Source organism: Bombyx mandarina, chromosome 28 (genome assembly GCF_030267445.1).
Source record: "Bombyx mandarina strain Sakado chromosome 28, ASM3026744v2".
Lineage (NCBI taxonomy): Eukaryota > Metazoa > Arthropoda > Insecta > Lepidoptera > Bombycidae > Bombyx > Bombyx mandarina.
Window position 1 is genome coordinate 8695596 of NC_143233.1, and position 288358 is coordinate 8983953.

At 39.2% G+C, this 288358-nt stretch overlaps 6 protein-coding genes across 6 annotated transcripts; 2 read left to right on the forward strand and 4 right to left on the reverse strand.

Moving 5' to 3' along the window:
* The first annotated feature begins 17470 nt into the window (after positions 1-17470).
* LOC114246871 (protein amalgam) lies at positions 17471-182795 on the forward strand. Its single transcript, XM_089739023.1, has 7 exons — positions 17471-17647; positions 135887-136020; positions 140744-140955; positions 141559-141772; positions 160652-160829; positions 174462-174598; positions 177250-182795. Exons 2-7 carry the CDS (start codon positions 135939-135941, stop codon positions 177333-177335), a joined length of 909 nt encoding a protein of 302 aa, XP_089595149.1. The 5' UTR covers positions 17471-17647; positions 135887-135938; the 3' UTR covers positions 177336-182795.
* Positions 117546-119591, reverse strand: LOC149499726 (uncharacterized). Its single transcript, XM_089739179.1, has one exon. It carries the CDS (start codon positions 119262-119264, stop codon positions 117603-117605), a length of 1662 nt encoding a protein of 553 aa, XP_089595305.1. The 5' UTR covers positions 119265-119591; the 3' UTR covers positions 117546-117602.
* Positions 119443-122695, reverse strand: LOC149499727 (retrovirus-related Pol polyprotein from transposon 17.6). Its single transcript, XM_089738950.1, has 3 exons — positions 121030-122695; positions 120314-120456; positions 119443-119496 (listed from the first exon to the last, which is right to left on the reverse strand). The coding sequence occupies exons 1-3, from the start codon at positions 122693-122695 to the stop codon at positions 119443-119445; spliced, it is 1863 nt and encodes a 620-aa protein (XP_089595076.1).
* A 45014-nt stretch (positions 182796-227809) lies between the features above and the next one.
* Positions 227810-235716, forward strand: LOC114246846 (uncharacterized). The gene is made up of 6 exons (XM_028179561.2): positions 227810-228029; positions 228586-228817; positions 229923-230065; positions 231841-231982; positions 234139-234268; positions 235507-235716. Exons 1-6 carry the CDS (start codon positions 227978-227980, stop codon positions 235690-235692), a joined length of 885 nt encoding a protein of 294 aa, XP_028035362.2. The 5' UTR covers positions 227810-227977; the 3' UTR covers positions 235693-235716.
* A 2615-nt stretch (positions 235717-238331) lies between these two features.
* UGT33K1 (UDP-glycosyltransferase UGT33K1) lies at positions 238332-244512 on the reverse strand. Its single transcript, XM_089739028.1, is given in 4 exon segments — positions 238332-238618; positions 239229-239448; positions 242715-242718; positions 243625-244512. Coding segments are annotated over 4 exon segments (1332 nt in total). The 5' UTR covers positions 244450-244512; the 3' UTR covers positions 238332-238335.
* A 797-nt stretch (positions 244513-245309) lies between these two features.
* On the reverse strand, positions 245310-250878 carry UGT33N1 (UDP-glycosyltransferase UGT33N1). Its single transcript, XM_089739019.1, has 4 exons — positions 250054-250878; positions 248576-248798; positions 246786-247005; positions 245310-245592 (listed from the first exon to the last, which is right to left on the reverse strand). The coding sequence occupies exons 1-4, from the start codon at positions 250876-250878 to the stop codon at positions 245310-245312; spliced, it is 1551 nt and encodes a 516-aa protein (XP_089595145.1).
* Positions 250879-288358: the final 37480 nt, after the last annotated feature.

Here is a 288358-nt window from a genome sequence, read left to right on the forward strand (position 1 = left end):
CTTCCAAGAATAATACTGACAGCGATATAGATTATACAGTAATATTTGGGCTACAGATTTTACTATAGTAAAGAGGTAAAAGTTTTTAGGAGTTTTGTTTATTTATTGCTTAGATGGGTGGACGATCTCACAGCCCACCTGGTGTTAAGGGGTCACTGGAGACCATAGACATCTACAACGTAAATGCGCCACCCACCTTGAGATATAGGAAGTTTTAAGGTCTCAGTAGAGTTAAAACGGCTGCCCCACCCTTCAAATCGAAACGCGTTACTGCTTCACGGCAGAAATAGGCAGGGCAGTGGTACCTACCCGCGCGGACTGACAAGAGGTCCTACCAACAGTAAAAGTTTTTGTGAGCAGATTAGTCCGGTGGCATTTTAAACTATTTGGAGCTTCGAGATGATACAAACTGTGTGGTAATGCAGCAGCATCATCACCATCAATGTCCTCCACTGCTAGTCACCGGTCTCTTTCTAATGACACCACTGAGGTCAGTCTTTGGGTCTGATCCATTACTCGCCGGTTACCCTTCTCAAGTCATCGCTCCACCTAGCCAGGGCGTCCCACATTGTATTTTTTCTCGCCGGATCTTCTCGGTGGGTCGCGATTCCGATCCGGTGGTAGAGTCAGCGAAGGACTGCTATTGTTAGAGTTAAGGTTAAGAAATTCTCTTAGAACGAGCCCGTGAGCTCAGCTACCCATCAGCGAGTAGTTGTAATAGCGCCTTAGGCTACTAGCAAATAGGTAAGGAAAAGAAACACCTGAATACCGCACTCGGCGTTTGCTGGTGGTAAACCGTGTACGAGACACTGGTGGTAGGACCTCTTGTTAGTCTGTACTGGTAGGTAGCACCACCCTGCCTATTTTTGCCGTGAAGCAGTAGTGCGTTTCGGTTTGAAGAATTGGGCAGCTGTTGTACTGTTAAAACTGAGGCTTTAGAACTCATGTGCCGAGGTGGATGGCGGCATTTACGTTGCAGATTATGTCTATGGGTTCCCTTAACGACTTAAGACCAGGTGGGCCGTGAGCTCGTCCACCCATCTAAGCAATAAAAAAAACCTAAATGAAGTTTCTTAAAGTATTTGATACTCGTCATGGACTTTATGATCTTAAAAGCCCCAAATCCACAAACAAAACACCCAAAAAGTGTTTCGCATATTATTAGTTAATGATCGACTTATGTTATGTAAAACTTTTTTAGTTTCCGTTTTTTCCTTGTCCACATATTCAATAAAAGAGCATTTTTATTTTTTATACAAAGAAAATATCCCTTTTCCGATTCAAGAGACTTCTAAGGGACTAAGGTTTCGTGGAGGCTGCTAAATGTACAAGATTTTTTCGTACTAATGTAGATACTATAAAAGAAAAGGTGTTTCGTACTGAAACAGATTTTTTCTTGTTTCTATATTTTTATTAGTATCGAATATTAGGTAATGAATATATTACATCTTCAAGATAACACAAGTCTTAATCTAAGCGCAGAAAGGTTCGATCTCGCCTGTAGACGGCTGACTAGCCAACCAGAAGCTTGCTGAGCAACCCCTCCAAGCCTACGGGCAGAGATCGCCGTCGCATAGAATACATAACACACACGTTCCGCGGAATGCATTAATTATTACAAAAACAAAAATTATCCAACGCAAGTCACGCGTAAACGTAGAACCAGCGACAATATATTCATCGTGTACCAGTCAAGGGACAGACGGTCCCACCTCCGGAAACAACGCTGAGCCCAGGGAGCGCGAGGCAGTGGAAGGAAGTTGAATCGGTACCTAAGTCTTCAGGCACTTATTTCGCTCCTTACTGTATAAAGGGTTTTTCTTAACTAAATCCAGCTGTCTTTAATCAGTCATAAATGTTCAATTTGAACAGAGAAGCATTTAGACATTAAAATTGACCTTGAAACCACGTCTCAAGTTTGGTCACGACTCTACTGAAGCGAAGTTCGCAGTAGTTAGAATTAGAAAATTATTTCTCTTTGACCCATCAATATTTAAGCAGTCTGGTCAAACTAAAGATTTTTCTCGAACATGTCCAACTTAGCTTGATTAGTTAAATGTAAAAATAATAAGACAAAGGGCTGTTTCAACAGAAAGCACTCAAATTAAATTCGTTAAAAGCTATTAAGCCGGACAATGAATTAAAATTTCAGTAAAATCCGCGCTGATTTGTTTGTCTGAGTCCTCTAAAGCTAGATGATTACTAAGTCTAAGTTAAAAGTAATTTGCTGTGTTAATTCGAAATTCCAGCTTTTTTTAAAGCTTTTTTTTTTCGGGCCGGCGGCCGAACCTCCTACGAGGTCCCCGCGCCTAGGGGGCGCGCGGGGTTTGCGGGACTTGACGATCTGCAAGGTGTTGGGAGCAGACCGCGGGCCCAAGGAATTTTAGGGCCCCACCCACTAAACGACTCCCCTGCACTCTTACACCCGACGTCCGATCTCCGTCCGGGGTCAAAACCCGGTTAGAATAGGGCGGTTCCCGCGGTCAACACTACAACCAGACACGCGGCGCCACCCCGAGGACGCCCAACCGACGGGTCGTCGAGGCGATAGTCGACGACCAAAGACGTCGGTCTCCGCGGTATTAAGTTATAAACCTACATCAAGTAGTCTGTATTATAGAAATGAGAAGAAATTACCTTAATAATAGATTTTTTCCTGAGCCCATCAACTGACACAGCATCAACACCTGTGAGCTTTTCTTATCCTTTAAAATACCTCTTGAAGCAAGATAATGAAGAAAGGCCACATCTGGGTACTATCACTACATCTGTTACTATAGAAGCAATAGTGAATTCCCATTAGAAAGGTAAGATATTCCTTGACCTTATACATGTCAAAATTCGACCTCGTGTCTTGAGTTGAGTGACCTTTGGAAACCTGTTAACACCAGGTGTGCGGTCACTCATCTGTGGAATAAAAAGCGAAGTATATCCTATCCTTCTTCAGACGAGCTTTACGGAGTACCGTGCAATAAATACTAAGTTTCGGTTTGAGACGTGCCTCACTTATTTACCATTAGTTACGCGCTGGGGTTCGGGATAAATAAAAATTCTACCGAAGTACAAATTAACACTGTATTAACCCTTACCGAACACTTTAAAATTATTCTCAATTCACTTCTTCCGCTTCGCTTCAGGTGATCCGTTCGCTGTTTCGCTTCGAGTAATTCCGAAAACTAATTGACTTCGTGCCAGCTCTGCAACTCTTTTATAGTTGACACGACATCTCTAGATTTATCGAGAACATTCAGGGCAAGTCGAGTAACTTCGATGTTTGTTTCCGCTATCTGACAATAGATGGCGTTGTACTTCTCGGGCGTTCTTGGCGTTACTAGTTACTTTGATGTTCGTTTGGGCTATTAGGCGATAGATGGCGTTACTCTTACCAGCGTAACAGTATGATAAAGTTAAAATTTATTCGATAGCGGCAAAGTAACAAGTCTACATGGAATAGTCCATTGTCCTATTTCGGTCCTGAAGCAATCGTGCGTACCGCTTAAGAGTTCGACATGTTCTTATTATTATATAGACTGGTGAATCTGGGTCTCTCGAAATCACAGTCCCTCTGCTGTTAAGCAGTTACCGGAGCTTATGGACAACAACATAAATGGCGTTATCCACTTTTAAACACGAGTTCTAGTGCCATTTATTACAGTACAACGGTTGCCTACAAACTGAAGCGCTCCACGGCAGAAACAGGCAGCGTGGAGATACCTACCCGTTCGGAGTCACAAGTCGCCCTCCCTCTCTCTCTCTTCAATCGGCCCCTCATTGCTAAGGATCGTGACTCCGTCCGATTCCGTCAACCAGCTGTCTCCATCAATCCCGTTCTGTAGCTTGGTGGAGTGCGTCGCTGGCAGGGATTTTCAGTTCCTCCGCTATTTGGTCCGACCATCGTTTGGGACCTCTACCCCTAGGCCTTTTTCCCTATTAGTAATTATGCAAATGATTATTTTTTCAAATTTGATTTTTGTAACACGATGCTATATACCTTCATGTCCACTATAGAGTCCTTTATAAACTTGAGTTAAATAAGTATTTTATTAGAAAAATTGGTACCTGCCTGCGGGATTCAAACGTCGTCACAGTTGCATCAGTAGATACGAATGCACCGGGCCTCTTATCATTTAGGCCACGACGATTTCACCGTAGACTAAGTAAATATAGATTTAGCGACTCAGCATAATCATATTGTGACTTGGTTGGTTGGTTGGGATAGCCAATGGAACTCGATGATTTGATAATATACATTCAAGTTTATTTTTTAATTGTCAAAATGATAATCTTGGTAAGTACCCGTCAAATTTATGTTCATTTATGTACTTTACGCATAAGGCATAGCGATAGAGTACCTTTTTTTATTGCATAGGTATATGGACGAGCTCACAGTCCACCTGGTGCTAAGTGGTTACTGGAGCCCATAGACATCTACAACGTAAATGCGCCACCCACCTCGAGATACAAGTTCTAAGGTCTCAGTATAGTTACAACGGCTGCCCTACCCTTCAAACCGAAACACATTACTGCTTCACGGCAGAAACAGGCAGGGTGTTGGTACCTACCCGCGTGGACCTATTACATGAAGTGTTATGAACAATAAGCAGTTTTAATAAAAACGTTAATATTTCGTTAATAATTTCGAGGGAGGATAGGGTGATGCTGTTTTAATTAAGCTTCGGTATTATCGTAGAACGATGTGAAAATTAAGCAATAACAATAACGTTACCGAAAATGGTCGACCGGTCAGTGCTGTGCACAAAGCGACGTGTTTCGGATCATTAATTGAATTAAGCTAACGTGGTATGGGGTTGCCAGCATTCAAAATTTTAATTTTCCTTTCGTAAAATTTGACAGGTGTTGCTTTGGTTTAACTAAAGACGTACTTGTCTGTTTTATTTATTCATTGCATAGATAATGTGTGTGTGTGGTAATAATTTTTTTTTATTGCCTTTGTAGGCAGACGAGCACACGGCCCACCTGATGGTAAGTGGTTACCGTCGCCCATGGACTTCAGCAATGCCAGGGGCAGAGCCAAGCCGCTGCCTAAAATAATAATAATTACTGGTGGTAGGACCTCTTGTGAGTCCGCGCGGGTAGGTACCACCACCCCACCTATTTCAGCCGTTGTAACTATACTGAGACATTAGAACTTATATCTCAAGGTGGGTGGCGCATTTACGTCGTAGATGTCTATGGGCTCCAATAACCACTTAACACCAGGTGGGCTGTGAGCTCGTCCACCAATCTAAGCAATAAAAAAAAAGAAAAAATATTTTTCCAAAGAAAAATACAAATGTTTTTTTTTCCTAATACATACTTGATTTTTTATCCGCTGGCAATTCATTTCTGTTACGTGGGCCTGTGTGAGCTGAAATAATGTACGGTTTTCCCGTGATCAACAGTTTCTGGTTAATTGTCGCTGGAACGCGCCGTCGGATATCGTCCAACCTAACATTATTAGAGCTAGCAGTATCGATAACGAGTTAGTCGATGTTCGAAAAAAAATCGATTATGTGGGAAATTGATTTTGCTTGGAGTAAAGCTGTTAGTTTTTGCGATGCCTTTTAAAAGTTTTTATATAGTTTGTCCGGTTAAGAGCTCAACTATGGTAATTATAATGTAGTTTGACGTAAATTGTGCTCACCAGTGCTCAATGCTGGCATCCGTTACTAATTAGTTGATACGATTACGAAGTTTGTTCGACGACAACTTTTTTTAAATTTAAAACATAAAATAAGGAGTCGTTTAGTCTAAAAAAAATCGATAACTACCAATATATCCAACACTAGCTCTCAATAAACTCCTATCGCTCGGTTGACCAGGTAAGTGCTCATTGAATATTATATTATAATTACTAATTGAGCAGACACTTAATACTTAATGAAATAATATTAGTGATCTCCGGTTTTTCTTGTATTAAAAGAAATATCAGAGGAGTTGGGGAGGTCGGGTTGCCACATGTGATTATGGATTTCTAAACTTGTCGGGACAAGAATCCACGAGGGGCCCCGAACTTCAAGAGACGTTGACATGTGCTCACTGTTGTGTTGTGTTCTCAATCCGTGCTGAGACGGGGACTCTCAAATCAGCTGATGGCCACCGCATTGATGCCTTCGAGATGTGATGCTGGAGGAAGATGCTACGAATCCCGTGGACAGCATATCGGACTAACGCATCCGTATTTATTTGAGCCTGTCCACTGTCCATTGCTGACCATAGGCCTCTCCAAATTATCTCCAATGGGACTGGTCCGTTGCCACTTGGTTCCAACGTGACCCAGCGATCTTTACCAGATCGTCGGTCTATCTGGTGCGTGGCTGTCCCAGACTGCGCTTGCCTACGTGGTCTCCACTCGAGGATCATTCTGCCCCGTCGCATGTTCGATCTTCGCGCTACGTGGTCTGCTCACTGCCATTTCAGCTTACTAATCCTAAGGGCTATGTCTGCAACTTTGGTTCTTCTACGGATTTCCTCGTGTTTGATTCGATCTTGTAGAGAAATACTAAGCATAGCCCTCTCAATAGCTTTCTGCGCGACACTAACATTCCTAAAAAGATTCCTTGTGAAGCACCACGTTTCAGAACCATAAGTCGTCACTGGTAACACGAATCGGTTGTACGTCTTTGTCTTAAGGCATTGAGGGATTTTGAACGAGCACCCACATTGTTACGCCGGTAAGAATAACGACATCTATCGCCGAATAGCCGAACGAATATCGAAGGTACTAGTAAAATCGAGAAGTACAACGCTATCTATTGTTAGATAGCGGAGACTAGCATCGAAACTACTCGACTTGCCCAAAATGTACTCGATGAATCTAGGGATGTCGTATCGACTATAAAAGCGTTGCAGGGATGGCACGCAGTCAGTTAGTAATCGGAATCACTCAAAGCGAAACAGCGAACGAATCACCTGAAGCGAAGCGGAAGAAATGAAATAAGAATTTTAAAGTGTTCTGTGAGTGTATTAAGTGCTTAATATAGTCTTGATTTATATTTCTGTAGAATTTTTATGTACCCCGAACCCCAGCGATGGTCACGACCCTCACATATAAGAAATGCGACTCAGAGAGTAAAAGTGTTTGTTGACTTGGCACTATTTTAATGATACTGATAATTAAATAAAACAATCAGGAATAAATAATAAGTAATTTAGAGTCAAAGAGTTTGTGAATGAGAACGGCGCGGCGGCGTGCGAACGCTGACTTTAGGAGAATAGTCAGCCATGACAGATGCGACCGCATTCGGTGTTACCCGCTCTTAATTAAAACTCCCAATTAGGCAAGACGATTAATCGTTACCGAAATAAAATAATTATTTACAAACGATTATGAAATTTCAAGATAAAACATAAACCTCAGGATTAACTGATTTTCATTATTTATTTATTATTTATTACATTGAATATGTCACGCGCGGTTAATTAAATTATTATGAATTTGTTTATTTGTTCATTTAGGCAGAGGTTCCGGTGAAAAATCACAACTTGAGCCTAGTAATAAATAAGTAAATAACTGGGAAAAAATCACGCACCATATTCCGGGCCTAAAATTAGGTTTCCCTGTGTTATGGGTATCAGAGACTGATATACACACTTACAGATGTTTAAATATATAGATAATAAGCACTTAGACAAAGAGCAAAAAAACCTGTTCATCACATGAATGTATGCCCGATGTGAGAATCGAACCCGTGATCGTTTTTATTGGTGATAGGAGCTCTTGTGAGTCCGCACGGGTAGGTACCACCACCCCGCCTATTTCTGACGTGAAGCAGTAATGCGTTTCGATTTGAAGGGTAAGGCAGCCGTTGTAACTATACTGAGACATTAGAACTTATATCTCAAGGTGGCGCATTTAGCGCTAATCACTACACAACCGGGTCAGTGAGGAATAAAAAAAAAGTTCAACGTTTTTTATGACTTAAAAGATTCATGTTTACCTATCTCATTCATAGTCCTTACTTACTAACATGCTGACGGCTTAAGCCATGTTTTTTTTTTCGTATCCTAAATTATTAATAGTATCTATATATTAATACGTGAAGCAAAAACTTTGTATCCCTTTTTACGAAAATTGCGCGAATGGAGGAGTATGAAATTTTCCACACTTATAGAGATTACGGAGAAGAAGTGCACAATGCTAATATTTTTGTTAAATAATGCATAAAAGATAGATTAAATCAATAAATAAAACATTACACACACTACATACCATGTATTTGACGCACACACGCATGCATACTATTTATTGTCAAACTTTTGTTCTTGGCGTCTGTTGTCAAATTGAGAATAGATGAAATATTGTTTGTCTTTATTAATATTTTTTATAGAGTAGCCTTGGCGAAATTTGTGATTATAGAAGTATAAAATACAATCATAATAGTGTACAAACTTACAATTCCAATTAATTATAGTCGAATTTCGACTAGTGCGGGACCTCTAGTTGTTATAATGATATTTGTTTTACAGTACTGAAATCTATTGTTATTTTTAATAAAAAATTCCGCTCCTTACTGGTTACCAAGGAGCGATCAATCCAATAGATAAATCCGTGGGTTATTTTAAGAGCTTAAGATTGCTTAGTAGCTTGTTTGTGTGTAGACCGACCAAATTATCTATTTATCTGGCAGAGATGAAATCATAAAAGGAAAATTTCTTAGAATAAATTCAGCAACACAGCACGTCAAGGTATATGAAGCTTATTTTATTTCTCCGTATCCATTTTATTACACGTTCAACCCTTAGAAACATGTCTACGTAAAATACATTTACTTATCTCTCTTGGTAACCCGCAATAAATTCTTCCAGTTTTTTTCTATCACAAGTTTCTCCTTATTTCCTGTTAGCAGTAAAAACTTTTCTTACTTTTACTAATGTTAATTTACCTGAATGAATTTTATTTTATTTTGATTTAATGTACTTATGGAAATAGATAACATAATGCAATAGCAAGTTATGGTGGACTAAAGGTTAAGAGGTTCGGTGTCTTCGTCTCAAGCGATGCGACTGGGCGCGTGTTCGGATCCCGCAGGCTGGTGTTGATTTTTTTACTGAAGTATACTGAGACCTTAGACTGGTGGTAGGACCTCATGTGAGTCCGCACGCGTAGTTACCACCTCCCCGCCTATTCCCGCCGTGAAGCAGTAATGCGTTTCGGCTTGAAGGGTGGGGCAGCCGTTGTAACTATACTTGAGACCTTTGAACTTATATCTCAAGGTGGGTGGCGCATTTGCGTTGTAAATGTCTATGGGATGCAGTAACCACTTAACGCCAAGTGGGCTGTGAGATCGTCCGACCATCTAAGCATAAAAAAATAAAAAAGAATTTATATCACAAGGTGGGTGGCGCATTTACGTTGTAGATGTCTATAGGCTCCGGTAACCACTTAACACTTAACTCATATAAGCAATAAAAAAAACAATATAAAAAAATAGCATTCAATATACATATGTATTTCAAATAAGACGTATTTCTAAATTGCAAAAATAATAATTGATTCCGAAAAGCGAAAACACATCACTCGTATTAAAAAGAAAAAGAAAAATGAAATAGATTAAAATTATAAAAAAAATTAATTAAATGAAAATGAAAAAAAAACCGAGTAAACCTACTTGGAGTATAAGCACAGATTATATATTGTGCTAGTGTTATAGATAATGTAATCTATATATATAAAAATGAATTGATGTTCGCTAGTCTCTCGCTAAAACTCGAGAACGGCTGGACCGATTTGGCTAATTTTGGTCTTTAATTATTTGTGGAAGTCCAAAGAAGGTTTAAAAGGTAGATAAATATGAAAATGCTCGGAATTAAATAAAAATAACAATTTTGTTTGTCCTTTGATGTGTCCCCAATCGGACGGATTCCTTTTTTCCGTTTGTTTTAAGTTTATTTTATACAAAAGTTTAGGTCTTTTATTTATCGATTGAGGCACTACGAAGTCTGCTGGGTCAACTAGTTCTCTAATGAAAACAACAACTACAGCGAATTTTAATTCGACTAATTTAAATCTTGCAATTGTGTACAGACATTTAACCTTTAAATACGCAAACAATTTCGTAATATTAGGACTTAAAATAAACGGCTGCGACCAAACAAAGAAACAGTTCATTCCTTTCCCACTCGACTATGGCATTCTAGAAACATCTCGCTGTATCGATAGCAGTTAAGCCCCAACAGACACACGAACGTAATCAGATTAACATTTTAATAGATTTTCATTCGAGTCACGGGTTAATCGGCGGGCACACGGCTGTGCAAAAAACATTCGTTTACTGGCGAGAGTAGTTATACTAACAATGTTGGAAGGCTTATTCGGAAATTCAATGATAAAAAATTGTGGATGCTGAACGACCAATAAGCAATTGAAGTCTGGTATATTTTAGAGGGCATATCTTTTTTTTTTTTTAGCTTACTCAGATTAGCATAAGATACATTTAGCAAACCGCCAGCTTAAGATTATGTCCAGATTTGAAGCTGTGTTATGGCACTTGGGAAAAATGTTGATGAGGGAATTTGGGGTTTACAAGCTTGTGAATCTAAAACTAAACCCGCTTTTTACCACCACTATCGAATGACCACCAAAAATTTCTTCAATATTGTTAAGTGTCCGTCTCCCGTTCGTCAGTAAGTAGCCATTAGAGACCCTACCGCTGGAGAGGACGAAGACTTGAATAACATCAGATGAGATTAAGGTCTATGCTTTCCCTTCTTTACCGCGCCGCTTTTTTTTTCCTACCTATGCTTGATAGCTTTGAGAAGCTATTTCAGCTTCACTGGCCCTAGCAAGAGCAGTGCTTCGCAGAATCTACCACCGGATCGGAAACGCGAGCCACTGAGAAGATCCGGCGAGAAACTCAGCGGGCGGTGACCGGTGCTTGTGGTACCTAAAAGCGCCGTTAATGGATCGGGAGGATCTGTAGTGAATCGGGAAGATCCGTAATGAGAGCGCCGCTAAAATATCCCTATCCGTAGCGCATCGTATCTCATAATGTTGAATTATTTCCTAACCAGACACATGATGTAGTTAACTATACGCCACGGTTAATTCTATAGTCTTGAACTGGCTTGTTGTACTGGGTCTTCAGTCACTTGTAGTTTACCATTTGGTAAGTAATGTTCAAAACAGATCTGACGTGAAGCAGTGCATGGAAGATAAACAATGGCGAGGTTTTTATCACTTGTATTGGTAAGGTCAGTTTTAGAAAGCACACTGAATGACCATAATCTCAACACGTAGTTATATACGAAAACTAATTGACAATAATACTGGCCGGTACAAACGTCAGACGATATGAATTTTAAATAATTTTTTTATCGCTTAAATGGGTGGACGAGCTCACAGCCCACCTGGTATTAAGTGGTTACTGGAGCCTATAAACATCTACAACGTAAATGTGCTACCCACCTTGAGATATCAGTTCTAAGATCTCAGTATAATTACAACGGCTGCCCCACCCTTCATGCATTAGGTACTGCTTCATGGCAGATCTTCATTGTCCCTCAAGAGGAATAGTCGTAACATGGCCGGTTTTGGAGACAAACGTGGCCACCATTTTTTTGCAACACTCCGTGAACGAACAATTTTTGTTGGCTTTAACTCATTTTCGAACACCCAAACTCGTGACTGGGTTTTTGTTTCGGGTTCGTACGCGTATATCCAGGATTCGTCACTTGATACAATGTTGTGTACAGCATTTGAGGATCCTGCGTGGAATCTTTCGAGAGTTCTGACGCACCAAGTAACGCGAGCCGCTTTTTGCTCTTCACAGAGCGAATGCGGTATCCATCGGGAAAACAACTTTTTTACACCTAATTGTTCATGCAAGATTATTTGTATTTGACTTATGCCAATGTCTAAAGTTGCCTGAATTTCGCGGTATGTCACATGTCGATCTTCCTCAATCAGCTTACGCACAGCATCAACGTTTTCTTGGGTGACTGCAGTTTTTGGACGACCTTGACGGGGATCATCACTGACCTTGACACGTCCACGTTGAAACTCAGCAAACCAGCGATAAATTGTGGTTTTGGATGGGGCTTCATCACCAAATGCAGAAATCATCCGGTCAACATACAGTTTTTGTGTTAAACCACTTCGAAAGTCATAATAAATCATCGCTCTTGAATTTTCTCGAGTCAATTCCATTTTCTCAACGACTAAACAAGTTTGACAAAACCTCGTGACAAGACCGAGAATCTTTTTTTAAATAAATAAATGGTATTCGATTTTTAAAACCAAGGAGTTTTCAATTAAAAAGATTTTAATATGACAGGAACAGTGAAAATATTCCATTCCCGATACTTTTAGTGCAGCCTAGTAGGCAGGGTGGTGGTACTTACCCACGCGGACTCACAAGAGGTCCTACCACCAGTAAGTGAGTTATAGTGAGCCAACCTTAACATATAGACATATGCTGTCGCGGACTTTTTTAGATGTTTTAAAGGGGTACAATTCTCTCATACATTATTTTGGCGATACTTTAACCGTTTTGCGCAACTCACGCAGCGGAAGCTCTAAAAAAGGAAAAAAACCTCGATGTTGAAACATTATTTATTGGTGCTCCGCTTGTATTGGTCTTAGCGTGATGTTATATAGCCAAAGCCTTCCTCGATAAATAGGCTATCTAACACTGAAATAATTTTTCAAATCGGACCAGTAGTTCCTGAGATTAGCGCGTTCAAACAAACAAACTCTTCAGCTTTATAATATTAGTATATAGATAATATTATAATATAGATAAGTGGATACGGTATTGACAGCCAGCGGTCCCAGTCCGTTCGGGCTTACAAATCGTCCCACCGGGGCTCTCAGTCTTCGATTTTAGGCGTTTAAAAAAAAAGATATGTGGTGTCGTGGGACACCGGATAGGAATGAAGTTCCTTATTAATTTAAAGTTCTATTTGAGGTATAAATAAACTGGAGGTTTCGCAACAACCCACAGTCATTCGGTAACGTGCGAACTTATTGTGGTACACTTCATTCACGGTTGTTTACGTTACGGACGTTTTTTCCCGGCTAGGGTACCCCTCCGCATCGTCCCATAAGGAGCTTCGTTCCAAAAAACTGGTACAAAAACTGCAATTAAACCTAACTACCATCTTCAATTCGAAGGGTTTTTGGCTTTATTTATTTTTATTCCGGCACAACTATGAGTTATAGCCTGAAGCCTACACGCCGCCTGTAAATCTTAATAGGCAAGGAACGTATTTGCTTGTGAATCGTAATAGACGTATATCTGTGGAGTTCCCTATACGTTCTTGTTACCGAGACAGCAGAGAGAGATAGATGCAGAGAGAGCGAGATGACGACGGTAAATCGATTTGCAACAGATTCTTTTTTTTTAAATGTAAGTGAAATTAGCCTTAGCTGAGCCACGTCCTTTTGCATTTTTCTTTTTTTTTTATTCTTATATTTTATTTTATTTAGTGTGAAAGGTACATAATAAATGATTTTTTTATTATCATTATAATTAAATATGTTGAACTTGGTGTATAGAATGCAAATAGTAGGTAATTAATTAAAAACATGATCACTACATAGTATAAAACAAAGTCGCTTTCTCTGTCCCTATATCCCTATATATGATTAAATCTTTAAAACTACGCAACGGATTTTGATGCGGTTTTTTTAATAGATAGAGTGATTGAAGAGGAAGGTTTATATGTATAATAACATCCATTAAGTAGTGGAGAAATCAATAATAAATTACAGTTTCCGAAGCGAAGCGAGGGCGGGTCGCTAGTAATCATAATAGAAAAGTACAAAAGGCTTCTCGCTCAAAACGATTTTATCCAAACAACCAAAATAATGTTATATAATAACTGTTGTGTTAGCGCGTATGGGGACAAGTGATGCTCAAGACGGCCAGTTACACACTGACATTTATTTTAAACATAGCAACATAATAATCATACAATAACATAATATTATAAATTATAATCCCCACTCACAAGCTCGCAAGACGCCCTTGCCGCCAGTAAGTAATCTACAAAAAATCAAAAACGAGGTTGACTAGAAGGAAATCTACAACAAAATGAGGTTGATCAGAGGAAAGCAAGCTGTAAGAATTCATTAGCTCTGCATTACTGAGCCTCTCACCAAAATACATTCAGTAGCTATTTGCCACTGAATTAAAAAAAAAAAAAAAACCGCTCTCGTAATTAACTCAGTAGCTGATTGTACAAAAAGAAAACAACAATTTGTTATTAAAGTAATTCTAATTTTAATATTCTTAAAGTTGAGATAGAAATTAGCCTCGGGGATTGTGTTGCTATAAATTATGCCTTGGCCAAAGAACGAGTTCTTAATTCTCTTTAGACGATGTAAAAAAAGGCTTAGCAATTTTTTTCTTTTATTTTATTTATGAAGACGTCTGGCGAAGTTGTCTTGCCTGTGTATCGGGATATTTTAATATATTTCGGTGTATACGTGGGTTGAAACTATGACTGTGACGTAAGCTTGCAGGTAAAAAATCTCTCTCAAATGATACCAACGGTGAAGGAATAGAAAACAAGCATGCCAATATATCTATTATATTACTTAAATTGGTGAACGAGCTCACATCCCACGCCAAGTGGTTAGTGGAGCTCATAGACATCTATATATTAATACGTGAAGCAAAAACTTTGTTTCCCTTTTTCTACGAAAATTGCGCGGACGAAGGAGTATGAAATTTTCCACACTTACAGAGAATACAGAGAAGTGCACAATGCTAATATTTTTTTTAAATAATGCATAAAAGATACATTAAATGAATAAAGAAAACATTACACACACTACATACCATGTATTTGACGCACACACGCATGCATACTATTTATTGTCAAACTTTTGTTCTTGACGTCTGTTGTCAAATTGAGAATAGATTAAATATTGTTTGTCTTTGTTAATATTTTTTATAGTGTAGTCTTGGCGAAATTTGTGATTATAAAAGTATAAAATACAATCATAATAGTGTACAAACTTACAATTCCAATTAATTATAGACGAATTTCGATTACTGCGGGACCTCTAGTTTACGTAAATGCGCCACCCATCTTGAGATGTAAGTTCTAAAATCTCAGTATAGTTACAACGGCTGCCCCACCCTTCTAGCCGAAACGCATTACTGTTCCATGGCAAAAATAGGCAGGGCGGTGGTACCTACCCATGTAGACTTATAAAACGTCCAACCAACAGTCACATTGTCATAAAACAATACAAAAATAATTGAGATTACAAAAGCTTGAATCTGGTTAAGAATGTCATATGGGATGGTGTTGTTGGTCTTATGAATTATTTATGAGAGGGACGCTGTCCCCACCCCCGTGGCCACTACAATAATAATGCGGGAGTCGTTTGACGTTTGGTCGGCGGCTAGAATAATAATTTGATTGATGGCTCATGAGGAGCTCATTCCCGAGCTAATTCCCGAAGAACTCACAGGTGCTCACGATTCAGGGTACGAAAAGTGTCGTTAACTTAAAGTCATTTGTTCACGTGATCAAATCAAATCAATTAAAAAAAAAAAACATTCAACATAAATGAAAGTACATACTTGTTGAACGTCAAAAAGAACTACCGCTAATTCACAAAAACTAGCCTCCGTCCCGAGAAGAACTGGCAAGAAAATTAGCGGGCATGTCTTTTTTTTTTAAAATATTAGATAAAAAAAATTAATATTAGATTATTTTTAAATATTCATTTCATCACGATCACGATCACCGATTGATCACATTTTCCTTGTGTTAAAGCTTAAAGATTCAAATGCTGTTTTTTTACAGCGATCAATAGTTTAAGGACGAATGCGAAAATTTTATGAGGATGTGACGTAAAGCTATGGGCCGATCCGATTTCAAGGGTGGGGCAGATGTTATGCAATAAAATTCAGACTTCGAACTCATGTCTAAAATGGATGGTGGCATTCGCAATTACATTGGTATAGGCCACCCGACCTTACATATATAGAAAATAGGAATACGAAGAATGAAAATATTTATTACCAATAAACTTATGATAAAAATAAAAGTTATCACCGGTGTTTGTTTTTAATATGCATGCATACCGTTTGGTAAATACAGTTCGAATCTATATATTAATACGTGAAGCAAAAACTTTGCATCCCTTTTTACGAAAATTGCGCGGACGGAGGAGTATGAAATTTTCCACACTTATAAAGAATATAGAGAAGAAGTGCACAATGCTAATATTTTTTTAAATAATGCATAAAAGATACATTAAATCAATAAAGAAAACATGACACACACTACATACCATGTATTTGACGCACACACGCATGCATACTTTTTATTGTCAAACTTTTGTTCTTGACGTCTGTTGTCAAATTGAGAATAGATTAAATATTGTTTGTCTCTGTTAATATCTTTTTATAGTGTAGTCTGGGTGAAATTTGAGATTATAGAAGTATAAAATACAATCATAATAGTGTACAAACTTACAATTACAGTTAATTATAGTCGAATTTCGACAACTGCGGGACCTCTAGTTAAAATTAATAAACAAATTAATAAGTTGCATTAAGATCATTTTATTAAACCAAACGGCGTATGTGTGTGTGTGTGTGTTCTGCTTGTGTGGGTGCGCTTGTAATAATAAGTGAGGTGTTTATATATAAATATATATATATATGACTTAAACAGTGAGCTCATCCAACGAAGGAAAAAAAAATTACCAATTCAATTTGCGTCTCGAAGCATTTGCTTCTCACAACAATATGTTTTAGTACGTAAAACTTAGTATTCATGCTTTCGTTGTATATAAAAATTATATGTATATACATATAACCTTTATACGATTAATCTTTTTTTTTTTATATCTTTATTTAAGGAGATTATTCACCTAGTGAATATGTCACTCCATTGTGCAACAAAAGATAGTAACAAAAAAAATATAAAAAAATAAAGAAAACTGTTATCGTCTCTGAAGGCCCACCAACACTATGTTATAAAGTGACTTAGCCATTTCGGATTCCGGAAAGGCTAATACGCATTTTACACCTCCAACTTGTCAAAAATCTGTATGTTTTGCAAAGAATTGTTGTCTCGAATTACGATTAATCTTAAAAGAGGTTAATATGTTATTTATAACATTCATCTATAGATGACATAAATAGAATTTCGAATATTGAAACATTAGCACATTAGAACATAGATTATACACTTAATATATTAGAGAAGGAACAGTAGAAATATAAGAGCATTTTTTGAAATATTAAAATGTAAAAAGATGTAAAAATAGTGGTGAAGCAATAGCTTTAAATTTTGTTTCTCTTTATAAGAGCAACTCAAATTGTGCTATAGTTTTACTAAGATAAACTGTATTTTGATATAAATAAAATAATACATTATATACATATATTCTAATAATAAATTCTATTTCTGTTAAACTAAAAAATAAATTTTCACGTTACAGGAACGCCTTACAGAGGGCGCTACGTGTGGCCGCTACGCACAGTTGTAGACCCGCCGCCGTAGTCGGAGCACGCTACGAGGTCTCGTAGCAAACATTTCGTAGTACGACCGTAACGCGGAGCCAATTATCGAGATTCGTATAACTCAGAAACTACTGTGAGTGAGTGACGTATGTCGTGCTCGAGTGATTTGTGAGTAAAACAGTGTAGTGATTAATGAGTTAAATTGTTTTTCGGTAAGTACGAATTTGTTTTATTGTGATTTATTTTATTTAATATTAATAATTGTTCATAGGATTTTTGAGGACTATAAAAAATCGTAAATAGTAGGGGCTTAAAAAATATTTAGTGTTATTTTGATGAGAACTTCTGTATATATTTTAATTAATTAGTAAACGGTTAGTTGACGTAAACTTTGGAATATGATACGCATACTTATTATGACGCATACAATACTAGACTTCTATATACTGTTATATATGTGTATGTGCTGTTATATACATACATCTATATGCACCGGTGCATATATATATATGTATATTTCATACAACATATTAGACATATTCTATAGTTAATTATTTTATTTAACACACAAAACTTATCATTACAACGTGAAGTAATAAAAGCTTATTCCATATATTTTAATATCTAATTAATATTTTAAGTTGAAAAGGTACGTTTTTCTACGAAATCTTTTCTCATAGGCAGCTGAATACATCAGAGTAATTAGTGATACTAAAACTTCAGTCGGCTGAGGACGTAAGCGGCTTATTGTTTCCATATGAAGAGTGATTTAACAATTCGATAAGATAAAATATTCGAATAGAATCGTATTTAAGCATGCTTGCCTTAATTGTGACTACAAAACTTGTATAGTATTCGAAGCATTGGAAATAACGTTTCTTATTATTAGATCACACCGTGAAAATAGTTTTAACTATATTTACGGTTCGCTAAAATCGAAGATATTACTTAAAAAAAATTAATTAAATCATTTATTTCAAGACACCATAGTCTCATAGTGTGTTAGTATTATCACTACACAGTATAAAACAAAGTCGCTTTCTCTGTCCCTATATCCCTATGTATGCTTAAATGTTTAGAACTACGCAACGGATTTTGATGCGTTTTTTTTTAATAGATAGAGTGTTTGAAGAGGAAGGTTTATATGTATAACAACATCCATTAAATAGTTTAGAAATCAATAATAAATTACAATTTCCGAAGTGAACCGAGGGCAGGTCGCTTGTTTCAAATAATTTAAGAATTAAATCAGTAAATATTTTTTTAATTAAAGTAAATTAGGTGTATCAAATTCGTCTAGCAGTACTCATCAAGCATTATGTAGAGCATGTAACTTGATGAACCTACCCAGGATCGTTCCATCCAGCCTTTCTGCTGATACCCTCAAGACGTTGCTGATGCTTCCCCCTACTCTACGCATAATGGATTCCGTCTTTTTGCGCAATATAATACTATAAATCTATATATTACTAGCTGTACCCGTCCACTTCACTGGACATTTAAAATTAGCATTATTATTTCTCATCCCCACAAAGACTCTCATCATTAACGCCCCCGCAACTGGTGTAGGGAGTCCAACACTCATATAAATATTAGTCTATCCATTAAGTACATGTATTTTCTACATGGATACTAAGTTTCAAGTCAATCGGATGCATGGTTCAGTAGTTATAACGGAACATCCGTAAAAACCACTGTAGATTTATATATTAGTATAGATAGTCTCGAAGTCGTCGTGGCCTAACGGATAAGACGTCCGGCGCATTCGTGTTGAGCGATGCACCGGTGTTCGAATCTCAGGCGGGTACAAATTTTTCTAATGAAATACGTACTCGACAAATGTTCACGATTGACTTCCACGGTGAAGGAATAACATCGTGTAATAAAAATCAAACCCGCAAAATTATAATTTGCGTAATTACTGGTGGTAGGACCTCTTGTGAGTCCACACGGGTAGATACCACCGCCCCGCCTATTTCTGCCGTGAAGCAGTAATGCGTTTCGGCTTGAAGGGTGGGGCAGCCGTTGTAACTATACTGAGACCTTAGAACTTATATCTCAAGGTGTGTGGCGCATTTTACGTTGTAGATGTCTATGTAACCACTTAACGCCAGGTGGGCTGTGAGCTCGTCCACACATCTAGGCAATAAAAATAAAAAGAAGCGAACCACCCGATCCCTTCTTATAGTACCGTAAAGGCACATCAGTGTGCTTAGTGCGAGTATTTTAACGTTTTCGATAGCGTAAAAGTTAACTGAAATTCGTATGGAATGGGAAAGTTTGCCTTCGTCTGCCGCTAGGGGCGCTGATCCGACTGCATACGAAATTTGAGTTAACTTTTACGCTATCGAGAACGTTAAAACACTCACACTAAGCACACAAGTAAACAGACAGTAGGCAGTGGCGTTATCCAAGTTTTACACCAGCACACAACGATCGACAACTGGAATTTACTTGTGATTAGACATATTTTGCGCACCGATAAGTAGGTAGCGATATCTGGTCTGTTTCGGCCGCGTAGAAGACATGTCGAATTCCAGTTTGAATTAACAGCCATACTACACTGACAGCCATAATACCACTGAAGTATGAAACCACTGTGAAACCTATAATAAGCTTAATACAAACTCGTGTTATACGTCAAAGTGAGTGACGGCAATAAAATATGGAGCATTTTATTTATTTTTTTTTTTATTTTTTTTTTATTGCCTTTGTAGGCAGACGGGCATACGGCCCACCTGATGGTGAGTGGTTACCGTCGCCCATGGACTTCAGCAATGCCAGGGGCAGAGCCAAGCCGCTGCCTACAAACTTAACTTAACTTAACACAATTGGAATATAATATTGATTGTTGATCATTTTGTATTATTTACGTATTTCAAGAAAGACCTACAGATTTATTTAACATTATATAATTAAAAAATAGAAAACGGAATGCAAATAAAATGTTCTAACAAATAGAAACAAGCTAACTAGAGATGGAATAATGAAAGTAAAAATAGAATAAATGTATACTTATTGTATATTTGTATTTTCTTGATAAGCCTTTCTAAATATTATTATTAATATTACACTGGAACATACCTGCTGTATCTTTTTTAGTTTCCTTGCATCTTAAGCGGTTGTCTGGAGTCTGGAAGAGATTGCCTTTCGATCGATATGTCATAGGCGGGCATACAATTATATTTGCCTGTTGACTATTATTGAACGTTAATTGTGTTTTGATGTGCAATTACAAATCTTCTCTCTCTCTCTCTCTCTCTTTCTCTGTCTTTCTAAACCTAGGCACTTAAAATATAAATGTTACAAATTAATAGCATCTCGATTCAGTTCAACAACGCAACCGGACCTCGAGTCCTTCGTCCTGTTACTGTCAGTGTTTAACTTATCCAAAAAGATGGTCAGCGAATCACAATTAATATGAGGTCAAGCCTATGACGTCATGAAATATTTTTGTATCCCTCTGAATACTTCCAATTGTATATTGTCGATGAATGAAATTTGGGAATCATTTCGAAAATAAGCAACCCGTGAATCGAGCTTCGGTTTTGTGTACTGACGTGAATATCTGATATTTTTGATTGAAGCTCTCTCAATGTTTTGATTACGTTACAATTAAATAAACCCATTTTTGAATGTAATTAAAGGATGTTTGATTTGACGATGATGGAGTTATTATAGGATGACCGAGCTTTGCTCGATATTTTATGTTTATTTTTATAAATTGTGTTTTTTAGAAATTACATTTAAATATGAATTACATATTGATATTATGTTATTTGTTATTTTCTTTCAATAAAAAAAAAAAGTTTATGTTTAACTTGATTATCGATAAAGTTGATTATTGAAAGCTCGAATAAAAAAAACATTTTCTGAAAATAAATCGTAGCTAGATTGATTTATCGCCCCCGAAATCCCCTGTATACTAAATTTTATGAAAATCGTTGAAGCCGTTTCCGAGATTGAGATTATATATATATTTATATACAAGAATTGCTCGTTTAAAGGTATAAGATAAGATAATAAGATATCACGTCACGTCTTTTATGCGATCTCTATCCGTCTCTCTCTGACAAGTACTGGACGTAATGCTCTCTGGAGCCAGTCTTTAATCTTCGGTTGACGGTTTGGTGAATGCTCGTCGTCATCGTGGCCTAAAGGATAAGACGTCCCGTACATTCGTATCTTACGATGCACCTATGTTCGAATCCCGCAGGCGGATACCAATTTTTCTAATGAAATACGTACTTAACAAATGTTCACGATTGACTTCCACGGTGAAGGAATAACATCGTGTAATAAAATAAAAAAAACCCCGCAAAATTATGATTTGCGTAATTACTGGTGGTCTTGTGAGTACGTACGGGTAGGTACCACCACCCCGCCGTCAAAGTGGGTGGCGGCATTTATGTTGTGGATGTCTATGGGCTCCAGTAACCACTTAAGACTAGGTGGGATATGAGCTCGTCCACCCATTTAAGCAATAAATAAAAAATGTGGATTTCTCGGTTTAATTTTATATTATTTTATTTTAAAGCATGCCGTTTGATCATACCCACATCCTTTCATTGGTTTAGGTCGACCTAAGTTACAAAGTAGATGTTTCTTTCGTATTTTGTAGGCAGCGGCTTGGCTCTGCCCTTGGCATTGCTGACGTCCATGAGCGACGGTAACCACTCACTATCAGGTGTGCCGTAAGCTCGTCGTCTGCTCATTCGGCAATATTAAAAAAAAAGCTCCTTATTCAAGCTTCGCGGCAGAAACAAGCATGATCTTCCCTTAAGTAAAGCTACGAAATCCTATGTTTAAATTTCGAAGCTCGTACGCATTTTACGACGGAAGTGCGGGTCAAATCCGGCTTTTTCTCTTTATTTTTTTATTTCCTCCAAACAACCGGGTAGTATTCTCTTAGTTTTATTCGTAATAAGACCTTTTATGATTTACCGAGATTGTGGTAAATATGAGAATACGCTAGTACGCAGCAAGTAGTTTCTCCTGTTTAAGTCCGAAGACATAAATCAGAGATTTCCGTTGTTTTTGTTGATTTTACAACAGACCACAGACTTTCGTCTTCCTAACGTCAATAGTTTTTAATACGCTTTTATTGGCTTAAACATGTTCGTATCTAGCGATACACCGGTGTTGGAGTTCCACAGGCGGGTACCAATTTATCTAATGAAATACGTACTTAACAAATGTTCACGATTGACTTCCACGGTGAACGAATAACATCGTGTAATAAGAATCAAACCCACAAAATTCCAATTTGTGTAATTACTGGTGGTGGTGACCTCTTGTGAGTCCACCCTGGTAGGTACCACCACCCTGCCTATTTTTGCCGTGAAGCAGTAATGCATTTCGGTTTGAAGGGTGGGACAGCTATTGTATCTATACTGAGACCTAAGAACTCATGTCTCAAGCTGGGTGGCAACTTTTACGTTGTAGATACCTATGAGCTCCGGTAAACACTTAAAACCAGGTGGGCCGTGAGCTCGTCCACACACCTAATCAATAAAAATAAAAAAATAAAAACTATCGAACATTGGCCAAAGATTTATTCAGTACTCGTGTGATGTGGAGTAGAATTTCAAACACACGCGATTTTGTCATTAACATAGCCGCTGATTATACCATAAGCCGGTTTTTAGGTACCAGAATACCACGAGGTCAGGTGTTTTGTAAGTTTTTTTTTTTTTTCTGCTGCTTAGATGGATGGACGAGCTCACAGCCCACCTGATGTTAAGTGGTTACTGGAACCCATAGACATCTACAACGTAAATGCGCCACCCACCTCGGGATATAAGTTCTAAGGTCTCAGTATAGTTACAACGGCTACCCCACCCTTCGAACCGAAACGCATAACTGCTTCACGGCGGAAATAGGCGGGGTGGTGGTACCTACCCTTGCGGACTCCCAAAAGGTCCTACCACCAGTAAAAAGTCCACATGGGTTTCCCTGGTCCCGCCTATTTCTGTAGCGAAGCAATAATGCGTTTCTATTTGAAGACTAGGATATTATACAATTTAGATTAGGACCTTATGTTTCAAAATGGGTGGTGGCATTCGCGTGGTGATTTCTCTGGGTTCCGATAGTCATTTAGCACTAGGTAGGCCGTGAGCTATCTCAACTCATCATCATAGTCGGTTACTCTTGACTGAGAAGTCGTGGTCATTGTTTAATAAAGCCTTGACAGTTGTTCTCCATAGTTCGCGAACTGAGACTTTGCGCACGCATCCGTTAAGTGAGGATTTGGTAAGGATTTGCTGGTGGTAGGAGCTTTTGTGAGTCCGCACGGATAGGTACCACCGCCCTGCCTATTTCTGCCGTGAAGCAGTAATGCGTTTCGGTTTGAAGGGTGGAGCAGCCGTTGTAACTATACTGAGATCTTAGAACTTATATCTCAAGGTGGGTGGCGCATTTACGTTGTAGATGTCCATGGGCTCCAGGAACCACTTAACAACAGGTGGGCTGTGAGCTCGTCCACCCATCTAAGGAATAAAAAAAAATACAATTAAAAAAAAAGAGTACTTAAGCAATTCGTACCGTTCCCATGTGTTCCGGATACACAAAGAAAGATGTTTTTATTACGAACGTAAAAAGGCCAAGGGGAGAACTCTTAAAATGCGTAGGTACCTAAAGCGAATAAAAAGGACACCGGCAACCACAATACTATGCTTTACATAATCCTTATTAAGCCCCCCACCTTGGAGAGCAGTAAAAGAAAATTAACATTTTGTATGTTGGCTCTTAAGCCATAATACTTTCCAGGCCCTCCCTTTAAGCGTGGGTCAAAATGAGTGATGATTATTATGTTTAAGGGTGGTCGAAAGGGGTCTTTATCAAAATATTCCAGAGTCGACCCCAATTTATTTGTAATTTCGACAATCTCATTGTTTCGCGGCCCAATGTGAAACATAGCGTCGTAACTATAGTCACGTGAACTTGTCCTCGCCGAATTCATAGACTAAATTAACCCATAGACACAGCCCACTGAATTTCTCGCCGGATTTTCTCAGTGGGTCGCGTTTTCGATCCGGTGGTAGATTCTGCGGAGCACTGCTCTTGCTAGGGCCAGTGTTAGCAAAACTTCTAATTTGAGCCCCAAGAGCTCACCTACATGCTAGGATGAAGCAGCTAATAGCAAATAGCAAATTGCCTCTCAAGGCAATCAGCATAGGTAGGAAAAAAATGAACTTATCTGTGTGTCGGATTAAAGTCATTTTATGGTTATTCGTAAAAGTCGTAACCGACCATACGAAGGGAAAGGAGCGGTCGTGGACTAAGATCATGAGAATGCACTTCGTATCAAACCTGTTCAAATCCCGAAGGTACGTTAATCCTTCAATTTGGACGTAATTAGTGAACACACGTTAAGTAAGAAGTATGCTTTGTTGTACTCACAAAGTATATTCAAATATATATATTTCACGGCCGTCTGGTGTAGTGGTAAGTGACATGGTCACTACACAAGGGGGACGCGGGTTCGAATCCCGCCAAGGGAAGATATTTGTATGATAAATATAAAATGTCTTTTCCAGGGTTATGGATGTATATTATATATAATATGTATGTGTATAATAAAAATCTTACATTTATTCTCGTTATCTGGTACCTGTAACACAAGTTCTTTAAGAGCTTAGCGCGGGACCAGTTAACGTGGCGTAACTTTTAGCAAATATTTATAAAAAAAAATGCAAAACATTGAAGAGAAATACGAGTATTGACTTCCTTATCTATAAGAGCGATCTCTTTTAAGCAACCTTCAGGTGAGGAAGCATCGTCTAAGGAAATAATTCGAGCGCGGTATACGAACCGATATAATTTTTATTAATTAGCTTCACACAACTGTATAAAATCTATACACATTTCAACAAGTAGGACAAACGAGTAGAATATTGAAATCACCCTCCTACGGGTATAAACACAATTTACATAAGGTCGGTTGTGTTAAAACCTAACCACAGTTTGACTTTTCCGTTAAATAATAAAACAATAATAACAAAATAAAGAAAGAAAAAGGTTCTAATAAAACAGAAATAAAAAATGCAAATTATAACTAACGAAAAACAAACAATAAAAAGAAAATAAATATTAAAGTTAATTAAAGAAATTATGAGCGTAAACTAGATAAATAAAAAAATTTGGAAACAATGTATATTATTCCTACTAATATTAAAAATGTGAAAGTTTGTAAGAATATATGGCTGTATGTTTGTTACTCTTTCACGCTAAAACTACTGAAATGGATATTGATGAAACTTTACAATAATATAGCTTACACATCAGAACCACACATAGGCTATAATTTATAAAGAAATAGTGTGAATTATCCAAAATATAACGATAAGTGTCAAGTGAGTAGAAAAAAACAATTTTCCATCTGCGAGCTACGAGTATTCTAGCGTGCGCTTCAAAAACCGTTGGAGTTAGACGCGTATAACGTATAAAATGGAAAACGAAATGTTTATCTTAAATAGTCCTACAAAAAAGTCCGCGACACCATATATCTCTCTTTTATGTGTAAGCCATTATGGCCAAAATAGTGAACCAAAAATGCAATAAAAATTGATAATTTATAAACGCACGTTTGGTATTCACAAATTGATCTTCATATGAAAATAAATACTTTTATCGCATCTGGTCATTAAAATATAAAAACTTTGTCTTTTACACTACATCATTTGGACAAATATTTGAATAGTTATGTCTATAAATAACCGAATGAGCGATATCATGAAAGATGAAGATATAAAATTCAATAAGATCAATAATAAATTATAGTTCCCGAAGCGAAACGAGGGCGGGTCGCTTGTATTGGATATTATAGACACAATGGATATTATAGACGTTTGTCAGACCACGCCAGACGCAGATGGGCAGGCGAGATAGATGTTGGCGTGGACTTGAATACACGGGAGACGCTACTGGGATTCATGGCTTCGTTCACAGTTCGCTAGAGAAGCTGCAATGATCCTCGTATGATTTATCCACACAAAATAGGCTTAGACATGTATGTATCTTTATTTCGTTACTTTTTCTTCTTCGTTGGTATCGCTTGACAGAATGGTCGTGGTCATCCCTTCTAGCGTTGGTGGCAAGATAAAAATATCTCATACAAAAAGATTATCTGAGATTATATTAAGACTAAATAATAATGTAACTAGTTATATTGTTACAATTACATAGGGGAACATGTTTATAAGACGGATGTTTCTTATTGTATTAGCTTGTAAGTACCTTAATTTCTCTTTCATAACTATTGTTTGTTCAGTTATATATATTCTTGAGTTAGACGTGAAATATGTATCCTTCAATGAGAATCTTCAGTAAGCAATCTTTATCAATTAGATTAAACTCAGATCCTGTGTTCTTAGTACAATTTTCTGACAATTAAACTGGAGCAACAAATTTAACGGTAAAATAGAACTTACTTACAAATTAGAACGATTCAAACCGAGAGAATTCAACCCAGAGCAATAACATCACCCCTTTTTTTGGGTGGGGGACAAACCTCCTACGAGGTCCCCGTGCTTAGGAGTCGCACGGGGTATGTGGGACTGGTCAGTCCGCAGATGTTGAGAGCGGACCACGGGACCAAGGGCATGAAATCTAGGACCTTACCCACTAAACGACTCAAGAAAATCACCCCTGCCCCATTAGGTAGGGAGTTCATGTCGGGGCATAGGCGACTACCCCAAGGCCCGATCCGTACCCCAACATAGAACGTAAGGGCGTACTAACCTTTTCTGCAATGTCTTTTTAGGCAGTGACAATCTACCCCTAAATAAAAAAATACAAAAAATTATACATCCAAACACGTGAGTTATTGTTACAGTTTACACTGGTGGTTTATTACTGGTGGTAGGACCTCTTGTCAGTCCGCACGGGTAGGTGCCACCACCCTGCCCATTTCTGCCGTGAAGCAGTAATGCGTTTTGGTATGAAGGGTGGAGCAGCCGTTGTAACTATACTGAGACCTAAGAACTTATATCTCAAGATGGGTGGCGCATTTACGTTGTAGATGTCTATGGGCTCCGCTAACCACCTAACACCAGGTGGGCTCGTCCACCCATCTGAGTAATAAAAAAAAAACCTTTAAGTTCTCTAACTCATGGCTTGGATTGGTTCTAGTGAAAAATGACCTCCGTTCGCTCTGACAGTTGCTGTGTGTGGGATTTACTGATTTGTTAAAATTAATCGCACGCCATCTGTCAGAAGATGTTATCTCAAAATGCTGGAGCGAAAAGTATCTTTTTTTTTTAAAGATTATCTGGCCCAGTAACTGTACCTTTAAGCCAAGCGTTATATTTTCTTTTTATATTCTGCTGCAATATGATAAATGATATAAAGGGTAAGAGATGAAGTTGATTAATTTGAAACTTCAATCAATTGGGATGAAATTAAATGAAAGAAGATGAGTTGGGATGAAATATATTCTCAGTAAAATCATGTTTATTTTCTAAGACTTTTTGGAAGAACCCGAGAATTTTGTGTAACTACTTTCACAGATGCTAAACAGTTAATCAATCATCGCTATTGTAAGGTTTGTTGTAAAATAATTAAATTTGTTAATGTTAAGGCAATTTTCGGATTGCCAAATAGCAACGCTGTTGGTGGGCGCAATTACAGTAGTGGGGACGTGACATAATAAAAAAGGCGGTAGTCTGAAAAAAACGAGACAGAAAGCAGTGTATTCAGTAGTGAGCATATATCTAAAGCTTGTACAAGTGGAGTTACAAATAAAGCAATACAGAATTAAGTGAACTAATTTGAAGTCGTCGTGGCCTAAAGGATAAGACGTCCGGTGCATTCGTATGAAGTGATGCACCGGTGTTCGAATCCCGCAGATGGGTACCAATTTTTCTAATGAAATACGTACTCAACAAATGTTCACGATTGACTTCCACGGCGAAGGAATAACATCGTGTAATAAAAACCAAACCCGCAAAATTATAATTTGCGTAATTACTGGTGGTAGGACCTCTTGGGAGTCCGCACGGGTATGTACCACCACCCCGCCTATTTCCTCCGTGAAGCAGTAATGCGTTTCGGTTCGAAGGGTGGGGTAGCCGTTGTAACTATACTGAGACCTTATAACTTATATCTCGAGGTGGGTGGCGCATTTACGTTGTAGATGTCTATGGGCTCCAGTAACCACTTAACACCAGGTGGGCTGTGAGCTCGTCCATCCATCTAAGCAATAAAAAATAAATAAATAAAAACTATTGCAATCTGTGTATTTATTTCTTGGCTTTGGAACCCGAGTCTTACAATAGTATACGTTAAAACCTAATGAAACACTAAATGAACAAAATAAAATAATTCACTCAACGTCGCTTTGTACCAGCCACGAATTCGAAGCCACAAATGTGGCTTAAGACCTCACAAAAAATAGCCAACCAACCAAAAGCAATCAAATCAATCAAAGAAAAAAACATATTAAAATATTTTATTTTATTTTAGACTAGCTGACCCGGCAGACTTCGTAGTGCCTCAATCGATAAATAAAAGACCTTAACTTTTGTCGTCCGACGGGGGACACATCAAAGGAAAAACAAAATTGTTATTTTTATTTAATTCCGAGCGTTTTCATATTTATCCACCTTTTAAACCTTCTCTGGACTTCCACAAATAATTCAAGACCAAAATTAGCCAAATCTGTCCAGCCGTTCTCGAGTTTTAGCGAGACTAACGAACCGTAATTCATTTTTATATATATAGATGGGTGGACGAGCTCACAGCCCACCTGATGTTAAGTGGTTACTGGAGCCCATAGACATCTACAACGTAAATGCGCCACCCATCTTGAGATATAAGTTCTAAGGTCTCAGTATAGATACAGCGGCTGCCCCACCCTTCAAACCGAAACGCATTACTGCTTCACGGCAGAAATAGGTAAGGCGGTGGTACCTACCTAAATATATATAGGTACTCATATAAATATATACATTAAGGTCCAAAATATAGTTTTGTCCATTTTATCTTTCGAAAAACATAAAACAGTTCTAAGACGAATATCATAAACAATCTAGTTACGTAATACTACTATCTTTATTTTATAGCAATAAAACCGATTCGTCCATAAAATTTTGTCTGGGCAGTAAATAAAACCGGCTATAACCGGTGCGGAGTGGATAGGACAGGCCTCGGGCGGTTCGGACCGGTTCAAGGCGGATATCTTAGGGAACAAATATTAAAGAACACCAGTAAAATATTTATATTCGTTACCAGTAACAGTTTCCGATCGTAAACTATATGAAGTTGTTTGAAAGACTTACTAGGCTGCGAAGTTGTTTTTTTCGAGTCGATTTCTGCATATAGTTTGGGAGATAAGTTCACTGATGTTATTTAGATCCCAGAGGCTGGTATCTCGCACAAGGAGGCTGCAGAATGGGAGTAAAAATCCCATAGGCAACTTAATGTGTTTTTTATTTTTTATTTCCCTTGTAGGCAGACGAGCATACGGTCCACCTCATGGTGAGTGGTTACCGTCGCCCATGGACTTCAGCAATGCCAGGGGCAGAACCAAGCCGCTGCCTATCGCTGCCAACCTTGAAACATGTGGTTGAAATGTTACTAGGATTGTAAAAAATATTGGTGCGAACTCACAATGCATTTTGTCATCATTAAATAAGGTACGGGTGCAATATATCTTAGGCAGCACCGTATATAAATATATTATTTATATATTGCCAGCGATCCGCCCGCGCTTCGCTTCGGGAACTATAATTTATTATTGATCTTATTGAATTTTCTATCTTCATCTTTCATGATATCGCTCACTCTGTTATTTATAGTCATAACTATTCAAATATTTGTCCAAATGATGTAGTATAAAAGACAAAGTTTGTATACTTTAATGACCAGATGCGATAAAAGTATTTATTTTCATATGTCGATCAATTTGTGAATACCAAACGTGCGTTTATAAGTTTTCAATTTTTATTGCATTTTTGGTTCACTGTTTTGGCGATGATGGCTTACACATAAATGAGAGATTGATTTTCACGGTGAAGGAATAACATCGTGTAATAAAAATCAAACCCGCAAAATGATAATTTTCGTAATTACTGGTGGTAGGACCTCTTGTGAGTCCGCGCGGGTAGGTACCACCGCCCTGCCTATTTCTGCCGTGAAGTGACTCAAGGGGTCCTACCACCAGTAATAAATAAATAACAAAATCTGTCACAGACCTACAATTCGAGTGTAACATTTTTGGAATTACAAATTTAACTAAGATGAAACGGAAAAACACGTCTAGTAATTGACTAAATTTATCAACTGATCAGATTAACAACTGGTTCCGTACAGCGCTCAAAGAAAATTATATCCGTATCGCTAAAAATAAACCATCAATCATAGAAATCTTTGATTAAACCAAATCGCCGCGGCTTTTTCTCTCTACTGATAGATCACCAAAATAATATTTGCGTATTTATTCTCTGCCTTCGACAGCAACAATTATACAATGATATAGCTTTTGCCGCGACTTCATTTACGTTGATAGTGAAAATATTCTTGAATCATAGAATGTTAAGGAACTCTTTAATAGTAATAAAAAAAAAGGTTACAAAATCACGCTTTTTAATCAACTTCAGAAGAGGAGGTTATTAGTGCTCCGCTCGTATTGGTCTTAGCGTGATGTTATATAGCCTTCCTCAATAAATAAACTTGCATACGTCCCGTCATGACCTATGCAAGTGTAGTGTTCGCTCACGCGGCCCGCACTCACCTAAAATCATTTCAAGTTATACAATCCCGTTTTTGCAGGATAGCCGTCGGAGCCCCGTGGTTCGTCAGGAACGTCGACCTCCATGACGACCTGGACTTAGAGTCCACCAGTAAGTATATGCAGTCGGCGTCGATGCGCCACTTCGAAAAAGCGGCACGACACGAGAACCCTCTCATCTTGGCTGCCGGTAACTACATTCCCGATCCTGCGGAAAGAATGGAAAGCAGTCGATGTCGCCCCAAACACGTCATTTCGGATCCTCCCGATCCACTAACGGTGCTTTTAGGTACTTCAAGCACCGGTCACCGTTCTCGTCGAACCCGTCGCTTGCGACGAAGGGCTCGACGAGTAAATTAACCCTCAGACACAGCCCACTGAGTTTCTCGCCGGATCTTCTCAGTGGGTCGCGTTTCCGATCCGGTGGTAGATGCTGCGAAGCACAGCTCTTGCTAGGGTTCGTGTTAGCAACGTCGTCAGGTTTGAGCCCCGTGAGCTCACCTACTAGTTAAGGTTCCGCTGAAATAGCCTCTCAAGGCTATCAGCTTAGGTAGGAAAAAAAAGGGCTATCTAATACTGAAAGAAATTTTCAAATCGGACCAGAAACTCTTGAGATTAGCGCGTTCACTAAACAAACTATTCGAAATATAAATTGAAAATTAATTTATATAGACACTGGCATCATTTTAGTAAAACTGCTTTGTAATTGTGTGTTCTTGCTGTGTGTAAATAAAGTAGTTAAGTAAGTCTGTACTGCTTCTAATTATATTATTTTTCAAGAAGAAACCGATGACCCAATACAAAGAGCCACTGCGGTCGTCTACAGTGCGTTTCCAGAGGTCTTTTTTGCCACGTACCATCCGGCTAGGGAACGAGCTCCCCTCCACGGTGTTTCTCGAGCGCAATGACATGTCCTTCTTCAAACGAGGCTTGTGGAGAGTATTAAGCGGTAGGCAGCGGCTTGGCTCTGCCCCTAGCATTACTGAAGTCCATGGGCGACGGTAACCACTCACCATCAGGTGGGCCGTATGCTCGTCTGCCTACAAGGGCAATAAAAAAAAAGATAATCTTCAGCTTTATAATATTAGTATAGATACAAACTACTCATCTAGCCTGTGGGGTTTAAAAAAAACGGTTACGCAGAAAATAGACCGGAGTGGATCTGACAGCCGCGGGCGGTTCGAGCCGGTTCAAAGCGGATGCCACTGGCAACAAATATTTAGAATTCACAGCACATTCGTCGACTTCCGCGCACGATACATTCTCTCTCTCTGGTGAGCTGTTCTTGAATGCGATTAACGTATCACGTGAGTGGTCCTTTTCACTAGCCTAGTCAATATTCCCTTCAGTTTTCGCGATTCGTAGAAACGATTTAATAATAATAATAATAAATATAAAAATTTACTAACAATCACGCCACGTTAACTAGTCCTGTGCTAAGTTCGTAAAGAACTTGTGTTACAAGTAACAGATAACGGAAATAAATATAATATTTTTATTATACACATACATATATTTAATAAACACTCATAACCCTGGCAAGACATTTATATTTATCATACAAATATCTTCCCTTGGCGGGATTCGAACCCGCGACCCCCTTGTGTAGTGACCATGTCACTTACCACTACACCAGACGGCCGTTTAAACCATTTTTAATACGCTTTTATTAGGTTCAGACGAATGTATGTTAGGATGTAACGGAATCTTTGAACATGATTTCACCCCCTTCAAAATGTCGGATTGACTCGAAATTTGGTATACTTATCTTAATCGGTTCTTAGACCGACGACAATTCAATATTAAAAATTTTTTTTTGAATATAAGCTTGGGGTGCTTTTTAGGATATTATCAAAATAACCCTTTTACTCATATCTGTTCACAAAATATTTATAACTACTTATACCATGCACCCCACGCTTTTATTTACAATAAAATCATTTTTTCTTACACTACTTTTAATTAAAATTTATTAAAATTTATTTTCTATTTTTTAATTGGATTTTCTATAAAAGCGTATTTTGTTAGTTTTCTTAAACTATTATTTATTTTTCATTTTTTAGTTGAATTTCAATTTTTTTTACGGCTTGATCTCGATTTTTATCACTACAGGATTTTCGGCGTTTCAGACAATAAAATTTTCCTGGTCACTAACAACTGGCCACAAAAACAACATGCTCTTAGATTCTGTCTTCTATCTTTCAGTCCACAGACGTCCACAGCTGATATAGGCCTCCTCCAAGCCTCGCCACAACGATCGGTCATTGGCCGTGTGGTGTTGACCTCGAAAAAGAATAACACCCCCCCCTTATCCTCCCGTGAGTGTGGGTGGTAAAAATAATACCTTCCTTTCTCCAGTTGGTGTGGGTGGTACAAGGCGACTAAGGGATTATCCAGAGAATGGGTAGCAGCGTTCTCCGGGTATCATAATAGCACACTGCGATCGCCAACCCACATGCCAAGCGTGACGATTATGAAAAACCCCCTCAAACATGGCTGACACAAATAAATAATATGGTGACATTAAAAACGCGGGATCAAGCCGCGAAAGATGTTTTAAATAGGTTCTTGGTATATTTTTTTTATAAACTTTTATTAACTTCAGACGTATGTAGGTTAGTACGTACCGGAATCTTTGAACATGATTTTGACAGCTTCAAAACGTCGGATTAACTCGAAATTTGGTATACTTATTAAGGACCGATGAAAAAACAACATTAAAAAAATTGAAAAAGAAATATTGAAAAAATTTAAATTCGACAAAAAAAATGAAAAATAAATAATAGTTTAAAAAAATAAAAAAAATACGCTTTTATAGAAATTTCAACTATAAAATAGAAAATAAATTTTAATAAATTTGGATTATAAATAGTGTGAGAAAAAATGATTTTATTGTAAAAAAAGCGTGGCGTGCATGGTATCAGTACCTATAAATATTTTATGAACAGATATGAGTAGAAGGGTTATTTTGATAATAACCTGAAAAGCACCCTACGCTTTTTTTTTTACAATAAAATAATTTTTTCTTACACTATTTTTAGTTCAAATTTATTTTAATATTTTTAGTTGGATTTTCTGTAAAAGCGTATTTTATTAGTTTTTTTAAAATATTATTTATTCGAAATCCGTTTCCAATTGAATATGGTAAGCCCTTTCGTGGACTAGGGGTTCATTGTGCCTCTGGGACTGTAAGCGGAGACTGACCACGTGGCCTCACTTTTACGATCGTCGGAATACGACTTCACATAGACAGTGGGAACCAATTCATCTTGAGATGTAACGTCATAGCTTATGCCTTTATTCCTCCTCGTCCGTGCGTCGTATTATTCAGTGCTGAAGGTCATGACCTTTACGGAGCACTTTTGCTAGGACCAGTGGCGTACCTAAGGGGGGGCGGTGGGTGCGGTCCGCACCGGGCGGCACTTCCCCTGGGGCGGCATTTTAGCATTTACTTTTAGTTGTATAAAGCAATTTATTCATTTCATATTTATTTTCTTTCTTGAATAATAAATGATTATTATGATTATTATAAGTTTAATATTTGATTTATATAAATTATGATTAACTATATGATTTCGAATATTATTCATCGGTGTATATAAATGCATATTAGTGTAAGTTTTGAATTCAAGAACAAGGTAATAATTTGATTTTATTGTATTCATTAAAATTCTTTGAATTCGTAAAAGTATCTTTTCGATTTTGTTCGGCAATTTTTCCTAACTAAATTTTTTTAATATCAGTTTATAAATGTCATTTCTTTTGAAAAGTTTATATGATTACTTTGAAGTAATATATCAATATTTTTTTATTCATCGATTTTTCTTTTGAAAAGCAGGGCCGGCGGAAGGCGGTCTGCTAGGTCTGCAAAGCATTAGGGCGCCGGCATAAGAACTATCTTTTTCAAACAACAAAATCTAAACGAGACAAAACAAAAATACTGACGAAGTTACAATTTCAGAACTCGCAAATAGATAAATATTCTCAGTCCGTTTTGAAGAATTGTATTTGGATTGATAAATTGCACCGCTCATATGCCCGTGTAAACTACCAGTTGACATGGACTTGGCATTATACACTATTTTTCTAGTATGAAAGCTAGAAGAGTAGATATTATATAAATATGTTTACGAGTGCATACAAATAAGTCTAAAAAATTTACTCTGTGTATTAATTAATATTGATTAAATAACTTAATAATTTATTTATGTGTATTAATTTATAAAAACCACTATTTGATTGACTTATAATAGAAAGAGCGGCAAACTGGAGATCGCCCCGGGCGGCAAAAGTTCTAGGTACGCCACTGGCTAGGACTATATTCCTCCATTCACTCCTGTCATCTGCGCAGTGGATAGTGACATTGATGTTGGATTCCAAAGTCGTCTTAATCTGATCGGACCAGCGCATGCGACCACGCCCCCTAGGCCTCTTTCCTTCCACTTTGCCGGTGATGAGAAGTCTTTCGAGATTGTCACCCTTTTTCCTCGTAACGAGAAAAACTCTAAAATCCTACGTAAGCAAACGGTGGAGAGTCTTAAGGAGACGCCTAGTTCTTTCAGGATTGGTGCGTTTGTCCGATGCGCCGTCCAGGAAATCTACAGCATTTTCCTCCAGCACCACATCTCAAACGCGTCGATCCGACTTCGGTCAGTCTTCTTCATCGGCCTTTATTACTCGTGACCAAAATAAGTTGGTTCGTGGTACTGTACTAGGTACGCTTTGCTGTTTGCTTTTAGGATTCCCATTGGAAACGTTGCGTAACCATATAGATCAGCTTGGTATGAACGCGTCTTAGTGACATAACGAGGTGTCAATGGATTAAGTTTTTCTTTTTATATCTACAACGTAAATGCGCCACCAACCTTGAGATATAAGTTCTAAGGTCTCAAGTATAGTTACAACGGCTGCCCCACCCTTCAAACCGAAACGCATTACTGCTTCACGGCAGAAATAGGCAGGGCGGTGGTACCTACCCGTGCGGACTCACAAGACCTCCTACCACCATTATTTTAATATTGTCATTAAAAGATAGAATTACTTTTAAGATTTCAATAAAAGGAGTTTCTTGATCGCGGTGATTCGTATATTTTATTATTTAAGCCGTGACGTACTCACCCAATATGTCAGACATTGGATCACAGATACATTTTCAACGTAGAAAATAAAACTTCTTACATCGTTACAAACAATAACTGTAATTACATTGCCTTATTACGACAATTACAATAACAATCTCTATATATAAAAATGAATTGCTGTTCGTTAGTCTCGTTAAAACTCGAGAACGGTTGGACCTATTTGGCTAATTTTGGTCTTGAATTATTTGTGGAAGTCCAGAGAAGGTTTAAAATGTATATAAATATGAAAATGATCGGTTGATGATTAAATAAAAATAACAATTTTATTTGTCCTTTGATGTGTCCCCAATCGGACGGATTCCTTTTGTCTTTTATTTCGATTATTATCTTATCGACTGAGGCACTACGAAGTCTGCCGGGTCAGCTAGTATTGAATAAATTAATTTTCAAGTACACTTCGTCGTAACAAACTATGGGGCATGCGATAGACTAATCCATCAGCGAAATTGTTTAACTCGAATAATTTAATCAGAATTTCAAATACGGACGAGAATAGTTACAAACTTTCCTCTTTACGTAGCGCCACAAATGACTATTTGGGTTTTATCTTTCTCTATCTATCGCGTTACTTACATGTACATATACATATTATGGTCTTCTTAACAAATATGTTTACAATTGAGGCAGCTAAACGCCTTAATCTCGTAGAATGGATTAACAATGGCGCTATCATCTTTAGTTAGTTGGACACGCTTTAGTGTTTTCATGTTATAACAAATGCAGCTAAATCTCTAACAAATTCAGTTCAAAAATTTTATTTTTACTCAGTACTAAGTACTAATAAACGAAGTTTTATCATTTAAAATTCAGATTATTAGTAATATTCTCATCTATACTAATATTATAAAGAGGAAAGATTTGTTTGTTTGTTTGTTTCGAATAGGCTCCGAAACTACTGGACCGATTTGAAAATTTCTTTTTCCATTAGAAGCCGACATTGTCCCTGATGAACATAGGCTACTTTTTTTTAATTTTTTTTTTTTTGTTGTTTCATGTGTGTTTTAATGTTTCCGAAGCGAAGCGAGGGCGGGTCGCTAGTTCTTTATAAATCTGCTTTAAAATAAAGAATATCGTAGCTATTCCAACAAAGTTATTTCAGCTTCTCAAACCGGGAGTGTTGCTAACACTGGCCCTAGCAAGAGCAGTACTTCGATGGATCGGGAGGATCCGTAATGACGTGCTTAGGGCCGATTTTTGTAGTTTACCTGAATATTTGACAGACTTGGATTTAGCTGCCTTTGATTTTATAGACCTCAATTATTTCAGCCTTGCACCAATTGCTTTTTTTAAGGGATTTTATGACCTGGTAACTAAGACCTTTAAGTCATGTCTTATTTTAATTTATATTCTTATTTTTATGTAAAATGATAATATGGAGATAAATGAAATGAAATGAAGATGATTAATTTGAGACACTAATCAACTGGGATGAAATTAAATGAAATGAGATGATATGGGATGAAATATAATCTCAGTAAAATGGTTGCGCCAATTGCGATTTGAAATCAGTTTAGTACCCGCTGACTGAACATAACTCAAGTTATAAACAGAAAAAATAAAGAAGGTTTAAAAGTCAATTGAATTCTTAAAAATGGTAAATGTTGATTTTAAATTATTACTAAAGTTTCTGCTTGAACTTTGCAATGTTTATTCTAGATACAGAGGGGTTTTGCGATCTGTTATTTGTAGGGTGTATACTCCGAGGCATTCATTGGGTTGACTCCCTTCTTTACAAAAAATCTATTACCCACTGATGTGTACATTCCCACTAAGAATCTGCTCCTAAAATCCAGAGGTCATTTCAACCACGTGTCATTCAACCCAGGAACAAACCATCTATTATATTGTTCCATACGGTGTGCTACAAAATGGCGTTCTTTATTACGATTTTTTTTATTGCTTATATGGTAGGACGAGCTCACAGCCCACCTGATGTTATGTGGTTACTGGAGCCCATAGACATCCACAACTTAAATGCGCCACCCATCTTGAGATATAAGTTCTAAGGTCTCAAGTATAGTTACAACGATTGCCCCACCCTTCAAACCGAAACGCATTACTGCATCACAGCAAAAATAGGCGGGGTAGTGTTACCTACCCGTGCGGACTCACAAGAGGTCCTACCTCCAGTAAAAAGTGATTTGATTCGACTTGATTGACGAGATTTGATTCTAGTCCGAGAAGCCGGTAGGCCGAGACTAAAATATTAGAATTAGAAACTAAAATATTAAATGATTAACGAAGCCATAGAAAATAAATAAAAAATATACTATTTTGGTCAATTCGGGTGTAGATTTAGCTGCTCAAAATTTAACATTAATTGAAGTGAAAACTTCTTTGGTACCGTTCTGTTTTGAAGCTCGACAAAAAGTGAAATGGATGCTAAAAAGAGACAACATTATACGTCTGCAAGATTTAACATGCGAGAGAGTGAGATAGAATACTCCTGAAGGTTTCACTTCGAACTCGTGTGAATTGCGCACATATTTTTTGAAACCAATATCCGTTGTTTCATTAACTAATTTCTAATATTCACTGGTGGTAGGGCGTCTTGTGAGCCCATCACCATCACCCTGTTTATTGCTGCCGTGAAGCAGTAATGCGTTTTGGTTTAAAGGATGAGGTAGCCGTTATATTGTACAAACTGAGACTCATTAGAACTCATATTTCAAGATGGGTGGCAACATTGATGACTATGGGCTCCGCTTAACGCCAAGTGGCAATATGTCTTAGCAATTTAAAAAAAAATGTGGACTGGAAAAATCTCAGTAATTTCTAACTGATATTGGAAATCGGAAGAGTCAGAGACGATAATACAGTTGCAAAGAATTTTGCTCCGGGTACAAAACAATATAAAAGTGGATTAGTCTATATACTATGATATAGTGCAGCCGAGGGAAATTCTCGTAACTTGATGGATGGAGTAGTTTGCGGGGCTCTGGTAGTGAAGGGACGAAGAACAATAAATCAATCTGCGAGTGGAAGTTAAGTTAAGGAGTCCCTCAAGGATTTTTGGTTACCTCCGTAAAGGCCAGTGAACCCTTTAACAAACAGGCGTGGTAGCATCTAGTGTTCATTTAAGTCGACCCGAAGTTTAAGAATTCAGAAAGAATGAAAAACTTCCCCGAGATAACTAGTGTTTATCACTAAGAAGCTCTATAGAGCTTTTAGTTAGCTGATTTTGAAGTTGAGTTAGCGCAAATCTGAACTATTTTTCCGAAGATATTGGTAAATATTGTGGTTTGAAAAATCTTTCTAGCCTAGTGGTAGGGCCTATTGTGAGTCCGCGCGGATAGGTACCACTACCCTGCCCATTTCTGCCGTGAAGCAGTAATGCGTTTCGAAGCGAATGCGTTTGCGGTTTGAAGGGTGGGGCGGCCGTTGTCACTATACTGAGACCTTAGGACTTATATCTCAAGGTGGGTAGCGTATTTACGTTGTAGATGTTTATGGGCTCCAGTAACGACTTAACACCAGGTGGGCCGTGAGCTCTTCCACCCATCTAAGCAATAAAAAAATGTCTCTAATTTCAGAGCAAGTACCTTAATTATTCTTGAGGTCTTTGGAGGTTTCCAAAATACTGAATTTCGGCCGGAATTTTTTAATTTTCGATCTTAAATCTTCTTATTCAGAACAAAAACATCTCTAATTCAGAAACTCCTTTTCAAAATAAATCTGTTAACGTAAACGAGAAATTCTTAAATGGTTTTAATCATTAACTTTAATCTGACGCAAAAGAAAGGGCGGTGTTCGTATTTCAACACGTTCTTCAGATCCCGGAAATTAAGGTGACTTACTTATCGTTCTCCTCGTTTTAATCTCGTCTTACAAATGGCATTGACGTTCCGAATGACGTGGCGATCGGCGCCAATTGAAATTTGCGGAAATTCCACGGAGACCTCAAAAAGGGCTTTACCAGCCAAAACGTTTCATAGACTTTGGCGTTCGAATAATGTAATTCGAACGTTCCCTTTGGCTACAGAAATTGAGTGGTTTCCTCTGAAAATATTTGCACATTTGAAAGGCGCGTTTTTCGAGTATTACGTAAGAATTATGATGCAGCCTCAGAAATGATTTGTGTTTGAAATCTAATTGTAACTGCCTTACCAGTTCGCTGCTGATTACTCTGCTCACATACTCTAAAAACTGAGGTGGACCATGAGCTCGTCCATCAATATAAGTATTAAAAAAAGACCCCCTACTTTGGTGTTAAATGGTTACTGGAGTCTATGACATTATAAACTTGAAATATAAGGTCAAAGTCCAATTGTATCTCATAATTTAACGGCTACCCCTCCACCCCCCTCTCCCTGGACCTGGAACGAATGACAGAAAGGCAGAAATAGGCAGGTTCATGGTAGTACCGGTTTTTTTGTCGGATTTAACTCTGTAGTTCGGAATTCTAGACAATGCATAATAAACTCTATGGTCGCTACATTTGTGATATTGACATCGTAACCTATCTATATCCAATTTATAGCTCCTTTTCTTGTTAAATCTCTAACTGTAAATATAGTATATAGTTAGTTACATAGCATACAGTTATTAAATATAGTATATAGTTGTAACTATACTGAGACCTTAGAACTTATATCTCGAGGTGGGTGGCGCATTTACGTTGTAGATGTCTATGGGCTCCAGTAATCACTTAACACCAGGTAGGCTGTAAGCTCGTCCACCCATCTAAGCAATAAAAAAATATATATATATATATATATATATAGTATATAATTTACCATCCCACTATAACTGGTCAGCACTTGAGAACGGGTCTGAGCGAACCGCAAATTTTGGGGTATTTGGGACGACAAATTCATTAGCGTTCCTAATTTTGTTGGTGTAACTTATTAAACAAACAGCCAAGTACCAAGTCGTACGAGCTCATCACGTGCCGAACGACAAATAAAGTTTATGGTTAAACATTTGACAGACAAAAAAAAACCTCAATTAGAATGTTTGTAATTCACAGAGCGCTAGTGCCATATTTCTGCTGAGCTGAGGCTGGAGTTTCGCGTTGTATGAAAACTTTTCCTGTTATACTTTCGCTTGGCTGTGATACGTACCTGCATTGTTGGCTGCACACCAAAAAATCTGGTTCAAATAATGTATTAATAGATTGAGGTTTTTAGATTTCACAGATTGTGAGCCTTTTTGTTTGTGTTTTGAGCGTCCGTGCCTCGTACTTTCCGATTGATTTTTGCATCTGAGGCGAGGTCGAACATCCTTGGTTTGGCGCCGCAAGTCTGGTTGTGCGCAAGTCTGCTGACCGCAAGAGCCCCCCTACTCTCCCCTAGTTCTGAGATCGGATGTCGAGTGGGGGTTTGCAAGGAGAGTCGTTTGGTGGGTATCCCTACCCTTTAATCGTACCAGGGATGGTACGATTAACATACAGCAGACTCCAAACAAACACTACACTAGTTCGAAATAAATATGATACATAAATCATATCAGGTTCTGCTCAACAGTCGGAACTCAACCTTAGTACGAAGATTATAATTTGCGTAATTACTGGTGGTAGGACCTCTTGCGAGTCCGCACGGACTCAAGGTATGTGGTGGCATTTACGTTGTAGATGTCTATGGTCTCCGGATACTGCTTAACATCAGGTGGGCCGTGGGCTCGTCCATCTACCCATGCAATAAAGAAATAAAAAATATTCAACCTATTTTTAGCCTTTTTGTCTTTGTTATTGACACTTCTAAAAACAAATGGTCTATTTCCAAAAAATGGCTGTTAACTGAAATGCGCTTAACTATTTTGCCTATTTATATAAAGATGTGAAAGTTTGTCATCTCGGGTTACACAAGCAACGAATTCCCTAGCACTGGTTCGTGTTAGAACTATTTTCCTCTTTTTTTGGTATCTAGTTTTCTCTACTGCTTCATCAGTTCTATTTAGTTTCTCGACAAATAGCACCTTTAGGACTAATAGGACCTTTATTGTTATTGGTTATGTTGTTGAAAAAACCACGAATCCCAGGCTTATTCTAATTCAATGATTCATGATTTGGACTAAAGTTAACTAGTGGCATTCACATTATGACGTCTATGAGTTCCAGCCACTCACACCAGATGGGTCGCGGAATAGTTGACCAATTTTGGTGCCCAAAAAAAGTGGCCTTGGTATTGTCAATGTTCACGAGTGATAGTGATTATGTAAGCCTTAAGCTTCGAATCTAGAGTAACGATTACGTCATTTTTCCTATTTGTATGTTTTGAGTTAGAGAATTATAACGATACTTTTATTAAGGTTTCTGGGACTTCAAGGTGAATCGGTAAAATAACCAATTACTATAATTTGTTTTGGAAACATAATTTTCGTATCAAACCATCAGTTATTACATAAATGTAGATTGGAAAATGATTCCCAGTATAACGCTATGACATAGATACGCAATTCAAAAAACATTCTTAAAGGTATAATTTAATGTATGAAATAGATAATTCTGTACACCCTTAATGTTTTCCGTCATATGTTTTTTAGGTTATTACCATTTTCCTTGTATATTCCACTTACCATGATGAGCTGTGTCTCTATTTGCCCATTTAGATTAATAAACATTCCCCGTTAACAGTTAACTTATTAGCTTATTAAAATTTTAGTATTACTGACCTTGGCTAGGCCTCGATAAGGCCAGATAATATTTGTAGTAGTAAAATTTTTAAATTTTATTTCTACAATTAAAATTAATTTTACGGTTTTATTCCCAAAGTTTCTAATAATTTAAGGTTTTCGTTGCCATGAAAGCCTAAAGCTAGTTTTTATTTCAAACTTTATGACAAATGGTTTTTTTTTTTTTTTTTTTTTTTATGATTGAAACTTTACTGGTGGCCCGAAGGCCTTTCCAGTTTCACCAGGACAGGTGGGCGAGCAAAGGCTCAGCCAAGAGGGGTGGGATTTGCTAACAACTGCCCGAGCGCCTCCGAAGGAGACCTAACAACTCAAGAGCAATTGTTTCGCGAATGAATCTACTACCGGATCGGAATCGCGACCCGCTGAGAAGATCCGGCGAGAAACTCAGCGAGCTGATGCATGGGTTAGGTTGCACGTCGACCTCTTTGTCGAGTTCGACGAGTACGGTTACCGGGGTCCCTAAGCCTGCCCCTAGTATTAGAGCTGAAGGCATCTAATGCAAAGGTTATTGGATCTGATGGATCCGTAAGGACGTGTCTAGGGCGTCGACGGTGACTGGCTCCTGCATGATCAGGATTCGGGGAGTATTCAGCGGCGGCAACGATAAGGCGATTATCATGACGCATAGCCTTATCGAAGTATCGTTCCGACGCTGACTTCATGTATTTCCGAATTGATTCGAGGCCCAGGTCGTCGTGTAGGTCAACGTTCCTCACGAACCACGGAGCCCCGACAGCTAACCTGCAAAAGCGGGATTGTAGGGATTGGAGGGTGTCTATGTGTGTGCGGGCCGCGTGAGCGAACACCACACTCGCGTAAGTCATGACGGGCCTTATGCAAGTTTTGTAAAGTGTCACCTTGTTCCGAAGGGACATTTTACTCCGCTTACAGATCATGGGGTAGAGTCTACCGAGAATAAACGCGGCACGGTCACGGACTGATTTTATATGCGGGCGGAATGTCATCGATGCATCCAGGGTAACGCCCAGGTACTTGACCTTCCTGGCCCAGGGTATGGGTTGTCTAAAGAGAGTAATCGGGGGTGTGAGATTCCTCCTCCTAATCCGGGAGGAAATCCGTGTGGAGCTTCCCCTCTGAAATAGCACCGCAGTACTTTTCGCTGGGTTGATGTCTAGCCGCCATTTTCGGAACCACTGTCCTAGGGCTAGGGCTGCGCTCTGAAGCTTCTTCGCGATTAGGGACTTATTTCTACTAGAATAGTAAACAGTCGTGTCGTCGGCGAATAAAGCTAAATGGGTCGGCGGCGACCGGGGAATATCGTTGACGAATAAGCTAAATAGGAGGGGTGAGAGGACAGAGCCTTGCGGGACTCCAGCTGTGAGAGGTCGTGGGGAGGAGCGGGTTCCCTCGACTCGATATCGAAAAGAGCGGTTCGACAAGAAGTCCCGTATGATGAGCACGAGACTATCCGGCACGCCCATGTTGAATAGTTTGAAAATCAAACCATTGTGCCAGACTTTGTCGAACGCTTTTGCGACGTCGAAGAAGAGAGCTCCCGTGTATAACGGTTTTGGTCGATTAAGCCCCACAAGAATGTGCTCCGTGAGGCGGTGCACCTGTTGAACGCATGAGTGATTTGTACGGAATCCGAATTGTTCATCGATGAGAATGCCCTTGGATGAGACGAAGTATCTGAGGCGTTTGTAGAGCAGACGCTCATACAGTTTGCCTAGAGACATGAGGAGGCTAATCGGGCGGTAGCTCGTCGGATGATTTTTTGGTTTACCGGGTTTATGTATGCCGATAACGTCCGCTTCTTTCCACACCGCGGGAAAGATACAGTTCGCCATAGCGGCATTGAAAATAGATGCCAACATCACGATGAGTTGGACGGGTAGAAGTTTAATAACGCGGTTAGATATACCGTCGGAACCGGGAGCCTTGCGAGGACGTAGGTCTTTGATCAAGTCTTTAACTTCTATCGGGGTGACGGGTGGTAACGCATCCGATGGTGGCAAGGAGGCTCTGCGTTCTACCTCACTGTCTACTAATTCTACATGAACAGGGTCCACGGATTGAGTGCTGGGCGTGCACTGGGTTTGCAATGTATCGGCCAGCAGCTCTGCTTTTTCGTCATCATCGAACGCCGCGAGTCGGCCTGAGGGGCCTACGAGGGGGGGCATAGTTACTACCGTATCCGATTTGAGAGTACGAGCTAAGCGGTAGTAAGACCTTTGGGAGGGCGCGAGTCCTTCTAAGAAATCAGACCATCTGGCATCTCGGACTTCGGCGATGCGAGACTTTACGTCGCGTTGTAGGGCACGCATTCGAATACGATTTTCCGCGGTAGGATACCTGTCGTAGGCGCGTATCGAGGCGTTCTTAGCTCTAAGGAGTTCCCTAATATCGTCGGACAATTTGAAGCGGTGAAGGAAGTCCTCCGCTACAACTTGTTTCGATGACCTATCTAATGTCGAGGTGATGTGTGACGTTAAGATGTCTATGGCTTCAGCGGTATCCTGAGGAGACGGGATAGAGTCCGGGTTAAACGGGAGCGATGGTGGATCAGATTCAGCCAGGCTGATGCCCAGCGTGTGCCAATCCACCACAGTCCTCGTGACGGGAACGGAATCGGGAGCGCGACCGAGCTTCATAACGACGGGACGGTGGTCTGAATCTAACTCTGAAACTACTTCGATCGAGTGTAAGCGCAGAGTTACGTTTTTCAATAACGCTATGTCGAGTATATCCGGGCGATGCGCGATGTTTAGCGGGTAGTGAGTCGGGGTTAGCGGAGCGACGATATCGAAGGCGAGATCATCGACTAACGCGTCAAGCCGCCTGCCATTCGGGGTTGTGGTGTGTGAGTTCCACCTGATGTGTTTACAATTTAGGTCGCCCGCCAGAATGACAGAGCTCCCCATACCGAGCAGCGCCTCGATATCACTGCTTAGAACGATCTTATCCGGTGGAAGATAAACGGACGCGATAACGATCGGCGCGTGTCCCGTCAGTGAGATTCGGCACACTGATGCTTCGATATTAGCATGACAAATGGTATGAATCTTTAATAGAAAATCGAATGTGGGTCTTGTGAGATGCAAACGTGCAGAGGTCATTGAGAAATCGTGTTTTAATCATAAGTTTATAGGAATTAAATCTTTTTTTCCCTTTTTATAGCTTAGATGGTTGGACGAGTGGGACGGCCCACCTGATGTTAAATGGTAACCGGAGGCCATAAACATCTACAACGTAAGTGCCGCCACCCACCTCGAGGCATGAGTTGTAAAGTCTCGGTTTTAACAGTAAAATGGCTGCTCCACCCTTCAAACCGAAACGCATTACTGCTTCACAGCAGAAATAGACAGGGCGATGGTACCTACCTACAGGACGTCCTACCACCAGTAATTACGCAAATTATAATTTTGGGTGTTCAAACTATCACTATCACGAGAGACTATAGACGAGACTATTACGGTGAAGGAAAAACTTTTGTTACACGATGCTACACGACGTTACACGATGTCAATCGTGAACATTTGTTAAGTACGTATTTCATCAGGAAAATTGGTACCCGCTTGCGGGATTCGAACATCGTTGTATCGCTACGTACGAATGTACCAGACGTCTTATCCTTTAAGCCACGACGACTAAAAATCTTATTCATTTATAAAATACTAGCCGTACTCGCCCACTTCGCTGGGCATTTAAAATTAACATTTATTGTCATTATTATTAGGGAGTCCAACACTCATATAAATACTAGCCTATCCATTAAGTAAATATATTTTCTATACGGATACCAAGTTTCAAGTCAAGCGGATGCATAGTTCAGTAGTTATAACGGAACATCCCTAAAAACCACTGTAGATTTATATATTAGTATAGATATAGATTAGAATCGTGTTAAAACTGCCACATTCAGAAGCTAAATGCATATATTTAAGTTCTGAACAAACACATTGTCATCTTGCAAATTATCCACTGCATCTCTACATTCTGCTCTAACAAAGTTGTCACCGTCCAAATTAATGTAGAGCATAGAACATATTGCGAACAAGCGAGCGCCATTGTATCGTCAAAGTTAATAGCATGACAGAGCATACGTATAGTAGGCTCTTGAGTGTTTTCCTCGCACGCCTGACTAGACCATCAAACTTTACGTGATAGTGGAAAATGAATAGTTACAAAGTAGTATTGCTATTCGGTTCCCACGAGTCGTGGATATAATTAAAACCATTTTACGGTTTGGTCTCGATTTTTTATTGTCATTACATTGTTTTTTGCGCTTCGGTAACATTACATACTCTTCGTAGTGCTGACAGCCACGGTCTGATTTTTTATAAAACATAATATATTTCTTGAATTTTAAGCTTTCGTTTATTTATTTAATATATTTTGTACACACAGCTGTTAGAAAAAACACGAAAATAAGGACACCGAGTACAAGGGCTCTACTTATTTCATGTTGAAATCTCTTCCAGTAGGCCCGCAGGAGGAATGAAGAATTAGGAACACAAACCTAGTGCCTACAGTAAATATTACATATAATAATATATACATATTACAAGATACAAAACAATATATATACATACTTATACTTACTTTATATTATAATACATTACATAAATAATAAATATATATACTTTTATTAAAATGGTAAGGATAAATAGTGTTCTTTAAGAGATTTCTTGAACGCTGCTATGGTTTTGCACGCTCGTATGCTTGGAGGGAGGGAATTTCAAAGTATAACTATTTGCACAGAAAATGATTTTGCGACTTTTTTTTTTTTTCTATATGTAAACGGTAAAAGTAATTTTAATTATAGTTCAACGCGTGTTATTTTGCATTCATATTCGGTTTTGAAGCCACATGTGGTCTAATGGGTGAGAAGTCTATTAACGTCGAGTATTGTAATTAAGCTAACATTCAGGTCAACATCTAGGTAGCAATGAAATTTTTAACCCTTTGAGCGCGAATCGTCGATATAGCGACTCTCTATTAATGCGTATAAAGTACGGAGTGTCGGAATACCGATTATATGTGCAGTTTGGTTATAGGTATTAGGTATGGTATTAGCGCGCTCAAGTTAATACCATTTATAAATAAATAACTAGAAAATATAAATTCAGCATTGTTGAAGTGAAAACTTCTTTAGAATCGTTGTGATTTCAAACCGGATGCAACGGAAAAAACGACAGGTAAGAGACACAAATACATAAATGTGTAGGATGAAGCCAGCAAAGAATGAGACAGAAATATACATACTATTTAATACAGCGCCATCTGTGACATTTTTTAATACTAACGTGTGTATGAAAGCTCTTGTAGTGAATTTTAATTTAGGATTATACGTGAAATTAAAATATCAATTCATAGAGGGCGCTACCTTACAATTATTTACTAATGACAAAATTTTACATATACTTAAGACATTTAGGATAATTGTATTTTAATTTTGGAAGGTTTCACTTCTACCACGTGTGAATTGCACACATGTAATTTTTGTTTTTTTGTTTTTAAGTGAACATTTTTTAAAGGTACTTTTTTATAAAATCCTTTAGCACTTTATGCAAAATATATGGAAATAAGCTCAGCACTAAAAGGGTTTATTACCGCACCGTCTGGGTAATTACCATTATCTACCTAATTTCTACCGAGAAGAAATTCACGTGTTTTTTTTTATTGCCTTAGTAGACAGACGAGCGTACGGCCAACCTGATGGTGAGTGTTTACCGTCGCCCATGGACTTCAGCAATGCCAGGAGCAGAGCCAAAGCTTACCTATATTTCAAAATTCGAAATTCTGAATTTTACGTCTATTTTCAATTTTTGTTAACGCTATCCGCTTTGCCTTATCAAGATGAGCCGTCAGCTGGTCTGTCTGGTTTCACCAATATCCATTACATTACTTACCATCATACCATACGTTCATCCAGTACTTTATTCTGTGTAAAAGTTAAAGAATGTTAGAATATTAGTTAAACGAAATTAGTTAGAATGATAGAAATTAGTAAGAATGTTAGAAGATTAGTTAATTACTTTTCGGGTTAGTTAGTTAGTTTCGACTTATTCGTTGTTTGTCGGTTTGACTTTGATTCATTTGACTGACTTTGATTTATAGGTAATATAGACAGCTACTTCGTTGTGTCAGCCTTCAGACCGCTACCGTGCGGTCTCTTAATGGGGTCTACCACCAATAATTTAATTTACCAATTTTGTGGATTCGACTTTTGACTTCGCAATATTATGCTTAGATCTCAGGAGTTGTGTCGTAAATTAATCTTTACTTGGAACTTTACTTAGAGTTGTTGGGGTTTGAGGTTCGGTGTAACAAGCTATCGATGATTAATGTTAAAATGTCTTCACAAAAACACAATGTTGCCATCATATTTTTGTCTTTGAAACTGTATCCAGAATCCTCGTCCTGATTAGTTGCGTCCATAATTCGACTTACAAAAATGAGTGTACAACATCAGCGAATTGCAAAATTTACAAGAAACTTTTCCATTAACGTACGAAATTCAACATTTAAATTAACATAATGGGCGAGAAACTTTGAAATCAAATCGAAGAGTTGAAGAGAACGTCTTTATTGCGTTTCGAGACATAGTTTCGGAGTTCCAGGTTTATAATCAACCTAGCTACGTAGTTTGCAATCAGAGGCACTTGTTATAGATGGAGTACGGTTCGGAGATCACGAACTATCATTCAGCAGTAACTTTATCTTGACGATGCTTTGATATACTCAGGTGCTATTAAAAATTATTACTCGGACGTAGTTTGTCTAATTATAAAAATAACGAGAGTAAATTTCGTAAAGTTTCAGTAAAATCCAAAACTCCAAGCAAATTAGAAAAAAAAAATCTATAATATGTACGAAAATTAGACTATATTAAATTGAAAGGGTGAATGTTGGAAAAAAGTGTTCTATTATAATAACGAATCCTTAGAAGAATATAAGATAATAAATTCTATGTAGGCAGGGCATGCTACCACTACTACCATCCTTATTGGCTAATCTGCGATTCGGTTATCATAAGGAGAACTTATTTCCCCGGAAATGAAATCAAATCACACACGCTCAAAGTATTAGATAGAATGCGAGAGCTGAATCTATTAGGCAATCCCTCTAACCCTAGTCGTATGAGTTCAAACTTGGAAAATACAAGTGGATCGAAGTTATTGAATTTACTTTTCGCATCTTGTTCCCATCCCGCAAGCGTCTCCAAGTTGCCCACATGGTTAGACCGAGTGCGGGCCAGTGAGTGCGGTCCTTTGTCCCGGAATAAATGTCTCCGTGACAACCGCAGGGCCTTAATGCATTGTTTGTTGTCGCTTGACAAACCGCAGCGATTTCAGTCGGTTCCTATTTGACCGAAAACAATTTAGGCTAGTAGAAGCTAAGAAGGAGCGAAGATAAAAATAATAGAGTAGAGTAGATCTTTGCATTTTAGTTTGGGTGAAACTACCACTGCGTATTTCAAAGTGAGTTGAAGTGTTAATATGTTTTTATGATGCAAAAATTGTAGTTTGGGCTAAACGAAATAAGATATCAAATTAGTAGCGTTACAATACTGTTCTAGAATGTTCCTAATTACAATTTGAATATTGACGGAGTTGTGATGGATTGTACAGCCACTGGTAGCGTTAATTACCAACAGTTTAATAGGGTGATATCAAGACAGAAAGCTCATCTAAATTGAGACATTTAAAAGAACGCTTTCAATATTTTGATAGATTTGTTAGATCATCATAGCTGGTTACTGTTGGCAGAGCAGTCGTGGTCATGTGAAATATTTATTTATTTATTTATTTATAACTTCTTATACTAGAAAGTATAAAGTCGGACTTAATGCCATAGGCATTCTCTAACAGTCTACCTTAGGGGAGTGCAGAGATGAAGCTTGGTAGGTGTAGTGAGAAAGTAATATTACTTAACATATGTGTATATATATAACATACATAATATTTATAGATACAAATACTTGTACTTAAATAAATAGATAAACATAAATATATACATATACATATCATAAATATATACATATAAAAACATATATAAACAAATATTATCAATTAGAAATACTTGCTTATTAAAGACTTGACAGCTGTTCACGTTAAGTACAACTTTCATAATTGCTCAATTAAACATCGATACGTATACACGGACGCCTCCAAAGATTATTATTTTATTATTATTGATTATTTAAAAATCCATTACGCATTTTCCATTCGTCATGTTCGTTACATTATTAATATAATACTATTTCGATTTCTGATCAGGGTTGCCTTTATGGTCTAATTAGAAGATCCTCTTGTTTTAATGAACCAACGAAATTCCCATAGCCCGATAGTTGGATATTACTTTTGTTAAAGCTTAACCGTGCGTTATAACGACACGACATATGTGTTTGTGATAGTCCATATAACTCGGTAGCTAGTTGAAAATACACAGTCACACGATTCACACGTAGTCTCATTATAATTAATTTTGCGCACGCAATATTCAACCTTATTGCCGAGAGCATTAACAAAAACTTATAACTTTATTGAATTTGCGGTCGAAACCGAACCGTTTTCGAACTTCTCCAATGAAATGTTCGTTTTCAGCAGTACCATGTATTGCGGTGAAGCCTCCGGACAAAATCGAAGCGTTGCTTCAGGGGTGGTGAGTCCTTACATTTTTACATAAAATTTTGTTTTTATATTATAATAAGGAAGTGGCTTTTGAATATTGTAATGGTTTTTTTTTTCGACCCTGCAAAAATATTGAGATTTTGTATATGTCCCTCGTACTGTAGGCGCGGAAAAATCGTTAGAGCTTTGACAATCAACCCAAAGAAAAGGCGGTTATATTCTATAATCAATAACGCTTGTAGAATGTAAAGCCATCGCTAGGTCCTCTATGTAATCTGCCAGACGATGTATGCTCGGCAATCATCGGATCCGCTCGTGTTTTAGGATTTCAAGCAACCAATCAGGCAGACGTAATTAACAGTATTTAGTAATTCAAAGGTTAGAACAAACTATTTTGTTTTATATGCGGTTTAAATATCCACTAGAGGTGTTGAAAAAAATGAAAGCATGCTACTATTGTACCGTTTTTTTTTTTGTTTTTCGGGCCCGGTGCCGAACCTCCTGCGAGATCCCCGCGTCCCTGTATGTGAGACTCAACAATCTGCATGGTGTTGTGAGCAGACCGCGGGCCCAAGGATTTTAGGGCCCACCCACTAAAGGACCGATCCCCTGACTTCAGTGAATACTAAATCTCCTATGTATCTATATGTTCTTTCCAAATGAGAATCCCCACTTATTCTCCAATTATTCTCCTCCATTCTTCATCAGCCCTGCTTTATTGAGTCCCAGCCGATGAGTGCTTGTAAGAAGTTTACAACGTTCAAACTTTGGCGTCGGGCCAGACGCTGAAATAATGTCGTGTCGTATTCACTGAGTGTGATTGAGCATTCGTTAATTAGTAACACATGTGTGGAGTTGATCCAATCGCACACATTAAGTCGAATTCGTATGGTATATTTATGTTTTCCAAGTTACGGAACTCCAAGTTTACGGTGCGCCTTGTTTCAGCACGTTCATGATACGTCGATTGAATTTTTTATCGTATGATTGATGAAGAGTTTCGTATATTGATTACAGCTGACCTTCGCGCGTGGGTTACAGACTAAAATATCCGAAGTCTAATCGGGAATTTTCTAATTATTTGTATATTTCAGTATTTTGTTCTTCAATATAATTGTCTTGTACTTCGTTATTATGATGATGTTCGATATATGCTATTCCTATCCGAGTTTCTGTATCTCATAAACAATAAACATAATAATATCTACTAGGTCTAAAATATATTTGGTTGACTCGTAGCTAGCCGATACAGAATATGATATTTTAAAAACCCTTTTAACTTCATCAATTATTATTCCTAACATATCGCGTAGTTAAATCATATTTAACTACATCACGATCCGACATTGATAATAGTCGCTACATACCGCTAACATTACTAAATAAACAGAGCGTTTGTAGCTTGGACGTAGCCTACGCCGTTATGGCTACAATGACCTACCGACATTTATAAGTATCCAAAAAAAACATATCTCGGCGAAGATACGTTAAGTGGAGAGCAGCTTTCAAGTCTGAAGGCCGAAGAACTTCAGTGACGAAAAGCCTGCCTATTGCTTTAAACATAGATGATAATAGTTAATACGTAGATGATAAACTAGAAAAAAACGTTTAAATAATTATATTTTAAACAGTATGCTCCACAAAAAAATAACACTGTTTTAGCCCAAACTTTTAAGTTAGGTTAATTAAAGTTATATTAAAAAGATTTGTTGCTTAACAGCTTGATAGAAGTAAAGTTAATATTAAAGGGGCAATGGAAATATCGCTTCCAATATAGCCAGTCACAAGCCAACTCAACAGATCTCAAGCTTACAGAGGGATCTTATTAAACTGAATGACGGAAGAATCGATTTTGTATGTGCTAGTCGGTAATAACGCAACGCGGCATTGCGGCCTTGAGTATAATAGCGTCTAGGTAGACTCCGACGACCATTGACATAGTCTTTGGGTTGACGAATCCTGATCCGGCATTCTCTGGAGCAGTGATGTTAATATGCTATGGTTAGTGCTACTTGATTGGGTGAAAGAGGTGTTGTTTTATTACTTCAAGTCCCTTTTTTTTCCTACCTAAACTGATTTTGACTGAACCTTGAGGCTATTTCAGCGTAACCTTAACTAGTAGGTGAGCTCACGGGGCTCAAACATGACGACGTTGCTAACATGAACCCTAGCAAGAGCCGTGCATCGCAGAATCTACCACCGGATCGGAAACGCGACCTACTGAGAAGATCCGGCGAGAAACTCAGTGGGCTGTGTCTGAGGGTTAATTTACTCGTCGAGCCCTTCGTCGCAAGCGACGGGTTTGACGAGAACGATGACCGGACAAGTCCCACAAACCCACCCCTATACACAGATTATCGGGCGATTCAATCTCCATAACAAAAAAACGTAGCCTGACATTTAAATACATCAGTATTTCGAAATTAATGACCGTGTATACCTTAACGATGATATTCGACACGAGTTCATATGTTATTGTCAGAGTGTCACGGAACACTGATTAAACGGCTGCAGCTAACCCCTTCCTGGGGAAACACACAGTCCGAAAGGGCTTTGAGGGTCGCATTTAATTCCAAACATACCAATGGATACAGCACGTTGGATGTTTGTTGTTTGGGTTGTTTAATGACGTTGAAGATGCAATACGATCTACATTCGTTGATCATTCGGAGTGAGCATCTTTGACTGACTTAGTGTTTTAATAGTAGACACATAATACTCTTCCAGCAAACCAAAATTAGTGTGATGTAATCCAGATTACCTAGATCTATGCTAAATAAACACGTGTGGCACTCGGGGACTACCGCGGTAACGCTATTGCATAGCATTTTTTTCAACTTATGCAATTATAATTAGACAATAATAATTTAATATTAAAACAATAATTAAATAAGACCACGCTATATTTATATTCATTAACAAAAGCAAAACATTAACTGTCCCCTTCACACTCATAAGCTATACCGGGCAGAATTTTCATGATGCGCATGCAGTGCGGCGTCACGTCGCACGTTTATTCACAAACACTACACAAGCGCAACTTGTGAATGTGTTGAACGCGAGCTACATGGAAGGCGGAGTGGGGGTGTTAGGTTTTATTTTCGTTACGGAATTTCTTGATTCGGTCGCCGCGCGATAAAAGCTATATAATAGCTTTATATTGTACAAAAAAACCCAATAGGCATAAACAAAGACACCGGTGTCTCTTTCTATCCCTAATTGCCCAAATATCAAAACGTATAAAAACCGTATACGGTCCATTGAAAATGAAATGACGTGGCCGTGGTTTCGCGCAAGCAAGCTTAAACAAATAAAAATATATCGCCACAAAGAATATGTGCGGCAACAAATACTATAATACATAGTTCACGTCCTGGATCTTTCCCTCGTATTTCTAAATTAGACCGATCTGTGCCAAATTCGCTGGAAACAGATAAATAATGTATAAGTGGCCACTACATACGTAAAATGATTCTTCTTCTGGTCTTGACACTTGGACCGTTATAAGTGCTTTTATTAGATAACCAAGCCATTACAATATATTTCAATCTCTGATTCAATAAATGTCGTGATGCGATTTATTTTTAAAAACCTATAATCTATTAAATTAGTTCTAACGAAGCTATCACAAGGTATCATCACAAAGAGTCCATCACTATGTCTACGTTACTGGTGGTAGGACCTCTTGTGAGTCCGCGCGGGTGGGTACCACCACCCTGCCTATTTCTGCCGTGAAGCAGTAATGCGTTTCGGTTTGAAGGGTGGGGCAGCCGTTGTAACTATACTTGAGACCTTAGAACTTATATCTCAAGGTGGGTGGCGCATTTACGTTCGAGATGTCTATGGGCTCCAGTAACCACTTAGCACCAGGTAGGCTGTGAGCTCGTCCACTCACCTAAGCAAAAAAAAAATCACGTATACACAACGCATCAATTCTGAACAACTAGGCGTCTTCACAAGACTTTCCACCTCTGGCCTAGGTAGGATTTTCGAGTTTTTCGGTCACATTGCGAGGAAAAAGGGTGACAATCTCGTAAAACTAATAATCACCGGCAAAGTAGAAGGATCAAATTAAGACGACATTGGACTCCAGCATCAATGTCGCTATCCACTGCGCAGAGGACAGAAAGGAAAGGAGGAACATAGTCCAAACAAAAGTGCTCCGTAAAGGTCACGACCCTCAGTATTAGGTAACACGACGCAAGGAGGAGAAGGAGGATTACAAAGAGTGGGATAAAATCTTAAAGATTCTAGTTTTCACAAGTTTTTTTTCTTCTTTTTTAATATTGTTTGTTATGTAGCGGTTTTCGAGATTATCTATGTATTAATACGAGAAGCATAAACTTTGTAGCCCTTTTTACGAAAATTGCGCGGACGGAGAAGTATGAAATTTCCCACACTTATAGAGAATATAGAGAAGGAGTGCAGAATGCTAATATTTTTTTAAATTATGCATAAATAATACTATAATCAATTTAAAAAAAAACATTACACACACTGCCATGTATTTGACACACACACGCATGCATACTATTTGTTTATTCATTTATTGTCAAACTTTTCTTATTGCAGTCTGTCAGTTATAGTTTGTCAAAATGAGAATAGATTAAATATTGTTTTGTCTTTATTAATATTTGTCTAAAGTGTAGTCTTGACGAAATCTGTGATTAAAGAAGTATAATTATAGTAAACTAGAGGTCCCGCAGTAGTCGAAATTCGACTATAATTAATTGGAATTGTAAGTTATTATGATTGTGTTTTATACTTCTATAATCACAAATTTCGCCAAGGCTACAAGGCTATAAGAAATATTAATAAAGACAAACAATATTTAATCTATTCTCAATTTCACCACACACGTCAAGAACAAAAGTTTGACAATAAATAGTATGCATACGTGTGTGCGTCAAATACATGGTATGTAGTGTGTGTAATGTTTTCTTTATTGATTTATTGTATCGTTTATGCATTATTTTTAAAAAATATTAGCATTGTGCACTTCTTCTCTATATTCTCTATAAGTGTGGAAAATTTCATACTCCTCCGTCCGCGCAATTTTCGTAAAAAGGGATACAAAGTTTTTGCTTCACGTATTAATATATAGATATTTGACAGTAGAATCATAATAGTGTACAAACTTATAATTTCAATTAGTTAAAGTCGAATTTCGACTTCCAGGGGACCACTAGTAGTTATTGTTATGTCAACGCTTCCACCCGCTTTGAAATGTGACTGTCTGTGTGACTGTCACATATTTTACATCGTGATGCGTGACTGCTTCGCTTGAGAAACAGGCGGGAAGATCAAACTTACCTCTGCCGGATTACAATACGTCTTCTTACCGAATTCGACGTGAATTCGTAAATTTTACGGATTGATTTTTATATTACACTAGCTGACCCGGCAGACTTCGTAGTGCCTCAATCGCTAAACAAAATACTTAAAATTTTGTATAAAATAAACTTAAAACAAACAAAAGGAATCTGTCCGAACGGGAAACATCAAAGGGAAAACAAAATTGTTATTTTTATTTCATTCCGAGCATTTTCATATTTATCTACTTTTTAAACCTTCTCTGGACTTCCACAAATAATTCAAGACCAAAATTAGCCAAATCGGTCCAGCCGTTCTCGAGTTTTAGCGAGACTAACGAACAGCAATTCATTTACAAGAATATTCCTTCATCGCGGAAGGCATTCGTGAAAATGTGTCGAGTACGAATTTCATTAGAAAAATTGGAATCTTTGGGATTCGAATTGCTTGATATGAGTACACCAGGCGTCCTTAGTCTTTAAGTCACGACGAATTTTGAATATAATGATTTTGAATATAGTTTGTGCTATCATATAATATATGTATGTGCTGACTATGAACTCCATTATAAAAATTGATAGTCACAAATATACATTTTACCTGAATACAGCGCTCAGCTTTTATTGGGATCAGATTTCAATGTACATTTTCAATAATAAAACTGTAATTCACCACCGTGAAACTTCAGTTTTTTTTTATTTTTTATTTATTGCTTAGATGGGTGGACGAGCTCACAGCCCACCTGGTGTTAAGTGGTTACTGGAGCCCATGTACATCTACAACGTAAATGCGCCACCCACCTTGAGATATAAGTTCTAAGATCTCAGTATAGTTACAGCGGCTGCCCCACCCTTTAAACCGAAACGCATTACTGCTTCACGGCAGAAATAGGCAGGGCGGTGGTACCTACCCGCGCGGACTCACAAGAGGTCCTACCACCAGTAAAAAGCCGAATTATGCTTAATTCATTTAAATTAAAAGAATTTAGCATAAATCGGCTCGTTCGAACAAAAAAAGGCCTATAATTTAAGTTGAAACGTTGGCCACAAAAAGGGACATACAAAAAAAATATATATGTAAAAGATTCATTTGACAAGGGTAAATGTAGGTAGGCATGTCAATAGCCGCGATGTTGACCGACCGATACGCGAGAGAAAAAAGGATTCGGAGGGATTGTGGAATTGGAAATTATGTAGAAAATTATGCGAGGTCCTTTGCTGAATTTCGTCCTGGATGCGGCTCGGGTTTTTGTTGGAGCGTAATTATTAATAGGCGCTTAGTGAGTTAGCTGCGGGGCGTAAATCCTTCGAAGTGCTATCCAATCAAAGCTGTAAAGTTGAATATAACTCATTAGCGAATTTTTATTTATTTATTGCTTAGATGTGTGGACGAGCTCACAGCCCACCTGGTGTTAAGTGGTTACTGGAGCCCATAGATATCTACAACGTAAATGCGCCACACACCTTGAGATATAGTTCTAAGGTCTCAGTATAGTCACAACGGCTGCCCCACCCTTCAAACCGAAACGCATTACTGTTTCACGGCAGAAATAGGCGGGGCGGTGGTACCTACCCGTGCGGACTCACAAGAGGTCCTACCACCAGTAAAAAGCAAAAAAAAAACCAAGCAAAGTAATTAGCATACCTATACCAAACTTTTGAGCTGAGCGACTGTTCGATTCCGATGTAAGGTTTTTAACTGAGCTCAAAAAAAGAGGAGGTGCTTAATTCGACTGTATTTTTCTTTTGTGTGTTACCTCAGAATTATTGTGTAGGTGTACCTACTGACTTTGAAGATTGTCTTTTGATTTGCAAGCTGGAGTGGGCTATGGTCCCATTCAATTTTTTATCAAGATCTGACCAGTTAAGTTATCTTTAATAATGTACTTAATTAAATTAATTTATTTTTTAGTTGGATTTTCTATAAAAGCGTATTTTGTTAGTTTTTTTAAACTATTATTTATTTTTCATTTTTTAGTTGAATTTCGATTTTTTCATATTTTTCTTAATATTGAATTGGCATCGGTCTTTAATAAGTATACTGAATTCCAAGTTAATTCGACGTTTTGAAGGGGGTCAAAATCATGTTCAAAGACTCCGTTACAATCATATATACGTCTGAAGCTAATAAAAGCGAATTAAAATGTAATTGTCACGTTTTTCTTTCAGTAACTTCATTAGACAAAATATTACGTGAATAAACACACTAAATTCATAATATTACTATAAGATCTAAGCGATACAGGATATTGAATTAGAGTTTTATTTGACTTTAACATGTTTTCGATTTTATGTTTCGTCTTATCAACATAATATCTTTTATCTTTAATGCTAGCAGCAACGAAATGACCCGAAACGAGGCAAAAGCCATTCATTTCCGTTCAATCCCGAATCGTGATACAATCTAGATTCATTCGCGGGGAAATAATGTTTGTATTAAGGGTACCACCCACCTTCTTCGAATTTTCACTACAAAAAAGAAATCTTTGAAATTACCCAACACGTTGACAGCGGGAGCATTTTTAAGGGACGGTTTGAAGCATTTTCGAGACAAGATTAGACTTCTTTACTTATTAATCTTTGCACTTGAGTTTTGGAAGGTTCTTTCTTGGACGAAAATCAAAGAAAGCTCTGTCTAGAAATTAAACATGAATTATTAAAAAAAATGAATTGATGTAAAGCAATTTTTAGTATCTGAAGGTAAATATGTTAAATAATAATAATAAAAATAATAATAGAATAGACACCTCCCTCAGCAGCAATCTATTTTTATAGTGTTTTCTAAAATTTCTATTTTAATAAAGAAATAAAAAAAGATTGTGTATAAGACTTTAAAGAAATACAGTAGTGATAAACATAATAATAAATGCACACTATGTTGTTTGATGGCAAATTAAAAAAAAGTCTAACGGAGTGGTCTTAATTTAGTTTTTGTATTTCGCTATTTTCTCTAAGCCACCTCTGGCCAAGAAGACAGCTGCTCTTTCATATCTTAGCGGTCCGTTGGGATGGTGCGGCGTTACAAAAAAATGTGAAACAGTGGAGCTTGAAAATTGTATTTCCTTGTTGTGTTTTTCCTTTTGATATTAATTGTGAGACCGACCTCCGGTTCCTTGGGGAGCCGTGGACCAATCACGCATCGCTCCATTTTCGCTATAAGAGTAATCAGGATTCTCAGAATCCGACTTGTTATGTTTTACTTTGATTCACGAGCAGATTAGCTCACGGCCCAGCGGAGATTGTTCACAAGACGACACAATACGACAAGTTCGCCCGCGATGAAGTTTTTTTGTTTTGCTTAGATCGTTGGATGAGCTCACATCCCACCTGGTTTTAAATAGTTACCGGAGCCCATAGACATCTACAACGTAAATGCCGCCACCCACCTCGAGATATGAGTTCTAAGATCTCAGTACAGTTACAACGGCTGCCCCACCCTTCAAGCCGGAACGCATTACTGCTTCACGGCAGAAATAGGAGGGGTGGTGGTAGCTACCCATGCGGACTCACAAGAGGTCCTACCACCAGTAACAACTATTTCTGCCGTGAAGCAGTAATGCGTTGCGGCTTGAAGGGTGGGGCAGCCGTTGTACTGTTAAAAGTGAAACCTTACAACTCACGTCTCAAGGTGGGTGGCGGTATTTACATTGCAGATGTCTATGGGCTCCGGTAACCACTTAAGATTAGGTGGGCCGTGAGCTCGTCCACCCATCCAAGCAATAAAATAAAAAAATAAAAAGACATGGTCCTAATATTAATTGTCGACGATAAAATACAACGAAACACTTGACACAATCAAAATTCGTGTATTTTCAAATTTTTTTTTCGCACCCTACAATATCGCTTTTTGTCATCTGTCCGCTGACTTCATTATTCAGTCGAGACAGCCAGTGCGACAGTGACAAATATATTTAGCTTTGAATTATCGTCTCTTTCGTTGTGTAAGGATTACTTACTTTCTGGTATGATGCTGCTGTTTTGGGAATAAGTCCAGTATGTGCGTTAGTGTGAGCAGTTACGATTGTTTCAAATTTGGCTAATCGTGTTTTGGAGAATACCTTGGCCGGTTCACGAAATTGGCCATTAAGGTACGGAGATTATGTTTCAATTTCGAACTTATGGGTTTCGATCTGGATTAATCTCTACTATCTTTTCTCGTAAGGGAAATCGGTTTTCGATAACAAGGTCCCCGTGCTGAAAATGCAACATTCTTAATTGTGTTTTATTTTTATTTTTTATTACTTAAATGGGTGGACGAGCTCACAGCCCACCTGATGTTAAGTGGTTACTGTAGCCCAGAGACATCTACAACGTAAATGCGCCACCTACCTTGAGATATCAGTTCTAAGGTCTCAGTATAGTTACAACGGCTGCCCCAGCCTTCAAACCGAAACGCATTACTGCTTCACGGCAGAAATAGGTGGGGTGGTGGTACCTACCCGTGCGGACTCACAGATGGTCCTACCACCAGTAGAAGTGGCCTTACCACCAGTAGAGAGTGTTTTTATAGCTTAGTGCTTTACGTTTGGTCCGAGAAATTGAATCAAAATAAAGCGCCCGTAAATATTCAAATTATCAAAAATTTAATTGCGAAACGATCGTCCCATCTTTCGAACGAGACCGGATTAATATTTGGCCTCAGAAATGAGTAATGACCTGTGATGACTACGTGAGCGGACTTATAGTACTAACGGTATTTAAACATTATTGGATGGTTTGGATTGGATGGATTATTGGATGGATGGATAAATTCACGGGCCTCCTGGAGTTAGATTGTCAGAGGAGCCTATTGCCATGAAAGATTAATTTCGGCACCTCTTTTGAGACATGAGTTTTAAGTCCCGGCTAGTATAACGGCTGCCAAATCCTTCAAATCGAAACGCGTTACTGCTTCACGGCAGAAATATACAGGGCGGTTGTCTCTACCTGCGCAGGCTCACAAGATGCCCTTCCACCTGTAATTCTTTGGTTCGTTATAAGCGTGTATTTCATCCTGGAAGTCATCCGGGGATAAGTCTGAGACTCTCAAAGGATTTTAGTCTGTACATGAGTCAACATGAATAAACTAGGCTTCTTAGCTCGCTCTTATTACGTTCAGTGATGGGTCGATCTGCGAGCATAACCTGTTTCAAAACCACTGTATTGCACAAGCATTTTTATTATAAGATACTAGCTTTTGCCCGCGACTTCAACCGCGTCGAATAGTTTACAAATAATGCTTTATTTTAGAACAAATTTGATTAGCATAAAAAACGTTATAGTGACCAACCTTAACATATACATATTGTTGTCGCGGACTTTTTTTTAGATCTTTTAAAGGAGAAAAATTCTGTCATACATTATTTTAGCGAAACTTTAACCGTTTCTGCAGCGCACGCAGCGGAAGCTCTCAAAAGAAAAAAAAATAGCCCCGATTTTGAAACATTCTTTATTGGTGCTCCGCTTGTATTGGTCTTAACATGATGTTGTATAGCCTATAGCCTTCCTCAATAAATGGGCTATCTAACACTGAAATAACTTTTCAAATCGGACCAGTAGTTCCCGAGACTAGCGCGTTCAAACAAACAAACTCTTCAGCTTTATAATATTAGTATAGATTACAAATATTATAGTTGGCAGGACTGCTGTAAAATGCTCATATTAAACAGCCCTAAGCAATAATCCAGCATTCAAAAGACGTAAAAATGTGCACACGCCGAGAATCCAAGTAATCTTTGCTCAAGTGGTTCCCACAAAGGCACCAGCAACAATGAGTCGAACAATCGCTTTCAAGAGGCGCAGGGGCCATCCAAGCTTGGCCTTTAAGTTTTACAACGCTCAATAAAGCCCCAGTATTCGAGGCATCTCAATATCTGCGGAAGCTTCCTAAGCTCCGGTGGAAAGGTTTTATTGCGATGCAGATTCGAAATTCAAACCAGATTCGCAGGAAGCTTCGCGCGTGCGAGCTATTGAGGGGTTTTCGACAGGCGTGATGTTAAGCTTTCCATATTTGATTTTGAAACTATATCTGATTTTATAGTGGTAAATATGATTTTGTTGGTATTCAATTTGAGAACTTAAACGAAAGTTATTGTTAGGGATCTTTTAAGTTTTTACACATCCGTATCGCTTTCAAGTGATATTTGATGTTCATTTTGAAGATAAGTCAGTATAACCTAAAACTAATTGATTTATTGAAGATTATCGAAATTATTATATTATCGAAATTATTGATGTGAAACATCTATAGCCGCACGTAAAGCCGATTTTTGGCGTGGCGACGCATACCGCGGCGACGCGTCGCCACGCTACATGATGGTATATATATACAGTCTATATGCAGTTGTGTATACGGTGTGGCGACGCGTCGCCATGCGCAATCGACTGTGCGATTCTCTCCCACTCGATCCGGCGTTAAGCCATCTCTCTCGCTACACTGAGCTCGGATACCTATAGTGTATACTCCGCAGTGTGCACAGTGTTGTTTACTACAGTACACATAACCTGTGCTTTACTTGAAAACAAATAATTTTTTCGTAATATTTTATATTATCATTATGACATATTTAGTTCCTATCACAATCTGTTCTATTCTGCATATTACTTTTTTACAAAATAATGTCGATGTTTCACATGTGCCAGGCGTCCCGTGACGGCTCACAAATTTTTTATACATATGATAGATGACGGAATACCTGGTTCCATGGTGATTTTAAAATTATGATGCCGATCGATACAGTTAAATTTAAGTAATCTTAGTTAACTGAATAGTGACGTTGCGAAAAATTATAGAAATGTTATTATATTGTGATTTATTATTGACATTCCAACGACAGATACAGTGAAGACGCTAACGATCATGCTTAAACAAGACAAAGAGAATAAAAATGTCAGTCAACAAAGCAATGCAATGCAAATGCTTCTGTGAACCGAAAAAATCGTATCTCACCACATCCGAGTCGATGTTTTGATAACTTTCGAACAAAAATATATGTGCTAGGTCATCCCTGGAGCCAGGTGATGCTCACGTTGTACCCTACTGACTAATCGGAAAGTTTCTGTACAGTTGAAGTACTGTATGAAGTCGTCGTGGCCTAACGGATAAGACGTCCGGTGCATTCGTGTTGAAGCGATGCACAGGTGTTCGAATCCCGCAGGCGGGTACCAATTTTTCTAATGAAATACGTACTAAACAAATGTTCACGATTGACTTCCGCGGTGAAGGAATAACATCGTGTAATAAAAATCAAACCCGCAAAATTATAATTTGCGTAATTACTGGTGGTAGGACCTCTTGTGAGTCCGCACGGGTAGGTACCACCGCCCCGCCTATTTCTGCCGTGAAGCAGTAATGCGTTTCGGTTTGAAGGGTGGGGCAGCCGTTGTGACTATACTGAGACCTTAGAACTATATCTCAAGGTGTGTGGCGCATTTACGTTGTAGATGTCTATGGGCTCCAGTAACCACTTAACATCAGGTGGGCTGTGAGCTCGTCCACACATCTAAGCAATAAAAAAAAAAAAAAGTTTTAAACCTAATTTCTGTCATGGCTTATGTTGCAAGCCCGATTTTGTTACTTTTGTACTTATGTTTTTTATGTATCTTTTTAGCTTTTTTTATTGCTTAGATCCACCCACCTTGAAATATGAGTTCTAAGGTCTCAGGTATAGTTACAACGGCTGCCCCACCCTTCAAATCGAAACGCATTACTGCTTCACGGCAGAAATAAGCAGGGTGGTGGTACCTACCCGCGCGGACTCTCAAGAGGTCCTACCACCAGTAAGCTTGTGATGTGTATTGTGTGCATAATAAATAAATAAATAAAAAATAAAAAGATGTGGTGTCGTGGGACACCAGGTAGGAACGAAGTTCCTTCGGCTAATGTAGAATCGACAGAATTTGCAAAAAAAAACAGCAAGAAAGATAACCTAGAAAACCTTACAAAGATTTTAGTGTGTACACACAATATTAACCAATGTAAAATATTTTATATTTATAAATAAACTAATAGTTACGTATTTAATTCTTTTGCACTGAATAATTTCCCACTATTATCACTCAATTGCATTCAAGTCACTCGTTAGTTCACTTGCCATTGTTGCTAATTTATTAATGTTTTGACAATTTGAAATTATATGAAAATAAACGTGGCTACTCACGAGTAAAATGTATTTATAATGTGAGTATTCGCCACGTGCTTGTCAGAGAACGAAAAGAAAGAAGGAGAAAGAGAAAGGTATTATACACTACTCGCTTGTGTATACGACTGTCGCGCCTGCGCACGTCTCATTTAACGGTTTTATTCCACGGACTTTTTCTTACGGTTTTATTATCACATTTTTTTCAGTTCGGTCGCGCAGCAAAGTCCCTATCTCCTCCAAGCCTGCCGTAAGGAACTTCGTTCCAAAAATTTTTTTGTTCATGACTCTCTTACTAACTGTGTATAAATAAATAATCACGCGATCGTTGATTTCGAAAAGCTCTTTTCAAATAATTGACCAAAAAGTTGTAGATTCGGAGTTAAGACAAAAATATCTTTACACAATTCCGCACAAAAGCGTTTTTTGGTATTTAAATAAATACGATCTTATGATATTCAGCTTTCTCATGTGGAGAAGCTGAGCGCGTGGGTGTGCAATTTCGCGTAATTACTAAGTCACCCACGAGCCTTAAGATAGAGAATGACTGTACTATACACAGGGGCCCTTGGGCACACAAGAGTTTGAGGCTCTTTTGGAAAGTAAAAAAAGCGAATTATAATAACATTTTTTTAATGAGTATGACCATTTATTATAGGTAATTAAATACAGTATGATCTAATATGTCATTAATGATATTAGAATGCTGCTGGTTTTTTGGTTACGATTTCGATAACGGTTTCTTTCGGGATTTCTGTTGAGCAAAATCTTCTATTATAGGCATAGTATATGCCTTGTAAATTGTAAATACCTTCTGATTACTGATTTATCAAAAAAGTGTAATGTGCCCGAAAAAATGTTTTGAGAATAAACGTGTGAGAGAAATTGTCGGTCTTTCGGGGCCCCCTCAGAATGGGGGCCCTGGGCACGGGCCCCGTGTGCCCTTATGGTAAAGACGGTATTGATTATACAGACTGTACTGAATCAAAATCACGAAACCATTTTTGTTATTTCGCAACTTTAATGCCTGGAAATAACACGAAACTTCCTGAAATTAAGCAGAGCCCACATTTCCGTTTCTTAATTAGGCTACTCTGTAACTAAAAAAAAAAGAAGGTTTTTTGCGTCGCGAAACTTTTTTCAGCGTTTGACACTAATTGGAGCCAATTTATGGACGGGATAATTTTAGGGTGTACGGTTTGACGTTTATATGATACGATATTTGAATTTAAATACGGGTATGCAGTTTCGGGTAGATCCAACTGTCCGGGATGTCTGAGCTGCGAGGGTTGGGAAAGAACATGACCAGAAACATTAAAGGGTGATCTCCACCGGTTTCCTTGACACATTATTTCAATTTCATTGGATAAAGGGACAACCTTATTATTATACTTTTGAAGCTGCAATGTACGACTATTTGGCGGCAGACTTTTCCCGCGAACTCACTATGGTATGCTGCAGGAATATGTAACGTCAATCACAAACATATGATAACATATACAAATGTAAAATAATTAGTTTACGTCTCTGTCATAAACTATAATTCAATGGTCCTTGAAATCGAAAAAAAAATTCAATGAATTTTTCACACGCTGTGGTGTTTTTAATTACATGATTTTCTTAAAGACTTATTCCCTGGAAAACGTTCTGTGTATTATTTTTTTATTGCTTAGATGTGTGGACGAGCTCACAGCCTACCTGGGGTTAAGTGGTTACTGGAGCCCATAGACATCTACAACGTAAATGCGCCACACACCTTGAGATATAGTTCTAAGGTCTCAGTATTGTCACAACGGCTGCCCCACCCTTCGAACCGAAACGCATTACAGCTTCACGGCAGAAATAGGCGGGGCGGTGGACCTACCCGTGCGGACTCACAAGAAGTCCTACCATCAGTAATTACGCAAATTATAAATTTGCTTTTTATTACACGATTTATTCCTTCACCGTGGAAGTCAAATGATTTAATAAAATCGTATCGGAACCTATAAGTGGTCAAACGATATTTCGACATCACGATTTGGAATGAAATCGGACGTTCTTCCTGTTAAAAACGAAATTGAAAAGAATTAATTAATAACAAAACTTTCGACTTTAACGTTCTAATTTGTAAATCGTGCCTGATCATCCATCTTTGTCTTACATCTCGATTGATCGGTATATTTGAGTGAGACGGTATTTTATCTGTAAGGTCCTTTGATTCATTTCGATTAATTTGGTTTTTACTTTACTGGTGGTAGGACCTCTTGTGAGTCCGCGCGGGTAGGTACCGCCACCCCGCCTATTTCTGCCGTGAAGCAGTAATGCGTTTCGGTTTGAAGGGTGGGGCAGCCGTTGTAACTATACTGAGATCTTAGAACTTATATCTCAAGGTGGGTGGCGCATTTACGTTGTAGATGTCCATGGGCTCCAGTAACCACTTAACACCAGGTGGGCTGTGAGCTCGTCCACACAAAATACTGTAATTGAGATTTTATTGCTTTATCGATAAGAGCGCAAACCGAATGCAGACTAATTGGTATGTTTTCCAGAGGATTTATATATAGTGTTCCATTTCATTATGTGCCTGATGTAAATGCAGACAATAAGGGAATAACATCGTGTTCTTATTATGAGAACAAAATTCGTATCGCAGATTGGGAAGAGATTGAATGAAATCATTACGAAAAGATAAAGCGCTAAGCCTCCTCCATATCTTTTTCCCTTTTTCCTTCTCTCTCTTTTATAATTAAATTTAGAGATAGAAAGTAAATTAGATTTAGTCAATTCAGTGACCTGTAACAATAGGGTTTATTTATATCATTATGTTATTTCCGTACGTTTGAAATGGATTAGAGTATTCGCGGTCATCAACGACTAAAATAATTTAGGACTAATAGAAATAATAAAAAAAAAAAAAAAAATTAAATCTGTAAATTAATCTGTAAAGTATGATTTTTTTTTTTCTTTGATGGGTGGACGACCTCACAGCCCACCTGGTGTTAAGTGGTTACTGGAGCCCATAGACATCCACAGCGTAAATGCGCCACCCACCTTGAGAAAGTTCTAAGGTCTCAAGTAAGTTACAACGGCTGCCCCACCCTTCAAACCGAAACGCTTTATTGCTTCACGGCAGAAATAGGCAGGGTGGTGGTACCCACCCGTGCGGACTCACAAGAGGTCCTACCACCAGTAAAATATGTACATAAGCTGTCCTATTTATTAATTAATATATTATCTAATGAACCTAAATACTATATTTATAATTAAATTAATGAAATACTATAACTGTAAGTGTAATCTAAAATTGCTCGATAATATTTTGCCATTGTTCAGATCTTGAATTTTTTATTAATTTTTCTCGGTCTCTCTTCTAGTTAGTCAAAAGATACAATTTTTAAATTTATTTTAATTTATTTCATAAAACATATTATTTCTGGTTCATCGAATATTGTATTAGATTTTAAACTACACACATGCTGCGTAATATGGTGAATAATGTTAGCAAGAAATAAAAGGCTTTTTATTTTTTTATTTTATTTATGTAATATGTAAAGTAGTTTTTATAAGTAGTTATAATGATAAAAGAGATTACGACCCTTGATGATGATAATCGCCTTATCGTTGCCGCCACTGACTACTTACTCCCCGAATCCTGATCACGCAGGAGCCAGTCACCGTCGACGCCCTAGACACGTCCTTACGGATCCATCAGATCCAATAACCTTTGCATTAGACGCCTTCAGCTCTAACACTAGGAGCAGGCTTAGGGACCTCGGTAACCGTACTCGTCGAACTCGACAAAGAGTTCGCCGTGCAACCTAACCCATGAATCAGCTCGCTGAGTTTCTCGCCGGATCTTCTCAGTGGGTCGCGATTCCGATCCGGTAGTAGATTCATTCGCGAAGCAGCTACTCTTTAGCTGTTAGGTCTCCTTCGGAGGTGCTCGGGTAGCTGTTAGCAAATCCCACCCCTCTTGGCTGAGCCTTTGCTCGCCCACCTGTCCTGGTAAAACTGGAAAGGCCTACGGGCCACCAGTAATCCTTCAATCATAAAAAAAAAGATCACGACCCACCTAACGCTGAGCTGTTGCTGTTACTATTCGCTGGTAGTCTAAGGGATTATTCCAACCACGACCGGACGGGTAGGTGAGCTTGCGAGCTCAACCTGAGACAGTTGGCTAATACTAGCCCTAGCAAGAGCAGTGCTTCGCTGAATCTACCACCGGATCGGAAACGCGACCCACTGAGAAGATCCGTCGGGAAACTCAGTGCGCTAAACCCAATAACATAAGTCCTGCAAACTACAGATCAAAACAATAAATTAAAAGAAAACCTTATTTAGAAACGTTAACTATTAACCTGCATGTGATTTAAATTTGAACAGTCGCCCGACAAGAGATTCGTGCATTGCTCTCAACCAATTGAGTTTAGTTTTCAATAATAGTACGGGATATTACGCGTGGCCAAATTTGTTTTGCAAATGTGCATATATTTTTAGATATTTATATACTTTTACCTCTTGTGAGTCCGCACGGGTACCAACGCCCTGCCTACTTCTGCCGTGAAGCAGTAATGCGTTTCGGTTTGAAGGGTGGGGCAGCCGTCATAACTATATTGAGACCTTAGAACCCATATGTCAATGTCTATGGGCTCCGGCAATCACTTAACACCAGGTAGGCTGTGATTTCGTCCACCCATCTAATTACCAAAAATTAATCTACCGATTTTTTTTTCGGTCGACTCCATGTTTAGTAGTTACTGGAGCCCATGGCCATCAACAACGGAAGAGCCGCCGCCTTGGGACATGACCTCTAATTCTAAGTTCTCTGATACAACAGTTGCTATATCCTTCCGCATTACTGTATTACGGTAGAAATAGATAGGGCGGTGGTACATATCCTTGCAAGATTATTAGATACTTCCGGAATCAATTAATGTTTTGCGATCTAACAAATTGATGTTAATTTTGAAAACAAACAAGAAACAGTAGCTCGGAAACAAAATTAAGCAATCGACTATATTCGTATTTTCAAACAATCCATTATTTTACTACGTTGCCTACTTGAAGGGATTGGTAATCAGTCGAATAGGCAACAGCCACGTTAAGTTTATATAACCCTTTAGTTGGTTAAACTTACAGTACGTACAGTCCGTATCAGCATCAGATAACAGATGAGTTAGGCACTAAGCACATCACTACGGATCCTCCCGATCCATTAACGGTGCTTTTAGGTACCTTAAGCACCGGTCACCGTCTTCGCCGAACCCGTCACTTGGGACGAAAGGCTCGACGAGTAAGTTACCCCATAGACACAGCCCACTGAGTTTCTCGACGGATCTTCTCAGTGGGTCGCGTTTCCGATCCGCCGGTAAATTCTGCGAAGTACTGCTCTTACTAGGGCCAGTGTTAGGAATACTCCGGGTTTGAGCCCCCTGAGCTCACCTACTAGCTCGGTGAATCTAGAATAACCCCTCGAGGTTTCTAGAATAGGTAAAAAAAAGATGAGTTAGTTACTTAAATCTATATATTAATACGTGAAGCAAAAACTTTGTATCCCTTTTTACGAAAATTGCGCGGACGGAGGAGTATGAAATTTTCCACACTTATAGAGAATATAGAGAAGAAGTGCACAATGCTAATATTTTTTTAAAATAATGCATAAAATATACAAAATCAATAAAGAAAACATTACACACACTACCATGTATTTGACACACACACATATACTCTTTGTTTATTGTCAAACTCTGTGGCTATAGAAGTAGGTCTATGATAGAAGTATATGTCTTTGCCATGTCAATTCTTTGACAATAGAATCATAATAGTGTACAAACATAGAATTTCAATTAATTATAGTCGAATTTCGACTACCGGGGTATCACTAGTACTTATGAAATATCTTAAAATTATATTGCAATATTAACAATTCGTCTCAATTGTACTGGATAGAAGGGACTTATAACTGCACATTTAACAATGTTTTTACGAGTAAAATACAACGACAGAATTTTATTTTTTATATTTAGACTTTGTTTTTCTCTTCCTTTGCTTAGTGTTGGGTGTGGCTCTAACATGATGTTCAGTATTTGTTTCCAGTCTTAGGAGATATTTAGATTTTGGGCGTCATTAGGCATTTACGTTGTAGATGTCTATGGGCTCTTGTAACCACTTAACATCAGATGGGCTGTGAGCTCGTCCACCAATTTATGCAATAAAAAAAGTTTTTATCTGGTAAGAGAAAATATCTCGTCGGGTCTTAAGATTTTAAGCTCATTTTTCATTGCTCATGTAATTTCATTGCTAAGGCAATGAATCGATGAAGGGCACAAGCTCATCCAGTGTTGAGTAGCTACCGTCGCTCATAAATCCAGTCGTTGTTTACCAAGACTTTTAAAATGTACATCAAATTCGCGCCTAAAAACGCCCTAGACAGCCTAACGGCCTGGCCACGGGGATCGGCGGTGCGAACAGCGAAGCGGTGGACGAGGCGACCATTCGCGCAGCACCGTTTGCAGGCCACGGGTACTCACGTTCGCCGACGCGACTAGTAAGGAAGTCCGACAGCGAAATGTCTATATCGAAATTATCTCGATATTGCTTACAAATTAATAGTTTTTTGGTTCAGGACCTATTATTTGGAAAATATTGTGAAGTACATGATTTGAATAAGAATCGGAGTATACCTATAGATGGAGAATTCCACAAGAAGTACGAGAAATACTTTGGGTGGCTAGACTTCCAAATAGCTGGTCTAGCTAGTATTTCAGCTATATATTTTTTTTATTGCTTAGATGGGTGGATGAGCTCACAGTCCACCTTGTGTTAAGTGGTTACTGAAGCCCATAGACATCCACAACGTAAATGCGCCACCCACCTTGAGATATAACCACTATAAGTTCTAAGGTCTCAAGTATAGTTACAATGGCTGCCCCACCCTTCAAACCGAAACGCATTACTACTTCACGGCAGAAACAGGCAGGGTGGTGGTACCCACCCGCGCGGACTCACAAGAGGTCCTACCACCAGTAAATCCTACCACCGGATCGGAATCGCGACCCACTGAGAAGATTCGGCGAGAAGCTCAGTGGGCTGGGTCTATGGGCTAGTACGCTCGTCCAACTCTTACGTACGTCGACGAGTTCGACGAGGATGTGTCCTCTTTCGCTCTCTCTGGGCAGCGCACGACACGACAATACTGGATATGAACGAAGAGGAGGATTAAGCTAAAATGTCAATCGAAGATACCGCTATAGTATTATTAGCATACTAGCTAGGCCCGTCCGCGCTCCGCTGGGCATTTAAAATTAACATTATTATCTCTCACCCCCACAAAAATTCTCACCATTAACGCCCCCGCAACTGGTGTAGGGAGTCCAACATTCATATAAATATTAGCCTATCCATTAAGTACATGTATTTTCTACTTGTATACAAAGTTTTAAGTCAATCGGATGCACGGTTCAGTAGTTATAACGGAACATCCGTAAAAACCACTGCAGATTTATATATTAGTATAGATATTGATATTTTTAACACTCTTTCATTAGTTAACTCTATGTCCGCGTGATGGAATATTTCATAATAATTTTCAACAACTCCGAGAGGTGGGATTGCTTTGAAAATTTGCTCGCGTATCAGAGACCTATTAACATGGAATAGCTCGATTATTTGGATCTAGCATCCTGGTCACGAAGTTTTAGCGCTTACGAACCGTACGAATGATTTGAGAATTTTATATTTCTATCCAGGAATTGGACCCGGATTGAAGGATTTCCTCTGGCGTCGATCCCCTATTTTGAGGCCTGATGTACAACACAAAAACGGGCCGGTGCATCATCTTATTTATCACTCCCGATTCGTCAGACAACGATATAATTCTGCTACCAATCACCGTTAGCAACGGCCGAAAATTGGTTGCGTAAAGGAAATTTTCGCGAAAAAAATTCGAGATTGAAAATTCGGGACGGATGGAGGCATCTCTGATGAATCGAAGGCATCGGATTACATCGAATCTACTTGAACAACGGCGAATTTGTGCTCATAATTACGATGCTTTAGCCGTATTTTGCTGTATAGGGTTCGGACTATAGGGATTTAAAGAGATTGGAATGAATTTGGGAATTGGACTTTAGCAGCCCACTTTTAAGGTACGTAGTTGATTAAACTAATATTTGCTTACTAACTTTAGGCCCGCAGCTGTACCTCTGACTGCACTATGTATTGCGAAATGGTATGTAAAGCTTAAATGTACTATCTATATATTAATACGTGAAGCAAAAACTTTGTATCCCTTTTTTACGAAAATTGCGCGGACGGAGGAGTATGAAATTTTCCACACTTATAGAGAATATAGAGAAGAAGTGCATAATGCTAATTTTTTTTTTAAATAATGCATAAATGATACATTAAATCAATAAAGAAAACATTACACACACTACATACCATGTATTTGACGCACACACGCATGCATTCTATTTATTGTCAAACTTTTGTTCTTGACGTCTGTGGTCAAATTGAGAATAGATCAAATATTGTTTGTCTTTATTAATATATTTTTTAAGTGTAGCATTGACAAAATTTGTGATTATAGAAGTATAAAATACAATCATAATAGTGTACAAACTTATTATACAATTCCAATTAATTATAGTCGAATTTCGACTACTGCGGGACCTCTAGTCTATACTAATATATAAATCCACAGTGGTTTTTACGAATGCTCCGTTATAACTACTGAACCATGCATCCGATTGACTTGAAACTTGGTATCCATGTAGAAAATACATGAACTTAATGGATAGGCTAATATTTATATGAGTGTTGGACTCCCTAATAATAATGACAATAAATAATAATGTTAATTTTAAATACTCAGCGAAGCGGGTGAATACGGCTAGTATAATTATAATTGTTACTAATTTCAAACAAAATTTTGTCAAAATCGGTTCAGTGACAGTGGGAGTGAAAACGTAACAGATAGCTATTTTCTGCTGTGTAACTTCTGATATCGAACAATATAAAAGTATATAAAATAGGTGGGTAGCGGTAGATAGCGGTTTGGCTTTGCCCCTGGCATTGCTGATGTCCATGAGCAACAGTAACGTCTCATCCTCAGGTGGGCCCTATGCTCGTCTGTTTACAAGGGCAATCAGTCTCTATCTATTTCTGAAAAATACATCGAAATTAATTGCGTAGTCTCGGATATATGCACAAATAAATAAACAGCTAACAATCACTGGTTTATATTCTTTAGTAACCAAACCTCTTTCTATTTTTATTAATATATTTGTCTTCAATATAGAGTATACAGCATACGATATACACATGCCGGATTTTACTGTTTTATTATATGTTTTGATTTACTGTAGTAACACTACCGAGCAAACTAAGTCAAACCAAATCAAAGAACAAATGGCAGTATCAACACCGTTATTCTTAATGCTAAGAGGTAAGGCAGCTCACACGGTCCGCACAGCGCAATCTATATCTCTATATATAAAAATGAATTGCTGTTCGTTAGTCTCGCTAAAACTCGAGGCTGGACCGATTTGGCTAATTTTGGTCTTGAATTATTCGTGGAAGTCCAGGGAAGGTTTAAAAGGTAAGAAAATATAAAAAAGCTCGGAATTATATAAAAACGAACAATTTCGTTTTTCCATTGATGTGTCCCCTTGATGTGTCTTTTATTTATCGATTGAGGCACTACGAAGTCTGCTGGGTCAACTAGTTCTCTAATAAAAATCCATTCTAATTCTATTGAAATTCCAAGCAGGGTCAAATATTTCCTAGGGTTGAGTCAACTAGAAATATACATTTAATATATAAATTTTATTGGCATTGTTATTGGCACCTTTATTGGCATTTCCAATTCTTCACAACTTTGTAGTCGTACTCAAGTACTGACCTTATTTAATATGTAGCAGGGAACAGTGTTACCAGCTAGAAAATATATTTCGATTTCATCGGAAAAACTTTTCGATCGATTTTGGACGTCCCCAAATAAATTTGGAATGTCAGATAAACGTAATGCACAGAATTCATTAAAATTTCAAGTCGAAATTCCCGGCCTTTGTTCCAAATACTTATAGTCTGAATATTTAACTCTACTTACTCACTTCATTATATTTTGTCTCTGCTCATACCCAACTATCACATGTCTTATGAGATTGCGCAACTTTTGAATTATATCAATCCCTAAATTTTTGGTTCTTTAGATAATTTCAATTTGTTTTAGTTTGAAGCGAATCTTTCTACTTCAACTGTTAGTATCGTTTAATGAATATTTAACTGGACAAATACATAAATAAATAATAAATATCTTCAAGTATCCTTACCGAGTTTGGATTGAATATTAATCGACTGAACTTGAACACATTCCTCGAACCCAATACGAAAATAGCAAATCAAGAATACTAAATTCCAGAATTGACCCAGACGACAACAGTTATCTGAAAGAGGCTTTGTTTTGGTTTGCAATAAAGTAGGTAAACCCTATCTGTGTCTATTTAAAATATCGAAATGTCTATTTAAAAAAAAAAACTATTATTTCTACCGGTTACCGAGAGACGGATCAATATGTCGGAGCTGCCACAATTATTAACACTATCGTCAGACATGGTAGGGGCGAATAGGGTGATCGAGCTAAGAGAAATATTAACTACACCAATCACGTTTGTTTTCTTAGAAGCATTTAGAAATATTTTCTTGACGTTAGCAAACGAAAACGAATGACAGTTCTTAGGACGGAGGCATCGCTCTTCGAGAAGGCTGGTTGGTAAATGTGATGGCGTCTACGCGCCTCCCTCGGCTAGGCTCTGTCGTAGCACGAAGTTAGCCGAGTTCCGACGACACCGCAATCGTGCTGCCATCTCTCGGGAATCGTGCTGCGTTTCGTTTAGCTACCAAACTAATGACCATCTCCGACAAATAAATAATTGCTTTAGGCATCACCCGGTCATCGTTCTTGTCGAATCCGTCGCTTGCGACGAAGGGCTCGACGAGTAAATTAACCCTCAGACACAGCCCACTGAGTTTCTCGCCGGATCTTCTCAGTGGGTCGCGTTTCCGATCCGGTGGTAGATTGCGAAGCACGGCTCTTGCTAGGGTTCGTGTTAGCAACGTCATCAGGTTTGAGCCCCGTGAGCTCACCTACTAGTTAAGGCGGCGCTGATATAGCCTCTTAAGGCTATCAGCATAGGTAGGAAAAAAAGATAGGCATCACATTTTGGATAAACTTACAAATGGCTCATAAAAATCATAGGCACTCAAAATATTAATGATATTTTTAAGTTAGGTACTTTTCAAGACTCTGACAACATTTACAACGACCTAAATATAAAACACTAGCGACCCGCCCTCGCTTCGTTTCGGAAACATTAAAACACACATGAAACCAAAAAAAAAAATTAAAATTTTTTTTTTAAAAAGTAGCCTATGTTCATCAGGGACAATGTCGGCTTCTAATGGAAAAATAATTTTTCAAATCGGTCCAGTAGTTTCGGAGCCTATTCGAAACAAACAAACAAACAAATCTTTCCTCTTTATAATATTAGTATAGACGACGCAGCGTATAGCTCCGTACAACGCTTGCAACCCTTTCACGTAGGAAATACCTTTTCTGTGACCTAAATGTGTAATATGAAATTTGAACACGATTGCCGGACGTGAGAGAGCGAAGCTTTTGTATGCTTCTTAAATCTAATATAAAATATATAAGTCGGGACAAATCGTACACGTTCTTCTGTGCCCAAACTACATAGGATTCCTTGTACCAAGAACATAATATAATTAATATATTTAGATAGTTTTTTTTTTAATGTAGGTACTTTTTATTTCTATTGCTTAGGTGGGTGGTCGAGATCACAGCTCACCTGGTATTCAGTGGTTACTGGAGCCTATAGACATCTACAACGTAAATGCGCCACCCACCTTGAGATATAAGTATAGTTACATTTAGAGTCATATATAATTAACATTTAAGTATATTTATTTTTATGTATATACTCTCGTCTGTAAGCACGTAGACTGTAAAGTATTTAAAACATATAATAATAATTAAAAACGTGATAAAAAAACGGTAGGCAGCGGCTTGGTTCTGCCCCTGGCATTGCTGAAGTCCATGGGCGACGGTAACCACTCATCAGGTGGGCCGTATGCGCGGCTGCCTACAAGGGCAATAAAAAAAAAGACGTGAGATTAAACTCTTAAGGTAGTTTTATTATACAACTCACGTAACCAGAAGAATCATGTTTACATATAGATACTACACGCCGAGGCAAACATCGAACAAAAACGATCCCGGCATGAATATTTGCGTTATGCACGTGTAAAATGATTGCACGCCAATAACAATAGGGATGGGTGATTCAAGGGGTTGTTTCCTGATTCTACAATGCAAACATCATATCTTCTATTCCCAAGAATTAGAGATACTCATAACTTTTATTCCAATACTCCTCCTTGCGTCCTTTTCCTCATTACTGAAAGTCGTGATCACACCGCTGCATCATTCTCTCATGCACAACTTCCCTCCATCTACTGCGATCCTCAGCTTCATAGAGGGCCTCGTGGAACGTATTATTTCAATAGCCGTCGGTGTTTCTAATGGCAATGGGCCGGCTATATCTGTTGAAGAACCGATTATCGTTGGAGTCGAGGATAACTTTTTTTTTATTTAATTATTGCATATATGGGTGGACGAGCTCACATTCCATCTGCTGTTAAGTGATTACCGGAGCTTATAAGCATCTATAACGTAAATGGCATCACCCACCTTGAGATATAAGTTCTAAGGTATCAGTATAGCTACAACGGCTGCCCCACCCTTCAAACCGAAACGCATTGCTGCTTCACGGCAGAAATAGGCAGGGCGGTGATACTTGCCTTCAGAATTCAAAATGCGTTTCTAAAATATACAACTTCGAGATTAATTATCCTATATCGTTTTTATCAGTGTTTTGTTTTTCTAAAACAATTTAACAGCTGGTGTCCTTGTTCATAAACAGTAACAAACCAGTTTTTTTTTAACAAACAAAAAAACATTTTAAAACGCCCGTCGAATGGAGAAAGCAGTGAACAGGGAACGCCTAACAAACATACTTCAAATTGTAAACGCTATACACTCCGCTGACGAAATAAGAACAGGTACAATCACAAACAAAAGGCACTCGACATGGTATCAAAATAATTAATTGGCCCGTGATGATTTGTGTAGGCGATTGTACCGTTTACCTAAACATTCATTATTGAACGATTAACGTTTCTTATTTAGATTTGAGTATAATGAATAAGTAAATGTGGACAATGGAATATCGGATGTCTGAATAATTATTTTTAACTAGCTGACCCGGCAGACTTCGTAGTGCCTCAATCAATAAATAAGAGACCTAAACTTTTGTATAAAATAAACTTAAAACAAACTAACGCTCTTTTGACAGTATTAACTTAATTTCGAATATTTTTGGAAATTGTAAACTTTTAAAACGAAATGGCGATATATTAAGAATGTAAATAAATATTGTTTTTTAAACAAACAAAAGGAATCCGTCCGACGGGGGACACATAAAAGGAAAAACAAAATTGTTATTTTTATTTAATTCCGAGTATTTTCATATTTATATACCTTTTAAACCATCTCTGGACTTCCACAAACAATTCAAGATCAAAATTAGCCAAATCGGTCCAGACGTTCTCGAGTTTTAGCGAGACTAACGAACAGCAATTCATTTTTATATGTATAGATTTGTTTTGTTTCTTTTTGTATTATATATTCCGCCTTTTTATACTTAGAATGTTGTATGCAATCAGCTTATATTTTAATTCAATCGAGTGTTCTCTTTTAATAATCTGCCTATTTAAAGTCTCATCGAAAATAATATACCAAGTGAAGTCGTCGTGGCCTAAAGGATAAGACGTCCGGTGCATTCGTGTTGAAGCGATGCACCGGTGTTCGAATCCCGCAGGCGGGTACCAATTTTTCTAATGAAATACGTACTCAACAAATGTTCACGATTGACTTCCACGGTGAAGGAATAACATCGTGTAATAAAAATCAAACCCGCAAAATTATAATTTGCGTAATTACTGGTGGTAAGACCTCTTGTGAGTCCGCACGGGTAGGTACCACCACCCCACCTATTTCTGCGCGTGAAGCAGTAATGCGTTTCGGTTTAAAGGGTGGGGCAGCCGTCGTAACTTTACTGAGACCTTAAAACTTATATCTCAAGGTGTGTCGCGCATTTACGTTGTAGATGTCTATGGGTTCCAGCAACCACTTAACACCAGGAGGGCTGTGAGCTCGTCCACATACCTAGGCAATAAAAAAAACAATCTTTTAAAAAACTAAGTTATGTTTATAACTATGATATATACTAAAATTTTCAAGAATGAATTGTAGCAAAACTAAATCTAAACTTTCCCGCGAATTTCAATTAGAAAAGCCGTCGCAAGCACACCACGAGAACTTTATAATTAGCTCATTCAAACTTTAACTATAATGTGTAAGCTTCTAGTTAATTAAAGTGAGTTCATTGTAGAAAAAAATATTTCCACCTATGAGTTATCTAGTGATTTGTTCTAAGACTATGTAGAAGGGAGATGAGCACACTACCCATCTGATGGTGAGTGTTCACCGTCGCACGGTATTAGTAATACCAGGAGTATAGCTAAGCTGTTGCCAATCTCGTTTGAATATTGATGTAATAGCAATCTGGAATTTATTTTAATTATTGGAATAATAATTATGCCTTGAATTAAGGATTGGTTTGAATTCACTCGTTTGAAGTCAACGAGTAATATTCAAAAAGATTTTTTAAATACATTTTCTTTTTGTCAGACTTCGAATTAATAAAGTTGATTATCGATTCGGTTTGACTTTATATTTAACATCTGACATTCATTGATCGTGAAGATAAGCAGACTCAAATAAAAATACTACTGCACCTCAAGATAATGTTAGCGGTTAAATTATTTTTATTTCGAAAATAAGACGGTAATTTGAAAAAACTAGCTGTACCTATCCGCTTCGCTGGACATTTAAAATTAACATTATTATTTCACACCCCCACAAAGATTCTCAACATTAACGCCCCCGCAACTGGTGTAGGGAGTCCAACGCTCATATAAATATTAGCCTATCCATTAAGTACATGTATTTACTACAAGGATACCAAGTTTCAAGTCAATCAGATGCACGGTTCAGTAGTTATAACGGAACATCCGTAAAAACCACTGTAGATTTCTATATTAGTACTAGCAGACCCGGCCACACGTTGCTGTGGCTAAGGTTTTTGTTTCTAAATAACACGCGATCGGCTATGCTAATACCAAAAATTGACAAAGTAAGAACAATTGGATTTGACTGTATTGCGTTTACTACGAAATAAATTTCACTTATACTTTAGCCCCAGCAACACGTGGTATTTATGCCATTAAATTGTAGCCTATGTGAAACGTTGGTATTTTTAACACAGCGCCATCTATGAGATATTAATGTCAGACAGTATTACAATTGTCTGTAAAAACTGATTTAAGGCGCCATCTGTTTAAGACATATGAAACATACAATTAATAAAAAAAATCAGACATAAGAAATCATTTTATTGTTAATTAATAAATATTGTGACCATCGAAATAAAAACCATCCTATCTTTCAAGTTGGATCAAACTGCACACGGTGTGCAAATTTAATTTAAAATCGGTTAAGTAGTTTAGGAGTCCATCGCGGACAAACAACGTGATACGTGATTTATTTATTTATTTATGTACACACAGAAAACAAGACATAGAACAGAGTAATAGGAAAATTATGTACAAAGGCAAGGATTTATATTTATTATGATAGATAACACAATTAGAAAGTAATCTTAAGAATATCGTATTTGTAAATTTCGTAACACTCTTGACAGGGGCTTGCGCGCACCAACACAAAGGTTGAGAACCGCTGTCTTAGAGCACATTTTCAAATCAATTTTGCAAATCGCGTTTCTAATTACTGTTTACAAAGTCCATCTTGCTTGTTAACATTCAGTTTCTATATCAACAAAGCGCTCTACGCGTTCGTCGCATGCGTAACTCAGCACACCAAAATTAAATGAAAATAACATGAAATTTCAAAACATCTCAGACATCCTTCAAGAGAAACCTCACGTTACAGACGTTCGCAAAACATCCTGTGCACACAAAGCTATGTAAACATAATTAAAATAGAATGTACAAGAAAACAAACGGAGGCGAATTAATATTTGATCCCAGAAATTTGTAAAGTTTCATTAATGTAGGAATGATTTAAATGCGTGTGCAGGTAGGTAGTCGTATGAATAATGATTATATCGATGGGTGGACTTTTTGGCGGGAACGCGAGGAGTGAAATTGTGTGATTTGTTTTATTTTGTCTATTTTGTGTTTCTTCGGGTTTAAATGTGTAATAATGGTGGTTTATGAACTGTTTAATATCTGTGAAAGTGCACAAATGTGGGAAAATGAAACAAAGCTGCTGGACGTAACTTCTCGGGATCCTCCAAAAAGTCCACTGAAAAAATCTTAGTAAATGACTACCATTTTACTGAGATTATATTTCATTCCATTTAATTTCATCCCAGTTGATTAATGTCACAAATAATAAATAATTGTCTTCGTTTCATTCCATTTCACTCCATATTATCATTTTTCATAAAAATAAGAACATAAATTAAAATAAGACATGACTTAAAGGTCTTAGTTACCAGGTCATAAACTCTCTTAAAAAAAAAAATCGATGGGTGAAGCCAAATAGGTTTAAGCGAAATTTCGATTAATAAATGACATTTATCTTTGCAATTAAAGGTCCGTTTTATTTAGTACTAGCGACCCGCCCTCGCTTCGTTTCGGAAACATTAAATTTTACTAGAGGTCCCGCAGTAGTCGAAATTCGACTATAATAAATTGGAATTGTAAGTTTGTACACTATTACGATTGTATTTTATACTTCTATAATCACAAATTTCGCCAAGACTACACTATAAAAAAATATTAACAAAGAAACAATATTTAATCTCAATTTGATAACAGACGTCAAGAACAAAAGTTTGACAATAAACAGTATGCATGCGTGTGTGCGTCAAATACGGTATGTATGTAATGTGTGTAATGTTTTCTTTATAGATATAATGTATCTATTATGAATTATTTAAAAAAAAATTAGCATTGTGCACTTCTTCTCTATATTCTCTATAAGTGTGGAAAATTTCATACTCCTCCGTCCGCACAATTTTCGTAAAAAGGGATACAAAGTTTTTGCTTCACGTATTAATATATAGATTATTGATAGCCGAGTCCCTCAATGTTACCCGCGGCTATTGTCGTACCGCGGGTGACGTCGCGGGGCGAAGCTTGTCTAAAAAAAGCGTTAAAATTACCATTAATCTGACAATAAAATTAGTGATATCCTGTTCATAGTCTCCGGTTTCGAAACTCAGACGTCGGTTCTTGAAACACAATTGAGGATTTGATATCCTGCCGCAAAGTGGGTCCTTGTAGTATCTATGACCTCAAATAACCACTTACCTAATAGCGGCTGAATTATGAACTCACCTACCTAAATACCTTTGTATCGTAGGCTATAAATAATTCAATTACATCGTAGGCTCAGTGTCAGTGAGTTGAAGTTATTTGGGGTGAGATTGGTCTTGTCTCATATTGTGGTGGTACTGTACATGATGTATGAGATCCTGGTTTGATGCCACTGGTCGTGCAAACGCTCAGACGATGGTGGGATTCCGTAAATTGCCCCCGATTGGGTTTTTTTTATTGCTTAGATAGGTGGACGAGCTCACAGCCCACTTGGTGTTAAATGGTTACTGGAGCCCATAGACATCTACAATATAAATGCGCCACTCACCTTGAGATATAAGTTCTGAGGTCTCAAGTATAGTTACGACTGCCCCATCTTTCAAACCGAAACGCATTACTGCTTCACGACAGAAATAGGCAGGGTGGTGGTACGTACCCGCGTAGACTCACAAGAGGTCCTACCACCACCCGGATTGGGTGTTTCATTTTGATTTTCACTTGGTGTTACTTGATGTCAGATAAGATTGTTATCACGATATGAATTTCGAATATCTGGTCAGACCCACATCACCTTTCAAACAGCTGTCACATGACAGCTTCTTGGCAGAGTGAGCATTCCTAAACATGCAGCCTCCCAAGACACCACTGATCCTGAGAACCAGCGAAACACGTCAGTACAAATCCGGGGTAAAAACCCTTTATCCGAAATGTTTTCGTCACGCGTAGCTCTCACTGCCGCCGCCACGGATGCTATGTAGTCCCCATATCAGGCGACGAAACGTGGAATAATGAAATTCCCCGTCGCGATCTCTACACGGAAACGTCACGGACGAAAAGTAACTGCCAGGGGAAACGGTGCAATGCAAGGTTCAAGTTAAACAAATACTTCTGTGATCCGACGGGGCTTTTAGTGGATGAGACAAGATTCCCACTTATTTTTTGCTCTTTTTTTCGTTCCGTTTTAACTCAAGATAAATTACTTTGTTCTGTAGCCGGGTGTAACTTGAACGCATCTGTCATCGTGGAATGTCGTTAATGATGATTTGTGAGTTAAGTACTCGTGTTTTTGACTTTCTAGAAAAAAACATACCGAGTTTGTTTTGCAGTTCTTTTACTGGTGGTAGGAGGTCTTGTGACTTCGCACGGGTAGGTACCACCACTTTACCTATTTCTGCCGTGAAGGAGTAATGCGTTTCGGTTTGAAGGGTGGGGCGACTGTTGTACGATACTGGGACCTTAGAACTCATATCTCAAGGTGGGTGGCGGCATGGACGTTATAGATATCTTTGGGAAATCAGGTGGGCCGTGACCTTGTCCACACATCTAAGCGATAAGATATTTATAACACAGTGAGCGCATCTAGGTTAACTAGGGAAAATAATATCTAGTATTACAGGACTACTGAAGACCATAGAGATTATAGCTTGTACCTTGAGACACGCGATGCAAGCCTGAATTGTATTGTACAATGATTGTACAACGTTTTAAGGCCGAATGCATGACTTTTTGGCGGTAGAAATAGGCAGTATGTACCTTCTCCGCTAAGTGCACCTTAAGTACTTACATAAAATATGATATATGATGATACTGTATTGGTGGTAAATCGTTTTGTGAGCACGCACGGGTAAGTACCACCACCTCGCCTATTTCTGCCGCGAAACAGTAAGTCATTGCTGTAGACTGACATATAACTTATGTTTAAGTTGGATGGCAGAATTTACGTTGTTGTTGTCTAGGCTCCGGTAATGACTTTTCACCAAATAGGTTTCATACCGGTTCACCCATTTCAGCAATAAAAATTTTCGTCTTTAGGGCGAATGTAAAAAGAGACGTCAGCAATTTGGCTGTGCCACTAAAATTGCTAATGTTCATGTTGTTGTTGTAGTCTCGGGGTAGCCCCGCTGGTTCACAGGGCCTTCACAAGTTGTCTCCACTTCACCATCATTATCATTCTCCTGCCCTTCTCCCAGTTACCTGGGGTCAGCGCAACATGTTTTCTCCTTCCATACTCTTCTATCATATACCATTTCTTCGCTCACTCCCCTCTTACACATATCGTCTTTCATGCAACAACCCATTCATTTTTTTAGGTCTACCTCTTCCTCTAAAGCCTTCCACATTCATAATTAAAACTCTCTTAATAACCTCGTTGTCATTTCGTCTCATCACATGTCCATACCGTCCCAAACCCTTACTTCTCAGATTTTCTGTTACAGGTGCCACTATCAGACTTCTTCCTGTCCTCTTCTTTCTGTCTCCACTTCAACCTTATACTGATTATACTAATGTCCATGAGTGACGGTAATCACTCATCACTAGATAGGCTTTATGGCAGTCTGCAAGAAATAGTATTAATAAAAAAACTTGAATAATTTGATTATTGAAATCACTACAACAAACTCAAATATTGGTTTACAAACAAATAAACAATTGTGTAATCATATGATGAAATTATTTCCGAACAATCCAACGTAAAGCAAACCAAACAGAGATGTTTGGTTCGATAATTTCACTTGCATTATTATGACTGATCATTTTGCACATTTATTTATCAGTTTGCTGAAAATGAGCAACGGAATTGTCTAGCTGATATATGGTTGCTGCCAGAGCAACAGAGCAGATATAGATCCAAAATCGAGGACTTTGAGATGGGGCGTTAAAGACGTATGCTAGACATCTTTTTTTTGTGTTAAGTGATTGATTTTGGAGCCCATAGACATCTGCAACGTAAATGCGTCACCCACCTTGAGATATAAGTTCTAAGGTCTCAAGTATAGTTACGACGGCTGCCCCACCCTTCAAACCGAAACGCATTACTGCTTCACGACAGAAATAGGTAGGGTGGTGGTGCCTACCCGTGCGGACTCACAAGAGGTCCTACCGCCAGATCCTACCACCACCCGGATTGGGTGTTTCGTTTTGATTTTTACTTGGTGTTACTTGATGTCAGATACGATTGCAATAGTTCATTTAATTCTATATTGCTTTATTTGTAACTCCATTTGTATAATCTTTAGATATCTGCTCACTACTGAATACACTGCTTTCTGTTCCGTTTTTTCAGACTACCGCCTTTTTTATTATGTCACGTCCCCGCTACTGCCATTGCTCCCACCAACTGTGTTGCTATTTGGCAATCCGATAACTGCCTTAACTTTAACATCAAACATATTTTTATTTTTTATATTATTTTACAATAAACCTTACAGTAGATTTTAGTATGTCTTTTTTTTTTTTTTTTTGGTCAGGAGGAAATCGCCGGACTTCCGCCTTTTTCTGGGGATACTGGGCGGGGTATGTCAGAGTCGAACTGACTAAAACCTCCTGTCGCTCAACAACCAACGTCCAAACCTCGCATGAGACAGAACTCATGACAAGGCAAAGGGGGGAAAGTGAAGCGTTTAGTGCGGAGCACATCTCTCCCATCACCCTCCCCCTCGGGACGCCGGACTGGCGGTCGTCGGCGCCACGACCACCAGCCCTCTCGGTCGGCAGACTGTCCGAAGCCCGCCTAGATGGCGCCGGTTAGAGTGGGTTACCCTACGGAATACCCCGCTGGGCCAGAACCAGCGTGGGTCGAGGATAGCCGGCCTTCCATCACCCGGATGCTCTTGCGTAAAACGCGTGCAGAGCAGCTTGCACGTCGTCTTCTTTGGCCCCCTCGCCGGTCCCCAGACCGACATGTGAGGGGGACCCGAAACACTTAGAGGGCCAGGGCTTGGGCGAGATCCACCTCCCTGGCCCCCGCTCGACGGCGGCGGGATTGTGCGTCTCTCACGCGCCCCGCCGCCTCCTTCTGCGAGATGGTGCACTCGCAGAAGTCGAGCATCGCCTTCCACGACTCGTCGTCGCCGAGCATCGATGCCACAACACTCGGCAACGACAAGTCGGTTCCTATTTTTGCGACGAGGACACGGCGCCACCCCTCCCATGCGGGGCAGGCGACGAGCGTATGCTCTGCCGTGTCCAAGTCGCAACCACAATGGTGGCACTCTGCCGTCGGCTCGGCTGTGATCCGGTGCAGGAACTCACCGAAACAACCATGCCCAGTGAGCACCTGCGTGAGCCGGAAAGTGAGGCGTCCTCTGTCACGATTCACCCAATCCACAAGGACCGGGCGAATCGCCTCGACGGTCTTACGACTAGCCGAAGGATCAGCCAGCCGTCTGGACCATGACTCCAGCACGGACCGCCGAGATTGGCCCCTCCGCGCTCTGACCACACTGGGGCTGGGACGCGCCACGCCCCGGGCACGAAGGTCAGCCCGCCACTTATAGTCAGCGGCGAGCGCCTCCGCTTCCAGAACCCAAGGCGGCGTCAGCCAGTACACACGCCGCCTCAAAGGAGATGGTGCGATAACCACGGATGACCCTGACCGCGATGGTGCGTTGCGGCCGTTGCAGCAGCTTCGCCACCCCCACGGCCAGGGACTGGCCCCACACGGGCGCCCCGTATAGGGCCATTGATCGCACCACCCCCGTATAGAGACGGCGTGTCACCTGGTCAGGCCCCCCGACGTTGGGCAGAAGCCGGCTTAACGCGCCGGCCACCCCCAACAAACGAGGGACCAGGTTCTGAAAGTGAGCACGGAAGGTCCAACGACTGTCCAGAATGAGGCCGAGGTACTTCAACTGCACCCCGACCCCGATACGGACGCCTCCAACCACGATATGGGCATCGACAGGTGGCACTCTCCGGGGCCTGTGGAACCACATGGCCTCGGATTTACTGAGCGCCACGTCGAGGCCCAATCTCCTAATTTTGCCAACGACATGCGCCACCCCGTAGCAAGACGGGCAGACTCAGCAAAACTCCCCCCCCCGGGCCACGACCAACGTGTCGTCTGCGTAACAGATTACGCTCAGGCCCGGGAGGAGGGCACCTCTCAGCACCCAGTCATACCCGATATTCCACAAAAGGGGGCCGAGCACCGACCCCTGTGGAACACCGCGCACGACCGGGAACCGGTGCAGGATCCCACCGTGTCCGGTACACGTGACCGATCTGTCCTCTAAGTAGGAACCCACCAGCCGGCGAAGGTAGGGGGGCACTCTATGTCGTTCCAGCGCCCCCCCTATCACGGACCAGGGCAGGGTGTTAAACGCATTGGCGATAACGAGCGACACCGCCAAAGCCACCCCACCCCTGGAGACGGCCTCCTCCGAGAGGGCCCGCACTCGAAGGATCGCGTCTACCGTTGAGCGGCCCTCTCGGAAGCCATACTGCTCCGCCGACAGATCGGGTCCCACCCCGACTAGATGCTGGATGATGCGGGCTGCCAGAATGCGTTCCAGCAGCTTGCCCACCTCATCCACCAACACGATGGGACGGTACCCGGCGGCAGTATCCGCCGGGCGCCCCTCCTTTCTCAACGGCACGAGTCTGCCCGTCCTCCACGATGAAGGAAACCGTCCCGACTCGAGGCAGGAGTTGTAAAGTCTCAAGAGTCGGTCCCCCAGGGCACCAAGAGCCAAGGCCCAAACCCGGCCATGGACGCCATCCGGGCCGGGTGCAGTTTCCTTCGCGCACATTTTGCGAACGGCCACACGGAGCTCCGCCCCCGTTATATGGGGCACCTCAGCAGGGGCTTCGCCGTCGTAGTCCGGCGGCGCGTCCATAGCGGGAGCGACAAATCCCTCCCGCTCCTGCGGGAACAGCGCCGAGACGATGTCCCGCAGCTGCTGAGGCTGGAGACGCTCCGTGATCGGGGGGGCCCATGGGCGCATTTTATTGCGCACCATATGATAGGGCCGCCCCCACGGATCCTCATCCAGCGTCTCCAAGAGACCCTCCATGTGTTGGTTCTTGGCTCTTCTGATGGCCAGCTGCAATGCCCTCTGCGCGACGCGAAATGCGCCGTGCAGCCGGGCCTCTGCTGCCGCGAACGCAACCGGATCGTTACGCCGCGCCAAGCGGCGGCGGCGATGTCTGGCGCACTCGCGCCTCGCCCGAACGCACTCCACGCGGAGTTGCGCAATTTCGGGCGACCACCAGTACGCCTGGCGATTAGGAAGTCGAGGGCCGATCCGGGGCATCGACGCATCACAAATGCGACGCATCGTGTCCCGGAACCACCCCGCCTCGCCCTCGACCTCGACCGGGTGTGGACGCATGGGCGCCCACGCCGCCACTATAGAGGCTTCCATCAGGAGCTCCTTATTCAGGCGCTTCAGTGCCCACTTGGGGAATGACCGAGACGCACTACGGGGGTGGTCCCCGTGGACGTCCGCGACTGTGGAGCGGGCGGAGAGATCAAACCGAATATATCGGTGATCCGACAGCGTCTCCGCCCCCTCCAAAACCTTCCAGTCGCAGATACGGCGTGCGATGGCTGGGCTCGCGAACGTAACGTCCACAATAGACTCGCCCTGCCACCGCACGCACGTCGCAACCGAACCTCTATTCAACAAACAGAGGCCGGCCGCGTTCGCCCACCTCTCCAGTAGCCTACCACGAGCGTCCGAGCGGGGGGAGCCCCATGCGACAGACTTCGCGTTGAGATCCCCCGCGAGAATCACTGGACGGGGAGCGAGGCGGCGAGCAATCGCCCCGATCCCGCCCAGGAAATGCCCGAACTCGACAGTAGGCCTGTTCGGAGAGAAGTACGCCCCGATCACGACGGTCCCTTCCAACTGCACCGCGACGAACCCTTGGCCCCTGGTCACCATCGCCAGGGGGGGGGAACGCCGCGTCTCTTCTTATGGCTATGGCCACCAGGCCGCCATCGTCCCCGAACCAGCAATCATTTGCCGGGGGAACGAAATATGGCTCGGCGACCACAGCCACATCTATAGACCACTCCGCCATACTCTGAGACAGCATGTCCTGAGCTCTGGCGGAGTGGTTCAGGTTTCCTTGGAGGAAGCGATAGGTGCGGTCCATTACTGTTGGACCACATGCATCGCTCCCTCCCCTTCACCGCTGCCCCCACCCTCCGGCACCGGCGCCGCAGCGGGGATTACAGCGTTGGCCAGTGCTCCTCTGGCCAACTTTCTCTTCTGCCGGCGCTTTGACTTCCGGTGCCGGTTGCGTTCGGTGTTATCACCGGACGGGAGGCACGCCTTTCCTCCCGCTCGGTGAGATTTTAGTATGTCTAGGGCACTCGAAAAACGAAGACATAATGATAAATCGTCTAATATTAACGGTTCCGCCACATTTCTGCGGCTTTAGGAATGACACAACCCATTTTTTTTTTTAATATAGTATACAACAAAGTAGCGGAATTACTTTCGTGTTCGTTGTCGCAGAGCCCTGTGATGTGTCAAACAAAATAAGTCTCCAATTTCAGTTTTTGTAAAACGAATTCTACGTAAATAGCCTTTTGGTGTTCGTTGTTTTTGTTGTTGTTGTTGTTTTTTTTTATTGTTTCGAAAAACTTTGTTGTTTTCCGTTTTGTTTTTGCGCTAAAATACTTTGTTTGATCGGCTGAAATTAAAGAAAGGAAATAAAACATCTCTACGTTATATAACACTTTCGTGTTTAGCTTCAACTCTATCTATTTAACTGAATGCAAGTATATCAGAGGAAGTGTGAAAGTAGTCCTGGTCATTGATAAATGAAAGAGCGGACGGAATTTTTTTTATCGCTTAGATGGAGAAACGAGCTCACGGTCCACATGGCGTTAAGTGTTTACCGGAGCCCAGAGACATCTACAACGTAAATGCCGCCACCCACCTTAGCGGGGTATGGACATGTGATGCGTAGAGAAGAGATGCATGTGACCAGGAGATGTATGAAAATGGTAATGCAAGGTAGAGAGGGAAGAGGTCAGTTGAACAAGACATGGATGGAGTGTGCGAATAACGATATGAGAGAAAGAGAAAGAGAGAGAGTGAGTATTGAGATGACGACTGATAAAGGCAGTATGAAAAAAAAAAAAAATTGTGCCGACCCCACCTAGTGGGATATGGTGGAAAGAAGAAGAAGACGTTTTCTTGAAAGATTCTTAAAATAACTAAACCTGAGACCTTAGAACTCATATCTCAAGGTGGGTGGCGCATTTGCGTTGTGGATGTGTATGGGCTCCAGTAACCACTTAACATCGGGTGGGCTGTGAGCTCGTCCAGCCATCTAAGCAATAAAAAAAAAACGTGATTTAAAATTAACACAGAATTCAGGACCTCACGTAAATACAAAATATCTTATTTGTATTACCTAGTCAGGTCATAAGTATTGTCACACAGTAAAAACTTTTCTTTTAGAATGCTGGCCACAAAAAAGTTTATTGAATTCGAATTTCGAATTGTTCATGAAAATAAAAATGTATACTTTTAGAATTTTACTCATTTTTAAATATGGAGTGGACGCTTAAAGAATACCGTGTTGCAGTTATTGCGTTGCATCGTTGCGGTTACGCGCCAATTCAAATTTTTAACATACTGAAAAATTTGAATATAACCAAAAGATTCGTTTATCGTACCATCAAACGATACAATGAAGACTCTAGTGTAGATGACAGGTCAAGAAGTGGTCGCCCTCGGTCTGTTAGGACTCCAGCAGTGATAAAATCTGTGAAGGCGCGAATTCAAAGAAATCCCAAACGTAAGCAGAAACTGTTGGCCCTTCAGATGGGGTTAAGCAGAACCACGGTGAAAAGGGTGTTAAATGAAGACTTAGGGTTTCGGGCATATCGAAGAAAAACAGGACATCGTTTGAATGCTCGTCTAATGGACCTGAGACTGAAGAGATGCCGCGCTTTGTTGAAGCGGTACGCGGGAAAAAAATATCGGGAAATTCTTTTTTCGGATGAAAAAATTTTTACCGTAGAAGAGAGCTACAACAAACAAAATGATAAGGTGTACGCACACAGTAGTGAAGAAGCGAGCAACCGTATTCCGCGTGTCCAACGAGGTCATTTTCCATCCTCGCTCATGGTATGGTTGGGAGTTTCTTATTGGGGCTTAACAGAGGTACATTTTTGTGAGAAAGGTGTAAAAACGAATGCAGTTGTGTATCAAAATACAGTCCTGACGAACCTTGTGGAACCTGTTTCTCATACCATGTTCAATAACAGGCACTGGGTATTCCAACAAGATTCGGCGCCAGCTCATAGGGCGAAGAGCACACAAAACTGGCTGGCGGCGCGTGAAATCGACTTCATCCGGCACGAAGACTGGCCCTCCTCCTGTCCAGATTTGAATCCGTTAGATTACAAGATATGGCAACACTTGGAGGAAAAGGCGTGCTCAAAGCCTCCTCCCAATTTGGAGTCACTCAAGACATCCTTGATTAAGGCAGCCGCCGATATTGACATGGACCTCTTTCGTGCTGCGATAGACGACTGGCCGCGCAGATCGAAGGCCTGTATTCAAAATCACGGAGGTCATTTTGAATAAACTTTAGTGTCATAAGAATCTATGTTTTGTTAAGTTCATTTTGGTATATGAATGGTTACATAATGAATAAACTTGTTTCAAGTATTTTACATTAAACATGTGACAGAATTTATGACCTGACTAGGTATATACACGCGTATGAATCGAGAATTTTCTTTTTGTCGAGAAATGTTTTAGAATTTTCCGATATCCATAAATACTTCAATTCGTATCGAAAGGTCGAATGTATTCGGCTAATGTTGTGTGTAATGTGATTCGGGCGTAGCCACAAAGTCGATTATTATAATTTCCGATGCTTTTATCATCCATTTATCAATTACGGAAAGTATGGTTCAGAACAAACGCGTTTGTTATCGAGTTTTAGATAATAAATCTCCTTCAACTACTATCTGATCCGCCCCGCTCTTGATTCTAAATTTCACAACGCCCTCCACACCATCAGAGACAGAAAGAGATGGAGAAAAATCGTGCGAGAGAGAGAGAGAGTGATACAGAATGATAATCACGACCCTTAGCAATGAGGAACACGACGTAAGGAGGGGCAGGATATAGGGTCTAAGTGTCAACCGCTATTTAACGGATTTCTCGACCTTTCCAATGCGTGCGTGACTGCTTCTTGGTAAAAATAGACATGCATGGTAAGGACGTGCGTTGACTCAGTACACACCCTAATATCAGTTAATGCAGGTTGGTGATCGCAGTACTCTGCTGCCCAGTCTCTGGTGAATACATAAGTAGCTTTTTACGTCACCCATGCGAAGTTGGAGGGAGGTTGGGGTGTGTTAGTTCTATTCTAGGCTAATACCATAAGATTCCCCGCGCACTAGGCAACCTGGCTACGGCAGCCAGACAAACATATGGCGTTGTATGGGAGACGGCCACATAAGCACCCCGAAACTCTTGGTTGCGGCAGCCAATACAACGTGCCTGTTGGAGAGTGTATGTGGTTGGCATCAGTCTCCATGCACTGGCTGTAGCAGCCAATCCATATTTGTTATGCCAAATATTAGATATATGACAGAGCATGCTTGTACAATCTCTTGTATTTAAAAAAAAAACGATCTGGGTATTTGCGAACATCTTTAATATCATCATCATCATTTTAGCCTATCGCCGTCCACTGCTGAACATAGGACTCTCCAATAGATTTTCAGTGCGACCGGTCCATTGCCCCCTGCATCCAACGAGACCCAGCGCTTTTTACTAAGTCGTCGGTCCATCTAGTAGGTGGCCGTCCCACACTGCGCTTGCCAGTACGTGGTCGCCACTCCAGGATCTTTCTGCCCCATCGACCTTCCTCTCTTCGTGCTATGCGGCCGGCCCATTGCCATTTCAGTTCACTAATTCTACGGGCTATGTCAGCAACCTTCGTTCTTCTACGGATCTCCTCATTTCGGATTCGATCACGTAGAGAAATGCCGAATATTTATATATAATATAGTTATAGAATAATGTCCACACGAGTAGGCACCACCAGTCTGCCTATTTCGGTTGTGAAGCAGTAATGCGTTTCGGTTTGAAGAGTGAGGCAGCCGTTGTAACTATACTTGAGACCTTAGAACTTACACCTCAACGTGCGTGGCGCATTTACGTTGTAGATGTCTATGGGCTCCAGTAGCCACTTAACACCAGGTGGGTTGTGAGCTCGTCCACTCACAAGCAATAAAATAAAATAAGAAACGCTTCTTTGCATAATAAAGAAAATGAGATACGTCTTTTTGTGATATAATAAATACCTACTATATTTGGTCCAATTTCCTCATAGTATTAAAACGCTGATAATGTGTTTAATATTAAAATTTATTCCATAAAAGATCTGACAAGATTATAATAAGACCGCTCTGTGCGTGAATATTTATTGTATCATATTATAATATTATGTATTTTTGTGCGAATTTTTTTCATAGAATGTTACCGAAAATCTTTCATACTTAGTTTATAGTAAATACATTTTTCCATTTAAGGTTCGGACCACAGTGGGAATAGCGAGCTAGTTTTATCTCTATTTCTTATACCTTTAAACGAGAAATTCTTGTATATATATATATATAATCTGAATCTCGGAAGCGGCTCCAATGTTTTTCATAAAATTTCGGAAGCGGCTCCAATGATTTTCATAAAATTTAGTATACAGGGGGGTATTGGCGAATAGTAATACTATTTTTACTGCTTTAAAGACACAACAAGACGGCGTTTTAAAAAAAAAACGGTCATCGTCTAGTTCTATCATAAAGTGAGTCAAGAATCCAATCGCTTCGCTTTTGACTTTACTGGTGAATCAATTCAAGGTCGACCTTGTGTTTTTTGTTGTTTTTTCATTGCCCGTGTAGGCAGACAAGCATACGGCCCACCTGATGGTGAGGGGTTACCGCCGCCCATAGGCTTCAGGAATGCCAGGGGCAGAGCCTAGCCGCTGCCTAGTGTCTAGTGGAACCCATACTACACCATCCGTGAATGCCACCATTCATCTTGAAACATGAGGTTTAAGTCTTAATTAATAAGCATAACGGCTGTCCCACCTTTAAAATCGGAACGCTTGATAATGCCCTTCAGCAGAACCAGATCTTTCGTAACAGTTCTATTCGAGTAAGCTGTGAAAGTTTGATAGCTACGAACATCGCCGCCTGCTGTCACTTGTACAGCCATCTAACGCAAATCCACGCTTATACCCTCACACGGTGTCTAGATCCATATCTATTTCGCAGCGCCTTGTACGTGGAAATAGGGGGATTTGCAACTGTACTTCATCGTAGGAAAGTGATATGTTTGAGCGAACCAGAGCTGAGTTGATGAGCCTTGGTGCTTACGTAATTGAGCGAGATTTAGGCTCTATTAGTGAAGATTCCTAATGGGTTTCGCTGATTTATGTCATAGGTTTTATGTGAATTAAGTTGGCGATTATCGGCTTTGAGGGTTGATCATTTACCTGTTTCTTCTGTTTACATATTGAATGAAGGCATATTTATTACTTCGAAGGTGCGGTCGACCTTATCAATGGCTCATGGATTTCAGCTATACCAGGGGAATAGTCAATCTGTTGCCTGCCGGTCAGGACTATTAGACCTCGGTAAAAAAGTCCGAGATCAGCTCAAGTACTCCTGTCTCAGCTGTCTCCGAAGCGATAACTTACTAAATGATTAGCGACGCACTGTACCCGAGCACGACCCAAGCACTACCCATGAACTCTGGTCTGAAATGGGAACATCACGATCGATTCTTTAGAACATTATCCATGGAACGTATGATACAAAAGTCTCCATACATCGGCTATAGCGTTATTCAAATCTCATTAGTTCATTGCAGGAGTTTTTCGATAAACCGCCCCACTCTCTCTAAGCTCACATCAATATGAATCTTAAGCTTTCTATCTTGAAGTCGTCGTGGCCTAACGGATAAGACGTCCGGTGCATTCGTGTTGAAGCGATGCACCGGTGTTCAAATCCCGCAGGCGGGTACCAATTTTTCTAATGGAATACGTACTCAACAAATGTTATGAATAACATCGTGTAATAAAAATGAAACCTGCAAAATTATAATTTGCGTAATTACTGGTGGTAGGACCTCTTGTGAGTCCGCACGGGTAGGTACCACCACCCTGCCTATTTCTGCCGTGAAGCAGTAATGCGTTTGGGTTTGAAGGGTGGGGCAGCCGTTTAACTATAATTGAGACCTTAGAACTTATATCTCAAGGTGGGTGGCGCATTTACGTTGTAGATGTCTATGGGCTCCAGTAACCACTTAACACCAGGTGGGCTGTGAGCTCGTCCACACATCTAAGCAATAAAAAAAATAAAAAAAATCTTCATTCCCGATTTCGCGCACCCATTGATTTTCAATTCTCAGCGATTCTTGTATTATTATTCCGGGCATCGCCAGTCCTGTCCCTGCTTCAATTACAGCGGCGTTATCAATTTAAACAACCGAAATAAGTGTTCGAAATTGTGCTGGTTCAATTAAGTAAATTGTAACTGCCGTCTGCAGCAGTGAAGACGTGTTTTCATCGAGTCTCATTTACCGAGAGCCATTAAAAGATTAACTTAATCACGGGACGTTTCGCTTGCGCGATTTTCATTTTGTAATATTGAAATAAGAGGCAATACTCTAACTATTGTTATGCCGGTACGAGTAACGCCATCTGTCATCAAATAGCGAAAACGGATTTTGAAAGGTATTATCGGAAATGTTCTCGATAATTGAGTCGTCTATTATCAAAGGTGGCAATCTGTGCATTTGGACAAAAAAATGTTATTGATATGTCAATACAGATTGATTTGAATATAATCGTCTCCTTCAAAGAATACGGTTCAAAACCTGCATTAAATAAAGGTTAATACTTAACCTGTTATTTATCTAAGATGTCGTTCAGAAGAGTTTTGTGACTGCCAATGGAATACAAAGTCAATAATTCGTTTTTCTGATTTACCAATAATTGTCCAAAAGTCACATTGCCGGCTTTGATAATAGTCGACTCAATTGTGGACTTGTCGTGTTGACTATAAAAGCGTTGCAGATATGACATGAAGGCGGTTAGTAATCGGTTTTAATCGAAACGAAGCAGCGGGACCGCCTGAAGCGAAGCGGAAGGATTGTATTGCGAATTCTGAACTCGAGTTTAAGTGTTGAAAGTGCTGAATTGAGTTTTAATTTGTACTTCGATTAAACTTTCGATTTATCTCGAACCCCAGCGCGTAATGCTATTATTAACAATATAACAAAAAATGAATTCTAGGAATAGCTACTTTATTAAGTTATAAGTTTACTAAAGAATCCATTGGGTATATCTATATATATAAAAATGAATTGGTGCTCGTTAATATCGCTAAAACTCTAGAACGGCTGGACCGATTTGGCTAATTTTGGTATTGAATTATTTGTGGAAGTCCAGAGAAGGTTTAAATGGTAAATAAATATGAAAATGCTCGAAATTAAATAAAAATAATAATTTTGTTTTCCCTTTGATGTGTTCCCCGTCGGACGGATTCCTTTCGTTTGTTTTAAGTTTATTTTATACAAAAGTTTAGGTCTTTTATTTCTCGATTGAGGCACTATGAAGTCTGCCGGGTCAGCTAGTAAAGTATAAATAATTTTTGAACATTGAATTACAATGGGCGATTTTATTTCTACCATCAAATAATTTCAGATAAACGTTAGACACAAAAACAAAATCATGAATGAAACAATATTACGTTGCGGTGCTACAATAAAAAATACGTAGCGGATGTCCGAAATTGTATTTTATAAATCAACAATATAATCACATTTCGAATGAACGTTTTAATTCGTTATTTTGAGAAAAGAGACAGTTTCTAAACCATTCTTTGAGAGTTTTATTACTACTAGAGGACCCGCAGTAGTCGAAATTCGACTATAGTTAATTGGAACTGTAAGTTTGTACGCTATTATGATTGTATTTTATACTTCTATAATCACAAATTTCGCCAAGACTATACTATAAAAAATATTAACAAAGACAAACCATATTCTATTCTCAATTTGACAACAGACGTCAAGAACAAAAGTTTGACAGTAAATAGTATGCATGCGTGTGTGCGTCAAATACACGGTATGTAGTGTGTGTAATGTTTTCTTTATTGATTTAATGTATCTTTTATGCATTATTTAAAAAAATATTAGCATTGTGCACTTCTTCTCTATATTCTCTATAAGTGTGGAAATTTTCATACTCCTCCGTCCGCACAATTTTCGTAAAAAGGGATACAAAGTTTTTGCTTCACGTATTAATATATAGATATCTTGGTCTGAGCATCGCACCAATGCCTCGATCCTAAAATAACTTAATATCTCTCAAATGTTGTCGTCAACAGGGCTATCCAGGATTCTCCGCCATTTTGGAAACGTATTGCGACGGCCAGCAGAGTCTATCGAGAAATTTGTTGTTCAGGATAGGGTCAATGCTAGAAGATCTGGTGGACAAAGCCCCATGCGCATTTTGTACTGGTGGCAGGACCTTTTGTGAGTCCGCGCGGGCAGGTACCACCACCCTGCCTATTTCTGTCGTGAAGCAGTAATGCGTTTCGGATTGAAGGGTGGGGCAGCCGTTGTAACTAAACATGATACCTTAGAACTTATATCTCAAGGTGGGTGGCGCATTTACGTTGTAGATGTCTATGGGCTACAGTAACCACTTAACACCAGGTAGGCTGTGCGCTCTTTCACCCATCCAAGCAATAAAAAAAATGAGCTGGACTGATCAAGTGAAAATCCTTACCAAAACTCTACTTGATGAGTGCGTACTCCAAGCCTCATTTCGCGAACTATGGAGATCAGCTTTCAAGGTCAACAGGGATTTCATATGACGACGACTGTTCTGACAAAAGTAACAGACATAATGAAATTATCGAGGTTTACGTGGATTAGTGGTGGGTAATGTTGAAGGTGCGCATGAGGTATTTTCTTGTCTGAAGCGATGTGAGTACGTCATGCAATGTAATTTAGATTTGACCTCACGTCTCAAGGTGATCGGAGGCATCTGTGTTGTATTATCAACTTTCTCGGATTGTACATCAATTACCTCTTAACCTGATCACAAAACAAAAGGGAACACCAAATTTCTGGACGGGCAAAAGAAAAAGAAAAAATCGATCTAAAAAGTTAATTACGATGCTTCAGATCTTCCTTCGAGAATATCCGACGTAAGTAACGGAAGCTACTGAAAGTTAAATTGTATAAAAAAAACTTTTGCAAACTTTTACGTAAACTTCTTCGACATGATCTTTTCGCTAGTTTTCGTTTCGTAGGAACTCTTATTACGAATCTTTATTGCGCCAGTCAGACACGGTCAGAATTTTTCTTGTCCTAGTTCCTTTGTTAGTGGTGCTGGATTTAGACGCCCGTTCTCGAATATAATTGCGGTGAAATTTATCAAGTTTTTTTTATTGCTTAGATGGGTGGACGAGCTCACAGCCTACCTGGTGTTAAGTGGTTACTGGAGCCCATCGACATCTACAACATAAATGCGCCACCCACCTTGAGATATAAGTTCTAAGGTCTCAGTATAGTTACAACGGCTGCCCCACCCTTCAAACTGAAACGCATTACTGCTTCACGGCAGAAATAAGCGGGGTGGTGGTAGCTACCCGTGCGGACTCACAAGAGGTCCTACCACCAGAGCTTGCTGCTCAACCGGTGGATAATGATTACTTGAGTATCTATACCTACATGAGGTCGAAATACCATTGTATAATGGCCGCCTCACCCTTCAAATTAGAACGAGTGACTGCTTCACGACAGGAATAAGCAGGATCTTGATACCTAACTGCGCGTGTCTATAACAAGCCGAACCACCAGTAAATAGTAAAACAAAATCTCAAGCTGCGTGATCCTCCTCCTCCTTACGTCGATAATTCTCGATGCTGAGGGTCGTGGCCTCCTCTGATAACTTTCTCCTGCATCATCTTGCGCCATTCCTGCCTGTCCTCGGCTGTGTGGATAGCAACGTGGACTGAGGTATTGAGAGTGGAGCGTATTTGGTCCGACCAGCGCATTGAATTTCTGCCTCTGTGCCTTCTCCGGCGTGATATGTTCTCATAAATTACAATTGAGATTTCGACTCAATTACCCAAGTTGAATGACTACGTTCACATTGTAATATTTATGGACTACGGTACCAGCCCAGCGACAGATGAGGCGTAATCTTAATTTATGCTGATGTGAATGGAATACTGAAATCTCTACTAGGTTTCACCGCTGTTTTTTTCATGCCTTTGTAGGCATACTACTAAATATCTACTTCGGACTTTATTGACTGACCAAAGCGGAAGCGAACGCTGATCAAGAGAAGGACTCAAATGGCCAAAGCTGCGATGAGCAAGATGAGGTGTGTTAGGCAGGACAGAAAAGTCTTCAATGTTACCAAGATGAGATAAAAAGACCCCCCGGCCAATCTACGAACCGTTGGTCAGATCAAGTAACCACACTCACATGACTCTCTGTTATAACCGCCCTGAGCGAACCCAGAAACCGAACGCAATGGAAGACGATGGTACAAAGATGGTACCTTCGCCTTACGATGGCAATGAAGTATGCGACTAAGAAGAAGAATTAGGTAGAATATTATACGACCCAATTGATGGTGAGTGGTTACAGAGGCTCTTGGATATTAGCAATACCAGGGGCACAGCCACTGCTTAACCCTGAGCTCTCTTCGCGAATCTCGTTCGAGGAAGGACATATCATAACGCTCGATAAATATATGAGATACATGTAATATCTTCATCATATATGTAAAGAAAACCTTTTTAGTTTTAAAAAGATTTCTCTTAGAGAATTTCATACGAAAAAAAAAACACAATATCAAACCGTATCTAGATGTGTACACGTTTTCTTATATAACATTATTCGGGGTAGCCTTAAAAGGGGAAGATAGATCACGTAAACAATCTTCACCAGACATAATAATTCATGTAGTACGTAAATTGAGGAGAGAGAATAAATTTTGTCGGCGGAGCCTCATACGCGGGGGACCAGATGAGCGTTCGTCGCTTCGTTCTCCGGACGAAAATCATATTATATGGAAAAACAAAACGAGAGCATTCTGTGCTGCTGAGTTGGGCACGATATATTGTTGTATAGGTATATATCTATCTATATATAAAAAAATTAATTCCCTTAGCGCTCGGGTAAGGACATGGAAGGGAGTTTATTCCAAAGCCGATGGGTATAAGGCAGGAGAGATCTCTAGAAACGCACTGTGAATGAGCGCAGCGGTTCTAGGTAGTATGGATGAACTCTGCCATTAATTACCATCGCAATGCCCCTCATCGGAGCATAGTTCATCCATATAATGTTTGAGAAGTCGTAAAACTGAAGTGTTATTGTGTAAATTTTAATTTGGTTCTGAAAAGGTGGGTTTTGTTTTCGTTCTTAAAGATTTGTTCACATCACGCGAAATTTCATTATTGCGTCGTTTTTTAGTCGTTCGTGATAACGTAAATCGTAAAGCAATCGAAATATCGGAACTGACATGGCGACACTGAAAAACGCGAAATGAAACGCGAGTTAAAGTTAGTTTTTAATTAATTTTTGTTTGCGACATGACAACGACCTTACCAGACCATAGAGCGCGTAATAAGGTCTCTAGTGTTTCTATCTATCTATATCTCTATATATAAAAATGAATTGCTGTTCGTTAGTCTCGCTAAAACTCGAGAACGGTTGGACCGATTTAGATAATTTTGGTCTTGAATTATTTGTGGAAGTCCAGAGAAGGTTTAAAAGGTAGATAAATATGAAAATGCTCGGTATTAAATAAAAATAACAATTTTGTTTTTCCTTTGATATTTCACCCCCCCCCCCGTCGGTCCGATTCCTTTTGTTTGTTTTAAGTTTATTTTATACAAAAGCTTAGGTCTTTTATTTATCGATTGAGGGTACTACGAAGTCTGCCAGGTCAGCTAGTATATTTATAAATATATCGGCGCGACGCTGCTATTTAGTTTACAAAGATTGGTTACAGTTAACTGTTTCCTCAATGTAATTTTTTTATTAAACTATTATAAGTCCAACACATGTAAACATTTGTTTAAGACGGTAAGAAAGTTAATAATTAAACTACCCCCCACTATTCTACTAAGTAGCACAGCTCACACGTCATTTCGGATTCTCCCGATACACTAACGGTGCTTTTAGGTACCTCAAGCACCGGTCATCGTTCTCGTCGAACCTGTCGCTTGCGAGGAAGGGCTCGGCGAGTAAATTAACCCACAGGACAGCCCACTGAGTTCCTCAACCGATCTTTCAGTGGGTCGCGTTTCCGATCCGGTGGTAAATTCTGCGAAGCACGGCTCTTGCTAGGGATAGTGTAGCAACATCCCCAGGTTAGAGCCACGTGAGCTCACCTACTCGCACCTCCATCTCTACACCTACCGTAGAAGTAGTTTTGTTAATCGTCTGCGACGCTATATGCATGTACAAAGTACTTATTTTTTTCAATATAACATTTTTGAAGATCACGCATATAATGCTACCTTGAGATTATCGAAAATCCGGACATCTCGGGGTCTCTGAATAGCTTTCTCGTGAACTGTCTTGCGCCAGCTCATTACTGTCTATCCTAGGCTGCCTGGATGGCAAATTCTAAAATATCAGCTCTCTTTTTGGCATGTGCCTTTTCGTACTTAGATAGCTTGTGATTCGAGAATTACTTTTTTTGTGAGTTGTGTTGCAAAAATCGACAACCCTAACATGAATGAATGAATGAATAATTTCGCAGTTACCGAAAGTGACACAGTTCTTCAGGTAAGAAGTGCCGTATTGTTTTGTTAGGATCGGTTTACTGGAGCGCTTTATATCCTCTGAGTGTGTCGATATTGCGAGGGCGGTTCTATTGTCAGATATTTCTTGAGTGTAGGTATCGGATTTTATAGCAGTGAGAGGTGTTTGATGAAGGAGTCTATATATGTCTCTGGATTGCTAGTTCAAGGTCTACCTAAGGTTAAGTGGTACCTTTAGTTGTTGGGCTCATAGACGTGACGTCACACCTTGAATACCGTCACCCGCCAAGAGATATTCTTAGAAATAGTTTAAACAGATAATGGAGTTATCGTGGCCTATACGAAATTAATTCTCAAATTAAATGGTAGAGGTATTCACCTATCATAGGCAGGTATTCATTTTGTAAGGACATCTTAAAGATCCATGTATACAACCAACTACCACAATGAAGGAATAAGCTGGTGTAATAGAAAACCAACCCGCAAAATTCATTATCATAATGTTAAAGTGGCAGTGTAGGAGTTTGTTTAAAATAAAACTTTAGGAACTGTAAAATGTTTTACTGGTGGTAGGATATATTGTGAGTCCGCACGGGTAGGTACCATTACCCTGCCTATTTATGCCGTGAAGCGTAATGCGTTTCGGTTTGAAGGGTGGGGCAGCCGATGTAACTATACTTGAGGCCTTGGAACTTACATCTCAAGGTGGGTGGCGCATTTAGGTTGTAGATGTCTATGGGCTCCGGTAACCACTTAAGACCAAGTGGGCTGTGAGCTCTTCCACCAATCTAAGCAATAAAAAAAAGTAAGGTTTTTAATGCAATCAGTGGGCGTGGTCTACAGCGGTACCCTTTCAGATTGAATAAGGTCCAATCGTCGGAAGCCGATGTCGCTGACCTCGCTATCTTGACAGGGATGTCGTTAACAGTTGACAGGTAGACCTTGATGATCGAACGTAATCAACATGCATAACTATTGTACAAATTCCTTCCCGTTGTTTGTCAAGATTTTAGGATGACTCAATCCGTGACTTCCGGTGCGCGGTCGTCACCCGTGGACCCGTGGTCGTTTTTGGCCCAAATGGTCATCTGTATCTATCTGTCTGTACCTGCCCAGTGGGCATCTATCCACTGCCACTTCGAACTTGCAATTCTTCTGTCTACATTAGATACCACGGTTCACCAGCTAATCTCACCATTCCCGGTTCGATCCAGTAAGCATCAATGACTAAGCTCGAAGTTTTTAAAGAGTAGTAGTTTTTCTGAGGGCAGCTGTCCAGTTGGGTAGTGTTAATTTGGAGAAAATAGGTCAAGCGTTGAGTTCAACTTAGATGGGCAGCGTTCGTGAAGTTTCGCAGAATACTCTCATCTCGAATACTGTAAGATTTTAAGACGATTGTCTTTGATCTGTGAGGACATTCGGCACAGGGACGTGGCCTCTTCAGAACTCTTAGGCCTATGTCCAGCAGTGGACGTCTGTGGGCTGATATAATGGAATCAGTTACCCAAAGATAATAAAATATTTAACTATCAGTGATAGTTCATATCGGAAGTAAGCACTCATAGATATCATCACTGTGCTTATTTATGCCGCGAAATAGTTGTGTGTTCCCACTCGAAGGACCAGACATCCATTGTTCAAGTACATTTGAGACTTTTGTCACAAAGTAGGTGGCGGCACGTTGTCATGACTACAGGATCCGGTAGCCAGTAAACACTAGCCGTAAACTGCTTCAAGCTTTTGTGCAATAAAACAACTAAGGTCTTAGGTGAAATTTTTAGTTTACCGTATTTTTCTTTAAAACGGTGAATATCTCTGCTTCGTGGATGAAACTTATCGGATCAAAGCACCTATCCATGCGGTCTCGCAACACGATTAATGATTCATTTAAATGTTAAACTCTCCAAATTGTCATGGTAGTAGTGAAAGAATTTTCGGAATAATTAAAAAATCGTTGTGCCCTGCAAATAAAAGACTAACCCTTCACGGAACTAGGTCGATTGTTGGAATCCGGTTACACAATTTCAGTCCGTTTACAAGATTATTATGTGACTAGCGAGCGACTTGAGCTCTAACCAAAAAGACTCAAATTTAATCAAGGCACAGTTTTTAACGGACTTCCAAAAATGAGTGTGTTTCCAATTCCAATACCTGAGATTTTTTTCTAAGTGAACCGGTTTTATAAATCCTTTATTTGGGAGCTTGGGCTTCTCATGTGGTCCGATTTAAAATTGTAATCAAGATCTGACCGGTAATTTTTCGGTTATCCTTAGTAATTAATTTTTCATTGACTTTGACTACATTGAGAGAGAGAGAGATAATGATGTCTTTGTAATTGACGCAATAGAGCTAAAAATATCGTGTATGTCCGTCACTATCATCATTTATTGTGTAATAGCAGCAACATCACCAATCTTCCGATTTGATCCGGCGAGGATAGTCGCTTACTCTTTACTCAACGGTCATGCGCAAATTATTGTGGATAATACCCAACTAGATTACGAGATACACCACATCTCTCCTCCAAAGCGTAGATAGAAAGAACAGCGATTTTACCTTGTCCCAAAAATAGCTTACACGTGTAGACGTACCCTACCTATCCATTTCTATCACAAATAAACTTTCAATTACGCAAGACCAGGTTCCAGATCGGTCTGTACTCTATATCCACTCGTATTTGGAAACGTTTTAAATGAGCCCTTTATTCATTGGGACTAGACCTCCTGATCCACTAACTTTGCTTTTAGGTACCTCAAGCACCGGTCATCGTTCTTGTCGAACCCGTCGCTTGCGACGACGGGCTCGATGAGTAAATTAACCCACAGACACAGCCCACTGAGTTTCTAGCCGGATCTTCTCAGTGGGTCGCGTTTCCGATCCGGTGGTAGATTCTGTGAAGCACCGCTCTTGCTAGGGTTTGTGTTAGCAACGTCTTCAGGTTTGAGCCCGTGAGCTCACCTACTAGTTAAGGTTACGCTGAAACAGTCTCTCAAGGCTATTAGCTTAGATCGGAAAAAAAAGGGACTAGACGAATGGATTAATGATTAAATTCGATATTCTTTTGTGTTACATAAGACATTTTAGTAGGACGAAGCGCTAAACTAGCAGTACCTAATGTAAATAACGTACATAATATGGCTTAATTGCGTGTTCATTATTGCGTAATAGGATAACCTTTGTTAGTGGCAGTCAACCGAATCGCATCGAATGTATAAATCTTTTTTGGCTCATTTGTTTGATTAACCTCGATAGTATTTCGGTAAGCGATTACCTTGATCCGACTAATGTTCTGTTTCGGGACACTGCCTCAACCTTGCGTGTTTTCTATTTGTCAGTTTGTTAATGTTAGCGCTATGTGAAAACATCTTAGGTTTGTTACAAAAAACTATTGTTGTTTGTGTTGTTATTTTGTTTATTTTTGGAACGAAGTTCCTTATGGAACGATACCCCTCCGGTACCCTAACCGGGAAAAAGCGTCCGTAACGTAAGATTTTAATTATTTATGTATAGTCTTAGTATGATGGCTATACAGTGTCTAATGTATAGTCTACGTGATGACGGTTATTATTATTATTCATATAAATAGCTGTTTCTTTGCATATTATTTTATATATTTTTTATAAATCATTGTGAATAAAATAAAGTTGATAACTTTGTAAAGTAGTTTTATTTTACTTTTATCAATAAAATAATCATAATAAAAAATGTATACCCGAATAATTATTGTCTTTATACCTCGAATAGAACTTAAAATTTATAATAAGGAACTTCGTTCCTATCCGGTGTCCTACGACATCACACATCTTTTGTTGTAAATATTACCTCGTCTGCATCAAAATTAAACATTTCACAGTAATACGTAATCATCCACTCTGGTTTGGCTGTATAGTAGTATATCGTAGCGGTTTTTTTAAACAAGAATTTAACCAAAGAACGGTTTTAAATATAAAGTTTGATTAGACCATTCGAATGAAAAGTTGGCCTGTTCATATTAGTATCATTTTTATATTAATATGAACAGAATCTTATACCTTTAAACTTATATATATGAATCTCAGAAACGGCTCTAACGATTTTCATAAAATTTAGTATACACAGGATTTCGGGGGCGATAAATCGATCTAGCTACAATGTATTTTCTGAAAATGTTGTTTTATTCGTGTTTTCAATAATCAACTTTATGACTCTTCCCGACATCTATTGGCGAATAATAGCTGCTTTAAAGACACAACAAGGTGGCATTATCAAAAAAAAAATCGTCATCATCTAATGTATTATTAATAGTACTGCAACACACCTGCTGTATCTTTATCTTTTCAAAATTTCTATAGATAAAACGGTATATGCAAAAGTAGCGATAAGACTGCGTATTGAAAAAATATAACTGCTTGCTGACTGTTATTTTAAATGTCAATTGTGTTTTGGTGTGCAATAAATTATATTCTCGATCTCTCTAAATTTAGGATGCAATCTCGCGTTTTAGAGTTAATAAATGTGGCGTAGCCAAATAACTCTCAAATGTTTAATTTTTGCCCTAATGTATTCGGTATCAGATATTAAATATCGCATCTACACTTTATCTATTCATTGTATAGAGTCTTATAGATAGGTTATTCGTTCTGTTTAAGGCAGTGTATCATTGTACTTTTCTATAACCGGTTAGATGGTTTTCTAATGAAATACGTACTCAAAAATGTTCACGATTGACTTCCACGGTGAAGGAATAACATCTTGTAATACAAATTAAACCCACCAAATAACAATTTTCGTAATTACTGGCGGTAGGACCTCTTGTGAATCTACCACCAACCTGGCTATTTCTGCCGTGAAGCAGTAATGCGTTTCGGATTGAAGGGTGGATCAGCCGTTGTACTGTTAAATACGAGACCTTAGAAGTCATGTCTCGAGGTGGGTGGCGGCATTTACGTTGTAGATGTCTATGGGCTCCGGTAACCACTTGACACCAGGTGGGCTGTAAGCTCGTCTACTCATATCTATCTATCTATATATATAAAAATTAATTGCTGTTCGTTAGTCTCGCTAAAACTCGAGAACTGCTGGACCGATTTGGCTAATTTTGATCTTGAATTATTTGTGGAAGTCCAGAGAAGGTTTAAAAGGTAGATAGATATAAAAATGCACGAAATTAAATAAAAATAACAATTTTGTTTTCCCTTTGATGTGTCCCCCGTCGGACGGATTCCTTTTGTTTGTTTTAAGTTTATTTTATACAAAAGTATAGGTCTTTTATTTATCGATTGAGGCACTACGAAGTCTGCCAGGTCAGCTAGTATGCAATTAAAAAACATGTCTATCGGTTTTCTTAATTAACCAACACTGTACAGAATGTACATAAGATTAGTTTTAATTAAGATTTGTGAAGAAGAAAACACTTTATTTTGGTGATATATGTTTAGTACATTTATCGTTGCTCTTTTCAGCACCCGCTTTAGCAGAACCGATCTAGGCAAGCACTCACCTACTCCCCGTCTAACTAACCTTTATAATAATCTAGTTAGAAAAGTTGAAAACCTTGACATATTTGGCGATTCCCTTCCAATATTTAAGAACAAAATTATAAAAAGTTGTTGTTGAACCTCAGCCTCAGCCTTGGTCTGAGTACTCGGGTATTACTGTCCTTGTTGTCTTTCTTTTGTTTTTAATTTTTTATTATTATTAATAGTATTGTTAAATCTCTATTAATATATTAATGCAATGCATGCTGTGATTGCCTCTCATTAGAGTTGCAGTTATCAATTGCTCTATACATGTCAATGTTATTTTATGTCTTACTGTAAACCCTGTCGGTAATCCTTAAATAAATAAATAAATAAAACCTTATTTATTTCGCGATTGAAGAAAAGAAAAAAACTCATTAAAAAGGACTGAGTGACTGATTTCGAATACTCTGTGTTACGTTGTCCGTGTCTGTGGAAAAGAGGGAGTCCCTAGTTTCTTATCGATTCATCTCGGTGGTGAAATTGCTTTCCGAATCGGTGGTAAGGCCATAATGATTTATACGCGCCTGCGATGGTGTATTTGAAGAAAAAAAATCTTGATTTTGAATTCGAACATTGCAATTTTTTTTTTATTGCTTAGGTAGTTGGACGAGCTCACAGCCCCCCTAGTGTTAAGTGGTTACTAGAGCCCATAGGCATCTACGACGTAAATGCTGCCACCCACCTTGAGATATGAGTTTTAAGGCATCAGTATAGTTACAACGGCTGTCCCACCCTCCAAACCGAAACGCATTATTGCTTCACGACGGAAATAGGCGGTGTGTTACCTACCCGTGCGGACTCATAATAGTTCCTACCGTATAATAAAATATAATAAAATAGTTATACAATCATTCCATACATAAGCTGACTTGAAAATAGATTTTAGTTTTAAGCGATTAGTATTTTATAATATCAATCTAGACCAGTGATTCTCAACTTTTTTTTGTTGCGGCACATATTTAACGATTTCAAAATTTAGTAGAAGCCGGAGGGGCATTTTAGTTTTTTACGTGTATAACTTACCGAGCATTGTTTTATGTTAAGGGCTGATGTAGGTATTTCAATTTCTTTTTATTGCCTTGCTAATGATATTATTGATGCACATGTGTAGTTTCCAACACCCTGCCTATTTCTGTCGCGAACCATTTATTATTATTATTATTGCATAATATATAGATGGACAAGCTCACAGCCCACCTGGTGTAAGGTGGTTACCGGAGCCCATAGACATCTATAACGTAAATGCTGCCACCCACCTTGAGATATGAGTTCTAAGGTATAGTTACAACGGCTGTCCCACCCTTCAAAGCGAAACACATTACTGCTTCACGGCAGAAATAAGCAGGATGGTGGTACCTACTCGTGCAGACTCACAAGAGGTCCTACCACCATGTCTTCCGCTTTCAAAGGTGGGACAGTTGCATAATTAGAATTCGATCTCTTGAGACCAGGTTCATGATAGATCATTGGTTCCGTTAGTCAAAACTAAGTCGACAATGATCTTGTTTGTTTTCATAATAAATAAATCCAATAAAATAAAGAAAAAAAAAGGCTTAGTACAATTTTCCAACACAAATTATTCGTCTAATACAACCAACAACATTAACTAAACTGAACCCAATATTTCAACCTTTAATAATAGCCCCGGGATATTTTCTCGTGAATGTGGCTGTTTATGCTTCCTCTGCGTTCGAGAACGGGTTTTAATTTATTGTGAATAGCCTTCGTAACCTCACCGAAAGCTTAATATCTAAAATGAATTTGTTGATTCCCGAGCCCCGGTTGTGATGTTGAAAATTTATTAATTTCCTTGAGAAATCTTGTTATTTATAATATAATAATACTAGCTGAACCGGCAGACTTCGTAGTGCCTCGATCGATTAATAAAAGACATAAACTTTGGTATAAAATAAACTTAAAACAAACAAAAGGTATCCGACGGGGGACACACTTTTAAACCTTCTCTGGACTTCCACAAATAATTCAAGACCAAAATTAGCCAAATCGGTCCAGCCGTTGTCGAGTTTTAGCGAGACTAACGAACAGCAATTCATGTTTATATATATAGAAGATAGAAGATAGATAGAAACATTAGAGACCTTATTACGCACTCTATGGCCAAGTAAGGTCGTTGTCACGTCGCAAACAAAAATTCATTAAAAACTAACTTTGACTCGCGTTTCATTTCGCGTTTTTCAGTGTCGCCATGTCAGTTCCGATATATCGATTGCCTTGCGGTTTACGTTACCGCGGACGTTTAAAAAAACGACGCAATAATGGAATTTTACGTGATGTGAACAAAAATCTTTAAGAACGAAAACAAAACCCACCTTTTCAGAACCAAATTAAAATTTACACAATAACACTTCAGTTTTACGACTTCTCAAACATTATATGGATGAACTATGTTCCGATGAGGAGCATTGCGATGGTAATTAATGGTAGAGTTCATCCATATAGTACCTGGAACCGCTGCGTTCATTCACAGTGCGTTTCCAGAGATTTCTACTGCCTTGTACCCACCGGCTTTGGAATGAACTCCCTTCCATGTCGCCATGTCGTTACCCGAGCGCTAAGGGAAAGGAACGGAACGAAACTAAGGTTGTTTTTTTATTGCTTAGATGGGTGGACGAGCTCACGGCCCACCTGATGTTAAGTGGTTACTAGAGTCCATAGACATCTACAAAGTAAATGCCGCCACCCTCCTTGAGATATGAGTTCTAAGGTCTCAGTATAGTTACAACGGCTGCCCCACCCTTCAAACCGAAACGCATTACTGCCTGACGGCAGAAAATAGGCAGGGTGGTGGTACCTACCCGTGCGGACTCACAAGAGGTCCTACCACCAGTAAAGGTATCTAATCCTTCCATCGCCTGGGTCTTCATCCCCTTGACCACTTTATACCATCAATCTTTTCAGATACCAACAACATTAACATACCATCAGACCATATTCCTAGCTTTGAAACTCACTAACAAATCCCCCATAATGTCAAGACCGGCTGAATAAATTTATTACGCAATGCTCTTTAGTTTGAATAAGCTCATTTAAGCTTCTAATAACCGTATCTTGTTAATTATGTCAATCAAGCTTAGAATTCAGCCAAACTTGAAAGAAGCAACGATATACTATGTGTTTCATAATTCTTGTGATTGTAGTTAATATATTATTATATTTTTTCTACGTTAAACATATAATATAAGTATGTAACAAACTGTGCCATATTATTAGACTACTTGAAACAGAAGGTTCGTAATTTACTAAGGAATAAGGTAAGATTTTTCGAACACTATTATTCGATAAGATTCCCTTGAAGTTGGCGTTAGCACAATTCAGCCATTTGCCAACTTCTTTGTTTTTGTTTTTATATAATCAATTTTCTGAAAGCGCTGGTATACGGATTCGACTATAGATCTTGTTTGGGTTTCCTGACCTCGAGACTATTAGGCAGATATAGGGCACAGAATTTCATTATTTCTGAATTTTATGCATCGGCAAATGTAACTAGCAAACTGCGTACCTTGACACCGATAACTTCAAGCATAAATGCCTTTCCTAATATAATTATCGTAAAAAAATCCACATAGTGATGATACTGAATGTGATGTATATACACAGATAAAAGACAAGAAGAATTGTTTCCAGATATTTATAGTATATCCAGATTTATAGGATTCCAGATTTATAGTATATTCAAAATTTGGGAATGGCTCATAGTGATGTAAATTTATTACTTTGTAAATTGATGTTTAATCAAAATGGTGCTCTTTCTTGTGACATGAATTTGAGCAATGGACCTGGTAATTCCAGTATCATACACCTCACAAGTATTCCAGATACAAATTACTAGAACCGGCTAATATCGGTTAGAATACTATTGGCGTGGATGGGTGATAAGGAATTAATAGTAGTTCGAGGTAGAATACCCTAGTACCTTAATATCCTAATAACCTAGTATATAGCTGTACATATTATTATCACGTCTGATCCCGGACTCAACATAGGAAGAAACAAGATATAAAGACCTTAAGCCTCTTACATACATCTCCGAAGGCCAGTTATATTGTGATGCTTATGTTAAAGCTTTTAAGATTAAGTTTGGCCTGGCAACTCAGGCTAGAAAACCATAATATTTTCTTAGTTGCGGTCCTCACCATCGAGATAGATGAAAAGGATTATTTATAGTAGAACTAACGGGTCAAGCACATATAGTCCTGCCCTGAAATTAAAAATGATGATGATGACTGACTATAGCCTCTTTTACTGGGACTATTAGCGAAAAAAAAAATCAGCAATTTTGGTTAATAAATATATCTGCGGAATGTAAAGGGTCTCTTCTCGAAGAAATTAGTCTATAGTATAAAAGTAAATAATGAGTATTTAATTCATAAATCAAGCCCGAAACGCTGAGCAAAAGTAGATTGTGACCCCCCGTCTAAAATATAGATTTTAATTGCATTACATGGCTTAGAATAAAAAAAAAAATTCGCATGTGAACGTTATTGTGCCAAAAACCATCGGCAGGAACTAATGTCCGCTTTATTAAAACCACACGCTGTATAGTGAAACGACTAAAACATTAACAAGGAAGGAAGTCAGAACAATAAACTAAAGTGTCCACACTTCGCAATAATAAGACGAGAAACAAATTATACCCGGTTTCATGATACAGGGTGTTTGCGCACAAAACAAACATTCGTCGTTTACGTAATTACGAGCATTTGTCATGGTATTGTCCGGCCTAAGTACACACTGTAGGGCTGCTCAAATCTGACCGGATAAATAGACATGCGTGTTTATGATTTATCCGGAATTTAATTATTTTTTTGTAGTCACAGCTATTGTTTCAAATTGGACTGCTCTCTTTTTTTAATTAGATATCATGTATTTTTACATTTGTTGAATGCACTAAAGATGTTTTCTTGGTATTGTCATGGTATTGTCTGGCCTAAGTACACACTGTAGGGTTGCTCAAATCTGACTGGATAAATAGACATGCGTGTTTATGATCTTTAAGGTCGAAGCTATTGTTTTAAATTGGCCTGCTCTTTTTTAATTAATAAATTATGAATTTTCAATTTGTTGAATGCGTTAAAGACGTTTGAGATGAGAATTTTGCACCAAGCGATCTCTAAGTCGGATATAACAAGAAAACTTACTTTACTGGTGGTAGGACCTCTTGATACCAGTGGTAGGTCCTCTTGTGAGTCCGCACGGGTAGGCATCACCCCGCCAATTTGTGCTGTGAAGCAGTAATGCGTTTCGGTTTGAAGGATGGTGCAGCCGTTGTATGCTATACTGAGATCTTAGAACTCATATCTCAAGGTGGGTTGTGGAATTTACGGTGTACATGTCTATGGGCTTCAGTAACCACTTTAACACCAGGCGGGCTGTGAGCTCGTCCACCCATCTAAGCAATAAAAAAAATAAAAATAAAAATTATTTCATTATTATTTTCACTTTAACTAGAAGAAGGATATGAAACATTGAGGAAGGAGTTCATTCTACAGTAGGATAGCATGTGGTAGAAATAACTTTTGAAATCGGACTGTAGTTGAGTATTTCAGATAGTGAGAATTGTGATTTGATTACGCAATTGTGATATGATGAGAGAGAAGGAAAAACAATTCCTCAGAGCAGTCCAGGCGACATTTGTAACACTCAAGACAGAGCCAACCAGTCTCTGCGTAGACCCAGGAACTCTAAGACTTTTGATGAGAAGTAAAGAAGAAGAAAGTTGGGTACCGGTTGGCTGCAATGGTATTATCAGGGGAGCTACTCCCCCTATGATCCAAAGCTACCACAAAATTCTAACAGTCCCTCAGTTTCAATCATGTTGGGTAATACCACCATATCAAGGCTCATATCAGGCGATTTGCTAAAAGAATATGTGTGGTGTCGTGGGACACCGGATAGGAACGAAGTTCCTTATTATAAAAATATTAATTTTAAGTTCTATTCGAAGTATAAAGAAAATAAAACTGGAGGTTTCGCAACAACCCACGGTCATTTGGTAACGTGCGAACTTATTGTGGTACACTTCATTCACGGTTGTTTGCATAAGAGTTGGTGTATTGCGCAAACGAACGCTCTGAGATTTTGGTTAATGAATGATAAAAAAATAAGTTATTTTTTGTACGTTATCACAAATTTAAGTCATACACTGTGTGCATTACTAATACAAATATTACGTTACGGACGTTTTTTCCCAGTCAGGGTACCCCTCCGCATCATCACATATGGAACTTCGTTCCAAAAAAAAATCTTAAAACTTTTTCAGAAAAATCCTCAAAACGATTGGCTCACCAACCTTAAGAATCGTAAATTTCAGAACAATTAACTCGAGCCCGTTCTGTTTTTGATTAACCAGCCGGATATAAGCTACGGGTATAAGGAACTATCTGTAGACGAGAGTCGTTCGGTCGGTGCTTTTGATAACAAGCTCAGGAGAGCTTCGTGGAACGTGACATCGTTTCCAACTTGTTTTCCTTTGTAAAAAGTAAAGGGAAACTGGAAGCTTATTTGTTCAAATTAAATAGGAAATTGGCTTCGATCTGTTTTTATGGGTGATCGAAGTTGTATCGTCTTAGCTTCAGTTTGTTTAATGTTGTATCGTTAACGTGGACTCTGTCTTCCCTTCATTAAGCCCACATATGATAAATTAATATGGGTTAATATGATGTTCATTATATCGAATTATTTTTGAGGTATTTTGATTGCACTAGGGGATACGAGGTTCGAGTTTTAATTGCTACAGCTGTTCCACCTTACAAACCGAAATGCATGACTGCTTCATAGTAAAATCTCTCTTACCCATTTATATTTTTGACCTCAGCGTTGGAAAGGGATTAAAAATTCGTCGTCTTTCTTGTTATTTGCCTGCATAAAAAGTTTAATATCTGATTATTTGGCTTTACGTGCCGGGTAATGTAACTTTATTATATCACTAGATTCCTATTCAATTCTCCAGATATTCCAGATATACATATTTGTAGGTCAGATAAATTCTTATTAGATGCCATCTTCGTTGGGACATTTGGCCAAAGAAAAAATGGTGCTAACGACCATTTTGGACGTAGTACATCAAAGAAAATTAATTATAACAGATTCTAGATTGAGTGCGCGTCTTTAATATTATATTATCAAACACAGAAAATGGAAATTCCAAGACATAAAAGTCCCGTTGAAAATTCTATTCGAGTTTGACGTTCTGGTTATTGCTTCGGAGTCTGGCTTTGATTGGTCTTAGCCTTAATGGATGATATTGCTAAATTGTATATCAAATCGGATTATTCGAAGGCAGAAGAACAATATAATTTATCGTATTTCGTCGAGGGGTGTTTTGAAACATTGTGATGTCAGCGGGTGACGTCATCAGACTTGTTGGGACCGAAGAGAATCAAAACGACGTGTATAATAAATTTTATTTGGATGTGTATGAACTATGTTTTCAATGTTGATACTTCAGCGTGTGTGAATAGAGCGTTTTCCGTTTTATTAATGCCAACGGCGAAGACTGCGTTAAGTCTGGCTACTTATCTTTTAGATTGAGATAGACAATGAGCTAATGTTGATCCACAGTCTGCTATGAGTAAGGACGGGTATTACAGGTATTACTTGTGGTCTGGCCGTCTGGTGAGCCCACCCGGGTAGGTACCACCAATCAGGATATTTCTGCTGTGAAATAGTAATGTTTTTCGGTTTGAGGGGCAGGGAAGATCTTGTACTATAAAACTGAGACTAAGAACTCATCTCTCTAGATGGGAGGCGGCATTTCAGTTGTTGATGTCCATGAGTTCTGGTAACCACTTAACATCAGGCGGACCTTGAGGTCGTCCACCTATTCAAGCAATAAAAATTTAAAACTAAACAACTCGGCTTTCTCCAACTTCTGCAGTCCAATCGGGTGGTTTGTACAAATCAAAACGACTTATGCGTTGTGTTAATGCCAGTTAGTCTTCAACCATTTATTTCAGGGTGAAGAGCATCATTTTCAAATTTTGAATATCGATAATCAAATGAGATACAGGGCGTGTTTTGAAAAAAAGTTTGGAAAAAAAAACCGCAGATTCCTCATTCGAAAAAAGTGTAGAATAAATTCAGTAACATACCACGTGTTAACGATAAATTAAATGTTGACAGCGTACGTACGGAGACTCCGAACGTACCGTACTCAGGGGACAGATAACGCAAAATGTATTTTGGCGGGCTTTTGCAGTACAATAGGGGTTGCCAGTTTATTTGCGAATAATTGGAGAGATGTGAGCGCGAAATGGCGGAGCTTTAGATTAAACCTTTTTCGGGTTGTTTTTTTTTAATTTACTTAAAAAAATCCGTAAATAATTAGTTTAGATTAAATGTTAAGGAATTACAGTTTGATTATTGTACAGGGATATAATGTTAGGCAGTGAGAAAATTCAGAATAAATTTGGACTTAAAACTGATATTGAAACTTTTTTTTTAATACTGGTATTGGTACAAACTGGTACAAGAACATATATAGTTGTAATACAATTTAATTTACTATAAAAAAAAAAGAACACAATATTCCTAACCTAAAAGTACATGTCATTATCCGCAACATGCTTCGTCAGATTACAGAAATAAAGTTATCAGCAACATGCTTCGTCAGATTACAGAAATAAAGTTATCAGCAACATGCTTCGTCAGATTACAGAAATAAAGTTATCAGCAACATGCTACCTCAAAAAGTATAATACTTACTTTCAGCTGCAAGCGTCGTCATACTGCTAAATATCGTTGTAATACTATATCTGTTGAACATTACTGAATGCATTTAAATGACGATCTAAAATTCTAAAAATCATATAAAAAATCAATTCTACTCTAAACATTTCGTATGAAAAATAACAAAATGTATGAAACGCGCAAAGCTAAAAGTCGTCTAGTTAATACACAGAGCTGTCACGAAAAAGTTTTTAATACGTATAAAAAGATTTTGCGCTCTGGTAGCACTGTAGCCATCTGCGCAATGCGGTATAGTGTTGAAATACTCCGCAAACACCCACTAACTGAAAACAAACCGCTAACATCCAAATAATTCGAATTATGAACTATACACAAAATTATCAGAATATTTAAAATCCTTACGAATATTGCCAACAAAGTCTGTTGTTTTAGTATAATTAGGTAAATTTTTACAGCTCTGTAGCTAATTATACACAGGATTGAATTTAATAATAAGCAACACAGAGTATACTTAATAAATTAATGTATAACACATTGACAAAGCCATTCCGAGAAGTCTATCAAAACGTGTTTGTTTTTGTAATCCTTTATAACCTTTATTTCTAAATGCTTTATATAATCCTTTTATTTTTGATCCGTCTTAATGAGGTCACACATAAAAAACGTGGAATAACATCGTGTAATAAAAATCAAACCCGCAAAATTATAATTTGCGTAATTACTGGTGTAGAACCACTTGTGAGAACGCGCGAGTGGGTACTGTTACGGGGTGGGTCCAGGAGCTCTTTTTAAAAAAGGACACGGCGACTGGCACGGAGTTTATTTTATTAAAGAAGTAGTACAAATGATGTGTGTTTCCGCTACTCAAGCCAAATCTGTTCTACTGCGCTTTAGCAATATATCGTCTTTATATAGAGACAATGCATTCAAGAATGCCTTAGTCGGCATTATTATTTATATTACGTTATTATTGAGGGGCATATGTAACATCCCCCTCCTTAAGATTCATCGTCACCGATGAATGGTCACGGACGTTGACGTTGAGATAAACTAGAGCGGTAAGTATAGAATTTGGCTTTTGTTTTGGATAACAAAATAGGAAAACTAAAACATACGATACAGGATAAAACAAGTAAGTACTTAAAATAAAATAGTAACTATATCTTAAAGAAATAAACGTTAAGTACAATATCAAAAACACTTAAGTAATTATTAAGTAAAATACGAAAACAGGATATAGTAAGTAAATCTATAATTATTAAAGGTCTTAATTATAATTATTAATTAAACTTATACAATTTATTTAAAAGAATATAATGTATTATAACGTTACTCGACGACGACATTATTAGACGAATTTGACAACATAAGATTTCTCCTAAAAGGCCTAGGATATGAATAGTCTTTTTCACTATTTATTTGCACAGTTTGTGTAACATTATTATGATCGTTTTTACGATCTTTGTTGCATTGATTAAAGATTTGTATACAACAATGAGAATTATGTTTACTTGAACAAAACCATCTACGAAATCTAAATATAAGGTACAAGAAAAACAGAACAGTAAGAGAATAACTTATAGACATATAATGAACAGCATATTTTTGAAAGTGCGAAGGACTTTCCAAATGATTTAATTCTTTTTCTAGAGTATCTAGATGAATACTGGCGTGTAACAATGAGTCTAAATTATTAAGGTTATTTAATTTTAACAAGGGAAGTCTAGCTAAAGTTTTATTTAGTTTTGTACGTTCGCAACAATCATCTTCCAAAATGTTGAAGTTAGCTACTTGAGTTGTTACATTAGAAATAAATGTTTCACTAGACGAAAATTGTAAAGTTTTGAAGAAAGCTTTACAGTCTTTAAACAGGGACATTATTCCTGTTCCTAACAAAACATAATCATAGTTGAGACTATTACTAGAACAAGTTACATGTAATTTTCCAGGCTCAGATTGAACAAATATCCACCTATTTTTATTAAGTTTAAAGAAGGAATCTACGTGCCCCCTTAAGAGTTTTACCGAACATGAACTTGGAACCTTATTGACAACTTCGGTTAAGATAACTGTCTCACACGTTGGGTTCGCAAGCGTCGAATACACATTACCTAATTCACAAATATAACACTTTTCACTCACGAATTTGCACTTGTCTAAGTCTTCTAACAGTGAGTAAAGCATACGATCTGTTGTTAATGCCATGTATGGCTTGTTTGGTGCTATAAGTGCATAAGTGTCTGGTTTTGTTAAGTCATAAGGAACTGGCATAGGAACAATATGGTAAAGATTATAGACTTGAGGTAACACGAGGGGTATCTTGATTATAGTGATAATACGATTATTATGATAGTAGCATACTAGTTTAGAAATATCGATAACTTCGTGAATGTTCTGTAAAGATATTGATATAGGAAGTTCGCAATGCTTAGGTAGGTCATTTATATGTTTCTCCAACTCGACATATAATTGATATGGGCTGAGTACAGTCGGGTGCAAAATATTCATTTTACTAAATAAAATAGCGTTGTTTATGTCTTCGATATCGAAAGACAATGCAATGATTATACTTTCTAAGGACTGGAATAAAGAATTAAATTTTGTTTTTATTTGTAATTTATCGTTAGAATTTATAATATATTCGAATGCCGAATTTATGATTTCTAGATTTTTATTTAGACGTTTCTCGTTTTCACTGAATTTTAACATTGAATTATTAAATGTGGAAATTGTAGATTTTATCACATGTATATTATCACGCATAAGATGCGCTAAAGCTTTTTCGTCTGACTGTACTTGGTCGATAGCATCAGAGAACTTGACACCGTCGTTGGAATCTAGAGTGCCAAAGAATGTTTTAAGAACAGAGCCACCAAAGTCGAGTAGCCCACGTTTTGATCTACTTTGTCGACTACTAGTAAGATAGGATACAGATGCAAACTTTTTGATGTTATTATCGTGTTGACTTTGTAATGACGAAATGGCGTTCATGCAATCGAACTGTATTTTGGAGGACTCGAAGTCCTTACAGAAAGAGTTTACTTTTTCAAATAACTGATCTACTTTATCAAGATGAGACTGTATGTTATTAGTATTTAAATAAGTTACAACATTCCAGTTATCATTAGTAAATTTGACGTCAGATAGTCTATCGTAGTATAGACCGGGACTATCTGTTATCTGGGTTATGATTTGATGACTTGTACATAGCACTAAGATGGGCCTGAAAGGGAACAGAAATAGTAATAAGTAAGCATTCGTTTATTATCACCAATAAATCAAATATTGTAAAATAGTAAACATATAAAATAGTAAAAGTTTCAAATAGTTATTCAGTGTAAGATTATTATTATAATTATAATATAATTTTTTTCTTTTTGAGTAAAAGAATTAAGTATGTTCGAAAATAAAGGGATTATTTAAACGAGTTAGCTTTAATAAGACTATAGTGCGTCGTCATTTGCTAATTTTATTTCATCATAATGGTGACGCACGTGTTTACGGTTCATTAATAAGGTGACCGTGTGGTTGCCGTTTATTTTTATGATTTTGTATGGACCCTTCCATACAGGAGATAAGGCTTTGTTTTGCTTATGATGGCAACGGACGTAGACCATGTCACCAATATTATAGGTAATCGGTTTCGAGTGAGAGTCGTAGTATTTTTTTGATCTTTCTTTTGACGACTCTATATTTTGTAAAGCTTTTTGACGGCTGTAATATAACCGGTGATTAAGTGCTCTTATATAATCGCTGTATGTATTAAGGTCGAGAGAGTCTATACTTTTAGGGATGTAGGGTTTAAACCCGAATAACAGTTCTAATGGTGAAAAGCCTGTGGTAGAGTGGATATTGGAATTGTACGCTAGCATTGCTGTTCTAAGATATAAGTCCCATGTATGTTGGTTTTCAACTATATACGACCTAAGATATTCTTTCAGAGTCGAATGACTTCTTTCTAGGGCGCCACAAGTCTGCGGGTGATATGGAGAAGCAAAAATGTGTTTTATTCCGAATAAACGCTCTAACTGCTTCATTACTTCGGAAGAGAAGTTAGCACCTTGATCTGTAATAATGATCTTAGGGATACCGATATGGGAGATATACTTTACTAATGAACGAGCTGTTTCTTCGGCGGAGCATGTGACCATGGGATATGCTTGAGAATATTTAGTGAGATCGTCTTGTAACGTAAGAATGAATTTGAATTTGTTATGGTGTGTTTCGGGTAATGGCCCCACTAAATCTAGGAATAACTTTTCATTAGCTCTAGTGGCGGTAGACGTGATTATCATTGGGGAGCGATTAACTTGGCGCAGCGGTTTGTTTATTTGGCACGATTTGCAATTTTTGACATAGTTTTCTATGTCTTGTCGCATATTTTTCCACCAATATAGTTCTTTTATTCGTCCTAACATACGAGCGACTCCGGGGTGATCTGCAGTCGTGGAATCATGGTGATCTCTTAATATTTTTTTGATTTCGGAAGGCGTAGGATATTGGATATTGTTATGGTAAATATTTACTTTGATTTGAGTGTCATGAAATAGAAACGCAACGATATTGTAAATTTTTGTAAATGACAATTTCGTGTAAGGGTCTGAGAAATCTGATATAGCACATTCTTTTTCCTCGCTATACCATGTAGTTATCATGTCACGGTAACAACGTAAAACATTAAAAATATCTTTATACGTAAACTCATCGTAAAAATGAACACGGACAAACAAATGTGTAAATAAATGACTGGCGTTACCGGTAGAATAAAATGAGTACAGTTCTCTCTCCACTTCACGTATGTCAGGCATAGTTGTGGACATTTCTATGATTTCTGAACAATATGGTACAGACTCATCAAGGTCAATTGAGGTAGGGTAGGCTATCAGCTTACATTTAGCTTTAAGTAGAGAGTCGTTAAATTCCTGAATATTTGTGTTAAACGGATCTTTCGATTGTCGGGACACTTTTAGATATTGTTCATAGGTTTCAGGAGTTGACGGTGACGGTTGCGAGGGCAGTGATGGAGAAGGGACTTTTGTAGGAGGTTGAGTAGGGTGGCTAGGCATTTCTTGTCCAAGAGGGGTTTCTGAAGGGACGGAACCTGGGGCGTTGAAGTCTATGGGGGGTGGTAACGGAGACAAGTCATCGAACGTAAGGGGCTCATCTACTCGAGACTGTTCATCAAGGTATGGGGGTGGTTGTAAAACGGTTGGTTCATCGAGAGTATGAACGAGGTTGCGAGATAAGGAATCTGCGTTACAATTTAACTTCCCCTTTTTGTATTCAATCTCGTAGTCGAATTCTTCTAATTTTAACCTCCACCTAACTAACTTAGAACCGGGGTCTTTGCAGTTAAATAGCCACTGCAAAGGTTTATGATCGGTCACGATTTTAAACTTGTGTCCATACAGATAAGGTCTGAAAACTTTTGTGCCGAAAATGATAGCTAAACATTCTTTTTCGGTTGTAGAATAATTTCCTTCTGATTTGTTCAGGGTTCGAGATGCGAAGGCTATTGGGAGATCCTGACCTACTTCGCCTTGAGAAAGAATAGCAGAAACAGCGTAATTGGATGCGTCTGTTGTTAGTACGAAGGGTTTAGTAAAATCAGGGTACTGAAGGATAGGAGCCGAGGTTATTTTGTTTTTCAGTTCGTCGAAGGCTTTTTGTTGTTCACAACCCCATTGAAACGTAGCGTCCTTTTTTAGAAGGCTAGTTAAAGCTTTAGTAATATGGGAGAAATTTTCAATGAAGCGACGATAATAACCAACTAAACCTAGAAATGATTTTATATCACGTGGAGACTTCGGAACTGGGAAGTTAGTAACACAGAGAACCTTCTTGGGGTCAGGCATTACTCCTTTATCTGAAATAATATGTCCAAGATACTGTGCTTCTCGACGAAAGAACTCACATTTGTCCGGTTGTAATTTTAGGTTGTGTTCACGGAGCTTATGAAATATGTTTCTGAGGTTTTGACAATGAGACAAGAGATCGTGGTTGAAAGCGACTATATCATCTAAATATGTATAGCAATGAGTGCCTTGAAGGCCGCTTAGTACTATATTCATGAGTCTTTGAAATGTGGAAGGAGCATTTCGAAGACCAAAAGGCATACGCGTGAACTCGTAATGGCCCGAGGGCACACTAAATGCTGTTTTTTCGGTATCTTTCACCTTGACTTGATGAAACGAAGACGCGAGGTCAAGAGTGGTAAAGTATTTACTGTGGCCTAGCTGGTCCAGGATATCCGTGATGTTCGGAATAGGATAGGCATCACCAATTGTTACTTGATTTAACTTCCTATAGTCGATAACAATACGCCACTTAGGTTTACCGGAGGAGTCTTGTTTTTTTGGTACTACCCATATAGGTGCTGACCATGGTGAGATAGAGGGTTGAATGATTTTTTGACGTAGCATATCATTTATTTGTCTATGTACTTCCTCTTTATGACACTCAGGGAAACGGTAACTTTTAACAGCGATCGGTGTGTCAGATGTAGTGCGTATTTCGTGTTCAAGAGTTTTTGTACACGTGAGGCTGTCGCCTTCAAGAAAAAACACGTCTGAGAATTCGGAACAGATACTGCGTAAGCATGTTTCTTCCTCCTTATTTAAGTGTTCGCAACGAATGGCATCTTGAACTCGTTTTTCCCGGACTGAGTTAAAACTAATTTGGTAACAGCATGACTCGTGAGTACTGTCGGAAGTATTAGACGGAGGGTCATTTTCTAGAATCAGAGACACGGGTTCGAGGGTGAAAGATAGGTCATGTAACCTTACTTCCGACTCAGAGGTATTCAGGACAGACAAATTAATTTTGTTATTTGGTTTAACACTAACTAGACATTTAGAAAAATACACACTAGGATAGTCTACATGCGTGTTTTTTAAAATTAAACCTTCCTTTAACTCCGGGTTAGTAACAGCGCATTCAATAAACATTTCGCTTCTTGGCGGAACGATATAGTAGGGTTGTGACATATGTAACTTGAAACGCTGCGTAGAGGGGCTAAGTATGCCCAGGTATTTCTCTGAATAATTAATAAATGCACTATTTTTGTCTAAAAAATCTGATCCTATAATACCATCGTAATCCAGGTTAACATCTTTAACTACGTGAAAATAAAAAGGTGATAGATTCGATTGGTTAGTTTTTATTGACAAAAGGAATTTGCCCAGTGATTCACAGTGTGAATTTACGTCATTGATGCCTTTGAATTTTATTTTGTGATTTTCAAGAACTGGTAAACAAGGAATACTGGTACTTTTTATAAGAGATATTGAACTTCCCGTATCAACTAATAACGAAATAGGATTCGTGGTATGGGATGTATGAACAAGTATGTAAGGTAACGGTGTGTTTTTATGCTGAGAAATATCGTACACTGTCGGCAAATATTCTTGAGATATCGCCGATGGCATCGTTTGAGGGGTAAGTTGACTGATTGATTTACGAGTAGTATCCGGCTTAGCGGATACCGGGGTTGACTTATCATGTGACTTTGTAAGCGATTTAGTAGAAGGCTTGGTAACCGGATTAGTAGACGAATTAGGAGACGAATTAGTAGACGAATTAGTAGACGAATTAGTAAACGAATTAGAAGACGAATTAATTGGCGAATTAGTGAACGAACTAGAAGTAGTTTTGCACGCTTGTGCATACGACCTAATAATTTCTTTGCATTGTTGCGATTTAGTAGAGTTACGTAATTTTGTGCCTGTTTGGTTTGCAGGCAATCGCCGGCACATTTGCGATACCTGACACGTTAGTTTAAATTACTGTCGGTTTTCTCGATTTCGCAACATTTAAAAGGCGAAGATTCCGAGTCAGGTGGAATATGATTAAGCGGGCGATATTTATTATACGAATTATTACGTAAGTTGTTATTGTATTCGCGTTTCTTACATTTCGCAATGTGATGACCTGGGTTTTTACAGTAACTGCAAACGATTTGGGGTGGAATTTTTTGTTTTGTGTCTATTTTTGTTGAATTAAATGAACTAGCTTGTGATGATAATTTTGGCTGTTGGTGATGAGTTGAATGAGACTTAGCAACGAAGTTCTGGATTTTTTCCTCTTCAATGGCGATATTAATTGCTTCGTTAAGATTTTTGGGGTTACGACATCGCACCATGTTACCAATACGAGGAGTCAGTCCGAACATAAAAGAGTGTATCGCCAGGTCCTCTGTCATGGCAATACGACCTGATAGGTCTTTTTTTGATGTATTAGAATTATGGATTTCGGTCTGCATCTCGGTTAGGCACGTATCGATTCGTAATGAAAATTCAGACACAGATTCGCCAGCACGTTGTTTACATGATTGCAAATCGAAAAATAGATGACTGTAGTGTTTAGTTTCTCCAAAATTTTGACGAAGAAATTCTCTCAACGATTCGAAGTTATCGAATATTTTATTTGAGCATGCTATTCTGGCTTTTCCTTCTAGCTTTGAAATTATAAATTTCAGTAATAGTCTTTTTTGACTGTCTGATGCAAGATCTAACGCATCCTGGCAGTTAGTCAAGAAGGCCGTAAGGGTCTCCCGACTTCCATTATATGGGTTGATAAAATTACATAGTACTTGAATAGGATATTGTTCGCTCAAGACTATTTCACTTTTAGTAGACATTATTACGAGTATTCGCTTTTGACAGTAACAAAACAGACACTAGCAGAAAGAAGGTCAACTAAAAAAATGTAGTAGTTATACGAGACGAATGATTCACTCACCGCAAGAATATCAGAGCTGTTAACTTCATCGGAGAACGCACGGATGATGGGATGGCAGCAAGGCGTTTGGCAGGCTTATACTGGAAGTCTTAATGTCGCAAACGGCAGGAACCGGCTTAGCAGGAACGAGTCAGCAGGAACGTTGCAAACGGCTTAGCAGGAACGAGTCAGCAGGAACGTTGCAAACGGCTTAGCAGGAACGAGTCAGCAGGAACGTTGCAAACGGCTTAGCAGGAACGAGTCAGCAGGAACTGGTGCAGTAGGGACGAATCAGCGGCTTGAATTTTCACGGGTACTGGAGCTTCGGGCGAATCTTCGGGCTTGTTTCACAGGAACCAGCAGGACGTCGATATCAGGCTTATTGGTTTTTGCGTGTTTTTGTCAGGTTGACACCAGCCGATCAATACTGACCGGCACGAGCGGGTATGATGTGGCAGATTTTTGTAAGTTTTTCTTTCTCACGATGTTGAAGATGGCGTTGAAGATATTTTGCAGGTTTTCTTCCTTTACGATATTGATGATGAGAGCAGCGGCAATGAGCGCAACGTAAAATCAAGAGCTCAAGACAATCCGGATAGCCAGTGTAACGTACTGACTATCCCACTTCTGACACCACTGTTACGGGGTGGGTCCAGGAGCTCTTTTTAAAAAAGGACACGGCGACTGGCACGGAGTTTATTTTATTAAAGAAGTAGTACAAATGATGTGTGTTTCCGCTACTCAAGCCAAATCTGTTCTACTGCGCTTTAGCAATATATCGTCTTTATATAGAGACAATGCATTCAAGAATGCCTTAGTCGGCATTATTATTTATATTACGTTATTATTGAGGGGCATATGTAACAGTACCACCGCCCTGCCTATTTCTGCCGTGAAGCAGTAATGCGTTTCGCTTTGAAGGGTGGGGCAGCCGTTGTAACTATACTGAGACCTTAGAACTTATATCTCAAGGTGGGTGGCGCGTATACGTTGTAGATGTGGGCTCCAGTAACCACTTAACACCAGGTGGGCTGTGAGCTCGTCCAGCTATCTAAGCAATAATAAAAAAACTATCATTTATATAAGAACACACACTATCGTCTATGATCCGTATATATTTATATGACTACAATCTCTTGTTGAAGCATATATGTACTCATTAACCACATTTTAATTTTGTAAACATATTATGAAAACAGTTAACGAAGTAAATGAAATAAAGTTATAGAAACGGAGATGAAATCTATTTTTTTATAAATACATACTTATTAATAAACAAGTTCATACATAATTTTTTTTTATTTTTTTTATAGCCTTTGTAGGCAGACGAGCATATGGCCTACCTGAGGGTGAGTGGTTACCGTCGCCCATGGACTTCAGCAATGCCAAGGGCAGAGCCAAGCCGCTGCCTACATATACATACATACATACATACAGTCTGATATTGTTACAATTAAAATATTTCCGTTTCTATACATACTTATAGAAGCTTGAAAGGCAAACGTAACTAAGCGACAATAACTGCTTTTTACATAAATGATAGGCAATAACCATATTCGATGCGCAAAAAAAATTTATTTCTAGGTCTATTAAAATCATTTCAATCCTACAGCTAGATTCGTTAAAATATAATTTTTTTTCAGGTATTTCAACTTTAAATTGGTCTACTGTAAAGTTCACGCATTGTCGCTTAGTCACGTTTGCCTTTCAAGCGTCGATATATTAACATGCATAGTACATTAGTGAAAAGAAATGATAAATTTTAAAAGTGAATTTTAAACCAGTTTATTACGTATTTGGAGTAAAGAAGAGCTGATAAAATCAAAGATTAACGAATATCAAACGCAAGTGACAAGTGACGTGGCATTGACGATGACAAATTGTTTTTATAATGAGCGATTAAGCTTAATAATTGACATTTAAAATTCTGATCTGTGATTTTCGATGAAAGCGCAAAAAGAGCTTTAAAGAAGACTTTTAAATTTCGTAAATGTAATACTGCAATGCTGGCACCACTGTTTGGCGTGAAAAACCGATAAAGTAACTTCAATCGGAGCTTTTTTGACAGCACTCGAGAATACTAAAGTTATTCAAGTGGAGTATGGTGAAATAAAAATGGCTTGATTTTAATTTTTTTTTGAGTAAAATTATAGCTTCTTTGCATTGTGACAGAATTGCAATTTGATGATCTCTTTTATTGCGTTAATAGGCAGACGAGCATTCGGCTACTTGATGGTGAGTGGTCACCGTTGTTCAAGGTCGTCAGTGATGTTAGAGGTGTAGCCGAGTCGCTGCCTACCTCTAAGGACGGAGAGTCCTTAGAACATCATCAAACATCGTTCGAAAAAAGACATAACCCAGCGCTCGAGAAAACCCTTGGAGGAGGTTTTATTTCAAAGCCAAATGGTATATGGTAGAGCTGTTGACAACGCCGATATCGCTATCCAATTTTTACCGCGAGGTTAGAGTGTTATAATAATGTAGTATCTTTTGACGACTACCCCATTTAACCATCTAAGCAATAACAAAAAAACCACATTAATGTTTTAGTAACTTTTTTTATTGCTTAGATGGGTGGGTGAGCCCACTTTCCACCTGGTGTTAAGTGGTTACCGGAGCCTTTAGGCGTAAATACAACCATTCAGCACGAAACATGAGTTCTAAGGTCTCAGTTTTTACAGTACAACGCCTGCCCCATCCTTCAAACCGAAAAACATTACCGCTTCAAGGAAGAAATAGGCAGGGTGGTGGAACCTACCCGCGCGGATACACAAGACCTAGGTAACCCGTAAAGTTTAATGTGTACATATTAGTAATAGGCAGGTTTATTTATCGGTGCAAGTTCACGATACGCCTTATCACTTCCAAAAACATCACATTATTACTTTCAAACCAATTTCGTCTCCAAAATCAAAGAAGAAACAAGTTTCCCGAAACGCCTTTCGTTTACGCTTTCCGATGGTTCGATCATCGTTCGAACACAATCAAACAAAGCTGAAAGCAATTACAAGTTCTACATACGAAACAAGAAGAAATACTTTGAAAAAAAAAAAAAAAACTTATTCTCCGAGAACGGACGCCGAAAAAGGTATCATCTATGTTTCGACCGTTTTTGGAACGAAGTTCCTTATGGGACGGTGCGGAGAGGTACCCTAACCGGGAAAAAACGTCCGTAACGTAAGATTTTTATTATTTATGTATAGTCTTAGCATGATGGCTATACAGTGTCTAATGTATAGTCTACGTGATGACGGTTCTTATTGTTCATATAAATAGCTGTTTCTTTGTATATTATTATTATTATATATTTTTTATAAATCATTGTGAATAAAATAAAGATGATAACTTTGTAAAGTAGTTTTTTTTATCAATAAAAAAATCATAATAAAAAATGTATACCCGAATAATTATTTTCTTTAAGCCTCGATTAGAACTTAAAATTAATATTTTTATAATAAGGAACTTCGTTCCAATCCGGTGTCCCATGACAACACACATATTTTTTCACAAGAAGACAAAACTAACAAATCCATTCTTACCGAGCTCAATATTCCGATGGTCAGCTCTATAAACGCGCGGAGGAGTTTCGAGTTATATGGGCACATTACCAGAACGAGCGGTGACAATTTAGAAAAGTTGCTGATAACAGGCAAGATCGGAAGAAGGCTCAAAGGCAGAAGCCCAATATGCTGTTTTTTTCCTGCTTCACGGCAGAAATAGGCAGGGCGGTGGTACCCAACCGCGCGGACTCACAAGAGGTCCTACCGCCAGTAATTACGCAAATTATAATTTTGCGGGTTTCATTTTTATTACACGATGTTATTCCTTCACCTTGGAAATCAATCGTGAACATTTATTGAGTACGTATTTCATTAGAAAAATTGGTACCCGCCTGAGATTCGAACACCGTTGCATCGCTCATCATGAATGCACCGGACGTCTTATCCGTTAGGCCACGACGACTTCAAAACGTTCGACGTTGGATCTGATACGCTCTTTTCACAACACTTCAATCCACGATGCCATCCGCGCAACCGAGAATAGGCAGGGCTGGCAAAGGATAATCCAGGGGAGAGTTATTTTAATAAATTATGAAATGGGTACAAATATACATCTTATACGGTATGCTGGTGGTGGCGAGTATTGTAAGCCTGCACAAGTAGGTACCATCGGGTAGTTAAGTAAGTACCTTGCCAATTTCTGTCGTGCCTCTCGGTTTGAAGCCGTTGTTGTATAAAACTGAGACTTGGAACTCATGTCCTAAGGTCGATTTGTGCCTTTCGGTTTGAAGCCGTTGTTGTATAAAACTGAGACTTGGAACTCATGTCCTAAGGTCGGTGGCGGCATTTCGTTGTTGATGTGTATGGGCTGGTAGTCAGTTAACACTAGGTCAGCCGTGAGCTCGTGCACTAATCTTATCTTATTTTATCTTATACCTTTAAACGAGCAATTCTTCTATATATATGTATATATAATCTGAATCTCGGAAACGGCTCCAATAATTTTTATAAAATTTTGTATACAGGGGATTTCGGGGGCGATAAATCGATCTAGCTACGATTTATTTTCAGAAAATGTTGTTTTAGTCGTGTTTTCAATAATCAACTTTATCGATAATCAACTTTATGACTCTTCCCGGCATCTATTGGCGAATAATAGTACTATTTTTCATAATTGAGAGCAACTAACTGCTTTAATTTATTTATTTATTAATTTATTAAGCCTTTTATTCCATGCAATTATTATTTTTTTATTTTTAATATATTTAGTTTCTATAATATATGTATGGACCCCTCTCAGGTAAAGGCCTCCTCCAAAGATTTCCACTCTGCTTTGTCTCTGGCGACATAAATCCAGTGTGGTCCAGCAACCTTTCTAATATAATCCTCCCAACGCGTGTACGGTCTGCCGACGCGCCGCTTGCCATGTGGACCGCCCCATGCAGTTACTTTCGATGTCCATCTCCCATCCCCGAGTCGTGCTACGTGGCCAGCCCACTTAAACTTCAGCCTTTGAGCATATTTGAGAGCGTCCACTGTTTTGGTTATGCTTCTTATCTTTGTATGACGCACTAACTAACTAACTGCTTTAAAGACACAATAACACTAAAGCTATTTCAGCAGATGGCGTTGTTAAGCCACCCGAAGCCACTTAAAAATGCCTAAACGATCTTGTAATATTTCATCATCGTCTAGTAACCAATAAAAAATGATAATTAGTTTAGGCGCTCGAGTAATTCTGCTCGTGATACCGATTATAAGCACGTAAATACCGCGAACACGCTATCCTGAGTAGTACCGAAGTCAAAGGGGCATGTGTGACGTCGTTCGAATGACCGAACCTCCCATTGCTCGTAAAACGGCCATTTGACCCCTTTAACCGGAGACACACTACTGTTTTTGCGGCGGAGGGACCTTGTAATTGCAACCTGAAACATTTTACCTAAATATAGTTGTTTTGCGGACCGCAGAAGTTTTAGATATGAGGCATTGTCAAGTTTTGTGGTATTGTAGTTGACGCCTGCGAATTTCACTAATAATTACGCTCGTAAATCAGTGAAAATATCGGGTGATATGTTTATAGTCCGTGTAAATGGATCCTGGATAGTCCACCGAGCGAAAACCCGTTGGTCATTGGGCCGAATGTTGGTTCGAAGTCTTATGGGTATAGACTAAGGAAATAAATGTGCTTCGCCCTAATTATCCACCTTGCCACCAGCCCGCGACGATTGGGCGTCTTATCCGAAGCTCGAACGTGGAAGAGAGAAGAAGAAGGGTCGTCATACCCCCTTTCGGGGGCACGGAGCGGGCCTCGGGGCAAACCCCACTGCCCGGGACGAAGCTCCCTGCCACATAGGGCAGGGGTGGTATGGATGCAGGACGAGACGGGTGCAGGCTGTTCGCAGCGTGTACGGCTGCATAGCATCGACAAAAGAATATATACATAAACATAATACGATGGGCTTGAATGGCTCCAGACGACCGGCAGCAAGATCCTCCGGCGTCGTGTTGTCCTCAATATTTTTTTTTTTTTTTTTTTTTTTTTTTCTTACTAACTAACTACAAACTAACTAAAACTAAACTACACTACTATTTACACGGGGACAACAGTCAGCGGATACGAGGGGCCCGCCACCGGCCCCATGCCGCGGCCCCGCCTCTACAAATCAGAGGGGGAGCCGCGGCACTAGTAAGGCGCTCACCCGCTTCGGGCTCCCCAGAAGGGGAAGTCCGTCACGGGGAGGGGCCGACTTAAAACACTCATCGACAGTGCGTTTCCAGAGGTCTTTTCTGCCACGTACCATCCGGCTATGGAATGAGCTCCCCTCCACGGTGTTTCCCGAGCGCTATGACATGTCCTTCTTGAAAAGAGGCTTGTGGAGAGTATTAAGCGATAGGCAGCGGCTTGGCTCTGCCCCTGGCATTGCTGAAGTCCATGGGCGACGGTAACCACTCACCATCAGGTGGGCCGTATGCTCGTCTGCCTACAAGGGCAATAAAAAAAAAAAAAAAACTCTCCAGACGGGGGAGTGGTCCACCCTCGGGGGTGGAAAATGGGTCCCCATAGGGGGGCACCCCAACAATGTGGGGGGAAGTGACGAGTGTGGACAGCTCAGTCCCATGGGGGCACTCATTATGAGCACTCCCATATCACTCCGGTTAAGCCGACTATCTTACCATAGCCGGGGGTTCCAGTAGCTCCCTTGGTAGCGCCCGACCATCAGGTGGTCTGGCGTGCAAGGGATCTAAATTGTGGAGATGCTCGTGGGGTCCACCGTCAGCCCGCTCGTAAAGATTACGAGCTAGCCTTCGGATGAACTCCTCGAGCGACTCCACATCTAGATCCCGGGCGATTACGTCATTTCTGACGTAACGCCCTGCTCCGACTATCGTGCGAAGAGCCAGATTTTGCTGGACCTGTAACCACGCCCGCATACCCTGCGGGATGAGGTGATACCAGGCCGCAGCTGCGTACGTGATACGGGAACGGACATACGTCTTATAAATGCCGAGCTTAGTCCTGACCGGCAACCTGGAGGCCAACACCGGCCGGAGGAGGAATCTCGCGTAGCGAGCGGCCACCAACGCCGTATTGGCGTGGGCGGTCATCCTCAAACTCCGGTCGATATTGACCCCCAAGTACCGGACGCTGGATCTAAACTCGACATTAGCGCCACGGAGACTGAGCTGTCCCGGGACGACTGTTGTGCGGACCGGACCGAAGAGCATAGCCGCAGTCTTCCCCACGTTGACCGCGACCCTCCATCGGTCCAGCCACTGGGACAGTAAGTCCAAAAGCCTCTGCATCCTCGAAATGGCCACAGAGGGGACGTTGGATGACGAGAAGTAGGCGCTGTCGTCGGCAAACAGCGCCAGCTTCACGTCTACTTCCCACGATTGAAGGTTGCCCTCGAGCGTGGGAATGTCGTTGGTGTAGAGAGCGTAGAGGTATGGTGCCAGGACGCTTCCCTGAGGAACTCCGGCCGTGACTGGGCGCACCGACGACTTGGCGCCCTCGACCGCGACAAAGAAGGATCTTCCCTCCAGGTACGACCCCAGCAGTCGCACGGAGGCGTGCTGGAGGTCCGTGTTCTGCACCAGCTTGTGGATCAGTCCCGCATGCCAGACACGGTCGAAGGCCTTCTCGATATCGAGAAAGACTGCGGCCGTGTACTGGCGCGCGTTGAACCGATCCGCCAAGTGGTGCATAACGCGGACCAATTGTAGCGTTGTCGAGTGACCGCTGCGGAACCCGAATTGCTCGGGTCTGGGGAGGATGTACGGCGACATCCTTCTCAGCAGCAGCCGCTCGAACAACTTGCCCACATGCGACAGCAAAGTGATCGGATGGTAACTGGAGGGATTTCTCCTATCCTTGCCGGGTTTGGGCAAGGCGATAACCTTGCCCAATTTCCAAATTCCCGGGAAGTGTCCTGTGGACAGAATGGAATTGAACAGCCGTGTCATGTATGACACGACCGTTTCAGGGAAGTTGAAGAATGCGAGGGAAGGAATACCGTCCTCACCCGGTGCCTTGCGCCTCTTCATCCGCTTGATGATGAGGCGCAATTCGCTGGGAGTGATGAAATCATCATCTCCCAACGGTGGCACCGGGGAGGAGAGTAGGCTTGCTACGCTCTCTTCCACCGATTGGTGGAATGCGGCCTCTGAGGGTGCAGAGTCATTAGGAGCGAACTGCCGCTCCAGCATTACGGCCAGGACATCGGCACGGGCCTGAGCCGAGGAGCATCGGTTGCCCCTCTCGTCCACAAGTGGACAAGTCGGGGCAGGCCGATTTGAGAGCTGGCGACAAAGCCGGTGGAGAGATACTGAGGAGGGATCCTCGCGGGCCTCCTCGATCCTCTCCTTCCAGGCATAGCCCCGGAAGGAGCTAATCTTTGTCGCCAGCTCCGCTTCCAGATCATTAAGCTCGCGCTTTATCCTGGGACAACGAGTTGTCGCCCAGAGCCTCCTCAGGCCCCTCTTCCGGCGAATAATCGCCTTCAGGTGGGCCGGGAGTCTACCTCTGGGCCCGCCGCTGGGCACAAGAGTCGTCGCCTGATCGATCGCTCCCCTGATGGAGTCAACGAGGCGGACTGCCGCATCGTCGACCCCATCAGGGGTGTTGGGGTCCTGAATCACGGGAAGGTCGTCTAGACGTCTCTTAAAGAGCTCCCAGTCGACCTTCGGTCGTAGGGCGAGGTCGCAACCCGGGTGAGCCCCATTCCCAGAGTGACCAGGATAGGGAGATGGGGGGTACCCAGGTCGTACAGTGCCTCGATCGTTACGGGGCACCGTAGCCCCTTGTGCACACACACATCCAGCACATCGGGCTGATAGCGCGCGGCGGTCGGAATGTGTGTGGGTTCATCGGGGCCGACCACAGAGTAGTCACCCCTATCGGCATCTTCTAACAGCCGCCTGCCCACTGCTGAGTTAAGTCGGGAGCCCCACGCGACGTGCTTCGCGTTGAGGTCCCCGACCAGCAGAGCTGGGCGGCTGTCGTGATTCGGGGCCCGTCTTATGTCCTCAGGGTGAATTTCAGGCCCCGGGGGTCTATACGCGGCATAAATCCGCATTTCCCCCCCGCGTGTACCCTCACACCGACCAATCGTGTCGATGCGAAGGACAGCAAATCCAACTAATCATGCACCACGTCCCGCCTGACGAGGGCCGCAGTGTCCCTGAACGGCCGGCCCGGCAGGGGTAAGCTCATCACGTCGGTACATGAAGTAGTTGGGAATCCTGAACGCATCCTGAGGACGTAGCTTGGTCTCGCCCAGGAGCAGAACCTCAGGGTTGTACTCCCGGGCAAGAACAAGCAGCTCGTTTTTCCGGGACTTTATCCCGTCGGGGTTCCAATAGATGATGCGAAGCTCTTGGCTAGCCATTGAGCCTCGCCATCAACTGGTAGAATCCCGACAGGATAGCCCCAAAGGGACTGGCTCCCGCGGCGATCTCACGGATTACTCCGGAGATCACCTCGGACAATTTCTCCCACAATGCGAGCAGCCAAGCAGCGAAACCGGCGGGCTGGGAGGCCCGTCGGTCGCTGCGCCGCTCGCGCTGTGGGCGGGGAGGAAGAGGAGGCTGAGATGTGCCCGCGCTGGCTGGTTGAGCCTGGGGCAAGGGGGTCGTTTCCGATTGCAAGATCGGTTGCGAAGTTGGGTCGGTTGGGGGGTTAACGTCCACCTCCATTATTGTCGAGAATGCGGGAGCCGGTGCAGCAGGAGCACTCACCACTGCATCCCGTTGAGCTCTCTTTTTTTGTTTTTTTTTAACTTTTTCAGTCGATTTTTTTTTGATTTCGGACCTGATATCGGAAGGGCTTGTGTTCCAGCACGGGCTGGGGCGCTGCTTTCGGAGTGGGGCGGTCTGATTGCAGCTCGTGAACCACGTGGGGTAGGAATAGGTATACCCCGTCGCGGAGCGCTGGCCTCTGCCATCAGCGTTGCCGCAGATGGATTGGCCTCCACTGACACGGCGGGGGGGATGGGTGAGGACAGGGGAGGGGGTTGGGGCTGGTAGGATTTCCCTTTCCCTTTCCCCTCGAACGTGGGTTGTTGAATAACAGACAGCTTTAGCCGGTTTGACTGGAACATAACTTGCCTAAAGTTGTCAACGCGTCGCCAAAAGTTGGAGATTATCTGTTGATCCAAAAAAAAAAGAGGTTTAAGTGTTACAAACAACGTAAACCGATGGTATATATGATGGAATTTCATTAAAAATTCTGGCAATGTTTAAGGCGGAATGAAATGCAACGCAAGGCGATACTATTTACGGATTTCAATACACTTGTGTTCGTTTATTAGCGCGTGCTATGGTGGCTATTTCCTAAGAAATTGGTATTCGATCGTGGGCCAATTCATTGGCTGGTTTTAGTAGTGATAGTGTGTGTTTAAGTCTTACGAGCAAAGATACCACTATCATGTCTGTTTCGGCCGCGAAACATGGGTTCAGGTTTGAAATGTGTCACAGGCGTTGTAGTATAAATTGACTTAGACTTCATTTCTTAAGGTGACTGCCTGCATTCATGACCTTGTTTCTTACTGGTGGTTGAACCTCTTAGGAGTCTGTACGGGTAGGTACGACCACCCTACCTATCTCTGCGTGACGCAGTAATGCGTTTCGGTTTGAAGGGTGGGACAGTCGTTGTAACTATACTGAGACCTTAGAGTATATCTCAAGATGGATGGATCATTAACGTTGTAGATGTCTATGGGCTCCAGTAACTACTTTATACCAGGTGAGCTGTGAGCTCGTCCAGCGATCTAAGCAATAAAAAAAAAATTGTTTAACCATTGGACACCAGATTGACCTTGAGCAGTACTGTCTGTATGAAGAAAATCAGGAGGCTTTAAGTCAAGGTCGCTTCAAGTTATGTTGTTGTTCTAGGTACGACAGGGGTGGGCCAGATGAAATCTACGGATCCTGGAGACCGGGGCTGATGAAGATGACTCCGGCCGGTCTTTTGGTCTTTTCCTCGCTGCTGACCAGGACGCTATGTGTCATAGCTCCTCAGATACCAGGTAATTTATTGATGCTCTGTTTACATTCTAATTTTTTTATTTATTGATTAGATGCGTGGACTAGCTCACAGCCCACCTAATGTTAAGTGGTTACTGGAGCCCATAGACATCTACAACGTAAATGCCGCCACCCACCTTGAGATATAAGTTTTAAGGTCTCTAGTATAGTTACAACGGCTGCCCCACCCTTCAAACCGAAACGCATTACTGCTTCACGGCAAAAATAGGCAGGGTGGTGGTACTTACCCGCGCGGACTCTCAAGAGGTCCTACCACCAGTAAAATTTCGATACTTCTATTATTTTAGGCTGATAAACTATTATGGGGTGTTTATTTGAGGATGTTAATAATGTTAATGTTTTGCCAGTTGCTATTTCTGAGCACCCATCACAACATAATTGTTCGACATAGACATTAAAACCTCAATTCCATCAGTACAGCAACTCCTATTCTTACTCTTTTAACTACTATTCATAACAGAAGGCACGGTTGCTTCGTATCGGATATAGGCAGGATGGTGGATATTCATTTCAGGTTTACTTTTATTACCGATGCGTTTGAATGCGGTCACAACTCTTGCCAATAGACCAATATCTATACTAATATTATAAAGTTGAAGAGTTTGTTTGTTTGTTTGTTTGAACTTGCTAATCTCAGGAACTACTGGCCCGATTATTTCAGTGTTAGATAGCCCATTTATTGAGAAAGGCTATATATAGGCTATATAACATGACGGTAAGACCAATACAAACGGAGCACCAATAAAGGATGTTTCAAAATCGGTGCTTTTTTTCCTTTTGAGAGCTACCGCTGTGTGGACTGCGGAAACGGTTAAAGTTTCGCTAAAATAAATGTATGAATTATCAGAATCGATTCAAGCATTCTCGAGAAATCAGTAAACATGCATAGATAAATATGGTGGTCGAAATTATAGCCTCCTCTTTTGAAGTCGGTTAAAAAGTGTGATTTTGGTACCTTAAATAGCTCCTTAGCATTCTATTATACAAAAAATATTTTCACTTTCTACGTAAATAAAGTCGCGGGTAAAATTAAGCGTTATGCCAAAGTAACTATTCCACGCGGACGAAATCGTGGACAAAAGCTAGTACTATATATGACGTAAAGCCGAAGTCTTATTTGTTCGACGTCGCCTAAAACACGTCATTACGGATCCTCCCGATCCATTATCGGTGCTTTTAGGTACCACAAGCGCCGGTCACCGTCCTCGTTGAACCCGTCGCTTGCGACGAAAGGCTCGACGAGTAAATTAACCCTCAGACACAGCCCACTGAGTTTCTCGCCGGATATTCTCAGTGGGTCGCGTTTCCGATCCGGTGGTAGATTCTGCGAAGCACTGCTCTTGCTAGGGTCAGTGTTAGCATCACTCCGGTTTGAGCCCCGTAAGCTTACCTACTAGTTAAGGTTACGCTGAAATAGCCTCTCAAAGCTATCCGCTTAGGAAGGAAAAAAAAATCTTATTTTTATGTCGGCTGTCTCACCCTTCAAACTATAAAGAACGACTTATTCGTGCCAGAATTAGGCAGGGTGGTAATAGCACGCCCTTATCACCGGAAAATGTGGATATTGGATTCGTTAACGTAAGTGAGGAAACCAAGGAATTGATAGCAATATATTTAGGTTTGGTGTCTTCTAATTGTTTATTGATTTATGAATGAAAACCAAAAACAGAGCAGAAAACACGGAAGCGTTTTTTGGCGAAATCTAATCTCTATTCTATATCCAAAGCTACATATTTCAAATGATTTAATTTGATTAGTGGAAATTCGACCATAATCACTGATAGCTCTTATAGAATTTTACTAGCGGTAGGATCTCTTGTGAGTCCGCACGGGTAGGTACCACCACCTCGCCTATTTCTGCCGTGAGACAGTAATGCGTTTCGGCTTGAAGGGTGCGACAGTCGTTGTAACTATACTGAGATCTTAGAACTTGGGTGGCGCATTTACGTTGTAATTATCTATGGGCTCCAGTAACCACTTAACACTAGGTGGGCTGTGAGCTCGTCCACACATCTAAGTAATAAAAAAAAGTTCATGATTTAGATTTCCTTTATATCTTATATTTGTTCTTTTGTTTTTTATTGGAAAAAAAAAACACTCACTCTTGATAATTAAATACTAGACATCTACAACGTAAATGCGCCATCCACCTTGAGATATAAGTTCTAAAGTCTCAGTATAGGTACAACGGCTGCTCCAAACTTCAAACCGAAACGCATTACTGCTTCACGGCAGAAATAGGCAGGGCGGTGGTACCTACCCGCGCGGACTCACAAGAGGTCGTACCACCAGTAATTACGCAAATTATAATTTTGCGGGTTTCATTTTTATTACACGATGTTATTCCTTCACCGTGGAAGTCAATCGTGAACATTTTGTTGAGTACGTATTTCATTAGAAAAATTGGTACCCGCCTGAGATTCGAACATCGGTGCATCGCTTGATACGAATGCACCGGACGTCTTATCCGTTAGGCCACGACGACTTCAAACAATTCTTCAAACAGTTACAATATTAATCTATATATTAAGACGTGAAGCAAAAACTTTGTATCCCTTTTTACGAAAATTGCGCGGACGGAGGAGTATGAAATTTTCCACACTTATGGAGAATATAGAGAAATATTGCAGAACGTTAATACTTTTTTTAAATTATGCATAAAAATACATTAAATCAATAAAAAAAAACACTACACACACTACCATGTATTTGACACACACACGCATGCATAATAAATGTTTGTTGTCAAACTTTTCTTATTGCTTATAGTCTGTGGTCAAATTGAGAATAGATTAAAATTAAAAATTGTTCGTTTTTATTAACATTTGTCTAAAGTGTAATCTTGGTGAAATCTGTGATTATAGTAAAGGCTTTGACAATAGAATCATTATAGTGTACAAACTTATAATTTCAATTAATTATAGTCGAATTTTGATTATCGGGGACGGGGAATGAATATGTTAGAGGAAGCCTGAAAGTGGGACCTGTAACAGAGATGCTGAGAAGTGCGCGTTTGGGATGGTATGGACATGTGATGAGACGAAATGAAAATGAGGTTGGTAAGAAAATGTTAACTATGAATGTGGAAGGATATAGAGGAAGAGGTAGACCTAAGAAGAAATGGATGGATTGCGTGAAAGACGATATGGGTAAGAGGGGAGTGAGCGAAGAAATGGTATATGATAGAAGAGTATCGAAGGAGAAAACATATTGCGCCGACCCCAGGTAACTTGGAGAAGGGCAGGATAATGAATGATGATGATTTAATTATCGGGACCACTAGTTATATCTTATTCGTCCATTAAGAACCTCTGTCGTCACGCTACTTACGAGATTTAGTAGAACTGATTATCAAACAAACAAAAAAGTTAATAAGATTTTATGACGTTAATTTCTACATTTTTATATTTCGAAATAGTTCATAAGGTTTATTTAGATGCATGGTTCGTCTGACTTTCATTATTTCTTTTAAACTTTGCTTCGTAATAGCGTTTAGTTCAAATAGAAACAGTTTATTTCGTCTGCATGTAAACTCTTGCATTTGAACGCGAGGTAAATTATTTATTCTAATTTCAAACAAAGGCACGTAATGTTGGATGAAAGCTCAAAATCTTATTAAAATGCAGTCTGAAATTCATGTAAAATCTTCAAGAACTAACGGCCGCTGTTGTTAAAAGCTTTTAGACATCACAATATTTATGTCACCACCCTTCAAACAGGAATGTATGACTGCTTCGTGGCAGAAACAGCTAGCATTGTGGTATTTACCCATGCAGGCTTACAATACGTCTTACCAGTAATGTTTATTTTATAAATACCAATTGTCTCGAAAGGAATTTATTTTTTTATTGCTTACATGGGTGGACGAGCTCACAACCCACCTGGTGTTAAGTGGTTACTGGAGCCCATAGATATCTACGACGCGCGCTACTAAATGCATCACCTACCTTGAGATATAAGTTCTAAAGTCTCAGTATAGTTACAACGGCTGCTCCAAACTTCAAACCGAAACGCATTACTGCTTCACAGTAGAAATAGGCAGGGTAGTGGTACCTATCCGTGCTGACTCACAAGAGGTCCTACCACCAGTAAAAGTTTTAAATTAAGTATCCAATCTTTAATAAGTAGATTTCTTTACACTTTAAAGTACTACCTTTTACAGTCAGCAGCAACCTATTCCCACATAAATATACCAAAAAAGTTATAAGATAAGTCAAACACTACATAAAACTATATTTAGATAATTTGATATAGTAGATTTTAAGAAACTTGATATGATTTTCGTATTTATATTGTTAGGCGCTGGGGTTCGGGATAAATAAAATTCCACCAGAGTACAACTAAAAACTGTATTCAACACTTAGAACACTTAAATCACTCAACAAACATTTTAAAATTCTCAATTCAGTTCTTCCGCTTCGCTTCAGGTGATCTGTTCGTTGTTTCGCTTCGAGTAGTTCCGATTACTATCTGACTGCGTGCCATCTCTGTAACGCTTTTATAGCCGATACCACATCCCTAGAATTATCGAGAATTTTCCACACATCTCTAGTGTTTCCGCTATCTGAAAATGGCGTTGTACTTCTCGAACGTTCTAGGTGCTACTAGATCCTTCGATATTCGTTCGACTATTCGGCGATAGACGGCGTTACTCTTACCGGCGTAACAATATGTTCCATATAAATTTAGTGGGTTTTTCCACAGATTTCAAGATCGGTGACAAAAAAGTCATCAACGGTCCATTCTGGCATGAAGTCTTCACGGAAACTTACGAAGAGCACGAGGAAGACCTTTCGACTACCACTTCGGAGCCTTTGCCTTTTTTTGAAGACGATACTTCGACTAGTAACCTGACAGCGCAGCTCGGCAGTAGAGTTCACCTACATTGCAGGGTACATGATTTGGGAGAGAAAACGGTGAGTAGCTTCAATTTTTCTCTTTCCTTTCCTCAGAAAATCCACAGCCTTGTAGTGAAACTTCTTAAATCGCATCATAAGCAAACAAAACTTTTTTTTTATTGCTTAGTTAGATGGATGGACGAGCTCACAGCCCACCTGGTGTTAAGTGGTTACTGGAGACCATATATATCTACAACGTAAATGCACCACCCACCTTGAGATATAAGTTCTAAAGTCTCAGTTTAGTTACAACGGCTACCCCACTCTTCAAACCGAAACGCATTAGTGCTTCACGGCAGAAATAGGCGGGGTAGTGGTACCTACCCGTGCGGACTCACAAGAGGTCCTACCACCAGTAATTACGCAAATTATAATTTTGCGGGTTTGATTTTTACTACACGATGTTATTCCTTCACCGTGAAAGTCAATCGTTAACATTTGTTAAGTACGTGTTCCATTAGAAAAATTGGTTGGATTCGAACACGGGTGCATCGCTAGATACGAATGCACCGGACGTCTTATCCTTTAGGCCACGACGACAACAAAATCCGGATAGGCCACTTCTTCCTCACTAAGCCCATCAATCAACTGTGCCATTCATAGATCTTCTCTTTCTTACAGATATCCTGGGTCCGTCGTCGTGGCGACGAGCTTCACCTCCTATCTTTCGGACGCCATACATATTCAGCTGACTCCAGATACTCTTTAGCCTTCGAGCACCCTAACGATTGGCGTTTACTGATACAGTACGTGAGCGATAGAGATGAAGGCTACTACGAATGTCAAATTTCGACGCATCCGCCGCTTGTGAGGAGAGTTCATTTGGGTGTTGTGGGTAAGTTAAAGATGCAAGAGTCTTTCATAAACAAACCAATCACAAAATTTCGCAATGAAATCCTTAGGTCACTAAAGGAGAAAGCCCATTTTGGGCCTAAGCGTTACACGAATGGGATATGTACCAAAAAATTCGTCTATTTTGCTTGATTAACCTATTGAAATCTTAGCTTCATTGACAATGGCCAAGTGTAGAAAATAAGTTGAATTAAATTTTTTGTTTTAAACAATCTTTGTAAACATCTGCAACATTTATACGTAACTAGCTCCACAAACGTGCGGATTAGAATTAGAGCATCCATAAAATAGGATCGATTTAGTGGAAATCGAGTGTAAAAAATAATTAATAATACTCTTTTGCTTTAGGATAAATGACTGTTTTTATAGGTATTTTAATCAATGTAAATAGAGTATGGCCATCGAATCGTGACACAACTACTTACAATGGCGGCAATTCAAAATATCTACAACTGACAACATTAAATATAGCATAAAAGGGTAGTTTTGCATTTTTAATATTAATGTGACTACGCCATAGAAAAACACAAATGTATCAAATCGTGTTATGTTATCTTTAATGTTGCCAACTGAAGATATTTTGGATTGCCGCTATTTAGTTGTGCCATGATTCGCTGGCCAGACTATAAACTTAATCTCATTGAATAACGTAACGTAAAGCACCAAAATCTACTAACAAAAATCATTAAAAGAAAAAAATAACTGTGCCATTTAGTTATGACACGAAATCATGTCGGCAACTGCGGCAATTCAAAATATTTTCAACTGGCAATCTTAAATATAACATGAAAAAGTCGATTTGGTACTTTGAGTTTTTCTATGGTGTAGTTACATTAATAATTTTACTGGTGGTAGGATCTCTTGTGAGTCCGCCCCTCCCGCCCGCCTATTTTTGCCGTAAAGCAGTAACGCGTTTCGGTTTGAAGGGCGGGGCAGCCGTTGTAACTATACTGAGACCTTAGAACTTATATCTCAAGGTGGGTGGCGCATTTACGTCGTAGATGTCTATGAGCTCCAGTAACCACTTAACATCAGGTGGGCTGTGAGCTCGTGGATAGGTATCTAAGCAATAAAAAATAAAAATAAAAGAGGCATGAAATAAAATGAAATGAAATGTGATGAGATAATATGGGAGCACGTAATGATTTATATTTTATATAAAAAAGTTATCATATAAATATAGTTTTTCATATAAAAAAGTTTTCATTAAAATTAAAATAAGACTGACCTAAAGGTCTTAGTTACCAGGTCATAAAATCCCTTAAAAAATCATTTCGTGCGCAGTGCGTTTCGCATTACGTTGTTTTTAATTTTTGGCTTTCGTTCATTTTCGTAAACAACGCGATTTCTCGTAACAGGTTCCATTTTTATTTTAAAGCAACCTGCTGCTGCAACAGGTTTCGTAAAAAATTACTCATCTTTAGTAGGAAACTGCCTCAAAAATATCGTTTTTATTAAAATATCTCGAACAATAAACATAACCTAAAATGTAAACATTGTCTGATTTTACCAATTTGGCCATTGCTGGGAGACCTGAAAATTGGGCTCATGAAACCTTCTTAGGTATTGTAACTTATGCCCAAATTCTAGCACTGTAACGCCAGGCCCAAGTTTGTATGGATTTCGGGTTTGTCCTTTTTTCGACTTTAAGGCTTTCAACAAGAGCTTGTAGGGAGATATACTGTAAAGGGAAGATCTTCCACCGAGCGGGTGATATTGCTCGGTAAACCAACGGTCCGAATGTAGTTGTTCAGAACTTGTACGTATTGCAAGTTTATCTTGAAAATGTCGTAAGCGAGATTTAGGCATTTGTCAAATATCTTGTGTTGTATAATGGCTACCGCCACAAGCTCTTTGAGGTATGAATTTGTTAAGAAACTGATGCGTGCTCATTTATTACACTAAAGGTATTTAGAAAGGACTATCTTCACAGAAACACTAAAGATTATACAAGTAACAAATAAGAAAGATTTTGTTTCCTAACTGTGTTTGTTCGTGAATAAGGATCTTCTCGCGCAAGGATCATGACACAATCGCACGAGTCTAAGTACACTGGTGTGTTAGACCATTCTGGTAGTCTCTGACGTGATCTCCTGGTCTCTGTACCCAACTATCCGAAGACTGGCCCAAACTTATCTGTAGGACCGCTTTCTCTACTTATATTTCGGTGGAATATTTAATTTTCTGGGATAACAACCTCTTCAGACTATCAGATTTCGGGTAATATGGTTGCATTTCTTTAGATTCATTCCAAAGTCTCTTTATTAATATATAAATACCTTTGGTCCTTAAGAATAGAGGCGTTTGTCCCTTGAATCATCAGAATAGATCGTAAAACGTACTTTTATTATTCTTATCCCTACTCTCGTATATTTTGTAAAGATGGAAGCTTTTACGTAATTAGAGAACAGAAAGCAGACGTAATAAATCATTAGTGTTAAATTTGGTGCGGTAATATGGATACCCTTTTATTTTAGCAAGCGCTTATGAAAATTATGGGTAATATAAAAAATAGAGATAGGTTGTTTATTGTAGATAGATATAGACTGACTCGGTGGTATAGTAGTTAGACCTTGACTGTTGTGCCGAGAGTCGTGGGTTCGATTCCCACATCGGGCAACATTGTGTGACGAACAGACTTGTTTGCTGTTTGTCTGGGTGTGTACTATCTATATATGTATATATTTAAATGTATATAAGTATGTATGTCAGTCACTGGTGCCCATAATACAGGGAATCCTAATTTGGGGCTGGATGACCGTGCGTGATTTGTTCCCACTAAGTTATTAGTAAGTCGTCGTGGCCTAACGGATAAGACGTCCGGTGCATTCGTGTTGAAGCGATGCACCGGTGTTCGAATCCCGCAGGCGGGTACCAATTTTTCTAATGAAATACGTACTCAACAAATGTTCACGATTGACTTCCACGGTGAAGGAATAACATCGTGTAATAAAAATGAAACCCGCAAAATTATAATTTGCGTAATTACTGGTGATAGGACCTCTTGTGAGTCCGCGCGGGTGGGTACCACCACCCTGCCTGTTTCTGCCGTGAAGTAGTAATGCGTTTCGGTTTGAAGGGTGGGGCAGCCATTGTAACTATACTTGAGACCTTAGAACTTATAGTGGTTATATCTCAAGGTGGGTGGCGCATTTACGTTGTGGATGTCTATGGGCTTCAGTAACCACTTAACACAAGGTGGACTGTGAGCTCATCCACCCATCTAAGCAATAAAAAAAATATATAGCTGAAATACTAGCTAGACCAGCTATTTGGAAGTCTAGCCACCCAAAGTATTTCTCGTACTTCTTGTGGAATTCTCCATCTATAGGTATACTCCGATTCTTATTCAAATCATGTACTTCACAATATTTTCCAAATAATAGGTCCTGAACCAAAAAACTATTAATTTGTAAGCAATATCGAGATAATTTCGATATAGACATTTCGCTGTCGGACTTCCTTACTAGTCGCGTCGGCGAACGTGAGTACCCGTGGCCTGCAAACGGTGCTGCGCGAATGGTCGCCTCGTCCACCGCTTCGCTGTTCGCACCGCCGATCTCCGTGGCCAGGCCGTTAGACTCTTAAAAATGAGACCTAGAACTTATGTCTCGAGGTAGGTGATGGCATTTACGTCGTAGGTGTCTATGGGCTCCGGTATTCACATAGCACCATGTGGGCCGAGAGCTCGCCCACCCACTTAAGCAATAAATAAATAAAAACATAAAATGAACTAATTTAAAGTCGTGCAGATGATTGATATTAAGATGACATTAAATAAAAAATTTGTGGTGTCGTGGGACACCGGATAGGAACGAAGTTTCTTATTATAAAAATATTAATTTTAAGTTCTATTCGAGGTATAAAGGAAATAAAACTGGAGGTTTCGCAACAACCCACGGTCATTCGGTAACGTGCGAACTTATTGTGGTACACTTCATTCACGGTTGTTTGCATAAGAGTCAGTGTATTGCGCAAACGAACGCTCTGAGATCGTGGTCAATGAATTATAAAAAAAAAACGTTATTTTTTGCGCGTTATTACAAAATTAATTCGTACACTGTGTGCATTACTAATAAAAATCTTACGTTACGGACGTTTTTTCCCGGTCAGGGTACCCCTCCGCATCGTCCCATAAGGAACTTTGTTCCAATAAAAACCGTGTAATAAATAAATTAATAATAAACAATTATAGTTGTCATGGTTTTTTCGGTTCATCCATTCGTTTCTTTTTCGCATGTTAGCCCTTTAGAGGACATCGGGCGTTGGAAAAACCACTCCTCGCTGTCTTGGCTCGGTCCCAAATCGCGGTGTAGCCAAACCTCAGAATTCCATCTCGGGCGTTTTCCCTTTAATCTGATTCAAATTTATCCTGTTCAGGACGACCCGAAGATTTTCGGTAGGCTTGCTTTTAGACTCTTTGTTCACTATCGCGTTAATGATTATTTTTGGGCTTCGTTTGATTTTAACTGATGACAAATAAATTATACATCTTACATTTATCATATGCTTTACTGGTGGTAGGACCTCTTGTGAGTCCGCGCGGGTAGGTACCACCGCCCTGCCTATTTCTGCCGTGAAGCAGTAACGCGTTTTGGTTTGAAGGGTGGGGCAGCCGTTGTAACTATACTGAGACCTTAGAACTTGTATCTCAAGGTGGGTGGCGCATTTACGTTGTAGATGTCTATGGGCTCCAGTAACCACTTAACAACAGGTGAGTTGTGGGCTCGTCTACCCATCGAAGCAATAAAAAAAATACGTATTTAATTGCATTGAATCAGTAATGCGATGCGATTTGAAAAGTGTCGGAACCATTGAAAATTTCTTATAAATGTAAAAGCTGAGATCTTAAAACTCAAGTTTCAAGGTGGGTGATGGCATTTACGTTGCTAATGCCTATGGGCTCCGGTAACCACTTAACAACAGGTGGACCGTGAGCTCGTCAATCCATGTAAGCAAAAAAAAAAAACGTATTCAATTATGATGATTTATTATGAGTAAGTAACATTTTAAATATTTTTTAATAAGGTATGCTCCATCCAAAATATAGTTGCTTCTTATTTTCTTGAGGGAGGGAAAGAATTACAAAAAACTTTTTTTTTTCTAACCCCCCTTCTTTTAAGGACGAATGTTGAGTAATCGGTGCAAGCAGCAGCTCGCATAATAAGCATCATCTGATTAACAGTCCAATAATTATTGTCACTAGTGGCCCCGCAGTAGTCGAAATTCGACTATAATTAATTGAAATTATAATTTTAAACATTAATTTAATATCGTTCTACAGCCAAACACTATTATAATTCGATAATATAATCACAGTATTCGCCAAAACTGCACTATAGATCAATAATATTAGAGACAAACAATATTAATCTATTTTCAATTCGACCAAAGACTTTAAACAATAACAAAAGTTTCCCAATTGACAGTAAACAAAGAGTATATTTTCATGTATGTTTGTGTCAAATACATGGTAGTGTGTGTAATGTTTTCTTTATTGATTTAAAGTACCTTTTATGCATTATTTAAAAAAAATATTAGCATTGTGCACTCCTTTTCTATATTCTCTATAAGTGTGGAAAATTTCATACTCCTCCGTCCGCGCAATTTTCGTAAAAAGGGATACAAAGTTTTTGCTTCACGTATTAATATATAGATATTATACAATCTTTAACCAAGAAATCGTCAAGCTATTTTATTTAATGTGAGATCCATTCGCTTGCTAAGTTTCTCTGTATTTTCAATTTAGATATAAAGGGTTCATTTCAATTTTAATCCCGTCAGAGCTGTCCTCTTCGAAGACTTATGAGACACCTCGTGCAGAAAAATATCACAAAGAGTCACGATATGAAACGCGATAATGTGATGCATACATCATTTATGCATTTTCATATTATGTGAGTTTTATGTATGAGTAGTCGTCAAACGACGCTGTTGTTTCATTTAGATGTTATATTCGTATTTTCTTTGAATATATGATGCGAAGTCAGAATTTGTAACCGTCTGAGTGAAGGTAGATGAGAATGTGTTTTAAAGTAATTTACATAAAACTCGTTTTAGACTGAATTGGTTTTCCGAAAATTCCGTTTGATAATTTGATACTACATATGTATATCGACGGAAGAAAGCGGAGTTGCTGTAGCTTGAAAAACACAAATTTCTACCAGAACTGTGTATGTGTATAATATAATAATGTTACTCCGGTAAAAGTAACGCTATCTATCGCGGAATAGCCAAAAAACGAATATCAAATGAACCCGTAACGTTGAGAAAGATTGAGAAGTACAACGCCATCTATTGTCAGATAGCGGAAACACTCAATACTCGACTTGTGTGGAATATTCTCGATAATTCTAGGGATGTCGTCTCGACATCATTGCAGAGATGGCACGAGTCAGTTAGTAATCGGAATTACTCGAAACAAAACAGCAAACCAATCACCTGAAGCGAAGCGGAATAAGCGAATTGAGAATTTTCAAGTGTTTGTAAGGTGGTTAAAGTGTTCTAAGTAATAATACAGTTTTAATTTGTAATTCGGTAGAATTTTTAGTGAACTCCAGCGCGTAACAATATGATAAAAAATTATTTAGCTCAAAATGCAAGTTAGGACATTTTAGCTTTCTCCGGTCGATATGAGTATGTTGCTGTGACAATGAAGATTCGTAGTCCATATACGCAAACAACTTCCACGATAGGTAGAAGTAAAGAAAAGTAAGAAAATAAATTATAAAGTAAAAAAAAGTATAAATACTAGTACTTGCTTTATTTATATAAAATAAAAATAAAGTAAAAAGTGTGTAATAAGTAAATGTTCACGACTGACTTCCACGGTGAAGGAATAACATCGTGTAATAAAAATCAAGCCCGCAAAATTATAATTTGTGGATGTCTATAGGCTCCGGTAAAATAAGATGGGCCATGAGTGAGTCTTGTGAAACATCAGCGTTAGGTGCCTCTCTTATGGATGATACATCTAAATAATCGTCATATAATTTTTATTTGAAATTAAAGTAATTATTTAAATTAATTATAATATAGTTCGTAGTGTAAATGATAATATCTATATATTAATACGTGAAGCAAAAACTTTGTATCACTTTTTACGAAAATTGCGCGGACGGAGGAGTATGAAATTTTCCACACTTATAGAGATTATAGAGAAGAAGTGCACAATAAGTGCTAATATTTTTTTATAAATAATGCATAAAAGATACATTAAATCAATAAAGAAAACATTACACACGCTACCACGTATTTGACGCACACACGCATGCATACTATTTGTTTATTCTCAAACTTTTCTTTGCAGTCTGTCAGTTATAGTCTGTCAAATTAAATAAATATAGAATAGATTAAATACTGTGTTCTCTTTATCTAAAGTGTATTTTTATAAAGTGTAGTGTTGACGAAATCTGTGATCAAAGAAGTATAATTGTCCTTGACAATAGAATCATAATAGTGTACAAACTTATAATTTCCATTAGTCGAATTTCGACTACCAGGGGACCACTAGTAAAATAAAATTACGCAAACTATTTTCTCAAATGAAACTATTTTATGTAAGACAGTAAATTACAGAAAGGGAGTAAGTAGGTAACATGAGCCCCTAGTGTTTCGAACTGCCAGCTATTAAGTGAAAGATCTTAAATTCTAGGCCGCAAATGACGCAGCCGTATAATTGAACGAACGACGAGGATTATCTAAAGAATTCTCCTTATACAATACGACACGATTATCGTAACGGATCATTTTAAAATTAATTCTATTTTGCTTGTCGGCAACTTACTATTTCTGGTGGTCTATTAGAAACTTATTAAATACTACCGACTCGCAATCGCTTCGCTTCGGAAACATTAAATTTTATTATTGATAGCCGAGTCCCGCGGGGCGAAGCTAGTCTAAAAAAAGTTACTTTTTATATCATCAGTGAAAGTCTCATCAAAATCGCTCCAGCCGTTCCATAGATTAGCCGGAACAAACAGACAGACAGACAAAAATTGTAAAAATTGTTATTTTGTGTACAGTGTGTTATATATGTGCACAGTACCCATATAAATTCATTTGCATGTAGTAAAAAGCAATTATGTCAATACTACAAACAGACACTCCAATTTTATTTATATGTATAGATAAATAAATACATATTTTATGGTTTTATTGTAACACGATTTTATTAGCGTGTTTATTTGTATATAATGAAATATTTGAACGTTATTTTCACCGATCATTTCAAAGATATTAATTAATCTTGACCAACATTTCCAACCAATAGTATCGACAGGATAAAAGACAGACAGAAAAGACGACATGAATTATTAGTTTTTAAATTATTATATTATTATATAACTCGAAGTACGTTCTACTTTCCCGTTGAAAGGTCAATGACACGTCATGTTTATAAAGATGGCTGAGTGCTAGCGAGCTGAATACAAATGAGTTGAAATCTGATATAATCCAAGAGCAGAGGAATTTTATTATTTTACTAGCGACCCGCCCTCGCTTCGCTTCGGAAACATTAAAACACACTTCTTCTTCTTCTTCGTCGCTTTCTTCATTGCTGAAGGTCGTGTCCCTGAAACTCGACCGTTGCCTGTCTCGTGAGCTGTTTCCATCTCGTCCGGTCCTCAGCTGCTCGAATGGCGGTTGCGACTGGCAACCCAGTTAGAGCGGTTACTTGATCACACCAACGGCTAGGTAATCGGCAAAACACACATGAAACCAAAAAAACAAAATTAAAAAAAAGAAAAAAAAAGTAGCCTATGTTCATCAGGGACAATGTCGGCTTCTAATGGAAAAAATATTTTTTTCAAATCGGTCCAGTAGTTTCGGAGCCTATTCGAAACAAACAAACAAACAAATCTATCCTCTTTATAATATTAGTATAGAAGTATAGATATAGATATTATTCAAGTTTTCGATGAAAGCTTTTTATAATATTTTCTTCGACTTTTGTCAGTCGTGCACATAATTACTAATGTACTAACTACTCCTTTTACTATTTAATCCCGTTTTTCAATGGTGTAACGGTCAATCATCCACCTTTACCATTACAAAATTGGCGCCCAACGTGGCATACCTTTAGATGCATTCCAAAGATTTTTGTCGGCGTCGCAGTTGGCAATTTTTATATAGCGAAAGAGGTTGGTGTAACGGTCAATTATCCACTTTTACGGTGGTTACGGACCATGTCATTAAACTAGTTTTAAGTAAGCTATTTACAGGTCTACCATAACGTAACCATTGTCATTAATATTACTATTATAACCGTATTGTTGATGAGGTGTCAATTCTTACCATTCGTGAACATTTTTTTTTTTTTTTTTTTTTCCTACCTATGCTGATAGCCTTGAGAGGCTATTTCAGCTTCGCCCTAACGTTTGTAGGTGAGCTCGCGGGGCTCAACCGGAGTGTTGCTAACACTGACCCTAGCAAGAGCAGTGCTTCGCAGAATCTACCACCGGATCGGAAACGCGACCCACTGAGAAGATCCGGCGAGAAACTCAGTGAGCTGTGTCTATGTGTTAGTTCGCTCGTCGAGCCCTTCGTCGCAAGCGACGGGTTCGACGAGGACGGTGACCGGTGCTTGTGGTGCCTAAAAGCACCGTTAATGGATCAGGAGGATCCGTAATGACGTGCTTTGGGCGACGTCGACGGTTTACCATTCGGTCTACTGGGTCGGGTATGTAATTTCCAGCGGCTACGATGAGAGGGTTCTCATGTCGTGCCGCCTTCTCAAAATGGCGCAGCGATGCCGACTGTAGATACTTACTAAAAGAGTCGAGCTCCAGGTCGTCGTGGAGATCCACATTCCTAAGGAACCAAGGCGCTCCGACGGCTATCCTGCAGAATCGTGATTGAATAACCTGAAGGGATTTCAAGTGGGTGCGGGCTGAGTGAGCGAACACTACGCTTGCATACGTCATGACGGGGCGTATACAAGTTTTGTAGAGAGTTACCTTATTACGGAGGGACAGTTTGCTTCGACTACAAAGCATTGGATAGAGTCGTCCTAGAATAAACGCGGCGCGGTCGCGTACCGTTTTTATATGGGGACGGAATGTCATCCCTCTGTCGAGGGTGACGCCTAGATATTTGACCTTCGAGACCCACGGTATGGGCTGGCCAAAGAGAGTGATGGGACTAACGGCGGAGGTGTTTGCGCGCCTACTACGGAGTGGGATGCTCGAAGTGATGTTCGGAGGGCGACCCCTTTTGAAGAGCACCGCTGCGCTTTTCGTGGGGTTGATGTCTATTCGCCACTTCCGGAACCACTGTCCCATGGTGGCTACTGCGATCTGGAGTCGCCGATGAAGCAGCGACATCTTCCTACACGAGTAGTAGATAGCCGTGTCATCGGTGAAGAGCGCTAGATGGGTCTCCGGAGACCGGGGTATATCATTGATATACAAACTAAATAATAACGGGGAGAGCGCGGAGCCTTGCGGGACTCCGGCGGTCAGTTGACGGGGACGAGAACGAGTTCCCTCTACTCAATATCGAAACGAACGGTTCGACAAGAAGTCTCGTATGATGAGCACGAGTCTGTCTGGCACTCCCATGTTGTACAGTTTGTAAATTAAACCGTTGTGCCAGACTTTGTCGAACGCCTTCGCGATGTCGAAGAAGAGGGCGCCGGTCGGGATTTGTTTACGCCTATTTAGTCCTATCAGAATGTGCTCCGTGAGGCGGTGCACTTGTTGTACGCACGAGTGTTTAGAGCGGAATCCGAACTGTTCGTCAATGAGAATTTTGTTCGCGGTAACAAAATCCCAGAGGCGTTTCCTAAGGAGCCGTTCGTAAATTTTTCCTATCGTCGAGAGGAGACTAATCGGACGGTAACTAGAAGTTTCGTTTGTCGGTTTGCCCGGCTTATGTATACCGATAACGTCCGCTTCTTTCCACACCGCGGGAAAGATGCAGTGCGTCATAGCGGCATTTAAAATTGTAGCCAACATTGCTATCAGTTGGACTGGCAAGAGTTTTAGAGCGCGGTTGTGGATGCCGTCGGAGCCGGGTGCCTTCCTAGGTTGGAGGTTGTGGATCGCGTCTCTAACTTCGTCAGTGGTAATGGGGGGTAACGCTTCCGAGGGCGGCAGGGAAGCTCTGCGCTCGACCTCCCTGTCGACTAACTCGGTGTGTTCGGGGTCCGCGTGTTGAGTGCTGGTGGTGCACTGCTCTTGCAGTGCATCGGCCAGCAGCTCAGCCTTGTCATCGTCATCGAATGCCGGTGGTTGGCCTGAAGGGCGTATGAGGGGAGGCATAGTAGCGGTAGTTTCGGATTTGAGAGTCCTAGCTAGTCGCCAGTATGCTTGGTGGGAGGGCGCGAGTTGTTCTAAATAACTATGCCAATTATCGTTACGCGCGTCGCTTAAGCGGGAGTGGACTTCGCGTTGTAGACGACGCATCTGAATCCGGTTTGAATGCGTGGGAAGACGATCGTAGGCCCGGATTGCCGCGTTCCTAACTCTTAAGAGATTCCTAAGATCGGGGGACAGTCTGATGCGGTGGAAGCTGTCCTCCACATCGACTTCTTTTGAAGATCTAATGATCGCGGAAGAGATGTGATCGGTAATGATGTTTATGGATTCGACGGTGTCCTCGGGGGATGGATTCGAATCCGGGCCGCAAGGGAGGATTGGCGGAGCGGCGTCGGCTAGGCACGTGCTCAGCTTATTCCAATCCACCATGGTCCTCGTAACAGTGACTGGGTTGTGAGGGCGACCGAGCTGCATAACGACAGGTCGGTGGTCTGAGTCGAGCTCTGACATTGCTTCGATGGAACGCAAGCGCAGAGTTACGTTTCTAAGCAATGCCAGGTCTATAGTGCTCGGACGGAGCGCGATGTTATACGGATAACATGTTGGAGTTGGGGGACCGACTATTTCAAAGGTGAGGTCGTCTATAAACGCGTCGAGACGCCTACCGTTAACGTTTGTACGATGGCAGTTCCACCTAGTGTGGTGGCAATTTAAATCGCCTGCCAGGATGACGGAGTCTCCCATGCCGAACAGTGACTCGATGTCACTGCTCAGGAGGGGCTTGTCCGGGAGGAGATAGACGGATGCGATGACGATCGGCTGGTGTCCCGTCAGCGAGATACGGCACACTGACGCCTCGATATGTAAGAGCGAGGGAGTATCGAGAGGGACAACGTGCAGGGCCCGTCTATAGTAAATGGCAGTCCCGCCTTTGGAGGCGGTGAGTCTGTCATTCCTAACCATGACGTAGTTCGCGACTTTCGGGTCGCGACGCGAAGGCTTCAGACAGGTCTCCTGCACTAACAAGATATCTATAAGATTGTCGCGGAGGAATTCGAAAATTTGATCGCGTTGCCGCGCGAGTCGGTTAGCATTGTAGAATGCTAACATAAGGGAATACGGTTTTTCTCTACCTTTTTGCGCCATTGATTACCGGTAAAGATTTTATAACGTACGCGACACGGACTCGTAAACGTCCATGTGATCGAAAGCGGCAGCGAGCCGCTGTTCGGGGGTTACCGACCTACGGATAGCGTCAGCGAACGATCGCAGACGGTCGAAGTTCACCGCGGTGACGAAGTCGCGCACGAGCGCGAAGTCGTTGGCGGCAGAGGGTTCCGGGGGACGGAACGCGGGCGCGGGGCGAGGTGCGAGCAGGGGCTGGGGCGCGGGGCGTGTCGCGAGCGGGGGCGGGGGTGCGGTTTGCGTTCCCGCCTTCGTATACGGCAGCGGCTTTTTCCACGCTGAAACCGTGGGAACTGCAGCCGGCACGAAGGCAGGTTTCGGCACTGAGGGTGCCGAAGTCTTTGGGCCGACGGTTCGCGGAGCCGGGTAGGTTGGACGTTTTCGCGGAGCCCTAGGACATCCACGGTAGTTCGCGGGGTGCCCTTGCTTAAGGCATAGGACACAGCTTGGAGGTTCGGTCGCGGTTTCCCTAACACGCGAGCAATCTAATGTGGCGTGGTCGCCGAGGCACTTTACGCAGCGGGGGCGCGCGTGGCAATTACGAGCCGAGTGGCCGTAAAGCTGGCATCTGTAGCACTGCCCGGGAGTGCCACGTTTATGGGGGGCTTCGATGGAGACCCCGGATAGGCCGCAAACTGTCGAGAGGCATGAGATTTTCTTTTTTGCCTCCGGGGTTGGCTCCAACGCGACGAGTATCATGTTGTAGGGCTGATTGCCCCGCCCACTGTGCATCCGATGCACACTAACTATAGGGAGTGCCTGAGCGATCAGGTCCTCCTTAACGTAGCCTATGTCCAACTCCTTGGGGACTCCGCGTATTACTACGCGGAGCTCGCGGTCCTCCTGAAGAGCATAGGTGTGGAAACCTATGTTCTCCTTTCGGAGGTATGAAGAGAGGGCCCTATGGTCGCCCGGCGTTGCGACCTTTATCTGAATTCCATGCGCGACGTTACGCGCATGGGTGTAGTTAATTTTGTTTGCCTGAAGGGCCTGGGATACTCGATTCCACGCTGTCTTCTCTTGAAGTATCAGCGGGGGCGGGGCAGCTGCTTTAGGAGCGGGCGCGGGCTTGGGACGCGGCGGCGGGGTTACGCGGCGAGCGGAGTCCGACTCCGGTGTCACGACTACCTGCGGGCGGGAGGCGGTCGCGGATTTTGTCTGCTTCGTCGTGGAGCTCCGGGACTCCACGGCGCGAGTACGCTTTTTACCGCGCGTTACGGTTTGGAACCCATCCGAAGTTCCAGGCTGAGGGCTTGACGCGGATTCGAAATCCATCTCCGATTCGGTATCGGAGCCTGAACTCGAAACGATCGAAGTCGCGACGGAAGAAGCGCGCGATGACGTAAACGACGCGGGCGCGGGGGTGGGGGTAGCGTTAGGCGCTATGTGAGCCGCATCGTGGGAACGTGCGCTCGAACTTGACGCGGCGGCGGGGGGCGCGCGACGTGCCTCCGAGGCACGGTTGAGAAACGCGGCGACGGACGCGGGGGGGGAGGGATTGCCACGGGCGGCCCTAAACTCTAGGTACTCGGCCCTAATTGACGGGTACCTATCCCGGAGGAACCCGACAATATCACTAGCACTATCTTCTTCCATTCTTCGGTCTTCTTGCCCGGGGGGGGGCGGCCCCGGGACTTTTGTTGAACTCGCCGAAAGGCGAGGCCCCGGATAGGATTTGTAACCCCCCTGTGCTGCAGGACAGCAAGGAGCAGGGGGGGGGAATGCCTATGCCGTGAAAACGGCAATCGGCGGGGAAAAGGAAAGGAACCCGCTCGGGCTGTATAGTGCTACAGCAGGCAGAATCGCGAGCGGGGGTCTAGTCTTGAAAAAGACTGTTGTTTTGGGAAGGGTTAGGAAATCGCTAGCCTGTGAGTGCCACAGGAAGCCTGATCGTAGCGATTGGTTTTGTCTTGAAAAAGACAGTTGGTAAAGGGTGGGTTCGCGGTTACAACACTTTAGCGCACAAAAATGGACTTCGATACGCAGATCGCAAGCGACCAACGGATCGGAGCGTCCGCACTACCGAATTGTAAGCACGATGTATTCACGGTCACTACACTGTCGAGCACAGCTGTGAGTTCAGAGACGCAGCTCGCAAGCGGGCCACGGATCGGAAAGCACGTCCGCGCACGACCGAGTCGTGAGCGAGAATGACATATTTATATTAGTCACATAATGACTTAGATTTCTTATCGGTTAAATTAGCATTTCCCAAAGTGGGCGATAACGCCCCCTCGTGGTCGCTGCAAGCCTAAATGTGGGGCGGTAAGAGACCGAGAAAAAAATGGGGGCGTTGTGTAGAGGGTTGGGAGGCGATTTGTAATTTAATCTAGGAGAAGTCTTAGACACCGACTGAGCTCTCGCTATAGTGGTGTTTCAGTAGGTGAAAAAATGGGAGCACTAAAAAATAATTTATTCTCAAAGTGGACAGTAGACAAAATAAGTTTGGGAATCCCTGGCCGTTAAATTGTGGAGACGAAGCTTGTAGTTCAATTGATGTTACCAAAAAGTGAATTTGAGGTCGTTTATAGCAGGATACGAGTTCGCGCCCCAGCCGTCTCGTAACCACTATACAAAGACCTTCTCAATCCTAAGCGTTGCCTATTCACGCAATATTCTTTTTTTATGAAGGATGGATTACTGGTGGCCCTGATGAGTGGACGAGCTCACAGCCCACCTGATGTTAAGTGGTTACTGGAGCCCATAGATAGATAGATAGAACGTTAATGGCGCCACCTACCTTGAGATACGAGTTCTAAGGTCTCAGTATAGTTAGCTCTTTGTCTGGGAGTTTATTATCTATATATAAGTATATTCGTATATATAGAAACGTGTATGTCAGTCTCTGGTACCCATAATAGAGGGAATCCTAATTTAGAGCCGGATGTCCGTCCGTGACTTGTTCCCGGTTATTTTTTTATTTTATATACAAAAATTTGGGAAACGCGCAGAGGAAAAAATCACTTATGCGAAACAACGTCCTCCCTAAGATTTGTACATGTAAATGACCAAAATAATTGAAGAATATATAAGCAGTGATAGCATTTTATTTATTTTTAAGCAGTTGTTAATTAGTTATTTTAATTTGAATTAATTTAAATTATTATTAATCAAATTAAAAAATTTTTTTAGTGAATTGATAATTAATTTTAGGGTTTTATCGTTATGGGAGTTTTATTAATAAATCGTATTCTTTAAAATAAAATTGTTATATTGCTTTGTTTTACTTTTTTTCTTTATCTATATAATTGTTGAAAGTACTCTAGTACAACGTGGATTAACTAGTTTTTTAACAATTTCCATCTGCGATGCCTCCAATGAACACTAATCTAACTCCAAATTTTGTTTTACACGCAAATCGTTTCACTATGTTAAAAGTATTACAATTAATCATTATTAATGGGGTTCGAAGCAAGAGTAAATCAGCTAGCTACACAAAAAAACCATAAATATATCTGCAATAATAAATATTTTATCAACTTTTTTTCGTTTAAACGCTCCTCCTGTAAATCCACGAATTTGGAGTTAGCGTAGTGTTCATTGGAGGCATCGTCTGACAACGAATTAATTTAATCTAAAAAGTCGTATTTGTCTAAGGAGAAACCTATTTGGATTCAAAGAAACGAAAATCTAACGCAAAATTACGAAATTATGAATCATTGCTCTTGAATACCATTAAAATTTAATTAACTCGTAAAATATTCGTCGTCTGAGGGTACTTTTGTCTTAGTTAATATCCCTGATAATTACAGAAATAAACTTGTAATTTAATACGTTTATTGAGCAAGATATTAATTTCAGTGAGCGACTGGTAAAGACTACCGAAGGCCGGGAGATAATGTAACAGATACTCTTCAAATATTTAGAAGGAACGCAAGAACGGAAGAAATTTAGGAATTTAGAGGATTGTTTTCGTACAAAATATAAAAAAACCGTACTATATCGGCCATACGCATGAAACTTAGAGTTAGTTTTTTTTTTATTACTTAGGTGGGTGGACGAGCTCACAGCCCAACTGGTGTTAAGTGGTTAGCGGAGGCTATAGACATCTACGACGTAAATGCGCCACCCACCTTGAGATATAAGTTCTAAGGTCTCAGTATAGTTACAACGGCTGCCCGGCCCTTCAAACCGAAACGCATTAGTGCTTTACGGCAGAAATAGGCAGGGTGGTGGTACCTACCCGTGCGGACTCAGGTCCTACCACCAGTAACGTAGAGGTTTAGAAAAAAAAGAAATAGATCTTCAAGTATTTGCCTTAATGAATTTCGTGTTCGGAAGCAGGTCATCATCATTATCATTCTCCTGCCCTTCTCCCAGTCACCTGGGGTCGGCGCAACATGTTTTCTCCTTCCATACTCCTCTATCATATACCATTATTCTCCTACTGACGCCGAAAGTTCGGTTTTCGTCCCGCTGTACAGGGAAGAAAGTGAAACTTTTCCTCCCTGGGTACTGACAAGTGCGCATGCGCGTCAGTGTCTACGTCTGCTCTCACGCACCTAAAATTCTCGGCCATTGTTGTGCTCGGGTAATTTGCAATATTGTGTTTAGTGTAAAAGTGAAATAAACAAAAGGCAATAAAATTTAATAGTGAAGTATTAAACAAATATAATAAGTTCATCAGACAGTTCTTATTCAATTAGTAGTAGTTTATTTAAAAATAAAAAAAACAGTTAAATTTTTTTTTTATAAGTATGGCTACCCCCCGCCAGGGCTTCGCACCTGGACCCCACCGGGGCTTCGCCCCTGGCCCCCAGCACGGTACTTTCACGAACTTTCGGCCTGGTAGGAGAAACAATCAATACACATCAATTGTAAAAATAGTTTAAATTATTTAGAGATAAATAATGTCTTAGGTCTCGTAGGTTAGGACTCACAAATACCGAAAATAATAATAAAATGTTATTTCTTAATCCTATAAGTCGTTCTTTCTTTTGCGTTTTTTCTCTTTTAGGCAACAAGCTTTTTGTAGTCATGTTTCTAAATCGCTGTGAACGTCTACATGTCTATATATGCGCTAGGCGAAACGGTTGAGTAATATTAACTGAAGAAAATACTGCGTACCGATTGCATAAAAGAAACCGTATCATGCAGTAGCTTTACGTATTTCTGAATTGATATAACCTACAGGAATGGGTGATACGATTTTTGAATATAAGTATAAGCTTAAAAATTAGGGTTTTTTTAATACTGATACGTGTGACCGATTCTCATCGGAACATGACTTCAAAGCTTCGATTGTGCTGGGTATTGACTTTTCAATGCTCAAACGGGAACTTTGCTCCGCGTTATAAATATACAGGGTGATGTTTATTCGTCTGGACTCTTTCCGTACCACCAGTAATTTTTTTTATTGCTTAGATGGGTTGACGAGCTCACAGCCCACCTGGTGTTAAGAAGTTACTGGAGCTCGCATTTACATTTACATCATCGCATTTACTCGCTAGGGCACAGATTATTATGGAGCCAATATTTTGTTATAATATGTACGCATGTAGCATAACATTGATTTTGAACAGCCTTCAAAGATAAGGAATAATATCACGTAATAAATAGCGAATCTGCCAACCGTGTCTTCCTCGCGTCGCGTTCCTAATTACTGAGGGTCGTGACTCCCTTGTTGCATCATTTCCTCACGTACGATTTCCCTCCATCTGCTGCGGCCCTAGCTTCGCGAAAGGCATCGTGAAACTTGATGATCAGGGAAGATCGAATTTGATGCGACCATCTCATGGGATGTTATAATGAACGCGCCCGAATGGAGCTTAACGTCAACTGTCAAAAAACGATCACCCGGTCAGGATAAGTTTCTTCTCTTTGGTACCGCGTTTTCGGGAACACGTAAAAATGTTCTAACGTTACGTTCCATTGCATTCATTTACTTATGTACTTGTGTGGTGTTAAAATAAAGGATTGACCAGTTACGGCGTTTGCTTACTGTACTTCTACATGGGACTACGTCATCTGGGACGTTTGCCATCTACCTTGCCTGTCGCCATCAGCTGTTCAACGTTACGACCCTCTTTTCCAGCAATGTGTCCAAAGAACTCCTGTACCCTACGAAGGCATATGACCAAACGTATAAATTAGCGTAATTAAGTACTCATTGTAAATTTAAATTTAATTAGTTTAAAAAGTTCATGCGAGGATTTTTAACTGATTCTCTGTATTTTATTATAATTATGGATAATGTATTATGTTATTGGATTTCCACAATATATAGATGAAAAAAAGTCCTGTATTTTGAATTCGCTTCTATGGTTGTGCCTATTTTTGCCGCGAAAAAATCATGTCTATGTATCTTTGACTAAATAATATTGTGGCGATTTGTTAGTTAATTTGTTATTGGTTTCCAATCGCTCAATTGAATAAATATTATATTGGTAAAAAAAAAAATGTTTTTTTTCTGTCAACAGTACCGAAGGTAGAGATCGTCGATGAACGCGGCCGTCCATTACAAGACAAATTCTATAAAGAAGGTTCAATTATTGAGCTGAGGTGCGTGGTTAGCGAGGTCCCGCAGCCGGCTAATCAAGTTAATTGGAAACACGGATCCAGAATGCTCAACTATGACACGAAGCGAGGCGGAGTCAGGTAGGGGCACTAGTTTCAAATCTGTTTTTTTCTTGTCTTTTTCTTAACGGGTGGGCGTTATCAGCCTTGTTTTTGTTGTCAAAACTAGGAAGGCTTTGATTTCACTCGTTCTGAGGAAGCTTCGAGCCGCCCTCACAACTCGTCAGGCTTAGCAATATCGTCTCACAATTTTATTTAAGACGAAATAAATTAACGCGAGAACATAGATTTGGATTTGGGTTTTTATGATTGTGGGATTACTTGTGGCCCAGAGATCTTTCCAGTGTCACAAGGAAAGGGCGGGCAAGGTCTCAGCCAGAAGAGGTGGGATTTGCTTACAGCCACCCCAAAGCCTCCAAGGAAGACCTAACAACTTAAGAGTACCTGCTTCGCGAATGAATCTACTATCGGATCGGAATCGCAACCCGCTAAGAAGATCCGGCGAGAACTCAACGGCCTAATGTTTAGGTTGGAGCTTTGTTGTCTACAGCAATTGTGTACCTAAAATGTTTACACTTCCGATGGCCATAGCGAGAGATTGAAATCATTACATCTTGAATGTTTTGTGAACAAGTAATCTAATCTTCAGCGCTATATGTATTTTTTATTGTTTAGATGGTTCGACGAGCTTGACGACGACACTTGGTGTTAAGTGGTTACTGGAGCCCATAGACATCTACAACGGAAACCCCACCACCCTTCTTAAGAAAAGAGTTCCAAGGTCTCAGTTTCAACAGTAAAACGTCAGTATTGGGCAATGGGCTGTTTTAGACAATGTGTATGGTGGAGTATTTGTTTCTACAGTGAGATCACGGTCCGTTTGGTGATCAATGGAGCCCATAGATATCACACCGCAAATACAGGCATCAATCCAGATACGCAAGGTCGAAATCTCAAAGGCGCTGTGTAACGCAGGCGTACACAGGTGGCCCTTGACTTAAAACTGGACCTAATGATGCTTTCGTGGTTAAAATAAGCAACGTATCCCGCAAAGATTTACAATACGGCCTGTCGTTGTATTTTAAAAATAATGCTTGATGAAAATTGCTGGCTGTTTACTATTTAACCCTTGAATCCCTCGTTTTACGAGACCAGACTTGTGTGTCTGTGCTTGTTGCGTAACCGTATAACTGATTTGGCTTGCAGTTTCGCGACTAGCCATTTCTATGACTTTATCTCTCTTTGGAAATTGATTTGCATTGGATTAAAGATTATCTAATATTTCACTACGGAAAAGGTACGGCCGGGCGATAGTGTAGTTCAAGTTCACAATGTGCTTTATTAAGCTGCTACCTCCCTGCTTTGTTAAGAAAACAAATATGGGCTTTTGGTGTGGCGCATAAGACCGATTTTTTTTTGATTTACCATGTATATTCCAACTTCTTTAAGTTAAAATGGAAAGAGACGTTAGGTAATGGATCTTAGAGATGCCGGGTCTAAGACCTTCCTCCGCATAGCATTTTCTTTAGTCCGTATAAAATCGTACAAGTCCCCGAAATACCTCTAGAACTTGTGCTATTACTAATTAGCAATTCTACTCCAAATGATTCCTTTTATTACCTTCATTTCATAAGAATGCTGACATGCATTTGTTGCCATTTATCATAAAGCCATAAAGGCTTGAAGACTGCCTTTTACCATTGCGACTTATTGACACTACCAATTAATCCACATAAACCTCACTATAACACTACTAGAAAGAAAACAGCCTTACAAATTATCCATTTTTCTGGATCGTAAAAGCTAAGTACATTACGGTGTTGAATATAACCTCAAGCTCTCCGAAAAAGCATCGATACACTTACATGATGACATTAATTCGAAAGGTAATAAAGTTGAAAGCGCCGAGATTCAATCTATATCGGAACGATGTTATTAAAATGGATCCAATCGAACGGAAAATTTTAATGATTTGATAAAAGCGTCCTCCCCTCCTCCGATACATACAAAATTATTCCCGGCACCTAAACTGATCCCGGTTCAAATTTATTGGGTGTTAGGATTCCTTTATTTGTTTTCCCCGGGCACCCTGATTTACTAAGGTTGATATTTAATTAACTCTGGGAAGATAATAGTGGGTGAAGATAAATTGCGGGAGCAAATTTTCAAATAACTCGTTTGAATTATTAACCTAACCGAAGGTATTCTAATTGGGAACTCGGATTTAAGTAAATTCATTAAATAAAAGTACATCTTTCGGTTATTAATTGGAATGATAAGATCAATAAATCTTAGGGGGTTCTTAGTTAAAGTATTTGAGTTGAAATTTAAATTGTACGTTATTTAGATAAGAATGAAGAAAGGGTCGATTAATTTCCATGAAATAATAGACATTGAAGTTAAAACGAATCTGAAATGGTTCTTTAATAAAACAATTCCCAGTCACTTCAAAATTGTCTACCACAAGTCTTCATGGCCTTGAGTATATTGGCCACTTTACCAGAAGACATAATGATGACCCTAAAACAGCCAATGGTCACCGGTAAGACGAGGTCAAAAGATAGCAGACCAGAGAAATAGAGAAAGAGAGAGAGAAAGAGAGAGAGAGAGAGAACAGACAGATTTCATTGGTCTGATCAAATTCGTACCACACTGGAGACATCATCATGGATTATGTTGCATATCGTCTTCCGCTTGAGAGAATTCTGGATGATGGTGGTCTTGGCCTTCAGATATGTGGACACACTCCACATATTTGAAGGCCAAGACCACCACCATGGCTTGAGGAGGAATATCGAAAACGGGCTTCAGGAAAGTGGTTGAAAATACATTGATTTTTTTTTAACAAATTATTTAAGGGTGCTTTTTTATTAAAACTGAAGTCGATGGTTAAATGTTAGGAGCTTTGACTGGTATATGGCCGATATTTTTCGGAAAGATAATTACCGTTCGTTGTCATGTCTCATATATTTTCCTGGTTCAAGGAGAATATCCTAACTTGAAATCCTTGTGTACCAAAGCATATATGTATTTAAATATTATGGCCGAAGGAGGACGCCATCGTCTATAGGTTTCATCATTCACAATTTATTATTAATGTTAAACGTGGGTAGACGGGCAATGAGAATTGTATTACAGAATCACTCAATCGACCAATCAATTGTTTTTTTTTGTTTGCTCAGTGCTCATTTTCTGATACTCAAACACGCAATACACAGGCGCGATGTCGCTCGTTTACTCTTGAGACCTGGCACATAATTCATACATAATAGTACGATTTTTTTTTATTGCTTATATGGGTGGGCGATCTCACAGCCCACCTAGTGTGGAGCCTATAGACATCCACAACGTAAATGCGCCGCCCATCTTGAGATATACGTTCTAAGGTGTCAAGTTTTTTTTTTAACGCCCTTGTAGGGAGACGAGCTTACGGCCCACCTGATGGTGAGTGGTTACCATCGCCCATGGACTTCAGCAATGCCATAAGTATAGTTACAACGGCTGCCCCACCCTTCAAACCGAAACGCAATACTGCTTCACGGCAGAAATAGGCATGGTGGTAGTACCCACCCGCGCGGACTCACAAGAGGTCCTACCATCAGTTTGGTTTGGTCAACGTGGCAACAACATCAGTAGCCTGATCTTAACTGTTACTTTCGGGATTCTATCACTCTCAAACAGTTGAAGCACATAAATCGACTTTTAAAAAACAAACTCTTTATTATTCGGGTTCGGACCTCGGAGGGGATCGTACGCTTGAGCGAAGAGTGCAGGGGAGTCGTTTAGTGGGTAGGGCCCAGAAAAAATCCTTGGGTCAGAGGTCTCGCAGTCGTGGACCAGTCCTACATACCCCACGCGCCCTCTAGGCGCGGGGACCTAGTAGGAGGTTCGGTCCCGGACAGTAAAAAAAAAAAGGTAACATAAGATGGGTTATAATAATTGAATATGTATATGTCGGCGTTACGCCAGGGTTTTCACACATAAGATCTATTACAATGAAAATACAAGAAAATACAATATAATTGTATAAAACGCTAACATTATTTAATTTTGTTTATTACGAAAAGCCACGTCTTTGTTTTTACACAATTAGCCATTTTGTGTTGGTTATAGCAACTACAATTTCTTGCATACAAAAAAATGGAATTACTGTAAAACAATTCATAAAATGTAGCTTAATATTCACAATAAGTTAACCTTCTTCTTCTTTTTTTTTCTTTTTATTGAAGCACAAAACAAATTACAATCATAGAAATTATAAGTTTAAATGTTTAACATAACAATCTGGAATGCAAATTCAAAACAGGTGCATACAAAAAAAAAAAAACCTAAATACCATGTATACATACATACATACGCTCACACACACACACACAACCGCACGCGCGCACACTCACACATCTATGTAAGTTACTATCTGATTCAATTAAATCTAATGTATCATTAACTGAACAATATTAATTATTTGAGAATATGTCTAACTAATTTACAATATTTATAAAAATTATTCTTCTTCTTCATTTAACATATTCTGAACATTTTCACATCAAAACAGTGTCTACTATTGGATATGGTAGAATAACAGTTCCATTTTATTAATAATAAATAAATAAATAATGACATAGAATAAACTAAACTAGAAATCATGTTAACTATTGTCAATAGTGGCAATTGCAGCCATACATCTCATGTGTATGCTGCAACTATTGAAAAGCTCCTTTATCTAAAGCCCATTCTAAATGGTCTGATTACAACAAAAATCTATTGCTATCGAAACTGAGTCAACATTCAAAATTCAACTTTGTACCGTAAGTGGTAGTTCTAATTTAGCTTATAAGACGTGACCTAAACAAACAAACGAACTTTGCAAGCAAAATAAGGGCTTCTAGAAAGTTATTTTATATGGTTGGCTAGTTATATAAATTCAGGGCTCACCTAATGAATGTTGTATAGTTAATGGATCCTATTGGTTTTATAATGTGACTAGCTTTTGCCCACGTGTACGTCGGCGTGCAATAGTTACTTGGGCATAACGTAAAATTTTACCACCACTTCATTTATATAGAAAGTGAAAATATTTTTGAGTCATAGAATGTTAAGGAGCTATCTAAATCCCTATTTTGAAACATTATTTATTGTGATGTTATATAGCCTATAATAACCTTTCTCGATAAATGAGCTATCTGACACTGAAAGAATTTTTCAAATCGGACCAATATTTCCTGAGATTAGCGCGTTCAAACAAACAAACTCTTCAGCTTTATAATATTAGTATAGATTGCTGTCGATTGCCAGAACAAATTAAGTCAACTAGTGATCCCGAAGTAGTCGAAATTCGACTATAATTAATTGAAATTATAAGTTTAAACATTATTATGGTAATCGCAGAGTTCGCCAAGACTACGCTATAGATAAAAAATATTAAAGACAAACAGTATTAAATACTCAAAACAATATTCTCATTGTAACGTTGTGTCAAATACATGGTAGTGTGAGTAATGGTTATTTTATTGATTTAATGTGTATTTTAAGCATAATTAAAAAAAAAAATTACATTCTGCACTCCTTTATTTTTCTATAAGTGTGGGTAATATCATACTCCTCCGTCCGCGCAATTTTCGTAAAAAGGGGTACAAAGCTTGTGCTTCACTCATTATTATATTAGACGAGTAGATGAGCTTGAACTAGGTCTTTGACACTAAAATGCTTTAAGTTTAACGGCCGAAAGAGACTATGGTACTAATTTGATGTTCATATAAAGCCAAATTGGGACTATTATAAAATTTGGATATTATAGGGAACGATGTGTATAAGGATGTGTAATACGTTCGTATCTTAGCAACGAATGCTGACTGTTTCCCGTATGATGCGACAATTTTTCAAATAAATAGCAATTTTGCAAAGACAAATCTACAAGTGTGCTTTCTTTTTAAAGAAACTGACTTTCAAAAAAGCTCTTTACTTAAGTGCTCATTGTGCAGCAGCCGGGTGTTCCTTTTTCTAATTCTTTTCTCAATCTTAAATCCATCCAAATGAAACTACGTGTGCTTTAAGAAAAAACAAAGTTGTAATAAAAAAACGGCACTGGTAGTAATATGAGAATTTGTGAATGATGTTCACTAATTCATCGAAACTGAGAAATCAAAATTGTATCGAGAAGCATTAGGTCGACGTGACGCGTAATGTGCGGCGAGCGCTTCCGCTTCCAGGGCCCAAGGTGGTGTCCCAAAGGAGACGGTGCGGTATGCACGGATCGCCCTGACCGCGATCGCGACGTCCACTTCGCGGCCACGTTTTCATGGGTCTGGGCGCGGTACCAGACCGGTGCCCCGTAAGTAGAGACGACGCGCCACTAGGTCGGGATTCCCAACGTTCCGAAGAAGCCATTTCAACGAGCCGGCCGCCGCCATCAGCCCCTTTTTTTCTTTTTTTTTCGGGGCGAAATCCTCATGGACTACCTCACATGGCCATGGGGAGAGGCGGAGGGGCGTGCCGGACTCCTACCGGCTAAAACCAAACCGGTGTCTCCAAACACGTGCGCGCGGGGCCGTGGGAATCGAAATTCTTCCGCAGCCCCACAAAAGTGCTGGCCCGGTCTGTCCAGGCCTCGTCTCCTGCACGGGGTAGTGAGGCGTTCAGCTACCCCGTGCATCGCTCAGAGGCACGCGCTGACACCCGCACGCGCCTCCGTCTTGGTTCCATTGAATAGGGGGCGGGGGCTTTGCCGCCATCAGCCCTGGCCCAACCTTTTAAAATGAGCGCGAAAGCTCAAATTTTTCTTAGATGACATGATTTTTTCTTGATTAATCTTTAGCAGTGGCAATGGTTTGATAGCAGTCCTGAGTTGATGTGTAAGAGCAGTACTTATAAATACCATTAGGTTACATAATCATTAGCATTACATATATGGTATTGAAAATAGCAGTAGTAAGCAAAACACCAAGCCTTAATCGAGTCAAGATTCCTCGCCCGAAAAGGGTATGCATGTGATATACTTTTACAACATAAATTAACGTAATACAATTAGTTTAACCCCACAAAAGGAAACTTTAACATAACTGTCCGCATACTGAACGATGCTAGAACAATAAATCTTGACCTCTCATCTGGGTGAATTTTGCAAAAGCCTTTATCCAAGTCCAGAGTGGGACTTTAATATATTGTCGGTACCGTATATTGGATTAACATGCCTTTAGTCTAGAGTTTGAGTTTATTCATTGCCGTTTATTTTTGAAAAGAAACAGACCTGTTTTGCGGTAATTATAGAATGATGCGGTATATGCGTGAAGTGGATATATATATTTCGGATGTCGTTTTTTTTTTGGGATTAAGAAGAAATCGCCGGATTTTTGAATATGCGTTGAAAGCTGAAAGTGATAAAGTTGAATCAAATACTGCTCAAAAACCCGTACCCGAGCCTCGGGAGACACAGAACTCATCCAAGGCAAGCTAGGGCTAAGGTAATGCGTTTCACGCAAAGCTCATAACACCCACCTACACGCAGGATATAAGAAATGAAAAAGCTGAAGTAGATTTAGCTGTGTAATCCTATGTTAAATATTAAGGTTTATTACGCTATATTAAGCGCTTTGTTTAATATTAAGGTTTTTTTTATGAAAGAAATATCACTGGTGGTCCAAAGGCCTTTTACGAGGTTAAGATCCGTATGATTTGGATCTGTTTGAACAAGGAAGTAAAACGTTAGATTAACGAAAAATACAAGAAATTTAGGTTTGAGGCGGCGGAGCGAGAGAGGGAGAGCCCTTCCCTTTCCGCACCGATCCGTCGCCGTCGAGCCGGGGGCCGGAGGCGGGAATACGCCCGTACGTCCCGGCCCCTGTAGGTAGCGGCCTCCCCCCGGTGAAGGTCAAGGGGCGACCTGAGGGTGTGAGGCCGCGCGGCGCGCTACCAGCACTAGCGCGCTGCCGTGGAGTGAATAGAGCGACCGGTCGACGGTGTATCGCGTCCCGACCCGGCAGGCTGGTTCTGGTCCAGCGGGGTATTCCGGGACACCAGCGGCACCGTCTGGGTGGCCCGACGGACTGCCGTACCGAGACGGCCGACGTTTCAGAGCCTTTGATTCGCCTCGAAGGCTCCGTCAGCTGGGCGTCCTTGGGGTGAGCCGCGCCGTCTGGTTGTAGTGTTGACCGCGGTAGCCCCCCTACCTCATCCGGGTTCTGACCTCGGAGGGGATCGGACGTCGGGTGTAAGACTGCAGGGGAGTCGTTTAGTGGGTGGGCCCTAAAATCCTTGGGCCCGCGGTCTGCTCACAACACCATGCAGATCGTTGAGTCTCACATACCCCGCGCGCCCCTTTTGCGCGGGGACCTCGTAGGAGGTTCGGCCCTCTACACGAAAAAAAAAAAGAAGGTAATATTTATTAGAAATTTCATTTATATTGCAAAGGAATGATGCGCTCCGGCTTGACGAGGAGGCAGCCGTTATAGCGTTAACCACAATACATCAGTGTGCTGGGGAATTGTTCCCCCATATAAAGCAAAAGGATATTGTTTCTATAAAATGGCGTATAGGATTAAACATAAAAAGTTGAGGACTTTAGTCAGTTTTTTGCGAGTTTTAATTATATATTAAGCTTAATTATATTAAGATAATTAAAGCTGTTTTTTTCGGACGTCAGACGTTTCGGACATCACGGTCACTGATGACTCCGCGACTTTCAGTCGTTCTCTCTCTCTCTCTCTCTAATGCTACTCACCCCACATGGTGGTGGGGTCAGCTTTCATTATTTCACTCCTCCATTTAGCTCTGTCTTCGACTTCCTTATCAGTAACATTGCATTCCCTCTTATCCACGATCGTCGGTCATCCGTGACCACGATAACTGTATAGTGTCTAAAACGTCTGAAATAATATTATAATGACAATAAATATGTGACATTGAGCCGTATGAGTGGTTTTATAAATAGTAAAATTTCATTATTAGCTCGCTGGGCGTTTTGATTGTCAATACTATATTATAGACACAGATTTCTCCGTAAAACATAGAACTAACACATCAAACCACTAGAACTATATTCATAACAAACAATAATCATTTTGTTTGTTATATTTACCCTCTCGGAAACCAGAAACCTTATTAAGCCATTGTCAATCAAAATGAAACGGGAATAGACTGACAGTATTATGAGGAAATCTTTCAAGTTTCCCGAGCGCTATCAAAGTTTTTCCAACTCCGGGACAGTCAATAAAAACAAAAGGACGATAGCCTCACATACAGAACAATTATTTTGCGAGCAAACCTTCTAACTATTTCGGCACAAGAACAGAGAAGAGCAAAGCAAACATAAGTTATAAGACTATATTTTTACTCGTAAGCCGAGGGTAGAATCGAAGGAACAAACAGCTGGCTTATTTGTTTTGTTGTACATGCCTTGATACGTGCTCCATGAATTTGTTATTTGATTTCCGCGATCAGTTCTCTTGTATGAACATTTAGTTTTTTTTATATCCGGGAAATGCTTAGAAAGTATCTGAGCTCCAATGGAACTCGATGAGTGATATTAGATGATTTATTGGTTTATTTTTAAGGTTTATAGGTTTATTGATTTATATAAATTCCTGGTTTGATATTTCTTTATTTTCTAACTATCTTCGTAGCCAGTTTTTCTTACTAAAGCTCATGGCCCATTCGGTATCGAACAGTGGAGTTTATTGACATCAAAATCTATATGTTTTATTGATCTAAGCACTTATAATCGTAATGACGACCATGGATTCAGATATCAATGTCACGACACTAAAAACATGCAAGAAACGGAGGGGGATATCTTCGAAATATTAGTACATATGAATGGAAATAGTAACAAAAACAATAACAACAATATTAATAAAGATAAAGCCTTTTAATCGGACAACATGTATACAATTATGTTTCTTATACTATTGCACTTATACTGCCATACCTGTATGTATGTTACAAAATTAAATATTTTCGGTTATTGTTGCTTCTTTGGTTTCTGTAAGTCCGATTGCTAGTTGGCAAAGGCCTACTACGCCAACCTACTCCATTCTGATCTCTCTCTGGCTACTCTACTCCATATTAATCCTGACACCTGCCTGATATCATCGTTCCATCTTTTTTGTTGTCTACCTCTTTTCCTTTTACCTTTCCTTGTTACCAATGTGTACTTATTTTGCTCCATTTGTCCTTTCCTCTGACCATGTGTCCCGCCCAACATGGTAATACAGAAAACATTACTTAATTTCCTAATCGTTACTTGAGTCCGACTGGAAATAGAACAGGTCTACAGTACCAAAAACAGGTGAAAAACTATTTCAGTACTTACATAACTATTTATTTATAGACTACTAGCCGTACTGGCTCGCTAAGCTAGGCATTAAAAATTAACATTATTATTTATGTTGAGGTTTTCAATAAAAGGAGACCATTAGTGTTCTTAGACAATTGTATTTACGGAAAGGGAGCCGTGACAGACATATTTAAACAAGTAACCATAGATTAATATAAATCAGTATTATAAAATAACATACAACCATAGATTACAACAATTTATTGTCATTATTATTAGGGAGTCCAACACTCATATAAATCCAGTCCATTAAGTACATGTATTTTCTACATGGATACCAAGTTTCAAGTCAATCGGATACATAATTCAGTAGTTATAACGGAACATCCGTAAAAATCAGTGTAGATTTATACATTAGTATGGATATTTTGTCACTTCCATTAATGTTTAAAATAAAATATATTTATCACGCTCATTCTCGTTCTTTATGCTAGAACATGAATATCGTTGAGATATATGAGTTCGATATGTATTAATATTATATGATATTATATGATTGATATTATGTATGACTCTATTGAATTGCAACATGTGGATTAATTTGTTAAATACAAAGGATAGTTTTTTAAGTTAGTTTTTAACTAAAGGTTAATCTTCTGTCTGCAGACCTTAAAACTTTTATTAGAAATAGGCAAGAATCTTAAATAGTTCACGTGACGTAAATACTCTAACATTCAGAAGTTACGTAACTCAGGCAATAGAGCCGCTTGAGCAGGCTTCAGGACACAAAATTTCGTTGTTCACAGAAAAAGTCGACACAAAATTAAACTAAAACCACTTTTGGGTGTCGTCCGTGAGCACAGAAACTGTATGGTATTCGAAGAATGGAAACTAAAAGCTAAAGGAAAGAATGGAAGCTAAAACTAAAACAGTGAAAAGTTTAAAATAATTTTAATACTATGTGCAATCCACCTGAAAACTAAAGACTTGTACACGTTCTGTTTAAATGTGGGTTTTTGACCCCGATTACGCAGCAAAGGGTAGAATTTCAGTATATGATAATAGAGAGATATGCTACATGACCATGACCATGACTTAACATCAGACCGGATGTTAAGTGGTTATTGTGGTCCATAGACGTCACAATGCAAATGCTACAGCCTACCTTCAGTCACGAGGTTAAAAACTTGACAAGGTTTTACATACATAAGTTTTTAGGTACATATGCGATTATAATAATATAATACCACTAGTAAATAATAATAAAAGTAAAACGAGCTTGGTTTGACTAATAGAAAATAAAAATGAATCATCATCTATTCGCACTACTAACGAGTAATCTATATATTAATATAAATTAATTAAATTAATAATTAAATTAAATTAATATAAACGTGAAGCAAAAACTTTGTACCCCTTTTTACGTGCACGCGTTTTACGCAAGAGCATCCGGGTGATGGAAGGCCGGCTATCCTCGACCCACGCTGGTTCTGGCCCAGCGGGGTATTCCGTAGGGTAACCCACTCTAACCGGCGCCATCTAGGCGGGCTTCGGACAGTCTGCCGACCGAGAGGGCTGGTGGTCGTGGCGCCGACGACCGCCAGTCCGGCGTCCCGAGGGGGAGGGTGATGGGAGAGATGTGCTCCGCACTAAACCCTTCACTTTCCCCCCTTTGCCTTGTCATGAGTTCTGTCTCATGCGAGGTTTGGACGTTGGTTGTTGAGCGACAGGAGGTTTTAGTCAGTTCGACTCTGACATACCCCGCCCAGTATCCCCAGAAAAGGGCGGAAGTCCGGCGATTTCCTCCTGACCAAAAAAAAATAAAAAAAAATTGTACCCCTTTTTACGAAAATTTCGCGGACGGAGGAGTATGAAATTTCCCACACTTATAGAGAATATAGAGAAGGAGTGCAAAATGATAAAATATTTTTAAAATTTTGCCTAAAAATAAATTAAATCACTAAAAAAAAACATTATACACACTACCATGTATTTGACACAACACATACATATAAATATACTCTTTGTTTATTGTCAATTGTCGAACTTTTCTTATTGTATAGAGTCTGTGATCAAATTAAGAATAGATTAATATTGTTTATCTTTAATATTATTTATCTATAGTGTAGTCTTGGCGAAGTGTAGAAGTTTATTATTCTTTGACAATAATGTTTCAACTTATAATTTCAATTAATTATAGTCGAATTTCGACAACTAGTTATTATAAATGATCTATCTAACATCAATCTAAAATAATGGTAACCTAAGTTGAAATTTTATACCATCCGATCGCAAATTCTCGTCTACTGGACTTTAATGATTCTGACGTCACGCTTCTATTATCCTATTTATTACATTACGTTTTATAGTTTTTCGGCCTAGGTCCAAGCTCGTACATAAAGAGATAAACAACTTGAAGACTTAACAATAATCCGAAACTTTTCTACTAAAGACCGCAACTTAAAAGTTACCTGCTTCTTATCTGCACAAAGCCTTCTGAATGTCGATAGCAAAATTTTATTAAATTATCATTCATTTTTGTTTGCAGTTCAGATTTCAATACGGTATCGTGAATGCTTTACGAATTAGAGAACACTATTTAGTTTTCAGAAGAAAAACAGAGTCCTAGATCAGATAAACAGAATCCTAACAATTATATGCTCAGTTTGCTTTCTTAATTAGTACTGCTCTAATTTCTATCTATAATGCCGGTGTTAGAGCATTTTCTAAGTCTGACCCGTCCCGCAGTTCAGTTTACTTCTGCCGTAAACTAATCAGTTTTAAAAATAATCTCATAATTTTACCGAAGCCGACGAGAATTTAACGCCGTTCTTTGAAATTGGCGGTACTGTCGTTGTCATATGCTTTTCTGTAATCGGCCAAAGACAGACACTGGTATTTGAATCGGTCATATCTGGACATCTATATAAAAAAAAAAAAAAAAAATCTATAAGGTCTGTATCCAGAACGGGATTGGCGTAATCGCGATGATACTCATGCCACAATGGTTTCAGCGAGTTACCTTATCATACAGATCCTAATTTCAGTGCAATATGAATTCAAATCAACTATAAATAAATAAATAAATAAATATTTACTAACAATCACGCCACGTTAACTGGTCCCGTGATAAGTTCGTAAAGAACTTGTGTTACAGGTACCAGATAAGGGATATAAATGTAAGATTTTTATTATACACATACATATACTTTAATATACATCCATAACCCTGGAAAAGACATTTATTTTTATCATACAAATATCTTCCCTTGGCGGGACTCGAACCCGCGACCCCCTTGTGTAGTGACCATGTCACTTTACCACTACACCAGACGGCCGTTATGACAAACTTGTTTTAATTTTTTTGTCAGCAAAGCGTATGATTGTCAAAGACCCACATTGAGTGTTTTTGGGTGTTGCTTAATTAGATTTCGTTTTAACAGCGTGAAGACTGAAGCCACATCCAACGGCGCCCTCTCTCGGCTGTACATAGCGAATGCTAATAGAAACGATTCGGGTAACTACACCTGTTCGCTGGCGGATGTTGCAACTTCCGCTGTTTCAGTTCACGTTTTGAGAGGTAAGCAGTTGTTCGCAGTTTTGTCAGTTGTGCATCTCATTGACTCTGTAGTGCATTAATTAGCGCCTTTGACTGCTGGACTCATGCACTGTAGCTTATTTCGGGCAAACGTTGGATTTATAGGTTTGTTTGCTCTTTGTGTCCGTGCTTAATAGATGTATAGATTTCAATATATGTAGGTGTATTTCTATATATGAATCTCCGGTTTCCACGGTACAGAGAATTCAGGTTTTGGGGCAAGATGATCGCGTGTGACCGGACCCCGGCTATTATTATTATTATTATTGAGACGCATAAGTCAAATAAACATGATTAATCCAAAAAAATCTAATAAATTTGGGAAATTATTTGTAGAGCGCATTGTAAGCTCGTGTGGGTAAGTACCGTCGTCTTGTATATTTCTGCCACCAAGTTGTCAGGGTCAGCCATTGTATGTATAATAGAATAGAAATGGCCAAAAAAGTCGACTTTTGAAGTCGTCTTGGCGTAAAGGATAAGACGTCCGGTGCATTCGTATCTAGCGATGTAATGGTGTTCGAATCCCGCAGGCGGGTACCAATTTTTCTAATGAAATACGTACTTAACAAATATTCACGATTAACTTCCACGGTGAAGGAATAACATCGTGTAATAAAAATCAAACCCGCAAAATTATAATTTGCGTAATCACTGGTAGGACCTCTTGGGAGTCCGCGTGGGTAGGTACCACCACCCTGTCTATTTCTGCCGTGAAGCAGTAATGCGTTTCGGTTTGAAGGGTGGGGCAGTCGTGACTATACTGAGACCTTAGAACTTATATCTCAAGGTGTGTGGCGCATTTACGTTGTAGATGTCTATGGACTCCAGTAACCACTTAACATCAGGTGGGCTGTGAGCTCGTCCACAAACATAAGCAATAAAAAAAAAACGCCATAAATATTCGTATCGAGCTATGCGACCGATGTTCAAATCCCCGCAGACAGGAACCGATTTTTCTAATACCTACTTAGCTCATGTTCAGAAATGAATCAATATAACTTACTTAAATACTTTGAGACATAGACCTCAAGTCTCAAGGTTGGTAACGATATTCACGGGTTTCAGTAACCCCTTAACACGAGGAGGGTTGAGGTTGATTCGACGTCAAAGTCTTAAATTTATTCAATAAATCAAATTTGTAATCTGTCTCCATCATTGACGATATCAACGTAAAATATTACCCAAATCGTTACCAATTTTGTGCCGATTAAATGGGATCCCAATATTTTTCCGTAATGAATTCCAAACGAACTGATATTTTAAAATGATTTAACCTTCGCCGTTCCACCTGATAATCTATTTTCGAGAAACATCATGAATAATTTATTGCGGTGAATGAAAAACTCGCGGAGAAGGCCGAAAATGTGGTTTGAACGTGGACTACTTGGATGGTCTTGTGTCGTCAATTAGATGATGCTCTTTTAATTGCACTCAATGGCAGATGAGTACATAAATCACTTGGTGATGAAGTAGCAAATTAATATCTAGAGGTGCATGTTAAGATGGGAACACGAAAAGCTATACCCGTGATATTAACTTTAAAAATTTTGGTTGCTCCTGATGTACAGGATAAGACTAGTTTAAGTTGATGGTAATATAAACAGAACTTTCACTGAAATGCATCGACATTGTACTCTAACTGTACCGCATTTCATCACAATAATACATGGAGAAGAAATATAAATGCAAACAACCAGTTTTATTTATAGATTTTTTTGAGCAAAGAATGTGTCTAAAATTATAGTCCAGAGATTACTACACAAACTAGCCCATAGACACAACCCACTAAGTTTCTCGAGATTCAAAGAACCACTGCTCTTGCTAGGGTTAGTGTTAGCAAATTCTCTCAGGTTGAGCCCATGAGCTCATTGATCAGTCCGTCTGTACCTGGAATAGGCCCTTATGCTACAAGTGATTAGGTAGGGAAAAAATGGGGAACTAAATGTGAATATCACGTGAAAAGTCCTTTATATAATAGGGTGTGTGATAGGGATGATAGGTATATACTGGTACAGGTCTAAAAACCCAGTATGGACTGGCACTACGCATACCGGGTATAAAGGCATGCCGCCCGTACATACTGGCCAGGTCTCATACGCGTACCTGCGTACTGGTACGGTCTAAATATAATTTGGCGCCTCTAGAATAGCTACAGTATTCTAATCACCTGGCATCTATCAATAGGTTTTTACTTTCACTTCCACCCCATTAGCTCATACCTGGAGGTATTTTGATACCGGGTTTATGGACCGGGTATTTCGTGGTACCTATACGGCCGGGTATGGAATGTAGCAGGTATATCTCAATATCTCATGTCTAGTGTTTTTTTTAATGCTTTGATGGGTGGACGAGCTCACAGCCAACCTGGTATTAAGAGGTTACTGGAACCCATAGACATCTACGACATAAATGCGCCAGCCACCTTGAGATATAAGTTCTAAGGTCTCAAGTATAGTTACAACGGCTGCCCCACCTTTCAAACCGAAACGCATCACTGCTTCACGGCAGAAATAGGCGGGGTGGTAGTTAGTACCTACCCGTGCGGACTCACAAAAGGTCATAACTGTAGTAAAAGTGTGTAATATATTACAAACAGTAGCGAAAATTTATAATAATGCGTGAAATTTTTGCAGGTGAAAATCCCCTCGCGATGCAACGTGGAGCTGCGTCTGCGTTATCCCATCCACTGGCATCTGCGGTCATTTTATTCATCAGCTGACGTTTGGCCGGCGCTTGTCTGCGCCATCTATAGTTCAAAACACCACCGTTTTTTACAAATCAAACTAGTTTTAAAACTTGTTAAAATGTTGTGATGGGCAGTTTCATTGTGATTGTGTCTTTAGCCAGTGGCGATAAACGAGTTATTGGAATGTAATTATCGGTAATGCCAAAAGCAATGTTAATGCATTTCTAATAAGATGTCGAGTTAATCGTTTTCCTAATTTTAACTTTTAGTTGTATCGTCTGAGTTTTTTGGGATTTTGAATGGATTTTATTGAAAAGATTGAAACCAATTCATCCTAGATGCCAAGATCCTAGTTTTTGCGGTGATGTATTTGTTAAAGTGTTTTAAGCGTTCGTATTTACTATAGTGCCCCGAGTGGCAGATGACGTCATCTCACTCGACATTGAGGAATTTCACACTCAGCATACACTCAACTTATCTGCTCTGATCACTCTGTCGCTTTTGACGATACAGACAAACTGAGCGATAACTCGAATAATAATTTTACAAGATTCTTTAAGGTTTCATTGTTTTTTGCGTAAATAAAAAGATCACTACAAATTCCGGACGCCAAAGTATCCGGCAGTTATTTTAAATGCATTTTATTTTCCGAAGCCACCTTTTACTATGTACCATCTAGTTTATTTATATTAATTATCATGTCTACAATGTCTTTGTTGTGATTTATGTATTTATTCAGTTCACAGTTTTATGATAGCCAACTTTATGTTTCCATAAAATCGAACGTAAATCGCACGTGACCTTGCTCGGGACAATGAACTTAAAAGCCAGATTTTAGCTGTCCAAAGCCCAAACAACTATACCAAAAGAGGAATGAAATGCGAGAACATTTCTGAACACACATCAGGACGAAATAGACAAGAGTTCAAGCGTTTAAGTCATAAAATTCAGAGTCGTTATCTCGGTGACGTCAGTCACTTACCGTCCGGAATCCGAAATCAGAATTTTTACGACCACCGCTCGTTTTACGCCCCCTTTACGGGCACTCAATCGCACGCATCGCAAAAGGTTGGACGTGTTTCAAAACTGTATCCCAACTTTGACTAGTCTTTGCACTTTGATATTTAGTTCGATACATTCTGTTTTTTATATTAGGAACTTTTGGAGTTGCGATGGGTACACAAACACTTGGGGTGAAGCTCATAGACACTTTGACGTGAATATATCCGCCCATCTTGAGACATTAGGTAATATTATCAATCAAATTATAATTATAGCGTATAGAGATTTTATTCAAATCTTCGAATTCCGGTAAATACTGTATTAGCGGTGGAGCTAGCAGGCAGCGACTTTGGCCCTGGCATTGCTGAAGTCCATGGTCAACGGTAGCTACATACCATTAGATGGCTTGAATGGTCGTCTGTCTACAAGGGTAATAAAAAAAGTTATTTATAACTTTAGGAACTATGTACTTGTTATTTGCATAGATTTGTAAATGAACCATTTTTTTGCCTATTTGAATTAAATTCACCAGTAAAGTGATATGACTCATGCTTCTTTACAATATTTCGTTTGACCCACTTTTTCGGTAACCAAATGCAGAGAATTCGACAATAATACGGAAAGCTATAAATTAAAAATTTGTTATGAAACATTATAACGCTGCCATGTTACGAGGTCTCCCCGCGTTCTGTATCCGCAGTGCCAGACAAACTTATTTATTGGTCTCCCACATTCCGTATCGTAAAATGTTACAGCTAAACTATTTTAACTACAAAACTGTCACAAATAATCCTGACTCAATAATGCTTCGCAGTAAATGTACCGACAAAACAATTTATATTTATTGCGGGTAGGCTGATGAACCGGTTTTGCATTGTTCCGAAAATACAGGATCGTTTGCTGACAACAAAATTGTAAGTCCATGTTTATGCCCAAGAAATCTTATATCTATACTAATATTATAAAGAGGAAAGATTTGTTTGTTTGTTTGTTTCGAATAGGCTCCGAAACTACTGGACCGATTTGAAAAATTCTTTTTCCATTAGAAGCCGACATTGTCCCTGATGAACATGGCTACTTTTTTTTAATTTTTTATTTCTTTTATTTTTTTGGTTTCATGTGTGTTTTAATGTGTCCGAAGCGAAGCGAGGGCGGGTCGCTAGTGATTAATAAATTTGTAGAGATGAAAATTCCTTAAGAACACAGACCGCAATTATTTATAATGACGTTATTATAATAGTGCATTAACATTGCTTAAAGAATCTCTGTGCTGTTTAAGTAACTATATTTATTCTATGTTCAAGATTTTGTTGATAGCAAAATTTATTCTGAAGCTCGGGCGAAAATTGTTCGTCCATTTCTAGGTCTATCTCTGTCTAATCATTATCTTAGAGACGCATCAACAGTCCGTGAAGTTCTAGATAGTTTGGTTGTTTATACAAAATGTATTCGTCCACTTTGGGTGCGCATTGGCCGCATAATAAATGGCCTCACAATATGCCCACATAAACGTCTTTGTTGTTTCCAAATCGTAATGATTATTCATATTTAAGTTTTCAAAGAGAACGATTGAAATACGTTTTACTGTTCTATAACATACTGTTGGTATTGAAAGAATTCAGTTCTGTCTCCCATGTAGATGTATCATAGTTTGGTATGTAAGTAATTTGAAAAATCCAGAGTTAGGGTACGGCTTATTTAATTCAGTAACTTTTTTTTTAATGAACGCTTTGAAATCTAACGTTTTGTATCATCATTCATGCAGGGGATGCTTATGGGCTTTAAACTAGTAACAGTTGCAAAAAGAATCGTTGTGCTGTTGTGAGATTTATTGGAACGCCAAAAATGAGCGGTAGGCAGCGGCTTGGCTCTGCCCCTGGCATTGCTGAAGTACATGGGCGACGGTAACCACTCACCATCAGGTGGGCCGTATGCTCGTCTGTCTACAAGGGCAATAAAAAAAGAAAAAAAAAACAGAATGTATCCTTTCGCTTTAAGAAAGCTGAAATAATGTTGTAATGAAATAACAGTCTTTGGCAAGAACGTTCCGAATTATAATTCAGATGTTGAAAGAGTATTGGTGTCAAAGATAAAATCCATTTCTAATTTTTCACTCATACGTTGACCATAAATTTACTTTATGAATACACTACTATCTTAGACCCGAGTCGTGTTTTTTAAACGGTCTAATAAATTAGCTCAGTGAACCATAACCCCTAAATACCGACAACACATTCAAATCATGAGCTGCCGTTGACTTCATTGAGCTCGTCTGAGTAAGTGTGAAGCAGTAACCCGTTTCAGTTTGAAGAGTAGGTCAGCCGTTGTACTATACTACCGAGATATAGAACTTATCCCTCAAGATGAGTGGCAGCATTTACGTTGTTGATGTCCATGGGCTTAATACCACTTAACACCAGGCGGGACGTCGTTCATCCATCAAAACAGTAAAAAAGTCTGATTATAACTATGCACGAACACAAGCAAATCACAGAAAAGCATATATGCAAACAAAACTGTATAAGAAAGTTCTAAAAATAGCGGCCTCATAAAAAGTCTAATCCATATTTTGGACGGCCACAAAAGCAAATATGTTACGTCGAGAACCGTCTTGGGAAACTTAACGTTCTAACCTTTTAATACTAAGTCGGACGAGAAATCGGGCCGATAAATCACAATAATGGTCCTTCAAATGATCGTTAGGGAAACACGACAGCTAAGGAATAAGAATACTAAAATGCCGTTACAACTTCTTCGGTGGCCATAAATAAAAACAGCTGTGACGCGAATTATTTTCGCGAAGGCGCGGTAACGTGACAATTTGACGTATTCGTGTCCATTGCGTTGCTAGTTCAACAAGCTTATGTGTTTTGTCATTCTCTTTATGTTAAATTTATATTAGTCGAAAACTTCGCTGCTATTTTGGTTCCTATTCAAACATCAAGCCATACAAAGTTTTGAGAGTTTTTACTGGTGGTAGGGCATTTTGTATGCGTGCCCTAGTTGGTATTACCTTGCCTATGTCTGCGGCGAAGCACAATTGTGTTTCGGTTGGAAGGGTGAGTCAGTACTTACAGTATACAATTAAGACATAGACCTCATGTCTCAAGGTGGTGGCTCTGGAATACGGGCTGTGATGTCTATGGACTCCGCTAGTCTTTACCTATCTTTCTATCTATTTCTAGCACAATCTTCTGTTTCTGTCTAACTTTAATTAGTGTGAGGAATAATAGTGGTCGCGTGGGTTGGTATTATTCTCCGTCTTATTCTCATCCGCAAAGTTAGCATGCGTCCCAAGCCGCCGTTTCAGTTCAATTATGACTTCGAATTCACATTTTAAGAAGAGATCGAATTCCGAAATTGTTAGTAATTAAATTTAAAAACGATCGACATTGTACTGAGCAGGAATACCCAAACTGTTTCGGGCAAGATATCCCTTTTCCAAAATGGATTGATACCTCAGACCCCAATGGTCAATTTACTTTAAATATTCTATCTCTAGTTTTTTTCCAATTGATATTAAAATACTTATCAGTTTAAAAACTTTGCGGTTGGTTAAGTAGAAGTAAGTTTGGCATCGTTTTGTCATAAAAAATTAAAAATAACTGATAAATAGTGGAATGAAGTCGGTTTTACTCGCTGTTCTGATTTCTCGATTTAGGCACATTTTGATTCTATAAATACTGTCGCAACACATCGGCTGTTGGTTGAAAGTCTTGTGCTACATTGGTTATGTTATATGATGCGCGAGGCCATTGAATGTATAATAAAAAACCTTAATAGAGATGATGGTTGGTGCTTATCTGACTCTTGGGATCATCTTCTCCACTGTCAAACCTAAAAATACTGTTGGCTCTGTGCAAATAAACATAAATTTTGCGTACGAACGAAGTAGACGTTCAAAACTAGACGACATTTGGTTCAATATAAAAAATAATAAAGCATTATATCATTTTTGTCTTTATCTCTTTCACATCACGTAATTCTGTACCTTATCTCTGGATCGGTGTCGTATATCCGATACTTTACGTTGTCAACTTGGGTGTTGCCCACAAAAAAAGCTATTTATTGTATGTAAATTTGTAAATAGAATAGTTAAACAAATGTAGTTAGATAAAAATTTTAAATGTGTAATTTTCACTTTACTTACCATTGATATTGTAAAATAAACTATTGATTGACTTCGAAAATGGAATGTTACAGGTTTTAATTGGTGTACAATATTTTAGTCGGCTCTCGCTATGCAAGCCAAAGCGAAGTGGATCACGCGACATTTTCAACTTCAGTGATTGCATTTATGGGAAATTCGGGGGTGGGTAACAGTGAAAAAATATGAAAAGTTTCAATTATTCGGAATGCAGTTTTACCAGCAATGTCACTTTTATGGGGGTAGGCCACGGGGGGTAGGTAAAGGTCATTCGATCGAATTCAATTGTTTTTTTTTTAACAATAAAATCTAATAACTAGGACCGGGAATTCTTTCGGGAACCCGTGAAAGAATAATCACTAATGCATTCGTTTACTGGAACGTCCACTAGAAAGCTCTTAGTTGACTTTTAACATAATACTCTGTTCTCAATACAGTTTTCAGTTGCTTTCTTGAATGTGAAGACAGGAGATTCTCACCACAATCGAAAAAAAAGGGTGCGTGTACTTATGTACGCGCGTAAGAAGTTATACTTTATTTTTATTAAATTTATTTCTTTTTTTTTTATTTAAAGTTTAATCAATTTGAAAAAATCGATTAAACAACATCCTCAAACACGCATATTGGACATCCCTTTTCTTGACATCGTATAAATTCGGTAATTCTCGGTACGGTTCGGAAAGTTCACCCGCGGCTACATTCAGACTCGCCAAGTTACGTCGTTCGTATTGTAATGAGCGATTTAGTGGGCAAATTCATTCTGTTAATTTTGTGTCACGGTGCGCGCGCATCGTAAAATTTCACTCTCATCAATTTTTCGTAACGCGCCTAAAGAAGTATAACTTCCAAAATATCTATCACTGCGTGCAACATTGCACGCAATGTATTGCAGTATCGATTCCATTGGCGCGCGGAATTTACAGTATAGGGGGGAACGCGGAAGGCATCAACAAATTGTCTTCTTGGTCTTTTGATTTTGTAAATCTCAACATACGAAAATAACCAGTATTTGTGTTTAGTTTGAGGGCGTCCGTATAGAGTCCCTTCTTTATTTCGCGTTAAAATCGTGTTTTTTGATCACTCGTAATTAAGACCATAATTGAAACAATAGGAGTTTTATTGTTGCAGCGGCTTACACAGTTTTAAGTTATACACTTATTACATTTTTCGTCTTATGTATTTTTGGCGCGAAAAAAAATCTCGTGTCACAGACTATCTTCTTTTTTTTCTTTTCGTGCGTTCCGGGTTACGAATCATAAAAAAGGTGTGTTCTTAAACGCCATAAGTTTCTTAAATAACTATTGTTTGCCAACATTAGACAAGCATTCGATACTTGTTCAAACTGCCACGTACCATTCGGCTATGGAATGAACTCCCCTCCACGGTGTTTCCCGAGCGCTATGACATGTCCTTTTTCAAAAGAGGCTTGTGGAGAGTATTAAGCGGTAGGCAGCGGTTTGGCTCTGCCCCTGGCATTGCTGAAGTCCATGGGCGACGGTAACCACTCACCATCAGGTGGGCCGTATGCTCGTTCGTCTGCCTACAAGGGCAATAAAAAAAAAAGTTTCCGGTAAATTTTTAAGGTCCTTGCATGTACATAGCTCGGTAACATTTCAATTTTGAAGTCTATTTATAATTTATATATCGAAACATTTATCGAATAATCATTCGTTACTTAGCACACTTATGTAAATACCAATTAATTATAACTTTTGGTCCTTTCTTTTGTTCAAATTAGAAGCTGCAGTTAAATAATCCATCCATCGGTTTTTCAGTTGAAAATTCCTTATTTCATTAATCCCTTATAAACACCACAGTCTTATCCTTTTCCTTAAGTTACATGTAATTTAATTCGATTTGTATCTTCAAGGTGATCTGAAACGGTCATTGAATTCTTATGTAATTGTTGCAACTATAGCAGCCGGTATCAACAAATCGATGTAAAAGTAATAATCGTAATAAAATTAAAACAATTATCCAAACACTATTTTTGGGACATATGCTACATTAAAATCAGTGCATAATTTGATTACTACTTATTTACTTATTAAGTAGGTCAAGACAAACAACAACAACATTGGTCCGTGTATGATCTGCAATTAGCTGGTTTATTTTGCCCACATGTGACGTCACACGTAATGAATTTGCATTAAACGACTCCAAATAAGAATTTTCTTTTGCATTTTCTCAATAAAAACTTAATATAGTAACGTATATAACATTTTTTTTTTGAGAAAGTGCGACCTGGAACCCTGCTCAGTTAGTATTCAAGATTACTTTTCAATCAGGACGTTCCACAGATCTCCATTACGAAGATAATATAATCGATACACGACCTCCTAATGCGAATGCCCAATGATTTTTTCATTGAAAATAATTTATGTAAAATAATATTATCTTCTGTCCTCTACGAAAAATTATATGAATATGTAATTAATTTAAGGTGAAACATTGTTTGTATTAAATGAAAGAATAAATGTTTTAATGACAGTTTTATTTTCTCTGCTCTTTTCACAATCAATAGTCTTTTCCTGCTTTCAATCTTGAGTCCACACGGGTAAGTACCACCCTGCCTATTTTTCACCGTGAAGCAGTAATGCGTTTCGCTTTGAAGAGTAGGACAGCAGTTGTACTGTTAAAAATGAGACTTAGAACTTATGTCTCGAGATAGGTTTTACGTCGTAGATGTCTATAGGCTCTGTTAACACCAGGTGGGTTGTGAGCTCGTCCACTCACCTAAGCAACAAAAAAAAACACGTGTGGCACTCGGGGACTGCCGCGGTAAAGCTATTGCATAGAATTTTTTATCAACTTATGCAATTATAATTCGACAATAATAATTTAATATTAAAACAATAATAAAATAAGACCACGCTATATTTATAAACATTAACAAAAGCAAAACATTAACTGTCCCCTTCACCCTCATAAGTCAGACCGCGCGAAGGAGAGATGGGCAAACTTTTAGTGACGCGCATGCAGTGCGACGTCACGCCGCGTGCTTATTCACAAACACTACACAAGTGCAACGTGTGAATGTGTTGAATGCGAGCTAAATGGTAGGCAGAGTGGGGGGTGTTAGGTTTTATTTTCGTTACGGAATTTCTTGATTCGGTCGCCACGCTCAAAGCTTATGTAATAGCTTAAAAAAAGGAGTTGCCTGCTCGAAGTACCAATGATGGTGCAACTCATTTTGTAATAATAATTAAAAAGGCTCAATTTCGATATTTTGTTTAAATTCGATTGATAATCATCTTCGCCAAAAGCTTTTGGCGAAATAATATTTTTCTATCAACAAAGTATGCATACAACATACAGTGGGAAACACGGCACGTGTAATGATCGTTAGTGGGAACATTCTCAGGTTTATATTCTTCGAATCGTCTATAAAAGGAACGTAAATACATCATCACGTAACGTGGACGTAAAGACGTTTACGAGCGCGGAAACCTAACCTGCTCCGTAGACTTTATCGGCGCAGTTCAGTACCGAATGATTGTGTGGGAAAATGATTTTTGAACACAGTAAAATAGATTATATTGCACGCTAAAAGTTATTATATGCACAACTAGCTGTGCCCGCGACTTTTATTTTTTTATTTTATTTTCCGAGCAAGCAGACGAGCATACGGCCCACCTGATGGTAAGTGGTTACTGTCGCTCATGGACGTCAGCAATGCCAGGGGCAGAGCCAAGTCGCTGCCTACCGCTGTCGTTCGTCCCTGTGGAATTTAACAAAACATTACTTGATTTAATGATAAAATATAAGTTGTCTAGGTTATCCCTTTTTACATCAGCTATCTGCCAGTGAAAGTCTCATCGAAATCGGTCACGCCGTTCCAGAGATTAGTCGAGACAAGCAGATTGACAGGCAAAAATTGTAAACAATAATATTTTGTTAAATGTACCGTATGCTTGTATATGTACATACATTCATTTGCATGTAGTAAAAAGCTTTTATTTTAATATTACAAACAGACACTTCAATTTTCTTTATTTGTATAGATCGAAACTTAAACCTTATATCTTCCACGTTATGATGTTCAAGGGCTTCAGCAATCACTTAACGCCAGATGGATTGCAAGCTCAGTTACCTTTTAACGCAGTAAAAATCTAATCATTAATAGTATTTAGCAATAAAAATGGCAAATTATTGCTTGGGCGATTTCTTAGCGCCACCTAACAAAATAAGAAATATCTCTTGAGAAAAGTAGAAAATATGAATAGAAATTATATAGTACAGAATAACGCATATACTGGTGCAGAGCGTAGAGTATAATCTGAGGATGGGATGTCCTAAAAAGAGTTAGATGTACTGAGTGGAAGAGGACACTTGATAGAAGGGTATGAGTGTAGATATGACGTATATGACCTGAATGGAGATTCCACATAAAGGGATGAGGGGAAGAATTAAAAGAGGGTGGCAGGGTGTACCATTTGCCACCAGGGGAGATGCCATTTTAATTTACTTGTGCAGCATAGCACTTTTTCAAATGTATTGTAATTGCGCAAATAGTATTTTTTTGCTGGTTCATATTATACAAAGTCATTCGTGAACGTGAGCCAAGTATAACTAAACTAAATTGTGGGATGGATGTAATGTGCTCTGCGTCAACCCTGTCCCGCCGTTTCAATAGCCCCGACTGGGCTCCGGCCCGGTCCGAGGTAGGGCGCCGGTTGTGAGCAGCAGGAGTTTTTAGTGAGGTTCAACTCCCACATACCCCACCTGCCGCGCAGGTGGGGATCCGGTGATTTTCTCCTGTGGAAAAAAAAAAAAAGTATAACTAAACTGATGTGCTCTTGATATCTACATTCGGACGTCATTTGAGGCTGTAACTCCTGAGCACTCAGATCACAGGTCGTCTTAACCACATCACCGTATGTTGTCCATAATCTCGTGCTTTGAACGTTGGCTATTTACATTGACACATTAAGTCGAATTTTCAATTATTTTATAGGTCGGAGAAGCCACAATTATTAACACCATCGTTAGACATCGTAGGGGCGAATAGGGCGATCGAGCTAAGAGAAATATTGAGTACACCAATCACGTTTGTTGTCTTAGAACAATTTAGAAATCTTCTCTTGACGTTAGCAAACGAAAACGAATGACAGTTCTTAGGACGGAGGCACCGCTCTTCAAGAAGGCTGGTTGGTAAGTGTGATGGCGTCTACGCGCCTCCATCGGCTAGGCTCTGTCGTAGCACGAAGTTAGCCGAGTTCCGACGATACCGCAATCGTGCTGCTATATCTCGGGAATAGTGCTTCGTTTCGTTTAGCTACCAAGTTAATGACCGCCTCCAACATATATAATAGTTTTCCTACCCAATGCAAGATTCTGTCGTCGTAAAATTTGGTATGACAAGACGTTGGCGTCTACCTCTACGGGCTCGAACCAACCAGAATAAGCAAGAACAATTTATCGACTTTCGATTGATAAAAAAAAACCTACCTATTCGCTGGTAGCCTAAGAGATTATTCCAGCTACGCTCAGACGGGTAGGTGAGCTCACGGGAATTTTTAATGGATTTAATGGACAGAATAATCATCATCATCATCATCAGCCTATAGCAGTCCACTGCTGGACGTGTATAGCCTCTCCAATTGTTCGCCACTGAGCAATGACAATCCTCGGCTTCTCTCATCCAGTTCCTGCACAGATCGTCACTCCACCGAACCTGAGAATAATATTACGAGTAAAATGTCGACCAATAACACTTCAGTCGTCCGTGCCTACACGAAAACTGTAAACTATTCGAAACATCGGGAATACTGTAAATAATTATTCGCTCAACTCGAAAACACCCGAAGAATCTTCCAGAATTTAACAATTGAATATAATTATCAAGGTCTTCATTAGAACCTTCAGTACTAATAGGCTGGAAAAGTTTTTTCAACTCCGCAAGACAATTTTCGCAAGACTCATAAGAATAAGTTTGTAACGAAAGTAAACAATGTAAGCTTTTGTTTTGTAAGCTCAGAACAAATAACTTTAGTTAAATAAAGCAGATGTTCTACGTGCGCCAAAGAATGCCCAGACATAAAACATATTTTTTTTGTTTTCGAAGGCAAGCAAATTGTCGAACTAATATAATTGGGTCGCTCGTGGATGTTAGCAGAATCCGAGCTACAGTTAATATGCGGTCTATCATGGAGGATTCTATTCAAACCCTGATAAAAGAAAAACGTGTATAGCAATGTATAGCAAATAGTCTTCAAAAACCCCCAAGCTATTCTAGAATCCGTGATCAGAAAAATGATCACAAAGAAATTTTACTCATGGCTCAAGGTAGCTCAGGTTCAAGGTGGCTCAAGGCAATGAAAACATTCACGTGTGATGTTTATGAGCTCCAATTGCTACTCAAACCAGTAAAAATTCAAGAGTTCTTGTCTTTTACTGATGGTAGGGCCTCCACCACTCCCCTTCCTATTTCTGCCGTGAAGCAGTAATGCGTTTCGTTGTGGAGGGTGGGGCAGCCGTTGTAACTATACTTGAGACCTTAGAAATATATCACAAGGTGGGTGGCGCATTTATGTTGTGAATGTCTATGGGCTCCAGTAACCACTTAAAATCAGGTGGGCTGTGAGCTCGTCCACCCATCTAAGCAAAAAAAAAAACCCTAAAAAATTAACGATATTAGTTCTCTGCCGAATTCATTCGAACAGTCTGTTCTGGTAAGTGATTTTGTGTTTTAAATAACGCTGTGGTAAACTCGCTAGTGGAACCGACACATAACACGAAGTTTTTCTTAGAAAACGTATCTGTAATCATAACGAGATAAGACTCCGATATACAAAGAGGGATGTGTTTCGGAATCTTAATGTAAGGTTAACCGGCGATTTGACAATTCGGCTATTTTTCTATCTATATATTAATACGTGAAGCAAAAACTTTGTATCCCTTTTAACGAAAATTGCGCGGACGGAGGAGTATGAAATTTTCTACACTTATAGAGAATATAGAGAAGAACTGCACAATGCTAATATTTTTTTTTAAATAATGCATAAAAGATACATTAAATCAATAAAGAAAACATTACACACACTACATACCCTGTATTTGACGCACACACGCATGCTATTTATTGTCAAACTTTTGTTCTTGACGTCTGTTGTCAAATTGAGAATAGATTAAATATTGTTTGTCTTTGTTAATATTTTTTATAGTGTAGTCTTGGCGAAATTTGTAATTAAAGAAGTATAAAATACAATCATAATAGTGTACAAACTTACAATTCCAATTAATTATAGTCGAATTTCGACTACTGCGGGACCTCTAGTTATTATTGTTACGCGCTGGGGTTCGGGATAAATAAAAATTCAACCGAAGTATAAATTGAAACTGTATTCAACACTTAGAACACTCATATAATACTTTAAAATTCTTAATTCACTTCTTCCGTTTCGCTTCTAGTGATCCGTTCGCTGTTTCGCTTCGAGTAGTTCCGATTACTCTGACTGCCGTCGTGCCATCTCTACAACGCTATAGTCGATACGACATTCCTAGATATTTCGAGAACATTCTGGGCAAGTTGAGTAGCTTCGATGTGTGCTTCCGCTATCTGACAATAGATGAGATTAGAACTCATATCTCAAGGTGGGTAGCGGCATTTACGTTATATATGTCTATGAACCCGCCCACCCCTCTAGCAATAAAAAAAAAGAGGACGAATGATCCGAAGAACTTTGGCATCGAACAGGTACCAAATTAAACTATACACCAAAGCTAAAGTTTTCCATGCCAACCTGACTTCACAAGTGGAGGTTGAACACAATAAATCCTTTCAAGAAGCTTAGCCTGTGACGTCAGTAGACAATTACGCAGGGCACAGGCCAAGGGCACACGTCAATCGTCGGAATGGGCCTTCCCCATAAATCGTACAATTTTTTCTTCCATGTTTTATGACTGGAAATATTTGGATAGTTAGAGTTTATTACTTATATAATACTTTCGTGATTTTTATTCGACCTCCGTCATTACTTGACTTGTTTGAGTGATTTAGATCGACGGAAATAGAGAAGCGGTTGCCTCATTTTTCCGTAAGCAGTCGGTCTTTCATAAATAGTATTAATGCAAAAAACACGAATTAAAAAAAATGCAAAAATAACGTTTGCCTCCAAACTTGGTTTCTTTAATGCGAACCGTGCTATTCTGTTTTCTTTGTCATTCAACTCCAATTTTAATCCAGAAGAAGATTAAAATAAAATTGTCCGTCTAAAATTAGAAAACAAAATATTCATATGAGAGTGACAAATTCAAAATTCAACTATAGTTGTAACCGGATTAATGGTTAGACTGTATAGTTAATCAGAGAATATTCCATGCAGCCTTACCAAAACCCTTGTATATGAAGTTGAGGAATTGTTAAGAAAAGATTAGTTATTTGAGAAAACAAGAGATATCAATTCCTACACATTTTAAACTAAGCTTGATAAGAATTCTGAAGGGTAGGTAGCAGCTTGGCTATGCTCCTGGCATTGCTGAAGTCTACGAGAGATGTTGAAATAGCGATCAGGTCGTTTACCTGTGGGTCAATAAAAAAACCTATTATCCGCGGCATTGGCAGCGCCTTAACATGAAATAATTTAAAAAAATCAAAGCAAATGTAGCCAATGTTACTTACATAAACTTTCCATTCCCAGATCTACCATGTTTCTTTAGGAGAGAGAATATTTAAATCTCGTAATATGTCAACGCGGCGTGAAACTGCGTATTTGGAGCGTAAAGGTGTAATTACGGTACCTCATTTTCCACCGAAATTTACGTGAAGCTCCGTTTTTGTGTGCAAAATCGTGACACACCTGTTGACGTTGAAAATTCGGTGTCATGAGACTTCTTTAGTCTGGTCTGACCTTTACTTAATTAAGGGATTATGAATGACCTGAAAGTGTGTCTAGTTTCTAAGCCTTAGTTAATATTTAAAACACGGAGTGTTGACTTACATTATTTATTCAATGACATGCGTTTGCTGTGCGTGAAGAGACGGACAATAGAACCTATGGAATACGGAATAAGGCAACTAATCGCAAAACTCTATGGATGTGGAAGATAAGATCTTTTTATTGGTTAGATAAGATCTTTCTACACTATCACCATGCGACTAGGAAGCGTGAAAATAAATTTGCTTATTTAGTACCGGAAATTTAATATAAACAAGGTCCAACCCTGCTCGAGGTATATCCTTAAATCAGAAACGAGAGTAATGCCGCATAAGGTCTTGCATAAAATAGCAATAAAATAATTTTATTTCCGAATTACTCGCTGGATTGAGTAGGCATTAAATTTGAATTTTATCTGGAAGTGTATTATGGAGAATTGATTACCAGGATTTTGTAAAGAATATTACACGTTAGCCCCATATTTTCCTTTCTTGAAGCTATAAATACGGAGAAAGATATTAGATAAGCTAGTGATTGTCTACATATACCCAGCTATAGAGTTAACCAAAGTAATTCTAGAACGAAATAGTTAAGGACGTGGAACAAAGGCTTGTAATCTTAAGCCCTCCTAATGAAATCAACAACATTATATCATCCTTGGGAATACGTGGTTGCTTACTATGAGAACTTAACGTAAAGTTTCGAGCCTAAGTATCCGTGACTAAAAGTAAACAAGTTTATATAGATGATATACGTGTTTTCTCGGATTTTTTTGTAATCTACCTATATAATATATTTTTTGTATTTATATTTTATTATATTTTTATTATATATATATATTATATTTTTTCTGATGCTAAAAGGAGACTGAAACGATTACATACATTTTTGGGCCCGAATGTAACGTGATGAAACTAATATGAATTAATAGATTCAGATTTATCAGTACCTTGCTGAAAATTATAAAAGTTTTCGCAATCTGAGAGCCGAAAGATTTAGTAAAAGTTAGGTTATGTTACAATCTCTTTAAAAGAGCTGAATGATAACTTATTTAAGCATAAGTTAATGTTTATTATATCCATTGGATACTCTTTTAAATGTCATATTATGAATGAATATCAATGATATATGGAATATGGAATTGCTATCCCACAATTCACACAGCGATCCATAATTTCAACAGTATCCAATGCAACAATTTCAAGTCAAACGTGTGAGCGATTTTCGGTGTCCAGTGTAGAAGCAATTGTCGTACAAGGCTGGCAGAGTTGGAATCCGTAATAATAAAGCAGTGATCGTTGAAAATATAAAAACAGCCCGATAGATACACACTCAAAATGCGTCGAAGATACAAAACGAGTAGAGCAGAAAAAACCAACAAGCGCCAAAAAATAATTGTATAATCTATGAACAAACGTCATGTCAACTTACTGTCAAAGCTGTCATCAAAAATACAAGCGATTTTAATCTATTTGAAATCGATAATCATATTACTTTGTTAAGTAATAATAGACTTTTTCTTCGTTTATGTATATAATCGCAATTAAATCCAGCATATACCGGACTTGTATACAACAAGTATAAATCGCTCATTTAATTACTTTGCATTAATTACCTAGTGCAATGTTTTTCTTTTTATAATCCTGTAATCGATTAATTAAATCGATGACACCGTTATACCGACAAAAACTAACTCTCATTTTTCTCCGGTCCCAGAAAGAGGATTGGGGTGATTTTTTATATTCTTATATAAAAAAATATGACAAATTTTTTAGACTACATTCCAAGTTATTACATTTTTGGCCCACGATTTTCCGTCTCCTTTCGGTTCTTATTGTGGTTGCATGGTTAAAATATGTTTTTTTTTATTTCCTCCTTCCATCAGAGAGTAAATGAGCACGCAAAGAGATATAATACAACTATTGCTTAATTCATAGAGTAATTTAATACAATGTGAAGTCAAAGGTTCAATTATTAGGCCAATCTGAAATTTAGAAATCCTGAAAATTTCATCAGAATCGGTGTAGCCTTTCCATAGGGAACATACCTACAAACAATAACTTTTGTTTGTAGATTAGACGTTAGGTAAAACAATATTCAAATAGCACCAGTAAAACTTTAGTTACTCATCACCATAAAAACAGTTAACTAATCGAAGCTTTGGGAATATTGAAATGAGAATAATAAACGTGAAATTAAACGATAAAAGTTTTTCCATTACTGGCGGTAGGGCGACTATTCCCGACAAGAAGCCATATTTCGTTCCGATTTGCAGGGAGGGGTAGCCATTATAACCATACAATTGAGACTGAGATGTCATGCCTCAAGATGGAAAAAGGCAGAGTCTTATAGAGTCTGGTAAGCACTTTTTATTGCCGTTGTAGGCAAATCAGCATACGGCCGTTTTATATTCACCTTCGCATTCAACCCGTGTGAGTAGTTCCAGTAATCCTAACCTCAATACATCTAATTCTAGAATAATTTGATATAACCTAAAGTGGTAATTCATTAGGACATCATCATCATCATCATCATTATCTCAGCCTATAACTGTCCACTGCTGAACTTAGGCCTCTCCAATCGATCTCCAGTGCCCATTACCACATATCCAGCGTATCCAACGTGATCCACGCATCCACGTATCCAACGTAACCCAGCAATTTTCACTAGGTCGTCGGTCCATCTGGTAATGCTATTGAATTCATAACCTTAATGCTACTATGTCCAGTGAATTTTGAAATCACCAAATTAAGCCTTCCTGGTTGAAACCGAAAGTTCGTTTTCCATTAACCGGCGAATGCAACGTTGAAGTATGTGGACAGGGAACGATATCCTTATCAGCACGTATTTCTTCTCGAGCTTTTGTATTTAGAATTTTACTCGTTAATTTTCTAACGACTTTTTTCTATATTTGCACTAGAAGACAAGCAAGTGCACTAGAACACTTCCAATATCAATAATTATAGATGTAAAGTATTATAAATTTACCTGTATCGTGATTACATTCATACATACATACGTACATGATTTGTTTTTAGAGAAAGTGAGAAAATTCTCTGCCGGCACCCACTAAAATAAATTTCTCCTTATCGAACTACAAGAGTGTTGTGATAATAACTTGTGAGGGCATGTACATTGGATGCTCAAAAGTTCAATTGACTACCGAAGTATTTCATATTGCATTCATTTTTATTGGAAACTAGTGCCATCTAAACGTAAAGTCTCTCAGTGGCCAGCCCACAATATACGACTACTCGTAATATATATATATGTATATAAGTATAGGCGTCAAATACATAATAGTGTATGTAAAGTTTTTTTTATTGATTTAATGTATTTTTTAGCAAAGTCCCAGCTTGTCCACCCTTCTAAGCAATAAACAAAAATCAAACAACAAAACATAATTTTGTAGTGGAAAAATATTTTAAACATTGCTTATCCTCCAATCTGTGTGTCCATATACATATAAAGAGGCGAAGCTTATTACCCAATTCTTTATCCTGTTTTGTGTAGTACTTAATAACGAAGTCTGGGGATATATATATTTTTTAAATATTTTATAATACACACACAATTTTCTGTCCTAAATATATATTCAATTCCTTTTTTATTTGTGGGCTTAATTGAAGACCTTAATTGTTATCTATCGAAAAAATTTGGAAAGTCAATTCTTCTAAATTTCAATGAGGCAGAACAGAAATTCGAATCGTTTTGAAATGTATCTAAATCTTGAAGTATGAGTAACTACAAACTTGTCAGGAGGCGCCAGGGATGGCTAAGCGGTAGTTTCCGTCATCACTCGTATTCGATTGAACTCAGTTTAGTCAATAAAACTTTTCAATAATAATTATTGAAACTCAACACACACAACTTTCACAATGACAGGGTAAACCGACAGTTTCGTTCCACATACCGACAGACCGACTGACTGACTGACTGACTGACTGTCAGAGACTCACTGACTGAGACGGACGGAATGACTGTCTGACACGGAATGCCACGACTCTTTTTATGATTGAAAGTTTACTGGTGGCCCGAAGGCCTTTCCAGTTTCACCAGGACAGGTGGGCGAGCAAAGGCTCAGCCAAGAGGGGTGGGATTTGCTAACAACTGCCCGAGCGCCTCCGAAGGAGACCTAACAACTCAAGAGCAATTGTTTCACGAATGAATCTACTACCGGATCGGAATCGCGACCCGCTGAGAAGATCCGGCGAGAAACTCAGCGGGCTGATGCATGGGTTAGGTTGCACGTCGACCTCTTTTTCGAGTTCGACGAGTACGGTTATCGGGGTCCCTAAGCCTGCCCCTAGTATTAGAGCTGAAGGCATCTAATGCAAAGGTTATTGGATCTGATGGATCCGTAAGGACGTGTCTAGGGCGTCGACGGTGACTGGCTCCTGCATGATCAGGATTCGGGGAGTAGTCAGCGGCGGCAACGATAAGGTGATTATCATGACGCATAGCCTTATCGAAGTATCGTTCCGACGCTGACTTCATGTATTTCCGAATTGATTCGAGGCCCAGGTCGTCGTGTAGGTCAACGTTCCTCACGAACCACGGAGCCCCGACAGCTAACCTGCAACAGCGGGATTGTAGGGATTGGAGGGTGTCTATGTGTGTGCGGGCCGCGTGAGCGAACACCACACTCGCGTAAGTCATGACGGGCCTTATGCAAGTTTTGTAAAGTGTCACCTTGTTCCGAAGGGACATTTTACTCCGCTTACAGATCATGGGGTAGAGTCTACCGAGAATAAACGCGGCACGGTCACGGACTGATTTTATATGCGGGCGGAATGTCATCGATGCATCCAGGGTAACGCCCAGGTACTTGACCTTCCTGGCCCAGGAAGGGCAAGTAGACAACCCAGGCCTCTGGGTTGTCTAAAGAGAGTAATCGGGGGTGTGAGATTCCTCCTCCTAATCCGGGAGGAAATCCGTGTGGAGCTTCCCCTCTGAAATAGCACCGCAGTACTTTTCGCTGGGTTGATGTCTATGCGCCATTTTCGGAACCACTGTCCTAGGGCTAGGGCTGCGCTCTGAAGCTTCTTCGCGATTAGGGACTTATTTCTACTAGAATAGTAAACAGTCGTGTCGTCGGCGAATAAAGCTAAATGGGTCGGCGGCGACCGGGGAATATCGTTGACGAATAAGCTAAATAGGAGGGGTGAGAGGACAGACCCTTGCGGGACTCCAGCTGTGAGAGGTCGTGGGGAGGAGCGGGTTCCCTCGACTCGATATCGAAAAGAGCGGTTCGACAAGAAGTCCCGTATGATGAGCACGAGACTATCCGGCACGCCCATGTTGAATAGTTTGAAAATCAAACCATTGTGCCAGACTTTGTCGAACGCTTTTGCGACGTCGAAGAAGAGAGCTCCCGTGTATAACGGTTTTGGTCGATTAAGCCCCACAAGAATGTGCTCCGTGAGGCGGTGCACCTGTTGAACGCATGAGTGATTTGTACGGAATCCGAATTGTTCATCGATGAGAATGCCCTTGGATGAGACGAAGTCTCTAAGGCGTTTGTAGAGCCGACGCTCATACAGTTTGCCTAGAGACATGAGGAGGCTAATCGGGCGGTAGCTCGTCGGATGATTTTTTGGTTTACCGGGTTTATGTATGCCGATAACGTCCGCTTCTTTCCACACCGCGGGAAAGATACAGTTCGCCATAGCGGCATTGAAAATAGATGCCAACATCACGATGAGTTGGACGGGTAGAAGTTTAATAACGCGGTTAGATATACCGTCGGAACCGGGAGCCTTGCGAGGACGTAGGTCTTTGATCAAGTCTTTAACTTCTATTGGGGTGACGGGTGGTAACGCATCCGATGGTGGCAAGGAGGCTCTGCGTTCTACCTCACTGTCTACTAATTCTACATGAACAGGGTCCACGGATTGAGTGCTGGGCGTGCACTGGGTTTGCAATGTATCGGCCAGCAGCTCTGCTTTTTCGTCATCATCGAACGCCGCGAGTCGGCCCGAGGGGCCTACAAGGGGGGGCATAGTTACTACCGTATCCGATTTGAGAGTACGAGCTAAGCGGTAGTAAGACCTTTGGGAGGGCGCGAGTCCTTCTAAGAAATCAGACCATCTGGCATCTCGGACTTCGGCGATGCGAGACTTTACGTCGCGTTGTAGGGCACGCATTCGAATACGATTTTCCGCGGTAGGATACCTGTCGTAGGCGCGTATCGAGGCGTTCTTAGCTCTAAGGAGTTCCCTAATATCGTCGGACAATTTGAAGCGGTGAAGGAAGTCCTCCGCTACAACTTGTTTCGATGACCTATCTAATGTCGAGGTGATGTGTGACGTTAAGATGTCTATGGCTTCAGCGGTATCCTGAGGAGACGGGATAGAGTCCGGGTTAAACGGGAGCGATGGTGGATCAGATTCAGCCTGGCTGATGCCCAGCGTGTGCCAATCCACCACAGTCCTCGTGACGGGAACGGAATCGGGAGCGCGACCGAGCTTCATAACGACGGGACGGTGGTCTGAATCTAACTCTGAAACTACTTCGATCGAGTGTAAGCGCAGAGTTACGTTTTTTAATAACGCTATGTCGAGTATATCCGGGCGATGCGCGATATTTAGCGGGTAGTGAGTCGGGGTTAGCGGAGCGACGATATCGAAGGCGAGATCATCGACTAACGCGTCAAGCCGCCTGCCATTCGGGGTTGTGGTGTGTGAGTTCCACCTGATGTGTTTACAATTTAGGTCGCCCGCCAGAATGACAGAGCTCCCCATACCGAGCAGCGCCTCGATATCACTGCTTAGAACGATCTTATCCGGTGGAAGATAAACGGACGCGATAACGATCGGCGCGTGTCCCGTCAGTGAGATTCGGCACACTGATGCTTCGATATTAGCGAGCGCGGGAGGATCGAGCGGGACGCAATGCAGGGCTCTTCTATAGTAAATGACGGTACCACCACCACGGGCAGAGAGCCTGTCGTTCCTGACCATGTTATAGTTCGCGATTTTAGGGTCACGGCGCGCGGGCTTAAGTAGGGTCTCCTGCACTAAAAAGATATCAATTTGATGGTCACGCAAAAAGTCAGAAACCTGATCACGTTGATTTGCGAGACCGTAAGCGTTAAAAAAATCCTATCGTTACGGATAGGGGCTTTATTCTACTTATATACGCCATTGATTACCGGCGGAGTGAGGGGAGGACGTACGTATTTAATGACGCGTATACGTCGGCGTATTCCTGCACAACGGCGATAAAGTGTTGTGCAGTGGAGGCAGCGCGAATGGCCTCGCCCAAAGCGTTAACGCGCTCAAAGTTGATCGACTGAAAGAAGTCGATCGCTAAAGCGAGATTTTCGGACGCGGTCGGAGGGCAAGTCGCGGGAGAGGGACGAGTCGCGGGGGCGGGACGAATCGCGGAGGAGGGAGTTGTAGCCGTGTTCGTGTACGGCAGCGGTTTTGCCCAGGCCGAGACACTGGGCACCGCCGCCGGAACGAACGCTGGCTTAGCCTGCGACGCAGAGGGTGCCGAGGCTTTGATGTCTGGGCCGGAAGCTCGGAGGCGGTTTTGGTGGGCGACGCGGCGATTTATTTTAGGGGCTCGGGGGCAACCACGGTAATTCGCGGGGTGACCCTGTGTTCGACACAGGACGCAGCTAGGCGGTTCCGTCGCGGTTTTTTGGTCGCGAGCGCAGAGGGCCGTGGCGTGATCGCCCAAACACTTAACACATCGGGGGCGCGCGTGACAGTTACGGGAAGAGTGCCCGTACAATTGACAGTTATGGCACTGGCTAGGAGTGCCTTTTTTATGGGGGGCTTCGATGGCGATACCGGAGAGCCTACAGACGGTCTGTGTGTTGCCACGACTCTGTCCACGTACCGCCATTTTATACTGTGGCGTTACGGAGTCTACCCTACATTTTTGTGATATTTATCAAAATGACATTTCATCATTTAAAATAATAGTCAAAACCACCGGCTTAATATTATTAAAAGTCGTTATCCACGACAAACTTAAATGCAGTAGTGTTTAGACAGCGTAGCCACATCTACTCTGTTTAGATATCAGAGTTTTCGTTAGAACAAGTGCTTTCATTAATTAATTAATTCTCATTCATTTCATTAATTAACGAAGTAATTATATAACTAGGCTTTAATTTAAATTTATTCATTCTAATTTCTGACATTATTCATTTAATTTTACTTTATTTGTGGATTTTCAGTGACCTTTTGATGGTAGCTAGTTTCGATTAAATACTCCTATGCCGATTAAATACTAATACTAAGTATTTTTACAAGCAATGAAATTAACTTAACGCAAATTTTCACCGAAAATTTTCATTGGGTTATAAAGGTACAATTACGATTCTTAATGAGGGCCAACATTCATTACGCTCATGTGCTACTTTAAATTAGTAGACATCATTAAGTAGTTACTGTAGAGTCCATAGACATCACTGCAAAATGAAGTCACCCACGGTGACGTATTCTATTGTACATATTAAGCTGCCTGGTCTTCAAGCCAGAGAGCCAGCTACGCAGCAGAAATGCAAAAGATGACCGAGGTTTTGAAAACGCCGTATAAGCTAAAAGAAAATGGCTATGGAAACTATATAAATAAATAAATAAACCCTTTCATCTTCAACATTCACTTGATACAAATATCGGATAATTTTTCCGCCTTCGCTGGTCCATAACGTGAATCCAGGATCAACAATTTCCAAGGAAATTTATGACTACCTCCATATTTCAGTTAAAACGGTCGCACACGTTTGGCTTATCGGCACAGCTTCCGAACCTCTCATAACTTACGGCGGGGCTTGGGCAAATCTTTTTTTAAATGTGCACCTCTTTTTAGTGTTCCATTTTATGACTTGAATGAGTTTTATGGGCTGCTTATGAGGTTTGACTCGTGTCCGTTGAGTACTGTTTTATTGCGAAACTGTTACATTCTAATTCTGTGGACGGGTGTTTACATACAATATAATTTAACTGCCAAACCAAGTTTTTTTTTCTTCTGTTTCTCTACTTATGCCGATAGCCTTGAGAGGCTATTTCAGCTTCACCCTAACGTGTAGGTGAGCTTACGGGGCCCAAACCGGAAGTGTTACTAACACTGGCCTTAGCAAGAGCATTGCTTCGCAGAATCTACCACCGGATCAGAAACACGACCCACTTAGAAGATCCGGCGAAAAACTCAGTGGGCTGTGTCTATGGGTTACTCGTGGAGCCCTTCGTCGCAAGTAACGAGCTCGACGAGGACAGTCACCTGTGCTTGAGGTACCTAAAAGCACCGTTAATGGATCGGGAGGAACCGTAATGACGTGTTTAAGGTGACGTCGACTGTTTACCATTGGGTTCATAGGATCGGGTATGTAATTTCCGGCGGCCACGACAGAGCGTCTTCGTGTCGTGCTGCCTTCTCAAAGTGGCGCCTATAAAAGTTGGGTCGTGGGGCTATTTATCCAATTCAAGTACAATAGAACAAAAGGCCTATCACATACGTTGGCTATGACTCTTCCCCAATACCGTTGACTGTCCTCTTTTTTTTATTGCTTAGAGGGGTGGACGAGCTCAAAGCCCACCTGGTGTTAAGTGGTTACTGGAGCCCATACACATCTACAACGTAAATGCGCCACCCACCTTGAGATATGAGTTCTAAGGTCTCAGTATAGTTAGGCTACTCACAAATTGGCATCAACTGAATGACAATCATTGCCCAAAATAAATTCCTATATTGCGGGCACGTTCAGTTTATCAGTAATACTCAAAAAAGAAATTATACTAGCAAACCTCTTTGAAAATCCATAAAAAATCACCTTTTTGCACGAAAATTGGAGTAGTGTCCAATTTCGGATGTCTTGATTGAGCGAGATGTATCCAATTACAGCTTGAAAATAATGATCGTAGATCTAACACTGATGACGGACTGATGGGTATGGAGATAAAATCACGTAAAATGAAATCATCGAAGTTCTAAGCACGTTTTTAGTAAATTTATAACGCTTATGCACACTAAGTTGAACTAAGGTAACCCTTTTAACTTTAGTAAGAAACTTTACGTTTATTGGAGATTGGGCGAGGAATTTGAAAAGGGAATCTTTTGGTAGATATTTTCGTGCTAAGAATAAGTAATTGCTAGTAATTCTGTTATATTCAAATTCGTTTATAGGTATTAAGACAATTAGGCCAGGTTTGCTTGAACTACAATTACTTGAAACCGCAAAAGGCCGTCAGCTCCACCTTTCACTGGACTTCAGTCAAGATTAAGATTCAGTTAGTCGTAATTGTATTCAAGGTTTCGATATTATGTACTCTAAAGTCGAAGTTATTGGTAATATACATATATCATGAGCCCCATCACCCGAACTGATGACCACGATCACTCCGCCAATAGTTCAAACGGCTAAGAAGAAGAAAGAAAATAAAATTCAAATTTTCCAAATACGTATTGTACCTGCTCACTTACATTCAATTGTGAAAGTAAATCGCTGCGACAGACATTATCGTTTTGGAGAAGCGAATCCAGTGGAACATCACATCTTAACGACAATCCCGAATCGTTTCTGAAAATGTCAGATTATATCAAAATATGGTCCGCTATTTCCTGAGACGCTTGACTCGAGTAATATGCGTATATTAAGTTGATATTTCAATGGTATGCTAGTACCTTGGAAGAGGTATAATATGGAAGAGGTAGAATGGGTATAAAATTTAGTGTTCGTATTTCACTTGTTGAGGAGTTCCTTAATCTGGAGCTAATCTAGGACGTTCAGGTTATGCTTCCAATTAAAATACATTGTCATTGAAGCTGCACAAACATCCCAAAATTGAACTCCGTCGGTATAGGTTATTTTTTAAATTTAATACTGCTTTAATCTTCTATATTTGATCTGCAAGTTTTACTGAAACTTCAATTTTAAATAAGAAAATAAGGAAGACTTATAATAATATGTATTTTTCAAGTCGAAAATGTTGCGGAATAATAATGTCACCTTCGCATATATTAGCGGAAGTCAAGCCAGGACTAGCCACAATTCATATTTCCGTCCCGGGAGATTCCACGCGCGTCTTTTCACCGGAGCTCGGATAGCGCTAACATTAAATCGTAAAGAAATTCTCGGCTTGGAATTGTTGTGGTAATATTTATTTTTTTCGTTTGTCATCTTGAATATTTTTGGACGTTTAATAACTTTATTGCAAAAATAACTACATAACAATGCTTATTCGGAAATCATCTTCCACGTACAGTCTGGCTCTAAAGCCAACAAAAAATAAAGCCAGATAAAAAAACAATTTTATCTGTTTTTAAATTTTTAAATAAACTACTACTAATTGAATAAGAACTGTCTGATGAACTTATTATATTTGTTTAATACTTCACTATTAAATTTTATTGCCTTTTGTTTATTTCACTTTTACACTAAACACAATATTGCAAATTACCCGAGCACAACAATGGAGGAGAATTTTAGGTGCGTGAGAGCAGACGTAGACACTAACGCGCATGCGCACTTGTCAGTACCCAGGGAGGAAATTCGAACTTTCGACGTAGGTAGGAGAAAAATAATATTCTATACTTAATATACTTTACGCATTAGTAAATGTGATGATCTATCTGAAGACATGAGTTCTAAGTCTTAGTTCTATAGTATAACGGCCGACCTGCCCTTCAATTCGGAAGACATTACTGATTCACGACAGAAACAGGTAGGGTGGTGGTATCTACCAGTTCGGACTGACAAGACCCCCTACTACCAGTAAATTTTATTTTTAGACATCGTTTTTACCACGTACCATTACTAGTACCGGTTTTAGAATGAAATTCCCACAACGATATTTCCTGAGCGCTATGATATGTACTTCATTTAAGGAGGTTTGCGGATTACTCAAGAATAGCGGCCTGGCCTTACCCTTGGCATTGCTGACGTCCATGGGCGACGGTAATAACGCATGATCAGATGAAACGTATGCTCGTAGTACCTATAAAGGCAGTAAAAGTAAGACGTCCGGTGCATTCGTAGGAAGCGATGCACCGGTGTTCGAATCCCGCAGGCGGGTACCAATTTTTCTAATGAAATACGTACTCAACAAATGTTCACGATTGACTGTCACGGTGAAGGAATAACATCGTGTAATAAAAATGAAACCCGCAAAATTATAATTTGCGTAATTACTGGTGGCAGGACCACTTGTGAGTTCGCGCGGGTAGGTACCACCACCCTGCTTATTTCTGCCGTGAAGCAGTAATGCGTTTCGGTTTGAAGGGTGGGGCAGCCGTTGTAACTATACTTGTAACCTTAGAACTTATATTTCAAGATGGGTGGCGCATTTGCGTTGTGGATGTCTATGGGCTCCAGTAACCACTTAGCACCAGGTGGGCTGTGAGCTCGTCTACCCATCTAAGCAATAAAAAAATAAAGAAATTGGTGTATTGTTTCCACTTCCTCTAGGAAATTTGTACAAGAATCTCGAGCCAGTTTGATTTTACGCACGCTCTCTCCGTTGCCAAAAGCCAAAATGCCCTGCGAAAGCCCTACGTAAATGTGTATGAATGTGAGCCGGCTTCTATAAAACCCGGCTGGCTTTGTCTTGTTTGTTTCACTTAGATACTGGAGCATTGCATACATATATTATAATGGTATAGAGGACAAAGACCTCGACAGGCGAGGTAATGGAATGGTCTAATTGCCGCGTTATCAACTAAGTGCGCGCAGTTTTGGTCCTTATCTCGTTATCTTACTCTGAAACTCCACTGAATATGTAAGGTGTGTCTACAGTACGAGCGAATTCTTTAATTTGTATGACTAATAACACTGAACGCGGCTGGATGAGTTTCAGCTTGGGTATCTAATGGTAGCAAGAGCCATTATAAACAACATCTATAATATCGTCTTTACCGCATTGGAATAACGGTATCGTCAGTAATGTTAGTTTAACGACTCTCATTGCTACATATCAATCCTCTACATCAGCCTTTCCCAAAATGGGAGATAACGCCCCCTTGTGGGCGCTGTAGGCTTAAAGGGAGGCGGTAAGAGACCCAGAAAAAAAAGGGTGCGTTTTGTAGAGGCGATTTGTAATTTAATTTAGGAAGACTCATAGACACCGACTGAGCTCTCGCTAGAGTGGTTTTTAAGTAGGTGAAAAAATCGGGGGCGCTAAAAAATAATTTATTCTCAAAGTGGGCAATAGACAAAGTAAGTTTGGGAACCCCTGCTCTACATGGTTTAACTACGTCGTCTATTAGAAAGCCGACCACGTTAACGAGGCGAATGAAATTCACTGAAACTATCTCCAAACCTTTACGCAAAGATATAACCGAATAATATTCACAAGCGCTTACGACTCTCCCGCCATTCGTTATTGGGGCCGTCGGTGTTTTTAATTAGTTAGAAAACATTGTTTAACTTTAATTATCGGAATGTTTGTAGCACCTGGACGTGCTTCTAGCCAAACACAAATCGGATTAAAAATGTTTTGCGTTTCTTTTTTTTTTTTTCAATCCAATTAATTCTGATAGGAATTTCGCATCGCGTTCATGGAATTTTTTCACTCTTTAAAGCAGTTCTAATATTTAAATTATATTTATAAACTTGTTTTTGGGTATTCGAAAAATTTAATCTAATTTTTATAACTTAGTTCGATTTATTATCCCTTGAAGTTTTTAAGCAAAAGAAATTCATGGGCTATAATCAAATTTCATACACAGAACTTTCACGAAAATAAGTATTTAAGCCTTAATATTCGGGACATAAGTGATAAACATAATTGCAGAGACGGAATTATGGAAGCGGCTTTCGCAACGAACAGACCCGACTTTGTGATTTTGTTTTCGTGAAATATTTTACAAGCACGAACACGGAGAAAATTTGTGAATTAAAAAATTATATAATAATAATTCGGGCTTTGTAGAATGATGATCTATGCTGGGTGGTTGGCAAAAGCTGGATGAGAGAAGCCGAGAATCGGGCTCAGGGGCGGACAATTGGAAAGTCCTATGTCCAGCAGTGAACTCCTATAGGTTGATGATGATTATGATGATATAAATTACAAAAATGATTACGTAGCACCGCCAATTCTCGGCTTGGGACGCATGTCAATATTATTACCATTCGTGGGTGTATTTGCTTGTCTATTTATGGCATCTAGAGTAGTTTGAGAAATCATATTTTGAGGTCACACTTGCTTGACCGTTAGAAGCGTAGAACGTTTAGCTTTTAAAAATAAGAAAACATACAAGAATTCAATTTAGCTTTCTTCGGCAAAATTCTTCATAAATAAAGAGACATTAAAAAAGTAATTTTATACTGGAAAGTTTTGGTCGAGAGAAACTCTCTGAAGTTGTATAATTGAAATGCGACCCTGTCAGGCTTCGTTGCGTAAAAATAATATAATTAACTATACTCATAACGCACTGACTTGTTTTGATCATCAAAGTAAATAGTTTACTAACAAGCTATAGACTATATGTATTTATCTAAGCCACTATCTTTCGACTTTAAGCCGCACTGTTTCCATGGTGGGAATAGTAAATTAGGCCAATGTAGTCACGAGACTATGTAAGTTAAACCTTGAGCTGCAAACCCAAAACCCAAAGTTTTTACCTTAATGTTCCTAATGTGTTTTTATCTGCGACGAGTAATCGTATGACAAACTATAACCCACTTTAAGCCTCTAATCAAATTTCTATGGCTTTATCCAGCTAAACAGGTAAAATTGTCCAACCCATATCTGCTACATAGCAATCACGGATGTTGTTCATAAATTAATCATCAATAATTTGTATTTTGACCCCATGTTCATGAACAAATATCAACATAAGTCCAATACTAATTAGATCGTGTAGATCGATGAAGAAATATTGGCCTGTTAACAGTGGCCCGTACAAAGTTTAAAGGAAAACAAAATTCTGAACGAAATAATAGCATGTCGGATACCCTTTTTTAATGTCCAATTTTTTTAATAATTTTTTATTGCTTAGGTGGATGGACGAGCTCACAGCCCACCTGGTGTTAAGTGGTTACTGGAGCCCATCTACTACGTAAATGCGCCACCCACCTTGAGATAATAATATAAGTTGTAAGGTCTCAGTATAGTTACAACGGCTGCCCCACCCTTCAAACCGAAACGCATTTCTGCTTCACGGCAGAAATAGGCAGGGTGGTGATACCCACCCGCGCGGACTCAACAGGTCCTACCACCAGTAGTTACGCAAATTATAATTTTGCGGGTTTCACTTTTATTACACGATGTTATTCCTTCACCATGGAAGTCAATCAAAATTTTGAACTTTTGTCAAGTTGCTCTTATTTGCTACCCATTTGATGGGCGTTCGGTGAGCTAGTATAACACCTTTGAGATACTAGCATAGGCATTTAAAACAATGATGGGACACTTCGTTCTATTACAGAATTTGATTGTAAATTTAAATAGCTACAACGATTTTTGTAAACTGTATACACTATACCTCACTCAGGCTTAAGAAATAAACATCATATTATGTAGTATCCGTATAGAAATTACCTCAACTAATTCCTGATATTCAAAACTTGACCTCATCGATAATTTATAACGCCCAGCTCAAATTGACACGGAATTCGTACAACCGAATATGCTTCTTAAAACTGAAGTACGAAAGTCGGTATTCACAGAGCTGGTTAATGAGTTTGATGCCGATGAAAGGCCTACGGATTACTAATTGAGCGAGATGAAAGCCCTTCGGTATGAATCTGTGATGCTTTGTCAATTCGGTTTCAAGATTACTTGTTATTGACGTTCAATGTGGGATGTTTTTTGTAGAATTTACCTTTGAAATCTAGTAGCTATTGGTATTGCTATTGGTGGGACTAGGATAACAAGATGATAGAAAACCTTTTGTTTACATCTGTGATTTCTTTCAATCTAGTTTAGACGTTGCCGCTAAGTCTACTGGTGGTAGGACTTCTTGTAAGTCCGCGTGGTAGGTACCACTACCCTGCCTATTTCTGCCGTGAAGCTCAAGGTGAGTGGCGCATTTACGTTCTAGATGTCTATGGGCTCCAGTAACCACTTAACACCAGGTGGGCTGTGAGCTCGTCCACAGATGTAAGCAATAAAAAAAAAAAAAATGAGTATGCAGTGCAGGACCGGGTAGCGAACCTACGGGAAATAATTGAGGAAGTCTCTTAGCTGGTAATAAATAAAAACATAAAATTTACTGTAATTTTCTATATCTTTCGACGTTACTTTGAAAGTCCTACAAATATTAAATGGTAAAAGGTATTTTTTAATGCCCAATTATAACTAAACACTAGGTAAGAATCAACTTCAAAGGTACATTTCAATCCAATGCTAAGTGGCTTCCCAGTATTAATTCTGCGAATCACTCAAATAAAATTGATGCGAGCCACAAGTACCTGGCATCCTTATGGTCTCATGAATTTTAAACATCGGTCATTTCATTAAGGATGTTTCACAATTTTCATAACTCAATCTCTTCTAATTTTTGTCTTTAGAAGCTTTGAAATTACAAATACTTTTAAATTCGGATTACTTCTTAAGTGATATGTGACAAGTATCTTTAAAAATAATGTCACTGATGACAAAAAAAAAACCAACAAAATACAAACAAGTTGTCGTGGCCTAAAGGTTAAGACGTCCGGTGCATTCGTGTTGAGTGATGCACCGGTGTTCGAATCCCGCAGGCGGGTGCCAATTTTTCTAATGAAATACGTACTCAACAAATGTTCACGATTGACTTCCACGGTGAAGGAATAACATCGTGTAATAAAAACCAAACCCGCAAAATTATAATTTGCGTAATCACTGGTGGTAGGACCTCTTGGGAGTCCGCGCGGGTATGTACCACCACCCCGCCTATTTCCGCCGTGAAGCAGTAATGCTTTTCGGTTCGAAGGGTGGGGTAGCCGTTGTAACTATAATTGAGATCTTAGAACATATATCTCATGGCATTTACGCTATAGATGACTATGGGCTCCAGTAACCACTTAGCACCAGGTGGGCTATGAGCCCGTCAACCCATCAAAGCAAAAAAAGGAGACACAGAAGCAGGTATGGCTGAAGTCCTAAGAACTTCATAAACATAAGCTTGTTCACCCATCTATGTAATAAAAAAATAAAAAAAAAACATTTGATCCCCTGTGCTCGTTGACACGACTCTATCATTGGTATTCAATTACCAAATACTAATATTGATCTTAGCTTAGTCTGTCTCGGAATAACAGCCAAATACGATCTACGATTACTTTAATTTTCATATTTTTGATAATGATACCATACCTATAATGGTACCAATTTGTCGCCACCATAATATTATGTTGTGCTATTTTTGAACGTACCGTAATAAAATCATCAATAAATGTTTGACACATTCACGTTTTCACAGAATTGAATTGATATCCCAGTAATATGATCTGGACGTAAATATTCTTATACGAAAACAGGAATACGAAGGAAAATTGAGAAAATATCGAAAATCGGACGTGTGAACGACAGTGACTTATTTTGCTGACCTACCGTAGTACGTTTGCGGTTTATTTGACATTTGTTACCAGTAGATAAGGTCGGATTTGACTGAATACAGCGGTATGATAAATTAGTCAGATTTCGGGCATAAGGAAATGGTATGCAATTCAAGGCATATAAGCCTTCCAATATATGATTATAGATTGTCATTTGACTTTTTCACGTCTCCAAGTTATATTTTACTCAAAGTACTATTGTCAAGAATTTGTTGATACTTTGACTAATATTATTATGTTCAATTTGGTTGGCTTTAACTAAATATTTGTCCTAAAATTCTTCAGAACACTTTGAGCTCATTGCTTTTTCATCAGATCTGAACAATTGAGTACTACTCTTGTATTTGCTATTGAGTCTTGAATAATCAATTCATCTGTAAATTCCAAAGGTTATTTATATGTCACATTACCCTACCTATTGATGTTACGAAGAATTTGATTCGGTTCGAGTGGCAAGGCAGTCGTAATACATTACAATTGTGGCTTTGACATGCTATCTCAAGGCGGGTGACGAAATTGACATTAAGTGATGCTATAGCGAATTTCTTTTACTCATTTAGCCTAAAATAATAATCCAGATTATCTCTTGAATGATAAGGATTTATACAAAAAAAAAACAATATAAATATAGCTTTTTAATCTAATCTGCAATATCTCTGCCCAAATATTTTCAGTAGTCAATTTTACGCTCTACATAGGCAGCCCTTGTCACCCATTGTGCATAATTTTTCCACTCGCTTACGACACAGAGAATGGTATCCGACCCGATACAACTTACAATAAAAGGGCTCCTTGTATTGGATTTAATATAACTTCCGGAAATCGTTTTGTTTGGGCCACGAAAAGGTGAGTTGGGGATTTCGTTGTGTTTCTCTACATTCCGTATTTCTGGCGTTTAGACTTTTTGTGGTTATATCGAGTATTCAATGACCAACATTGATCAAGTTTTTAATCATAAGATTGAGCCGAGTGCAAGATTTATAGCAGAAACAATTTGGATTGTTGTATCCATTAGCGTGGTATCTTAAAATCCCAGAAAATACTCGTATTGTGATGCTTGAGACAAGCCATTGATGTTTTATGTCGACGACTAAAGTATATTGCCCTAATAAATGTCCATTCATTGGAACAGAAGGATTATTTCATTGCCCCGAAATAAGAGACAGATTTTTTGTTTTATTGAAACTAGATGATGACCGAGCTTTGCTCTGTTTTTTCTTTGATAACGCCATCCTGTAGTGTCTTTAAAGCGGTTAGTTGCCCTCAATTAAGAAAAATAGTATTATTATTCGCCAATAGATGTCGAGAAGAGTTGATTATTGAAAACACGAATAAAATAACATTTTCTGAAAATAAATCGTAGCTAGATCGATTTATCGCCCCCGAAATCCCCTGTATATTAAATTTTATGAAAATCGTTGGAGCCGTTTCCGAAATTCAGATTATATATATATACAAGAATTGCTCGTTTAAAGGTATAAGATATATATTTTATCCAACTATACGATAGTGATGATCGTTTCGCGTTTTCCATGGCTTCAATCCGCTTAGTGACAAAAACGCTTTTCTCTCATAATCATTAGCGTGCTCTCGCACGTGAAGATGTTTTGATAAAGCTTCTGCCTTCTAAGAACCTAATTAGTCCTTTATGAAGTAATCTTCAATAATAACGTTTGTCTGAAAATTAATAGCGGATAATTTATGCAGGAATAATAACATTATGTTGCTTTCTAGATTATTGATTCATGATTGTTAGATAAAACCAAATAACGCGTATTGGTTTGAAGGATAGAGTAATGCTGAGTAGAGACTTTAACTTCATCTCTAAAGGTGGCATTCAATCTGAGATTTTCACCACCATTGTATCCCTAACAGTGAGCTCCTCTGTGCTTACACAAAGCAAACAAATATTCACTCAACCAATTTTGAGTATCTCGTGTGGTAAGGAATATTATAATATTTAGGAGGAGGATAGTAGGGAGATATGCACTCCGAGCAAAAACCTTGAACCAGTATGCCTCAAATGAGTTCTATGCCAACCGTATTCGGATGCGGGTTGGTGGGCAAAAGGGAGATTTTATTGTTACTGGAGCCCATAGACATCTACAATGTAAATGCGTCACCCACCTTGAGATATGAGTTCTAAGGTCTCAGTATAGTTACAGCGGCTGCCCCGCCCTTCAAACTGAAACGCGTTATTGCTTCACGACAGAAATGGGCAGGGGGTGGTACCTACCCGTGCGGACTCAGAAGAAGTGCTACCACCAGTAATTACGCAAATTATATATTTAGCCTACAATTTTGCGGGTTTGATTTTTATTACACCATGTTATTCTTTCACCGTGGAAGTCAATCGTGAACATTTGTTAAGTAGGTACGTATTTCATTAGAAAAATTGGTGCCCGCTCGGGACTCGAACACCGTTGCATCGCTAGATACGAATGCGCCGGACGCCTTATCCTTTAGCCCACGACGACAAGTATGCGTAAGTCCGCCAATTCCTTTCTGAAACAAAAATTGAGATATATACGAGATAAGGACAGATATGTACATATCGAGTGCTGAAAGACTAATTGACCATCGGATCAACAGTTATCGTTTCGTCCTTACAAATTATCCCAAATTACAGCCTAAGCAAAAAAAAAAAAAAAAAGTTAAAAATGAAGTTAGAACAAATCAAATCGTTTTATCAAGATGCCATTTAAAATATCACAAATAGTCTGGGAAAAAAAATTTACAGAAGTCATCTCAAATTGTATAGTTAGTAATATGGTAAATATCACCTTTTTTATTGTCCTTGTAGGCAAACGAGCATACGGCCCACCTGATGGTAAGTGGTCACCGTCACTCATGGACGTCAGCAATGCCAGAGGCAGAGCCAAGCCGCTGCCTACCATTAAGTAGTTTCTCCGCAAACCTCGTTTGAAGAAGGACATGTCATAGCGCTCGGAAAACACCGTGGAGGGGAGTTCATTCCAAAGCCGGATGGTACGTGGCAAAAAAGATCTTTGGAAAGGCACTGTCGATGAACGCAGCGGTTCCAGATAATATGGATGAATTCTGCTCCGATGGCGGAGCAGAGTTCATTACACATATTGAGCAGACAGCGGCTTAGATGTTACCGTAGCATTACAGACGTCTAGGGTCAAGGGTAGCCGCTCACCACCAAGTGGCTGTAGGTTCATCATCATTATTCTCCTGCCCTTCTCCCAGTCACCCAAGGTCGGCGCAACATGTTCTCTCCTTTCATACTCCTCTATCTTATACAATTTCTTCGCTCCCTTCTTACACATATCGTCTTTCACGCAGGCGGCTGTAGGTTCGTCGCTGTACAATAGCAATAAAACAAAAAAGACATATTAAAATAACTCCAGTTCCAATATAACAATGAATCTTGTTTAATACCGTATGTAAACGTAGATACCAGGATATTTCGCGTTAGGGCATAAGCTCCCGCCATTTCAATAGGATCAATAAAAAAATCCATTACGTGGAAACAAACTTTGGGTGCTGGGGTGGAATTTAATAGAGGCCTGCTCGATTCCACCACGCGTGAGATTATTGTACCTACGACGAACAAAGAATAGGAGTGACTTATGTATAGTGAAAACAGTAAGGCAAGTTTATATCTTCGCTTTTTCGTTTGGAAGTTTTTATGATTTTAATTTTTATTTATTGCATAAATGGGTGGACGAGCTAACAGCCCACCTGGTGTTAAGTGGTTACCGGAGCCCATAGACATCTACGACGTAAGTGCGCCACCCACCTTGAGATATAAGTTCTAAGGTCTCAAGTATAGTTGCAACGGCTGCCTCACCCTTCAAACCGAAACGCATTGCTGCTTCACGGCCGAAATAGGCAGGGCGGTGGTACCTATAGAAACATTAGCAGTGTTTTTAACATATATTAATACAGTCTGCGGTCGAGAGACCAAGAGCTCGCCTTAAGTAAAGCGTGTAAATACACTCATAAGATTTGAATTGTAAAATAAAATATAAATAATATTGGATCGGATAGTCCAAACAAAGCCTTCAACATGAATTACGTCATTTTTTTCCACTTTCGGGACTATCACACTAACACGTAAATTTCGATCGTATTATTCTAATATGAATATATTAGGTTAATAATTCACTCGCAAATACAACTTGCATAATAATTTCATTGTTTACGTAAAAATCGACGTATGTATAGTATATTTCTTTATTTATTTATAACTTCTTATACTAGAAAGTATAAAGGCGGACTTAATGCCATAGGCATTCTATAACAGACTACCTTAGGGGAGTGCAGAGATGAAGCTTCATAGGTGTAGTGTGAAGGTGATATCACTTAAACATATGTGTATATATAACATACATAATATTTATAGATACAAATACTCGTACTTAAATAAATACATATACATAAATATATACATATAAAACATATATAAACAAATATTATCAATTAGACGACTCTGCTAACTCTCTGAATATATCTATACTAATAATATAAAGAGAAAAGATTTGTTTGTTTGTTTGTTTCGAATAGGCTCCGAAACTACTGGACCGATTTGAAAAATTCTTTTTCCATTAGAAGCCGACATTGTCCTTGATGAACAAAGGTTACTTTTTAAAAAAAAAAAAAATATTTTATTTTTTTGGTTTCATGTGTGTTTTAATGTTTCCGAAGCGAAGCGAGGGCGGGTCGCTAGTACTATTATATAGCGACGACATTTAGCGTAAGCATTAACTCAAATTTTTATGCCGTTTGAACACCACCCCTAGCGCCAAACGTACGCAAACGTTCCTATTCCATACAAATTTAGTTCACTTTTACGCTATCGGGAACGTTACAAAACTCTCACTAACCACACTGATGGTTAATATGTGTTACTTAACAAATATCATCAGAGGTTGCCTGATTTTGCTTACGCTCCACCCATCGCAAGCCGACAACAAACAGTTTCAATCGATACCATATCATTATGATCATATACTATACTGAGTATGTAACTATACTGTAACTATACTGTATAGTATATGTAACTATACTGAGATCTTAGAACTTATATCTCAAGGTGTGTGGCGCATTTACGCTGTAGATGTCTATGGGCTCCAGTAACCACTTAACACCAGGTGGGCTGTGAGCTCGTCCACACATCTAAGCAATAAAAAAAAATATATATATTTTTGTAAAAGTTACCGTACTGTATGTCCCTATTCGCTGCGGCGGGCCACAGTTGCCAACTGATTGAAAAAGATTTTTATTGGATTTCACTAAACACGCGACGAAATCCGATATATACTATGCTTGTATCGCGTGTTTTTTGTATGAATCAGTAATTTTTATTCTGACTTCGCACTTTTTTGTGAACATTTTATTTTGTGTTTTTTTTTTAATCCTATAAAACAACGAACATACAATAAAAAAGTAAAATCTCTATATACATATAAAAATGAATTGCTGTTCGTTAGTCTCGCTAAAACTCGAGAACGGCTGGACCGATTTGGCTAATTTCGGTCTTGAATTATTTGTGGAAGTCCAGAGAAGGTTTAAAAGGTAGATAAATATGAAAATGCTCGGTATTAAATAAAAATAACAATTTTGTTTTCCCTTTGATGTGTCGGACGGATTTCTTAAGTCTTTTATTTATCAATTGAGGCACTACGAAGTCTGCCGGGTCAGCTAGTTATAATATAAATTTCTAGTAGTAGAACCGCTTGTGAGTCCGCACGGGTAGGTACCACCATCCCGCCTATTTCTGCCGTGAAGCAGTAATAATGCGTTTCGGTTTGAAGGGTGGGGCAGCCGTTGTAACTATACTTGAGACCTTAGAACTTATATCTCAAGGTGGGTGGCGCATTTACGTCGTAGATGTCTATGGGTTCCAGTAAGCACTTAATACCAGGTGGGCTGTGAGCTCGTCCATCCGTCTAAGCAATAAATAAAAAAGACATAAAAACCATCCTAATGACATTTCATACAGACTACGTACAATCGTCAGCGTGGAGGCATGTCATAGAATTCTTCATAGATAATACCGCTGAACTGAGTCTACGCGACTTCAGAATCTCATTAATGTTTGACCTGAATTACAGACAAGTGCAGTTGTGCACTGAAAGCTCGTTCACACGTACCGATATTTGTAATATTTTTTTCATAAGAAGGAATTATTTTTCAGAAACTTACTCGGCATACTTAAGTGCTCTGAGGAATTGTTCGAGATGATACCGGCATCTCGTTTTTACCATCGCACCGCCCGCCACCGGAGTAGAGTTCATCCATACTACCTGGAGCCACTGCGGTCATCCACAGTGCGTTTCTAGAGATCTTTTTTGCCATGTACCATCCAGCTGTGGAATGAGCTCACCTCCACGGTGTTTCCTGAGCGCTATGACATGTCCTTCTTCAAACTAGGCTTGTGGAGAGTTTTAAGCGGTAGGCAGCGGCTCGGCTCTGCCCCGGGCATTGCTGAAGTCCACCGACGGTAACCACTCACCATCAGGTGGGCCGTATGCCCGTCTGCCTACAAGGGCAATAAAAAAAAAAGTAAAATCATTTCAGTTTATAGTTTTAAGCAAATTGAACAAACAATAAAAACAATGAGGTTAATTGTTTTCGATACAAAAGTTTTTCGAAAACACGTTGCTCTAAAAGTATTGGATAAATTAAACTTGCAGTTTTCAGTGTAAAAAATACACGACTTAAATTGTATTTTTTTTTTAAAACATAAAAACTTTCTGATAAAATGGCATAGACACGAAGGTTTAATATTATTTGTTTGTCTACTTTTTGTCACAGAATACTTATGACCTGTTAGATTGATTTTACAGGTCTATTCTCTCAGTAGATACACTAGCATTGTTGCAGACTAGCCAGGTGTCGAACGGGATATGTCAGCAAACCATTTAGGAAAAATCATAACATGGCAAATTTATTAGCACGCTATATATGTGAAGAGCGTGGTAATAAATGTTGCTGAAATGTAATGTATTAATATAACTTATAATATTAGAAAATAAATTAATAGAAATATATTATAAGCAATAAATGGCTTGGCGCCACTAATAAAATTAAACATCCACTAGTTCTGATTATATTTTTTTCTAGACTTGTGCAAAGCACTTCGTCATTTATCACTCGAGTGCCATCTGGTGGCACTGCGTGAATGTAAAAACTTCATTCCGATCGCTCGGTATTTTTCAATTTATTAAGATTAAAAATTAATATTATTACTATAACTATCACAAAAGCAAACTTTACACCAAAAAGATATTATATTTTCTTTTCGTTTTATTGTGTTTCATCAGTCGGTAAATCGTAAAATACACTTTAGGACGAAGACCGAAATTTTTTTGGAACGAAGTTCCTTATCGGACGATGCGGAGGGATACCCTAACCGGAAAAAAACGTCCGTAACGTAAGATTTTTATTAGTAATGCACACAGTGTACGATTTAACTTTGAAATAACATACAAAAAATGACATATTATTATTATATATCTTTTATAAATCATTGTGAATCAAATAAAGTTGATAACTTTGTAAAGTAGTTTTTTTTATCAATAAAAAAATCATAGTAAAAATGTACACCCGAATAATTATTTCCTTTATACCTCGAATAGAACTTAATATTAATATTTTTATAATAAGGAACTTCGTTCCTATCCGGCGTCTCACGACACCACGCATCTTTTTTTTGTAGAATCGTGTTATTCAATGTCTCGAAGGAGCTCAAATGCATCTAACACGGTACGAAGAGGTGAAAGCATTGATCATAAAAGTCTCAATACGAACGAAAATATTACGCTACAAACAAATAACATGTTTTTTGGAGCATACTTTCTAGCGTAATTCGCTTACTTGGCAGCCCTACACTCTAGACCTCGCGGCGTCCGATTTCTTGGCAAACGGCAATTAACGGAAAATTGAAGTCGTTGAGTATGAACGAACCTTAATTAGTGCCTCAGTCGAGAGAACAGAACCATAATTGTGGCCAATATAAATCGTTATATAGCATTGTGTGTTTCGTATTGTTTAAATAATTGTGTCCGTATCTTAATGGGTAAGATGAGTGGTCGTGTCTGTTTTTTTTTCCTACCTATGCTGATATAGCCTTGAGAGGCTATTTCAGCTTCACCCAAACGTTTGTAGGTGAGCTCACGGGGCTCAACCGGAGAGTTGCTAACACTGACCCTAGCAAGAGCAGTGCTTCGCAGAATCTACCACCGGATCGGAAACGCGACCCACTGAGAAGATCCGGCAAGAAACTCAGTGGGCTGTGTCTATGGGTTAATTCACTTGTCGAGCCCTTCGTCGCAAGCGACGGGTTCGACGAAGACGGTGACCGGTGCTTGTGATGCCTAAAAGCACTGTTAATGGAGTCGTGTCTGGTAATGAATGCCTACTTATTTTAGTAACATGTCCTTACCTTAAGTCCGCCATTCTACCCTTGTGTATGAACTATGAAGTTGAATAAATATATAAATATGTCGGAGACGGTCATTAGTTTAGTAGCTAAAGGAAACGCAGCACGATTCCCGAGAGATGGCAGCACGTTCGCGGTATCGTCGGAACTCGTCTAGCTACGTGCTGCGATCTGTCGCAGCTAGACGTAGCAGAGCCTAGCCGATGGAGGCGCGTAGACGCCATCACACTTACCGACCAGCCTTCTTGAAGAGCGGTGCCTCCGCCCTAACAACTGTCATTCATTTGCGTTTGCTAACGTCAAGAAAAGATTTCTTAATTGTTAGACAACAAACGTGATTGGTGTACTTAATATTTCTCTTAGCTCGATCACCCTATTCGCCCCTATGATGTCTGACGATGATGTTAATAATTGTGGTTTCTCCGACAAAATATAGATATGGAGAGGATCTAGTCGAAGTTGAATGTGAACAAAAAACAGCGTCTATTTCAAATTCAATTAACAAATGCGATAATATTTCAGATGTGGTTTTAATCATTCATAAATATTATTTTAATTACAAGCGATAATGAGCTAATTTTCTACAGCTTTAACGCTATACGAGTTATGTTATTTATCCCGGGAAATTAAGTAAATTAATTCCCAGTAAGTATTTATCCCTGTAAATTTTATTTCACATACGAATTTTATTTTAAGCTAAATCAATATACGTTGTACTAACAAGATTATTTTTCAATGAAACTGATATTCGGTTGCGCGAAATTGAGATATAAAATGCTTTCGAATATTAACTAGTATTTGAACGAGATAAAGCAATAAAGAACCAAACCTCAATAATTCTATATATACATTTGTATGTACTGTGTTGTGCTGTATTAAATGATTACATGATATTGCAGTGTCTATTTATTTTGTAACTAGTGTAAAACTCGGGTTCCAAAGCCAGTAAATAAATACACAGATTGCAATAGTTCACTTAATGTTGCTTTATTTGTAACTCCACTTATGCAATCTTTAGATATCTGCTCACTACTCAATACACACAATACTCAATTTTACTGGTGGTAGGACCTCTTGTGAGTCCGCGCGGGTAGGTACCACCACCCTGCCTATTTCTGCCGTGAAGCAGAGCGAGAAGCGTTTCGGTTTGAAAGGTGGGGCAGCCGTTGTAACTATACTGAGATCTTAGAACTTATATCTCAAGGTGGGTAGCGCATTTACGTTGTAGATGTCCATGGGCTCTAGTAACTACTTAACATCAGGTGGGCTGTGAGCTCGTCCACCCATCTAAGCAATAATTATTTTTTTTTAAAATGCCATTGCTCCCACCAACAGTGTTGCTATTTGGCAATCCGATAATTGCCTTAACTTTAACATGATACATTTTTTATTTTTTTTTATTTTACTATAAACCTTACACTAGTTGGTAGACCATGCGAATTGTCCATCAACCGAGTGAAATTCCTCGCTAGACCGACGGTGAACACTTTGCTACAGTCAAATACTAATATTATAAAGCTGATGAGTTTGTTTGTTTGTTTGTTTGGTTAAACACGTACGTAGCGGGTAAAACTAGTATTGACTAATATTGTAAAGTTGAAGAGTTTGTTTGGTCGAACGCGCTAATCTCCGGAACGGGAATGGAAGCGAACGGTTTGCAACGGAGATTTCAAAGGTCACAGCCCGATGCGTCAACAATAGAAGCAGAACATGACAACGATACAAAGCAATATAATGAACAAACAGTAACGAAATTACAAACAAAATGAAACAATGGTCTGTGTCAACATCGAGTTCTATCATTGTGCGCGGATCGTACAAAAACATCTTTATTTATTTCGATTTATTTAACTACTAGCTGACTCGACAGACTTCGCAGTGCCTCAGTCGATAAATAAAAGACCTAAACTTTTGTATAAAATAAACTTAAAACGAACAAAAAGAATTTTGATATTTATCTACCTTTAAAACCTTCTCTGGACTTCCACGAATAATTCAAGATCAAAATTAGCCAAATCGGTCCAGCCGTTCTCGAGTTTTAGCGAGACTGACGAACAACAATTCATTTTTATATATATAGATTATTTCTATGACAATTCACGCTTATCAAAAAATGTTAATAGAGGCAGTTATAAGAACTACCTACAGAAGCGAAAATTCAAAATAATGGACTAATTGTGTACTTTTCGAATTTTTAAATCTATTATAGTCTGTTGTATGTATTTATGAAATGTTCATAATTTGAAATTATAAAAAAATTGTCCGGTTTTCAGATCTTTATTTCCAAATCCCTATGTAGCATTTTAATGGATCGACCTGCGTTACCAAGAATAAAATTATGAATGCTACAATTATTATGTTTCGAGTTACCCTTAATAATTCATATTTAGGTAGGCAGCGGCTTGGCTCTGCCCCTGGCATTACTGAAGCGCACGGGCAACGGTAACCACTCACCATCAGGTATAGATAGGGCCGCACGCTAGTCTGCCTACAAGGGTAATAAAAAAATTAAAAAAAAATTGATTCCGATTACATTGATGACGGTAATGATTTAATTCGTCGAGATCCATTTTCGTTTTCGTTACAATTTAAAAAATTCTCTCCTCCTCCTCCTCCTCCCTCCATGCAACATGTTCCTCATACTGAGGGTCGTGACCTTGAGGGGCATCTTAATTCGGACTATGTTCCTCCATTCTTTCCCATCCTCTACGCAGTGAATAACGACATTGATGTTGGAGTCCAATGTCGTCTTAATTTTAACAGACCAGTGCATGGGACGGCGCTTCCTTCGCTTCTTTTAATCCACTGCCGATGATGAGTAGTTTTTCAGGATCGTCACCTTTCTTCCCCGCAACTTGACCGAAAAACTCGAAAATCATGCGTAGGCAAGTGCTGGAAAGTCTTGTGGAAACGCTTAGTTGTTCTGGGACCCCATCTTCCTTTAGCACCACATCCCAAACGCGTCAACCGGACTTTGATCAGCCTTCTTTAGAGTCCATGTCTCCGCCCCATATAAGAAGATAGAAAGGACCGGAATCGTCACAAGATTACCTTTGGTTTTTACGGAGACGTTTCATTCGGACCAAATGCTATCGAGCTGGGACATGGCACTTCTTGCTATTCCGACACTTCTTCATATTAGTGTTACGCGCTGGGGTTCGGGATAAATAAAATTCCACCAAAGTACAACTATAAAAACTGTATTAGAAAAATATAAATATAAATATAAAAAAATAAACTATAAACATTTAGAACATTTAAAACACACAACAAGCACTAAAAATTCTCAATTCGCTTCTTCCGCTTCACTTCAGGTGATCCGTTCACTATTTCGCTTCCAGTAGTTTCATTACTGACTGACTGCGTGCCATCTATGCAACGCTTTTTAGTCGATACTTCATCCCTAGAATTATCGAGAATATTCCACACATCCCTAGCACTGTGTTTCCGCAATCTGACAATAGATGGCGTTGTACTAGTCGAGCGTTCTAGGTGCTACTAGATCCTTCGATATTCGTTCGACTATTCGGAGATAGATGGCGTTATTCTTACCGGCGTAACATTAGTATCTCAGGCTCGCACGATCCAGTATTCGCAATCACGGAGCCCAGTTTAAATAATTAAAAAGTATTCAATGAAACAACTGCGGTTCGTCTAAGGTAACGAGAGCCGCTTGAATCCAGTGGAATTAATCCTTTAATTTTCGTTTAGGGTTTAACTGACTCCGTAAGATTGAACAAGGGCATTGCTACACCAACACTCAGTGATTATCGCTTCAATACAATTAGGTAGTTCGTAAGGACCCTTTCTTTGATCATAGGTCTTTCTTAAACGGGAACAAACTTTGAAAGAGTTTCTGGATAAAATCGTCAAAAAAATTGGCTAAACGTTTATGAAAACAGTTACTCAAATAATAAAGAAATATTTTTGTAATAATAATCATAGTTTAACTCTATAGATTCGATTTTATTGTCATTACTGTATGTACATAATACTCGAATAGTTTTAATTATATATTATAATGCTTATTATTATAATTTTATGACTGTATAAACATTCAAATTATACAACACGGTCGTTTTCGATTGGAATACCTATAAACCCGCCAATGTATTTATTTTTTTGCACACTTGATAGTGTGTTATCACCGTAGTCCACGGACATCAGCGATGTCAAAGGCGCAGCTAAACCGAGGCTTACCGGTGAGGGCTTTTTAGGCTTCGCTTGAAAAATGATATGTCGTACGTTGAATTCATCTTCATTCTCAACTCAAACTACTGTTTTTTTTTTCATAATCATCTGGTTATGCATAAAAATTACCAACTTACCGGATTCATCTTCCTTACACAAATCAAATTCCATTTCATTTTCGCGATCACTCTCAATTTCCCGCCCTTAGCAGTACAATGGTTTCGACTGAACGAATTGCTTTCCGGAAAATCGCTCACTCTATTATTTGTATTCTAAATTTTCGAGATTGTATTGTGTTAATTTGATCCCGATACGAATGGATTTGACGTTTCACGAAACTCGAATTGTTTGCTATTATCGACCGCATTACTGAATTTTCAACGCCTATTATCCTTTCGTCTTGCTGATACACTTAAACCCTTTGAGGTCCAGAGTCTACATGTATTGGACATATAGCTTAGTCTTACATTAGACTTAGGATCGCAAAAGGTTAACAAACTGAATTAAATAAGCGAAGACTTTCTGAGTGCTCTTCATCAGTACCTTTTTGGTCTTCTGTTTGTCAAGTGATTTTCTTTCCTTTTTCTTTTCATGATATTGGCGGGCGTCAATGCTATCCAATATTTTATTCCTACAAAAAAAACCACCAATCTTTCGGGTAATATTTTCTTCCCTTATTTTTGTATTTATGGCTAAAGTGGGTGGAAGAACTGACGACCCATATTGTGTTAAATGGTGTATAAGCGTCTACAACGTAAATGCCGCCACCCACCTTGAGAAAAGAGTCCTAAGTCTCGGTTTTTGATAAAAAAATGCTTGCCCTATCTTTCTAATCGAATCGAAGGATTGGGAAGCCTGGTGGTATCTACCCTTGTGGGCTCATAGGACGCCCTAGAAAATATAATTTTTGCGGGTTTGATTTTAAAAGTGTCATTCCTTCAGGGTGTAAGTCTTCGTTAACATTTGTTAAGTACGTATTACATTAGAAAAATTGGTACCTGTCCACGGGATTCGAATACCGGTACAGTCGCATCGTTCCATACGAACGCATCGGACGTCTTATGCTTTAGGCCACGACAAGTCCATTAAGCCACTACTATTCAATCTATTTTAATTGATTTTACTTATGATGATAAATAGTTTTAGTGCACTAAAAAAAACGATATTCTATGATTTTAGTTGAATTTAAATTTGATTATTTATTTTTCTACCTATGATCATCAATATTGGTAAGTTAAACTCTTAGTCATACCAATAACCTATTAGATAAGACACGTGATAAGACTCCTAGTGTAATTAGAAACATCTGTAGTAGTATTGCGTGGAGATAAAATCATCAGATTTTATGGTGAATAGGCCACAATATATCTCACTTAGTATGAACTTGATACATGTTGGCGAACGATTGACAAAGGATGAGAATGATGATGATGTCACAAATCACATCCTTGTGTTATATGTAAATAGTGAAATCGTTTCTCGCCGATCCGATCCGCTAAACAAATGATTTTCTGGACCGGTGGTCAAACCTCTTACAAGGCCCCCGCACCAATGGGGCTTGCAGGCTAGGACTGGATGGTCTGCGGGCCCAATTATGATATTTAGGGCCTACCCACTAAATGACACCCCTGTACTCTCACCCAAGCGTCCGATCCCGATGGTCCAGAATAAACTTTGTCCGACCCGTAAATTATTTTTAATTTTCTTTCTAGTGCTCTGAGAGGCATAGGAAGCATATCATCTAGGCTATTTCTTATGCGAACTCCATGCCTTCCAGTTTATAAGAGAGGCAACCCGTTGGTCAGATGACCCTTCAAATCCACTTGACATGACATGAAACTTCACATTTAAACTTTCTGGTTGTTGGACCGTGATATGGTGGTGAATCAATATCTTGCCCGTCTGCGCGAAACTAGGATATCCCCTTAGGCTACAAGCGAATGGGTAGGAAAAAGTATCTTTGCGAAAGATAGTTAAACTATATTTTGTTGCGTTGGGTAAACGACCTCACGGAACAGCTGGTGTAAAGTGTGTGGTATCACTGATCTTAAACATGAGGTCGAATTTCCAATGTATACGTAGAGTGTATATGGGTATCGAACTCTTCAAATATTTTTACTCGTGGTAGGACCTCTTGTGAGTCCACATGGGTAGGTACCACCACCCCACCTATTTCTGCCGTGAAGCAGTAATGCGTTTCGGTTTGAAGGGTGGGGTAGCCGTTGTAACTATACTGAGACCTTAGAACTTATATCTCAAGGTGTGTGGCGCATTTACGTTGTAGATGTCTATGGGCTCCAGTAACCACTTAACACAAGGTGGGCTGTGAGCTCCTCCACACATTTAAGCAATTAAAAAAAAAGTAATAAATGACTGCTTCGCGACTAAAATTGACAAGATGGTGGAACCCATCCATGCGGGCCTCCCATACGCCCTACCTATTTAATAACCCTTTAAAAAGCTAATTTTATGAAACCGAAATATTTCGGTAAGTCTTTATCTAATCTGTCGGAAGCTTTAAAATGTAAATCTAGTTTAAACAATGAGAATGTGAGAAACATAAAATATTTTATGACCACAAAAGCACGTGAACAATAAGCTGCTATAAGCTTTCGTGCAGGAAGCTTTGCGCGGAAGCTCTTATAATGTATGAGGCTCGTTCTGTTACCGCGCAACTATAACTTCAATTAAACATTTAGACAGTTTTTAATGTACAAAATTAAAATTACTGTTGAATTTTCCTCAATGTGGTAACTCTATCTAGTTCTAATATTACAATGGGTCTCCAATTTACAAAGCCTCTTTTGAAACCACTGCTTTACAATTTATATAATATTTAACACTAGCTTTTGCCCGCGACTTCGTCCGCGTGGAATAGTTCACAAATAATGCTTTATTTTAGAACAAATTTGGTTAGCATAAAAAACGTTATAGTGAGCCAACCTTAACATATAGAAATATATTTTTTAGATCTTTTAAAGGGGAACAATTCTGTCATACATTATTTTAGCGAAACTTTCATCGTTTCTGTAGGGCACGCAGCGGAAGCTCTCAAAAGGTCCCCCCCGTCAAAAGGTATAACCCCGATTTTGAAACATTCTTTATTGGTATTCCGCTTGTATTGGTCTTAGCGTGATGTTATAAAGCCTATAGCCTTTCTCGATAAATGAGCTATCTAACAGTGAAATATTTTTTCAAATCGTACCAGTAGTTCCTGAGATTAACGTCTTCAAACAAACAAACCCTTCAGCTTTATAATATTAGTATAATTAAAAAATTACCGCCAAAAAAGAATGAAGTTAAAAATTATTTTCATAATAATCATTCCGCAAATAAGTAGTCTCGTATCTTTGAAAGCGAGCGACATATTTGCTGTCGCACCAGTGGTTCCCAATCACAGCCAGTGCCGGAAATTGTCGAGTTGTCAAGAAGGCAGCCGCCCTCTTCGTTCCTCCGACGTCTGTAAAAAAAAACGCTGGATAAATCGGTGCGAGGTCTTCTTAATGCGGTCTCGCCGCCTGGCGGACCCGTCGGCCGGCATCCGTACCGTCGAGGCGGTCCGCCCGGTTCTCGCGGACTGGGTGGGCCGCGACCGCGGATGCCTCACCTTCCGGCTAACGCAGATGCTTACCGGCCATGGTTGTTTCGGCCGGTACTTGCACAAGATAGCCGGAAGGGAACCGACGGCGCAGTGCCACCACTGCGCGGACCGCGACGAGGAAGATACAGCGGAACACACGCTGGCGCGTTGCTCTGGATTTGACGAGCAACGCGCCGCCCTCGTCGCGGTCATTGGAGAGGACCTCTCGCTGCCGCGCGTCGTGGCTACGATGCTCGGCAGCGACGCGTCCTGGAAGGCGATGCTCGACTTCTGCGAGTCCACCATCTCGCAGAAGGAGGCGGCGGAGCGAGAGAGGGAGAGCTCTTCCCTTTCCGCACCGATCCGTCGCCGTCGAGCCGGGGGCCGGAGGCGGGAATACGCCCGTACGTCCCGGCCCCTGTAGGTGGCGGCCTCCCCCCGGTGAAGGTCAAGGGGCGACCTGAGGGGGTGAGGCCGCGCGGCGCGCTACCAGCACTCTAGCGCGCTGCCGTGGAGTGAATAGAGCGACCGGTCGACGGTGTATCGCGTCCCGACCCGGCAGGCTGGTTCTGGTCCAGCGGGGTATTCCGGGACACCAGCGGCACCGTCTGGGCGGCCCGACGGGCTGCCGTACCGAGACGGCCGACGTTTCAGAGCCTTCGATTCGCCTCGAAGGCTCCGTCGGCTGGGCGTCCTTGGGGTGAGCCGCGCCGTCTGGTTGTAGTGTTGACCGCGGTAGCCCCCCTACCTCATCCGGGTTCTGACCTCGGAGGGGATCGGACGTCGGGTGTAAGAGTGCAGAGGAGTCGTTTAGTGGGTGGGCTCTAAAATCCTTGGGCCCGCGGTCTGCTCACAACACCATGCAGATCGTTGAGTCTCACATACCCCGCGCGCCCCTTTTGCGCGGGGACCTCGTAGGAGGTTCGGCCCTCTACCCGAAAAAAAGAAAAAAAAAAAAAAAAAAAAAGGTCTTCTTAATGCATCGTTCAGAACCTCATCATCATTATCCTGCCCTTCTCCCAGTCACCTGGGGTCGGTGCAAGAAGCTTTCTCCTTCCACACTCTTCTATCATATACCATTTCTTCGCTCACTCTCTTCTTACCCATTTTTTTATTGCCTTTGTAGGCAAACGAGCGTACGGCCCACCTGATGGTAAGTGGTTACCGTCGCCCATGGACTTCAGCAAGGCCAAGAGCAGAGCCAAGCCGCTGCCTACCGCTTAATACTCTCCACAAGCCTCGTTTGAATAAGGACATATCACCTTTCACGCAATCCATCCATTTCTTCTTAGATCTACCTCTCCTCGATATCCTTCCACATTCATAGTTAACACTCTCTTACCAACCTCATTTTCATTTCGTCTCATCACATGTCCATACCATCCCAAACGCGTACTTCTCAGCATCTCTGTCATGGGTGCCACTCTCAGACTTCCTCTAACATATTAATTCCGTATTCTATCCATTCTCGTTACTCCACACATCCATCGCAACATTCGCATCTCTGCTGCATGCAATCGCATTTCATCTAGTTTCAGAACTTCTATAAACTAATTGTTACCGAACGCAATCTAATTAAAACCGAAAGAAAGAGTCGTAGATTCGCGTAGCCAACGTTAAATTATTTCTTGGCTAATCCATTTAACAATTTGGAATTAATATAATTAAATTTTCCAATTGTTATGATTACACAGAAACATTACAACAAACGATGCGATTTAAATGATAAATGGACATATTCCAAAGGTTCGTTGTCTTTGTTGAGTGTTACCCAAAAATCTTCGATGAGATCGACAAGCGCCTTGACTGCTGCTGGCTTTGGAAAAAGTTGGAGCAGCATCGAGAGTTGATCAAGTAGCATTTACATTTTTTTTTTTTTTTTTATAACATCTAAGAGGCAAACTAGCAAGACGGGCCACCTGATGGTAAGTGATTCACCGCCGCCCACGGTCACCAGCGTTTACGCCAGTGCGTTGCCTACCCTTCAGATAAGAATATGCTCTTTTCTTGAATAACCCAATGTCGCAGTTGTTGGGGAAGACCGCTGATGGCAAAGAATTCCAGAGATTTACTGTGTGTGGCAGAAAACTGTTTTTAAAACGCATTGTAGTGGAACGCCAACCATCCAGATGGTGCGGATGATAGTTCCGGCGAGACGATCGGTTGCGAAAATCAGCGGCTTCTATTAAATTGAACAACTCCTCGGAACACTCCCCATTGTAAATTCTGTAAAGTATGCATAGGGAAGATAGATCCCTACGCAGTTTTGATGTCTATGGGCTCCATTAACCAGCTTAAACCATATGGGCTGTTGTTGGAAGGTCGTGATGCTGTCCACGTGTAGTTGTTAATGATGCACAACATTCGAATTTGTATTATGTTCTTTTACTTTTGATGTGTGTTGTCATTCTGTATTATATTTTCTCATATAAAAGTAAACAATATTTTCAAGTATTATTTACGTTTTAATTAATTGCTATAGCCGCTAGTCCCAGCTGATAGTATTAGCTGTGAGTTCATTAGCTTATTTAAGCAGCAGGAAGATATGCATTTTAAGGGTTTTGTCATTAATGCACTACTGTAACTTAGCTTAGTTTCTATACTTAGTTAAGTGTATTTTCGTGGAATTTTATACGTAACGTTGAGGCTTGGCTTTGAGCGTAATATTTTTAGGAATTAACGAGCAAAACTAAAATTACTACCGACACAATTCATAAAACCAAAAAACAAAACCAAGAACTTCTGGAAAGTTCCACAAACCTAATATACTTAATATATATTATACTGAAACCTGAGTGAAAATTTTCCACCAATCTAATATAATTTCTAGACCAACTGTAAAATGGATTGACCTTTTTTATAACTGAAACTAACTTTACAGATTAAAAGTCAGCAAAAGTCAGACCTGACACTGAAGTTTCATAAATTAGGAGTCCGTTCATGATGTTCCCCAAAAAAAAATCTTCTGAATTATGATTGTTTTAGTCTACTTTATATTATCTTTTCAGGATTTAAGAGCTGTTTGTGAGTTTTTGACCTTTTGCTTTTTATTGTACACATCCTCGGAAGAGCTGTGTTATCAGGAAGCACATGTTTTTGTGTTGTTGTTGATTGTTCGTTTTATGCTACGCACATTCAGACTTCATTAAATAATTAATATCCTAGCTATTGAATATTCTCAATGTTTTGCGAATGAAGCTTAACAAATGTATTAGATGGTAGACAAAATATTTGTCCCCCTGGCCTTAACACCATTGCTTATCGTTAACATTACTTTCATTATAGCCACTGTTTTGAGTGTTTGTTTCAAAAGTGAAATTAAAATCATCTAATAGCCTAGCCTTTATTTTGATATAGTTAGCGATTCACATTATAACGAAATCATGTGATCGTGAAACTGTAATTTTTTTGGAACGAAGTTCCTTATGAGACGTTGCGGAGAGGTACCCTAACCGGGATAAAACGTCCGTAACGTAAGAAATAGGCGGTGCGGTGGAACCTACCCGCGCGGACTCACAAAAGTTCCTACCACCATATTAGTTTTTGGTTGCAACAACAGATCCTACCACTTGTGTTTTAGATTTGTATCACTACGACGAGGCATCGCAGCGACCGCGTCTTCCGACATTTGAAGATATTGAATTTGAACCGATTTCGCCGCTCGGCAAAGACAAAGCGAAAATAACAGCGAAGAATCTGAACTGTCACGAATTTTATAAGTACGCGTTGAACTGCGAGGTCGAAGCGGCTCTTATTTACAATTCTAGCAGGAAAGCGCCACCAACGCCTGAGAAAATCGGAGATTGGTGCAGGTGGGATTTTAGGCTTTGCTTAGTGGATTATGGTATTGTTTTCCTCGTTGACTTCTTAGAGAATCGGATTGTTATTTTTCCTTTTCGGACAAATATATTTAACTAGCGACCCGCCCTCACTTCGCTTGGGAAACTGTAATTTACTAGAGGTCCCGCAGTAGTCGAAATTCGACTATAATTAATTGGAATTGTAAGTTTGTACACTATTATGATTGTATTTTATCCCCACACTATAATCACAAATTTCGCCAAGACTACACTATAAAAAATATTAGCAAAGACAAACAATATTTAATCTATTCTCAATTTGACAACAAACGTCAAGAACAAAAGTTTGACAATAAATAGTATGCATGCGTGTGTGCGTCAAATACATGGTATGTAGTGTGTGTAATGTTTTGTTTATTGATTTAATGTATCTTTTATGCATTACTTTAAAAAAATATTAGCATTGTGCACTTCTTCTCTATATTCTCTATAAGTGTGGAAAATTTCATACTCCTCCGTCCGCGCAATTTTCGTAAAAAGGGATACAAAGTTTTTGCTTCACGTATTATTATATAGATTATTGATTTCTCCACTATTTAATGAATGGTATTATACATATAAACATACCTATTTAATCACTTTATCTAATAAACTAGCGATCCGCCCTCGCTTCGCTTCGGAAACATTAAAACAAAAATGAAACCAAAAAAAAAAATTAAAAAAAAAATAAAAAAAGTAGCCTATGTTCATCAGGGACAATGTCGGCTTCTAATGGAAAAATAATTTTTCAAATCGGTCCAGTAGTTTCGGAGCCTATTCGAAACAAACAAACAAACAAATCTTTCCTCTTTATAATATTAGTATAGATAAAACCGCATCAAAATCCGTTGCGTAGTTTTAAAGATTTAAGCATACATAGGGACAGATATAGGGACAGAGAAAGCGACTTTGTATTATACTATGTAGTGATTTATAATGAAGACATTAAAATAATCAATTTGTATAACCCACCCTGCAACATTCAGAACCATTAACCACTAGGCCAATGAGAATATACAGATTTTGGTCAGTTTTAAATTAACGAACACTATCGCAAGGTCCTTATTCCTTTTTTCAGATCTATAAAACACCATATAAACTGCGCCATAGACTGGAATTCAGACTGCAATGACGTCACAGAGCAACATTTCAACGATGAAAGTATCAAGGGTCTTATGCACGTTGACAGCAGCGTCTGCGATGACGAGTGGTTTATAACACGTCAGTCAAATATCAGCGTTATTTTCTAGCCAATAGACGCGTTTTATCTCTATCACATTCGAACATATTAAACTATTGAGTAAGGAGATTTGATCTTAAAATCCAAACGGTAAGGTTGACAGTTGTGTGTAGCTTTAAAAGATATTACAAACACAGCACGTTAAATTATGGACGCTTAATTTTGTCGGAGTAATGTAAGCCTTAAGTCTGTGGCGTGAGCGTTTGAAATCCTATCGGCAAAATTTAACTACGCGCGCGTCGAGTAATTAGGAAGAAATTGATATTGAGGCGGATACGCACGTATATATTTTGTAATTGGGGTTGCATTTCAGTATTTAAATTACAATTTAAAATTTTGCAGAAGACCGCCTCAATTAAAAAAATGTGTGTTTTTTTTCATAGTGGTATCTATCACCTTTTAGAGTGTGAAGTAAATGTTTATACATTTTTGCAAAAACAAAATTACAGTTAAATTTTGTTTTATAATTTTTATTTCTTTTTTTTCCGATTCAGAACTAGCTATTACTGTTTGATAAACTCTTCTACTAAAAAACAGTTTTGTTTTTGATGGTGTCACTCTTCTAGTTTCTTATTTCCCCGCCTATTTCTGATGTGAAGCAGTAATGCGTTTCGGTTTGAAGGGTGGGGCAGCCGTTTTAACTATACTTGAGACCTTAGAACTTATATCTCAAGGTGAGTGGCGCATTGTGAGTGGCATGTCTATGGGCTCCAGTAACCATTTAACACTAGGTGGGCTGTGATTTCGTCCATCCACCTAAGCAAAAAATAAAATAAAAAAAAAACAAAAAATCCATTCTCTAATTATTCTAATCTCTGTAAATTTTGTAAAATGTACGTTTTTTATGACAGGAGAAGTATATGACTTTAACAGAGGGTGCTCTTTATCTATCTAAATCTTTCGTTTCTATATTGCTTCGATTGGACGAGTTCACGGCCCACCTGGTGTTTAGTAGTAACCGGAGCCCATAGACATCTACAACCTAAATCAATCTTTAAACGTCTTTAAAAGCGACTACGTTTACTTTTTAGTGAATATACGGATCATTGGGTATTCCAATATATTCGGTAGACCGTGAGGTACAATGATTCGATGTTTTTTTTTTATTTTTATTGCTTAGGTGGGTTGACAAGCGCTGAAGCCCACCTGGTATTAAGTGGTTACTGGAGCCCATAGACATCTACAACGTAAATGCGCCACCCACCTTGAGATATAAGTTCTAAGGTCTCAGTACAGTTACAACAGCTGCCCCACCCTTCAAACCGAAACGTATTACTGCTTCACGACAGAAATAGGCGGGGTAGTGGTATCTACCCGTGCGGACTCACAAGAGGTCCTACCACCAGTAAGATGTTATAAAATTAAAAAACCGATTCGAGAACCTATATTTAGTGCTGTTTTTTACGCACTTTATAACAAGAAGAGAACGAGGGTCGCTCTTCTTGCATGTTCACACGAAGTCACAACCCACCTGGTGTTGAGGTCACTGAGGCCCATAGACATCACAAATGCCGCCATTACTATGAGATATGAGGTCTAGTCTTAATTGTGTATTACAATAATACACCCGAGCGCCCGGTGTCACATGTTGTAAGTAACTTTATAGTACATTTTTGAGAAGCCTCGTTCCACCTCCAACATGTTCGGTTACCCCTTCCCCCAACGCCCCTCTTTTCAAGGGTCCCATTCGCACTTATTCCACTACCACTCGAATTTAGGCTTAATTTTTTTCTTTGAACCTCCTTTTTGTTCCTAGAATATGACCAAGTGTCTGATTGTATATCAAGATCAGGCGACGCTTGGGAAGGATGCTACAGGACATTCACCGATGTGGTGGACCGCGAAAAGAACAAAACGAACGAATGGACACACTATCAAACACATTTTAAATTGTGTTGGTGAGATATTATTTTTGTTTATCAATCTTGTGGAATACGTAGCTTGGGGGTTGCTATGTCAGGTTTCAGTTAAATGCTGGTATGGCCAGCTTCATGTTAAGCACATACCGGTGGCCATTGAGAAAGTCTTTGAATTAAAAACATACCAACAAATCGACCGAGAGCTCAATCGATTATAGTGCCAGAAAAATATAACATGTGAATGTCACTGTCCATGTTGAGAGACAAGATTCAAGTCGCAATTATACACGGTTACCAAATGCAAAATAATCAAGATAGTGGCTTCTGTCAGAGCTAAGCCCTAGTTTTTGTATTTGTGAGGAAACCTGAGCGTTATAACATGTGTTTCTTCAAACGAGAGTCTTCAGTAGTAGACACTGGCTAAGCTGTGCATTACCTTTGTCCTTGACCGACGGTAATTAGTCATCGCAAAATGGACCGTGCGCTCGGTATCCTACAATGGCGATGAATATAAACAAAAAGAATCGTAATAAATCCGGAATGTTTTTTAATTGTGTTTGTTGGAAGTTATAGATAGGTTAATCTTGAATAATGAAAAATACGATAACTTTATATTTAGTCAAGCATATAGGATATGCATTCTTTATTAAAGAGCATTACGTTTTGAGGAACGTCCTTGCGCCCGTGAGAGTCGTTAATAACTAATGACCTTAAGGAAACAATATTTATTTTATAATGAGGCATGTGCTTCATCTCCCACGGTGTTCGAGAAATTCTAATCAAAACACTGACTTATGACTGCAATTCACTTCAAAGCTATAAGACCCAAATGTTGGAGTGACAAAATTATAAAACAAGCTAATCTTACAAACTACGATTCAATTTTGTACAGAGAATTCAAAAGTGTTACTCTAAAACGCGCTATAGAGAAGAGTTGAAAAATGTTGCAGTGAATATTAACGTGATTCCGCACATGCGAAACGCAAGTCAACTGTTGACTTTGCGCTTAATTGGAACTCATGTACGTTAGGGTTCTGTATCGTGGCAATTTTAGCACGAAGTTCGTTATGGGACGATGCCATAGCCATACCATGCCGAGGGGTTCCCTAACCGGGAAAAAACGTCCGTAACGTAAGATTTTTTTTTAAACGAAACGGTTAGTGAATCTGGCTTCAAGGGTTTTTCGATTCGCAGCGTATTAGCTGAGGTGAGGAGTAATATAAATCGAAGCAGTGCCAGTCAATGAATTGCATAAGAAAATTTTGTAATTAGCAATGAGGATATGATTGAGTGGACGGGCAGATAGTGAGTCGTGATGTTGAGTGTTTATCAAAGCCCATGATCCTCTTCCAAATAACCAACCTGAGCTATAAGTTAAAGCCTCAATGCCGTTGGTTCTAACACTATCCGAACCATTGATATAGTTATCTATCTATCGACAGTACTCATTACGGGCTTAAAATATATCCTATAATCCGCAGAGGACGTTACTTAAGAACTAATGTAAAATGATTATACAAGCTTTTTTAAGTGTTAAGACAGATACATTTTAATGTATTCTTTGTGTGAGATGTCCACGTTTTCCAAGTTGTTTTTTAAAGATGCTTTAAATGACGGGTTTTTGTTAATGGAATCAGACAAAGGAATACGTTTTTTCGCTTATTTTTTGGTACCTATAGAAGTGGGGTATCAAGGATACTAAGTTGTCATTTGGGTGATTAACGAACAAACAAAAAGATGTGTGGTGTCGTGGGACACCGGATAGGAACGAAGTGCCTTATTATAAAAATATTAATTTAAAGTTCTATTCGAGGTATAAAGAAAATAAAACTGGAGGTTTCGCAACAACCCACGGTAATTCGGCAACGTGCGAACTTATTGTGGTACACTTCATTCACGGTTGTTTGCATGAGAGTCAGTATATTGCGCAAACAAACGCTCTGAGATCGTGGTCAATGAATGATAAAAAATATATGTTATTTTTTGCATGTTACTACAAAGTTAAGTCGTACACTGTGTGCATTACTAATAAAAATCTTACGTTACGGACGTTTTTTTCCGGTTAAGGTACCCCTCCGCATCGTCCCGTAAGGAAATTCGTTCTGAAACACATTTAAGAATGGTACGGTAGATTGTGCGGAACCTTCAGGCTTACGAAAGTATTACGCGCTAACCGAGAAAGCTTTTTGTTTCAGCGCCCGAGCGAAGTTCAGGCGGTGCACGTTCGAAGCGCTATTTGAGTCGCCGGGCTCTAAATGCTCACGTGAACACGCAGTCACTTTGCAGAAATATTCGGTTTTCGTATCATCGGGTAACGTTCATCAGGTTGGATTTTCTGTTGGACTTAGATGGACTAGTGGATAGTTGTTGGACTTAGATTCTCTATATCTCTTAGATGCTTACTCTCAACGGTAGGCAGCGGCTTGGCTCTGCCCCTGGCATTGCTGAAGTCCATGGGCGACGGTAACCACTCACTGGTGGACCATATGCTCGTCTACCTACAATGGCAATAAAACAAAATTCTATGTTTGCCTTTCCCGAATTCCCCAATTCAAAGGAACTTAATTATGATAGCCAGTAAGATGATTAGTCATAAGATGGTACTGGTGGTAGGACCTCTTGTGAGTCCGCACGGGTGGGTACCACCGCCCTGCCTATTTCTGCCGTGAAGCAGTAATGCGTTTTGGCTTGAAGGGTGGGGCAGCCGTTGTAGCTATACTTGAGACCTTAGAACTAATATCTCAAGGTGGGTGGCGCATTTACGTTGTAGATATCTATGGGCTACAGTAACCACTTAACACCAGCTGGTCTGTGAGCTCGTCCACCCATATAAGCAATAAAATTAAATTAAAAAAATGCAATGCATGATGTTGTGATATCCTTGTCTAAATAGCCAAAAATGTATCAAGTTTCGACTAGATCCGATAATCCGACGAGCTCATTTGCGGTAAATAAAAACGTAACGTCCTTTATAAAATTTCACTTCGGTTTGTCAATAATAAAAGCTCTCGTTTTTTTTTTATTGCTAGGTGGGTTGACGAGCTCACAGCTCACCTGGTGCTAAGTGGTTACTGGAGCCCATAGACATTTGCGACGTAAATGCGCCACCCACCTTGAGATATAAGGTCAAGTATAGTTACAACGGCTGCCCCACCCTTTAAACCGAAACGCATTACTGCTTCACGGCAGAAATAGGCAGGGCGGTGGTACCTACCCGCGCGGACTCACAAGAGGTGTTCTACCACCAGTAATTACGCAAATTATAATTTTGCGGGTTTCATTTTTATTACAAGATATTATTATCCTTCACCGTGGAAGTCAATCGTGAGCATTTGTTGAGTACGTGTTTCATTAGAAAAATTGGTACCCGCCAGCGGGATTCGAACATCGGTGCATCGCTCAACACGAATGCACTGGACGCCTTATCCGTCAGGCCACGACGACTTCAAAAGCTTCTCGTTGTAAAAGTAGGGCTGGATGATATAAACGCTACAGCAATAACTGTTCTTATCAATATCACTTACTAATAGGATGTTCTTAGATAAAATTGTTTGTTTTTGTAGGATTGCGACCACAATATGATGTATTCAGAATGTCCAGGAGGTGATCCTAGGCCCTCAGAGAATACCTTAAAGAGGTTGATGAATGGTGACCCTGATGAGATGATGATCAGTAAAGGATCCGAGCTTCATCATCAATGGAGAATATTATTTTTATTTTATACATTAAGTCTAAGCCGATACGGTTAATACTCCAATGGTTTTTGAAAGGTCCAGGTTGTTTTTTATTTGATATTCCTATTCAGAGTAATCTATATATATAAAAATGAATTGCTGTTCGTTAGTCTCGCTAAAACTCGAGAACGGCTGGACCGATTTGGCTAATTTTGGTCTTGAATTATTCTTGGAAGTCCAGAGAAGGTTTAAAATGTGAATTAATATGAAAATGCTCGGAATTATATAAAAACAAACAATTTTGTTTTTCCTTTGATGTGTACCCCGTCGGACGGTTTCCTTTTGTTTGTCTTAAGTTTATTTTATACAAAAGTTTAGGTTTTTTATTTATCGATTGAGGCACTACGAAGTCTGCCGGGTCAGCTAGTAGAATTATAAATTCCTTAGCCTACGACTAAGGAGCTTTCCTCGTATTCTGAACACACACTAAGTCTAACGATTTGCATAAAACGCCTCAACACAATATCACAGAACATACGCTACAATACTAATGACACTTCAACAGGAAAACTTCGGAACTTGTAGCTTTTGGATGCATGAGCTTGTCGAAGCTCGAACTCACATTACAAACTTGGAGAGTTGAAGAAGTGTATATACATATAAACCTATATAGCTCAATGTTCGTAGAGGAGAAACTGAATCGTTGAGATTTACAGCCATTTGTTATTTCTTATGAAAATATAATCGAAGTACCTAATGTCGAAAAATTGAAGATTTAAATTTCAGAACAATAGATTCGGATCTACTGTTTGACAATTTTTTATCTATAGAATCTCTGGAATCAATAGCAAGTATAATTTAAACAAATACAGCCGTAAAAGGGCTAGGGTAGGGTAGGGTATTTACCCATTTACCTATTTAGGTAGTTATGTTGTATTTTTATTATGTTGTATATAGTAAATAAATAATAGCGGAGGAACTGGGGATACCTATCAGCGACGCACTCCACCGGGCTGCAGGGCGGGATCGATGGAGACAGTTGGTTGACGAAATCGGACGGAGTCACGATCCTCAGCAGTGAGGAACCGATCGAAGAGAGAGAGAGAGAGAGTAAAGTAGAAATGGAAAGCTTAACCTGTCGAAGATACGAACTTCATTCGAATACTTACCTGACTTTAAATAAGCTAGGAAAGGACCTATAAAAAAGTAGCAACTATAAAAAAGGCGTTGCATAATGTCTCTCTTAATTGTTGATTGACTCTAAATATCTCTGAATATTAATCAATAGGTATGTGAAGTGAGTGTGTTTACTATTCTGATTTGATTAAAACTTCGCCGTAATGTTTCGTGAGTTGCCTCGCTTCTAAGCACATATAAATATTCTTCACATTCTGACGAAATACTCTCTAAAGTTTTGCATTGGACCATCCATCTATAGTTAAATATTTAATATCATTTTTAAATTTCCATTTGACAAATCCTTCCTTCCAAATAATTCCTTACATTATCAAATCCGTATTACTGGATTAATATATAAAGCTTAGTAAGTTAGAACTCGATTAAAATGTCATTAACAAAAGTTCATATGCTGACAATGCTTCATTACCATTAGAAAACTATTAGGGAGCTTTCGCCGGATCCTTTGAATGGATGAAAAGCGCCAAGAAGCTTTCCTCTCTCTAACGATCAAACGCTGATTCAAGTTCTGAATCCAGTTATAAAATAATCTTGATGGGTATTAGGTGAAAGCATTTTAGTGGTACTGTAAAAATAATAGACTGTCACAAGTTTTTCCCTGATTAATCAACCCTTTATATTTTGAACGGATTCTGTTTATTTCGGACTGTCGGATTTACTATCAGCGCGCCTTTCTGCTGAAAAACTTTGAAAGGTTATTGATTTTAAAATGTTATGAATTTTTTTTATTTATTTATTAAAACAGCTGTCAACAACAAAATCCGGTTCATATCGTCGTTATGGTGTATTTCGTGTACATAAAAATAATATTTGAAATTTGTGAGCGTTTTTTTTTTTAATTTTAAGGTCTTAGTTATCGGTGTTCCTATCCATGCATGGAGTAATCGTGATTACCGTGCCTTATTTTTTTAAGTCAAGTTTGCAATATTTCTTGAATTGAGATTGAATCATTCACATCTTGGGTGAACAGTCTTGAGCAATATCGCAGTGAAAACCTTACCTTTGACTTATCTAATAGTAAGGATAAAGTAATTAACGGTAAAACTGGTGGCAGGGAATCCTGAGAGTCCGCACGGATAGGTACCACCACTCTACCTATTTCTTCCATGAAGCGTTTCGGTTTGAAGGGTGGGGCAGCCGTTGTAACTGTACTGAGACCACATATCTCAAGATAGGTGGCAGCATTTTCGTTGTCTTTGGGCTCCGGTAACTATTTAACACCATGTTGCGAGGTCGTCCTCCATCCTCCAATAAAAATTGACTGCAACTTAGAGAATTGCACTTTGTGGACAATTTCGTGTTTTTTTAATACTGTGTTAGCGATGGTATCGTCTAATGTAACCTCTTCGTCATTAACCAAGTCTTTTTTTAATATAACATTTTTCGCATTCATATACGTTTAAGTAGCTTATAATGCTGTCATTTTTATATTGCTTTGAAAGCGGATCAGCATACACGATTATGAGTACTCACCGTCGCCAAGTCACGTAGGATTTCTAAATTGATAATAACGAAAATTGTTCAAGATCTTTTCATTTTATTTTTTTGTGTAATGCTTAAAAAGTTCCCAATATTGTAAACTGTTAAACCGATTACAAATAGGATGATACAGACTAGAAGTAATAGTAGGGATAATAGGTCTAGCTCCAAGTATTGGGTCAAGCTCATATTGGCTGCTGGCGAACGGAGATGCTTGGCTCCTCCGTGACGCAGCACATGCTCTGTCCACCACACGGCGCGCTCCAACGAGCTCTGGGGCTGGTCGTACATCTGGCTTCGGAGACGAGCTATGTTTTGACGGTAGCTGAAAAATATATTTTAACCGAGTATATTTTAAAGTAAACCATACAATTTTCTCCTCCTCCTTGAGTGGATAATCCTGAATGCTCATGGTTGTGGCCTCCTCTAATAACTTTCTCCTGGATTATCTTGCGCTATTTCTGCCTACTCTCGGCTGGTGGATAGAAACGTGGATAGAAGTGTTGAGAATGGCGCGTATTTAGTCCGACCAGCGTATTGAACTTCTGCCTTTCTTTATATTGCTCAGGTGGATGAACGATCTCACGGCCCAGCTGGGGTTAAGTGGTTACCGGATCCCATAGACATCTACAACCTAAATGCCACCTAGAGACTTAGTTCTAAGGTCTCAGTTTTCACACTTTAACGCCTGCCCCGCCCTTCAAACCGAGACGCATTAGTGCTTCGCGGCAGAAATAGGTAGGCCGGTGGTACCTACCCGTGCAGATTCACTAGACGCTTGAACGCCGGGTAATATAGATAGCTAAATGATAAGTGTGATGTTTTTTTCCTTTTGCAATTCACGCGGTGATCTTTTTTTATGTATGCTGAACCCATCACAACGTTACGGCTTCCTGATGTTTAAATTTGATACTAACACTGCAATTGAAGTTTACCTTTCATCACCAATGACTTTGTGAATAGCTTCTAGCAGGTCCGCCTTAGTCAAGGACTCCAGGTCTAAGCCCACGCCGATGCCAACCTTGACATACTGTTCGACGTTGTACCACTGGTCTCCTATCATCGGTATGCCTATTAGCGGCACTCCAGCTGTTATGGATTCATCGGTCGATTGGAGACCTCCCTGGGTTATGAATAATTTAACATTTCGATGCTCTGAAATTCGAATTTCAATCAGAAACCTTCCATCAAAAATTTCCATCGTTTGCAGGCGTAATTAGTGTAACAGGTCGTAGCTGAAGAGTGAATGAAGGTTAAGAGTCAATTTTATGTGGTTTTGGATACTTTTTATTTTTTATTTTTATTGCTTAGGTGGATGGACGAGATCACAGCCCACCTGGTTTTAAGTGGTTACTGGAGCCCATAGACATCTACAACGTAAATGCGCCACCCACCTCGAGATATAAGTTCTAAGGTCTCAGTATAGTTACAACGGCTACCCCACCCTTCGAACCGAAACACATTACTGCTTCACGGCGGAAATAGGCGGGGTGGTGGTACCTACCCGTGCGGACACACAAGAGGTCCTACCACCAGTGATTACGCAAATTACAATTTTGCGGGTTTGGTTTTTATTACACGATGTTATTCCTTCACCGTGGAAGTCAATCGTGAACATTTGTTGAGTACGTATTTCATTAGAAAAATTGGTACCCGCCTGCGGGATTCGAACACCGGTGCATCGCTACATACGAATGCACCGGACGTCTTATCCTTTAGGCCACGACGACTTCTTACTGATTGAAGCTCACCTTTATTGTTTTGGTTATCAAAATTCTTTCTATTTTTGCCACGAAACAAAGTTTATGTTCGAAGGTGGGTACAGACTTAAACAGTGAAATCGAGACTACGATCTTATATGGGTATAAAAATATCTGGAAGCAATTATTGAAAGAATTGTAGTACTTTTACTGATGGTAGGACGTCTTGTGAGTTCGCACGGGTAGGTACCACCATCCCGCCTATTTCTGCCGTGAAGCTATAATGTGTTTCGGTTTGAAGTGTGAGGCAGCCGTTGTAACTATAATGGGACCTTAGAACTTATATCTCAAGGTGTGTGGCGCATTTACGTTGTAGATGTCTATGGGCTCCAGTAAGCACTTAACACCAGGTAGGTTTGAGCTCGTCCACCCGTCTAAGCAATAAAAAAAGGCATTAATGATGATATTCATGAGCTCGAGTAATCATTTAAAACCAAACGAGCCATTAACTAGTCTAACTAACTGCAGCTAAAAAAATAACGTTGAAACCCTATTGTTATTCTAAACTGAAAAAAATACTATTCTGTATTTATTTTCGACGAATTTATATGTACTACAAATCGTAGGGCGCTATTTCGTTCGTGTAAATTAAAAATTGAAATTTTAGTCTAATGGAGTTTTAAGAACCTCTTTTTTCCCACACACTGACTGTAATGCTGAATTGGACTTGTAATAATAACTGATTTTAGAAAATGAATTTAATAAATTTTTTTTTTTTGCATAACCAATTCTTCTTAAGGCCTCGGGTAATTTCGTTGAAAATGGACGGGGGTAAGGCCCATTTGATGGTCTTTTTTTTAATTGCTTAGTTGGGTGGACGAGCTCACAGCCCACCTGGTGTTAAGTGGTTACTGGAGCCCATAGACATCTACAATGTAAATGCGCCACCCACCTTGAGATATAAGTTCTTAAGTCTCAGTATAGTTACAACGGCTACCCCACCCTTCAAGCCGAAACGCATTACTGCTTCACGGCAGAAATAGGCAGGGTGGTGGTACCTACCCGTGCGGACTCACAAGAGGTCCTACCACCAGTAATTACGCAAATTATAATTTTGCGGGTTTCATTTTTATTACACGATGTTATTCCTTCACCGTGGAAGTCAATCGTGAACATTTGTTGATTACGTATTTCATTACAAAAATTGGTACCCGCCTGCGGGATTCGAACACCGGTGCATCGCTTCAACACGAATGCACCGGACGTCTTATCCGTTAGGCCACGACGACTACTGAAACTGATTACTGGAGCCCATAGACATCTATGACGTAAATGCGCCACGCACCTTGAGATATAAGTTCTAAGGTCTCAGTATAGTTACAACGGCTGCCCCACCCTTCAAACCGAAACGCATTACTGCTTCACGGCAGAAATAGGCAGGGCGCTGGTACCTACCCGCTCGGACTCACAAGAGGTCCTACCACCAGTAATTACGCAAATTATGATTTTGCGGGTTTCATTTTTATTACACGATGTTATTCCTTCACGCCTCTTAAGCTACTAACGAATAGGTAAGGAAAAAAGTAAAAACCGGTGATTCCCGCATCACTCAAATCTTGATATTACATCTTAATTACATTAAAAAAGAAATGAGAAGCATACGACAATTGAAAGAAGCATCTTTAATAAAGTACTTAAGGATCGTTATAGTAATTATATTAGTTATATCAATTTCACTTTTTGCCTGTCTATCCTAATAGCCTCGAGAGGTTATGCTAGATTCGTCTAGCTTGTTAGCGAGCTTACGGAGTATAGCGTTACGAATTTGCTTCGTTACGGCAAGCTAAATAAATCCACCTGCTTATTTAACTACTTCCTTTCAATACTTAGGGTCTGACCACAGCCGAAATCTTCGTTCATCTCACAATCTTCTTCTTCGCTGTCCTCCACATAGTTCTGACTTTTTACACTCTTCATTCACTATTCAGTCTATTCTTCTATGGAATGCGCTCCCACTCAAAATAAGGTCGGCCACTACACGTGAAGCGTTTAAGACGAAGGTTCGAGAACTGTTTCTCAGAGAGTTAGCAGAGTCATTTAATTGATAATATTTGTTTATATATGTTTTTATATGTATATATTTATGATACGTATATGTATATATTTATGTATATGTATTTATTTAAGTACGAGTATTTGTATCTATAAATATTATGTATGTTATATATACACATATTATTATGTTTCAGTAATATCACCTTCACACTACACCTACCAAGCTTCATCTCTGCACTCCCCTAAGGTAGACTGTTAGAGAATGCCTATGGCATTAAGTCCGCCTTTATTCTTTATAGTATAAGAAGTTATAAATAAATAAATAAATACGGCAAGAACTAAATACGGCAAGAAACTCAGTGGGCTGTGTCTGTATGTTAATTTTAGCAACGAGCCCTTCGTCGCATTCGACACCGCGACGAGAACGGTGATTAATAACGTCACGAAAATCAGTATTGAGCAACGGTCAACTACATGATGAAACATTCGGAAAATAAAGACAAAAGCAGTCGTAATATTAATACCGATATCCATGACTGATATTCACTGCATAATAAATTTAGGCTGAATAATAGACAGCGGCTATTGATGTCCGTGAATGCCAGTAATGTTTGAGTCAAATGACAATTTTTTTATATTGCCTAGATGTGTGGACGAGCTCACAACTCACCTGGTGTTAAGTGGTTACTGGAACCCATAGACATCTACAACGTAAATGCGTCACCCACCTTGAGATATAAGTTCTAAGGTCTCAGTATAGTTACAACGGCTGCCCCACCCTTCAAGCCGAAACGCATTACTGCTTCACGGCAGAAATAGGCGGGGCGGTGGTACCTACCCGTGCGGACTCACAAGAGGTCCTACCACCAGTAAAGTCTTGGATTTCCTTTTTTTAGCAAAAGTGACGGGGCGAATGAGTTCCCGACCCATCAGATGTTAAGTATTTATGAGAAGCTTATAGACATCGTGAATGCTGCCGCCCACTTTGAGGTATCTGGTCTAAATTGAAAAGTCAAAATTTCCGTTGCATATCACGGCTACCTTACCTTTTTTTTTTATTGCCACATAGGCAGACGAGCATACGGCCCACCTGATGGTGAGTGTTTACCGTCGCTCATGGACGTCAGCAATGTCAGGGGCAGAGCCAAGCCGCTGCCTACCGTTTAACACTCTCTACAAGCCTCGTTTGAAGAATGAAGGACATGTCATAGCGCTCGGGAAACACCGTGGAGGGGAGCTCATTCCATAGCCGGAGGGTACGTGGCAAAAAAGACCTCTGGAAACGCACCGTGGATGACCGCAGTGGCTCCAGGTAGTATGGATGAACTCTACTCCGGTGGCGGGCGGTGCGATGGTAAAAACGAGACGTTGGTATAATCTCGAACAATTCCTCAGAGCACTCCAGAAAATCAGAACCTATTATATTTCGCGGTAGAAACAGATAAGACGGTGGTGGTAAGGTAAGGCAGGTGAACCTATGCAGGCTTACATAAAGTGATGAAAAGTCTGTCCTTCCCGTCATCACAACACTGAGGGATTTTCGAGGGTAGTTTAAATAAAATAATTAGATTCTGACCTTTGGTAGCTCCTTGTCTGGTTTTTGGGGTAAACCTCCCAAATATATTAAACTCGGTGGTACCGATCTATTGTTGTCCCACGAAGCGTGAACGTTCAGAAATAACAGATCCACGTTATTCCTCAACTCGGTTATGTGCGGTACCTCAGGACCGAATAGCTTTCTTCCCGTTTCCGTCTCAGGCTCTTCTAATTCCTTTAAAACTCTCTGGAACTTATATTGTACCCAAATCTCTTTGATTTTCTCCTACATGCTCAATTTGTGAACTCTTCCTTGTATTTGGCCCGGATTGAAGAAGGCATGGAACGGTCCTGTAACAGCTTCTAAAGAACCATGGACAGTGCTGAATAATATTAATGGAACTTTGTATTTATAAGAGAGTACTAAATCTGGTCTTACACACGCTTCGACAATCAGCAAATCGAATACCTTCCTCCTATCGTTTAGTATTTTTTGTACCTCATCACTATTCATTTGATTTTCGAATATCACGTAGAACGATTCGTAGGCTGATTTCATCCTTTCATAAGCACCAACTTTAGAAATAGTCGGAGTAATGTTCAAGACCATTCTCGACCAAAGGCCATATGACAAATCATGAAGATCGATTTCTGTCAAATTGTCCGGAGTTTGACCTTTTGGGAACGCAGGGTCAGTTGTGATCACAGTAACTTGGTGTCCTCTTCTGGCCAGCTCTTGAGTAACAGGTCGAAACACTACTTGATGGCTGATCGAAGGTGTAGGGAAGACAGCTAAAATTCTAGCACTTTCTACTTTCCAACACATAAACATCGCAACGATTAAAATCAATAATTTTAACGGCATGTCTGAGCGCGTTTGCTGTTAAATTTGTATGTATTGAAGAAAATCGAACCTTTTTTTTCTTTAAATAAGGATAAACATTTTGGAGTTCCATGAAATGCAACCAACGAAACTTATAAGTCGTATTAAATAATTAAGTGTTATTTATTTTGACTTACCAACAATTTTTTTAATTAACGAAAGCGTTCGATAACTCAATACGAACATTGAAGGAACATCAAAATTAATTTCAATTCAGTTTCTAACACTGCACTGCACTGTTTCTAGCACATGGAAATTTTTGAATTGAATCTAAATATTGTACTCCCGTTTAGCTCCTAAAGATCTTATGAAATGATACGTTAAAAATTAACTTCCACTGGAAACAAGAACTAATGACGAAAGAAACAGAGAATAGTATGCGACACGTGCATTCACGGACTGATGTCGTACAAATGACGTCCAAGCAGTTGGTGAATGCGTATGCACTGAAGATTGTCGACAGAGCGCTCAACGATTATATCGCGGTCAAAGGACGACCTCTATTGTGTACAGCTATTGAACAGGTGATTATTTTATTATTATTTTTATTGGTTAGATGAGTGGACGAGCTCACAGCCCACCTGATGTTAAGATGAAGCCCATAGACATCTACAACGTAAATGCGCCACCCACCTTGAGATATAAGTTCTAAGGTCTCAGTATAGTTACAACGGCTGCTCCACCCTTCAAACCGAAACGCATTACTGCTTCACGGCAGAAGGGCAGGGTGGTGGTACCTACCCATGCGGACTCACAAGAGGTCCGATCACCAGTAAATTAGTTAATTAAACTGACGACTAAAACTATATCAGGAAGAAAACCCATTTAATTCTTCTAGAAATTTACATCTTTTTTAATTTAGGTTTACATACATTAAAATGTAATTTGTAGAGTTTCATTATTGTATAATGTGACGCTAATGAAAATAGGAAAATTGTTGATAGAATTTTCATAATTAACGGTATCTCTAGGTATTCTGACCAGGTCAAGGTGGCTCCCGCTGATCGGAGGTGCCTTGCTCCCCCGTGACGCAGGACATGCTCCGTCCACCACACGGCTCGATCTAGGGGGCTCTGGGGCTGGTCGTACACCAGAGAACGAAAACGAACTATATTCTGACGATATCTAGAAAATAACAACATCAATAGTTTTTATTTATATTTTATAGTTTTATTCATACTAGTGCTTCTGCAGTAGTCGAAATTCGACTATAATTAATTTAAATTATAAATTTGACCATTATTATGGTTCTATTCTCAAAGACTTATACTTATTTATTCACAGATTTCGCCAAGATAGATAAATAATATTAAAGACAAACAATTCATACTAATCTATTCTCTATTTTACCACAGACTTTAAATAATAAAAGTTTGACAATAAACAAAGTATAAATTTATATATGCATGTGAGTGTCAAATAGATGGTAGTGTGTGTAATTTTTTTTATTTATTTATTTAAAGTTATTATAAGCATAATTTAAGAAAATATTTACATTCTGCACTCCTTCTCTATATTCTCCATAAGTGTGGGAAATTTTATACTCCTCCGTCCGCGCAATTCTCGTAAAAAGGTGTACAAAGTTTTTGCTTCACGTATTAATATATAGATAAACGGGAAGTATATACTCGAGAGAAACCATTGATTTAAAAAAAATCCATTAATCATAGTGTTTGTTTTTCATTAGCAATCGTACTGTCAGCACCCATGAGTAGGTACAGCATTCTATCAATTTCTGCCGCGAAACAGCCCAGCCATGCCTTCTCGTATGAAGAACGGGAAGGATATTGTGCAATAAAATGGTGCTGAATGCCCTTTGTCCAAGATGAGAGGTGGCATTCACATTGTAATGTCTATGGCAGTAATAGAAGTAGCTGATATCTTTGTCTCTATTGAGGTCACATGGCAATCAAGACCAAACGGGCGTAAAATATACCACTTCTTTATTGCCTAGGTTGGACGAGCTCACAGCCCACCTGGTCTTAAATGGATACCGAAGTCCATAGACATGTACAATGTAAATGCGCCACCCACCTTGAGATATAAGTTCTAAGGTCTCAGTATAGTTACAACGGCTGCTCCACCCTTCAATCCGAAACGCATTGCTGCTTCACGACAAAAATAGGCGGGGTGGTGGTACCTACCCGTGCAGACTCACAAGAGGTCCTACCACCAGTAATTACGCAAATTATAATTTTGCGGGTTTCATTTGTATTACACGATGTTATCCCTTCACCATGGAAGTCAATCGTGGACATTTGTTAAGTACGTATTTTCTTTTCACACTAAGGTCCTGTATCAATGATGTTAGAATTTACCGGTCGTCTTCAAGTACGGTTGTAATAGCGTCCGTGAGTTTTTCCTCATCAATTGTTTCCATGTACAACTTAACGCCGATCTGGTGCTTAACGTACTGATCTGTATTGAACCACTGGTCGGAGACCATAGGTATACCCACAAAGGGAACACCTGCCACGATCGATTCGTCGGTGGATTGCAAGCCACCTTGAGTTATGAATAGCTTGACTTTAGGATGCTCTGAAATGGATTGCAACTGTTAATACTTCAGTAGCCTTTTTGTGGTTCCTTATTCTAGTTTGGCAGATTAGTTCATGGTCCACTTAAGACGTCAACTTGAAATATAACGTCGAAGTCACAATATTCTTGTTTGACAGGGATTTCTCCATCAAACCAAATTGTATGATTGCTTCCCGACAGATATGAGCCTACAAATTCGGATCTTATTTTTAATATGCTAAAATCATTAAACTTTTTTTTTATTACCTTGGTAGGCAGACGAGCTTACGACCCACATGATGGTGAGTGGTTACCGTCGCCCATGAACTTCAGCAATGCCAGGGGCAGAGCCAAGCCGCTGCCTACCGCAGTTTGAGCATTTCATTTGCATTTTGCAGTCTTCAGTCAACACGTGATCTTCAGACTTCAAACACCACTCAAATATTGCAAATTCATTACAATTTAAAATAGTAGTACATATACTTAGCACCCGTCAAATGCATATATTTGTAATTTCGATAAACGATTGTTTACAAAATTTTAAGGGCTAGGGCATTACAGGTCAAGTAATGTTAACATTATTTGATAATTGTTACTTCTTGAATAAGGCTTTTTCAGTAGAAAACACAATGAGGAAAGCTACTTAATTATTTTTTTCTAGAAATAACCTTCACTGGTAGTAGGACCTCTTGTGAGTCCGCGCTGGTAGGTACCACCACCCTGCCTACTTCTGCCGTGAAGCAGTAATCCATTTCGGTTTGAAGGGTGGGGCAGCCGTTGTAACTATACTGAGATCTTAGAACTTATATCTCAAGGTGGGTGGCGCATTTACGTTGTAGATGTCCATGGGCTCCAGTAACCACTTAACACCAGGTGGACGAGCCACCCATGTAAGCAATAAAAAAAGAAAAAAAATAGAATACTTTACTGCAAGTCGTGGCCTAGACAATAAGACGCCTGGTGCAGTCGACTATGCTGGTGTAAAAGCCCCGCAGGCAGGTACAAATTTTTGCTAATGCAATACGTGCTTGATTCATATTCACAAATAACTTGAAGAAGGAGTAACATAGTATTTCTTATTCTTCTCAGTTGTACACTCCTGGCGGAGTGGTCGTGGTTACGTTTGTCTTAATGTTTGATTGCGGCTCTAGAGAGGCTTCTCCATCTCTATTTGTGGCGGTACGTGTACACTCAGTAAGGGAACACTTCGTAGATAACTTAATCAAGTCTGTCCACCTTGTGGATGATCGGCCGCGAGAGCGTTGACCGTCTACTCTTCCTTGAACCACTAAACGTTATAACATTGTATAACAAAAATGAAGTCCACATAAAGTTGTAATTTGCGTAACAACTATACAATTCAAACATAGACCTCAAATCTAACACTAAGTCCTCTCGTTCAAGTGTGCGAGCGATAAAAAATAAATTTTAGAATGAAGATCCATGGAAAGTTTATGGAAGTAGGTCATATTAATATTTTCAAAGCACTATGTCTATACATGGTACTACTTACTTACAAGAGTGCTACAACATTGCGTCATACACGTATTTCTTCACTCAAATATAAACCCCATTCCGTTTTAATACTCACTCAAAAGGTCGGATTGGGGAAACCATTTTCCAATTTTAATATTTTCTGCTTTCCCTGGTAATTTATCTAAATCCATTTTCCATAAAACGTCATACGGTAATTTCGATAGGACGTTACGTATGGTATTGAAAACGTGCCGAGGGAACATGGAAGGTTCGACGTTCGAGCCAAAACTAACATAAATAATGCCGTTCCTTGACGAATCCAAGTACGATTTTAGATCCTGAAACATAAAAGCTGCTTAGGCATTATCGGTTATCACAATCATGTTCCTGTCGGTGTTAGTATTCCTTAATCAAAGATTCTTTCGCGGCTTGATCTCGTATTGCTTGTAAGAATTTTTTATATATATTTGGAACGAAGTTCCTTATGGGACGATGCGGTACCCTAACCGGGAAAAAGCGTCCGTAACGTAAGATTTTTATTAGTAAGGCACACAGTGTACGACTTAACTTTGTAATAACCTACAAAAAATAACATAATTTTTTGTTATATATATTTTTATAAGTCATTGTGAATAAAATAAAATTGATAACTTTGTAGTTTTTTTTATTTTTATCAATAAAAAAAATGTATACCCGAATAATTATTTTCTTTATACCTCGAATAAAACTTAAAAATATTATTTTTATAATAAGAAACGTCGTTCCTATCCGGTGTCCCACGACACCACACATCTTTATTGCATAGATGGGTGCACGAGCTGCCCATCTGGTGTTAAATGATTACCGGAGCCCATAGATATCTACAACGTAAATGCCGCCACTCACCTTGAGATATGAGTTCTAAGATCTCAGTCCAGTTACAACGGCTGCTCCACCCTTCAAACCGGAACGCATTACTGCTTCACGGCAGAAATAGACAGGGTGATGGTACCTACCCAACTCACAAGAGGCTCTACCACCACTTTATTGGGAGTATTCTGCATCCGACTCTGCTTTAAGTTAAAAAGTTAAATGGAGAAAGGCCTATATTATAAATATTCATGAATTGATTTTATTACGCGGCATACATCGAAATAGCTTACGAACAAGTGTAGAGTGGATATTAATCTAAAATAAATTGTATACAGGAGTTTTAGGCACGGCATAGTTGTATCACTCGAGACAAATTCACAAACCGTTTCATCTAATAGTTTTTCAGTATTTACTGGTGGATTGACTTCCACGGTGAAGGAATAACATCGTGTATTAAAAATCAAACCCGCAAAGTTATAATTTGCGTAATTACTGGTGGTAGGACCTCTTGTGAGTCCGCACGGGTAGGTACCACCGCCCTGCCTATTTCTGCCGTGAAGCAGTAATGCGTTTCGGTTTGAAGGGTGGGGCAGCCGTTGTAACTATACTGAGACCTTAGAACTTATATCTCAAGGTGTGTGGCGCATTTACGTTGTAGATGTCTATGGGTTCTAGTAACCACTTAACACCAGGTGGGCTGTGAGCTCGTCCACACATCTAGGCAATAAAAAAAAAACTTACTTTCGGTAATTCTTTATCGGGCGTTTGATGTATACCACCAATGTAAACAACGTTCGGTGGTACTGGCCTGTTATTATCCCATAGCGGATGCAAATTCACGAAAAACATATCTACATTCTTTCCTAGTTCCCTAATATCTGGTACATTAGGTCCAAAATTCCGCCGAATCATTTCGTTATCAGCATCTTGCATGTCATCCAGCATATTTTGGTATTTCCAATGATTCCACAGCTCTGTAATTTTATCCCAGAGAGTGTAGTTGTAGCTTCTATCGCTGAAAGGTCCCGGGTACAACAAAGGATGTACAGGTCCCGCCAGATTCTCCAAGTTACCATAAATAGGTGCTAGCGAGCTTACTAAAATCACCGGAGCTTTATAAACATGAGAAAGCACTAATGCTGGTTTCACACACGCTTCTAATATCAACAAATCAAATTTCTTTGTTTTATCTCTTAGTATGTTTTTCACTTCTTCAAATTGTATCTGCTTTTCAAATATGACTATTAGCCTCTCAAAGGTTGCTTTTACTTTATCGAAGGCACCGCTCTTGTATCCCGAAGAGTTTGTTACGAAAACCTCTCTCATGAGGTGGTAGGAGATATCGTGAACGTCTATTTCAGTGAGGTTTGTTGGTGCCTGTCCTTTTGGAAACGCTGGGTCTGTGGTCACGACTACAACCTCATGACCACGTTTGGCTAGTTCCTGTGTTATAGGACGGAAGACAACCTGATGACTTATTGAGGGTGTTGGAAAAAAGGCCAAAATTTTTGCGCAATCCACTACAGACAAACTGAGCACGAATCCGACGACGATATGTTTTTGCATCTTTAGCCAACTTCCAGACAATAAAATCACTAACAGATTCACTCCCTGTTTTATATTCATACTCATAGTCGATTTATTTTTGCTAATTATCGTATATCAAAGATCTAGAACTGATCGAGAATTATGATAGTTATTTATATAATAAATTTTCATAATTTCTATTGTTTTTATTCTTGAACAATCGACAATTGAATAATTAGAATTAGAAATAAAATATTTTAGTTATCTATAAATTTTATTGAACGGTGTGTACTAAATAGAATCTATTTTAAATATCTATAAATAGGCATATACATTGGCAAAGACATGGCATTAAATTTATTTTTCTCTGCTTAACAACCAATTCCTTTTTTTGTTTTATATCTATACGTAGCCTTGAATGTTATTAGTATTAACTTTGTTTTCATTAGTAATTTTTCTACACAAATTTTCAAGAAAAAAATTAAATGATAACAGAAAAAAAACCGAATCTAAATTTCGGTAATTAAAAATACTTTTGGTCACGGCTGACCCCAACAATAGCAGAAAAGAATTTGTCGCAAATAATTTAATGAAAACAAAAAATACTAAACGCTAAACTAAACCGAAGTAGTAATTTAGAATATGTATGCGGCTTTTGAAAGCCGAATAATGTAATATGTATAATGCGGTATCAGATGTTAGATATAATAAGCTAATTTTGTAATATTGTGTGGACATTTTCCTCGTATGTACTTCCAACGCCCAGAACACAGAAGCAAAACCTAAACTTGGCAAAGCACAAAAGAGGAGGACATCCAGGCTTAGGACTCTGCAATTTGTATTTAACTATTTATTTAATTTGCTTTTTTATTGCTTAGATGGATGAACGAACTCACAGCCCACCTGGTGTTAAGTGGTTACTGGAGCCCATAGATATTTACAACGTAAATGCACCGCCCACCTTGAGATATAAGTTCTAAGGTCTCAGTATAGTTACAACGGCTACCCCACCCTTCAAGCCGAAACGCATTACTGCTTCACGGCAGAAATAGGCGATGTGGTGGTACCTACCCGTGCGGACTCACAAGAGGTCCTACCACCAGTTTAATTAACTTTTGTTTCCCAAATGCTCATTTATTGTTGACCATCACAACGAATTTGAATAAGTCTTTTCTCGACATTTCTTTCCATTTTCAACGAGCTATTTAAAAAAAACAGTAGAACAAATAACGCTTTTAGAACTATCTACCTACATGTAAATCAATTCCCCAAGAAAGTTACGAAACTAAGAAATTAAACCTTAATTTAGATTAACGCGAATATGACAATTTGCCGAAAATATTTTCGGTGCGGCGCTATTACCGGAACGGCACTAATAAAACATCCCGGGACTTATGTAATAATTCTTGGCTGATCTCCAGATAACTCGGCACTTGGGCGGAAACTTCCTCGGGACGGTATTAAAACGTGGATAGCCTTTGCAAATTACAAAGAACGTGTTTAAGTATTGTATACTAGTACTTATATATATAGCTTTATATTCAAATACGTATTTGCGCAGAGTCAGATACTTAAAGGTCTGAGATAGAATGTCCTAACACGATAATTGTCTGTTTGTATATTAATCCTAAGATATCAGCGAGGTCATCGAACTAAACTATTATTATTACTAGCTGATTATTATTATTATTAAAAGACCTAAACTTTTGTATAAAATAAACTTAACACAAGCAAAATGAATCCGTCCGACGGGGGACACATCATCATCATCATCAGGGAAAACAGCCGCTCTCGAGTTTTAGCGAGACTAACGAACAGTAATTCATATTTATATATTATATTTATATGGATTTTTCCATTGAATTGGCAGATCAGCTCACTGCCCTCTCTTAGGACCTCTAGCGTAAAGTGGAGAACGAAGTTTTAGTTGTAGGATATCAAATTAAATCACAAGGAATTACTGCGTCCCTAAAGCAAGGTATAAGGTAAATTCTCTCAGGCTGAACCCTGTGAGATCGGTTCTACTGACAGATAGGCAAGCAAAAAAACAAGAATGCTTTGTGGCCACACTAAGAAGTTTCTCCTTTAAGTCTAAGACTAAAAAGGCTAGAGTAATTACGTCTATTAATAATAATATATTTAAAAAAAACATGGTATTTGTGTATGTATGTATATTTCAATTGATTGGTACACCGCGTGTAATTCGTTTCCTAATGATTCTTGTCCACCTGATGATTGTCTGGAAGAGATCGCCCTTAGCGATAAGACCGCCAATTGTACTTTTTTTTGTATTTAATGTTTCGCATTGTTTATTGTATTTTGGTGTACAATAAAGAATACTCTTTCTCCCTTTCTCTCTCTCTCTCATATTACTTCACGATTCGTTTATGGTAAATTATCTTTTGATTTCGTGTAAGGCACGTGTTTCTCAATAGAAATTACCATTGTCGTATAATTTGAACAATGGGCGAATTTTATCCTTATTTGGTAACGTCGTTGATTCTTTCTAGTGAAAGTTTCTAATCAATAAGCTACATATAAGTTGTATGTCATATTGTGTCTACTTCATTTTGAATACGACTTCCATATTCATCATAATCGTTATAATATATATATATATTTATTGCTTAGATGTGTGTACGAGCTCACAGCCCACCTGGTGTTAAGTGGTTACTGGAGCCCATAGACATCTACAACGTAAATGCGCCACCCACCTTGAGATATAAGTTCTAAGGTCTCAGTATAGTTACAACGGCTGCCCCACCCTTCAAACCGAAACGCATTACTGCTTCACGGCAGAAATAAGCGGGGTGGTGGTTCCTACCCGTGCGGACTCAACAAGAGGTCCTACCACAAGTAAAGCAATACAAAATGAACCCGTCAAATTTTGCCAACGATTATTATTTGTAACTGATAACCACACGTGTGGAATCAAGGTAGCGGCAAATAATTATTTTAACTAGAGGTCCCGCAGTAGTCGAAATTCGACTATAATTAATTGGAATTGTAAGTTTGTACACTACTATGATTGTATTTTATACTTCTATAATCACAAATTTCGCCAAAGCTACACTTTAAAAAATATTAACAAAGCCAAACAATACTTAATCTATTCTCAATTTGACAACAGACGTCACGAACAAAAGTTTGACAATAAATAGTATGTGTGCGTCAAATACATGGTATGTAGTGTGTGTAATGTTTTCTTTATTGATTTAATGTATCTTTTATGCATTAGTTTAAAAAAAGATTAGCATTGTGCACTCCTTCTCTATATTCTCTATAAGTGTGGAAAATTTCATACTCATCCGTCCGCGCAATTTTCCTAAAAAGGGATACAAAGTTTTTGCTTCACGTATTAATATATAGATAACTACAAAATAAAGCAGTAATGACTCCGTTTCGTCATCATTAAACCATTTAGTTCGATAAGGAAATCGCGAAATTGTTTGCTGACTTTGAACTTGTATCATTAGGGTAATAAGTTGACTACGTATTAAAATTAATCAGTCCAATAACCTTACATAATTATGGAGACGTATGTACAAATATGCAAGAATGGGAGGTCAATAATCTGATAAATCTGTTTTTTAGTAATTAACGTCATCAAAGGAATATGCTTGATTTGTGTATTTCAAAAATTTGTGCTCGTGACTACTTAAAGTTGTCTTCAGGAGCTTATTTGAGTAAATGAAAAAAAAAATTGGATGTGTCACCGCCAGCTCATACCCTCAGGTTTCTCGGGAAGCCATTAAACCGGCGAGAGGAGTGCGGTTATCCATCACCGGGTTGCTCTTTCGCAAAACGCGTATCAAATAGTAATTTACACGTCATCTTTTTGGTTTTCCCTCACGTGTTCCTAAAGTAGCATACATAGGGGACCAAGATCTGAGGAAACCAGAACTTTAGCGAGATTTTTAAAAGGACTTCCGGCTCGATGGCGACGAGTTAATGCGGAGAGCGAATGGCTCTCCCGCCCTTTTTTCCCTACCTATGCTGATATCCTTGAGAGGCTATTTCAGTGTTACCTTAGCGTGTAGGTGAGCTCTCGGGTCTCAAAACTAGAGGCTTGCTAAAACTGGCCCTAGCAAGAGCAGTGCTTCGCAGAATTTACCACCGGATTTGAAACGCGACCCACTGAGAAGATCCGGCGAGAATGTCAGTGGGTTGTGTTTATGAGTTAATATACACGCCAAGCCCTTCGTCGCAAGGGACTGGTTCGACGAGGACGGTTACTGGTGCCTGAAGTACCTAAAAGCACAGTTAATGGACCGGGAGTATCCGTAATGACGTGTCCTGTCACTCTCGGTAAGAGATGAATCTGAGATGTTTGAGAGACGTCTGAGATGTCCTATTAAAACAGAATCCACTCTGTTTACGCGTTCATTTACAAAAAAGCCTTTAATTACATTTCATAATTTTATTCTTCAAATAATTGCCCTGAACAGTTGTCTAAAATCTCCTTAAAATGTGCTTCAGTCTCAGATTGGTTATGTTTTCGTCGACCCATTCCCTTAGTGCGGACACCTTCGTATAGACCCCTGGGTATTCTGGTCTCGCACAGCCAAGCCCCCAAGAAACGATGCCGGCCAATTTCTTTTTATGGACCAGAGGACCACCACTGTCACCCTGCAAAGAGCAATAATACGATTTATTTTTTATTGCTTAGATGGGTAGACGAGCTCACAGACCACCTGGTGTTAAGTTAAGTGGTTACTAGAGCCCATACACATCTACGACGTAAATGCGCCACCCACCTTGAGATATAAGTTCTAAGGTCTCAATATAGTTAAAACGGCTACCCCACTGTTGGATGCTTGGGTTTCTTCAACAAAACTTCCACAATCGATTTTGTGCTTGTATTTTCTTTAAACAGGTTTTTGTTTAATTTAATACGTTGCGAACAAGTTAGCTTGGCACGGCCAATAATTGAAGTGTTTTAAAATTGTGTCGGTGAACATAAATAAAATTTCAATATTGCTCAGTAAAATTTCGTAGGCGTTAACACCCACCCTTCAAACCGTAAGATTGTTTATTCCATTTTGTGAACGTATGACGTCTCCTCGTTGTGTCAATGGACTCTACGGGTAAATTCATAAGCTTCTGTAAAATATTCATACCTCACATTCTAAGCAATTGCTGATCAATGACAAAGTTCGTCATAGTCAGGATATGATACGCCAATTTCGAATTATGAAGTTTATTTGTCCTGGTAGTAGATAACATAATTTAGTGGAGGTAATTTTTTTCAGTTATTTTGATGTGTCCGGATAACAGACGCTAATCTTAATATATGATCTTATAGATTGCATACCTGACACGCGTCTTTGCCACCTTCAGGCGTTCCAGCGCATAGCATTCTGGGGGTTATTGCGTAAATCGGTGAGTAAGCCTCGGCGCACGCAGCTTCGTTGATTTTAGGGACTATAACTCTTTGAAGAACAGAAGGGTTACCACCGCCTTCCTGTAATAACAGATTAGCTTTACCCAAAAAAACACTTTTAAGTTTTTAGCAGAGTCCATCCGTACCAAACATTGCATTTTCAATGTTTCATTTCCATTCAGACAATTTCTACCACATATCAGTCGGCTCGTGAATGAAGTAACCACGGTATTTCCCGAGCGCTATGACATGACCTTCTTTAAACCAGTTTTGAATGGACTTTTCAGCTGTAGGCAGCGACTTGGCAGTACCTTTAGCATCACTGATTTTTATATCACCGTGATCGCACATCATTAAATGAGCGATATGATCATTAGTATTTGAAGACAAATTGAGATCAAAAAATCCCGACAAAATAAAAATTAAATACTTTACCTCCATATGGCCCCATCCAGTTACAATTGTAATATCTCCATCGGGGATCTCGGAATTAGTTTCTACCATCTCAATAGCTTCCACTGTATCCCCGAACATGACTGGTTTTGGCAACCATAAAATGGCGATATCATTATCCATTGACGCAAAATTGAAATCTGGGTGCCAAGCTAGATCTCCGACATCGTAAAGCATTCCATCTCGTTGATGGAAGGAAGATCCTACTCTGATCCTGTAGTCTTCTGGAGCAAAACTGAAGAAATAAAAAAAATAGGACGTGAATTTCACTTGTTTTAGAAGAATCTTACGACTATATGTGTAAGAATTGCAGGGAATAATAGAAGTTATATAAGAAAAAAGTATAAAGATAAAGAGAACATCTTGATTGATCAGCCTGTGCAAATAGCTGTGAAAAAAGTATTGGGAATTCGCCATACAATTCCTGTTATAAGGCCAACAGCGGTGAATATCAAGTTATTGTAAAATTTAAAATACACTACTAGATGGAAGCGGTTGTAAGAATTTCAATGTCTGTATCTCTTCCATTGAAATCCAATTTCATGATTATTTCGAAAGACCCATGACTATTTCGCGGCGGAAATGGATACATCATCATCATCATCAGCCTTTATCTGCCCAATGCTGGACATAGGCCTTCCCCAATGCCTTCCACATAATGGATACATGGTGGTTGATAATCATGAAATAATAATCTAGTCAGAAAAGTTGAAAACCTTGACATATTTGGTGATTCCCTTCCAATATTCAAGAACAAAATTATAAAAAGTTGTTGTTGAACCTCAGCCTCAACCTTGTCTGAGTACTCGGGTATTACTGTCCTTGTTGTCTTTCTTTTGTTTTTAATTTTTTATTATTATTAATAGTATTGTTAAATCTCTATTGATATATTAATGTAATGCATGCTGTGATTGCCTCTAATTAGAGTTGCAGTTATCAATTGCTCTATTCATGTCAATGTTATTTTATGTCTTACTGTAAACCCTGTCGGTAATCCTTAAATAAATAAAGCTCTCAATATCGTAATTGAAATGTGTTTAGCTTGAAATTTTCAAAATATATACGTTAAACTTTCTTCCTGTAGAGGTTATTAAGTTGTAAATATCAAAATTATAAATATCAAAAAGGTTTCCCCAAGAAAAAAATCAACAATAAAGTGATAATTCGAAGAAAAGCCTCTTAAAATACAATGACAGTTGCCAGCTTAACACTGACTTTTACCGTGAATAAATCCTTTGTTACAATCTTCTTAGCGACTGAAGAATATTTCGCTTCCATTCTGTTCTTGTTTAATCTTGAAACATCAAAGTGGATGTGTAATTTTGTTAAGGAGGTATTAAGGAAAAGTTTGCCCTTTCTTGTCTTTGATGCTAAAGTAACTAATGATACAGAAACCTTATCAGGTTAATGAATAAATGATGGATCCTTAATGGAGGCATAACTTGGATCTGGTGATGCAAAAATCGCTTTTATACACACATAACTGCATAGATTTATTAAATGATTGCTTTGATTTTTAGATCAAATACTAAAAACTTAAAATTGTTGCCGTGATACTTTTGCTAAATTGCAACCAAATTATTCAACTGTCAATTCAAAATATTTAATTTAAATAGTTGTACCAGTCCACGGTATATGACATGACTACAAGTAAAAAAGGGTGTTGTTACCTCACTCAGTGTATAACACTACGACTTTATAATTCAGTTTTAAAAATTAAATGTGTAGTATTTTTATTTAGGAATATTTTAGTATAATTAGAAAAGTAAATGAAATTCAAGAACGAGATTTGGACCTATTTTCTTTCTCCTGTACAATAGTTAATTGCCAGTCATTAACAGTGCCTGCCAAATAGGCTAACGACCTTCCTGTACGATTTTCTGTAAGTTGAACGCTCATTATTCCTTTATTCAATTGGGCATCGGTTTTCTGGTACATTTCAGGCTCTTTATCGCGAAAATAAGTAATGATGTTTAAGAAGAAAGTGATTCGCAAAAACATGGGCACGTAATACTTTTTGCTCGTGAAGTTCCTCCATCCCTAGCGCGTCATATGGTCTGATGCAAGATATTATTATAACTGGGCACACGATCTTGGTCTCTAATTATCTCAAAGGACATCCGAATAATGGCTTAATTTTATTTTTAAACAGCCAAATTAATTAGACCCGTGTATTTCCTACGCCTTATGTTCCTGAATCAATAGCATAGTTGTTGAATAGCATCCCCGGATCATCTGATTTATAGAGGAGCATGCGTTTGTCAATTAAGTGTCTCCAGCCAATTAGTAGTCATCGCCCTCAATACTCGTCGACATTGCTAAAACTACGTTGCTGAGTCTTATACCAGAATCTACTTAAGATTTATTTCAAAATTACTATCGCATCATCAACGGATCGGCTAATACCTGTCATTTGTGACCTTTTGTTAGACTAGCCGTTACTAAGACACCTATTTCCTTTGAACTTATGACAGATTGTGTCACAGCTGTTATCAAGAAAAAAGATATTACGGCTATTAAACAGATATTAACGCTTTGAAAGTGATTACCTCATGACACAGTGTGCGGCAGTAACAACGATGTCAGCAGCGACTAAGGTTCCACCGCAAGAATGGGCTCCTCGGAACATGACTGATACTTGGTACGGCGCCTCTGTGATGACGATGTCTTCACCTCCCACGATCCTTATATCCCCGATGGATTTTGTAGGGGATGAGGCTAGAACAAACAATATCAATGTATAGTTTCGAAAAAAATAATTGCATATACTCTATTGTTCAAGAGTTATATAACCGGTAATTTTTCATATTCTTATTTGTTTGTGATTGATATACAAAAATAAATAGTTTTAAATGACTTGAGGGTACCTGTCTCCATTAGTTTCATATAATGATTTAGAAATTATTATGAGTTTTAAATAGAAAATCGTAAGGGCAGATTGTTGAAATAAGGTCACACAACAATTAAATAAGTCCACAATGTCAAATGACCTCGCAAATGTAAATAAATTTCTTTGTTAAATGGGAATTTTATCTAATAACTTTTTTCGACCAAAATAACCGATCATTCTCTCCCTCAAGTGGCGAAGCTGGCAACAACGAACAACCATTTTAATTTAATTTTGTTTATATAACTAAGACCTAGTTTCGGAAAATTATATATGGAAATTTTATTAATAAATTCAAATAACTCACCGGCTAAACCTAAGATCGTGAAGCATATTAAAAGTGAATTTGTCATGTTGAGGAGTCTAACTGTACTGGCTACTTGATTCAAGAAATCCACTCAATATATACTATTAGGTTACCAAAGAATTTTAGGTCAACAATAATTAACTGATGATTAAATGATTAAATCAAACCTTCACACTAATTCTAAGGGACTGACTGATAATTCTAATCTCGAGATTGGGTTATGAAATCAAAGTGTGATGATACACGTGAGTAAATAAACAGTGATTATAGTTAAGAAAATGTGACACGATTAACGATTAAAACTTATATCTCAAGGTGGGTGGCGCATTTACGTTGTGGATGTCTATGGGCTCCAGTAACCACTTAACACCAGGTGGGCTGTGAGCTCGTCCACCCATCTAAGCAATAAAAATAAAATAAATAGAATAACAACTCAAGAGCAATTGCTTCGTGAATGAATCTACTACCGGATCGAAATCGCAACCCGCTGAGAAGATCCGGCGAGAAACTCAGCGGGCTGATGTATGGGTTAGGTTGCACGTCAACCTCTTTGTCAGGTTCGACGAGTACGGCTACCGAGGTCCCCCGTTCCTAGTGTTAGACCTGAAGACGTCTAATGCAATGGTTATTGGATCTGATGGATCCGTTAGAACGTGTCTAGGGCGTCGACGGTGACTGGCTCCTGCATGATCAGGATTCGTGGAGTAGTCAGCGGCGGCAACGATAAAACGATTATCATGACGCATCGTTTTATTGAAGTACCGTTCCGACGCTGACTTCATGTATTTCCGGATTGATTCGAGGCACAGGTCGTCGTGTAGGTCAACGTTCCTCACGAACCACGGAGCCCCGACGTTAGCCGTCGGCAAAAGCGGGATTGTAGGGATGAGAGGCTAATTTCTGTTGACATCTATAAATATTATCAATAAGTAAAGGCTTATTACTTCATTATATCTTAATCGACATAGAATCATGGCCTAAGCAGAACAATAAATCAGGCCATGTTACAATTTTTTTCGCTACCTAATTGGTTGTTTTAGGGGCTATTCCAACTCCCCCCTAGGCGCGGGGACCTCGTAGGAGGTTTGGCCCCCGGCCCGGAAAAAAAAAAAAAAAAAAGGGGCTATTCCAACTTGGCGCGAACCGGTAGGTGAGCTCACGGGCTCAATCTGAGAGAACTGTTAACACTAACCCTAAAAAAAGCAGTTCTTCGCTGAATCCACTACCAGATCGGAATTGTGACCCACTGAGAAAGTCCGGCGAGAAACTCAGTGGGTTGTATCTATGGGCTAGTTTGCACGTCTAGTTCGACGAGGACGGTGACCGGTGCTTGAAGAGTCTAAAAGCACCGAGAGTGAATCGGAGGGATCCGGCAAGATATGTTTTGGACGACGGCGGCTTTGTTTTTTCCCGTAGCCTGGGTTGGATATGTAGTTAGCGGTGGCCACGATAAGAGGGTTATCGTGCCGCGCTGTTTTTTCAAAGTAGCGTTCTGATGCTTCTCTAAGATACTTACGTATCGTACTAGGTTTAAGTCGTCGCGAAGATCTATATATTTCTCACATACCATGGTACTCTAAAGGCTATGTTGCAGAAACGGATATGGATGACCTGGAGAGAGTTTGTGTACATGGGCCGCGTGAGTTACAAGTCAAAGAATAGTTACTAGCCACCAGTGTAATGTAGCATCTTACATACATCTAAAGCTAAATACTATCAATCGCCTCTAGTCAAAAGACATATTTTGTGTTGTGCATTTTTGTGTTTTAAGCCCGAAACTGCTTCAAGGTTAAAATAGACCACATAATGGTACCTACTAATGGCCCATAAATAATAAGCCATACTAGTAACAATTCTATTCACGAGTGCCTCTCAAGTTGGTACACCGAGGGATGTGGTTAAGATTAATAGCCATTAAAACAGGTTAAAAACCGCTCAACTATAATATTTATAACCCCGTGTTTTGATCTGTTAGGTGTGTAAAGATACCAACAAAGAAAATGTCATACAAAACGTGCTGCATTATCCATACTATAACATCAAATGACGAGTAAAACTTATGTTCTTTGTATAAACAACTTCATATAGTAAACAGATGCACGTTTTATTTTTAAACTAGTAAAATCTAGTTTGCTTTCTTTATAACCTTAATTTATTTTTTATCTAAACTTGTACATAATGTTATTGTTGTGGATTAACATTCCTCAGGCCTACGTCTGGAACCTTGGAATGGTTTCATATATTGAAGTGGAGTAGGCTATGTTTAATTTGTTGTTACCTCTAAAACGTCATAGATCACTGGTGTTTTCATTTTTGTATTGTATTCACTGGTGGTACTAGGTGATCTGTGGAGCCCATGTGCTAGATATTATCCTGACAATTTCTGTTGCGACATAGGTATGCTGTCCAGTCTAAATACAGACCTAACCTAAACATCAGCCCATTGAGTTTCTCGCCGGATCTTCTCAGCGGGTCGCGATTCCGATCCGGTAGTAGATTTATTCGTGAAGCAGCTACTTTTGAGTTGTTAGGTCTCCCTCGAAGGCGCTCGGGCAGTTGTTAGCAAATCCCGCCCCTCCTGGCTGAGCCCTTGCTCAGCCAACTTCCCTGGTAAAACTGGACAGGTCTCCGGGCTAACAGTAATCCCTCACTCATAAAAAATAAAGACAGCCGCTGTACAAAAAATTGAGACCTCATATCTCAAGGTAAGTGGCGATATTGAAGTTGTGTTGACTGTTGGCTCCGGTAAGCATTTAAGACCAGGCCGCTATTTATCAATGCTCCAAGAATAAAATAGTTATAGTGGTTGGTTCAGTTGAATGAACACCGTCCATTGGGTCCTTCGCAGAAGCGAGAAAATTTTTACCCAAAATAATTCATGGAAATTTTGCTTATTCAATGATAGTTATTTGCACATTAGAGTATTGTAAAAGAGACTTAGAAATTCATGTCCCAAGGTAGGTAGCGGCATTTTATGTTGTTCATGTCCATGGTCTCCCGTGACCACCTAATAACAGTACTATATTAGTTATATATATAGTTACTATAGTACTATATTATGGCCAGAAATTTTCATAATATGTTATTATATTAAACTGAAACAAAACAAAACATTAATGTGATAACACTTATAATGAATTCGAGTGCTTATTATTCAATTACTATAGTCGATACTTCAAGTCAAGACGCACACTTCAAAGTTAATCTCAAAGGAAGAACAGCATAACTCAGAGTTACAAGAATTGTGATTATTTTAGAAATAAAATCATCCAAATCCCTCATTTTTCAAACATTTCTGTGTGAAATCTAATCATCTATTTTTATCTAACATCCTACCTTATTTTTGTTCCTTCGCTGAGTTGAATATATTTCTCCTTAATGAAATACGTCATTGTAACGGCTTGGTGCGTCACAAAAGTGCGTGAATTTTAAAATTATGTTCCACAAAGCAACATCGCTAAATATGTATATCTTAAATCGCTGCTTAGAATGACCGCAATTTTTTTGAATTGTTGTTGTGATATATTGCAATAATATATTTATGTTTTTATTTTATTGCTTAGTTGGGTGGACGAGCTCACAGCTCACCTGATGTTAAGTCGTCACTGGAGCCCATTGGCATCTACAACGTAAATGCGCCAACCGCCTTGAGATAAGTTCTAAGATCTCAGTATAGTTACAACGGCTGCCCCACCCTTCAAACCGATACGCATTACTGCTTCACGGCAGAAATAGGCACGGTGGTGGTACCTACTCGTGCGGACTCACAAGAGGTCTTGCCCTTGCCCCCTAGAGCGGAAATCACATCGCCACGCGTCGCAGTGAGCGCGTCTACCTTTAGGTCCAGGGAAGCGATCCGGCGAGCATGCACGCCGTCTTGAACGAGACGGTGTGGTATCTGCGACGGAAGCCAGACGGAAGCCCCATACAGCGCCATCGTCCGTACTTTACCCCTGTAGACGCGGAGCACTAAGTACCACGTGGGGCTCCCCAACATTCGGCAACCAATGACTCATCGAGCCGGCCTATCTTGGTAAAATACTCTGGGAACGTTGCTGCCCATTTTCCCTTAGTCGGGTTTACGACAGCCACGAAAAGAGACCAAATGGTACTATCCCAGCCACACATCCGAATCTGTGCGCCCGAAAACATTATTTTAAAGTTACCTTCTTTATTTTATCATTCTGAATCAAGAATTTTACCTATCCACAGTGCATTGCGTAATAAACTAACCTAAATACCTTGGCACTAATAATTTAGCTTATCATTTTAGATCTGATAACTCGTCAGTATTTCGTAAGTCCTTAATTTGTTTTACGTGGCTCTGAATACAGAGGGTCATGGTTTATAATATTTTAGGCCGTTTGGAGCGTGCTCGAGTAAAGAGAGTTATATTTTCGTGAAGTCTAAAGATCCCTTGTAGCTTGGCGGTTTGCATGGCGTTAATGGTGGGGAGTTTTAATGCAGAGCAATTACCTTTTGTACATAAAAGTTAAACGTTACTTGAAGTGAACATTTTATTTTCTATTAAATGTGTACTTCAAGGGTGTTTACGAACCACTTCTAGATTATCAGCTCATCACATCACCTTCTGGATGTTTCAAGTTGTATTTCTAAGCTCGCGCCAAAACTTCGTGTACTTATTTTTTATTGCTTTTGGATGAACGATGGTTCGGCCCACCTTGTTTTTAATGGTTAAAGCGGCACTTATTTTATTGTCTATGGATGAATTTTCGGCCCATCCTGTGTTTAATGGTTAAAGCCAATAGATATCACAACAAGAATTCAGTCGTCCAAGATGAGAGATGAAATTTAAGTCTTATAAATATTAGGCCGTTGCCTAAATAGGCGGCATGGTGATACCTACGCTTGCAGGCTTGTGTACACTTCACCACAAGTAACGCGCGGAATGTATTCCATTTATTTTTCTATCTATCTAACAGTGCATCTCATAGAAGTAATCATTTTAGATGATCGGTTATGAACGAGAAAGAGAGAGAGAGAAGAAAAGAGAAAAAGAAAACAGTTGGTCATTACCATGGTCATTGGTCATTACCAACTGTTTTCTTTTTCTCTATCTCTATCATGAGCAAAATTTCCGAGCTCTATTAAGTTAATTCCACAGCTATTAATATAGAGTTGCTCGGTAGAGATTGGCAACCGGGTATTTGACTGTACCATTTTACTGGTATTGGACTGGCTGGCTGGAAGACGGACAGTCTAAGCGGTAAACAGCCGCTGTCACTCAAAACACGTCACTTCGGATCCTCCCAATCCATTCCACATACAATCGGTGCTTTTTATCCAACCACCGGTCACCGTTCTCATCGAACCCGTCGTATATGTGTGAATGTTTGTTGTGAAAATTAGCACTCAGCCACAGTCCACTGAGTTTCTCTCCGGATCTTAATGGGTCTCAATGGGTCGCGATTCCAATCCGATAGTAGATTAAGCGAAGCGCTCCCCTTTTTAGGGCTATTGTTAGAAAATTCGATAGGCTTAGCCCCGTGAGCTCGCTTACTCGTTTGATGAAGCCGGTATAACCCCCTACGTACTAGCATAGGTAGGCAAAAGAGCAGTCATTCAACTTCCATTTGATACCAATAATATATTTAAGATATAGTCTTTATTTTACCCCAAAAGACAAGGGCCTCTCTTATTTAATATATGAAATTTCTCCTGAAAACGGTGTGTTTATGTTATTAAAAGGTTTTCGTTTTGCCAATTAAACATCGGCGCGGTACCCAGGGGAAGTTGCGGCCTAATCCGGATAATTAATGAACTCGGTTCGTTTCTCGAATCTCGAAACCTCTGTGAGCCAAACCGAGCTTCGCATGTGGTACCTTGCGGGATATTGGTTTGTTCCCGACTGTATCGCCATGGAAGCAGTGATTTTTTTTAAATGATTTGAAAGACCGATCTGTATTAGATTGTAAATCAGAAAATATGAAATTTCAATTAGTTTTAATATTCAAACCCTCAAATTACAATACGAATGCTTTTGCTAAGCTTCAGCTACTTGATGAATCAAGATGATATGTTATAAAGACATTATTAGACTGTATTAGATCTGTATTTAGTTTTTATATTTAAACCCGCAAATTACAATACGAATGCTTTTGCAAAGCTTATATATTCTGATCATAGTCTGTACGGCTGTTCATTAGAAGATAACGATAAAGCTTACTGTCAATCTATTTTCTTGCAGCATTATTCTACCATTTATTATAGGGATATTACTGGTGGTAGGACCTCTTGTGAGTCCGCGCGGGTAGGTACCACCACCCTGCCTATTTCTGCCGTAAAGCAGTAATGTGCTTCGGTTTGAAGGGTGGGGCAGCCGTTGTAACTACATATATTGAGACCTTAGAACTTATATCCAGTGGCTCCAGTAACCACTTGACACCGGGTGGGCTGTGAGCTCGTCCACCCACCTAAGCAATAAAAAAAGCCAATTTTTCTTCTATTTCCTGACACAAGATTATATTGCTCGCCCGCGTCGATATATATGACCGTTCCATGTCACAACTTGATAGGAATCATAGGAGGATAATAATTTCATTTAAAATTCCATTACCTCAAAGGTAACTAATATTCACAAAAGTTAGCAAAAAATTACATTGTTATGGTGTAAGACCTTTTCATTACGATTAACTGAGTTTTGTGCCGTCATGTCCTGTGAAATCTTGAGACACACTGCTATTATGAGATGCCAACTTAAAAGATATTTTCATTAAAATAAAGCTATTTCTAATTAAATTTATCGGTAGCCCTCCATCATCTACAACTGGAAATTATACATTTGTACACTGCGTTGAGCATTTTTTTAGTAAATAAATAGGATAGGCCATTGATGTAAAGCTATTGGTGCAAGGTCACTGGAGAAAACATAAATGCAGCTCTCGTATTAAGATGTCCTACTCTTCTATGCATGATTGCTTTCCTGAAGAAATAGGGAGGATAGTGTTAGTTCCTCCAGTGAAGATCATGGAGCAAAGTATCACTCTTGTCAGAGCGGTCGTGGTCGTCAATCAGTATCATTGCTGTGGGCAGATGTTATGCGCCTCACGAGCAATTGCCACTTCTTCCGGTTTGTGGTGAGCATGGTACACTCATGTAAACAACCGCCAATTGCTGCCTTAGCTTGGAACTTCGCACCAATATCTCCAGATACTACCAGATATAGAAGAACTCGACACTAAGTAGCGCTTTTCGGCGCACGTACATGGGCGCGTGCTACCTTTTTTTGGACGTGTCTCCCGGCGAGATTACTCCATGGAGCGTCTTGTGGTTCAGAGCAAAGTAGAAGGCACGAGACCACGTGCAAGATTGCCTTAGTAATTAGCAAGTTTTAATTCATCAGACCTATAAAACAAAATTGATATTGGACAAAGTTCTGCAATTTTGCTACCAAATTTGGTTGCATGTATGTCTCTATAAATATATGTTTATTCATCTCGCGTTCGTCCTTTATAAGTTTTAGCTCTGTGTAAAGCGTTTTTTTTTTTATAAGGTTCTCTCTACGATTTCCTGGTGTAGGGTCTAAAGGAATAAATTCTTATCTAGCAGTGCGGTGGCATATTGCCTGTAAGGTCCATATGGCGGATTTTAGGGGATTTGGAAGGTCATGAATAGATATTTAGGTAAGGTTGTTGTTAGAAATTTCTAACGTGAATAGAAGGTCTTTTAAACGAGCAGTATTGTTGCTTCCTAAGCTTTCGAGGTTTTATTTAAAGGACCTTGATTGGAATTAGTATTTGCGCGGATCAGATTTCTAGTAGATTCTAGTTTTCAAAATATACTACTCTATATTTGATGATTTTATGACCTGATCGGACCAGAATTTTAATACTACCCTCGTCTTTGAGTAAAGTATCGATTTCCACTGTCAAACCAGAGCAGGAGAATTTAATAATACCCCTTTACATTAATTACTACCATTAAAGTGTGAGCTGACATGAACCACGCATATACCTGCTTTTGGCAAATTCGTCTTGAAGTATCCGCAATTGGCAATACGTAATTTATTCACACTGGTAATGTTTTTAGTGAATTCATTATCTCTTAATGATCTGCCAAAATAAACGAAGGAAAACGAATAAGAGTTATAAGTGTGTCCCTGAACTCTTGATCATATTGATTTCAGCATTTTATTATGGGTAAAAAAAATTGCGCACCTTTGTAATCCATATTATTAATCCATTACCCGAATGTGTCGTACCTATAACGAACTGGCAAGGTCGTCACCTGAGTTAGATATTTTTACTTGTAGGTTAGTTTCGTTTAGAAAAATGTTCAAGGGCATCCTCCAATTTATTAATAGGTAGGTTAATGTAATTGTTTAATGTATTATATTGTGATTTTTTTTTTTTTTCCGTACATTATTCGTTAGATTAGTTTTTGTTATTGTGTTGTTTTGTCATAATTGTAAGGAACATTGTTATACAAATTCAGCACTATATGTCTTGTTTTGTCGTGCGCACATAACTTATGTTGCAAGCCAGATTTTGTTTCTTTTTATTTGTGTTTTTTATGTATCTTTAGCTTGTGATGTGTATTGTGAGCCTAATAAAATAAAATAAAAAATAAAATAAAATAAAATATCACACAAATATAAAATTTTACTACAGAACAATCTACAAATTGTTTCAAGTGACACATAAAAGGCACTCATCAACGAACTGCCGGATGATAAAGAAATGTACGTGTGAAAACGTAATCAGGACTGAATTCCGTTCGAGAAGGGAACTTGATTTCATTTGATTCAGGGCTGTCATTCCAGGATTCAACATCATTTTGGAAGGTATATTTTATTTTATATAAGTAACACCTTATTTTGTGTCGCCTGGCACACTGCGGTGAAACCATTGAATAAACAACTGCTGCACAATCGGCCAAAATCGCTAGCCCTGCTCGAGACTAATCTTGATGGAGGTAGGAGGAGCGATTGCAGTCAACCAGATGCGTGGCTACTCCAAGAACGGCTGATCTAATCATCGGCAAAAACTTATTTATGTCCTCCACCACGGTCGGTGACTGAGACGGAGAACGGGAAACTCTTATCTGTGAACTCTGCCGTCTATATCAGCCTACCAAGGAAAGCCGCCTGCTTCAGAATACGCAAAGTCCAATCTAAGACCATAGTAACTATGTAATGTGGATTAGGAGATTCGGTTACCAACTCCAGCTACCACAGTTACGATTTTGCCATGAGCAGTTTCACGACCATATTTCCGAAAATTTTCATTTTAGCAGATAATATTTCGAGGACTACTAGTAGGATATATGATAAACTGGCGGACCAGTATGTGCAACTGGGCTGTAAGCAGATTTGTTTCAGAAGGCAATAAAATGTCTTAGAATCATTCTGCTATAAAGTAATCAGCGAAATGAAAATGAAGTAAAAATTAAATTAATATTTGAATTCTCGCTGAAAAAATTGGAATGGTGCAACAAATCCATACAGCAACAATATTAAACAGTAGGAAATATGAGAAGGGCCCTACTACTAAGCAATTGTATTAACGACAAACCACTTAATTATCTTCTCCCGATATAAAGTAAAAAAAAAACATAATTATAAAGCATCTAAGATTTCAACTTTATTTCTAAAGTAACATGAAAATATGTGAGGATTTTATCTTGACCAATCCTAAAAAAAAGCACATATTGTACAGAATATCGATAAAAATTCATTGACTTTAGCAAGCGATATTTCGATATTCACAAAAAGTATCGGCTATTTTGGGTCCAAAGATCATTTGATAACGAGACCCTAGAGTGCTATAGCGTGATCCAGAAGATCTCGAGTGGCTGGGATCAGGACCCGTCCATATTACCAGTTCAAGGTAACTAAAATTGAATAATATATGGATATCCCTTGTTGTTATCTTGGGGCCTAATGCTTTATTCCTGTGGATGTAATACTTACATTTTAGCTTTTAACGTGTACGCCGTATAATATTATATATCTGGAAACTATGTCACTGCTAACACTCATATGAATAATACATTTTATTTAAATTATGTTGTGGAGTTTATCTGAAAGAATCATCTGCTCGCCCATGTCTATTCATAGGGTTTAGACATCGAAGAAATTAAGGTAAGAAAGGTAAAAGATCACTGTGAAAGTGATTTTCGCATCTAATTTAATAGAAATAGTTTTTTATTACATTAGCTTGTTTCGATCTAAAACCTGCTCAAGATGATGGAATTCAAGATTAAGCAGCTACGATAACAAAGATAGCTGCGGCTACTTCAGACTGCCTAAAAGTTAAAATTCTAATAAAAGAGATGTTTAAGAATGAATTTTTTTTTTAAATTTCATCCCTATCTAGCCACTTTCATTAAAAGTTCGGTGACATTAATACCGACCGGGTCCTCTATTCCCGTTGGCATTCCGGTTTGCACGGAGTCCGTAAATTGATTCTCTTTTATACATTTGTGCGTATCCACGTTTTCTGGAATGTGTCTCAGGTAAGAGGAATAGTGTTACAAGAGATTTATAGATGACAAAAACAAAAAACCAACATGTCCAATTTTGGTATTGAAGAAACGGTTTTTTTTTTGTCAGGAGGAATCCGCCGGACTTCCTTCACTGGGGATGGAGGGCGGGGCATGTCCGAGTCGAACCGACTAAAACCTCCTGTCGCTCAACAACCAACGTCCAAACCTCGCATGAGACAGAACTCATGAAAAGGCAAAGGGGGGAAATAGAAGCGTTTAGTGCGGAGCACATCTCTCCCATCACCCTCCCCCTCGCGACGCCGGACTGGTGGTCGTCGGCGCCACGACCACCAACCCTCTCGGTCGGCAGGCTATCCGAAGCCCGCCAAGATGGCGCCGGTTAGAATGGTCTATCCTACGGAATACTGAATAAACAGTAATAGACGATTAGTTTGATGAAGGAAGGTACACCACAATTCATGAGTCCCAAGTACCAGACTGGGCAGGTACTATCCTGTTATCAAGCAGGCTTAAGTTCCTATTTGAAATAGAAGATTGGGTTCTTTAATAAATGGAACTTACATTTCAAGCTTCAGATCTTTAAGCACTAGTCTCACACAAGCTTTCTTTGAGTGTTATTGTCTGCTGTATTAATAATTCTTGTATTGTCATCGGTTCTTGATAGATGTGTAAAGTGCTATGTGAATCGGATGATTTAATATTGATCAAAATGAAGTTAAGTTAAGAAATGTTCCGTTACATACGAGTATAGATAGATGGGGTCAAGTTATAAATTGGCTTTAGCAGAAACAGGATGATATTTCGGCGCGATTGAATTACAAAATATGCTATTTCAATCAAAATTTAATCAAAAGCTCACAGAAATATTTATACTTCAAAAATATCCTCAGTTTTACGATTAATTTTAGTTCAATATCAGATTTTGCAGAATAAATTTCATTTCGGATATAATTATGAACTCACAAAGGAAATCACATATTGAATATTGAGCGACTTTATTCATTTTTAGTGAAATCCGGGTATCCCACGTTGCGACTATCGCCAGATTTATGTATAAACGCCGACTATTTTTTATTGCCTAGATGTGTGGACGAGCTCACAGCCCACCTGGTGTTAAGTGGTTACTGGAACCCATAGACATCTACAATGTAAATGCGCCACACACCTTGAGATAGAAGTTCTAAGGTCTCAGTATACCTATAGTTACAACGGCTGCCCTATCCTTCAAACCGAAACGCATTACTGCTTCACGGCAGAAATAGGCGGGGCGGTGGTACCTACCCGTGCGGACTCACAAGAGGTCCTACCATCAGTAATTACGAAAATTATAATTTTGCGGGTTTGATTTTTATAACACGATGTTATTCCTTCACCGTGGAAGTCAATCGTGAACAATTGTTAAGTACGTATTTCATTAGAAAAATTGGTACCCGCCTGCGGGATCCGAACACCGTTGCATCGCTACATACGAATGCACCAGACGTCTTATCCTTTAGGCCACGATGATTTCAAAACGATTATATGCATTGATGGTATTATGAAACGATTATTATAACTAGAGGTCCCGCAGTAGGCGAAATTCGACTATAATTAATTGGAACTGTAAGTTTGTACGCCATTATGATTGTATTTTATACTTCTATAATCACAAATTTCGCCAAGACTACACTATAAAAAATATTAACAAAGACAAACAATATTCTATTCTCAATTTGACAACAGACGCCAAGAACAAAAGTTTGACAATAAATAGTATGCATGCGTGTGTGCGTCAAATACATGGTATGTAGTGTGTGTAATGTTTTCTTTATTGATTTAATGTATCTTTTATGCATTATTTTAAAAAATTATTAGCATTGTGCACTTCTTCTCTATATTCTCTATAAGTGTGGAAAATTTCATACTCCTCCGTCGGCGCAATTTTCGTAAAAAGGGATACAAAGTTTTTGCTTCACGTATTAATATATAGATAACGGAGAATTTAAGAACGATTATAAGAAATTAAGCGTATCCAAAAATATGGATCGCGCTAAAGACAATATCTACATTACCTTGAGATCCTAAGGTCTAAGATCTATAGGCCCCGAAGAACAACGTTTGGACCGTCAGTGGATGGTCTTCCCTTCGTAGTTTCCCGAAATCCTGATTTCTATCGACGCTACATTTAATGTCCATAAAGAGGTACAGAGGGTTGCAAAATCATTCATAAGCCATGATGAATAAACTTCATATTGCGAGCTTTTAAAAAAACATGGAATTTAAATAACGTTTATTTCTCAAACGAGCAATCATACCACATCAAATACAGGATTTTAATACGCACGTCTGAACCAAATATTCTCTTTGGTGAACAAATACACAGACCTACTATAGTTCTTTTTATTATTGCATTTGTGGATGACGGACGTCATGGCGAAATTGGCATCGATTATCAAAATATCACAGTCTGAATGTCACGACTCTCCTCAATTATATTGGATATCGACTTTCTCCATATTCATACCAAAACGCAAGACAGTTTCGCGGCAAAAATAGGCCGGATGGTATTTATCCGTGCAGCCTCACAATGCTCTACTAATAAAAGTTTGTTACAAATTGTGATGCAGTTTTCAAAATGACGATAATCTGTCTACATTCGGGCCGTGACCAATCATAGCATCGTTTTGTGGTTTTTCCAAAATTACCGTCTGGTCGTGAATTATAACTACAATAAATGGTACATCTATATGTCGTGGATAACGACTTTTAGTAATATTAAGACGGTGGTTTTGACTATTATTTTAAATGATGAAATGTTGTTTTGATAAATATCACAAAAATGTAGGGTAGACTCCGTAACGCCACAATATAAAATGAACAGAGTCGTGGCATTCCGTGTCAGACAGGCATTCCGTCCGTCTCAGTCAGTGAGTCTCTGACAGTCAGTCAGTCAGTCAGTCGGTCTGTCGGTATGTGGAACGAAACTGTCGGTTTACCCTGTCATTGTGAAAGTTGTGTGTGTTGAGTTTCAATAATTATTATTGAAAAGTTTTATTGACTAAACTGAGTTCAATCGAATACGAGTGATGATGGAAACTACCGCTTAGCCATCCCTGGCGCGAGCTGACATATACAAATAAATAAAATTTTAGTGTCTGTATTCATTGTCAAAATAACAGATCAATCAATCAATCCACCATATTTGCAGATTATTGTCTATGTCTATAAATGTCTTTAAATGGCCCGTAGGCACTGATTGTCTTCGTTTAAGACAAAATTGACCTCCTTGTAGTAAATTTTTCAGTTTTCGTTGTCAGCAATTTGGGAGTCATTTTGACAGACTCGGTGGTTCAATAGTTAGCGGCCCTGACTGTCGCGCTGAGGGTCGTGGGTTCGATTCCCACATTGGGCAAATATTATAACATCATGGGCTTATTATCTATATATGTATATATTTAAACGTATATGTATGGCAGTCTCTAGTACCGATAACACAGGAAATCCTAATTTGGGATCGGATGACCGTGCGTGATTTATTTATTTGGTTTTGATATCACGTTAGACTTTAGTTTTTACTGGTGGTAGGACCTCTTGTGAGTCTAAGCAATAAAAAAAAAAAGGTGGGCTGTGAGCTCGTCCAACCATCTAAGCAATAAATAAATAAAAATACATCAGAAGGACCACTGTACGCTTGTACTCCAAAAACTCTGCGTGAATAAAGACATCTGTTCATGCCCTAATGCATGCTAATATTTGAAACTGCAGTACACATCTGAAAATGTTCCATTCAAAGGGTATACGGTCGTCAGAACGCAGGACACATCAAACAAAGCCTAGCGTCCGTATTTGACAGAGTAAAATACCATTAAAATGCTTTGCGAGAGAGCTTGTGCTCGCCCAAGTGTGGCTCCTTTGTACTGGACTAGACGTGGCTGCGTTGAGGAATCTAATGGACTTTAGTTGCGGTAAATGTGTTTTTAATACTTAAATTGCTACATTTCTGATTGCGTTGCGACACATGGCAGATTGTGTCGCCTCCATGGAAGTAAAAGAATATTGGATTGATTACTTTTAAAATAATTACGTAACCAACTATTTGCGTAATTATTTGCAAGTATGAACTTTTTGAGTTAATTATGTTTCTAAGCACTTCTGTCAAACTTGCTAGGGGTGCATTTTAGTTTGCGTGAGCTTTGCACACTATGTTTGTGCAATATATAAGTACGGGATAAATAAAATTTCACCAAAGTACAACTAAAAACTGTATTCAACACTTAGAGCACTTAAAACACTCAACAAATACTGCAAAACTCTATTCGCTTGTTCCGCTTCGTTTCAGGTGATCCGTTCGCTGTTTCGCTTCGAGTAGTTCCGATTACTGACTGACTGCGTGCCATCTCTACAACGCTTTTATAGTCGATACCTCATTCCTAGAATTATCGAGAATATTCCACACATCTCTAGTAGTCGTTTCCGCTATCTGTCAATAGATGGCGTTGTACTTCTCGAGCGTTCTAGGCGCTACGAGAGCCTTCGATATTCGTCCGACTATTCGGCGATAGATGGCGTTACTCTTACCGGCGTAACAATATTATCAATTTAAGATTCTAAGAAAAATAACAATCAGATCTAAAATTATGGTTCTCATGTAGATGAAATTTGCTCCGATACAAGAGGGGTAAATGAGTCCAAGTTAAGCCAGGCCGAGTTTTTCAAAAGAACTAGTTGAGTTTCGTATTTTTGTTAATGTCCTTGAGCGACGCAGATCCCCTAAATACAGACCGTCTATATGACTATAAATCACGCTTTTTAGCTTGTATGAAAAAAATATACGACACAGAGCTTTTCCATTATAATACCTTCCAGTGTGGATCTCTGTGAATATTTCCTGAATTTCATTATTGAGCTGAATATCAACTTCTTTAATATAAGCTTAATACAAGCTCTTTAAAGTAGATTCGTAGAGAACTTTCAAATAAAGCTTCTGGAACGGAAATTGCTTATTAAATGTCCTTACCAAAGCCTTAATGATGATATCGAAGATCTTATAGTTACGATATAACTACTTTGATATTCAGTAGGTTTTCTTTTAAAATAAGACTATTTCCACATGGATAATTACTCTAACTTTTGGTCTTGGACATTCTTACACAAACTTAGCACTATTTTGTTTTTAGCAACTGAGACGTGCAGAGGTATGTACGAAATAATTGCCTTAAAAAGTAAGTGTGCTCAAAAAGTGTATTGGTTATTTATGAGGGAATTAATGACTCTTGAGGTAAAATTGGAGACTAAACTATTTTTCACATTTTTAGACGGAATCCATGTCTACTGGTTGGCAAAAATAGACAAAATAGTACCTGTACTAGTTACTGTTCATGCCTTAAGTTTTCGGCATATGTATAACAAACAGCCAGTGTCTTTTTAGCAGCCAGACGGCAACTTCAACTAAAGACTATTAAAATTACATTTCTTTGTAAACTATCAATAAAATGCTCTAATCTAAATGCACTATGAAATAATTCCCAAACCGAATCACATTGCTAATGTTCTAGACACTTCATCACACAGAAATTGTTCGTCAACATCTAAACTAAAAACAATTTGCCGTAGTTCAGAAACAATCACCCAAATATCACGAAATACCGAGTAAATCTATAACGTAGATACATACACAAGTAGCTATTCAAATTCAAACTAAACTATTTCTAATTCTATTCGTATTCCTAACCGTGTATTCAATTCTATTCAATTCTACTCCAACAGGATTATCAATGTTATATATGTGGAGATCAAGTCAAGTTCAAGTGTAATAAACCACTTGGCACATCTAGTGTTTTAACAAAGCTGCAAAATTTTGATTTCAAATCTCAACATTCAGTTTTTTTGATGTGAAATGTCTATTGGCGAGCCTCTGCAGTAAAATCGAAACATATGCCGTGACAGCAAACGGTATGATGCTCTCTTATGCCATCAGAATCCCTCTAGGATATCGCCTTCGACTCTCTCATGTGTGTGCGCGCTAGACATGATGTTGCTTCTCTGTGTCAATTGTGTATTACGTATGCATTTTTAGCAGTTTATTCAATGCGTTCATCGCTTGTATTTGTATTTTTTTAAATAATATTCTCTACATTTTTTCCAACACTCTATTAATAGTTGATTCTGCCGTAAAATTAATATTGAATACAAGCCAATTAACAAATACTTCACACTCTAAAAGCATGATATTATGGCACTACTTAACGAGCTATGGTCGAAAAATAAAAACTATAGAATCTATATATTAATACGTGAAGCAAAAACTTTGTATCCCTTTTTACGAAAATTGTGCGGACGGAGGAGTATGAAATTTTCCACACTTATACAAAATATAGAGAAGAAGTGTACAATGCTAATATTTTTTTTAAACAATGCATAAAAGATATGCATTAAATCAATGCATTAAATCAATAAATAAAACATTACATACACTACATACCATGTATTTGACGCACACACGCATGCATACTATTTATTGTCAAACTTTTGTTCTTGACGTCTGTTGTCAAATTGAGAATAGATTAAATATTGTTTGTCTTTGTTCATATTTTTTATAGTGTAGTCTTGGCGAAATTTGTGATTATAGAAGTATAAAATACAATCTTATTAGTGTACAAACTTACAATTACAATTAATTACAGTCGAATTTCGACTACTGCGGGTCCTCTAGTATATTTTTAATACTTCACAATTATTATATTTAGTAAATTAAAACTTATTTTGGCCTTAGATTATAATTGTGATTTTTCAGATTAATCTGCCCTTCTGCCAAGGTAATCAAACACCCCATAAGTATCTATATATATGCTACTTACCTAACAACATCCAATTTAGTGAGCGCAGACTAAAAGTAAATTACTTGCCGCGCCATAAATTTACATTGTCAATGTTCAGCGTTTCGGAGCCGCCAACACGCCAATATTGGCCATTTATCACAGGAGATAACGCCAGCAATAGGTTACACATTATCTATCACAATCATTGGACAGCAATCAAGTGAAATTGCAAACAGCTGTAAGAAATATCACGTTGAATTTGTCGGAGTCACCTATCTCAGGTTGTGGCGACTCGGTTGATATGGTGTACATTGCTTTTGATTACTTTGGCGGGCTCGGGGAAAATGCGGTGTTGTTAAGTTTCTAAGAAATATGGATGTGGTAAGATATGTTCCTTGAATGAAATAGTTTTGCTACAAAATTTGCCGTTTCTTATTGTAATAGGGTCCAATAAATCGTGATGTAAAAAAAAAGCTTTTTTTGGTGTGTAGCTTTTGTTTTTTCTTTTATATTTACATTAGTTATTATAATGCAAAAGATATTTTACCGATGCGCGTATTGCACTAACGACATTTCGACGATAAGCTTTCGTAACGTAACAATTAAATTCGGACCGTCGGTCTACCAAGCAATTCAACCCTTTTTTTGGAAGATCCTTCCTATGTCGATAGTTCCAAAAGTACTTAGAGAATTCTAGTTTGGTATTTATTTCTAGGACCCACTGGAAGGTATTTTATCAGAGACGAAAATTTTAGCAATTTATGGTTACACCGTACCGTGGTGCTGAGAGAAAAATTTGGAGGAATTTGGAATGCCAGTGGATTTACGATCCTGGTGAAGTGACCCCCATTAGTGGGCATTACGCTCACTTCCATTCTTGGTGTCCTTCTCTCAGCCTAACCAGATTTGTTATGAACCTACTGCGGCTTTAGATTTTCGTTCAAGTTTAGAATTTACGAAAAATCTTGACAAGTCATGGCCTTTTGTTAGGCTATAGAGATATTTCGCTGGCATACCTCTCGTTCCCACTTCGACAGCATTAACATTAGCCGCGTATCCACATAATCACATATTCCTATTGAGAACAAATTGCTTACAAATTCAAATTTTACATTGTTTCACGACTGACTAGTGCAATTGGTCACGCTCGGCTGTGACAATCGCTAAGCGTATTTTAAATGCAGAAAATAGTAGATACTTATCTGACAACTCTACCGAAACTACCTGCCATGTATAGATTGTTGAGGAACTTTAAAGGCCAGATGTACGAAGTATCCACTCCTTGATAAATTAGTCTCAAAAGCTATATCACGGCGGCTCATCTTTCAAAGAATGAGTCCTCCGCATGAGAAAGAGGCGGAGTGGTGGTCCCAACGATACAGCTTCACAATACCCTTTTTTTTAACGTTTGGTAATCTATTTACGGATACCCGGTCAAGGGGGGTAGCGAACTGGGCTATGTTAGACTCCGGCACCTTCCGAAAAGAAGAGGGAGACGAGGAGGGCCAAGGTCCTCCACCTCCCCGAATTCCTCGCAGGAGACTACGCCTTGAAAATGGCGCGCGAGGCACTCTCCCCGCAAAACCAACTACCGACTAAACCCCGTCGAGCTCCACCTCACCGACTACACCAGACCTATGGTACCGCAGTGCGCACCGAAAGTCCGCCTTCGCCGGCACCCGTCCTGATGATAAGACGGGATTTCATCTCCGGAAATATCTCGGGAACCTCACAAGACCCTACCACAAGTAAACATGAATTGAAATTTTTAAAAGTTAAAGGCCATCTCCTCTTAATACCGTATCGCCGTTTCTTCTTCGGTCCTTGTTCTCAACAAATACTGCAGCAGCTACAGTTTGCTCCATTGTTAACAATTTACTTTGATACATCTTTATTGTGCATTCAAAGACACTTATATACCTTTTTGAATGGAAATGTAGGACCTCTTGTGAGTCCGCACGGGTAGGTACCACTACCCCGTTTATTTCTGCCGTGAAGCAGCAATGCGTTTCGGTTTGAAGGGTGGGGTCGCCGTTGTAACTATACTGAGACCTTAGAACTTATATCTCAAGGTGGGTGACGCATTTACGTTGTAAATGTCTAAGGGCTCCAGTGACCACTTAACACCAGGTGGGCTGTGAGCTTATCAAACCATCTAACCAATAAAAATAAAAAATTGAATATAATGTTTTTTTTATAGAACTAGAAGTTATATAAGATATATAATAAGAAATATAAATGGATCCGAGTTGAAATGATACAGCAAGATATACATAGTTTAATGAAATAGAAAATTTTAATAGTAGGTGGTGAAGTGTACTAAATTTATAAATCATAATGTAAATCAGAATTATCAATAAAGGCAGAAATCTGTTAATCCTGAAACTACAGTTTGCAACAATATATCCAAAAGGTAAACTTTGTGAGCACTAAAATGCACAACCCAGTAGTTAACTACCCTCATTTAATTATATATAAACCCACCCTCAACAATAAAACAACGCGAAGGTACAAGAATGCACTCTGCGTTGCCTAAGTAGCTCTTCAAATCACAACGACATAAAATTTAACTGGAAAGCACTAATTTGGTGTTAATTTCCCAAGGAGCACATATTACAGGATCATTGAAAGGTAGTATAGAGTTGTTAAGACTGTGCCACGAAGGGACACAGCGGGAAGCTCAACAAAAAGGTCGCATATAATCCACATGCGACATATCATAATACGCACACTTTCAGATTTACGTAACGCTTTTGTTTTAAGTTCAGCCAAGGATCGATGTTTCAGGACAGCTGACAAGATTTAGATTTTTTTATGGGTTAGTTGGGTGGACGAGCTCACAGTCCACCTTGTGTTAAGTGGTTACTGGAGGCGATAGATATCCATAACTTAAATGCGCCACCCACCTTGAGATATAAGTTCTAAGGTCTCAGTATAGTTACAACGGCTGCCACACCCTTCAAACCGAAACGAATTACTGCTTCGCGGCAGAAATATTCGGGGTAGTGGTACCTACCCGTGCGGACTCACAAGAGGTCCTACCACCAGTAATAGAGATTATATTTCATTATTAAGATTAGATTCCACTTATATCTTTAGGGCCTACTGTACTAACTTTTACACGTGCAGCTTGTGGGCTGGATATACTCAAAGATCGTACAATGCTCTCCGTGTTCAATATAATAACGCGTTTAGGGTGCTGGTGGTGCTGCCCCGCTTTTGTAGCGCATCAGGGATGTTTGCAGACGCGCACATAGATTGTTTTTACGCTACCATGCGTAAGAGGTGTGCATCTCTGGTAAACAGAGTGAGGGCCAGCTCCAACAGTATCCTGAGCATGATCGCAAGCAGGCTGGACTGTATATACATGGGTCGCTGTGGTGCCATCTCCCATGGGATGCTACCACAGTAATTCATTGTGATGTAAATATAACTACTAACATAGGTCTAAGTTTTATTAACAATTTATATGAGTCATGGATACTTGAAATAAAAACATTATTATTATTATTATATATGACGTTATTTTTTTACAACTAACAATATCCATGCTGTCATTAATATTATTAAAGTCGGTCAACATTTAAACAAAATACAGAAAATCGACTGACAAACAAAGGAGGAAATGGTTGAATTCAACAATAAAATGTATATATATAAAACGTGACATTAAACCGTAAAATAAGTTTTAATAATCCCTACGACTCGTGAAAATCGAAGAGAATAAATAAATAGAATCCGTATTTTTTTATCAACATGACTTTGTAATATCAAAACAACTGTATTCGTCGCTTATGTGAAGCTACGAATAAAGACCTTACTAAAACTACCAGCTAGACCTTATTGGAACCCCACTTACCGATTGCGTGCGCCAAGCCTCGATTTGAAAACTATGGAAAACATCACTCAAGTATTAATGATATTTAGTAATGACCATTATAAATTTGATATTAGTAATAAATGTTTTAAACAAAAACCATTTGGTTACATAAAATACTTAGCTTAATCACGTACCATATATCACCATTCGATTATGAAGCTTATTGGATTTGTTTGAAATTCCAATCCTGAATTTTTGGTATGAATTTGCCTGGTCGTGAACCTTTGGTCTTTGTGGCTCCTTTGTATTTCTCGGAAGTGATTTTGTCTTCAACTAAAAAGGGCTCAAAAACTAATATCTCAACTGCGAACCTGAACGAACGAAGGGCAGGTATAAACTTATAAACGCTATTGTACGCTTACAAGTTATAAATATATTCCTCTTTTCTTTGAAATCAGGTAAGCGATCTTTTGATTATTTTTGATGCTCTGTGGATATGCTTTAGAGTTGGAGGACTTATCCTTGAAATCAGAAAGCATGGCAGCTCCGTGGCAGAAATAGACAGAAATAGGTAGTATATAGGTTAAATAGTACAAGTTAAATAGGCAGTATCTAACTGTCCGGGCTCAGAATATATTATACCCGATAACTGAAAATTTTGCAAGTTACGTTCAAGTTATCCATCGTCAAAGATCTCTTCAGAGACGATTTTTTATTAAAGAAGAACAAAATTAATTTAGTTTATTATTTATTGCAATTTGTTTATTTTATTACGGCCAGGAAGCGGTGGCGTTTTGGAAGTTGCAAGAAAATGAGACAGAACAGGTAAATCTTATCCTAAAAAGTTATAGTCCAGCCCGAAGATATTTCTGAATTTGTCAGGACGGAAAGACGGGTATCCAGTTATACCAGATCTCACGGGTCAAGGGCACTTCCTTCGCAAATGTATCTACTACTGGATCGGTATCGCCAGCTCTTATTTATCATTATTTTGCATTTTTAATGAATAAGACTTTAGAACAAAGCTATAGATCTATTATATTACTAATAAATAGAACATTGTTAAAAATAGCGTGTTGCTTCTAGTAGTTTGTGACTGATAGAATATCTATGTAAATTTGCCAGTAAAGTAGGTGCCCTCCATTGTTGTCAGCAAAATGAAATTGTGACTTTACATAGAATATTCCACGCTGTTTTCACAGGCATCACAGATTTCATATATGTCTAGACTTCCCTTTAATTTTGAAATTACTAATCGAAATAAACGATGTTAGGAGCAAATGGACAAATTAAAACTGAAATTTAATTTGTTACTAGAAATCTCTTTTTTTGTTGTAAGTTTGGATCTCATTATTTAAGTAGTCGCAGTCGCTGCGGAGGCCTATTTTCAATCCTTGTTTGAGTCTATATACACAGTCGATAAACATAGTTTGTAGGCAGCGACTTGGCTCTGCCCTTGGCATTGCTGAAGTCCATGGGCGACGGTAACCACTCACCATCAGGTGGGCCGTATGCTCGTCTGCCTACAAAGGCAATAAAAAATAAATAAAAAATACATGCCTCGTCTGCTCACTTAAAAGAACAAGATATCTATAATTATTTTTAAAATTTTTATCTTTGACTCGGATTTTTGTTAGGTTTCTTATATTTTCAAAGCTACAACGAAAAATGATTACACAAAACTATCCGAGAAATGAATTACATTGATTCTGCGAAAAATCTTTGAACGAAATCAAAAGCCGTCTTGTAGATCAAAAAGCTTTTGCTACGGCTTAAAGTTTCCACGATGGCGGTCGTAGACCGAGAGAGATTTGAGCTTATTAGGTTTTTCTAAATACTTTTTGTTCAAGGTTTCATGAGAGCCCGTTGGTGGCATATTTACTAAGTCAAGATATTACGCCATATCGACAAGATATTATGCTGTTTCCAAAAATACCATAAGTTAAAAGCTGAAGTTAAACTTTAGTTAAGACGAGACAAGGTACTTACTGTCGCACCGAACTAAAAGCATGAGCACTATTTGGGCAGAAATAATTAAGACGTTGGTACCTACCCGTGTAGACTTCCAGCGTTCTCTATCACTTGCACGTAGGATTGAAACTAGAGACTTAGGTACTTGAGAGTTTGTTTCTGCTACAAAGGTACCATATTATAGTTCTGGATTTGACGTTGGGATAGCACACAAAACAATATAGTCTTCAACGTCTTACACAACATGTGTCTCGATATAAGTTCTGGTCCCTATGACCTGATAATGCGGTACCAAAGGTAATGAAAATCCCTCCTTGCGATATGTCCATTTTAAAATTAGGCCTTATCGCATTGTTATGCTCTTCTTCAATATTACCGTCCGTGGCTTCAGCCTGTCTTTGTGGGACAAAAAAATTCTTAGTACATTCAAAATTAAGTACCAGTAAACTCTATAGATCCCTCCTAATGATCCAACGTTTTGCTCCCATTAATAGACCATCAACAAAAACACACTTCGGCTCACATTTTCTGCTCCGAATCTCGTATTCAAAACGCGTTTAGTTTCTTCGCGCGCCACGTCCTTCCTCTAATGTACGCCGGTCTTAAGAGTTTTAGGCCAAATTTTACTTTTCGCTACGTGAAACAAGTTAGCTGCGTGATGAATAAGTTGATCTTGGAGGCAAATTGTTTTTTTTTTTAAATGGCTTTCGCGATTTTGTAACTTTATCATTTGAAAACAGGTATGACTAAATAGTTGTTTTAACGTTTTATTCTGAAAGCTTTAATATGTGCCGAAGTTTATTTTATTTGTATTTTTACGAAGTTTTTGACTAACAACAAAATTGAAGCACTTATACGACATTGCTCAGCAACAGACATAGGCAAATGCACTGGTTTTTTTCCCTACCTAACCCCTGGTAGCCTAAGGGGCTATTCAAACTGCTCACGGATTGCTACAACAATTGGAGCTTACAACAAGAGCAGGGCTTCCTTGAATCTACCACCGAATTGTAATCGCAACCCACAGAAACCCAGTGGATTGTGGCTGTGTACACTGAGTATTAAGCCATGTGATATTACATATGGTAAATTGCAATCTGGAAGAAATATGACAAGGGAACTATCTCTAAAACATTTTTTTTCCTGCCTAAGCTGATGGCCTTGAGAGGCTATTTCAGCGTAACCTTAACTAGTAGGTGAGCTGAAGAGGCTCGAACCGGAGTGATGCTAACACTGGCCCTAGCAAGAGCAGTGCTTCACAGAATCTACCACCGGATCGGAAACGCGACCCACTGAGAAGGTCCGGCGAGAAACTCAGTCGGGTGTGTCTATGGGAATACAAACAACGAAACGGTAATGGTGGAGCTCAGACAGACTGAGAGTCACAGATATACAATACTGATTAATAACTGGGCAAAAAATATCGGGTAAGATCATGCAACAAGATGATGACGACTATAAATGAATAAGTATGGAAAAATAAGCACAGTATTTTTATTTTCATTGTATTGTTTTCGACATTGCAAATACTTCGCGGTTTCCGAGGTCGCGGACGACTCCTCATTATTATATTTACGATTCGCGAATACCAAAATAAAATAGGACATTTATGTTTTATCCAATTAAGGCATATCATGTATTACAACCGTAGAATCCGTCGCGTCGCGTCGGTACATCGAAGAAATGTAATTTTGATGGCAAAACGTTGATTCAAAATTGCTATCAGAAAAGATTTTATTCAAACACGCATCTTGTTTCATGTTAATTCATGGTGCAGAGCCAAGCTGCTGCCTACCGTTAAGAACTCTTCACAAGCCGCGTTTGAAGAAGGAAATGTCATAGCACTCGGGGAACATCGTGGAGGAGAAGCTCATTCCAAAGCCGGATGGTACAGGGCATAAAAATATCTCTGGAAACGCACTGTGGATAAACGCAGTGGTTCCAGGTAGTATGGATGAGCTCCACTCCGATGACGGGCGGTGCGATAGTAAAGAAGAGATGATTGTATCATTTCAAACAATTCCAGCTTGCTGACTATCGCAATATGCCTTATCATATTCTAGCTATGCGATCATATATCTCATTCGTCCAATCTCGAAGCATCTCTTAAGTCATTACAATATATTCTTACGTTTAACGTTCATAAAAGCCCGCTTTCAGCCCAAGTAGACCCCTAAACCGCCCCTGCCCTAAAATTCACTCAAGCATAGTTTCCTTGGTAAATAGACAGTGTTTCCCATTTTTTCGGCATATTTATCGTTCCTTATTAAGCCTTACCGCACACAGAACTTTCCGTGTAATGATAACAATGGTGGTTGTTACTGTTGAGAGGTTGTGGTCAGAGAATGCGCGTTTTTTTTCTCTTAAAACACATTATTAAACAATTATAACAAACAATTATAAACGATTACATTCTATTGCATTTAAAGTTAAATCGATTTGCGTTTGGTTAATTTCATGTTTCTTGTCAATGCATCTCATTGGTACAGTCATGACTCTTTGAAGGCGCCTATAAAGGCTTTTTTTTTTATAAAATGAGTAAATAGTAAAGATTTTTATATATATTTCACGTTTTATTTTATGATTTATATATAATTTCGAACTACGTTATAATGTAAATACAATATAGTACATGAAACATCGTGGCTTTTTTGTTTCAAAGAAAACTTTGCCTTCACCGTAATCATTTCTAATTTACGCTTCTCCGAACGTAAATAGGTTTTTTTTAATATTTGATTTCTCGAACACTGTTCGTTCGTAATCACAGGAGGAACATAGTTTTACAGTTTTTCTTTTTAAACATATAATTTCCGAAATGGAGATCGATTGAAAATGCCTGTGTTCAGCAGTAGACAGTGAACAGACTGAGATGATAATTATATAGTTTGAATTATATCTGCGACTAGCTGTACCCGTCCGCTTCGCTGGGCATTTAAAATTAACATTAGTATTTCTCGCCCCTACAAAGATTCTCATCATTAACGCCCCCGCAACTAGCGTAGGAAGTCCAACACTCATATAAATATTAGCCTATCCATTAAGTACATGTATTTTCTACATGGATACTAAGTTTCAAGTCAATCGGATGCATGGTTCAGTAGTTATAACGGAACATCCGTAAATAACACTGTAGATTTATATAATAGTATAGATTAGCGCAAGTTTTACGCCAAACTTCGTAGCAGCGTATTATCAAACCGATAGGTCTATCAAAACTGCTCAAGTTTTCTTGGAAAAAATTGCCCAGATCACTCGTGCACCTAATGGCCAAACGGTTAGGGTCACTTCGCCCGGACCGCGACACAGTAATCTTTATTTATCGTTGTACGCACGAAATTCGGTTAACATATCGCCGCTGCGGTCGGCCTAACACGGATTTCAATGTGCATTCGTTAGGTTAGGTTGAGGTTTCCTCATTTGTTTTAGTGATAGGAAACTGTGGATTGGGATTCTATGGTATATGGTACAATAATATCGCTTCATACTTTTTGTATCAGCGTATATCCACGTTCATACGTCTCATGCTCTGCATCTAGCTGCATTATAGTTTCTCCCACCTGGATAGTTAAGTTTGAAGTATTAGGTCCATTAAAAACAAGGCCATCAAAAGCGGGCAAGAGGTGACTTCAGTTGATAAAGTTCATCTGCATGACGTGCTACTGGTACTTAAATTGGGAATTATGTGAATAGTTGCGCAAGGAATTAAAAAAATACTAATCCAGATGAGAGGGAAGCATTAGAATACTAATACTATTAGTTCTGATACATTTCTCCTCCTTGCATCGATAATCCTTCATGCTGAGTGTCACGACCTCCTTTAATAACTTTTTCCTGGATTATCCGGTGCCAGCTGTGTCTATCCTCAGCTGTGCGGATGGCATAGTAGACTGAACTGTTGTGGGTAGTGGTATCTGGTGGGACCAGCGCATTAGACTTCTGCTTATGGACCGTCTTCCACATACCTTGCTTGTGCCCTGATACATAAACAGTTTAAATATTCGTAAGATACTAGAGCAGTCTGGACGAAGGACATTTGACTACATTCCACAACTGTACAGAAACGCTAATAGACAAGCTCTCCGTGTCTAAGATCGGAAACAAAAAGACTGACATAGAAGATTTTAAACTAATAAATAAATGGCTTTTTTTTTATTTTTTTTTTTTTTTATTGCTTAGATGGGTGGACGAGCTCACAGCCCACCTGGTGTTAAGTGGTTACTGGAGCCCATAGACATCCACAACGTAAATGCGCCACCCACCTTGAGATACAAGTTCTAAGGTCTCAAGTATAGTTACAACGGCTGCCCCACCCTTCAAACCGAAACGCATTACTGCTTCACGGCAGAAATAGGCAGGGCGGTGGTACCCACCCGCGCGGACTCACAAGAGGTCCTACCACCAGTAATGGCTAATCTAAATGTGGCTAATCTAAATGTAACTAACTAAGTAAGTAAATCTAAGTAATAAAAATAAAAATCGCAAATTTTAATTTGGGTAAATACCTGGTGGTAGGACCTGTTGTGAATCCTCGCGGGGGGTAGATACCACCACCTTGCCTATTTCTGCCGTGAAGCAGTAATGCATTTCAGTTTGAAGGGTGGGGGGCAGCCGTTGTAACCTTGCCTGTACCTAATACATGAACAGTTTAAATATTCGTATGATACTAGAGCAGTCTGGACGAACAACATTTAATTACAATCCAACTATGTGTCGTAGTCCAAGACAGAAGAACTAATAGCCAAGTTCTCCGTGTCCGTGACTTAGAAGATTTTAAACTAATAAATAAATGGCTAATCTTTACAATATATCTCACTCGGTATAAAAAAAAACGGTTGTCTGTAAAGGCGGTTTACTAACGATAGTTGAACGTGACAACGTCATAAGAAAATACGCCTCAGAGCGAGGTAACGCCGCATGAGTCATGTTTTTTCGTGCGTGCAGCCGGCTCCATCGAATTAAGACGTTGTCACATCAATAAAGTAGAACACACTTTATTACATCGTTAAGAGTAGCCTCGCAAATATTCGTCCATTAGGCCCCTTGATTGGTCGTGATTAATAAAAAAAAAAAAAAAACCTAAGAAGTATCTACCAATTTACTTTCAAATTATGCACATAAATTTAACGAGTTCCCAAATTTCTGCGCCTCGATTAGGAAGGACTTTCACACGAACCAGCAATTTTAAATTCAAATGTACATAATATGTATGCAAAGAAAAATCGTTAGTTTGTAAACCAAATTGCATGTAGATAATTTATTTCCATATGACTTGTTTTTAATGAGCTATAGCGTTTTCCGTAGTATGTATTATATCTATTCGTATAACTAAGATTTTATTGACAGTATAAAAAAAAAAATATTGTAACTATACTTGAGACTTTAGAACTTATATCTCAAGGTGGGTGGCGCATTTGCGTTTTAGATGTCTATGGGC

Excerpts from the sequence above, each read along its gene's own strand:
- LOC149499726 (XM_089739179.1), bottom strand. The coding sequence starts at position 119,264 with ATGAACGCCATTTCGTCATTACAAAGTCAACACGATAATAACATCAAA.
- LOC149499727 (XM_089738950.1), bottom strand. The coding sequence starts at position 122,695 with ATGCTACGTCAAAAAATCATTCAACCCTCTATCTCACCATGGTCAGCA. Across the intron at positions 120,457-121,029 it reads GTACTCATTTTATTCTACCG|ACGATCTCACTAAATATTCT; the intron begins GTAACGCCAGTC and ends TTACGTTACAAG. Across the intron at positions 119,497-120,313 it reads GTGCTAACTTCTCTTCCGAA|GCCCATCTTAGTGCTATGTA; the intron begins GTAATGAAGCAG and ends GTTCCCTTTCAG.
- LOC114246871 (XM_089739023.1), top strand. The coding sequence starts at position 135,939 with ATGAAGATGACTCCGGCCGGTCTTTTGGTCTTTTCCTCGCTGCTGACC. Across the intron at positions 160,830-174,461 it reads ACGAAGCGAGGCGGAGTCAG|CGTGAAGACTGAAGCCACAT; the intron begins GTAGGGGCACTA and ends TCGTTTTAACAG. Across the intron at positions 174,599-177,249 it reads TTCAGTTCACGTTTTGAGAG|GTGAAAATCCCCTCGCGATG; the intron begins GTAAGCAGTTGT and ends AAATTTTTGCAG.
- LOC114246846 (XM_028179561.2), top strand. The coding sequence starts at position 227,978 with ATGATTGTTTTAGTCTACTTTATATTATCTTTTCAGGATTTAAGAGCT. Across the intron at positions 228,030-228,585 it reads TCAGGATTTAAGAGCTGTTT|ATTTGTATCACTACGACGAG; the intron begins GTGAGTTTTTGA and ends CTTGTGTTTTAG. Across the intron at positions 230,066-231,840 it reads TGACGAGTGGTTTATAACAC|AATATGACCAAGTGTCTGAT; the intron begins GTCAGTCAAATA and ends TTTTGTTCCTAG.
- UGT33N1 (XM_089739019.1), bottom strand. The coding sequence starts at position 250,878 with ATGCAAAAACATATCGTCGTCGGATTCGTGCTCAGTTTGTCTGTAGTG. Across the intron at positions 247,006-248,575 it reads TCCCCAATCCGACCTTTTGA|AGCATCCTAAAGTCAAGCTA; the intron begins GTGAGTATTAAA and ends AATCCATTTCAG. Across the intron at positions 245,593-246,785 it reads ACCGTACTTGAAGACGACCG|ATATCGTCAGAATATAGTTC; the intron begins GTAAATTCTAAC and ends GTTATTTTCTAG.